At 41.3% G+C, this 288,358-nt stretch overlaps 9 protein-coding genes and 1 non-coding gene across 35 annotated transcripts; 5 read left to right on the plus strand and 5 right to left on the minus strand.

Annotated features, from left to right (window-relative positions):
* Positions 1 to 13,315: 13,315 nt before the first annotated feature.
* Positions 13,316 to 28,329, minus strand: LOC137106675 (shaker-related potassium channel tsha2-like). 2 transcript variants are annotated; one of them, XM_067490326.1, is made up of 3 exons: positions 27,999 to 28,329; positions 23,927 to 27,645; positions 13,316 to 19,291 (listed from the first exon to the last, which is right to left on the minus strand). In XM_067490326.1, the coding sequence occupies exon 2, from the start codon at positions 27,330 to 27,332 to the stop codon at positions 25,890 to 25,892; it is 1,443 nt and encodes a 480-aa protein (XP_067346427.1). In that variant the 5' UTR covers positions 27,333 to 27,645; positions 27,999 to 28,329; the 3' UTR covers positions 13,316 to 19,291; positions 23,927 to 25,889. The 2 variants fall into 2 exon arrangements, with proteins under 2 accessions (XP_067346427.1, XP_067346428.1); XM_067490327.1 differs by lacking the exon at positions 27,999 to 28,329 and having other exon boundaries at positions 23,927 to 27,916.
* Positions 28,330 to 70,430: 42,101 nt separating this feature from the next.
* Positions 70,431 to 92,206, plus strand: LOC137106544 (rho GTPase-activating protein 8-like). 14 transcript variants are annotated; one of them, XM_067489997.1, is made up of 17 exons: positions 70,505 to 71,199; positions 75,012 to 75,143; positions 76,219 to 76,306; positions 76,380 to 76,511; positions 77,080 to 77,166; positions 77,257 to 77,355; positions 78,516 to 78,626; positions 78,705 to 78,778; positions 78,976 to 79,053; positions 79,135 to 79,263; positions 79,526 to 79,629; positions 79,757 to 82,110; positions 82,215 to 82,260; positions 83,503 to 83,564; positions 83,944 to 83,972; positions 86,554 to 86,643; positions 89,907 to 92,206. In XM_067489997.1, the coding sequence occupies exons 1-12, from the start codon at positions 71,160 to 71,162 to the stop codon at positions 79,952 to 79,954; spliced, it is 1,272 nt and encodes a 423-aa protein (XP_067346098.1). In that variant the 5' UTR covers positions 70,505 to 71,159; the 3' UTR covers positions 79,955 to 82,110; positions 82,215 to 82,260; positions 83,503 to 83,564; positions 83,944 to 83,972; positions 86,554 to 86,643; positions 89,907 to 92,206. The 14 variants fall into 14 exon arrangements, with proteins under 14 accessions (XP_067346089.1, XP_067346098.1, XP_067346099.1 ...); XM_067489998.1 differs by having other exon boundaries at positions 79,757 to 82,085; XM_067489988.1 differs by lacking the exon at positions 83,503 to 83,564 and adding an exon at positions 70,431 to 70,497 and having other exon boundaries at positions 71,145 to 71,199; positions 79,757 to 82,260.
* phf21b (PHD finger protein 21B) lies at positions 85,781 to 168,531 on the minus strand. Of its 6 annotated transcripts, none has more exons than XM_067489986.1 (15): positions 168,411 to 168,531; positions 165,968 to 166,033; positions 126,259 to 126,303; positions 104,236 to 104,496; positions 92,903 to 92,995; positions 91,546 to 91,854; positions 91,246 to 91,374; positions 90,809 to 90,860; positions 90,640 to 90,716; positions 90,463 to 90,517; positions 89,928 to 89,950; positions 89,376 to 89,534; positions 86,699 to 86,765; positions 86,515 to 86,618; positions 85,781 to 86,039 (listed from the first exon to the last, which is right to left on the minus strand). In XM_067489986.1, exons 4-15 carry the CDS (start codon positions 104,383 to 104,385, stop codon positions 85,791 to 85,793), a joined length of 1,467 nt encoding a protein of 488 aa, XP_067346087.1. In that variant the 5' UTR covers positions 104,386 to 104,496; positions 126,259 to 126,303; positions 165,968 to 166,033; positions 168,411 to 168,531; the 3' UTR covers positions 85,781 to 85,790. The 6 variants fall into 6 exon arrangements, with proteins under 6 accessions (XP_067346087.1, XP_067346083.1, XP_067346084.1 ...); XM_067489982.1 differs by lacking the exon at positions 168,411 to 168,531 and adding an exon at positions 166,663 to 167,012; XM_067489983.1 differs by lacking the exon at positions 168,411 to 168,531 and adding an exon at positions 166,269 to 166,582.
* Positions 168,532 to 177,731: 9,200 nt separating this feature from the next.
* Positions 177,732 to 186,582, plus strand: nup50 (nucleoporin 50). 2 transcript variants are annotated; one of them, XM_067489579.1, is made up of 9 exons: positions 177,732 to 177,914; positions 179,068 to 179,146; positions 179,416 to 179,445; positions 179,587 to 179,670; positions 179,810 to 180,005; positions 181,616 to 182,296; positions 184,430 to 184,514; positions 184,780 to 184,898; positions 185,678 to 186,582. In XM_067489579.1, exons 2-9 carry the CDS (start codon positions 179,078 to 179,080, stop codon positions 185,875 to 185,877), a joined length of 1,464 nt encoding a protein of 487 aa, XP_067345680.1. In that variant the 5' UTR covers positions 177,732 to 177,914; positions 179,068 to 179,077; the 3' UTR covers positions 185,878 to 186,582. The 2 variants fall into 2 exon arrangements, with proteins under 2 accessions (XP_067345680.1, XP_067345682.1); XM_067489581.1 differs by lacking the exon at positions 179,416 to 179,445 and having other exon boundaries at positions 177,733 to 177,914; positions 179,068 to 179,150; positions 179,591 to 179,670.
* A 2,910-nt stretch (positions 186,583 to 189,492) lies between these two features.
* kiaa0930 lies at positions 189,493 to 203,953 on the minus strand. 3 transcript variants are annotated; one of them, XM_067489583.1, is made up of 11 exons: positions 203,455 to 203,591; positions 199,835 to 199,868; positions 195,771 to 195,919; positions 194,878 to 194,982; positions 194,165 to 194,242; positions 193,955 to 194,056; positions 193,733 to 193,873; positions 192,884 to 193,072; positions 192,082 to 192,241; positions 191,210 to 191,365; positions 189,493 to 190,925 (listed from the first exon to the last, which is right to left on the minus strand). In XM_067489583.1, exons 3-11 carry the CDS (start codon positions 195,879 to 195,881, stop codon positions 190,885 to 190,887), a joined length of 1,083 nt encoding a protein of 360 aa, XP_067345684.1. In that variant the 5' UTR covers positions 195,882 to 195,919; positions 199,835 to 199,868; positions 203,455 to 203,591; the 3' UTR covers positions 189,493 to 190,884. The 3 variants fall into 3 exon arrangements, with proteins under 3 accessions (XP_067345684.1, XP_067345683.1, XP_067345685.1); XM_067489582.1 differs by lacking the exon at positions 199,835 to 199,868 and having other exon boundaries at positions 203,455 to 203,949; XM_067489584.1 differs by lacking the exons at positions 192,884 to 193,072; positions 199,835 to 199,868 and having other exon boundaries at positions 203,455 to 203,953.
* Positions 203,954 to 205,637: 1,684 nt separating this feature from the next.
* fbxo7 (F-box protein 7) lies at positions 205,638 to 210,530 on the minus strand. 3 transcript variants are annotated; one of them, XM_067489576.1, is made up of 10 exons: positions 210,419 to 210,530; positions 209,415 to 209,537; positions 208,824 to 209,058; positions 208,373 to 208,615; positions 208,120 to 208,264; positions 207,626 to 207,709; positions 207,440 to 207,535; positions 207,167 to 207,343; positions 207,037 to 207,077; positions 205,638 to 206,596 (listed from the first exon to the last, which is right to left on the minus strand). In XM_067489576.1, the coding sequence occupies exons 2-10, from the start codon at positions 209,534 to 209,536 to the stop codon at positions 206,288 to 206,290; spliced, it is 1,452 nt and encodes a 483-aa protein (XP_067345677.1). In that variant the 5' UTR covers position 209,537; positions 210,419 to 210,530; the 3' UTR covers positions 205,638 to 206,287. The 3 variants fall into 3 exon arrangements, with proteins under 3 accessions (XP_067345677.1, XP_067345678.1, XP_067345679.1); XM_067489577.1 differs by having other exon boundaries at positions 210,308 to 210,473; XM_067489578.1 differs by having other exon boundaries at positions 208,824 to 209,053; positions 209,415 to 210,474.
* A 2,829-nt stretch (positions 210,531 to 213,359) lies between these two features.
* rtcb (RNA 2',3'-cyclic phosphate and 5'-OH ligase) lies at positions 213,360 to 219,502 on the plus strand. Its single transcript, XM_067489843.1, has 12 exons — positions 213,360 to 213,570; positions 214,990 to 215,068; positions 215,157 to 215,224; positions 215,355 to 215,454; positions 215,780 to 215,936; positions 216,028 to 216,184; positions 216,512 to 216,671; positions 216,989 to 217,164; positions 218,201 to 218,389; positions 218,478 to 218,588; positions 218,729 to 218,848; positions 219,173 to 219,502. The coding sequence occupies exons 1-12, from the start codon at positions 213,478 to 213,480 to the stop codon at positions 219,278 to 219,280; spliced, it is 1,518 nt and encodes a 505-aa protein (XP_067345944.1). The 5' UTR covers positions 213,360 to 213,477; the 3' UTR covers positions 219,281 to 219,502.
* Positions 219,503 to 220,291: 789 nt separating this feature from the next.
* xpot (exportin, tRNA (nuclear export receptor for tRNAs)) lies at positions 220,292 to 233,672 on the minus strand. Of its 2 annotated transcripts, none has more exons than XM_067489841.1 (25): positions 233,514 to 233,672; positions 231,543 to 231,696; positions 230,150 to 230,232; positions 229,865 to 229,921; positions 229,712 to 229,781; positions 229,394 to 229,612; positions 228,769 to 228,953; positions 227,984 to 228,152; positions 227,523 to 227,759; positions 227,322 to 227,360; positions 227,175 to 227,237; positions 226,968 to 227,092; positions 226,693 to 226,837; positions 226,497 to 226,616; positions 226,292 to 226,386; positions 225,827 to 225,896; positions 225,517 to 225,755; positions 224,810 to 225,095; positions 224,466 to 224,655; positions 224,267 to 224,383; positions 224,051 to 224,166; positions 223,915 to 223,962; positions 223,770 to 223,841; positions 223,605 to 223,661; positions 220,292 to 222,559 (listed from the first exon to the last, which is right to left on the minus strand). In XM_067489841.1, the coding sequence occupies exons 2-25, from the start codon at positions 231,627 to 231,629 to the stop codon at positions 222,533 to 222,535; spliced, it is 2,916 nt and encodes a 971-aa protein (XP_067345942.1). In that variant the 5' UTR covers positions 231,630 to 231,696; positions 233,514 to 233,672; the 3' UTR covers positions 220,292 to 222,532. The 2 variants fall into 2 exon arrangements, with proteins under 2 accessions (XP_067345942.1, XP_067345943.1); XM_067489842.1 differs by lacking the exon at positions 233,514 to 233,672 and adding an exon at positions 233,292 to 233,449.
* An 834-nt stretch (positions 233,673 to 234,506) lies between these two features.
* Positions 234,507 to 238,172, plus strand: rpl18a (ribosomal protein L18a). Its single transcript, XM_067489844.1, has 5 exons — positions 234,507 to 234,657; positions 235,592 to 235,771; positions 236,182 to 236,311; positions 237,698 to 237,807; positions 238,029 to 238,172. Exons 1-5 carry the CDS (start codon positions 234,640 to 234,642, stop codon positions 238,119 to 238,121), a joined length of 531 nt encoding a protein of 176 aa, XP_067345945.1. The 5' UTR covers positions 234,507 to 234,639; the 3' UTR covers positions 238,122 to 238,172.
* On the plus strand, positions 235,384 to 235,515 carry LOC137107044 (small nucleolar RNA SNORA68). The gene has a single exon (XR_010912067.1). It is a non-coding gene; the product is annotated as a small nucleolar RNA SNORA68 (small nucleolar RNA).
* Positions 238,173 to 288,358: the final 50,186 nt, after the last annotated feature.

Consider the following 288,358-nt stretch of genomic DNA (forward strand, 5'->3'; position numbering starts at 1 on the left):
CAGCTACATGTGACGGCAAATTCTGAAAACTAAATATAGTATAAAAACATGCCAGTGGTATAAAATCTGCAGATAATGAAACTATGAATTCATAAGCTCATTCATAAGCTCCTGCTGTGTGTTTCTGGGCTTTTAAACATATGGGCTCATAGTACTTAACAGAACTGTATAGAATCTACTGTACCACACAGTCACGCTGAGGTCTAAACTAAATATATACTGTACAAAAATGAAAACATGGTGTTTAGTCATGTATGTGCAGCCAATCTGCACACACAACAAAAATGTATGTTAATGCAACCTTTCCTCTCAGGAAAGTAATGCTGCTGAACGTCACTGTTAAAACACACACAGATCTGGTTTAGGATCAGTGCACCGTGAAATTCTCGGTGTATTACAAATGTATACATTTGTCCCAGATGTTTTCCACCGATTAAACCTACTATTAGCATTTTGACATTAACAAAGTATTAGGACAGTTTAAATGAGTAGTTCACAATGATAAACACACAAAGAATTGTCAACAATTCCTGCAGCTTTGGTTTGTGCTTTCAGTATCTGCAGATTTGCTGTTTTACTTAAATGTTGTGTGAGCAAGTTTTCCAGAAAACATTCTCTTGCTATTGAGGTTTAATTTGTCGCTTTTCTCCCTTTTTTTCACTTCACATATCCATTAAATTTTAATTAATTAAAAAAACTCTAAACTTTTTAGTCAAACAAAAGATGATGGGGTGAATGATCTGTATGTTTTTTTTTACTGTATTCTTAAAAGCCATTTGAAATAAATGCAATGTGACACAATGACACTACAACTCCCATGAGCACCACCTGCTCACGGTGCTCAGTGGTCCATCATGAAGCCTATTGTCTTGTGCTTCTACACAAGTGACCGATGACACATTAAACAAGACGTCACTGTGAAGAACATGGTGGAGATGTGACCTGGAGGAGTCTGTATTTGGTGGCCAATAGACAGTCTAACAAGCTCGGGAGAAAAGCCAGTCACAATGATGACACCATCTTATCGACTTATTTTATGATACATGCACATGACTTTAACACCAACCTTGATTTTTTGCACCTTCAGCCAAATGCTGTGTGACAGATGCTAATCAGCAAGCTAATCAAACAGCATTAAATATTTCAGAAAATCATCCTGCACCCATTGTGGGACATACAGCAGTGAACAGGTTAAGAAAAGCCTCTTTTGTGGTTGAGATTTTCTATCCCCATAATCTTTATCCAGTTTTAAAGCATCCCAAAATTGTGGCCAGTGAAATGAAGCCCTGCAGGTGACCAATTGTAACTGTGGTAAAAAGACCAAATAAACTAAATCCCCTAATCCAACATATTAACTTCACATTCTCTATATCAAGTGTTTATCTATAATTGTAATTATTTTGAAGCCTGAAGTTTGGAGTGAATATTTGTACAAAATGAGGGCCATTATGGTTGAAATCTGACAAACTGTAATTCATAAAAACATCCTGTATTAGTGACCAGGTTGGCCATTCACATGTCGTTACCTGCTTTAGTCCTTTAAATCACTCACAGTAAAGTGTAAGTGTGTAAAACAATCTGAAGCAGAGACCGAAAACCATCCTCTGAAACAAACCCAAAGAAAAAAGAGTTATATTAAAGGGTAAACATTGGTTGTAAGCGTGAACCAAAGGTCAATTTCACTGGGTGAGCTAATGCACAAACTTGACCTCAGACTGCTGAGTAATAACTGCCGCTAGACGACACGTGCTCACACAGTTTGCTGGAGATGTCGTCTTTCCACACAGAACATAGGCATCAAAAAGCTGATCCACCACCGTCCCTGTGACGTGTTCTGAAACATCGTCCTGGTTGGACTGTGTTTCATCTCCTGTTAGATGATATGTGCAGGCTGTTGCAGCACAAAGGAGGCAACGCCGCTGCTGTTATAACCGGCCGAGTGTCAGGTTACATCTGCGGATTCACCGACTCTGAAACTGAAGGTGGAAGACAGAGCCGCGCCCTAAATCCTTTCTCCCTCACAAGGGGAAAATTCAATGTGCACTTGAACTTTTAAAGGAGAGCTCTTACCCTTTCCCTCCATCTGCTGCTCAGCAAATCAGCAGCTGAACTTAGCAGTTGCTAAGCTCCTGAGGGCCCCAGTTTCCTCTACTGGGAAGCTGAGACTGGTGAGGATGGACAAGGATTAGTTTCTTAATCTACTCTACAAATGCTGCTGTGTTACTTCAAAAGCAGCCTTGTTAGGTTGGATTCACACAGGCGCTTGTCGTACGTTACAACATCACGGTGTGTTGTGAGAATGAAATACCATTCAGAAAGTCCAGTTGGAAGAATGGATTTGTGTATTTAAAGTTTATTAGATCCCAAAACAATGAGAGCTGTTAATGTGAGCAGCAGAAAACCAGCGTTACAGAAATATATGCTTGTACACGATTGGCCAATGCGGCTTCTTCTACCAGATGTCGCAAAATTTTGATCATTTTAATGGGAACCTCTAGCACCCGTCACCGCTACTGAAACGCACTTTGCCATTCACATGAAGGCCGGCATGATTTCAGTCTGCCAGGTTTTGTGAGACATCACTTCTGTACTGCAGCACATGCTGTTTGAAATACAATAATGTGTGAAATGTGTCCGAGTTCAAGCCATCACTGTGTTAGCTTTCATTAATCTCTGCTGCACAGATACGTTTGCTTTTTCAGGCCCATTAAAAGTGAGTTATCATCATTTCACCATATAATCTGTCCCCATGACGATTTAAAAAAAAATCATCTGTCTGTGACTGATGTATCTCATTTAATAATCGTCAAAGTCAACAGTGATTATACTGTGATCAGAGGTTCGATATTTCCACCATCCAACTTTAAAATATTTGATATGACGGCCCTTAAGTTCAGCGTCCCAACGTCCCTCATTCCTCCTCATCATTTTAACGTAGCGGCCCCCACAGAAAGCTTTGTTCAAACTGTGCAAAATAAATAAAATTCCCATTGTGGCTTCAGTGGTGAAATTTAAACTTGCTTTTATAGCCATTGGTCGTCCTCCTGTACTTCATTCATGTTGAGAATCTCTGTGGAAATTGCACACATGTACAGTACATGCACTTTCTTGCTGTCCGACATGTTTTGTTTGCATTTGACATTCTGAAGTCAGGATGTTCATCTCCAGTAGTATTTTTTCTAGTTTCTAGTATTTTTTCTGTATTTTTTAAAAAACCTCAGACACATCATACCTCATTTCAGAATTTGGATATTTTACCAACAACTACATACGGTGGCCCTGAGAGCTCAAAGCACTGCTTTTTGAGAAAACACATGCAAATGGAGAAAAACACCTTCACCAATTTGAAAACATAGGCACAGAATTAAAAGAATTTTTAGTTAAATTAGACTAAAATCAGTTACCGGAGAGTTTTCCGTTGTTGCTTTTTGCAGCGCTAGAAACTAAAGGTTTACTGGGATTTAGAGCAAACCCATCTCTACTGTGCACAGAGAATGGAGCTGCAAAGAGAAAACATCCAGTGAGAAGCAGTTCTCTGGGTGAAAATGCCATGTTGACACCAGAGGTTAGAGGACAATGGAGAGTGTGGGCCACTGCTGTCACCTAGGAACAGGCTACAATTTGCAAGGCCTCACCAAGATGGGACAATGGAATTGGAAAAATATTGCCTGGTCAAAGTGTCGTGTTCTGCTGTGACTTCCAGGCAGTAGAGCCATAATTAAGAGTTAATGGCATGAAAGCATGGATCCATCCAGCTCATCAGAGGTTCAGGCTGGTGGTGGTGGTTTATTGGTGGTGGGAAGTATTTTCTTGGCACATTTTAGGACCTTTAACTGAGCAGGGTCAAAGTGTCACAGCCCACCTAGATTTTGTTTGGCAGAACAGGGGCAAATCTGAAGCAACTGCATAACGTCAATATAACCCAAAATCTCTAAGGAACTTTTACAGCCCCTTGTTGCAGCTATGCCATGGAGAATTAGGCCACTTCTGAAGGTACCAAATAAAGTGAGCAGTCAGTGTAGAGTAGTTCCATCAGAGAGTTTGTGCATATGCAGTTGATTTATTTCAGACTGCTGTTCAAGGTTAATCAGAACTTCTAGGGAAACGTGTTAACAGCACAGACAAACAAGCTGATCCAGGCTGCAGACTGATGGACAGTAAAATAGTTTGGAGGTTTTAGTTTCAGTGTGGAGATTGTTGATGTTGAAAAAGATCCCCTTCAACCTTCACACAAATGTAAACATGACGTTTGGGATTTTTATGCATAATGTAAATCAAACTTTGAGTCTCACTCTGGGTTTCAGATTAAATCAGTATTTGCCATAGTTGGTTGGAAACAAGTCTCAGATGTTTCACTAAAAGAAGTAGTCACATTAAAGTGATTCCCGAGTGACTGAAATATTTCTACTGTATCAGATACTTTCGTCCGATTTTTGTTTTTAAACTTAGCGTCAGACAAACTCAGTTAGCATTAGCTTGTTTGGCCATTTCAGTTTTGTGCACATTTCCAAACCCATCAATCTTTTACTAGTCTTTAGGTCTTGAGTGTCCTCTGTAATGTTGTGTACTCTGGTCTTCATGTGATGAGCAGCAAAGAGGAGGAAGAAGAGGAAAAGAAAAGGGGGGTGGGGGGCATGCTTGTGCTTCATGCGGACCGATGTTGCATCCCCCATGGCAACACAGCCCTGTCATCTCCTGCCTCGTGTGGGAATCAGGGGCAATACACTCATTAAGCCTTCATCTTTTCCACAGGGCTCTTCATCACTCTCTTCATCCTCCCCCTCTCCTTCACTCTGTCCACAGACATCATCTCATCCTTCATCCCTCTTATCTCCTTACTCTCAGCTCAGTAATGTAACCACATGAAATATTAATCTAATAACTGTGTTGGTTAAGAACAAAGCTGCAGCTCAGGAGACTTGGTGAATGTCAGTCTCTGACCCTCTGAACTTTGATGTGTACATTTCAAAAGCGAGTTAGAGTTAGTTTTTATCAGTTTTTGTAGGCTGTGAGTCCACAGCGTTGTTTTCTGTGAATTCAGATGGAAGGAGGCTCTGAAGGAGGCAGTGCTATCACGTTAACATGTTACTATGAAGGAGACATCACACCTAGTTACATTTTTGTCTTTGGGCCTCAAGTTGTGAAGATGTCCCTCCCTTTCTGTTGGTTAATTGAAAGATGAACGAGACCTTAGAGCGCTACATACAAAGGTCAGAAGGAATCCAGTAACTTTAATGTGATGCATGTTGCATGTGTGCAGAATACGCTGAAAAAGAAAAATGTCCACGTTACTCTCTGAACCGTACTTTCTAACCACTACATATTATTTTTAACAAAATGTAAAGTTGTGTAAAGTTGTTAACACTTGGTCAGATAATAACGCTTGCTAAAGCATCACATTGTAGTGCTGTTTTATGTCCCTCACATCTGATATTGACAGCACAGGTACCCTTTGGCGTCCCTATAGGACGTGCCACCCTATCTGACACCACGGGACAACTTTATATAAAGACCAAAACTGTTCAGTAGCCAAGCACAAAAACGTCAGGGGGAGGTTAAGTTCAAAGATAAAAACATCACACTCGTACTTCCTTACTATAGTAACCACATTTGTTGTCTTATGATCATCATTAAAAAGCACAATGTCCCACAATAGAATCAAACCCCAGTCTCCTGTGGAAAAGTCCTGTGACCACCACTTTATATACTACGTCATTGGTTTAGGCATCAAAAAGTGAAGCGTTGAGCAAATGGTCTGTGACACAACCCTGTGCTTGTGTTTAGCTTTACACAGTTTTATTTCCTGTTCTCAGCTTTTATTTTGTTGCGCCTCCTGTGTCACTTCCCGTTTCTCTGTTTGGTGTCTGCACCTACGTTTGTCCTGATTTGTTTCACCTGTTCCCTCTTGTCCTTTTAAACCAATCTTTCTCCTCAGTTGGTTGCCAGTTTGTCTCCTCTTTTCTCTCATCTCGTCTCGTGTGTTTCTGTATCCAGCTTTAGTGATTTTCAGTTGTGTTTCACCTTCACTCTTTTATGTTTAATGAATACACCTGTGCTTTGAACCTCCGCTTGCCGTCCCCTCAATTGGGTCCTAAAACCTAACGCTTTTAACACCAGCACACTGAAAGCTCGGAGCATCGATCAACAACACAAACGTGTACCCTGAGCTTCGGCATGTAACGCAAAGAGACTGGACAAAGCAACGCTTTTGACACCTCAGGAGAGAACAGGCTGGAATAAATTCATCCTTAAAACTTCCCAATGATTCCAAGTTAAATCACCCAATAGCTCTTACAGTAAAATCACATATTTTGATGACCCAAAATGTGTTTTCTGGTAATATTGCATTGATTGTTTAGGATCAGCGTAATTGCAACTTCTCTCAAAATGCTCATAGAAAACATGATTTGCTTGTGATTATATTCCTCAGAAAAATGTATTGCAGTTAAGTTTGGTGCATATTTGTTAAGAGACAGGACCTGTACTGGCCTGCAACAGCACTGACCTGCAGACACTTTCACCGCAGAAATTCAGGGCTTTGCTGCCTCAGAATGTCAGATACTGTGTAATGTTTAAAAGGGTGATTATATGAAAGAAACTGAATATTTGCATCTCTCTTATTCATAGAAAATTCATGTTCGCCCTGGGTGAGTGAGTGTTTAAAACGGCAGCTGCAGCCAGAGTTGTGAATGTACCAACCCCTCCCCATTCATAAACGCACCGGATGCTTATATAATGCCTATGCAGATCCCCCCACCCTTTTTTTTTCCAGTGCTATTTATAAGCCCCATAGCATGCAGCGAAAAGAGCACAGCCAATTCATGCAGTGCCCTTCAAGACCAACACACGGCCCTTGAGGGCTGCCGGGGCCCGACTTCAGGGAGCTATTATTAGAGTCACATCATGGGAGAGCCAGCGAGGGATGCGGGGGGGGGGATAAGAGACTATTGCAAAGTTGCTGATGATGTAAAGGCTACAAAAATAGTGACATCATGAGGGTCAGAAATAAAAAAGCTTTCAGTGGAAAATTTTAGTAAACATCTAACTGTGGGAGTCCAGAGAGAAAGAGCTGCCTACTGTAACGCTACATGCTCAGCAGCTTCACTCCCTATAATCAAAGTGAATCATTTCCTCTCATAGCACTTTGCTTTCAATGTCTTCTTGCTGATTGAGCCTTTTCACTTGGTGTGCACCTCACTTCCAAGTCACTTTGGACAAAACCATCTGCAAAGTCTCATTTCGTGTACACACTGACTTTAGTCCTTCATATGTTACTGCCATGAAATTTTTGAATAATGAATTTAATTCAGCTTAGAAATAATGACTATTGCAATGAAGTGGTCGCTGAGACTGAGACTTGTGAGCGCGTGGGATTGTGGGAGTTCTGCTCTGTAGCCGGTGGGGGGAGTTTATGTTGACACCTTGAGTGCTGCTGCAATTGATGGCGTCCAGTTGCTGGTCATGTGGGGTTGTTTGTATTGTAGCAAAATATATCTGTCTTCTTCGGGTCGTGTGTAGTATGTGGCACGAGAAGTTCAGAAGAAACCTCTGTCTCATGTGACTTTATGTAGCACAACGTCTCACATGTTATATTTTCTTCAGGCTCCAATTATGTCAAAGTGTTCACTATGACCAATGTCACTAAACATAATAAAACTTAGTTTCATTCTGCTAAAACAAAGGTAATGAATACTAATGTAAAAAGTTGGGATGATGTGTGAAAAACTAAATAAAAACAGAATTCAATGATTTGCAAATGTCATCAACCCATATTTTATTCACAATTGCACATAAACAATCAATATTAGATGATGAAACTGAGACATCTTATTATTTCATGGAAAAAAAATATCTAATTTCGAATTTGATGGCAGCAACACAACTTAAAAAAGTTGGAACGGGGCAACAAAAGGCTGGAAAAGTAATTACTGCAAATGTCTCAGTTTTAACATCTGATATGTTTGTGTTCTATTGTGAATAAAATGTGGTTTGATAAGATTTGCAAACCATTGCATTGTGTTTTTATTTATGTTTTACACATGGTTCCCACTTTTGTGGAATTGGCGTTGTACAGAAAATGGCAACTTGCAGAGTCATTGATTCCGAACATAACAATAAAATGTTCAAAGATAATGATTTTGATTTCCACCTGGAGCTGATCTGGTCCCAGTTCTTTCCTGTCAGTCAGCTGCCTCACACACATACAGGGTAACAAATGGCACGTCAGCATGGACACACACACACACACACACACACACACACACACACACACACACACACACACACACACACACACACACACACACACACACACACACACACACACACACACACACACACACACACACACACACACACACACACACCTGTCACAGTTCTTTTTCTCTATTTTCCCTCCAGGTCCACTGGCTCCGCCCACAGCAGTTAATTTCACCCACACCTGGTTTGCTGCAGCTCATCAAGGAAACTATATAGGGTCTTAGCCGGCACACTGTCAACAGGTTAACAAGGAGTCACAGTGGTAGGAAGAGGAACAATACTAACGGAAGGATGGAACAATACTAACGGAAGGATGGAACAATACTAACGGAAGGATGGAGGTGAGTTAAATGTTGGGATACTGGGTATAAGCTCTGATCCACACTGGTTATCAACCAACGCTAAAAAACAAGAAGAAAAAGAGAAGACACAGACAGTTCATCAAGCATTGTCTTAGGACTTCTTCAGTGGCCCATCTGTCCTTCCAGCCTGGACACTCACCGTGTTGACTTCGGGTTTACATCCAACAAGTAAGTCTGCTCAAATACTTTGCTTGTTTTCTGGATTTAGCATCTGGCCTGGTTGGTTTACCCCCTCCCTGCTTTGTGATTGACCCCTTGCTTTGCTTACTGACTGGGAGTTTGCCTGCCTGTTTGTGGATCTTTGCTTTACAGTTTAGAGACTTTTATGAACAATAACTGAATTTTACCTGTCCTGTGCTTGGCTTTCTTGAATAAGCCTCAAGCCTGTATTTTACTGTTTGCCTCACTCCACTGCAGTTAACTAGGCCTGAAGCCACTTGTCTAGTACTCGTGGGGTTTGGTAACCTTGACTCACTAGTTTTTGTTTTCAGCTTATTTTACATTGAGCTTGACATTACCACCCACCAAATGTGGCTGGATTTCAGCAGTGGGGGTTAAAGTCCCTTCCTCTGGCGCCTTTGGGAGGTTTAAATTATTTTATATAAATACTTGGTCTCAAAAGGAAATAATTGTAATCTACTTCTGACACTACAGCTCCCATGAGCATGTAGCGTTTCCTCATTGGTCAGACTGTTGCCTTGTGCTTCCTCACTAGTTACCAATGACACTGTAAACAAGACGTCACTTATAGAGAACATAAGTGTGGTTAACAAAACCCAGAGAAATACCTGTGACAATAATTACCATGTCGATATTAGGACGTGGCTTTGATGAGTTGAGTTTTGTTGACCTTGTTTTTGTGGAGCACTTTAAGCCCAATGCTGTGGGACAGATGCTAATCAAACAGGCTTTGAAACTAAAATCCCAAACTCTACAGCTGTTATTGTAGAACACCATGGTTTCATTGAGCCTTTAATACTTTTCCTATTTATATTGTATATTAAGTTCTTGTTGCGTTTGATTATTTATTCTCAAGAAATGTTCCAGCTATTTGAGAAGGACAAATTAGAAAAGAAGAAATTGTGTTTCTCTGATTTCAAAGTGCAGCCTCAGCTGCAACTTTAATTTTTCTTCTAAACTGAAGCCAAAGCTGATTAACATGTCACTTTGTTTGCTATTTAAACACATGGATCCTGTGTGAGTAGTTTGAATCCTTTTTTTAAATTATCCTGCACTTGTTCATATTTCACCTGACAATGATGTGCAGGGCTTCCCTGCATGCGGCCACCATAGGTTTTCTGTGTGCGTGTGTGTGAGAGCTATTTTAAGAGAGCTCCTTTATCTTTCAGGGGATTCTCCAGTTTATTTCTGCTGAGGGTCGTGCCAGTCTACACTATTTAACATCTAGATGGGGGGTTAGTGGTGCACAGTAATGAGAAAACGCTGCAGTTTACTCATCAGTGCATGACAGCTTCTGCAATTAAGCCAAGGCAGGATATTAGCCAACACTGCTCTGTAAATGTGTGCATGAGCCTGAAGAGGCAGAAATGTATTGAGCTGCTTTCTTGACTCCCACAATATTATGAAAATTAAAACATGCATACACTTTCTATTCAGAGGAGCTGACCTTGGTTCTCATCAGCCTGCAGAAAGATGTTCACGATCTCTCTCAAACAGTAGAACTTCATTTGAAGTGCAGAATGCAGCTGAGGTGCAACAATTATAAAAGTAATATTAAGGCGCTTCAATGCTTTTTTTTTTCTCTAAATCTGGGATTTAAAATAAAAACAGCCATGAAGAAAATTAGGTCAACACTTCACAAAAAAGGGTGTCATTTAACAACATTTTCATTGAATCTGAAACAAAAAGAAGCCAAAGTGATTTGAAATAATCCTACTACTTGCATGTGAAATGAGTAGTAATTTTAAAGAATCTCCTATAACACAGAGGGAATGCTGTGTTTGAGTATTAGTAATTCATGGGCAACTGTCCTCTGCTTCTGCGAAGAACTTCTGTCCCCACAGTCGACCAACAAAATGCTTCATCTGAGGTAAAAGACAGCAAACGCGAGCCCTGGTGGAAAAGGGCGATGACGGGCTAATGTGACTGATGATTCCCAGATTAATGACGAGTGGTCACGAGCTATCTTCAAATGGATGGGAATGTCCTTGGATTACTGGCTAATCCCAGCTGAGATTTGATAGATGAGAGAACTTTCTGGACATGGTAAAGCACCATAATGGCTGTTTGTGGAGATTAGTCGTCTAACGAGCACACTTACACGGACCGACCACACACGGCCTGTGGTGAACTCTCCTCTGATCCTGATCAGGGGTTGTGTGCACTCTGTGTCAAAGAAACATCCTAAAAATGGCAAAGTTGGCCCAGGGGTTTATCTGGAGCACGATATGTTAACAACCATCGTGTTTACGGATGTCCAGTGTCCAGAGGGTGAAATGCATCCACTTCATCCTCAGTAACCAACGCAACCTACAGTACTACCAGCAAATTCCATTCATAATTGAATATTTCTGCATTATTTGGTTTTATGCCCCTCCACACTGGACCCGCACCCTCAAAGAGGTCATTTGTATGGTTGTTTTGAGTCTCTGTGGTGGTTTTCAATCCCTTTGCAGTGGCTGCCACTTTTATTACTGTTATGGACAGTCCGTCCATAACAGTAATAAATTGCCGTCACCTTCTGAGCTGGCAGGTGGGGAGCACCCTTGGCCGTCCTTCTGGCCCCACCCCTTCCCTAATGGAAAGTCAACAACGCAGAAAATTCAATCTTTCTGCTAACAGCATCAACATATCCTCCTAGAGGGACGACAGTAGACACTTCCATCTTTCTAACCCCACAGCAGCGTCACACGGTTCACTGAGCTGCCCTCTGCACTGATTCCAGTCGCATGAACAGACCTATTTCCACACTCAGACCGTTTTCTGCATCCTGTCCTTCCTGTTGGTGCTCGCCACACAGGAGAGGAAAAGTGAAACCGCTTCGTACGGATAAATTATTCATGAAAAGTGGAGCTGAGTTTCAGAAGCATAAAAGTAAAGTGGGCTCGTTTGTCAGCCGGCCCTGCTGTCTCTCAGACGGATCCTGATCAAATGATACCGCAGTCAAAAATGAGCAACACGCACAGTAAACCCTACTTTTTGGGATTTTTTTTAAAAAGAAAAGTGAATAAATTTCAAGAGCTTCAATAGGAACTTGGCTTCAACTGTGAATGAACCCACTGTAAAATGCAGAGCAAAGGATCGATCTACCTGGCAAAGGCAGAATGGAGCTGTAGCAGCTTGTTAGCTTAGCTTTTATTGAGGGACATGAGTAAAGCTCAGTTATATTTTAAGTCCACTAAGCCTTTGACGTGCTCGTGGACACATTTTTTCATTGCAAATAAGTGTGTTTTCCCAACTGTTGTTGAACCTGAACTTATGGAGGAGTTATTGGATTCTAACTAACTGGTAACCGGCAACTGCAATGTTGGATTTTCCAGCAGTTGCTGAGGTAACAGCATGTTAAAGTGCACAGGGTGCTGATTACAGTAAGCAAAGGCCAAAGAATCCACTGTTTGTTCCACACATGGTCATCAGTGTTGACGGGAGCAGTGACTTTGTTTGGTTCCAGATTTTTTATTTTTTTTAACACATTTGCAGTTTGCTGAGATGTGCTTGTGCTGTGTGGGCAGACTTTTCTGTTAACTTTATTAATAAATATCAATAGAGTGAATTACATTTGTATCTGATTTTCAATAAGTGACAAATTTTTAGACGATAGCTGATCAGTCATTTTTCAATCATATCTCATTCTTCTGCGCTTATTAATTAATTTGTATTTGTAGAATCCTCATTCTCCTGCAACACGCTCACCTTATTCTTCCCTTGGATGTAAATACCGACCTGCTTCCTGTGCTTTTCCATCTGGGTGTTCATAGTGCTACTCAGTCGTAGCTTTTCAGCATCTGTACCTGTGCTTGCTAACCTGATGGCGGCTTACAGATTTTGCCTTAAAACCAAGTTCCATCTCAACACCGCCCAGCTATTTTGCCCAGGCCTTTGTTTGCTAGACCTGCAATACAAGGTGAACTGTGTTTACGTTGTTCTCCATCTGAGTCCTTTTCTTTTCTGAAATCAGGCAAAAACAGATTGATTTTAAAAAATTGGGACAATGAGCTGCAAGTGAAACACTGTGGTATTGAAGTTGGTGGACGTTGGGAATGATGATGGCCTCTGGAGGACATCCTAGGGTAACACCAAGGTGAGATGACCCATTTTAGCTTCAACATGATTCATTACCAGAAAGAGAATTAACAAGTGGCTCTAGGAAATTTGCCAGCAAACTGCTGATTCAGCAGTTGGAGTACTAATGGTCCAAGCTCCGCTGCGGTTGATCCATTTGTAGTCTCAGCTTGGTTTCTCCTGTAATGGATCAGTTTCCCTGCTGCTCAGTCATTATTTTTGAATGAGGCCTGTGACGGCTGGAGTAGCAGGAGCACCGACTATCTGCTGCATCTACGTGTCTCTGCAAACCGGAGTCAAGAAGTCATGAATATTATAACACGTCCTCGTCCCACTGGGGAAACTATTCTTCAACCCCAGTTTCTGGAAAAAAAACTCATCCACTAAAACTTGTCCTTGGTGAAAAACTGAGAACCTGCACATACTGTGTGTGAAAGAAGCACGATGTACAGCACTGTTCATTCATTTATTAAACACAAGTGTTAGAAACATAAAGCCTTGTTAACTTTAATACACAGTATGTCATATCATACAAATCCTTTACACTGTTGCATTACATTAATGAAAAAGAAAAGGCCACAGTAAACAGCTAGTTTTCAGAGTGATTCCATCCAAAGTCAAACGTCTATTACAATATTTAGGTTTTCTCTTACTTAACATTATACCTGCCACACAGTGACACACATAGATACTAGAAGTTAACAAAAATAAAATCTATTATTTCAATTTTGCAACACTGACGACACAAGTTGAGGTTTTGCAGACAGGCTTGTTTTTTTTCATCATTGTTGGATCAGCGGTTTGCAGAAGCAGGAAAACACCATGAGGCAAACACAGTTCAGTGACTGAACAAGGGACTGAGCTCAAACACACAAAGACAAATTGCATTTAATCAACTCATGCTATTTTTTTTTTTACCCTTTTTTTTTTGTGGTCATTCTCTCTCTCTTCTTACTCACTTACAGAATTGTTTAAAAGAAGAAAATGATTTGTTTCTGTTTCAAACTGAAGTCCAAAAGTTGGGGGGGGAAATGTCACAAACCAAACTACTGTAGTTAGATTTGAAGGTTACTCGTTTATCATCCGACTCCAAAATGTCAGTTAAACCCAGATATGTGTAACGTTTTGCGTTTACAATAAGATGCACATTACAATTTTATTGTACCTTGATGGTGGTTTTTTTTTTTTTTTTTTTTTTTTTTTTTTTTTTTTAAATGACCACGGCTATTTCCACTTTTTAAATTGTGTGATTTAGTTATGAGAAATTGTAGTTTACATACAAATTACTTTGGAAAAACATTTCAAATAAATAATTTCTTATTTTCACTACATATGTCATGAAAAGTCTGTCATTTAAATTTTCTATTACTAATCCTTATTTCTCCAGAGCTGTAATCTCAAGGTGAACCTCTTTGACCAGAGGCCACTCAGGTGCCACAATTTCTTATTCACGATCATCAGTTTCATTCTTTATTAAATTTGCATTATCTGCTTAGAATGAAATTAAAAATTTTTACTTGCACTTGATTTGATGTCAGTTTTAAGGTTTGTGCTATTCAAAATGTGCTTATTGTTAAAACATCAGTCACATTCAAACACCCACTGAAATAAAACGGATGTGTCTAAACACTGGTGGAGAAAATACACTGTAAATATTAAGGATTATGTAATAAGGCAGAAGTATGGGGGATGCAGAAAACTGAAGACTGGCCCAAAGTCATGGTTTAATGAACAGTTTTCCTGTCGTGGGCTGAGGGTAAAACTGCGCTGTTCAGTATTCTACAAAATGAACAATAAAAGACTAACTACAGAAGTTCAGAGCCAACATGGTCGCCAGCAGTCTTAGGTTTGTCATCCCAGTCTCACAATTTATTTACAACTTGCAGTATTTTCTGAGGGGAAATTTTCAAGTTATCCAAAAAACTTTCACAAGTTGGTACTATTGTTATTTATTTGACTTTTTAATGCTTTAACTGTAGATACCTGACATATTTATTATCTAAGTAGCTGCTCTGAACTTCTGTAGAAACCTTCAGGGATTTCTCTTTGCCTTTTTATATTTTTCTCAAACACCAAGCAGACAATTTACTGTACATTCATTGACAACTTTTTTTCTTTGTGGAACCAGTTGATTTCATCCCTGTGCTCATATAAATACACATTTTCATCATCAGATGCATTTATCAGGAACTATAACTAAACCAGAACATGATTAAGGCACTACATCAACAAATACTGCACAGATGAGAACAGACAGGTCACATTTGCTCATGATACTTTTCGGTATTTTTCGTGCATTATTGCTTATTGATAAATAAGATGACTAATGTTTCTAAGTGATGTCTGCTGGTTTTCTGTTTGCAGGTTATTTGTCGTTTAACCTCTGGATTATTTCACAACACTGCTACTCTAAAAGACACAAAAAACCTTGTGATTTGCATGTTAACACTTATTTTACTAAGAAATACAAGGCTGTACATTTGGTTTCAGTAGTCGGGGATCAACATATTCCTTCCACGTGCTTTCTAGTGAGGTGAAGGATGCTGTGGTTGAGGCTGAATCATTTTAGGTATTTTGTTTTCTCATGTTCCCACAGTGATTATTTTGGCATCTCATCATACACATACAGTCACACTGTCATCACTTGACATTAGTATTGTCGTCTTTTTGTAACCAAATACCCTGTTCTGGGCATGAAACAATTCAACCTTTCTTGTTGCCATGAGGGTGTTGTTATATTTTACCTGCTTCTTAAACTAACTGGGTTTGAAAATTCTTTAGTTCTCCTGCAGTGCTTGTGCGGTTGCTGTATGTTTTCTGTATAATAAGCTGATCCATAGAAAATGTAGAAGTTATCTGAATCGACTGTGAATGCTCAAACCAAAATCCCTTGACGTCTGTGCCAACTTGCACATATGAATTTATATCTAGGTATTATGACAAGATTTTTGGTTTATGTTAAACCCTCTTAAAAATCATGTCCATTTGTTGTAGGATCTAGTAGATTGAAAAGGTTAGTTTAAAAAAGCTGTTATTAATAACCGTTGTGCATAGATTGTTAAACTGAGGAGAAAATTTAAAATATGACTTTCAGAATGTGCATCTGACATTCAACATAAAGGTGGTGAATCTGTGTGCTGTTTAATAGGATAATTACCAATTCATCCACCAATTAATTACAAAAATCAATGTAAATTGATTTTTAAATTTAGATGTTATTGGCTTTGTTACTACAATACACACCAGAAACATACTTTCAGACACTTCGTATCTATGTAGTTATTTTGTGGAGATGTTTATGGCACAAACACACAAAACAGAAAACGATACATCTGCATGTGCAACCGTCTGAAACGCAAAGATTTATTTTATCAAAAATAATTCACAATTAACGATAGACATGGCATAAACGATAACTGCAAATAAGAAACAGAAAGATGCACAGAAAACATTTAGCTGTCACACTGAGGTTCCCAGGGCCCAGGAATCTCACTCACTATTGCTTTTTCTTATGTTTGCATGAAAATGACACGTGAACTGAACTGTGATGATAAAGCATGACAGTGTCCTTAAACATGTGATGATGGATGATATATCTGAATATCAAGTGATAAATGTGTGGAATATGTTGAAATCTGAAAGTCTTGCAGTTAAAATGATTATTATTCCACATGCAGCTCATCAGTGCCGTTCTCAGACGTCTCCCTTGGCTCTTTTTACATCTTAGCAAAGCAGACATTTAATGATGCAAACTGACAGACTTCCATCTTCCTCAGGTCATTTTTATGTTGTCTGTAGCTTTTGTTATTATTTTATGTCTGTAATTGTCATCGTTATATTGTCTTTGTTTACTCTGTGTGGACACGTCCTCAAGAGCTTTCGAGCACTAGAAGTTAATGCCTTATGTGTGTCGGCACATTTGTCCAATAAAGCTGATTCTGAGCCACTCGCGCGTATAATAAGACATAAGTCCAGAATGTGTTTGGCTTTATGTAAAACTAGGCAAAACAAGAGGAAATAATTATTGCTGATCACTGCAGAAGCCTCCTGATACATGTAATGTGTGCGTATGAAGGCAGAAGGCACAAGATCCTCAAATACAATAATCATATCTGCTGTTTTATTTACATTTTTTTTTTTATGCCAGAAATGGTTTTTATCATACAAGGTATTGCATTCAAATTTAAAAGTGGGTATTTTCTACCATGATATTTGATTTCTTTTGTATCATTTCTATAATACAGGCTTCTACTTAAAGCTTTTTACAGTAAATCAGGGTCAAAGAACAACACTGTGCAGAATGAGATCTGCTCCTAGAAGTTTCATACAGGAGACTCCCGTTGGATAAAATGGGTGCATCTGAATTTGATTACTACGTTTGAGGACATCGTCTGTTTTCAAACTTTATAGATCTACCTGAGCAGGTGGTGCAGCGGAGCAGATTGTAGCAGAGCAATTTCTAGCCTCATGCTAACACTAGCTTAAGTTGCATATTATAGCTTTGATGTAAATTTAATGTAATACGTTTCCAAATACAGTCGTGCAAATGTTGTTACCCCTTATTCAAAAATTGCAAAAAGATTAAAACATTTTGTATTTTTCATCAACCTACAGCAAAATTTGGTAAATGTTTTTTCGTAAGAAATTAATTTAAGATATTTAAAAAATTTTCTAGGGGGAAACATTTGCAAACTTTTGACCATTTTTGTTCTCGTGATGTACCAGCTACAGCTAAATGTGCTTTGTCATTTTAATGAATTAGGGTTAAGGTTGCATCCCCCTTTCTCAAGTAAAAATAATTCTTAATCATTTCTGCTCCATGAAGAAACGATTGAAACCTTTTTTAGTGGCTTCTTGTGCATTAAACATTGTGTCCATTTTCTTTTGTTTTCCTTTGGCCATTTTAAAGAAGCAGGAACATGACTGCATGTATATGCACAGACATGAAGCTGAGATGTCAGAATACTTGTACATGATATTTATAGGGACTACAGTACATGACACTTCAAAAGTAGCCAATTATATAATGGTGAGACTCAAACTAACAGTAGGTCTCACCTTAAAGCTTAAACAGTCTGGTGTGAATGGAGGGTTTGTGGTTATGCATGGTCAGCAGTTTTCATAGTTGTCATAGACTGTACCATCTGTACTGTAAATCCAGCTTTGTAATCACCCATTAAGGCATATTTTCTTATTTACTGCTGCTACCTGTGTGTACTGGACAACCAAAGTGTCTCGGTTTTACATTTCTCTTTTCAATCCACTGTTGCTGGGAGGTGAATTGGTTCCTTTTTGTTCCCTTCCACCCTGGATGTAGTGGTGGAACCCACATGTATCATCTCCTTTAAACTTTGGTAAAGACGTTAGCTGTGACAAAGACAGTTTTAAAGAAATAAACCAGACTGACCACCCCAGGAAACGCTCTGCATCACGTCACTGCCCTTTAAGTCAGGAAATCACACTTCCTCTCACACACTTTGGAAAATTGCACGTAGGAGCTGTTTCACTTATTTTTAATTAAAAGGCCAATAATGCAGGTGTCCTCTGTGTGATACGTGATGACAGTGTTCTGAGGGGGTTAAAGCTTCTGTCATGGACACTGAGGTAGATGTTACTGAAATAACAGATATTACAGCATTCTGATCAAAAATCCAAAAACAAAGAAAACCAGATGTTAAATCCTTGCGTTACTTGCACAAACTTTCTGCCTTTTTTTTTTTTTTTTTTTAATTTTTGTTTGTTTTTTCCGAGCACACAGACGTCACAGCTGCCTGCTTGAGCTGCTTAGTTTATACCAAGGCAAAAATGAAATGCAAGTCGAACACATAGCAAAAATGTCACAAATCTACACATAATTCATTAGGTTAACCAATTCCTCTGCATATAAAACATATCCACTATGATTAAAAATAGAGATTTAGCAACTAATTCCACCAGAATCATTTACACAAGCTTTGATATCGATGAGTTGTGGTGGTTGTTCCCTTCTTTCACATCAACAGTGCCAGTCGTGTCGTCCCTCTGCGCAGGTCAAACTTCTGGTTGCATGCTCTACTTTCCAAGCATGCAGAATTATGTTTGAATATGATTATGCAACATACAGACAGGTCTTACAAGTGTCTCTAGAGCAAGAGGAGGCGTCTCCCAAATCAAACGCAGTCATGAATCTGAAGTAACTCCCCGTAACCAGCAGACATCTTGTAAATATGTAGCACGATGATTCAAGTAACAATTTGCTGTGTGCAAACTTCAATCAGGATGTCCTCTTGTCCTGGAAAGGTGTCTCATTGCTCCATGTCTCTTATGAGTGTCAGGGCTTTGATCTGCAGTTTAGTGTGTCAGCCTTCTCACAGGAGGGAAGACGACAACGAGGAGGAAGAGGAGGGTAGCGGTAGCATGGTGGTTGGTTGGTTGTCATAATTTTTCACCTGGAAGAGAAGAAGAAAATGTATCCAATTAAGACCCAGTTTGGGTTTTAAAATGTGTCTTTGCAGACAGTTTTTGGAAATGTCCAAACAGGGACAGTTTTTCAGAAATCCAAAAAAGCTAGGAATCATTTGCAGCCACGGACGGTAAAGTACACGTTCTCTAGACAGGACGTGATGAGGTGAAACGGGACAAGCAATCAGCCGGTGAGCTGGACCATAAACAGGAGCAGCCCGACCAGCTGTGAACCGCATGTCATTTGCAAAATAACCCAGTGCAACAGCTTTCTGCATTCTGTTGAGCTTCATTTCACCCCAGCACACTCTACGAGGTATTATCAGCTGGCACCTCTGAGCATGGCTGCACATCTGCCATGCAGCAACCACTAAAGCAGACTGTTCTCCAGGACCAAAACAATTCCAATCAATATCAAAGGCCTCGGCAGAAAACGGCTGTTTAAATTTACTGATCTAAAAGCTTTTCTGGATTATTGTATAATTTAGTCAAACCTGTGTTCTGCTGCTCCTGAAAGCTGTAATAAAACAGTCCAACTTTTTATTTTTACACTTTTTGTCTAAATCTATTCAGAAAAAACAAGGGCAGCTTGGGTTTCAGTCTTTTCCATGGACACTGACATGTTGTCGGAATAAATGGGGAATCAAATCACCGGCCCTCTGGTTCATTGACAACTGCTCTACCCACTGATCCTCACCCTCCTACTCAGTTCAGTTTCCGCACTAAAAACAAAACGACAGTCTTTGTCAAACTATTGGATTTGTCATCTATGAGTTATGATTTGATCACACTGATCAAATCATATGTGATTGAGGATGAAGCTTCTGTTGTTAATGTTCAGGTCTCAGATGATAAATGTCGATCAACTGTAGCAGCTGAAACCAACAACCTCCAGACAATAATTAGGACAATAAATCGGACTGAGGTGTCGACTTTATGTTGTGAAGGTCAAGGTCGTGTGGCTATAATTCATGAATTTTAGGTGACAGAAGTGGCTTTAAATACAGATGACCTTTGACCTGATTGAAGCTGATGGATGAATGTTACTTACTGTTCACGGCTCGTCCATTTCAGTTCTTACAGATTTTCACTTAATCAGCAGCTGAAGATCATTTCATTACTGATCAGCTGTAGATTATTTTCCCTGTTAATCGTCATTAGTCATTGTTTGATTCTGGACTTTTAAAGACTAACTGAGCCATAAAGAAAATGACTGCAGACTCGTTTTATTTTCAGTTATTAGTTGAAGCCGTAAAATTAACCTGATGATTAATTTTATCTTTTGTTTTGTTCTCCCTCAGTGATGGCTCGGGCTTCACTTCCTGAATTACAGAACCACAAGTCTTCCTCCATGTTTGGATGGTCCCAGCAGCACCTAAACATCTGGGGAAGATGACTTTATGTGGTGCACAGACGGTTGAATAAAGACAAATAAATATTAAGTAATAAAGTGGTGTAGATACTGAAGTTTTTAAATGTTTCTTTTTTTTTTCTTTTTCCCTATTTTTTTCACAATTGGATAAGAAAATGATCCCAAGCTCTCACTGCCCTGTTTTAGAACTGTACACATTTTCACATGGTCCTCAGGCTCAGTTGTCAGGGAGACCGATGTGTTGATGTGAGCTGTTATCATATCATCAGCAGCAATTTTAGGACTTTTCTCCCCTTTATGTTGCTTTAAAGCTTCAAGTTGAAGTTGTTTTACGAAACTTCTTTAAAAGTAAAGGATGAATTTCGGGGCCTCGTGTTTAGTTTGAATTCTAAACAGTGGATGTGATGACGCTCACTCTTTTACCACTATGCTGCTGTTTTCATCTGTGCCTGTTTGTCTTTCATGTAGTGGTGCGTGGGGTAGGTTGGGTGGAGGTAGGTGGTGTGTCTGGGGACAGATGCCCTCAGCAGTGACAAAGATACTAACAATAGAGCGTAAATCTTCCCTTAACAGCAACAGTCATCAAAGAGGAACCTGTTTACCACCGGCTGCATATGTTCAGAGGGGGAGTGCAGGGTTTGAGGAGGGACAGGAAGAGGGTTTTATTTAAAAATTTTTTGGTAAGAATTCCACTTGGGCAGGGGGACACAGTCAGTGTACTGCTTGTTGTGTGAGACGCTTTCTTATGTAATTGTAACATGGTAAACGTGGTTCATACAACACAACACCCTCTAAACGTGATTTATGTTCCTACACGTCCCCTTCAAACACGCTACTGAGAACAAAGCAGCTGACTGGATGAATCCTGAGCTACAAATATGATTAGTAGGAAACTGATGTACAGATGCACTGCCTGTCCACAAAAAGACTCCTTCCTGGATAATTACCACAAGTCATTCAGTGCTAACTGATGCAACTTTTCTCATCGCTTTTTGCTAAAAATGCGAAAGTCAGGTCTGTTTAAACTTTTTTCATTTATATTGGATCTTGGAGCACAGTCGGTCTGCAGTGAAGGTCGGTTACTGAGTCGGCTGACTGTTAATCTGAGGTTTAACTTGAAATAAACTTCCTCCAGGATGTTCAGTAAATTACAGACGAGGTTAAACAAACATGTGTAAAGACAAAGTCACATGGTTTCAAATAACTTAAGTTGTAAACTTTGTCTGCTGGAAACTGGCTTTGAATTTCCCTAAATCTTTAATTGGATAAAGTTAATTAAGACTGAGCTAAACAGGTAAATCTATAGTCAAACAGTTGTGAGCCACAGTCACAGGTTTGACACTGATATCGGATGAGGTATGTTGGATCTGGATATTCAGCATTTTTATATATTCTTTTATAACGTAGACCTAATGATGATGGGTGTCAATATTAAAGATCTCCAGAGATTCAATGTGAGCTGAACTACACAAAAACTAACTTGACTTTTCAGTAACACTCAGACTTTTTCTAGAACTTACCGAAAACCTTTTGTTTTGGGTTCACATGGCCACAACGCACACAGTCACATCCACCACAGCCGATCGCTCTGCTCAGTGCCCCGGCAGACTTTATCAAGCTGGCCAATCAGTACAGAGTGGACCCCAAAGAGACAGGAGCTAAAAACTCAGAACTGAGAGAGTCCTTCATAGAGACCCATTTAAGTAAAATGGGTGGGTTTTTTTTTAGATTGGACTTCATCCAAAACTAGTTCAGTAGAACCTCAGCATAAAGACAAACCCCAAATTATTCACAACATGAAATAAGAACTAATTAATAAACACACGTTGACTCTGCTCAGTTGGAACCAAACCTCAGCACCTTCACTTTACATGAATCTCCTGTGCACACGTGCAAACTGTCTCATTCAACATTGTCCTCAGCTGGAGATTGAATAACTTGAATACAACTCCTGTAGCTTACAGTCACACCACAACCAACCACAGAGATTCCTCATCAACCTAAACACACAATGAAACTACAAACACAAATCTATCTCGTGAATCTCTGGAAAACACTGGGCTCAAATCTTCACCAAGAGTGACGGATCCAAACACATGAGCTCTTATAACCAGGCAGAAGTGTCCACTTACCTTTGGACATATTCTTTAGAAGTGGGACTGTGAAAGTGACTGTAAATATGTTTAATGACAAAAAAAACGTATGTTGCCTCACTGCTGTTTTGTTTTTGTTTTTTTTTAATAATTATTGAGAACTTTTAAAGCTTTGATTGGGTCAAAGCTGTAAGATTATTTTACAGACATTTAAAAATAACTTTTAAAAGCAAAGCTTTGTATCATCTCTCTGCATTCAGTCCTTTTTAAGCCAGCTGCAGCTGAAAAGTATCTGAGCCAACAGAATCCAGCTTTGTCCTAACATCTGCAGAGAGCAGCTGCTGCCACCTGCAGGCCAACGGCAGAACAGCTCAGTCTGCACACAGGCGCATTATCATCTGACTTCTGATGTGTCAGGAGTAAACGTGTCAGCGCAATTATTGTCCCCCTAAAGCGTCCGTATGAGCAGCTCCTCTGACAGAGAGAAAACTCGTTCGTTACTGGAGTTTGTGCTCATGTGAAGTGAGCAACACAGTTTTCCATCTCTGCTCATCAAACTTGATGTGAACAAAACTGTGAAACAAGGATTTATTGGTCTTAACTCAAAATATTTAAAACATGAAACATTTCTGTTTTCTCAGATGTGCAAAACCTGCACCACACATTGTAGCGTTTAAACTACTTCTTTGTGCTATTTTCTCTCCAGTTCATCTTGAATGTAAAGTCAGGTGCAACAGCTTGTAAGTACAGTAGACGAGGGATTTTCCATTAAATTCGCTAAGATACTCAAATGTCCTCACATCACATCTGACGTGATGATGAAACTACCTCAGTTTCAGCTTCTTAAGTAGTTGCAGGTTCTTTACTGTTGTCCACAAGTAATTAGCTCATAACTCATTTACCAAACCATTATTAATGAGCAGATTAACTGACAGTCCCAACACTAATCATTTCTAGCTGTGATTGACTTTATTCTTCCAACTTCTCGTTCAACGTCCACTGCAAAGCTGAACACACTAACTGACTGAGGGGAATCTGATATGAAGCGTCACAAACTTACAGCTTTTCTGTTTCATGCAGGGTTTTCTCTCCATGCTCCCCTCTGTCCCCTCGATGTTCTGAGAATCTGGGTGGAATTGAGTTCGTGTGTGACTCACCTCAGTTAGGACTGTCCCTGCTGTGCTGTGGTCCAACGATCGTCTGTTTGTTGACGAGTCGGTAGTTAAACTCCATCCGGCAGATAATAATCCAACCCCACAGGACAGGGACCATGTGACCTTCACAATGAAAACGTCTGCTGGACTCTGTTTTTAAATCCATCAGTTTGTTAAAAAAAAATAAATCACTTTTTTTTTTTTTTTTTTTCCATCAGCTTTGGCTGAATGCTCTGTCCCTGCAGTCCAGGTGAGTCCAGATGAGGAAGGTGCTGTTAGTTAATTATGGAAACACGTTGTTAGACTCTAGTCTCTGCTCTGGTTTGTCTTCTGTGTTTGCAACATTAGAGCTTAGGTGCCAAAGTGTTGTGCTGACATATTTTGTTTTCTCTGAGTTATGAAAAAAAAATATTAGAGGCTGACAGCTGTTGCTTTAACCCACAATGGAAGCAAACGAGAGCCAATTGTTTCATAATCCACTAAACCTCCAATGTTGAACTTTAATTTGTGGAATTTAAATATTTAGAACTTTAACACAAACATCTTTTTTTTTTTCTTAAATGTTTGCAATAGTTTAAAAGTTGAAATGTAACTTTTTACATTTACTGGTTGAATTAAATGTTTTATCTTCTGATGAGATATGAAACTGACTTGTAAAGCAGTGAAAAATTATCATTAATTCTAAATCATTTTAAACCACTTCTTATAAATCACTCCAGTACGACGGCACCGCCCACTATGACCTCAGTAATTAACAGAGTAGAATTTGGTTGGATTAAGTTGTACAGGTGTAAACTCACCGGCCACTTTATTAGATCAGTGTCAAATCTGTTTTATTAATCAACTCTTAAATATGGCTTTAGAAAATGTTTAATTTAACAGCATCACATGAGAGCTGTGAATCTGTGATGGACATTTAGTTTTACTTTGGTGTAGTTACCAAATCTGCTACAATATCATCAGTGAAATGAATTGCAGCCAGCGTGGGACCATTCACATGGATCATGATGTCTGCGTCTGAAGCGGGACACTGACTTTACAGTGGGTCTAAGTCCTCTCTAAAGATGTGCTGCGTTAGTTTCAGCCGCTGAAGTCAAACAACATGGAGGCTTCCACAACATGGTGGTTTTCTGGCCTCACAGAGCCTCGTCTCTTCAGTTTCAGCCTGCCTGCCTCCTTTCACTCCTTTGGCAGACAATACAGAAACGTCTGGAAGGTTGCTATAGAAACTGCATCCAGTGAAAAGCGGCAGAGTCTCTGTTCGCCCACACGGGGGCGCTCTTGTATTGGAAAAGCTTTACCTGATTTTGAAGCTGCAACCAACTCGCTCCAGAGGAGGATTGGACCCGCTGCTCTCTGTGTTCGATGCCCTGACATTTGTCTGACAGGCTCCCTGCGCAGACGCCTTTTTGCAGACTAGAGAATAAACTACAATCTGGAGTCGAAGTTGTTGCATTTTAGACTAATTCATTCTTCCAGCCTTCGCTCATCATTTGATCCAGTCTGAATGGAAAATGCATGAGGGTGAAAGAACAGGTGCGCGCGTGTGTATGCGACCATAACAACAGCCACCACGTGCCTCCTGCATCAGTCAGTAAATTTAGATGAAGTTGGTCCTTTGTTGAGTCTCTGCTTCAGACAGACAGAAAAGCCACTGTAAACACTGGGGCAACACATTACGTCATTACCCAGAGAACCCCTCATAGGAATAAAAATAAAGTGCTATAAATTGCAATAGGCTGATCATTGGTGAGCTTTCCAGACCCATGACGCGCGAAATGGAAGACGATTTCATTGAATACATGTGATCTCTCTTATTATCCTGGTATCCGTCCACTGTGTACGGTTCCCTTTGATGGCACAAATGAGGAGCTCCCCGCCTAATCTGAAAGCAGAGCGCAGGATGTTGGGAATGACACCGTGCGTTCCCTCCGCGCGTCACCGACGCGTCGTTTGGGTGGAAAAGTCACACTTCAGTGAGTTTCCCGGTGTAGGCTTTGTGCGGGCTGCAGTTGGTGTATTTGATGGAGTCCGCGTCGTCGCTGTCCAGGTAGTCAGACTTGGACAGGGACGGTTTGCTGTCGCTCTTCTTAAACTCTCCAAACGGCTGTTGTTGCTGTCCGCAAGTCACGTGCGTGTACTGAAACTGCTCCTCGTGCTCTGTCTCCCGGTGGTAGAAGTAGTTGAAGTTGGAGACGATGACCGGCACCGGGAGTGCGATGGTTAACACTCCGGCGATGGCGCACAGGGAGCCCACGATCTTCCCTCCGATGGTGACGGGACACATGTCCCCGTAGCCCACGGTGGTCATGGACACCACTGCCCACCAGAACGCGTCCGGGATGCTGCTGAAGCCCGAATGGGGGTCGTCGGTCTCTGCGAAATACACCGCGCTGGAGAAGAGGATGACCCCGATGAAGAGGAAGAAAATAAGCAGTCCCAACTCCCTCATGCTGGCCTGCAGGGTCTTCCCGAGGATCTGCAGCCCCTTGGAGTGTCTGGAGAGCTTAAAGATCCTGAAGACCCGGACCAGGCGGATGACTCTGAGGATGGCCAGCGACATGGCCTGCTGTCCGTTCCCCTGGTGCTCCGCTAACTCCAGCCCCAGCGTGATGAAGTAGGGCATGATGGCCACGATGTCGATGGTGTTCATGATGTTCTTGAAGAAAGCGGGCTTGCTCGGGCAGGCCAGGAATCTGACCAGCAGCTCGAAGGAGAACCAGATGATGCACAGCGTCTCCACGATGAAGAACGGGTCCGTGAAGGGGTTCGGCTCCTTTGCGCGCTCGGTGCCATTCGCCAGCTGCAGCTCGTCAAGCGCTCTGGGTTCCTCCCTGAACTCAGGTAAAGTCTCCAAGCAGAAAATCACAATGGAGATGAGAATAACTAGCACGGAAACTATGGCGATCCCCCTGGCGGGTCCGGAGCTTTCCGGGTACTCGAAAAGGAGCCAAACCTGCCGCTGGAACTCTTTCTCGGGCAACGGCCGCTCTTCCTCCTTAATAAACCCCTCGTCCTCCTTAAAATTCTCAATGACCTCCTCCCCCAGTTCGTAAAATTTAATCTCCTCCATGAAAATGTCCACCGGCACGTTAACTGGTCTCCGGAGCCGCCCACCGGACTGGTAGTAGTAGAGGATGGCATCGAAGCTGGGTCTGTTCCTGTCGAAGAAGTACTCGTTCCTCAGCGGGTCGAAGAAGCGCATCCTCTTGCGCGGGTCCCCCAGCAGAGTGGAGGGGAACTGCGCGAGCGTCTTCAGCTGCGTCTCGAAGCGCAGCCCGGAGATGTTGATGACCACCCTCTCGCAGCACTCCTGGTTCTCGCCACGCTGAGGGTCGTACACATCCTGTGCTGACAGCGCGGCCAGTGCCACAGTCTCATCCAGGTTGTCTGCGGGCACCACTGTCATCTTTCCCCCGCCCCCAGACAAGGGCGACGCGTCCCGCACCTCGGTCCTCTCTGAGCTCTTTCAACACCTCCGCGCCCACTTGGAAACCAGCTGAGCGTCTTTGCGTGTCCTTTTCCTTTTTGGCGGCGTCACGTCTGCGGGTGAGCTGGATCCGCTGGCATTTTTGTGCCCCCCCCCCCTCTCTCCTCCTCCTCACGCTCACCTTCCCCGACCAGGCGCTGCTATAGTCTGGACTGTCGGCTCTGCTGTCACATTCACTGCATTTGAAGCAGGCTTTGCCCTCCCCGAGCTGACGTGTGTGCGCGCGCTCTCACTGAGGGGGAAATAAAAACATACATGCACGCACAGACGCTCAGAACCAATGTGATCCAGACATTTAGCCACAAACATGCAGCATATTTCAGTTTCATGAGGAAAGATTCGGGACTGAACACGAGCACAAAGTGTCGTGCGTAACGAGCCTGTTGTCTCCAGTGTGGCGCGTGCTCAAGGTTATCACTCGGGTTGTTTATGCTGAACTGTGGCGTGAAATTTGCAAACGTGGACATGCACCAAGAAATGAATGACGTGAATGTCTGATTAAATACGTGAACTTCCATGCAAAACATGCGATTTTCATGCACAAATCATCTTTTTCTCAACCATGATCTGGTCCTAAATGAATACCTGTGGTTCAGGGGCTCGTCTTCCTCCACCTGCTCATCCTTTATCCATCCATGGCTCGCGCGTGAAGGTTGCATGAAAGCGACGGAATAAGACGCTGCAATGTCGCGCTGCAGCAACGAACCTCGCTGACGTTTCCACAACAGCCCGGATCGCTGCTCGGCTGCTCCACAAGTTGTGCACGACTTACAAGAGCCGTCATGCCTCTGCTCGGGCTGCTGCACTGTGCATGACAAGCAACAACAACAACTCCGAAATGCAGTTTAATTAGTCCTTCCGGCTTCCTCCTGCTAAACTGTGGAGTTTTAGAGCAGCAGGTCTGTGTGGAGGGTAAACACTGCTCCCGAGCAACAAGTAAAGAGGGGAAAAGAAAAGCTGGATGGTGGAAATAAGGGAGAGTTTCTGGGCCGTAGCTCAATGCTGTGACGTGTTTTCCTAAAATAGCTGGATTTCTCCCAGAGCTGCAGGAGAAGTAGCTTTTCCCATGGAATGACCCGAGGGAGCTGCAGAGGAAAAATGAACAAATGACATGAAAAGGAAAAATCCGATTAGCATCTTTCAGTCTGCACAGACGGTGTGTGAGAGTCATTCAGAAAAGTGAAACTCAAGGAGAACAAAAATGTAAAGTATTCTAAATGAGAGCATGAGTGAAAAATGTACTACACAAATATCAGTAAATGTTTTGGAGCTGTGTGTGTGTGTGTGTGTGTGTGTGTGTGTGTGGGGTACATCTGTTGACCACCACCTTCATTTATTACAGTATAAAGATGTGACGCGTTACATTCAGTTGTTCCAGACTTAAGTTCAGCACCAACTAAAAATCTGATCGTGAGTGACTCGTTGTGTAGAACTGATTTGAAGCTTCTGCTTAACAGATCGATGGAGAACCAGGAAATAACGGACAAATACACAGAACTTTGTCCCTTCATTCGCAGACACACATCTAACACGGCCCCAACCTGTGGGGTCAGACCAGAGTGTGCGCATCACAAATGCAATCATGTCAAATTTGTTTGGACGTGTGTAAATGTATTTTGATCTGTTGAGTCAGATTCTAACTCAGCACATTTTACTATTACTAGTAAAGTACTACAGCTATTTTATTAATATCTTTAAGTCTCTAGAGGAGCAGCGTGATGCATTTGTTGCTCCGACATCACAGATTCAGCCTGTTGCAGTTTTCCTCAGCTGGTACTAATGAACGATATTTGTTTGGTGTCGGTTTAAACTTTAAATAAGTTCACAGGGGTCATTACAGGGGCAGCGGCAGCAGCCAGGGGCCGCGTTATTTTATGATGCAACATTTCCGAAATGACTTGAAGCCATCCCAGCCTCCCTCACCGGAATTCAGTGGTCTGAGTCATACTGAAATCTGCGGTGAGCCACTACCTCATTTCCTGTGACACACACACACACACACACACACACACACACACACACACACACACACACACACACACACACACACACACACACACACACACACACACACACACACACACACACACACACACACACACACACACACACACACTTCTGTAAGTGTTCCCCTGGTTTTCTGGTGGATGCTGTTGTTTCCTGTTGGACGTCCACGAGGCCTCGTTCATAGAAACACTTCGGAGCTCACACAGTCACGTGCTGGACAAAACCTTTTCGGCTGCAACAGGACATGATTGGACTTTCAGTTTAGTTTCTGTCAAATGCCCCCCGGTCAGGAGGAAGACACATGTTCTGTATAGTACAATAATAGGCAGCTATTTATGGAAAATGTAATAACCAAATTATGCTTCAGTTTCATTGGAGTCAAGTGTGACACATGCTGCTGTGTTTTGGATCATCTGGAGAAGTGGATTGTGAAGCTGGTTGTGCCGTCGGCACAACATTCAGAAAGGATTTAATACTTTGTATTTGTGCGTAAAGTTCTGATCAACGTGCTGATCAAAGAAGATCATGTTTGGTCACATGATCAGGACCAAAACTGCACAAGCAACATGTCTGTGTCAAACTAATAAACTAGAGCTGACTTGGCTTCTTACTCATTTTTAAGGATGAAAAGCATTTGGTGAAGAACAAAGGCTGTAAATCTGTCAGGGCCAGTTGGTCTTTGTGTCATAACCAGCACAAAGACCGACTGGCACTGACATTTCAAGACCTCAGTGCTGTATTTGAAGTCTATTTTCTGACCATTGTTTTGATTATCAAATCTTTGCAAGGAAAATGTTTTTTTCTGTCAGTTTCGGTGGATGTCTCTATATAGATCTTCTACATTTTATTCCAGAATAAGAAAAAGAAAAAATGTCTTTGAACTGAAACATTTTCTGCATTTTCACAACATTTTGCTGTGGTTGTAAGCTGACAGCTATAGTAGAAATAATGACTTTAGAGAGGCAGGCAGTGGTGCAGAGCATAGTGCTGCTGCCTCACAGCTGGAAGGGAGTCTGTTCACATCCCTGGCTGCAGAGTTTGCATGTTCCCGTGTGGGTTTCCTCCCACAGTCCAAACACATGCATGTTGGGTTCATTGATGACTCTAAATTGTCTGTAGGTGTGAATGTGATTCTGAAGTGTTGTCTGTCTGCCGACCCGGAGACAGACTGGAGACCTGTCCAGAGTTGGCATGTTACACAGTCACAGATGACGGATGCACACTAAGGATACTGAGTTGTTGTCTGTAGCAGCGTTAAGTTTTGTGGACTTGACACAAAGATGGGTTAAATGAAGAATGAAGGTCATATTTGTTTCAGTTGTAGAGATGGAAACAAGCAGAAACTGGGTTAATGTTTCCAGGAACTGAAGTAAAACTTCAAAGACGAACCATTTCATTCTGATGACGGGTTTTGTGACGCGTCTGTATCTGTGTGAGGAATAATTGGCTCTGTGCATCAGCAGGATTTCACTCTTATCTCAGCAGGAGAGAAAACACCCGTCTCTGCCTGACATTAATCTTTAAACGAAGTCCTTGACATGTCCGGATCTGTACCACTGAACTTTAGACACATTGTCATAATTATTAACTGGAATAACAGTGGAGGGGGAAAAAACATCATGGCCTGTAGAAGCAAAGGTTGAAGGAAAAAAAGTTCAGCCATAAAATACGGGCACGAAGGTGCAGTGATGTTATCAGAAATCTAAAACCGCTTTTTAACTGAATTCTCCTTAAGATGACTCTAGAACTTCACTGGAGTCCCCCGGTGAAGCAACAGGTGGCATCATACAAGTCTGGACCCACCAGGGCTCCTCCTGGTGTCAGTCATTCAACCAAACTGATTCACCAAGCAATATAAACCAGGATTCACCAACCTCACATTGGTTTGTTCACAGGGGCTCTGCACCAGTCGGGTCAAGGTGCCTGCTGCTGCTGAGACGTCGCTATCTTCAGATGATCCTGACGTCAGGAATCGCTCGTCTCCTGCGGCTGCATTAGTTTACATGGACCACTACAGGTGTCCCAGCATGCAAAACAGTAAATTAATTTCCTGCTGTGTCTGTCCTGCCACCGCAGACAGGAGCAGTTAGCTCCTGTTATGGTGATGCACTTGTCATTTTGTCAAATTGTGCAGCCAAACCTGCAGCTGAGCAGAATATTATTTAAATGATCCGAAACGATTTTTCAAAATTAGTTTCACAATTCAGATTATTAGCTGATGGTTTCAGCATAAACAAGTAGTAAACAGTCGTGAGCTCTTTAGCTGCTAAATGCTTCACTACTGGAAGTTCACCAGCTGGGTGGTGTTTTCAGTTTGTCGGTTTCATTCTCTTGAAACACTTTTAATCTGGGTGCACTGCTGTACACAAGCCAGTTGTTGCTGACCCAGCTTTACATTCTTTACATTAAAGGGCGACAAATTTTCAACTTGCTCTTTATGGCTTTAGTTTACATTAAGTACATTAATGCTTTTAATCTTCCCTATATTCAAATATTTCTCTGCTTCTAGCTGAAAAACTCCTCCAGCATAGATTCAATGTGTAAACCAAAGCTGTCAGGTCAGTGTCTCACTGTGATGTAAAACAATACACACACTTATCCAGTGCATAGAGTGTAGAGACCATCATGCTTCAGATTGTTAACCTTGAGGTGTAGAATTGTCCTTATTGTAGAAATTAACATGTAAGTAGTGTTTTAGTGCTGCACCTGTGAAAAGGTATCGATCCATTTTAAAACGAGGAACTAAAGCCAATCAAACAGGAACATATGACTCCTAAAAATACATGATTTTTTAAATCTTGAGCTTGTGAGCTGAGGTGACCTGCAGCAACCTTTCAGTTCCTGAAATTCACATTCTCACTTTACTGCAGCTGTAAATCACAGATGACCTAAACCACTGTCCAGCTTTTTAAAACCGTCTGACCCTTCATACTCTGGGTTCTCTATATAAACAACCGTTAGATGACAGCTGGAAAAAATAACTCTGGTTGTTTCTGTTATTTGAGCTGCTGATGTGAGCTCCTTCTGACAACATGGACGTCTGCAGTCAGAGGGTAAATCCCATAAACCAATGTGATGGATTCGGCATCGACTGTGAGATCATGCTGTTCTGCCTGTGAGCTTTTAATGTGCTGCTTGTTGTTGCTTTGCGGCTGTTGGTGCCCGGTGGGGTGGGAGGGGGTCTGGCAGTTTCATCAACCATGCTAATAGTCTGGGGAGAAGTCACGGTGGCATGGAGAGATGAAAATAACTATTTGTGAAACTACTTTTTGCTTTGTGTAGCATCAGAACACAGACGTGGCCCCAGAGACCTGTAAATAGGCCTTTTCCCAACAAGACAAAGACATGCAGCAGGAAACGCACGAATAAACAAGATGTTTTGTCAAGTTAATCCATCTGTTAATTAGTCCAAAAAAATGTAAAAAATTATGACAATTCATAACAATGAACTGCACCATACTGTATCGTCGTTGCTGTATCTGAAACCACAACCCAAACTCTGGATTTGTGATACTGCACAAACTGTCCCTCTGTAGAGTCTCTTCACCTCAGGTTCTGCCTGCCTGTTATTTAACACAACATGCAGTGACTAGACTATTGGAAAAAGCACAGCTACTACTGTAATAGAAATATTTTAAGGGGGAAACATTGGTGTCTGAGACAACAGAAGACTGTATTTCTGAGTCTCATTGTCCAACACTCACCAGGAGCATTTAAAGTGGGGTTCAGTGTCTTGCTAAATGACACTTCGACATGTGACCAGAGGGGGCTGGGGATCGAACCACCAGAGCAGGGATGACCGCTCTGGCTCCTATCTCGACCACTTTTCAGATATTTATTTGTAAAAAAAAAATAAATAAATTTTGAAAACCATCTCTGATTTTCTTTTAACTTCACAACTATGTGCCACTTTGTGTTGGTCAATCACATAAAATCACAATAAAATACATTTAAGTTTGTGGCTGTAACGTAACAAAATGTGGAAGGGATGTGAATACTTTTGCAAGCCACTGCATGGGTGTGATAACAAGTGATGGCTAACAAAGACGTGATGACAATCGAATCAGCTGCTTGTACACACTGCAGACCCTCCATCCTCCTTTTTGTCTTTAGTGGAGCACAAAGGCTTTTCCCGCTACATAAGTCTTAAAGGTTGTATTTCTTAAAGCCAGTTACACTCCTCCATCCGCCTGGTGTCTCAGACTATAGTGCGGATTGAAAGCTGGTGTTTCGACGTTAGAGGTCGTAGGTCGTAGCAAGTCAACGGATCCGTGTGTTTGTAGTGTGTTCACGTTCACCTTAGGATCTGTTGCACTAATTAAATCATGGGCTGATCCGAGTTTTTCTCTGTGCAGCGTTTTACCCTCCACACTGCCCAAAACACAGCAGATCTGTTCCACATGTGAGAGGAAAATCCAGATCTGGGTCTCTTCCAGCCTTCAATGTGACCTCAGCCAGATTTATTTATTTTTTCCTGGAAATCTCCCTCCTCTCTTTCTGTTCCAAGTCTGTACATATCACACACACTGTTGTTTAATATTTGTAGAGCTGAACCCCCCCCAACTCCAACCCTCCCATCTCCAACCCCCTCACATCCATAACTTGCAACACACAACACTAATGTGACTAATTTGGGGGTTGGTTGGGTGGTCAGGGAGAGGGGGGTGGGGGGTGGGGGGGTTGAGTGATGGATCCAGATTCCTGCTCCAGTACTAAAGCAAACAATGAATGTCCTGAAAAGCCTGCTCATATTTTTAGGGCCTGACTGCGTTTTACATAACAGGTCACCGTAATAAGAATAGCTCCATCAATCACTGCAGCAGCACCGGCCAAACGCTCTGGGAACACTGGGATCAGAAAACAGCTCGTTGTGCCAGAGAAGCCAGACTGGTCCAGACCACGTTTCCACTTCCCTGCTCCAAACACTGCTTCAGTAAAGAAAACCAGAGGAGAGTTTATCCACTGTAGTGCAGTAATACATCCACAGCTCTGAGTACTTTTCCTCAGCGTTCATCTGTCAGCTGGGTGTTTTTTCTGATTCAAAGCTTCAACTCATCTCTGATAAAAATCAAATAAATCGTTTGATTTGAAGCTACTGTGGTGATTGTGAGCTCAAGAATATAACTTTCATTGTTCTCCAACTACGAGAAGAACAAGAACAAGAAAAGAAGGAAATGAACAAACAACAAAATGATATAATTGCTTATTGTGCTAATGTCGCACGTGTAATGTTTAAAAAGTTTAACTATTATTGTAAAACTCCATTTGCATCTTAAAACACTGCTGAACTTTGTTTCCTTATCTTACATTATCATTTTAATAAGTATATCAGTCCCCTGTGATTTGATCATTTACACATGATCTTTTTCTATATTCTGAACATTCAGAATGTCTCTCTGTCGTAGGAAACATTTATTCTGCAAAGACTGAAAGTGAAGAACCACATCAGCTGGTTTCAGTGTTTAAGTCACAGGATGGTAAATATCACATGGTTCTTGTGATGCTGCCTCTGTTTAAAGGTTCTTGGATAGTGAGGGACAGGTTCTGCACACACAGCCCAGCACCAGTCACAGTCAGGAGTCAGTCAGTGTATTTAATCTCATGTCCCACCAAAGTCACTTCAGAGGAGAAACCACGTCACTCCACCGCATTTGTGTTTGATGCGTTGTTGTTCCTTATTATATCACTGACAGTGACGTGTCCATGTGCAGTTAAGCAACATGAACCTGGGTGCAGGTTATTTTAATCTATGTGAATTATACTTGGAGAAGCACAAGTTCTTGAAAAGATGCTTTTTTTTTTTCATTATTTGTTTTAACTTCTGTGCCTAAAAATCCCCCCAATCATTCCAGAGGGACCAACTCTTTTCAAATAGAGCTATTCACATCATCTGCTGATGGTTTTCTTTTCTCACATCGCAATAAAAAAATCCATGTCAGTATTTTTCTAATCGTGCAGCTTTAATTGTCTAAGTTGTCTAATTGTGCAGTAGATTCACACAATAACTGCAGAACAAATGCAGTTTTCCATTAACATAAGAGTAAGTGTTCATTTACAGGTTTGACAAATCAAAGATTTATCAGTAAAATTCATATGTTTTTGGTTTTTTTTTACTTTCCTGTTGAGTAGAGATTGTGCTCCTTTTAATACAGACTTTAGTTTGTTTTTGTTTTTTTGTCAGAATGTGACGTCTCAGTCCTGAACTTTTAATATCCACCATGCACCATGAGGATTTTTGCACTACTTGGTAATTTGTAAAAGAGAACCTCATGTCTCCTTAAAGCCCATGTAGTTATTGGCTCCGCACGTTACTCTGTGAGGAGGTCAGCAGGTGAAACCCCCTTCAGAGGAGTCGAGGAACTATTGCACAATAAACTATGTCCAACACAGGACAAAGATGGAGAGGGAAACAAACCTAGTGCAATGGAGAACAGATGGAAAAAGAGAACAAACCTGCAGGCGCCTGTTAAAATTGCATCTTCTTTGCATATGACAATGACAATCATGGCTGCATTGGGTAGGTCTGTGCAAACAGTGATTTGGTTGCTTTGAAGCACAAGATGAACATTAATTATGAATTTATTCCTAAAAAGATTCCTCTTCATTTAGTTTCACAGGTTTCCCTGGTATCTCTGGCACCTCCAGCTCCACTGGCAGTATCACATGTGTCACAGTGACGGGTGGAAACCACCTCTGGTCTTGATGCAGCTCTCAGGTCTGAGGTCGAAGCTTTCCCTCTGCTCATAGCAACAGACAGTTGCAAACAAACAAACAGAGCAGAGAGCACGATGGATGTAGGAAAATGGGCCCCTGGGCATTGGCAGGTGAAGCCCCTTCCTCCGTTCCCTTCTACGTAAGAACCATGGACTGTGAGTCAAAGCCGCTACAAGTACGACCAGTAATTGTGTTTACTTTTGGTATTTTGTTTCTCTTGGTTCTCATTTTGTAGCCTCTACAATTAAGCTTTGTGACTTTCAGACAAGACAAGTTTGAATTTGGTTTTGGTTTTTTAAATGTATCTGGGTCGAGCAGAGAGGCAGGTTAACACATAGTGTTTATACACTCTTCAACTAAACTCGAACATAATGAAGCTATATTTTGCTTTGAAGCATCACCAAAACTTACTACAGAATACTACAGAAAATGTTTTAAATGAACAATTACACAAAGACGGAGCAAAAGTGTTTTTGAGCAGATATAAAACGGTTTGACACGTCATTGCTACGTTTGGAGTGAAGAAATTCTGTTATAACCCTGTGGTTTCACTATGCTGACGGATCATCGACCTCTCTTTTTCAATATGACCCCCCTCATGTCATCGTGAGACCGGCCTGCATGCGTCCATCAGTAGCACATCGATCACAGGTCACTGCTGACAGGCCCATTAGAGCTTCTATTACCCATCACAGCCTGGCTCCATCATGCTCATAACATACATCAGGAACACTGCGGTAACCTCATCCCCTGTGAGGAAATGAATGCACACGTTAGCAGGTTAGAGACTGTCAGAGGGTGAGAGGAGGTCAGTCAATAATGATTCTTCTTCTCCTGCTCAAAGTCAAATCAGCCAAAGCTCCACTGTGCTGAAATAACACAGGAAACCCTGAGTAACTGGACAATACGGACCTTGGTTGGAAACACAAGGGTCACTGTATCAGAACTTTAGAGGTTGGGAGAATTTCAGAGATGGGAGAATCCTGGTAGAAGGATAAACATCTCAGTAACACTCCATCAATCAGACCTTTTATGGCAGAGTGGTTCAACACAAGCCACTGAAACCTACTACAAAATGAGGAGACCTTAACCTGAGGAAGATTCAAGTGTGGACCCGGTTCAGGTGTTATCGCTCTGTCAGCAGCAGTATAGCTATGGGACAGCAGCTTTTTTTGCTGGTTGTCAAATTCAATGATGATTCGATGCATGTTTCTGCTGTTGTAAACTTACATCATAAAAGTGAGGTTTGTTTTCCATCATGCAAGTAAATTCCAGGTCAACCATTTTTTTTTTTTTCTATTTTAGCTGTCAAACCAAATTTGTTTGATATCTGTAATGGATTCATGCTTTGTTATAACTTCATTATTGTGGTCTTTTCTTTCCTCACCACTGCACTCGTGGTAATGACAGACATCTCCCCCTCGATCGATCCCCCTCCACTCTGTGAGCTCATTTATTCCACGAAATCCCACTGAAACAAACCCACCTGCACTGTTATCAAGATTTGCCCAGTTGCTTTTTTCCCCACTACACTTTTTTAACACCGTGTGTTAAACGGACCACATCTCTACCCTGGCGGCTGTAGCTCAGTTGGTAAGGCATGGACCAGTGGTTCAATCCCCGCTCCTGGCTACAAGTCGAAGTGTCCTTGGGCAAGACACTGAACCCCAAGTTGCTCCCGGTGGGTCAGGTGAGCACCTTGCATGGCAGCCACCGCCATCGGTGTGTGAGTGTGTGTGTGAATGGGTGAATGGGAAGCTACATTGTAAAGCGCTTTGGATAAAAGCGCTATATAAGCGACTATTTACCATTTGCCATTACCCTGGTTCTGCACAGTCCAGTTAAAGCCGAGCACTTTAACGTGCTGTGCATTGTCTGCTTCAGCCTCTTTGATGGAGTTTTCTCCTGCAGACCAACTACAACAGTTCTGTCTCGTTTTCTCAGCTCTGACAGCAGTGAGGCTCCATGATCGATGGTGACTGCAGAATTACCAATACCAGACATCATCTTCAGAGGGGACCTAAATAATAAAAATACGCTTTAGTGTTGTGATTAATTGTCAGTGCAAACCATCACTTTTACATCATTATCGCTTTTAGAGGCTTTAAACTCAAACCATAGGCTTCATTTTAATACCTACTGTATAACCCTGGTATTTGAGCTTAAACATTGAGTCCCACCCATAAGCAAACACTTACTATTTGACTATTATATTCAAAGTAATTTGAGTATATTAAACCTGCTTCTTTAAGGAAGGAAACAGCTGAATGCTCCACAAATATCCTCTGTATCCAGATTCCAGTGGATCGAGCGGCTCAGCGCTAACGTACTGAAGCGATCACTCTGCCCCACAGAGGTCACCCAGCAGAGACAACACATCTCCACCATTGCTCTCCGACTTCCTCAGTCTCAGGTGTGTCCTTCACCTTCCATCTCCTGCCCTCGGTTTTTTCTCCAGCTGCATTCGAGCTGAAACTCTAGCCCCCTGTCCTTTGTCAAACAGCCCTTTGGAAAACTTTCCAAAAGTCCAGAATGTTCTGAGTCTTTCAGATGAGAACTCCGGGCTACAGGAGAAGGCTTATAATACCCAGTACCCACAAGGCACCCAGACTACAGCTACGGTGTTGAAACATTTGCCATGTTCAGCAGATAAAATCAGCCAAGTAAAAAGTTAATCTATATCCATCCAGAAGAAAGTATCAACAATGAAAAACATCTTACAGTAGAAATCTGACTTTTTGCACTGTTAACAATGATCCTGTACTGTGCTCGACTGTAGGTGTTCACACGTACAGTCGCTCTGCTACAGTGGCCCTGAGGTGCAACATCTAAATTGTCATGATTTTCTTTGTACAGATAATTTTCATTTTTATTGATGCCTGGTTTTCTTTTCTCAGGTGAGCTTACCTTGATTTAAGGCGTAGTTTCGTAGCTACATGTCCATTTATACGTTCTTGTTCCACCCCGGGTACATTTGTGGAGAGAGCGCCCCCATAGCAGCAGGCGTTTGTTTGCCGATATATCACTATCTTTCATCCTAATTATCGCTGGATTACAACTTTGCAAATATCGATGTTTGGTTAATGTCATGCAGAGTATATGGCATGTAACAGAAAAATTGGTACAGACTAATTCCTGGGATGATAAGAAACGTGATCTTTCGTCGACTGTGACATCAGTGGATGTTTCCCCTCAGTCCTGTTGTTCCTAAAGGTGATGGAGCAGCATGACTGCTATTTTGTGGTGGGAGTACACACATATTTGTCTGTGCTATTTTCGGACGAGGGAAACCCAAACCTCACGCAGGGCTGAAACTGTTGAGTAAGTGGAGTCTGAGGATGGAGGGGGTCTCCAGGGTGGAGGGTTGGCTTCACCTCCGGCCAACACTCAGCACATTCACTGGCAGCTCCTCACATCCACCATGTTATATAAGCACTGAGTGACAGCTAACATCTTGCTTTTCTGTTTTGGCCTTTTTTCATGGCACTCTTCCATCTCTGTAATGATACAGGACACCTGCTCAGCTGCACACAGCCTCTGTGCCTCAGATAATTATCATCCTCTGGACAAGAAGATCCAGCCCAGGCTGTTTAATTGTTAGCTCCAGCTCACCCTTTGCTTCCCCCTCATCGCTGCTGAAGAAACGGAGAATTTCAGATTCACCGAGACGTAGTGTTAAAGGTGCTGAGCAGTACTGTAGATTTTAATTTGCTGTGTTTGTTTTAAAAAATAAATGAGCCAAATCACAGCATGCGGAAGAGTAAAACATTATTTGAACATCTGAGAAATTATTTGAGAAACCTCATTTATAGTTTTCTTTCTTTTGCTGCTGGACACCTTTAATTTTCCTGCCTTGCTCAATGACACTTGGACATTTGGAAAGAAGAATCCAGTCAAACAGCTGCCTCTGTGAGTGTATGCTGGATAGTGTTACTCCCCCAGCAGCTTCAGCTGTTATTGTAGACTTATAAAGAATATTAATAACAATAATAAGGAGAAGAAGAATAAGAATAGGTCAATTATTCAGAAACCGTATTACATCTGTTGATTAAATGACTAAACCATTCAAATCATACTTTACTATACAACATACTTTGGTGCAATAAAACCACTGAAATTCATCTGCAAAGTCTGGTTTACTTCAGTTTTGATTAAGAAAAAACACAAATTTCAGACATTCACTGCAAACCTGAACATATGGACGTGTCCTGGAGGAGCCATGTGTACCGAACATTAAATGGTAGAAAGCACTGATTTTCTGCAGTGTGCTTTTTTTGATGCTGCACCTCCTGGATGTTCCATACACCATCTGTCACGACGGTACCCGTTTCATACATCTTTCTACTTTGATGTACATGTGCAAACAATCATTTTATGCTTCCTTAGCTCCACTGTAAGTGCCTGTGGCCACATTAGCCAGTTAGCTTCCACAGTAAGAGTAACAACATGATCAGAATGGACTTCACTCTGTATCCTTTAAATGTTTCCATCATTTCAAATCTTAACAAACACTGATGGCCACAACATTAATACCACCTGGTAATGATGTATTTTTTCTTCAACATCTCTGTTCCATCGCTCAGTGTTACTGTAGACCACTATGGCAGCATGTCAACACCCATATCATAGCAGCCACGAGTATCATCGACGTAGCAAAGAAACTGGCGAGTGGTCTGCATTTAGCCCCTTTCTATGTTAACGGATAAAGTGTGTACACACACACACACACACACACACACACACACACACACACACACACACACACACACACACACACAGCTGCCATGCAAGGTGCTGGTCTGACCTACTGGGAGCAACTTGGGGCTCAGTGTTTTGCCTGATGGGGGTCATCAGGGGTCGCTATCGCAGAATGTGCTCCGCATGTTGATTTGTCATTGCTGATTTGGGAATCGAGCCCAAAGCCTTCTGCATCCCAGCCCAATGCTCTGACACTGAGCCATAAACCCCCCATTCTGCCCACCAAGTAAAATGTTGTGTGGGATCTAAATATGCTGTGCAGCAGCAGAGTACACAAAGTACATCATGCATAATTTTCTGTGAAATGAACTGCAGGTGATTGACAGCTGACCACGCCCCCATCTGTAGCTCAGGAGAAGAAGCTGACAGATGAGACAAATGTGATCTATGGTTGGTAATACACTCTCACACTCGAGTGTGTTTCCTAACAAACAGTGACGGAGGAGGAGGTGACTGCTGATGTGTGAAGGCTTTTATTGTCACCTATAAAGCCTGGTGCTATGCTTGAAAGAGGGGGTTGGGCTGTGTGTGTGCCTGTGTTAGTGTGTGTGGGGGGGACATGTCCTTGTTAGAGACCTAATTAGGAGCAGAGGACGAAGCAGGACAACACATTTCTTGTTTCTGAATCGATGCAGCATGACAGCTCGACGACTGGCTTTAAAATACCACTTCCTGTTTGAAATGCATGTTTGAAACGTGGCCTGGGGGAAGTTTAGATTCATACATTAACTGTGCGGTGACGATGATGAACTGTCACCGTTTGCCCTGAGACGTTCACAGACATGGAGCTGCTGCCGTAATTCTCAGAGACATCATCCATCTGGGAAACTACAGGTCCGTCACTACTACAGTAATCATTATTTCAGTGCATTGATTATGGACAATAATAACATAACTTCATTGATTGTACAGCTGTTGGAGTGGAAGAATCGCTGGGTAGCGATCGATATGATGTCTTTATGTTTCACACAGTAAGTTCACATGAAATTAACGCGTCTAACTTCATTCTCCCATTTTTTTTTTTCACCCTACACCATGTGATGTGGTGGTTAAATCTCATCCAGACATGGAAACTGAGCAAGACAAAGAAGAAGGAGAAAACCTCCTCACTGAGGTAAATTAGAGCTTTTAATCATTCAGTGTGATTTTTCACTTGCTACGGTTATTATTATCTCTGATGCCCATGCACGATGAATCTAAATAAATCCAGTCATAAATCATGAACTTCATTCAGATTCTTAGTGTTTTTATGTTTCCTATATATTTATAATCCTTTGTCTGCTCTTGCTCTTCTGAAGGATCCATTTTTGAGACTTTCCTTCCACAGAATACAACAGAGTAGGTCATTTGTATCAGCCGCCAAAAACGGCTAACAGATCTGCGTTACCGTAACATTCCACCTGAAAATTTTCTCAGGAGGTCGGTTGGGCCACAGAGGAGAGCAGAATTGGAGTCCAGGGGCACTGTCTCTTCTCCTTAATCCAAGATGTTATCATTGGATAGTTTGACATTTACCATTTATATATTTGGAAAGTAAATTAATAATAGAATGAGTAATAAATTGATGACAAGGAAATTAAGTTAGGGGTGATTACTTCATGGTGATTGGTTGATTAGGGACCAATCACTGACCTGATGTGGTTCAAATTAAGGAGACATTTTAGTTTACAGATTAACACATGTCCGTTATGTCTGAAGGGGTTATTTGCTGTGTGTGCACAGTTAAAATGTATGTTTAGAGAAAAAACATGAGCATTCGCCATTTTTGCTCCATTTTTGTTCCACTGTAAGAAACTTCATTCACCTTTTTGTTTTGTGATGTCCAAAGGCGGGTTTCATACATACATATACCCAGAAGCTATTGGGTTGTATGAACGGTAGAGACAAATGACCTCTGTGGGTGTTAAAGTTGGAGGACAAGCTGTAAGTTGTCTATGTAACTACAGTATATTGGCTTCCACTCAGTCCTGTAGCCGACTGTATGTTACCATGTTCAGGGAAAGCTGGGGGAGAATAATGATCCACATGTGCTCCAGATGTGAGTAAAAGCACAGACCGGAGCAGGTGATGTTAAGCCATCCCATAAATCTAGTGTGGAGCATTAAGCTCTGAGCAGTTTCAATGCGTTTTTGATAAATGGTGCTTTAGGGCTGAGTTAAGTGTAAATATGTTGCTGTGAAAATTCAATGCACAAAAACAAAGACAAAGTTTATTGCTATTTGTAAGTGACACTGAAAAGGTCCAGCGTCCACCGGCTGCAGTCGGCCTGTGCTGCAGTGATGGGCGGTGGACAGGTGCAGCATTCAGTCAGTCCTCCAAATATAGACTTCCCCCTCCACCACAGCACCACCCGAGCATTCCTGCTGTGCCTCTCACTGCAGGGATAACAATACAGCAGCTCAGATGACTGACGCTGAAAGGCATCCTGCTGTCAAGTCAAAAGAGGCTCCGCAACTCTCGCTGTGCACTGCTTCCTCCACCGTGCGACGACCCGCCAATAAAGATCCATCCTCCACACGGTCATCCTCATGTAAACGATGCCCACGAAGGCAACACGGCCCCTCAGTGCAGCTTTGAATGAAATCTTCCTGTTTTTCCACTTTGCATCATCGATTGTCTACATCTTTACTGTGTTGAGATGGGTCACAGATCCTTGTTGTCAAAGTTCAACTCCAACAGATCCAATCCCAGGTGTAACCAGCAGCAGCCCTGAATGCTGTCAACAAACCACACTGCTTTTTAGTTTACACTGACTGACTTCAGCCCACCCTGTGTCTAAGGTCACCGGCCGACTTCTACCTGCAACTCACACTTCTTTTAAATCGATGTGTGGCAGAGGGGGGGAGGAGGAGGAGGAGGAGGAGGAGGAGGAGGAGGGCTCCAAACCTCCATCGGTCACAAAGAGCTTTAGCTGGAGCTCATTGTGACTCTTATCTCTTCCCGCAGTCACAGCAGCTTTTTAAGGCTTTTCACAGTCTCTGCATGCACAGTTGGTCATTAATCACATGGCTTCAGCTCACACGATCAATCTTCTGACCAACTTAATGTGTGTGGGGGGGGGGGGTCAACTTAACACAAATCATATGTTTTGCTTTCAAATATCTGATTCCTTTGAATTTCAGGGAGTTTGGGGACAACAGGGTTCTTTATTACAAAAAAGCCTTTTCTTTTATTTATTAATTCCCTAGAGAAGCAAAAAGTAAGTTTTATTCACTGACAGCGAGAATGTCTCAGACAAGACCCCTTAATGATTCCTCCCCAACTGTCTTTGTTGCTCATCTTTAAACACTGACAGGAATTTATAAATCCACTGCATCATCTGGATTCATGAAAAACATGGTTTTTCAACCTGCACCTTAAGTGCCATTGTCCTGCTCGTTTTCCAATTCATGTTGTTTTCCCCGACTGCACACGTATCTCAGATGGTGTCTTTCAGCTTCTGATTGACTGAACATACCTGATCCAGCTAATCAGCATAGGGCAGTGCACCCATGCTCTGCTTTAAGAATGTGGGAAAACCTGCTCAGCAGCTGCTGCTGCTGTAAAGGTTCTATGATTCTGTGAATGTAATTTTCTATTGTGGTAAGTCAGACATGATTTCACCCTAGAATTAAAACATAAATAAATCAAAGTGTTATTTTACTGTATCCCGCAGGTAGAAAGTCATATTGGTTTGCTAAGCACTTTAATGACTGCATATTTCAAAACCACAGGGGCCTGAGGTAATTCGTATTTACCTGAGGAAAGTCAGGTGGCTATTTATTTAGAGCAGGTGTTTTACAGCGACGGTGGATAACAAAGGTAAATCCAGAACACTGCTTTATATGCAGGAAGCATTCTGCTCTGTCTGTTTAAGTCACACAGCTTCCTAAAAGGATGAGATAAGTAGCTGAGATAGAACAATGGGAGATGCTCAGCTCTGAAGATAAAATCAGGTCTGACAGCAGCAGCAGATGCTCAGGCTTGTCCAGGAAATAACCTGCAGGGACAGACCTTCATAGTCACACGTCATACGCACAAACACAAGCACTTTACTTTACTTCAAGGTTTCTTTACAAATTAACTAAGGATTAACTGCGCTGGTATCGATCCCACTGCAATTATACACATCTGAATAATGATCCAAGATTAACTTGTTCTCATCAGTCGCAATAACTCCACCCTGAGGAACTGGTTCCTTTTTCTACACAAGCAAACGGTTGGAACCAGTGTTTCTGGCCCAGACCCAGTTCTTTCACTATCAAAATTCAAAAAGCTGCTTCTTAAGTAGGTGCTGCTTTAAAACCAGCCCTGGAAAAGGAAGTGCTTCCGATAACCAGCACTCGGTTTATCTCTCAGCGTTTGGTATCGAGGAAATACAGTGACCAGCTGGTAAAGACTGTAGAGTGAAGGTGTTTGTGACACGATTTGTGGTGGTTTAGCCTTAAAGTGGCAACCTGAGCCATCTCCCCTCCTGCCTGCACAGGCCACATAGTAACATGTACAAAAGCACACACATGAGCCAGAACACACATTCTGCCTGAAACTGATCTCTTGAGAGTTTAAATAGCAAAAGCTTTTGTGGAGGTTATCAACATTGAGGACATTTAATTTAGAGATGACAGAGCGTAGTAGAGGAGGGGATGTGGCAACATATTTCTCTTCAAATTCAATGTCTAATCTGCTTATTCTTAAAATTGGTTTTGAATTTCTTTCAATGTAAAGATTAGTTTTCATTGAAATAAACATTTGAGTATAGGAAGGTAATCAACCCGATAGGTTATTAAATGAGGGCTTTTTCTTCAACAGTCCTCACTTTGTTCAAGATGTTTTTTCTAGAAACTGGTCTTTGTGTGGACAAAGTTGGATCAGCAATTATGAGTTGAAAAGTTAAGGAGTTCAGTTTCACCTCCTTAAGGGTTATTGGCAGATAAAAGTCTGAATCAGCAAGGGAGGACTGTTCTTTCATTACACCTTCTGGTTTGTACAGTTGTGCCCTTTGGGTTGGGCAGAACATTCCAGCAGTTAATGAATAAGGCTGTTTCTGGTTTCCAGGGCTGTGCTGTTTGATTGGATGATGCACTGCTCTACAGTGAAACTTGGGAAGAGAACCTTGTTGGGTTTGGAGCATTATTTGGGAGAGATTAACCATTAAGTTCGCTGGCCGCTGACTTGGCTGTATCTTGGAAAGGTGTTGGGACAAAGAAAAGTGTGGCCAAAGCATGCGAAGACATATCCAAGTCCCTCCACTAAAAAAGAGCTTGATGCATAACGTTTCCCCCAGTTTTCCATCTGTTGTGGTTGAACTTACTAAGCCTCAAAAAGTACTTTGGCCCGTGGATGTTAAAATGGCTTTGTCATGGTGAAAAGTGTGATGTATTATTTCAACTTCAGGTGGATCCAAGTAATGTAATAATATAATGTTGCTGGAGCTGTAAATTGTGCTGCTCGGCCACTCAATGTTATCTTTGGAGGATTAGGGTAAGGGGCCAGGTGTGCATTATGTAGACGAGGGTCCTGACTTTGATGGCTGCAAAAATGCGTGTGTTTGTATTGACTCATTATGTATTTTATGTTGGTCGTCCGTGCTCTCAACCTTTTGAACCTCCTGTTCAGGCTCGTGATGATGTTGAAGTTAACAGCAGAAATGTACATTGCTCACATTACAAGCTACTTCACCATGAATGTGTGTTTCCAGCTTGTCTTATGATGTCACACACAGAAAAGACTGAGCCAACCATTTTGTGTATGTTTTAAAGGGCAACTTGTTTTCAGTGGTTCTGGTTTGGGGAGTACATGTACATCAACCTCCCTTCGCCTTTCCCATATTAAAGTATCTCTGATTGTAGCTGGAAAAACTGCTCCAGATGACACCCTGAAGCACAGAGGCTTTTTAATATAGTGAAGGTGGATGGAGGCCAGTAATCCAGTAAAGAGACTGAAAACTAGTTTCATGTGAAGTATGTTGTTGGTGTTTGCTTCATGTGGCTGCACACAGTTATCTCTGTGCTCTGTTGAGCTGACAAACCACCTCCTTAAGACAATATTGAAGCGTGTTCACATCCACACACTCCAACACACACACTTTTTAGGTAAAAGCTGCCCAGGCGTGTTTATTCTTTGTCTTTTTTTAGGGTGGCTATCTAGATGCCTTTACATAAACGTGGCTTTTATGGCTGCCAGTATAAAAGCTGGTCTTTGTTTAAGCCCAGGCGAGATGATGAGTAATGCTCTAAATTTATTGGACAGTTGTAAAGAAATTTGCAGATCAAACACAAAGCAGGATATGGATATAAACACACACCTCTGTGGACACTGAAACATCTGTGCATGCACAGTTAGTCAGATAATTTAGTCAATCGTTAACAGAAACAAGGCGACTGCAGTAGTGAAACAACAACTATAATTGACTAATTCTGACACAGTAGGTCTTTGGGCACAGACAACTCAGAATTAACTCAGAATTAATATTTCAATCAAAATAATTTCAAGTCAGTGTACTATATTCCAAACAACACACTTATTTAAGTTGGACCAACAATCCTCCTTCCATCCTTAGCAAGTGCCAGCGGAAGAAGCTCCATAGGCAGAAAAAGCTCAATGGTCAACTGCACTGGGTTTAGAAATTACATCAGGATGCTTTGACCCCATCAGTACTTTCCAACAAGTTTTCTGGCATTCTATGCACCTTTTTATGAATTAATGCCTCCAGCTGTTGTACTAGTGTCATTGCCTCATTTGTTGGTACTGTACTTGATTGTTTTAAGTTACCTTCACTTAAAAAAATAAGTAAATGAGTTTGTTCACCCTGCAATGTCCCAACCACCAAGTAAAACCCACACACACACAACAAGAAGAAAAAGCAGATTTCCACAATGTTGTCCATAATCTGCAGGAATCAGTGAGCTGCTGTTTATTTTCCTGAGACCCCTGAACTTCCAGGAGCACCGGGGTGTCTGCAACAGTCTCTGCTATTAACTGAGCTGGACCTGGTTTTGCACCACGTACAAAAGAAAGTCACAAATCCCTGCGACAGAGTCTCTTGCATCCACATGTACTACAAGTGCAGAGAGAATTGCGGCGAGTTAAATATGCAGGTAACATGTTTCCCTGTGATGGAAGGTGAATGAAATACTTTTTTCACAGTGTTGAATGTGGGCAGAGGCGATCGCACTGATGAAGACAGGGTGAGCGCTGACATTTAGGACCGTCCACAGCGTGGTGGCCCAGAAACACAGACGGGCGACGTGAGAGGATGGAGAAAGACAAGCAGGAAGACGAGCGTTGAACTTTTGCCCTGCAGGAGACAGGATGGGTTTGAGTCAGCAGACACTGACCTGCTCCTTTCTCTGCGCATGAAACAACTGTCAACTTTTTACAGTCTTTGCTGTTTCGCGGAAGTGAAGCTTCTTCAGGACACTCGTGTGTATTAAATCCATCCCCAGATTTTCCCCATTGAAGCTTTATTACAGAGAGATGTTTCACAGTGTATTTCTGCCTGGTGGACATCGTTCAGCGGACCATCAGATGCTAATCAACACTGCGTAAGGCCAAACACCAAAACAATCATCAGACTTCCTGATATTAGACTCATCGTTTTCAGCTTAGAATCACATCCAGATGAAATTCCAAACATTCGTCCGCAGGCTTTTATTTGCGAAACCACACCAAAAAAAAAAAAAAAAAAAAGCTGCAAGAGGAAACGTCCCCGTCCATACGAGCTCTCCTCTTCCATTCTGATGAGAATTGTCAGATTCTGCTCCAGTTTCACAGGCAGCAGAGACACAATCAGCCTGGAAGGGACACGCGTGTGCTCTTTCAACCTTTATTCATCCCACCTTGTTGCTGCGGGGACTCAGCAGTGGACGGAATTGTGTCCCAAAGGGGCTGAAGAAGGACAAACAGGGCAACTTAAGATGACACGTTAAAGCAGAACGTTGGAATGGAAACTCTGGTGGTGATGTTTCTGAGCTCGACGACCTCTATGAACCTTCAGATTGTCTTTTCACCAGCTGTGTAATGTTGCTGTCCAGCTCTCCCTCGCTGAGATCTGCGTCATGATCTGGCTTTTACAGTCACTTCCTGCCATGGACTTTTATTTTGTCCCTCTTTTTCTCCACTTCCTGTCCCCAGTTAATTTCTCCAGTTTACCAGTCATCAACACTCAATTGCTTTCACCTGTTCACCTGCCTTTTAAAAACCCCGCTCTCCCCTTGATTCTCTGCTCAGCTCCTTGTTTCCAAGTCCATCCGGCCCCTGTCCCCCAGCCCCTGTCCCCCAGCCCCTGTCCCCCAGCCCCTGGTGGTTTCCGTAATCTGTGTCTTGGTCTGAGGTTTGGTTGGATTTTTATTCACTGTCTTAGCCATTTTTTTGTGAGTGTGTTTTCTGGTTTATTTTCACCTTGTTACCAATGTTACGTTGATGTTTAGTCTGTTGCTTTTCTTGTAGTGTCTGGGTGTTTTTGTTCAAACCCTCCTAAATTCATTCTCTGCTTAGTTTGTTAGCCTTAATCTCACTAGTTCTATGTTCACTCTCCTTATGTAGACTCTTAGTTCCCGTAGCCCTTGTTTAAGATTAGTTTCTTGATCATGGTTATTGTCGGCCTGACTTTACCTGCCACTCTGGTTCAGTGAGAAACGGCTCCCTGCAGACCCTCTCTGTTGCAGACCCTCTCTGTTGCAGACCCTCTCTGTTGCAGACTATATAAATTACGCTAAGGATTATGAGGAAGGCATCAAGGTTTATCATGGACCCTTGTAACCATGCCATCGTAAAGAGAATGTTTCCATGCTTTGATTCACGCCATGCAAGTATTTACCAGTCGATGTGATTATCTGCCTGTCAGAGCCCAGACAAATGTTAGCTACGCGCTCATGAGTTACACTGCTTATTGAATGTAGCGGCACAGACTTCTTTATTCTACCCAAGTATGTATTTCCACTGAGAGGGGTTGTCATGTAGGGAAATAATGGAACCCAGCACATATGTGTCTTGGATATTGTGTCAAAGGGATTTTGTGTGTTTATGAAATTGTTTCAGATCCTTGTCGTCGATTGGGAGCAAATTTATGTTCGGTGTTCGTTCTTGTTTTTTGCTATAGTGGTACATAAAGCCGTTCTCTCCTTGTGGCACTGGGATCCACCCTAAGAACCATCCGTGACAATCTTTCTGGTTAAATGAAAACACACGTATGTGTACAAAGTACTGTCCCTCATGTGTTTCTACAAACTGTGGCTTTAGTTCACACATCCTTCAGTCACACAAACACACGGTTAAGCTTCTTTTAAATACAGGTGTGTTTATGTGATCATTCTCCAGTTTGTTCTGCTCTAAAGTCAATTCAAACATTACAAACTGAGTGTGAATAAGCAATGCAACGTGCAGTTTTTATTATTCATTAAAATCTAATGATACTAAACTAAAAAGAAGTTCTGCAAAGATGAATATATTTTTGTAGTGAATGTAATAAGTTAATTGTTATGTTCTGATGCAACATTTTGTCAATGACACAAACAGGACTTTTATAAAGAGACTGTAACTTTTATAAGAGTGTTCAACAGGGTGACAAGTGTACAAAGCACTGGACTGTTGATCCCAAGATCAATGGAAAAAAAAAAAAAACAGAGGTCAGGGTTTGAGGAAGATTGTGGATGCGTTTAAATGCAATAAAACACGTTCTATATTAATGGTTAGTTTCCTGTGTCACACACCAGCCTCCATCTTCCTCTGACCCTAACCAGCCTCTGTAACCTCAACACAACTATAAAATGCTTTAATAAGCCTGTCACACAAACTGGACCTTGTACTGCTGGGTCGCATATTACAGCAGAAAACAAAACTGATATTTTTCATGTATAAGATACATTGTCTTGTAACATTTTATTGATGTGTTCAGTATATTTGCAAATCCTCATCGTACAGTTACCCACTGATCCTGAACAAAGTCTGACAGAAGTCATAGATGTGTCATTGCCCCTTTATGAGAAGGTAAACAGCACAGCCCTTCATTGTGACCCCCCCCCCGTCACATTAAAGGGCCCAGCCCCGCTGACAGGGGCAATGCTGGTTTCCAAGCAACGCACGCACAGTCAGAAACCACAGAGACGAGCAGGTGCCGAGGACTTCTGCTGGTGGTTGGCGAGCAAATGTTGGCACAAACATCACTTTTGTTGGTCGGTGATGCTATTTTTATCAGCCGGCCCAACCCACGCAGCAAAATATGTCCCAGGGAAAATGAAGTCCCAGACTCACTGGGACTGGGGGAGACGCTTTCAGTGAGCTGTTTCAGATGAAGCCCTCTGTACTTGCATGTGATAACGCGTGAAGATTCACACTCTGACAGCTGGACTATAAACTACAGCAAAAATAAAAAGGAGAGGAACCTCAGAATTGTGGACAGTCCCCGTCTCATTACATCAGTGATCCCTTCCACCCACTGCGCTCCGCCAACGAACGACTGTTGAGCTTTGGGTGCATCGGGTTTAGCTTTGTTTGTCTGAACAAAGCTAAACCCGATGCAGCATTAGCATATTAGCGACTTTCTGGTTCAGTGATCAGTGCATGTCACCTGCTCATCACTGAGTACACACAGAGCAGGATGTTCAATGGGCACAAACGCAGCATTTTGGGCCGAACAACACTTTAGTTGCAGAACCACCTGTGGCTGAGACAAAACTGCTTCACTGCCCGGCATTGATCCTGGAGTGTGATGCAGAAATTCTTTAAAAGTGACTGTAGATGAGTGTAAAGTGAATGTGGACAAATGTAGAATTTATGACAGACATCTGTCTCACTGAGCTCGTGTCCTTTTCCAGCTGCCAGACGGAGGTTTGGAGTAAATACAGTTCAGAAAATAGAAAACCCCTTTTCACACAGTTTCTCTGATGGAAACTGAGGCTATGATTGGGTTCTGGAAGCACAATAATCAAAACCAGATGCTGTTTTAAGGCACGTGGCCTGAGCTGAGACTGTGAATCAGGCTACTCCAGATCTCTGCTTAATGATATGTTTAACAGTTTTTTTTACACTCAAACTGTTGTGGCCATTTCTATCGAGGATCACATCATCGCTCACTGTAGCATCTTTGATACGGTGGTGACTTTTCTGGTTGTGTTTATTATTAGACGAGAAGGATTTCACACCACTCCCAAGGCTTTAGTTTGAACTTTCATTCGGCTTTTCATAAAGTTGCTGCATTAATGAGCCGTTTGATGCTTCAGCATTAAATAAAATAGCTTTTTCCTGAGCTGCAGACCAACGTTCAGTAATCGCTTACTGATTCCTAAAACAGCCTGTTTGACAAAGACAAAACTGTTCTCTGCTTTCAGAAACTACTACATCGTGTTGACATGTTTTTGTGGTGTGTGTGTGTGTGTGTGTGTGTGTGTATAGCAATTTTAAAAGCAAGTCCTTGTGATTTAAATGTGATTTGCATTGTGATTGTTGTCTCTTTGTATAGATGTTCAGCAGGACTTTTTAAAGTGTGTGTGAAAAACTGTGTGGTATTGGGTCAATCAGCAATATTCAGCCTCGGGTACTTTTGTTGGTTGTCAAACTCAACACAGAACTAAAGTTACACCCTGGTTTCTCTTTTGGAAATGCAGGTAGGGTTCCGGGTTCCGGGTCCCTGGGGAAAATTCCTGCAATGCCACAGTATCACTAGAAAGTTTGTGACACTGGTCAGTTAGGTGCTCGGGATTCAATTTTTAAATATTATTTGTGGGGCTTTATGTCTTTTATTTGAAAGGGAGATTGTCCATGGGCCAGGACGTTGGTGTTATGTCATACATGTCCTAACCGCTCATCTAGGGTGTAGCTATACAACAAGAACATGATTCACAAAGTACAATCTAAATTTAGCCCTGTTACATTTCCAACTTCCCACATGCTCAGTTAGAAAGTAAAAAACAATTATGCTGACGTCTACTTTTCTGTTCCGGCTCCACCTGTGGATCTCTAGTCAAATTTCCATCAAAATGTAACACAATTTGAATCTAGTTTGCATAAAGCCTAAAATTACAGGTGTGAATTCAAATGCATTTGCATCCGCTGTGTACAGTACTGTAGTATGAATATGAGGAGTACACAGTGTTACAAGATAAACACCTGGTGAAGCTGTTCCTCCAGTCGATGCAGAAGAGGACACAATGGGAAAAGCTCTGGTCAAAGGGACAGAGATGATACAAGTCCCCCCGAGAATTTGATTAGCTTTGAATTTCAGGATATCTGCAGGTCAACTCTTTGTCAGGAAGCTGGTCAACAGAAAAGCTTTAGAGCTGCAGCTGTGAGTCGTTGTTCCAGCAGGTGATTCAACTGGTGACACTGCTCATGAACAGAAGCAGCCGTCTTCTTTTGGGTATTTCAGTAAATGGTTTGTTCTTGGATTCTGTAGTTGGACAGATATGAGCCCCCACATTGGTCATGAAACAGTCAATGTGTTTTAAAAGAAAACCACTTTAACACATTCCTGCTGATTTTGTGTTTTGAGTCATTAACAAGCAGGAAACGATTCTGCTTTGGCAAGATGAGCAGCTCCTGATGGGAGGATATTTTTAATTATTCCTCCAGTGTATTTTGGGAGAAAGGTGCTGTTCAGTGGAAATGATCGAAGCGTTAAACTCTCATGTTGTCCCGTCTCATCCGGAAAGCTCATTTCACCTGGTGAAGCCAGGTTTATGCCCGACTGTAGCACAACTTTTAACTGTAATTCCAGCAAAAATGCAAAAGAAAAAGCCTTTTTCGCACGTGTGTTATGAGACGGTATGAAATAAAGTAGCCTCAACACACACGTAGGTATCTTGTCCTTATCCTCCGTTTGTTGAATAGGCAGGTGTCTGTTAAAATTGATACTCTTTTCGCACCAGGTACCAAAATGGCTGCTAGTTTCTCACAGTCCCCAAATATGGTGCAAATATGGTTTGGTAAGAGACAGAGACATCAGGCTTAGTTCTGGGTATGGACGAAACAAACTTGTCTTAACATGACTAATGACAGAAAAGCATAGAGGCATAGAAATGATTTGAGCATTTAAGAGTTTCAGCCTTTGTTTTGTGGGGGGGGTCTTACAGTCATCACCCGGTCGTACAATCACAATTTAGTCCTGTGAGCAAAGATCATGAAGCGGCTGATGCACAGTCGGAAGTCAAACGGCAGAAACCAGTTCAGCCTCGGTTTGTGTTTAAACTAAATTTCACTTTAACTTTTCACCACCGACGTGTTTGCTTTGCTTCGTGAGTCATAACAGAAGATTTACTGTAGGGCAGCACAGGTAAAAACAAGGCCGCACTGTTCTGTCAGAGCAGACAGGTGCACTGTGTGCACAGGACTACGCCCTGAGAAGGGCTGCCAACTGCAACTAGGGCACACGTTTGGCAGCAGGAGGAGGACGGCAGCAGCACTACAGCCACCCTCAGAGCGGGACGGAAAAGCATAATGAGCACACACACACTCACGCTCACACACTTGGCTGTGGCGTTATTTCCTTCACGAGCAGACAAGTGGCTTCTTTTCCACCCTGTCCCTTTCCTTAGTAAACAACACGAAGCCAGACACACCCCAAAGTTTATTTCCCGTCAGCAATTAGGGGAGCTGAAAATAAAATAGTTACGTGTGCTGGGCCCGTCTTAAAAGTACTGCTTTGTTTCCAGGACTGTAAGGTACCACAGAGGTCATTTCCCTAACAAGTCTGACATCCTGTTGTACAGTAACGTACTGTACACGCTGCGCTGCACTGCACAAAAGCTTTTTAGCTCACTCCACTTTGTATGATTCAGATAATTCAATGAATCAAATATTAAATACACAAAATGCGCATAGCTTGATTCATAGTTTGGTGACTAATCAATTGTGTCTTGGAAATTCAGGCTTCAAGCGTAAGATAAGATTTGTTTTTTTTTTTTTATTGTTCCAAAGTATTTTGTTTGGGAGCAATAAAAGTAGCCAAACATTCAATTAATCTGCAAGTGATAAGGTGTGTGTGTGCGTGCGTGCGTGTGTGTGTGTGTGTGTGGGGGGGGGGGTGTTTAGGTTGTTTAGCAGTGTTTAGGTTCAGATAGTGTAAGGTCCATATGGCAGAAGACGTCTGTAGAAATGTCTCTACAGTCTGGTTCCTTCTGATGCTCTGTACGTGTGATTGGTGTCAGCAGTAATGTTTTCAGCAGCTTGAGCTGCAGTAGACCCTCTGTGGGGTCGGAGCAGCCCGTTCTCTTACCGAGGCGTCGAAAGCGTCACTTTGACGTCACACGCTGACACTGAAGGTTCACGTTTGCTTTCAGTGTAGTAGCATCAAAAGCCCGGAGCTTCAGTATTTCACACTAAAATCAGTGACGTAGAATAAGAAGAGAGAGGGTCTCATGGGAGGTGGAGGACAAAACGAGGCCTAACGCAAGATGTCGTTCACTTTGTTGACGTGGTTCCTATGTTAAGGAAGCGTGTGTCTCGTGTGTTTAAAGTCATTTTTCTTCTACCTTCACTTCACCCCGAAGTTTTTGTGCTAACACTAACCGTAGTTGTTTCCTAACGTAACATTAGAGTTTGTTTGTTTGTTGTTGTTTTTGTACGTTTAAAGTCTTTAGGAAACCAAGTGTTTAGACAGTGATGTTACATAGTAACATCTAAACAGGACACACAGGACAAAGTTCAGGTGATCACACCGTGAAAGCAAAGCTCAGCTGTGAGCCCACCGACGCACACAGCCGCTAACTGATGTCTACACAGTGCTGCAGTTAATCAGCGGACAATCCTCAGAAGCAGCAGGTTGGGTGGAGGGATTTCTGCTCGGTCATACGAGCTGTCCGTGTGGAGGAGGCTGCGGAGAGGAGATAAGCGGCGACGGCGCTGTCATATGCCCGAGACAACAGGCTGCGGACTTTATTTCTCAAGGACGGTCAGAGGAACAAGGAGAGCTGCCACACTGCACACAGACACACTACGGAATCCAGATCTGTCTAAAGGCAACTGCTACTGCACCGATTACTGCAGATAATGTAGTGAAGTTCTGCATTAATGTCGAGTCAAACGTTCCCAACATCTGTCTTCACTGTAAAAAAAAATTTTCCTGGTAAATTGGAAACGAACCAAAGAAGCACTAACTCTGAGCCCAAAAGAATTAATTTTAATGTGACTCAAAATACTTGAAATATTTAAGCGTAAACTCGGTGCATAACAGTCAATCCTGACACCACAGGCCGATCTCAGTCCATTCGGACAGAATTTAAAAAAAAAAAACACATTTTCATCGGAGCGTTTTTCCAAAAGAATGAGTTTGAGTGAATAATATGTGTTAATTTTTAGTGTTTTTATCCATTTTTCATTTTGACCTGTTCCCTGGAAAAACTACTTAAACTAACTAAAATCTGATGACATTTTTATCTTTTTTCACCAAAGAATAAAAACTAAACAATGTGAAACATTACTGACCTTCAGCATCTATAGCACCAAAAACCGTATCCATCATCAGTGAAACTGTTTCCTCCCCCGCTCAAAATATCTTTGATTCAAAAGTTGATTCAGCAGCTCGAACTGTTGCTCCGAGGTTAATAAGAAGCTTGTTAGATTTAGTAACTTTATCTGATGTTACAGGCTTAATAAATCAAATGATTCTGCTGAGAATTACACAACAACGGCTGAGACTATGAAAGTGCTCTTGCTAAAAAAATGAACCCAGTGAAAAATATTTTTGACAAAATATAAAGATTTCTAATTATTTTTCTCAAAGCTCTGCATTGTTAATGAACCGTAAATGCAGCAGGCCTCAAATTTTGAGTTGTGATCTGTTGGTGTTTTTAATGACAGGAACAACTGTAGCAAAGATTGAATCATGTCAACTGGACTTCTTTCTTTCTCTACATCGAAGAAGACCCCATCCGAGTGGTTTAGGGTCGTAACTGTTTCACCTTGATGAGTCCACCCTGTTCCACCTCTCACCTTAACGAGCCTATTTAGGCCAAGGTGGAACAAAGGCTACTCTGAAGAAAGAAGTTCTTAACTTCTCTACATTAACATATTTTTTTACTATTTCTCTAAAAGCTCACGTACATGTCTGTGGAAATGGAAAAGCCTCTAAAATGTGACATGACTCTTTTTAGAAAGTACAGTAAGAAATTTGCCCGGAAAACACAATTTCCCTATGGGATCAATAAAGGTGGTTGAATCTTGAAAAAACAAAATAATCAAGGTGAAATGAAACATGACGGCATCAATCGACACGTCTGACAGCTAAATGTCAGGACCCGCATTTAACCAAACCACCATCTGCATTCACATCCATAAAGGAAAAGATCAAAATGAATGAAACCACATGTCACCACACAAACGCACACAGACACACAGACTCTGATTCATCATGTCCGTCCCTGAGGCTGGAAAAAGACACTTCTAGTTATCGAGATAATAGCTCTCGCCCGTTTGAAGGTGTCGCTGTGATTTCTGAAAAAGAAAATAAAATCCTGTCCCAGCAGGCCACGCGTAACAAATAATACAGACTGTTTCTGCTGTGGATTTGAAGAAAACCTCAGACCGAACACCACAGACAGAAGACACCAGCCACTGCCTACATGGCTGCCAGACGCTGTTATACACTGACAAGTGGCTTCAGCTAAATGCTAATTACTCAGACGCAAACCAGATGCTGGAACTCACAACTTAAAATTATTTTAATGGAGCAATAACTCAGGCCGTGGGCTGTTCGTTTACATACCGAAACCATACCGTCTGTCCAAAACTGCTTCTTTCTGTGTCCTACAACAGTGTCACAGGGGGAACAAGGCAAAGGAAATCAAGTTGGACACATTGATCCTCCTTAGGAAACAGCCTGTGGTGTTTGTTCGTACTTCGACTTCCATTTATTTGCTGCACACCTTAAAATTAGCAGATGCTTTTATCCATAAAAAGTTCTGTGACTTATCCAAAGACACGTAGCCAGGAGGAATCGGGAGTCAAACCGCCGACCCTGCGATTCACGGACGACGGCTGAGCCACAACCTCCCCACTGCAGGCTGTTTTTAAGCAACAACTAGAAGGAAGTGTTGGGTCTATTTGTAGCAGCAGATGAATGTCTAGTGTTAGTGTCAAACACACGGGAAGAGAAGTTTATTTATTCTCTATTCTGCATATTTAACCACACATAAGAGCAGATCAATAATGACTTGATGGAGTGTTGTTTCCTATGAATCCTCTTCATTAGAACACACAATATTTACCTGATTAAACTTGTTGTGGCAGTGAAAGATCCCTGACTTGTTACCGCTCCCTCTGTGATCTGAGAGCCTGCTGGGCTGAACTAATCCTGCTGCTGCACATGGAACAAGCCTTCACCCGACGCCACCCTGTCGCATTAGACGGGCTTTTCCCATCGCTTACTAGTCAATGACAGCTGGATCTTTACGTTGTACAGGGGAGATGTTCGGTATCGGCGCTGATCTGGGCCCATTTCAAATGTGTATCACTGGATTCTGCCTGTGTGCTTTAGCAGGAAAATTGTGTTTTGTTTTTCCGGGAAAGTTAGATGAAACGTGCACCTTTGAGAAGTCTCAGCAGAGCAGTCGGCCTAATTACGAGCCAGTGAATGGCACCTAGTTTGATCTAGATGCTGCAATTACTGAGAACCTCAGGAACAGAGCATGCAGTTTGCAGCAACTTCTCCAGAAACACAAACCTGTTTCTTGTAAATAGGCTTCACCTTCCACTTGAGTGCAGGAGCATAGTTCCAGGTTTATGTCCCTCCCAGCTCTATCAGGGTGGAGTGTGAGCAAACATGTCACTGTGGTAAATAAACTGTGTACAACATTTATTCAGAGGGCAAACCAGCACTTTAGTTCTTATCTACAAGTTAAGAACTTTATCTTATCTTTAAGTTGGTAAATGGTCTGCACTCACGTTGACCATAATTACAACCTCCATAGTTTGAGCGACAGTGTAACATAATCTGAACTGAAGGCTCCTTCAAGTGATGTCATCTGGAGGCATTTTTCAGGTAGAAGTAGTGGTATTTTAATGAGGTTTAATGACATTTCTTTATATGGAACCCAACAAACTAGGTTAAATCTCAGTGTAAGTGCCCTTTAATTAGGAACCATTAGTGGGCAAAAATAGCCTTTAAAGTAAAGCAGCTCTGAGTAGTTCAATGTGAGTTGTCCTTTAAACGCTAATGGCATAAAATCAACTGTGATACACAAACTGTTCTATTTGAGTTTTGTATTCACTATTTTTAGGGTCATCAGTACCAACTTGTGCGAAGGTCATTGTGGGATCCAAACCCACACAGACTCCTCTGGTTTCGTTTGCATCCTTGCTGAGATGGAAAGTTGTGCACATTTCAGAGAAGCTCTTGACGAAAGGTGAAAGGGACAGACGGGTCCTCTGGGACAAAATCTGTTTCTGCAACAAACACTGACGGAGAGCTGACACTGCAGCCTCTCTGTCTGTCCTGGTCTTTTCTTCAGAGACGTCACTTAAACGCACTTTTCTCAACCTGCAAAGCATTAAAGTGACTGGAGCCCATTTTTGAGCCAGCGTTGGACTTTTGCATGTGCACATGCTGCTCGCAGACCTGTAAATCTCCCCACATCTCACACAAATGATGCACTGTGAGGATTTGAAGTTGTTTGGCTGTAACTGGAAGGTCAGAGGTTGTGCAGACATCAAATATAATTGTGTGTGGTTGTGTGTGTGTGTGTGGGCGTGTGTGAGTGCAGCTTGTGGGTCCTGCTTTTCTTGTGGGTTCTGTGCTTTGGCAGTTGCCCAGGTTTGTAAAACGGATCCAACCGTTCATCATCCAAACACATACACATCCTGTGCCAAAGAGCAGCCTGGGCGAGACTGAAAAATAACGCTTCGTTACCTCAAAGCTTTTCAAAGAGCTTCTCCTGCCAGTGAGAAAGCTGCAGATCTTGTTGTCTCTTTAATTTGCTGTTAAGACACAGAGACTAATCTGCCTCTCTAGCGCAGGAGTGTGCAAACATTTTTAAAGAGATTCCCTAATATGAAAATGCCCAAATGGCTGCAGTGAAGCTGATAATTATCATAAAGACATCGCAACAATGTCAACAACTAAAGGTGAATTTTGCGCAAAGCTTTAAGTCCCAGTGCACAGTTCTAACATGTTTTGTGTTTAATTAGTGACAAATGTTATTTGAAATATTGAATATGCAAAATGTATATTTTATATTCACAAAGTTGATGTATTTCACTAATTCCATTCAAGAAGTGAAACTTGTATAATGTTTACATTCATTCCACACGGACTGATATATTTCAAGTGTTTATTTCTTTTAATTTTGATGATTATAGCTGACAACTAATGAAAACCCCAAACTCAGTATCTCAGAAAATTGGAATATTACTGGAATATTACTTACTAATTATTTGTCCAGCACCTGTCTGTTGCAGGTCAGGTTTCAGAACAGAGTAAAATCAGCGAGTCTGTGTCTCAAGCGTTTATTTTGCACATTTGCAGATAAATCATACCACAGGCAGCAGACTGCTGTTTGTGTGACACATTTTGAAAACACACACACTGTATTTTAATTAATGTAATTTCAGTTAATGTAATTTAACAATGAACCATATCATTTTTGCATATCATCATATATCAAGTCCTAATGTATGTATGTATGTATAATAACTAAATACATTTTCTAGATTCTTTTTTTCTAAAAAAAGGCTTTTTGAATTTTGGAAATACGCATTTGTAAGTGGTGGTAGCAGGTTCCCTGAATTACCTTTTTATAGTATGTCTTCACTATTTTCTGTCTTTTATCTCTGGTGGTGGTCTCTACCAGCTCCCGACATAAATATAATACGTTTTTAAGATGCTATGAAGCTCCACAGAGCTGAGCTTGGTGTAAGCGATGCCATCTGATCCACAGTTACCTCAGCTGGAGTCAAACACTGGATCTTCCACCTTCCTTGTGTCTTTGCAGTTGACGAAGCCTGAATGTTCATCAGATCCCCTGTTGTCCTGCAGCCTCTCAGGCGCCATTCGGCCACACAAAAAAACTTTGTGGCATCCTAAGAACAACAAGTAGCTGATGAGGAACCCAGAACAGAAATGGATTATTACATTTGTTCACATTCTCATTCAGCTGATTTGAAAGGGCAGAGGTTTCATTCAAAGACACATTACACTGACCACAGAAGGTCATTGCGTCTGCTGAGTGCTGGATGTGAAGTTCATGGCATCATCTTATTGATCAGAATATTTAACATCCGTCCTGCTGCTGAGACTACACATGATAAGACAGATGGGTCGTATGTCTCAGTGCTGACAGGAAAAGGGCAAAGACAACAAAGGTCAAACCACAGACAACTTATCATGGAGGGACTTTGTCCTCTCACTTCACCTGATGGATAAGTGAGACGCCACTTTCCAAAAGGACCATGCAACCGAATCCAGATGCCCTCTGATGATTTACAGCAGCTGGTTCATCCGTGCTGGGAGAGTAAAAGGATCTGGTTTGTTCTTACATCTTTATCTTTGTACCAATGTTTTTAGACTGAAAATGAAAAATGAAAGAGTCTGTCAGGTTCAGGTTCCTGTTGTTAGTTCAGGGGTTTACCTGAAAAGGTTATTTTGCTCGTACGGGCCATTTTGTCAGCATCTCTTCTCTGTCAGCCTGTCAGAAGACAGAAGCAAGGCAAAAAGATTTTAATACAACACAGGTTCAAACAAAGTCCAGAAAGATTAATCTTCTCAAACAAAATCTCAACATAAACTTAAACTGCAGCAAAATAAAGAATCAGCACGAACATGAAATGTTGACAACAGGCTCTGACGGGACAAGAAAACAAATGACAACTAAGCATCGGTGTAGGGGGGTAACTGGGGACAAATGAAGGACGGAGACAACCAGGAAGTAAAAAACGGGACGACCTGAGTGGAAATGGCCACCAGTGATTTACTGTTTTTTTTTTGGTTTTTTTTTTGTCTGTTCTCTTTCTCACTCCTCACTTTCCTTCCACCTTCCTGTACATTATTTTTTACACTTGGTACGTGGCATAGAACTGGCGTCCAGTCAATCACGGACCCAATGGGTTCTCTTGTTCACAGGCATGTTCCTCAGCAAAAAAAATCTCTGGGGTTGTTTTGTGTCTCTTTGTGTCGCTGTGTTTGATTCTGCGTGTTTGAGTTTTTTTTCTCTGTCTTTAGGTCCTTTTTGTTTGCAGGATCTCTCATATGCTCCATCCGTGCATGTGGACGTTTAATAAACCGAGCTTATTGTGTAGTTGGCGTCTTAAGTGAAAGACCCAACTCAGCCATTTTTAATTTGGATGTTTTAAATCCTCACACATAGTTTTAGGTTCCTGCACATAGAAGACAAATTAAAGCTGTTTGAAGGACGTTTTTACATTTGACTCAGAATCACTTCTTCAGACTGTAATCGTGTCACAAACGTGCAGGACGTCCCCAGTAACACTGTAGTCTCAACTACAGGGTGAAGAACTAACATCAGATCTGTGCAGGACACATCAAAGAGACATGGTGTTGGCACAGACACACACTGGAGCCTGATTACCAGCTCCCGCTGACGGCCTGCCATTTGATGCTGCTGATGAAGTGACGAGTCCCTGTGTCACAGGGGGCTGCGTTTGATCACACAGCTGGATGTGGGCTTAAAGGGCTCGTCCTGGACTTCATCTTCACGTCTCCTGCTGCTCACAGGTTGAATAGCAAACAGGCAGCAGATCATCGGAGGTTTTAGGTTTAAATATTTCCACTTTAAAGCTGCTTTGATTTTCAGAATGTGGGACGTGATAAACTGCTAAAATTACTGAGGCAACAAGGTCCCCGGAGTTTAGACATGAATCTGAGTGATAGACTAGAGACCAGACCAGGGTGTCAGCTGATGGACGAGTAGTCCGCAGTTATTACAATTCAAAAATAAAAGACAACAGACAATAGCAGCAAGAAGTCACATTTATTCTAATGCTCCACATCTAAGAGTTCAGTGTAAAACTCATTAATACTGAGCTGTTTCCAGCCACTGTCTGTCACATCCCAGTATCAGGACACACCACAGGTGCTATTTACTCCTCCTGTTGTACAGGGGGACATGTAACGCACACAGACCGGACAAAGCTGCATCAAGTCCACAAAGCGTCTTGTAGAAGTCGTCCTAATACACCGATTTCCAGTAACCAGGTTACCGAAGTGCATGTAAACACACTGATGAAGTTGCCTCTGAATACCAGCAGTTCACAGCAGTGGGGGGACAGTCTCGTGTAATTTTCCCGTCCCTTAAATCTCTAGTTGGTTTGGGGATTCGTGCACTTGAAGAAGCTTCTACTAAGACAAACTTGCACCAGGTGTTCAGCACGTTAACAGCTTACGTCTGTTGAGCTTTAAGCATTTAGTCAGTCATGCATAAGCCTCAGGTTTTCCTTCATTCTAGCACAGCTCATACTTCAAAGAGACGCTCATCACCACATCCAGTAAAACATAATCCCCACACACAAACAGCTGCCTGTCCAAGCCTGTAGTCCCCCCCCCAACTGAAGGATTCTCACATGTGCCTGAGTGCAGACTCTGGATCAGAAACCGTTCAGCAGCTTTGTCGGCCAATTCCTGCACGATGGGATCTGGGAAGCTGATATGTGGAGACTCCAGGTTCAGTGGCTGCAGTTTGTCTACAGTTTCACCTCTTGGATGTATTTTTGTCGCCCTACCTGTCACATCACTGACCCTAATGACCTTTTCTTTGGGTTTCGAAAGCATATCACAGTTGCCCTGTGACAAACATTGAACAGACTAAAATAACACTGTGTTGTCGGCTTCTTCACTGTCTCCTAACACCCACCAGGCTTCCTACAAGAATCCTGCGCCTTTAAAGTATTGTTCACTGTAATAATGGATGAACTGTGTCTTAGGCCTTCGTCTATTTCAGACTGTGCGCTCACAAACTTTTTCAGATTTGAGTTCAAGGGCTAATTTTTCTGAAAGCTTGACAATGTTTGCACGAAGAAAAAAGAAGAATTGGTTCCTTGTTTACATGCTGCTTTGGTCTGTCTGCTCCTCTTTTTTTAATCAGTAACTAACAACTAACTTATTCCCATAAAATGAAAAAGAAAACAGCTAATTTTGGATTTTTCAGCTCTTTCCACAGAAACTACCTGATGTTTGGCCACTTACCTAGATATAGTGCACATATTACACTGCTGTTACATACATACTAACCTATATTACCTCATTACTTCTGAACTATTACCCACTATTATGCTGTTGTTACTCGGCTGTAATATTCACCTACAAATATTAATAGTTGCCAAAGACATTATTGTTTACTGTACGAACATCTCTGGCTGATGCAGTTAGTGCTGCTGTGGGTTCGATGACCTTTCTGTGTGGAGTTTGCATTTTCTCCACACGCTTGTGTGGTTTTCCTACCAGTACTCCAATGTCCTCCCACAGTCCAAAGCATCTTGGTGGATTGGTGATTGTAAATTGCTCATAGGTGTGAATGGTTGTCTGTCTGTGTGTGTCTCTCTCCAACCCCCAACCTTCACGCTGGTTTGCCACAGAGATCCATGTTCTAATTGGCTCTTAGCCAGCGAATTCATCTACGTGAAGCGTCAGCGTTTGTGTATAGATGTGCTTGAAGACCTTGAGATTACAACAGAAAATCAATTAGAGCCTGTAAACGCAGAGCAGCAGACCCGGGAGACCTTGGCTCTTCAGCTGATTGTCCCCAGCAGAGGTCAGAGGAGGTCTCCAAACATTAATGCCACACAACAGGAAGCTGATTACAAGAGATGACTGCACTTTGAGCTGCAAGAATGTTGCCAAGTAACAAGCTGAGCTAGACATCAGACAGAGCTTCAGTTTGATTATGTTTTCATCTGTAGGTGGAAAAGTCGGTGATTCTTTGATTTTATTTGTCCACCAAGAAGTTCAAGAGGAAGAGTTTCCCACAGAAGCCAAATAATGTATAAACACAGTGTTAAATTAAATTCGATGTTTCTGTCTGCTTGGATTGTACATTGTTAAAAACTGCTGGCAGAGTGGCGGCTCACAGAATCCCTTTCAAATCTGGATCAGGTCCATTAAAAGCTGTGGGGCAAAGATAGTTGGAAAACACACAGGCCAGGGGTCTTTGAGGATCTCTCATACTGACTCCAATAGGTCGACTTAAGTTAAAGAAGAACTTTGGTCATTTTCTAAACTATTGTATTTCCAACAATCCACATACAGACACTAAAACTAAAACTTATTTTTAGTCTCTGTCAGTCTCTGTCAGTCTGGGACCTGGACTAGTTTATTCATCTGTGCCATGAACATGAAGTGAGCAATAGTTACCTAGAGCATTTTGAAGCATTGTGGGTATAATTTGTTAGACATTTCTCACCACAATAAGTGTTTTTTAAATGAAAAAACATGTCACCAAGTGATGCTGCTGAGCAGGTAAAGTGAGTAATAAAACCATCCAGGCTGCAGACTGACACACACCAAACGTGAGTTGTTGTTCTGAGAGCTCCAGCTGGACGGATGGAGTGTTAACACCAAACTACAGCACAATGGCTTGTGATGTTCTCAGACATCAGCAGGGATTAAACAATAACTAAACCTCAGACCAAGTTAAAATAGGAAAATAATCTGGACTAATGAGGTGTGTAAAGTGGCTGAAATGACTATAAGCAGGAAGTGGGACATTTTCTAAATCCAGTGTTAGTAAACTGTTGTGTCTGGGCTCTGGACTGTGGTCTTGTTCGATAAAGGAGAAGCACCGGTTCAGACACCAGGCATATGTTCACCTACTAACAAACCCCAATCAAAGGGGTCTTCTTTTTAATCCCAACGATTACCGGGACCTTATAGTACAACTCAGTCACCCACCTCCAAGCGACAGTTGCATTTTTATTCATTTATTCAAATGTGTTGCATCCAGAAACTTCATTGTTGTTTTTTCAGATTAGTTTCAAAGGTTTCTTTATTTTTATTTTATTTTAAATTTGTTATCTAAAAAATAAATATACTGTATTTGTTTCCGTTGTGCAAATATTTCCAGGACAAATCAACTCCTGAGATTTGTGTTTTAGCAACAGCTAAACATGTATAACCTGCATTATTGTCCTATAAAGATGCAGCACTGTGGACATTTAGAGAAGCACAGCTGTCCTCAGCGTGTTGGTCGCATGCTGCTGTGTGTGTTGTTGCAGCTTCTGTGGACGGAAACAGAATTAGCATCGTTCAGTTGTCCATAGGTGTGGATTCCTCAGCTCTCATACAGTGGGAGGGACGGTGTACTGCAACATTGACATCTGCTGGCTGCCGGGCTGCAACACAGGACAGCAGGACAGGAGAGATCAGTGCCATCATCAAGATTTAGTGCCATCTTACAGTGACCGAGCTTTGACTGCAGCCCTGTGTCTGTATGAAAAACTCTGTCAGCAGAGCTTCATGTCAACTTTACTGTGACCAGCAGGATCTTAAACATCATGGACCTGTGAGCTAAACCTGTGAGCTTCTCGCAAACTTTATCTCAGTGTGCATCACTGATAAATCGAAAACACAGACTTTTAAAATGCTGTAGACTCAAACTGCACATCTCTGAACAAACCATGAGACAGGAACAGGACATCCAGGTCGGCAATGTGGACAATAACCAGCCTAGGATTTATTAATATACGTAAATTTGTCCACAGCAGAAGGTGAGATAAGACACTAAAAATTCTGTCCACAAAAGCACAGGAGCCATTTGAAATTGCAAACAAATTCTTGAAGAGGAGTCGAACCAACAGGACACAATGAGCCTCTAACTATGAAACCATGTTGGTCAATCGAAGGCCTGAAAAACTGTATTTTGTCTGCATTGTGTCCGGTTTGTCCATTGTGGGCTACTGTAGAGACATGGCAGCACAACGCAGTGACCTCTGTGAGAAGAGGACTCACTGCCTGCGTAGATATAAAAGGCTCACACTCATTACAACATCATTTCACCTGACACACTGTACCATCTGCTCCCCATAAGTAGCAAATACACAGAGGAGCATGAAAAGAAATGTATGTGACATAGTTTCCATTAGGGAACAGAGATTCAGAGATTCAGAAGACACAACGATACTGATTTCTCATTATTTCATTTATAGTTTACATTTGTGTTTACTCTGTATTTATTGTAAATAGTAGTACTTCCCACCATCTCTATCCTGTAAAGGTCAGTTAGTATTTTCTCTGGGAAACAGGTTCTTTTGTCTGTTGTTTCATCTCTGCTTCACCCTCAGTTAGAGTTCTTCGCTTTTGTGTCATCTTCCCTTAGTTACAGTAATAAATTATAAACGTATTTGCAAATTTGGAATCCAGACTGGGGAGGGAACAACCTTGTATGTTGCACTTCCACCTTCTAGTCATTTAGGTGACTGTACTATGCACAATTGCAAAATCAGCGTCTCTCACACACAGTGTCCTGCTTTTGCTCTAATTCGACACATTTATGGAAATCGGAAACATGGAAACATTTTTCCACAAAATACTGCACACAACACTTTAACTCGGTCATTAATAGAAAACAAGGAAACACAAAGATGTGAATGTTTCACAAAGAAAATCTGGTTTTGTTAATGGTGAAGTCTTACGATTTTTCCTGTGCTGCAAAAAATTGTGTCAATGTTGTGACATTTATTTAATACAAATGTGAAATTGAATAAACAAAAATCCTGAATATTAACACTGGTGAATAATAAAAAACATAACCTACTATTTGCACATTTAGATGTTAAAGTTTAGCTCCTCTGACAGTCAGCGTCTGTAGGAAATGTCCTTTTTCTTCTGGCAGTCTTTAGTTCAGAGGGTATTTATAATCTGTTCCCCAGTTTTATTCCCAGTCACACAGCATGTGGAGGTCTCAAGTATCTTCTGCCTGTGATTAAGCTCATCATTATTCTCCTCCATATTTGGGTCACATAGTCCCCATGTACTCTCTTCATTTGCATAATCACAGCAAACCATATCCAAACCCTCAATATTTTTGTATTTAACTTACACCCACTGTGTGCATATGTACGTTGTGTTAGTGTGTATTTGCTGGTTTTGTGTTTGTGCATCGCAGATAAGTGCAGATCTGAAGCTGTGCATCATTTATGGACTGAAACCATTTCCCTCAGTGCTGTGGAGCGTTTATATGTGCACTGTTTACTGCAAAAAACCTGAATGAGCTGCAGTTTCAGCAGTTTTACAAAGCAAATCGACTATGAATACATGTAATGTGAAGTAAATAACATGAAATGAGGAAAAGGGGGAATTATAATGCCTGAATATGCACAGTACACTGACCATATATCTACACATACCATTTTCAATTACACTTTAAAGCAAATGTTCCCTTAGATTTTAGACTTTTAAGCCAACAGTTTCATTTTACTTTGAACATATTGTGTGTGTGTGTATATATATATATATATATATATATATATATATATATATATATATATATATATATATATATATATATATATATATATATATATATATATATAGTGCAGTTTGAACATGCACACTGCACAAAGAAAGGCCACATTTGGCCAAAGATGCAAACCCACAAACTTTAACTTTGAGGGAGTAACACTAACCACTCCACCACCGTGCAGCACTCAAATCAAATCATATGTGAAATTACTATGAGTAATATGACTCTTTATATAGTGATTGTTAAAATGATGCTCAAAGAGGAGCATGCAACAACCTAAACAGTGTGTACACATGTTTACACACAATTTCCATAAATGACATATTTATGTAAATTCCCTCCTAGTTCCTACTGGAACTAAGATGACTAAGTTTAGTGAGTCCAATTGATGAGGAGGCGGAAAAAAAAAAACAACCTTGGCTACGATCAACATAATTAACGAAAGTAAAAAGAAGTCATTCTGCATAAAGAGTACTATTACTTTTCTTTTAGTATATTTTACTTATATTTTGCGGTTTTGTGATATTTGTATTCACAGTATTGTATTGCTTAAGTTAAAATTTTGACATTATTGACATGATTCCCAGAAATATGGCTTTTTAAAAAGCAGCAGGCACAAACAGTGAGTGAAGGAAATGTGTGATGCTCCAGCTGCATCCAGCAGATGTCAGACTTTCCCAGCTCAAACCTGCTCAGTCTGACCAGAGCTGAGCTTTTCTCTGCTGAAGATTCTTGTGAAGGGAGATTTATTTTCCATTTTGATCAAAAGCAGATCTCAGGCACAATGTTGACAGTGAAGCTAAGATTCTGATTTATGTCTATAATCCTCTGCTGTTTTTGTCCATCTTGTTCGCAAAGAGAATGAAAGTCCTTCAGGGCTGATGGCAGGTCTTGGTCTCAGGTTGCTTTTCTGTTATTTTTGTGCAGCTCTGCACCTGTCAGTTATCAAATTTGTGTTATAAAGAAAAGAATGAAAGTGAAAGTTTTTGAGACATTCTTCCATATTTGCTTCATTTGTTACTGTACTAATTACGTTACCAAGAGAAACAGCAGTATCAGTAAACTTGAGTGAGACTTCATGTGTGCAGCATGAAACACTCTGCAGGCCTCACAGATTGTAGATTTCCTACACAGATAATCACAATAAAGTCACAGCTGTAAATTGGGATTTTATTGGTAATATTTTATTGTTACACTGTTGTGGAATTGAAATAGGACTTTATCGATTTCCAAAGGGGAAATTCTCTTGTTACAGTAACAACAAGGAATTCAACAACACTGCAGAGGAGGCAGATAAAAAGCTCTGTGAGACCAGCAGCTTGAAGGATTTGGTCCCAGCTCTGGGGGTGAAAGGCTGTTCACCATGTCAGATTTGAGCTTTCTGCTGGAATCAGTCTGAGGTTGCTGAGACAAGCTGTGCAGGCCTCCAAACTGTCCAGTTCCAGACCAACAACACACTCAGTCATTTGCAGTTTTACACTGCTGAGAACCAATAAAGTTATTAATACAGTGACATATTTCTGTTTGCACCACTGACTGATATGGGTTCTTTATGATCCGAGTAAATTATGTGTACTTTATCTAATTTTTATGTGATAGAAGAAGTACCCTGATTTATTATCAAAGTAAAAGTAATATTACTACAATGCAGAAGTACTATGATACTTAACATAGCAAAATGATTAGCACTTTGTTTCAAACATAATCAGATTATTAAACCATTCAATTCAATTCAATTCATCTTTATTTATATAGCACCAATAAACAACAAAGTCATTTCAAGGAACTTCACAGAATAAAGTGAAGATTATGCATAAATGTAGAGGAAACCCAACAAATCCCCCATGAAAAATCCCCAGGAAAAACTCCCTTTAACTGAAGGAACCTCCAGCGTATAAGGTTAAAAAACACATTAGGATCATAATTTAATAACTAGAATTAAATACAATCCCATTCACTGATGTTAATGAGACCTTTTTTTACTTTGGGCACTTTTACTGAAGTAATATTTTAAATTGTAGCACATGTTTCGACACTGTGCTAATGATACTTTAACTGTTGTAGCCTCGATGATCTGAGCTCTTGTTCCACAGCTGGTAAAACGGTGAATACATATTGCAAAGTGTAAGTATGATTAAAACACTTGGTTCCCACTGAGCATGCGCAGTGGCGCAGCGGGATGTTGAGGAAGTTTGGGTCAGTTTCTCACGTCAGCGTCTCTGCGGCTACAGGTGAGTGTTTGAGCCGCTTCACGCTGCTCCGGTGAACTTCTTATGAAGTGTCGGTGGACGAAGAGATAAACTGTAACCGTGTTTGTGACTCAGTTTGGCTGATAAAGCGGGTTTTATTGAAGCTGCTGCGGAGTTTTACCTGGACGCTAATAGCGCTTCACGTTAGCGGAGTTTTAGCTGCTGCGGTCGAACGTTATCGTTACTTTAACACAGGAACGTGCTGAATATATTTATTTGACTCCGTTGTTGTACCCTCGGTAGTATTCCTCGTGCTCTGTAGTACCACGATAGGGCTGAAAATACTCTGTTTTACTGTATTTAATGTGGTATATGTAAATACGTGTGTTGTACTCGTGTACGGTGGCTCTCAGTCCTGCTACACACCTCTGATTACCTGGATCAGGTGTGTATTTAGTCAATGAGACGATGGGGAAATTCCCCCTCGTATAAAATGGTATCTTCCTGTTTCTGATTGGCTGAACACACCTGAGCGAGGTAATCAGTGGTGTGTCGGTCAGGGACAGTTTGGGTCCTTAAAGACCAGGATTGAGAACTGCGCTTCAGTACATGTTCTGGGTAAAGTGCAGAAATACCACAGGACCTGCAGTACATGGTACTTTTTATGTTTCTCTGCTCTGTGTGGACAGAGACATCCCGCAGAAATGACGTCTATCTCCGACCTGGAGCAGCTGGCTGAAATCGGTGAGTTTAACCTGAACACTGACACGAGGCCTCTGGATACTTGTGTCCTTTGTTGTGGTTTGTGTCTCTGTTTTCTCTGTCTTTGCAGTTTTTGTAGTTCTGTCTCCTGATGGAAGTTTTGTGTCTTTTTTTAAATACACTACACTGCAAACATTAGTTCAAACTGTAATTTAGGTTCCAGTTCACTTTATTATAATAACTTGACTTGAGGTGAAAAATACAGCTGTCAAAAGTAAATCTTCACCATGTCCTGATCATTTCAAACCTTTCTATGTTTTTATATCACATTTAAATTGGATCTGTTTAGGTTTTGGACAGTTTGATAGAAAACAGAATTTTTCGGTTTTGGTAAATTACTAAACCTTTTTTCCATACCTGCCCGTGTGTGTATTTATTTATATATAAAAATGTCATAAATCATAAGAAGTTAAGTAGTTGTGCAGGAACTGAAGTGGATAAAATGCTGGTTTACTTTGATTTACTTTTGAGTTATTTACTAGTGAAGCTGATGTGGGACAGCTTTCAGTAAAATCAGAGTTACATTAAGTTGACTCCAATTCCATATTTCCAATTCCATATTTTATTCACAATAGAAATAAATAAACAACACATCAGGTGTTGAAACTGAGACATTTTACATGTCTCCAAAAAGTATGGTGATGTTCACCATTGTGTAGCATCTCCTCTTAGTTCCGGTCTGGGAAGTGAGGAGACCAGTTGCTGGAGTTTAGCAGAGGAATGTTGTCCCTGATGCAGGATTCTAGCTGCTCAACAGTCCTGGGAAATAAAGAGGAAAGTGAAGCGTGTTTGTTGCTGAGCCCATGCAGGGATGTCCAGCATATATACTGTAGATGGTGGGATCTTCAAAGTCTTTGCAGTTTTACATTGTGATACAATTTTTAGATTGTCACAGATTAGTGAACCTTCGCTCATCTTTACAATCGAGAGGCTCTGTGTGTCTGAAATGCTCCTTTTATACCCAGTCATGTTATTGATCTGTTTCCAATTAACCTAATTAATTGTCAAATTCTCCTCCATTAGTTTTTTTTATTTGCAGCAATTACTTTTCCAGCCTTTTGTTGCCCCTCTTCCAACTTTTTGGAGACGCGTTGCTGCCATCAAATTCAAAATGAACTAATATTTGGTAAAATATCTCAGTTTCAACATCTGATATGTTGTTTATGGTTGAGATTTGCAAATCATTCAGTTTTTATAGAGGTTTTTCACACTGCTGCAGCTTTTTTGGAATTCAGGTTGTATTTTGTGTAGTCACAGTTGTACTGTACTTCTGCAGAGGCCTGTGGAGCTTTCTGATAAGCAAAACATGAGTATAACTGAACTGTATAGAACAAAGACTTGAAACAGATTTGAACCTAAACTTGTTCAGCAGAGTCTCTGCTGTGTTTGCTCTCTGTGCCTTTGGTCCGCTCATGCTGAGCAGCATCATTTCCTCTGTGTTATCAGACGGACTGCAGAACAAACACACATTGACGGTAGTTTCCACCCAGTCCGCTGGCTCTGCTCCAGGGTTTGTATAATTAGTAAACAGATAAGGAAACAATTTAGAAAATGTAGGTGGTGCTGTGTGGGAATCTGTGATCGAGGCTCAGTGTGTTTGAAACTGACCAACATCAGATAAATTTGTTGGGGAGTAAATTACAAGAAGAAATGTTTGCTTTTCATCCCCGTGGGTTTTACTTATCGGACCCTGACACGGTTAATGTTAGGACTGTTTTTTCATTAAATGTGTTTGTTCCGTAGAGGACTGATATGAAAGTACCTCATGTTACATTCAAGGATAACTAACAAGTGAACATTAATGATGATCACAGCAGAAACCCGTCTGCCCACATCCCACCGAGGAGTTTTGACTTGCTGTGCAGCAATAAACAGGATTTTCTTCATCATGTCAGTGATTTTTCTGCTCCTCCACAAGCTCAGACTTGGTGTTTGAGTGTTTTTTTTTTTTTTTATTTCTCATTAAAAGTGCTGGATCTCAGAGGCTGAACAGGAGTTTGTGCAGACAGTGTGGAAGTCAACAAGTATAATAAATATCAAAGTGACGACGTTTACAATTGAGACTTTGTGAAGATGTCAGGACGTTGTACCGTATTACGTCATTTAATGGTTTCAATAGTCCAGTTACTCTGTGACTACTTGTCTCAGCGCCTCTGAAAAACGTAAGAGACCAAAACCTCTGCTTCTTCACCAAATACAGCAGTTGTGCAGGATGAACCAGGAACATGGTTTGTGTTCTGGAAGTCTGGATTTTAGCCTAAAGTGACACTTGTAATATTGTGCAGAGCAGAGCACAGGTTCAGTTCAAATCTTTGACAAGTTCTCCGAAGACACATTTTCTGAACATTTTATTGCAGTATTTCCAAAATAATGTTTACTGCATCTTACAGAGAAAACATTCTGTTGAATTAAAGGCTTCGAACTGTAAGAAAAGGCTCAGTTAGAAACTTTCTGTACTTGAAAATCTTGGACTCATCACCCACTAATCAGATTGTATTAATTGCATTTTATAATTTTCATGCTGTTCTAAGTCATTTGTTTAATTGAATTATTATTTATTACCAATATATTTTTCTTTTATACTATAAAATATCTAAAATAGTAAAGTATTCATCACATTAGTCAAAGGTGCCATCTTCAGAAACGTGTTTCATTTAACCAACCGAAAAGATTCACTTCGCCTTGATAAGAAACACATTAAAGCAAAAAAGTCAGACGCCAAATGTTACTTGACTTTTATTGGATTTGATTAACAAGCTGATGTGGTGGAAAACCAAAAGAGCTTTTGTGTGGCTGACATCACACGGGGGGTAACTGGGGTTCAGTGTGTTAAGCTGAGGACACAGCCGAAGACTAGCACATACTATCAAAGATTGGACAGTCCACACAAAAAGACTGTTTCCACCAACCAGCACAGATTTCTAGTCTGATGGTCTGAAAGCAGCACACACCTGAAGACGGAGTAAACACTTAACGACTGGACGTGCTGAAGATAGACTCACACCCCAAATCCCCCAAAAGTGGGAAAACACACACAGATTGTGGCACAGCAGGTAAAGCAGTTGTCCACCAGTCCCAGTCCACTAGTCCCAGGGTTGAACCTCAACGTATCTGCTCCTTGTGAGTGTGGACCTGCTGCATAGCAGCTTCCCCCCGTGTGTGTGACTGAGAGGCAGAGTAATGTGCTTTAATATGTGCTCTATGTAACCAGGCACTTTGACTCTTTAACAGTCTGTGCTAAAATGAACAAAAGATGGAAAATTGGCAGCAAAATCATGGATTTAAGAGCAAGGACAATGTGGACTATAGTCTACAGAGGGATGTGGAGATAAAATGTCTCTAAAACAGTAACTTAAAGTAAAGCTGTAGTTACTGTAGATCTGCCAGTTGTGATGTCATCAGTCGCTGATCCCCGTCGTAAATATGAAACATCTGGCCCCATCTTAAATCTGATGGGCGACAATTTACAGAGAGTTACACCTGTGCTTGAATAAAATGTCATAGATCTGTTTCAAATGCCGTGATATCAGCTGTCAGTGTGTCATCTACTACTGATTATTGTTAGACAGAAAATCATCTGCTGTTTGTGTGTCAAACTTTTACTTAAATAAAAATATTACTGAGTTATGTAAGTTTGATGTATCATCTTAATACTAATGTCGTAATAATTCAAACTACATTTTCCCCACAGATCAAAACATTTTTCACATTTTCCATTATAATAAAAAATGGCAGCACAAGAGGTCACAGTGTTTTGCAATGTGCACATTTCTTCATTCTCTTTTCTCTGCCAGAACTTCAACAGGAGGAGGAAGACGAGAGGTGTGTGACAGACGATCGATCGCTTCCTCCCAGCAGCAGTCTGGGTTCTGATGTCTCCCACCCGTATTACGATGTGGCTCGGCACGGCATCATCCAGGTGTCAGGTGAGCCGGGCTGAAAACTTCAGCTTTAACGTTATTCTGCCAGAACACACACTGAAGTGCTGCTATTTTCTGTTTGGATAATACTGACAGGAATATATTTAGGCTGTACAGTCATCTACATGAACAGTTTTCATGAATGGTCAAATATTATTTAGTCAAATAAATGGGTTATTCTGGACACACTGTATGTTTGTGTGAGAGAAACATTTCCACCTGATCACCAATCTGTGTTTTTCTGGATATCTAAGCAACAGATGATGCTGTATATTATATATTAGCGCTGTCATTAAAAATATCTAATTACATGTTCTCTGATTTACTGAGCAAAATAATCTTATTTTTTTGCTGTGAAAGTATTAAAAATATTTCAATTTATTGAATTTTGGCAGATAACTCTACTTTGAAGTTTAATATCTTTTTTTTAAATTATGTTTTTTTTTGGGGGGGGGGGGGGGGGCACCACAGCAGATCATTTAGTCAACCTCAGCTTCTGGGGGTGGGTAGTTTACTGAGAGTCTAATGAGATACAATGAAACCCCAGTTTTAGGTTGGTGTATCTGTTGTGTACTGAACTGTTTACTGCACTACATTAGTCTCAGAGCTTTAGTTAGTGCTGATATTTCAGGTTTGTGGCCCTTGACTGAAAACAGATGAGGTTTTTGCTTCTAGTCTCTCAAAAGGTTTTTGTAAAGACCCTCTGTAGGGGCCTGAGGTTGGGAAGTACCCCACTGTATATAGTTATTACAAATTCTGCTGCGTATATTTATGTAATTTTGCTTCACTAAATGTTGTTGCAGGGCTTTTTTACATTGTTTGTGATCCTTGTATTTAAGTAGATGATTTTAAATAAATGCAAAACATTTCATCAGCGTGATCCACTCAGTTGTTTGCACTGTGGAAGTGTCTCAGTTGAGGTTTGCAGTGCAGTTTTTGTACAAAGTGACGATCACATTTCAGCTGAAATCAGATAAAATGTTTGATAAAGTTGTACTGACCAAAAAAGATTATTGTGCTCATACAGCGTGACGATACTGATCCATTGCTTTAAAGTAAAACTCGACTGCTTCCTCTACAGGGGACGACAACTACGGCAGGAAGTTGATCATCTTCAGCAGCTGCTGTTTGCCTCCATCGCACGAGCTGAACCACCAACGCCTGCTCGAGTATGTCTTCGATAAAAGGGATGAAATGTCAGCAGACCTGCGTTCAGTAACACTTTGTGTTCTTCATCTGCAGGTACATGAAGTTCACCTTGGACCAGTATGTGGAGATGGACTACATCCTGGTTTACTTCCATCATGGTCTGAGGAGCAGCAACAAGCCGTCCCTGAAATGGCTACGAGAAGCCTACAATGAGTTTGACAGGAAGTATGTAGCAGTAGCTTCTGTGCAGAAGGTCACACTCACTTTACACAGGAAACAAATCCATCCAGCATCTGTTCACTCAGAAACTCAGCAGAAATCTGCCCATTCATATCAAAAATCAAAGGTTCAGTCTCACATTGTTCTTCTGTCAGAATTTCACTAAACCAATACAAGTCTGCACATTTCAACACACTTCTGCAATTATCACTTCTTTACAAAGACCCAAATATGTCAGGTTGCTGGTTTCTGTGGTCAGGTTAGAGGATCAGAGAACAACAGAGGTCTCTGCCCCACATGTGTCTGTAGCCAGATTTTAGAAGATGGAGAGATTGACACGAGTGAGATTTGTTGTCAGTTTATTCTGACAAGACGCAAAAAACGAATGGAATCTTCTATCGGTGCAGTTAAAATGTGTGACGATTCCAAAAAAGCTAAAGGAGAAATCAGATGTTGATCTGCTGCATGTGTATGTGGATTTCAAGTTTGCTGCAGTGCATTGAAACCGTACAAATGCCTGAAGTATTTGTTCGTAGTGCTGACGTGTGTTTGACTCTTTTCATGTTTCATACAGATACAAGAAGAACCTGAAGACTCTGTACGTCGTTCATCCTACAAACTTCATCCGAATCGTCTGGAACATTTTCAAACCTCTGATCAGGTTATAAACGTGCATCAGACTTGACAGCTGAAAATCCAGCTCTGCTCAGTCCCAGTGGTGATGGTTCATCCGTCTGTTTTATCTTTTCAGTCATAAGTTTGGGAAGAAGCTGACGTATGTCAACTACCTGGCTGAGCTCCAAGGTCACCTGAACTACGATCAGCTCATCATCCCTGCTGATGTTCTCAGGTACTGAGGCTAAAACCACTGCTGGGGTTTAGAATCAAATGGTTCATATCATCAGTTATAAGCTTGATTTGTCATTTAGGGACTCGGTCATAGAGAAGGGAACCCAGCGTTCACACTGAAGGTTTTTGTATTTGAACTCATAAGCTGTTGAAACACAGTGAGCACTTTATTAGGTACAGATACATACAAAGCAGTTCTACACAAATGTTTGAGTTTGTGGTCGTATTTAAGGCCATGGACATGATATTAGATATGTTTTCCCCCTGTTTGCTGCCTCATCCTGGTTTTTATTCGGAGAATCCTGCTCTTTACTCCCAACATACAGACTCTGGACAGTCGAGATGCGTTAATGCAGAAAGTGCTGAGATTGATTTAGTTTTACTGATCAGATACAGGATGTTTTCAGTGATTAGTCTCCTCCTCTGTGGACCCTCGTTGTCTCGCAAACTCAGTCATGTTAAACACAGAGTCACAGAGAAATGTCTGACCCCAAAGGAAAGAAACAGTTTTTCCTGTTTCAGGTGTTTCTTCTCAATATTCATTTCGATTGAGGAGCAAACATTCAGCTTTTCACTTGGTTGTAAATTGATCATAAAGAACTGATGCTTCCTCTGTACGTGATGGTTCAAAACCCTCAGGCCACCGAGTACGTTAGTGTGTCTGACAATCATTAAGGGCAAATCTTCCAAAGTTGCAGCTTTTTTTTCTTCAGTACAAATTTCTTGTTTTTGTTACTTTCCTTCACTGCACCTTGACAAGAAAATCAGATTAAGACTTTACATGTGGAGCAAACTTCTTAATTTTCTGTAATATTATTTTATTGTCTTACAAACTTTACAGGAACCATAACAAAATAAATTGGTGACACAGGTTTGTCCCATTTGTTGAGCGACATAAAACCCAGACAGGTTTCTTTCCTTGGATACCATGAAAGATTTTTAGACACAAACGACTTCCTCCACCTAAGCTCCCCCCTCTGTCCATAACGCAGATTTCAGGCATTGATTTGAAGAGAAACACGGCTTCACATTTATCACCTCTTAAACCTGGTGCATTAAATTGTCTTAAATTCAAAAGGTAGTTTAATTCTTCTAACGGTGTAACTGTGTGTGTGTGTGTGTGTGTGTGTGTGTGTGTGTGTGTGTGTGTGTGTGTGTCAGACATGATGAGAAGTTACGAGCGGCTCAGAAAGGTGGACCCCCTCCCCCGATGAAAACTCCCCCAGCTCGACCCCCGCTGCCCACGCAGCAGTTTGGCGTCAGTCTGCAGTAGTGAGTGTCTCATTCTGAATCCAGTCACATGATCAAACAATCGAGTCAATCGATGAGTGAGTCCTGTTTGTTTGACAGCATCAGAGAGAGGAAGAGGGAGTCTGTCATCCCACCTGTGCTTTTCCAGACCGTCTCCTACCTGAAGGATAAAGGTACAGTTCACTGCTCAGGACTCTGATTGGCCAATTACAACACGGTGAAGTGAACGAGACATTTTTACAGATTTGTGTCCTTTTGTAGACGATAAAAGGTGATGGATCACATCTGTCTCAGTATTTGTTCACACTTGTTTTAGTGCTTTTGTATTTGTGATCTGACCGGTGTAACAGGGACATCTTACCCCCCCCAGGTCTCAGGACTGAGGGGCTCTTCAGGCGTTCGGCCCGTGTGCAGGTCATCAAGGATGTTCAGAAACTCTATAACCAGGGTGAGTTCACAAACGTCACTGTGGCTCAAAGAAAATGTTTCAGTTTAATTTACACTTTATCATTGGACTTTGTCTCTTCAGGGAAGCCTGTTGACTTTGATCAGTACAATGACGTTCACGTCCCTGCTGTGATCCTGAAGACGTTTCTGCGAGAGCTGCCTGAACCTCTGCTCACATTCAGGATCTACAACCAGGTCCAGGACATCCTCAGTGAGTCCTGCTCATGTCAGGAAATGTAATAATTGTGCTGATTGAGGCTCTTTATTTGGAACGTCACCGCTATTAAAACCAGCATCATCAACATCACTGCAGAACATGAAAATTGATTGATCGATGTAAATAAGAGGTTTGAGGATCATAACGAAAAGTGTCATCTTATCATTTAGACAGAATTTTCTCCCTTATTTTCCTGCACGCGCTTCTCCTGTTTGGGAATATTATAATTATTTTTAATTTTCCTGTGTGTTTTCAGGTGTGGAGAGCATTCTCCGTGTGACGAGGTGTAAACAGATCATTGAAAGTCTTCCTGAGCATAACTTCATTGTGGCCAAGTACCTGCTGGGTTTCCTCCACATGGTAGGTTTGTTTTACTACGTTACATGAATAAAACCTGAAGATTGGAGCAAAGAAATGTTCTTGTTTATTATCCTGTTGTTGTATTATCTGTTTTTGGTGATGAGACCCTGTGATTGGTTGCACTCAGGTGTCTCAGCAGAGCATTGTCAACAAAATGAGTCCGTCCAACTTGGCCTGTGTGTTCGGGGTGAACCTGGTTTGGCCTCGTCACAGCTCCATCTCTCTCTCCGCTCTGACTCCCCTCAACATCTTCACCGAGATCCTCATCGAGCACTTTGACACCGTGTTCGGCTCTCGCTGCCCACCTGGACAGGTAACGCCCTGAACGTGCAGACACAGCAGCAACATCTGGACCAAGGTGCTCGCTTAGTTTCTGGGAATGTACTTTGGTCTGGAGTAAAACATCCTGACACCTGCTGACATTAGCTACGGACGATGCTCAGACGATTAATCCTTGTGACTTTAGTGACTCTGCTGTCACACAGTCAACAGAACAAAAATTCTACTTTTTATACATATATATTAAGAAAATCTCAAGCTTGTATATTTAGATAGATATAAATAATCAGTGTGTGTTTTGGTCCTTTCGGTTTATCCTGTGAGTTGAGAGTCCGCGTGGTGATTTGGCACAGGTTTTGTACCCGATGCCCTTCCTGACGCAACCCTCCCCAATTTGGCAGTGAGGGGCTGTTGGGGGTTCAGCGTCTTGCCCAGGGACACTTCAGCATGTGGTCGGGAAGAGCAGGGCTCGAACCTCCGACCCTGTCGGTAGGTGGCCGCTCTACCAACTGAGCCACTGCCGTGTATAGGACATTTATTTATTTGTACATCGATCTAGATAATTAGATAGATTTGTTAACATATAAGTGAGATTCTTTTTGACTGGTGGAGAGTTGTCTGATCCCTTCTCTACTTTTTATACTTGACATGTAACATTCACGTTTGTTTTTTTACAGTTGGCAAAAGTTGCATTTTTGTGAATCGGCTTTAGTTGGTTTTATTTTTCTGCATGTGTTGTGACGCTCGAGTTAACTATTGGAAGTAAAACAGACGTGAGGCATTAAAATGGGGGAAATAATCAGAGCTCTAACTCTTAATAAAATAGAACTTTTATAAAGATTTTGAAGTAACCTAATTAAAATGTCAAACTGTAGTAAATGTCCTTGGACTGAAGCATCTATTTGTATCGTTGACCACTGAGGATACGAATAGGAGAAAACAAAACACAGAACCTTCACTTTCACTGATGATCATTAGCTTCTTGTCATTTGTAAATCTAAGTTTAAATGGGGAAAACAGCATTTGTTTTACAAATCAATCTACATAGGAAAAAAGATTTTTACAAGTGCAAATTTCACACAGATTGATGTGGTTCCTAAGTTTGTTTTGCTGCATCCTGTTTGCAAAGATTTCCATAAATATTTTTAATTGTGTAGATTATTATTTTAAAACCGTAACACACAGACAAATAAATGCTTTGGATGTTTGGGACACAATTGTATATTCTTGTTCTGAATTTACATTTAGCAGACGCTTTTCTCCAAAGCGACCTACAAGTGATACATACGAGATGCTTGAGCTCAAATGTCTGAGCAAAAAGCTGCAGTAATCAAAGGAAATCGTAGTGAAATACGTGCAGCTGGAGCTCAAAGACCTTCTCTTCCCTTTATTTCATTTTACAGGCACAAGTGTTTTTGTGTGATGGGTTGGGAACATTTACCTGTGACAGACTCATTACCTGCCATGAACTACATGAAAACAGCCACTAGAATCTGATCTTTAGTTGTTCAATTTTGTTTATTAATGACTCCATTTTTCGTAAGAACTTGGTACAAAAAAGTGAGACTACTCTTTATCCATTTACCACCTTTCATCCATCAATCAGCTTTTTAATGCATCATAAAGAAGAAAAACTACATTGGCATATTTAAGACAAACACTTTCCTATACACACTATCCACTGGACAGTCCTCTTATTAATGACAAAGAAAAAACTTCTACTTCAACAGGCAACAGACATTTGAATTTTCCATCTAAAAACCCTCATAGTGTCGTCGTCGCCTCCTTATGGCAAAATAATACATCGAACTTTGCAAGCTAGAAGTCAGAATGCAGAACTGGCAAACAATAGAAAATCCAGATGTTCTGTTTTCTTTATTTTTTGCTCCTTGATAAAAGAATATAAAAATGTTCTAACTTTTTTTTCTTTGTTCAAATGTTGTGTTGTGTACTAAAATAGATCTGTTTAAGCACTGCACAGTTTCTCCCGGAGAAGATTTCTAGAAATGAATGAATGGTTTTGGGCACAGGGGTGTAGGTGGAGGGCCTTCTTTTTTTTTCCTTTTTATATTTAGCGGCAGTTGGGGTTTAAGTGGTGGAGTACCGACGTGATGACGGAGCACTGATATAGATTCCACCTGGGGGGGAAAGAAATTAACCTGGAGCTGCAGCACCAGGTGAGGACTCGATATGCATCACAAGGTACATTCTGATTTCAGCCAACAAACACTCACTGGTCATGTTTGCTCTCAGTGACAAAGGCAAGTTGGGAACAATGTTGATCCACATCTGCTGTTCATTTATAGATGCAGAGCCTGGAAGTGTCGAGGGAGATTTCCTCTGCGGAAAAAGGTAATTTACACTGTCAATTCCAGAAACTTCACATCGTTAAATTAACCAACTATGATAAATATGTACTGGCTGTGGTTTTCTGGATAATTGTAGTTGCAGCCCCTTTAGCCATTAGCTGTGTGTGTGTGTGTGTGTGGCTCGCCTGAACTAGAAAGTAACTGTTAACATCTGGAAAAAAATGTTTTAAAAGCAAAGAGCAGAGAGGGTTTAAATACCAGCTACAGTCAAACGAAGTTAACAGCCTCATTTGGGTGGTTCACTGCCTTAGAAACAGTTTGGTAAAGGTTTTATTAAACAGATTACTTCTAGTTTTCATTAACTCGCCAACATTTTGGAAAACTAAAGGGCATCATGTCACTTTAACTACACAAACAACTACAGTGAGGTTTGAAACTGAAATATATAAATACCTGACTGAGTGCGTAAGACTAATAAGTGGACAGAACTAAACGTCATATTTTTTGGGTCCTTTTTTAAAAGTGCAGTAACTGTTCAGATTAAGATTAATCAGTCTCTCAAATCTGTAAATGATGTAAACAGAAGCATCACTCATTCAGTTTATTGCCAATTCTAGATGTTTAATGCAGGAAAACCTGGACTTAAAGGAACAAATGTGTAGGCTGCAAAAAGCGAGTCTGGTTTACTTTTAGTGGATTGACAGATGCTTAGATTGTGGACATGCTGCCAGTGAGTGACTGTCTCCCCGACACTTGTCAGACTCAGTGTATCAACGTGAACTGACCCACAGTTCATATTGCAAGAAGCTTGTTCACGGGGTTTGTGTGATATTCAGTTTTCACTGCTCACGTTATGAAGCTGAGCTGTTCGCTATTGATGGTTTCAGAACAGACGCTGTGTGACGTCCCTGTACCTTTGTGTCCAAAACATTTTCATTTCACTGTGGGACACAAAGTGATCTGCTAGTACAGATTGAACCTCTGCTGGTGTAACAAGCTGAAATCTAGTTTTATGTTGCTGGTTGGGCAAACAAAGCAATTTTACAATGCACAAATGTCCAACAGGAAATGATCAGCAACTGAGTGAGCGTGTTCGTTGTAGCGCTGGTGTAGTTATTTGATCGTTTTCTCTGTGCTTAAACGTGTACGATTTTTATTTTTATTTTACTTCAAGCTAACGTGAAAATGTGTCTAGAAAAACTAATTTCTTCCATGTCTGGAAAAGCAATGAAAAGCCCTTTTTTCTCCCCCCCCCCCCCCCCCCCTTTTTTTTTTTTAAATGGAGGTTTGACAGAAGCAGGACATTGTGTTTGTCCGATGAGTGAAAATGAATCTCTGAACACAAAGGTACAGACTTTCTGACAACTGCATCCATTCTAGTCAGTTTTACTACAAGTGTTGTGTGAATAGTTCAACTTTAAAGCAGCAAAGCTCTGAACAGCGTCCAAATCACGGCCTGATGCCTTATTGCGTCATTTATTCTTTGCTTTTCATCAGATTTGTTCGCCGCTGCTGAAACCATGTATACGCTTGTATTTTTCTACTTTTTGTGCTGTGCAGATGAAACTTCTCCAACCTAAAGATATTTTCTGTATCACTGATAAGAAATGAAACACAGGTGACCTGGATATGATTTGAAATAAAACCAAAGCACCTCCTCTCAGTTACTGTTCTTTGATAAAGGCATTTTTCTCTGACTTGTTGTTCTTGTTTTGTGCATCGACAGGTGGCAGAGAGTGGCACCTCGAGTGTGTGGTGAGTACAGCATGATCATTTGAAATAAAACCAACTAAATCTACAGTATGTTAACACTTAAATGGAACCTCTCTGGACCAGCGGGAAGACTAGCGAGACAAATGAACCGAGCAGGAGATGTGAGCGGTTTCCTGGTTCGACTCTGGGTTTTTCAGTTGGGAACATCCAACCAGGAAGACGCCATGTTTAGCCTGCAGGTTCAGTGACAGTCAAAGTGTTGGTGCAGTTCAACAGAGTTGTCCCATTTCTGATTGACTGGTGTCTATAAAATGATGCAACAAAGACAGAAACCCTGGATTTCAAACCATTTGTACTTGAGGCAGTGTTCATCTGTCAGATTAAACTTTCATAAAACACGAGTAAAAAAAGCAAACGATATAAAATAGGCAGGAGAAAAAGCACTATAGACATTATTGATGAGTGATCCCAGTACAAAAACAAAGGAGAGTTTTTGGCATATTTTCCATACTGGTTAAAGGGGAAAAGGGACTGAATGGATGCATCACACGTCGAGCAAACGTCCGCAGACGTGTTCGAGTGCAGCTGTGAACAAACATTTAACGTCCCTTTTCTGTTTTAACTGTTTGTTTCCTGTGCGAGAAAACCAGCAGCAGAATCAAGAATATAGTTCAGAGCTTTAAGTTCTTTTCAAGATGCAGAAATGGTGAGAAAACAAACGTTCAATTCTGAACAGCTTTTCTACTGTATTATCCAAATTGCAGCTACATTACTGAAATCAGATATTTTTTGATAAACAGATTACTGTCGTTTTCCCATTAGGGGGATAAAAATGATGGCTAGTTGTATTTTGACTTTTTCACCCATTAGTTTTTGTCTGTACGGCTAAAAGCAGAAGCTTATCACACGTCTTTACGGTTCATGGAAACCAGGAATTAAAAGCTTCAACAATTTTATTCCTAAATTGTAAATGTAGCTGCAGCCACAATCACCCCAGTTGTAAATTTATTCCACTTAGTTTTTTACATAAATTCAATATTTGCAATATGAGCCAGTTTCTCGTTTGTGCTGCTGTGGAGTCAGAAAACAAACAGCTGAACAAATGGACCCACCTCAGTTTCAGATGTGACTCCACTAAAGTTTAAACAAAACACAAAAACTGCGATGTAGATATTATTAACAATACATCATATGTACAGTGATCCCCTTGAATACTCCAAACTTACAGTTTTCAACAGGCATCAGCATGAAAATACTAAAATCTCCACTAGAAATGCTAATTTTTTCTGTAGTTAATCTTAAATACTTTTTTCTTTGACTTTAACTCTATTAATACTGAAAAAAGGTTATTCTCTGCTTTTGTTTTGAAGGCTCGTTTACATACACGATGAAAACATTTTCCTGAATTATTATGGCAAAAACATTGTTCATAGGAGAATGAGAACAAACATCTAATCAGATATATCAATGTACATTCCTGTCTCCCATCGCTCCTGTGTTCTGTAACTATGACTAACTCTACTGCTCTCTCACTATATGCAGAACAATAATTATACCTGTGTTTAAAAAAGGGAAATATGTCTCAGGCTGAACAGGTAACCCTGAAACAGCACTGGAATCTAACTTTTGTAATAAATACATTAAGGCCAAGAACGTTAATAAATAGAAAATAAAAATGAAGAAATCTCGTAAGCACTGTAGGTGTTGGGTTTTAAAAAATACTCGAGTGGAGGGTAGTTTTTGTCGTTTTAGACAAAAGGTGGTTGATATTATTCAGACAAAAGAAATAATCACTGCCCTCTTAAAAAGCCGGAGCACCGCGGGGGTGGGTGTGTGTGTGTGTGTGTATGGGGGGGGGGGCTAGTTGTTGCTGTTGGCATCGCCGTGGCTCATCTGCAAAGGTGGGGCCAAGGGGCCCGGGGCCACGGTGCTGGTGGATTTGCTCCAGGACTGGTTGAGCAGGGAGGCGGCGATGGTGGTAGTGGTCGTCATGGTGACCTGGATGAGCTGGTCACGTTGGATCAACCTGATGAGAGCTTTGATGCGGTCCAGCGACGCCTGCGTGTCTCTCTGCTGTCCCAGCAGTCTGTCTCTCAGGTCCATGCATTGCTGCAGACACACAAAAGTTAACGCCGCAGGTTAGGACGACTTCAGTTCTGAGTCAGTGAAGCAAATGTGGTGTACGTAGCCTGTAGGATCAATACAGTGACTGTTGCCCTTTTCCCTGCCTGCTTAAACGCAGAGCAGCTGGGTTTTATCTTTAGTAAATATGGATGTAATGAGGATTGAACAGTTAAACAATAGTTGGCTAATTGTTAGTTGGCTGTTTGTTCTCTGGCTGTAGCATTTATGTATTTTTAAATCGTTTCACGTGTCCTGGACGTTAACGTTGATGAGGTAAAGGCCTGTTTTGTGATTTACTGCTCCACCTTTCAGTCTGGGTGCAGATGCTTCAGAACTTTCTAAGGTGAGTGTCCTGCTGAAACTGAACCTGTGCACGAGGCTGCAGTAAGACTTTTGTCTCCAGTGAGCAGTTCAGACTTTGAAACATGAGCAATAACTGATGTTGTGAGTTTGTTTTTACTTTGAGCGTCTTGTTGAGTTTCTTGTCTTGTTCTTCCAGGTGAGCGCACTCTTTCTTCAGCTCGTTGTTTCTTCTCAGCAGCCTTCGCTTCTCCTCCTGCCGCACTGTTCTCACACACAAACACATCTGGTAAGAGTACACACATAACACACTCGACCTCACAAAAGTTAAAAGCAGTTCTCACCTGTCTTGTGTGTAACGTAGGACTGAACAAAGTTCTGTGGCCATGACATGTTCTCCTTGTTTAGAACCTGAGGACCAGAACAACATTTGGTTAATTTAAGTGATTTATACAGATACAGTGACTAATGCAACCGCAAGGGGAGACAAGCCAGTGTCTTCTTGTGCCCGTCCCAAGTCTGGATAAATGCAGAGGGTTGTGTCAGGAAGGGCATCTGAGAGGACTGAGATGATGCACAGAAGGAAGGTGGACATACTGTGTGTCCAGGAGACCAGGTGGAAACAGGGTTCAAGTTGTTTTACCATGGGTCAGATAGGAAGAGAAATGGAGTAGGAGTTGGTGAGGAATATTCTAGAGGTAAAAAGAGTATCAGACAGGTTGAGTCTGAAGCTGGAAACTGAAGGTGTGATGTTCACTGTTGTGAGTGGTTCTGCCTCACAGGTAGGATGTGAGTTAGATGAAGTGATGCAGATCATCCCCAGAGGTGAGAGAGTGGTGACTGGTGCAGATTTCAATGGACATGTAGGTGAAGGGAACAGAGGTGATGAGACTGTGATGGGCAGGTTTGGTCTTCAGGACAGGAACACAGAAGGACAGATGGTGGTAGACTTTGCAAAGAGGATGGAAATGGCTGTAGTGAACACTTTCTTCCAGAAGAGGCAAGAACGTAGGGTGATGTGTAACAGTGGAGGTAGAAACACTCAGGTGGACGACATCTTGTGTAGACGTTATAATGTGAAAGAGATCAGTCACTGTAAAGTATTGGTAGGGGAGAGTGTAGCCAGACAACACAGGATGGTGGTGTGTAAAATGATGCCTGTGGTGAGGAAGATGAAGAGGACAAAGGCAGAGTAGAGGACGAAGTGGTGGAAGTTGAAAAAGGAAGAATGTTGTGTAGTTTTCAGGGAGGAGCTGAGACAGACTCTGGGTGGTTCGGATGTGCTTCCAGATGACTGGACCACTACAGCTAATTTGATCAGGGAGCCAGGTAGGAGGGTACTCGGTGTGTCATCTGGAACGAGGAAGTTCAGGAGCTAAGAAGAAGTGGGACACTGAGAGAACTGAAGAGAGTAGACAGGAGCACAGGGAGATACAGCGTAAGGTGAAGGTAGAGGTGGCAAAGGCCAAACAATGAGCATATGAGGACTTGTATGTTAGGTTGGACACTAAAGAGGGAGAGGTGGATTTGTACAGGTTGGTGAGGCAGAGAGATAGAGATGGGAAGGATGTGCAGCAGGTTAGTGTGATTAAAGATAAGGATGGAAATGAATTGACAGGTACCAGGAGTGTGATGGGAAAATGGAAGGAGAACTTTGAAGAGTTGATGAATGAGGAATATGACGGAGACTTAGCAAAGATTAGTAAGAGTAAAGTGAGGAGGACGTTGAAGAGGATGAAGAGTGGAAAGGCAGTTGGTCCTGATGACAAACCTGTGGAGGTATGGAAGTGTCTAGGAGAGGTGGCAGTAGAGTTTCTGACTAGTTTGTTTAACAAGATTTAGGAGAGTGAGAGGATGCTGAGGACTGGAGGAGAAGTGAACTGGTACCAATTTTTAAGAACAAGGGAGATGAGCAGAGCTGTGGCAACTACAGAGGAATAAAGCTGATGAGCCAAACAATGAAGTTGTGGGAAAGAGTGGTGGAAGCTCGGCTAAGGACAGAGGTGAACATTTGTGAGCAGCAATATGGTTTCATCCCTAGAAAGAGTCCAACAGATGCAGTATTTGCTTTGAGGATGCTGAGTTGCATTGTGTCTTTGTAGATTTAGAGAAAGCGTATGACAGGGTGCAGAGAGAGGAGCTGTGGTGTTGTATGAGGACGTATGTTAGAGTGGTGCAGGACATGTATGAGAGCTGTAAGACAGTGGTGAGGTGCTGTAGGTGTGACAGAGGAGTTCAAGGTGGAGGTGGGTCTGCATCAAGGAGAGACTGAATATATCAGTAGAAGGATGCTGAGGTTGGAGCTGCCAGGCAGGAGGTCTAGAGGAAAAATCAAAGAGGAGATTTATGGATGTAGTGAGAGGACATGAAGTTAGTTGGTGTGAGAGAAGAGGATGCAGAGGACAGAGTTAGATGGAGGCACATGATTCGCTGTGGAGACGCCTGAAAGGGAACAGCCCAAAGGAAAAGACTGATATAGTGACTCTTGGCTTCTGTTCGCTGACTTTAAGGTAAACTCAGCTAACCAGCTGTTATAGCTGCACCTGATTTTAGTTTGTTAGTCCTGGATTATTATTATTAAGAATAAACATGAAGTGTCAACATCAGTTTGTCTTTCACATTCAAAAGTCAACCTCTTTCAGCTCGTCCCCTTCAGGAGTCTCCACAGGGGAAAATTGATTTTTGGCATGAATTTTATACTGGATGCCTTCCTGCCGCAACCCTCCCATTTTATCGGGGCTCTGAACTGGCACCAAGGTGGTCCTGGATGGTTGGGCGGGGCCACAGCTAGTGTGGTGGGAATCGAACCCACAGCCTTACTCATTCCAACCCGATCCTGACTTTCACTTTCATTTATTCAGTGACTTAAAAAATGTAAAGCTTTCCTCCAAATCACAAATTTGAATGATTTGAAATTATACTGTCTTTAGTTTGCTTTAACAGTAACCAGACTAAAAAAACAAATCAGCCTCGCAGTTACAAATCTGTTACGTTACCGTCAAACCAAATCATCATTCATACCTTCTTCTGGCACTTGGGGCAGTACCAGGGGCCTCTGGGTGGGGTTTTGAGCGGTGGATGGAGACAGTTGGGGTGGAAGGCTCGGGGGCAGTTGTGGCAGGGCTGCAGCTCACCATCCTCCTTACAGACGGCACAGTGATCTTCATGCTCCAAATCATCCTGATGGGACACGACACAGAATGAATGTTCATCAACAGGAAGTTAATCAGTTTAAAAAGCTAGTTTTTCTCTTTTGTTTGTTTAAAGCAAAATGAACATGTTCAGTTTAGTGGACAAACATCAGGAAGATGAAAACAGTTTTTGAGCAGCAGTAAAATTAATCTCTGTAGTTGAAAGGAATTGTTACAGATGTTAAATTTGTTAATTTCAGAAAAGGTTTGAGTTTTTGTAGCAATTACTTCTAACTGTAATTTTATGCCACCAATTCTCTATATGCAAATGTAGTTATGCCGATGTCTTTAAATAGCATTAAACCATCTTTTGATAGTAAAATATTGTAAATTCTTTCGCTGCTTTTCTTTGCTTCCACAGGTGTGATGTCATGTGACCTACCTTCCAGCAGAAATCCTCAGTGTCTAGCATGAAAATGGAAGCAGAGCAAAGGTTAGTGGCTACGCACAGCAACTAGAGACGGGTTAGCGCTGAAGCCATGCAGACAGAGGACGACAGTGAGACAGGTGGGCGGCACAGTTCTAATGAGTCCACGCTGCAGAAACTTTTGTACCACGAATTATTGTTCAGTAAGTTTCTGCAGGAGTCTGGGATTTTTAATGTTGCCAAATTTGTAGTTCTCTTTTCTGTCATAGTAATTGACATGCGAACTAAAGTCACATTACAACTGTTACGTTTTTAAAAGGCTTTTTGTGCCACTGAAGTTTCTGTGTCTCTAATCCTCAGATAATTCAACAGACTGTAGCTTTTGCACCACCAAATTCAAGTGCCAGAAAATTCTGGCCACTGTTCCATCTTTTACTGCTCTCATTTTGTTTCCTCCTGAACCAAAGTAAAGTGTGAATTCACTAAGTGAGGAGTACTTCGTTTTTTCAACTTAAAGAAAACTTTCAGCATATTCAGTTTGGTGTTTTACCTCGAGCTGTCAGGAAGAGTGAGCTGTTCAGATAATGTGATGCCAAACGTTTACGCTGCAAAGACACAAAGGGGGAAAAAAAGTTGAATGTTTAATCTGATATGCAACTATGTCTTACTATTTAAAAGCCATCTCTTAGTGACATGGTTACATTGTAATTTAGAATAAAAATCTGACCTCTGGCTCAAACAGGCCGCTGTATGCCGGGTTAGCTGTGCTTCGTCTCTTCCTCTCCTGCCTCTTCGTCTGAATTTCTGCTCACAAGAACAACAGATTTACTGTGGCGTCTAATATTCTGCTATATTCAGATTAACAACGGCTTTATTGCAGGTGAAGGTGAACTCACCTTCCAGATGTTCTGTGGTGACGAGGCCGAGCGCGACCATGAAGGCGACTTTCTGTTAATGAAAGAGAGAAGGTCAAAGGTCAGAAGTTCTCTAGTGGAGAACCAAAATTCATCCAGATGCAAAGAAAACTTATAATTAAATCTAAATTTGATGAAAATGTAGCAGAACCAGGACTTATGTCCAGATACAGGTGCTGTCAGTAGTGAAGCAAAAGTCAAAGAACAAGTTGTTTACATGCTGCAGTACGAGTGACTGATAAAAACAAATTGTTCAGGAGTTTAACTTGTGTAGAGATTTCAGGAGTTGACCCTTTTTGTTAGTGGCCAAACAATATTTTAGCGCAGTAACAAAATTTGTACCACTTCTCAGAATAAATAGACGTTTCCCTGATCAGAGTACAAATAATGATATACATTAATTTAACAACATGTCTCACCTTAGGGTCTTCCTCTTTCTTCTGGGAGGGGGATTTTGGAGCGGGTGGGGCTTGCTGTGATGGCAGGTCAGCTTGGGCCCCTGGGGACCCCTCAGTACTACTGGGGGCCTGTGGCTGGATTATTATCACCTACAAATATACAGACATCCTGCTGTGAAACTGTAGCTGGAGAAGAACAGGAGCCGTGTCCGACTCTTCATCATTTCACTCGTCCATTAGAATAACTGATGACATTTAAGCCTTAAATGATGCAGAGTATCTTTCTGAATTTTGATCCCACAAAGCAGGAACAGGCTGTACCTTGACGGCCTCGCTGACGGCAGAAACCCCATTTCCAGTGGCGGGGGAGGCAGCGATGATGGCGTACGCTACACCAGGGCCTGCTGACGCGTGCTGGGTTGGGCTGCCGGAGTCTGGGGCCGGAGGCGGCGAGCCGTTGCTCTGGGCGTTGGGCTGGTGCTCGGGGCTGAAGGTGCTGTTGGAGGTGGGCAGGGTGGGGCCCTGGCTCTTGGGACTGACTACAGCGGTGGCCCTCGGCAGGCTGAGAGGCTGCAGCTCCTGACAGGGACTGTTTGGAAGGCTGTCTGGGATCTGGGTCTTTGGCCTGACCTGCAGGACAAGAGGAAGACGGGACCTTATTGAATTTAACTCCCTCCCGTCATGTATCTTTAATATTTACATTTATCCAATAGGAATATTTCTTTATCACGAGAAGTAACCAAATTGTTCAAGTAGTGTGTAAAAAATGTTACAGGAAAATAAAAATCTGTTTAAGTTTGCATTTATATTTATAACAATGAAGTGAGGTTTGTACTGGCTACATGTGCTTTAAATAACGTTGAATTTAAAGAAAGAATTTAGAGATGTTTACAGTTCATAATGGTATAATTATTCAAGTCCAGTACTAAAGTAATTGTGGAAAATATCTAAATCAAGAGAATAAATATAATGTAAACAGTGACTGTTGCTAAAGGAGTTTTTTTTTTTTTTCCCCCAAAATCTGATGAATCCACTCATTGTTTGGTTTATAAAATGTCAGATAATAAAAATTAATAATCTTAAGATTGTCCACATGATGCTGATGTCCTTAGCTACACACACAGTGATGCTTCCTGTCATGCAGAGAGGGACAAGCGAGGGACAGGGGAGGGACAGAATCATGTTTGTGCTGCCGCCTGCTGGGCGTCTGACAACACTGCAGCTAAAATGTGTAAATGAGCAGCCTGCTGTTTGGGTTTCAGTCGGCCTTTGGTGCTGTAGCTAAAGATGCTTCATTCTAATCTTTACACTGTTCTATTGTTACTATCAGATATTTTCCTCACACAATCCTACAGTTTGGAACAGTTTCACCATTTTCTGCAACATAAGAAAAACCTGGCATTTTTGTATATTATATCTAATTACCTACAATTAGTTTACAGTAACTTTTGCTTTTTTGTGATTCAACGTTTCATCTTCAGCAAACGTGTTCTTTGAATTTAGCTTTTTAAAAAACTGCCATCTTTTCTCACATTATTGTGCATTTGATCAGTAAGTTTACAGCCTTTAGATCAGTGTATAAATGTCATTCAGCAGCATAAAAACTGTTGCGTTGTTTACAGTCAGTCCTCATCAAGACACTGACCTATAACGAACTGGAAGGAGCAGTAAACGTTACCTGAGGTAGCACAGTGGCTGCTTGTCCTGCCAGCCGGTGCAGGGAGCTGACTTGAGGCACCTTGATGGGCACAGCAGTGAGAGTTCCCAGCATCTGAAATGCACACAAACAGTTACTGCGGGAAACCAATTTTCAAACGAGTCAGCAACATTTTTATTTTTGTTTAATATTTTACAATGTGCACTATTGTTGTGCACAGGTTTACTGCCAATAAAAGATAGGTTCTGCAAGAATTTGTATTTTTCCCCTTTTCTGAGCTGTTTACATGGAAAACAACCTTTGGTGGAGCTGCTAGTGAAAGAATCTGGAGCCTGTAACAAGCAGATTTTCAAATAATACATTTCAGGCTCAGCTGAAATGCTTTTTGAAAGTTTGGATGAACTGACAGCAGCAGAAGAACAAAGAAATTTGTCTTCCTGCAAATTCATACTGATGAAACCACACGTTAATTCACCTCAGTGGACAGAGTTTGACTTTAACCTCTTAAAGTCTGAGCTTCATTAATCCTTGAGAAGAATGAAGGAGAAGGTTTTCCTGAGCTTCCAAACACCGTTAGTCATCCCTCCATTTTTATGGTTATTTTAAAATCCAAAATTTCAAATGCAAATTCTGTTCTCACATTTATTTGTCTTTTGCTTTAAAGGTCACAGTTAACATTTTGATTCTTAATTTAAATGAAGTTAGCGTATTACTGAAATTAATAAATTATATTAATTAATAATTAATCTTAAAAAGGAAAATGAAATTTTCAGTATTTTGACCTTTATTCTGTATCTAGAACTTGGTTTTACATCCTTTTGGTTGTTTAGCTACTGAGTGTAGGGTTTTTCTTTACTTTTGTGCCATTTCGTGTCGGTTTCAACAATGAAAGTGAAGTATAACAACTTTAAAATGTGTGTTATGCAGTGTTATTGGAGTTTCTTGTTCTGTTTGATTCCTGTGCTGACTGGACATTTACTACAGAATGAATCATTGTTTTTGAATCACATAATGTTCTCAAATTCATGAAAATATATTACATTTAGAAAAGCCAAGGTGAACTTCAGGGGCTTTACACCAGGGGTTTCCTGCAACTCGGACATTTTAACAACCAAGCTAAGATTAAATGTTTCATATGTTGAGGTTTTAAAGTTGATTCACTTCATTATTTACACTGAATATTTTAATGTGGTCTGTTTTTTTTTTTCTTTTGACAAAACAAAGTAAAAAATAATTATCTCCAATTCCCTTTAACCTCCATGTTGGGAACTGCTAGTTTAATAACATAAGCAACATTTATAGTGATGTATTAATATTAACAATCTGACAGACATAACACACTGTTTTACGTCAGTCCCAGGAGCCACGTACTTAAATACATTTTCTTTATAATACTTGTTTTAAAAATATTCCGACTGCAAAGCTTTGACTTGTAATAGTATTTCCTTGTTTTGAATACTTCCCACACCAACACCAGACAGTTTTCATGGAAAGAACAAATCTAAAGCATTGTAAAAAAAAAATAAAATAAAAATGCTAACGTGAGTTAATTATTAATCATAAGCAATAAATTCAAATGTGCTCTGGCTTGAAAATCCGTTAACTTTAACCCTTCAGAGCAACAAAGGAACCATGTTAACGTTCAAGAAACTATAAATGTCTCCTCCATATTTCCTGTCAGCTGTTTGTCTCAGACAGAAATGAGAAAAAGAGAAAAGTCCCCCCCCACATCCCACAGCTCACAGCCCTCCCCTCCTTTCTTCTTCTGTGAAAATCCCTTAGTTTCATTGTATTGTGCTGCAGAGCGGCTCAGCGAGCAGGGGGGAGGAGGCAGCCGAGGCCTGTTCCCATGGAAACTGCAGAGATGAAAATTCTTGCAGTGCAAGGGCTTTCATTTTCGTAATTGCTGCCTCTTTTCTCCAAACCTAAGCGCCTTCTCTTTAGGGGGCCTTCTCCCCCCACCCTCTTCCTCTTCCTCTCCAATGTGAGCAGTGAACACAACCTTGGACCAGTGATTTCCTTTTTTTTTTTTTTTTTTTTTTTTTTAAATACATTTCCTTTTCTTTTTTTTCCTGAATACTGAAGTCAACACCATAGGTGAGACAGCAAACACTGACAAACCTCCATCCTCCTCCCCCACGTCTCACAGGCCTGCTGCGATACAGCAGAAGGGGGGCAGAGGGTGTCATTTTGTCACTTTGAGATGTGGATTTAAACAGTTCAGTGTGTATATGCTGCAGTGTGTCTGAGCACAGAGGATTTACTGAAAACAAACAAGGATGCTGCAGGTTTTAGAAAGTTCAATTTAAAACGCGCAGAATGCAATTTAAAACCTATTTCACACATATGATCAAAAAAGTATGAAGGATAAGATGCAACTAAGATGAGTAAGTAATTCTTGGGCATTGTGTAACCAGGGGGCCTGCAGCTATAAACCAGTTACATTTAAGTCTTTAACACCTGTGAGAGGACACACACACCAAAAGTGAAATAAACTATAAGGTAGAATGACAATAATTGGTTGAATGAGTAATTTCTCCCAGTTTAAAACGCCTTCGACATACAGCACGGTTTGTTAGCATTTCCACGAACTGGCTTTAACCACAATAGCAAATCAGTTTCCCATTTCTCTAACTAGTTTGCAGAAAGCTAACGAGGCTTAAGCTAAACAATGAAGCACATATAAAAAAAATACATTTCTACCTAAATCTGGAAGATCACAGAATTTCTGCAGCAACATGACTAAAAAACATGAAGTTCAGATTAGATCTGTCATATGTTTAAAGCCTTTAATTAGCAAAAGAGATTTTATCGGACTCTAAACTCCTCCTACGTTCATTGACACATTGAATTTGCAAATGTTTTGGCTCTAAGCTGGTTTCATTTCGTAGTTTTCTTACAGCATAAAAAACACAAACTGAGTGAACAACAGGCAGGAATGAAGTTGATGCAACATTAAAAAAGCTCTTCAAAATTAAAATATCTTACCTAAGCTTAATATGATTGTTTTTAAATAAATTAGGCCAATGTACATTGTTATATATAGGACTTTAAGACTTGTAGATTTGCAGAGGCTCTAAGAAAACTTTCTGCTACATTACTGTGATTCCAACGGGGCTTTAAAGGATCCAGATTCACACTTTCTTGCATTTATTTCCAGGTTACTGATAAATTTGCCTGGATATTAACACTTCAAAGTATCAACAACTTATAACGAATAACTGAATATAAAGTCCCAAACAAGTTTAAGAAAGTATAAATACCCAGTAATAATGCTAATTTTAGCAGCACTAAAGCCATGAAATCAAGTGTAAAAAAAATATGACAAATATTGGCCTATTGAATTTTGAACAAGAATCATGAAGTGACTGTGAAAGAAAACGACCATAACCTGGTTAAGCAGGTCACAGAGATGACGATGAGATGGAGGTGATGAAGGTGGGGCAGAGTTTCCTGCCATTGGAGCAGGAGGAGGAGGTGCTACAGAAACGACTGAGCAGATACGACATGTTTCATCTAAAAATCTTTTTTTCTGTCTCTGGAGACGAGAGCCTGTGCAGCATCATCTCCTGAAACATGAACTCAGCAGCAGAGGGAAGAGCTTCTGCATTGTAAAATATCAGCTGCACATAAGTTTCCAGCTCACATTAAGCTTAAAATAAAATATGTATTTTTGTGTTATCTGCCGTTTTACAAGGCACGCGGTGACTCAGGTCGTCCACTAGGAGACACGTCTGAAACATTTAAAGTTCGACGTTGATAGCGAATACATGATTCCTGTACGCTGACAAAATTACTTTTTGGAGAACCCAAAGTATTTTTGTAAATTGTCAAGCTCAGCAGTTTAAGGATAAATTAAAGGATACATTTTAATTATTAAACAATCTGCAGGGTACATTGATACACATTGATTCTGCCTGACTGCAAATAGTAAAGACTTTATAATAAAAGGGTTTTTTTTGTACATGCTCAGTTTGCTTTATTACACGTGAAGTAAATGTGTGTTTAAAGACACCAGATCTAATAGCTATGCAGACATCATCACACACCAAGATGGAACTTAAAAACCTGCCATTCATGCAGCCACCAGCAGAGGACGCTGCCTCAGGCTGACGGCTCTGTAAACTACCATCTTCCCCCAGAAGAAAGAAGCTTTTCATTGCCCTGATGCTCTCAGCTGTGTGAGATGATGAGGTGAAGCTGTAATCGGACTCATATATTCTCCACTGTTTGTGTGCTGGTTTGCACTTGTGAGATATAGCTAATACCACACACACACACACACACACACACACACACACACACACACACACACACACACACACACACACACACACACACACACACACACACACACACACACACACACAGTCTGGAAAGTAAGACGATTATTAGGAAAACCAGGACTTGAACATCCATGGAATTATGGACTAATTATTGTGAAGTAAAGAACAGCAAAGTCATTAAAACTATGGATTTCTATAAAATAACCTCTGGATTAACATGGATTAAGTTAGACACTCATCAAGCATCCAGAAGATACCTTAGAACTTTCTCAAAGACCTCTGGATATTTTGCCATGGACCCTCAAACTTCATGCAGGACCACAACAATTTCCTTCATGATGGCCACATCTTTTTCAAGGACTCCTGAGAGTTTAGAAAAGAGTATTTGAACTTTCTTGAGAATCCAAAGAACCAGTGTTATGATCAGTGGAATTTGGACTCGAACTCTTTGTACGATTCTTAGACGAATGACTAGAATGTTTTTTTGGACCAACAGTACATCCCCCCCTTGACCATTGCCATCTCTTTAATGAACACGCTACAGTGCCTAAACGATCCAGAATGACCCCTGGAACCTCATTATTTACCAGTAGAAGTTTCCCAAGAACTTCTAGTAGGTTCTTAGGGGCTCCTCAAGCTCTCAGAACATTTCTTACATTAGACTTGAGGACTACTATAGTTTTCTCCAGGACTCCAACTCCCGGACTGTCAAACATGATGCGGACCTACTAAAACATCATCCATGATTCATGGAACTTAAACGGTGCCTTGAACCTTCTCCAGAACCCCAGGCATCATGTACATGGTCCCTGAAAGAAGACTTCTAGACAGTTCTCATAACAAACTCACTTGCTCAAGGTCCTGAACTATCAATGCTTAGAATCTCTTCAGGAACTATTTTAATAGTCCCCAGGGTTTGCTAAAATCCTGTCCAGAATCCTAAAATACCTTCAGTGTTCATCTTCTCCATCACATATAATGGCTCTTAACTCCTGGAAATTGCTCAGAGGGACATGAGTGACCCATAGAACCCCATCCATGACTCTTAGAACCCCATAGAACCACGACAAGTAAATCTCCAGAATTTCCACTAATCCTCCAGGACAAATAAAACCCATCTCCTAACCATGTGAACCTTCTCCGTTAACACTGGATCTCGTTCATGAACTTATTAAACATTTAAATCCACACGAGGAAGAATCCACAATCTTCATTACAACTATCAATGCTTTCTCTGGTATGTCTAAAACCACTATAGAGGCCAGAAACGTATTAGCTCTTTGGAATGTGTTCTTGAAGCCCTGAAGCCTTCTTGAGGACTTACAACTGCAGAAAGATTATGCAAACCTCTTCAGGGGCAAACATACGTTTTTGTAGACCTGTGAAATTTCCTTACGCGGTCACGAAAAACGTTCGCACCAATGGAGCTAACTCAAATACATCATAAATCCAGTCACATTTATAACCTTATGAACTACTAGAACTTTCTACAAAAACACCTCTGGACATTCAACAGGATCTCATGAATCCTCCATAAACATAGTAATCTATTCAGTACCTCTGAAACCTTATTAGGAACCCACTTTTTAGGATGCCAGAAGGGCCCCTAAAGCTTCGTCAATTACCAAAATACCCTCCCCCTCAATACCCAAAACTCCTATATGTATTAGATTTTTCTCATGGACCACAAAAGCTTTCTCTAAACAACCAAAACCTACTTCATGACCTCTAGAACCTGTCCAGGGACTCCTGGATCATTCTTATATGAAAACTGACTAGAGAAATACTGTGGCGCCTCAAAACCTTTTATTTATGAGCACCGATTGAAGGTCAGTAATTTAGGGCATCGATCAAGGTTGAGTTAAAGAATCGTTTCATTTTGTTGCTTCCAAAGTATAGCTGGAAAAAGTAAAGAAAATACTGCAAGCTTAAAATACATAAACACCAGAGCCCCAACATCTTCACAGAACACCAAGGTGAAACATCAGCGAATGAATAACAAAGAACAAAATGAGAACATGTGAAACATGTTTACAGTTTGTAAACCCACTCACAATTAATCATGGTTGCTATTTCCATAGCACACTAATGTTTTGGACTGACTGTGTTCCTTCACAGCTCAAAGAGTGGCCATCTACTTTCCTCTGGCTCCTGAAAGACTTAGAGGTGGATGCCAGAGATGACCTTGGCTGCAGTTTCAAAGAGGATAAAGATGTCTTTGGTAAGTGGCAAGATGGAGGGGCCATAAAAGAGAGGCAGGATCAGCGTTAAAGCAACAGACTTTCAAACACACTCTGCCTCTTTGTAGCTTTTCTTTGTTCCTCTGCTTTAAGCTAACAGGCGCTAAACACAACTCAAATGGCGATGACTACAAACAGGTTTTTAAGATGCTCAGTCGATTATTAGGTCGGGCACGGAAGCTTTCCCATGGATTTCTTTGGCCAGTATTGTTTAGGATACAGTTTTTACTTATTATTTAAATTCAAAAACATACAGACTTTTGAGGTCCTCTCGAAACAATCCGCTGTCAAGCTTTGCTAACTGAGAAACTCATTCAAAGTACTGTTTTGGTGCAACAGTCCAGAAGATTGTTAAAGCTCGACAGTAAGGCAAGTATACAAGCATCTGGAAAATTCTGATGTGAGCAAGCAAAAAATCTAAACCAAGGAAAAAACATTAAAGCAAAGTGCTATGAGAAGAAGGCTTTTCCGTTTCATGACACGCAAGTGCAAGATAGAACAGATTTAGGTGCATTGTGGAACAGTTCTGTCTTCCAGAGTTTAATATTTCGTTCCACCATCATGGGACCACTGAGCTGAGGTGTTTTGCTTGGGATCTTTTGTGTGGTGATGGGACCACAAGACACAATTCATGAGTGGAGCCCAGCGGGTGGGAGGGATTGTAGAGGTATTGCAGTAATTGAGACGAGATGACCAGAGACCAGGGCCTGCACAATAGTTTGGGTTGCGTATTTCCAGAGTTTCATTCTCATTCAATAAAGCATATTGCAGGAAACTTTCAGTATCAGCACCAAAAAAAAACGTGATTTAGGGGGAAATTCTGCTACAAACAGGATTGAAACTCACCCCTTTGGCAGAGGTAAAACATAATAGGTATCAAAGTTTGAAAAAGGTCTGTTGGTCACCTAAACTCCTGAACTGCCCAAACCTCATAATAAAGAAAATCCATTGCTAAATCCACTTCACAATTCTGTGTACTACTAACAATCCTGATTGTAATAACAGTTATTTGGGGACGAGCTTTAGTGACGTTTAGCTGCATACTTGACATAGAAATACAGGCATCAACTAAGTCTGGAAGTTAAATATGCAAAACAAAATCTCCTCACACGGGCACTATGCTTGTGTGTGTGTGTGTGTGTGTGTGTGTGTGTGTGTGTGATTGTGTGTGTGTGAGAGAGAGAGAGTGAGTGAGTGAGCTCACAGCTCAGAGTTCAGTGAGGTGCTGAAACAATGCAGCTATAATGTGTGCACCCATGCAGAGCAGCAATCCCATTACACCTCATTATTGATCTCCATATTAGTGGCCAGGTGGTCTGAGGGACTGGTTCCCCCTTTTGCGCCTTCTCTGCTCAGTCCAGACAGCACTTAGGTCGGCCTGTGATTGGCTGAGCCTTTACGACTCTCGGTTGATTGAGGTAAGTAAGGCGCAGAGGCCTGTGAGGGGTTTTTCTTTTTATTGCTTCACAGGCAGGCAGCTGGGCGAAGAACGCTCACTCCGACGGAACAATACAGCCATAAAGAGCGCGGAGACAATCATGCTGCGTGACCTGCTCACCTCCTCCACCGACGGCCTGGGAGGGAGGGGGAAGGACGAGTGAGGAGACAGGGAGGAGGAAGGGAGTCTGGGCTTCTCCAAAGTGAGCACTTGATGAAATGCAGCAGCCTTATCGCAGTGAGCGACGGCGTTTGTGTCAGAGCCTCACACCTGCTCTGCATCCAAACCACTGTGACATCACTAGGAATCAGCCAATCAGAGACCTCACGGGGGTGGTGGGGGGGGGGGGGGGGGTACTGTATAGCAGACTGATTAGTGTTATTCTCTTTGTTTATATGTATTTAACCCTGACAGAAGTTTCTCCTGTGTGTATGTTACTATGTGTACAGTTGGGTGCAAAGGTTCGCATTGCATTAATTTAAAATATCAACAGGACTAAACTTTCTTCATCAACATCATTGTTAATGCACATTCAGCTAGTAGAATTGTTTTCTCATCAGAAATTTTAAAGGTGCAATATTAGGGTTCAGTTTGAAAGAATAGCTGCATTACTCTTTTTGCCATTTCAAAATAAGGGGATGCAGCAAACTGTATATTACCTTAGAAACCTCACATTGTTATTTACTGTATGTTGATCTAAGTATTCATATCAGTATCACTATAGCGCTGGTACATGACAAGCTGGACTTCTTATCCCGTGCAAGTATTTACTCAATGTGTTTGTTTAGTCTGTTTTGTAACTTATGCATCATTTTTTAAATATTACCTCTGTATTGATTTGATCAGTTATTTTTAGGGTAAATCACTTAGAGTATCAGATTTCTTACTTTGAGCTGGGATTGACTGAGTTCAATCAGTCCCAGCATGAATTAGGCTGAATTATTTAAAAGTCTGGATGTTTAATACACTATAAACAAGTGTCTCACGAACATGTTTGGGATGAAATTGTTATGTAATGTTTACTTCTACCACAGTTTAAACTCTCTAGATTTGTTGGTTAACGTTTTATTGTTAATGCTTCATTAATCTATCATCTAATAATCTAATTAATGTCATTTTGTATTTCCAATGCCGTTACTCAAGCTAGGGCAATATGACATTTTGAACTTCAATGCAATGACAGCAAAGTTATCTGTAAATTCACACAACAGGAGAATAGAAAATTTTAACTTGTGGAAACTAATTTAAAACCAATTCAAACTTTGTCGTAGTAGTCAAGTAGTCATCTTATCATAAAAATGGTGCAATAATACAGAAATATTTACTATCAGATTTTAAACGATACCAATCCTGGATCAGCTCTGGATATTTCTAGTACAATGATGGCAGCAACAAGCTATTGATAGTTTTCATGTGATGTGACACCTCATGGAAACACCCACCTAGAGGGCATAAGAAACAGTTCGCTGCCCACCACCTACTTACTAGGAACTTGCTTTTGTTCCAGATACAGGCCTCATCAGTACATGCAGTGCCACAACTCAGAGCTTAGTGTGAGGCTGTATTACAGTGTATGTAGGGGACCTGCAGAGTGAATACACTATTGTTTGTTCATATATCTTAGTTTTCTTTAGTTTCAAATGGGATCTGAATATTTGTTGCTGAGAAAACATAATATTCTGACAAGATGAGGGCTGCAGTTTTGGGGGGTTTCTTGTGTTTTTTGGCTTTCAGGGCTCCTTGCACATCTCAACTGAGAACTATCAACTGTGTTATTTACCCAAGTGTATTAATGGAGGATGGAAATTAAATTATGCTTTTTAAATAAAAGAGTTGCAACTTAAATCAAAACTTCAGCTATGTCTAAAATAGTATCTGACATAATTCCCTAAATGAATCAATAGCTGCTCACTGTGACTAATGATGTTTCCAGCTAAGGTCAGCCATCTTTGAATGAAGCCTCATCAGTCACTTAATGAAACTGAAATAAGAATTTGTGTATTTGTAGTTTTCTATCTTTATTTCTATGTAGAAGAGTGTGACTTCAGGGATATATGAAAACAGACATGTTCCATCTTCTTTAAGCCATGATGACAGACAAAGAGTCAGATGTATTGCATGGACAGAAGAATCATAAAGCCGCAGCCTGAGGGCCCCCGTGGATCGGCCCTCCTCTCTCTATGGGGCCATGCAATTACAGTAATAGTGTGGAGGCTGCCAGTGTTGAGCGTGAAGCTCTAAACCTGGCTGTGTGCTGATGGAGGTGATGGTGCTGAATACAGAGTGTGGAGGAGATGAGACACTGTGGCCTGAATCCTAACAGACACTCAGAGGAGGAGGAGGAGGAAAATGCAGCATCACTGATAGATTAAATCCACAAAAAATAGATTTTTATCCTTGTTTGCCAATTTCACAAACCATAGTACCTGTTCAACTTGTGATTATTTCTCCTTCCTAGAAAATAAGAGCTGTATTAATGATCTGCTGCTGCAGCAGGAGGTGGACAGAAAAACTAAACATAATCAAAGCTGCAGATTTTTATGCCTATCTCCCATCAACCACATGCTACAATACGCCATTTCCTCTGAACGGAACCTTAAAAACCTGCATGTTCAGCCAACACCAACGGTCAGGAGTCACTTCACACAAACAGAGCTGTTTTCTGCTCCATTCAACTACACAAACGAGCTTCAAACTAAAGGGAAGAGAAGCTGATCATTGTGATAAATGCAACAAGAAAAAAGGCTCCTGTAGCTGTGAATCACTTCTGTCCTCTCAGTGGTCAACAGGATGTTACAGGTATGTGCAGGAGAAGATGTCAACACAAAGCATCAGCACACACCTTTATTTTCCTGTGTCACAAGAACTGCAGTACTCACACCGAATATTTACTAGTAAAGTACTGCTGCTACTACCACAACTTTTGTTACTACAAATCTTACAACAGATACTACTACTACTACAAATAGGCTTCTGTTATTACAGTTCTGAGGTAGGGGTTTTACCACTGATACTACCAGAACTACTACAACTTCTAGAGTTCTTCTTGCTACAACCACAAACGGAATTAGTACTGTGCTCTAACAATCACAAACAAAACTATTATTACTACAAATGTTACATCTGTTGTGCTTCTACTGTCAGAAGTTCTGAAACTGCTGCCACTAATTCCAGTGTTAATACTGAATGGCCAGAAACAACAGATCCTACATTTCCCATGATGCAACTAGATTGTCTTTACTTGCCTGAAGAACACACTGAGCCACAGATGACATTAAACAGTTTTCACAGAGTGAGTGAGGACACTGAGGTTAATGTGTAACACTGGTAGGATGCCCCTTTAAAACAACACTGTCAGGTGTTCCACGTGGGTTTTGTCAGCAGGGTTACCTGAGAAGGAGGTAGCTCTCCAGCTCTCCTGCTGCTAAACGGGTGGACTCCGGCGGATGCCACCCTGCCGCCCGTCTGGAGGTTAATGGGGGACGTCTGCAGTGGCTCTGAACTCGCCGCCTTCTGTCCGTTAATGTGTGCAGTCACCATGGAAACGGGAGTCTTGGCAGGCACCACGGAGATGGCGATGCCTTGGGGGGGTGGCTTGATGAGAGACAGTGGCTTGGTCGTCCCTACAGGACAACTCCTGACTGTGAGCTTCTGCAGGGAGACAGATAAGGAGACAGGTGAGATATAGGTTAGATGGGTGTTGTGCTGTACTGTTGAACAGGTGTACTGTTCGAGAAACTGCAACTACTGCAGCTAGTGCTAGTACTGCTGTCACATTGTCGTGTGAATATTAAGTAACAGGTGCTGCTTTTTTACTACTGTTGTGCAACTACCACCACAAGATTAATTACTATTGTACTACTACAATTGCCAGCATTACCATTACTCCTTCTGCTGCCACTGCTCCTACAGTCGTAACTACAACCACTGCTACTACTACTTACTAGTACTTTGCTACAGAAACTACTTCTTCTACTGCTGTTGAAAGCATTAAACGTATTGCTAACTACAAGTATTTCTACAAATCTAAATACTTTCTCGGCTAAACTACTGCTGCTGTTGCTAGTGCCACCAGAAACCTGGTTACTACTGCTATTTCCATTTCACCTATTACTAGTATTTTACCACGACAACCATTACTAGACCTACCGTTACTGTAACTGTGCTACCATTGATACTACTGCTATTACCTCCATTGCCAGTACTACTACTTCTTTGTCACCAAATTCTGCTAGTTAAGTTCTAAGTTTATTGTGTTGAGCTAAATATTTAGAAAAAAATATAAAAAAAACACTTTTGGGCCAAACAACAACAATACCATTAAAAGTGAGTGTTACTACACGTTGACACCAAAACACATTATTAATTGTACATAAATATGTAATAAATCCAACACATTTACCTTCTGAATGCTCACTTTTTAAAGCTGTTCCTACTACTGCAACTACTACTGCAACTACTACTCCACATCGAGACAGAAATTAGGCAGCACTCAGTGTCAGGAGAGATTAGAGATGAGCTCTACTGTGTCTTCAGGTCTGTCCTCATCCACTCGCAGCCAGACACTCTGCCGCTGTCCTACAGCCCTCCAACCAGACAGGCCTCTTCTTCACACGCTGACACACTCTAACCCCTCCTCCACCCATGCACCCCCCTCCTCCACTTCTTCAGCCTTTTAAAAGAAAATCTTCCAAAGACGAGTTGAGTACATCTCGCTTTCCCCTCTGCTTCACTCTCACACTACTGAGAAAAGAAGGCTCTCTAAATATTTTATATTCCATCCCACTGGCCCTTCTCATCCTGCCGCTGCCTCTTTTTATGCTTTTCTATGAACTACAGCGGATCTGTTTGTGGAGGGGGGGCCGTCTCTGGCAGAAGCACACAGTTTGTGCTTCTGCTGGAAAAAACCACAACAACATAGCTTACAGTTTGAAATCATTTTCAGATCTGACTGCTCCTGCTCACCACAGTAATTACCCTGTAAATACATCAGCTCAGGGGCAGGCGCTGTGATAAAAGACATCAAATACTAACCAAAAAAGTAAGAATATATGTATGTTTGAAGAGAACACTGCCACTAGAAATTATTCCAATCTGTGGCTTCATTTGTAAGCACAATTTAACTAAGTAAGTTTCCAAACCATCACAAAGAGACTGAATGAGCTAAAAATACTGCTGTTAACACTAATTCAACTGCAACTACTGCCACTCGTGGTATATATTCACACACACACTCCACAGTTGTGACTTCACAAAAAAAAAAAAGTTTCCCAATCAACACCAGAAAGCCTCCAAATATTGAATTCAAATGAGCTGATTACAGCCTTGTTTCTTCCTGAGTGGAAAAGCCTCCACACCCAGCCCCTTTCTCCCCCCTAAAACCACTCACCATCAGAGCTCTCTATTATCCACCCAGGCTAGTGTGAAGGGGTGAGGGGAAACACAGGCTTTACAGATTATTTCAGGGCTTGGCTGCTACTTGTGATACACGATTACTAATGACCCAGTACTCTTTAAAGCACAGGCTGCACACTGCATCCTTAAGGAGCACTGGGAGGGAGTCGGGGGTGGAGGAGATGGAGTATCTAAAGTTTTTTTTACTTGTGTTTCCAGATATGCTCTAATAAGCTAATTGGCAAGTGATTCCTTCTGTCTCCATCTTTTATAAGTCTATTCTTCTTCTCTGCAGAGCTCAGGAAGAAACACTAAATTGGCTCTTCCAGTAATGGTACTGGAAGTGGTAAAACATCTAGTGGCCTGGTGGATCAATGGGTCGAACATCAGGCACGGATGCAGAATCCTCCCAGTTCAAATCCCATCCCATGAACCAGGTGTGTCCCTAAGATACTCGACTACTAGCCCAGGCGCTAGCTAGCTCCCCAGACCCCACCTGTGGCTGCCCATTGCTCCCACCGGGGGAATGGGTTAAATGCAGACACAGTTCATTGTAACATGTGTGTAACATGTATTTGTACTCAATCACAATTAAAAAAAAGTTTCTTCTTTTACTAATTTAAAAATGAATGAGTGTAATGTGGAGGATTTAATTTCAAGTATACACTGTAGGCAATATATCTAAATATTATTTTGCAAAGTTTAATATGTTGCTTTTAAAACTATTTAATATCCTGCCATGTTTAAGCTGTAGTGGGTTCTTAAAAGCGAAATTATACAAAATAGCCTGAAGATCATCGTTTAAACTTTAAACCAAACATTTTATTATTAAAATAAATTTAAATATAACACATAAAATGGAAAAATATGGGAGGAAATTATCACAGTTGTATGTATTTAAATAGTAGACTATAGCTACATGAGAGTGGAGATGCACAGAGAAGTATAATTCCGCCTTAAAACAATGTGAAAGCTCATCCTCAGATGTCTTGTTTTGTCTGAGCATCAGACAAAATAAAAATATACACACATTAAGATTGTAAAAGACTAAACATAAGAAATACTAAAACTCGAAATTGTGTCTGCTCACTATTTTTCTACTGAATAGTTATTTACAGTTGTCGGTTCACGTAGTTCATTGTGTGATTATAAATCAAATGATAAAAATGTATTTGACAGTCACTAATTACTACATTGTCTTTGTGCAAGACTGTCAAATACATTTTTGACAGCTGCAACAAAAATCCAGTATTCATTAAAAAGTACATAATTTCATCCTATGTTAATGGTAACAGGGATAATATCACACACACAACCAAGCTCGTATTTAATGTGAAAATTGCCATTTCTGGATCTAAGGAAGGATTTTTTTGTGTGGTATTTTTCAAATACTGGTTATAAAAAAGTTAAGCACATGGCTCAGATTCTTTCCATAAAGCTGCTGACTGTGTGAAAAGTAAATTAAAGCAGAATTCTAGTCAGGGTTTCAGTGACAAGAGAAAACTAATAAATAAATGTGTAATGATTTCACAGTCCAAAGCATAGAGTATTAAACCTCCACGCTACAGAAAGCCCCGTGCATTCATTCACATGTTGTTATTTATTAATTCAGCCTCAACAATGAGCGTGGTGGGGCCCCATTGTTTCAAGGGATCAATGTAATCCACAGGCAGCTCATGCAGGCACCTGCATCAGGACCCAGGGGCCACTGCTCGCGATTCAGCATTTGTTCGAGTCAGGGCGCCTGTGATTGTCTCAAAGGTCACTCATTTAAAGCCTCTCCAGGCTGGAGAGCAGAGACTTATCCCTCCTGGAGGGAGCAGAGGAGAAAGTAAATGAAGGGGAGAGAGCAGAAGGTGATAGACACTATCACAAAACCACATTTAAGAGGCTCGAAGACCTTTGTAAAGCCACCAGGAATTAGATTAAAGAAGAATTTCCTTACAAAGACACATGGTATGTTACTGGCCGATGCAACGCAACTGCAATCGTCATGAAAACATTCATGGTAAAAGTGTCTGGTGTGAAGCAGCTTTTTCCATCTGGCTAATCTGCTTCTAATAAATGATGCATCTTACAGTAGAAGTTATCATAAGCACCAGTCATAGTACTAAGAAATAGGCACAGCAACAATTAAAAGCTTCGTGTACACAAGGAAAACCTAAAGACAAAAACTTCTTAATCCACGTCTAATAAATTATCTACACAAGAACTTGCAGTGCAGAAATATGTACTGGGACCAAAGATGGAGAATAAAAAACAAGGCCTTAAAAATAATACCTGAATAAATGAGTAAACAAAACACAAGCGGATCATAGCCATCTCCATGTAAACAAAAGACCCACTTTCACACAGTTTTCTGTGGTTTACTTGGAAATTGTTGCAAACTGGACACATGCAAAAATAGAATAAATGTAAATAGACACTGACACTTTAGCATCAGGTAGCACTGAAGCCATTTCATTGGAGGTAAAGTCAATTGCTTCTTATATAAGAATAAAATAAGTAAACCACTGGTCTTAATTTAGTCTTCTTTGATAAATCTGATGGGTTTTTAGTTAACAACCTCTTTAGCAATGTAAAGACCCATTAAAACCTTAAGTGTGACACCCAACTTTTGCAAGGTCAAAACTGTGCTTTTCATGGGAAATGGAAAAATCCATATTTCTTCCCCTTTAAACAGATTGTCAAACCCTTAACACATGCACAAAACCCATTAAAAGCACTTCCTAGCATCATATTTAATAAAAGGTCGTAGTCAGTTTTGAAACTATTGGAAGGTGGATTATAAATGTGGAGCTTTGCTGTTTAACCCTGTTTCCACTCTTTGTGCTGAACTAGGCTAAATACATCCTGAACAGGACTCTTGCCTTTAATAAGTTATCAGGTCAGGGAGCTAAGTATTTTCTAAAATGGGAAAAATAAATGGAAATTGTTGATATAACTGCTTGATATCAGTGCCACCCAAAGAGTGCAGAGATATTTTAAGACACATCCTGCTCCAATAACCAAATTTAAGGAATCTTTGTCAAAAAAAGTTTCTTATTGGATATAAATAAATGTTAGGATCACATTTAAGGGTGGAGGTGGATTGTACATACGGTGCCATTACAGCCTCTCAGATATGGATTTTCAAACATGACAGGGCCCTAATGATGTATGTAGGGTGCAAAAGGAAACACAGACACAGAGAGAGTGTCTGTAAACACCTTGTCTAACATGGAGCGAAGTGACCGGTTCAAAAGGTGTCTGACAAATGGAAAGACTCCAAGCAGACAGTGTCCTCAATAGCAGATCACACTGGAAGAATTCGGATGACACGCTGACCTTAGAGAAAGCAGTATCACCTAATAGAGAACAATCTGAAAGGGGAAAATATTAGCTACGCTGTGAGGGTGTGTGTCTTAATGAGCCATTCTCTCCATATATCTGCCTGAGTTAAATTGGACGCAGACTGCAGAGGCTTTCATCAGCGTCCACTCACTGCTCACCTTTCATCCACACCGAGCTGCTCTAATGACAAGTGGACACCATGATGGGAGGAAAATAGGCTTTTTCTGATGCAGGCACAATTGTCTGCAGCTACACATGCTCACTTGCCTTTGGGAGCTAATAATTCACTTTGGTTTTGGTCACTTTTTTTGTCTAATTGTGGATGGTTTGCATCCATTTTGGTCATTTTGTGTCTGTGTTTGGTCACTTTTTTCTAGTTGTTGATGTTTTGTTTTGGGGGGGGGGGGGGGGGGCTTTGCCTAGGATGCCTCATCTGTAATCCATTCTAAACTAAAAAAATCTGCGTACTTAGAATTAAGATTTTTGCTGACCTGAGGAGACATTTTACAAGCTAGTGCCACATGCAGCATTTTAAAACAATTACTACACCATCATAATGACATTAATAAGGGCTATGGTCACTTTTAGATTATTGTTAAGGATCTTACTACATCGACTGATTATACAGTTTTTTTGTTTCAAGACTGCTCAGTTCAGAATTTCCTCATTAGCATTTTTGGCATTAAAACGGCTTCTATACTGCTCTGATGGAGCAGCAGGAGTAGATCTGTCACACAGCGTTTGTTTGTAGAATACATCAGATCCTCTCCACACAGTGCTCCTATTAAGCGGGAGTCACTTTCACAGCGATTAGTTTACACATGTTTAATATTGTACGACCGTCTCAGCGTCCGATGACATCACAACGGAGGCAGACCTGCGTACAGGCAGACCTTCGTACAAGAACACGCAGGAATTCCTGCTCACGCTGTATTTGAAGTGTAGAAGGTCCAGTCGTTCCTGAGCAGTGTGTCATCCCCAGTTCACTCAGTCGTTCAGTGTGTGCCACTACCAGACTGTCAGAGACTAGACATCTGTGATTGTTGGTGGAAACAGTGTTTATGTGTGAACGGTCCAGTCTTTGTCAGTCCTTAGGTGCATCCCCAGCTATTCTGAACGATACAGCAGTCATCTCCACTGAAGTACCAGGAACTGGCAGAGCTCAGCAGCAGCTGCACTGTGCTGAGTGTCAGCTGATAAGAAAAGGAAAGTGGGAAATGACCGTGTACTAGGAAATTTGAGTTAGTCTGTTTTGTGAAACTTCAGAGAAAAGATAACTGCATCCTTGGTGTAGTTCTTTGCCTTGTTTGTATTATTTTTTCTTTTTTCAATAACCAGCAAACCAAAGTAATTTTGCACTAGGACATATTGAAGTTAGTCACAAATTAGTCACAAACCATTCACTAAAGGACATTTGGCAATTTTCAGGGATGGAAGTAACATTTACTGTTGCTACAGGAACACTAACTTTTTGTGTCTGCAAAATCCACAATGGATTTTTTTTTTTTAACTAGAGTTTTACTTGTACTTGAATATGGTCATTTTCAAGTAGTTTACTGTGCTACACATTATATACATCTGGCTCCTGTGCAAAGACAGTGAGTCGTGCATTTGTCAGCCAATAATACCACATTAGTTAACTGGACTAAGCATTAATCTACACTAACAACCTGAACCGTACTTTTCACCCAGCTGAGACTGGCTGCAGAATCTCACTACACTGAAGCTGAAATTGAACATGAAAAAGGATAAATTCAACAAGTACCGGAGACAACCACCATTAACTCAAATACTAAATGGAGGCAAGCATTTACCATCCATCCATCATCTTTAATAACTTTAATAAATGTATTTGTAGCACTTTCAAGTGAGATAGTCCAGCTTTAAACATACTAAAATAGAAACTGAACTAAATTCTTTACATAAACAACACCGATCTGCTTTGTGTGTTACCTGTAAATTGTTGTTGTGATTTATAATCTCTCATTCAGCTTCAGTTTAGGAGATATCAGCATATCTGAACACGTTTTTCCCAACTCAACCGGCAGAATTTAATTGAGAAAGTCGCCATTGCTCGACATCCCCAGCTAAGGTCATCTGTCGGCCCGGCGCTGTTTACCGCAGATCCAGCGAGCGGACAGGATTATCCACACTCATTATGTACTCTGTTTTGATAGTGTGCCTTTGAGATAACAGGGCTACTGAAAAACGCATTAGTAGCTGTTCAGATTTCCATCAGAGCAGCTGCCAGACGTTTCTTTGTTTACACTCCATTTACCAACGAGGCCCTTCAGTCCTGAAAGGTGCTGAGGAGGAGGCCAGCAGTTTTTCACCATCACTGGTAGGAAAACGCTGCAAATGCTTCACTTCAGTAAGACAATGGAAAACTCAACGATTTACATCAGTATAAAAATGATTAGGTGGGAAGTGTAGTGAAGTATTAAAAGGTAACAGTAGAATGAACCAAAGCAGACGAAATCCTATCAAATGGTTCATTGAGTAGATGGTCTGGAACTTTTGATCACATGCCATAATCAAGTGGTTGTTGCTCTGTGCTCAGGAAAAATGCAAAAACCTTTTTTTTCCAGAGCACTTTATAGGACAATTTATAGATGTGATTTTGAAGAGCTTGAATTCTGTCACAACTAGGGAACAATCTTCCTCAATCTGCTAAGAAAGACCATGCGATATAGTCAAAAGCGCCATAAATGCGACTAAATGCTTTAAAGCATTTTTAAGCTTTCAGCTTCAAAGTTTTTAGTTAAAGAAGAGAAGGATGGACAAGATGGGAGAAAGAGAGAGTTTTTACAGGAGAAGAGACAGCTGCAGTGCAGTCGTCCTTCCTCCTTGTAAAAGAAGAAACGGCTGAACTCTATAAACCAGAAATAAATGTTTGTTAAATAAGAGTTTGAGTCGTAATTTTGCATCAACATACGTGAAAAACAAGCAGTACTAAAGTGAACTAAAGAGTCCAAAGTATGATGTAAGTAAAGTGAAATTCTAAAACGCTTTCCATCACACCACATCTACAATTTGCTTTGTTGTGATGGAACTGTAGATGCTCAAATTTCCATTTTTCTGAGCATCTTCTGACTTCTTGTTCAAAATGACAAAGTACCAGAACCACTAAACTGTTCTTGAGAAAATGGACTGTTTTTGCCCCTGAGTCAAATCAGCTTCTGCTGTTTTGACCAATTCTCTGCAGAGTCAACCCCCCCTCGTCTCTCCTGGCAGTAGGACAGCTTATCAACATGGGCATACAGGACAGAGTTTGGCTCCTCGCTCACAGTTTGGCAAAGGGGGGATCAGAGACCATGGTCCTCGCAGCCCCACATGTGGCAAACACACCATTTGATCGAAGAGCAGTGGGGACCAGTGGCTGTGACCCAGCAGGGAAATTGTCCAGAGGCAATTCTGGCATTCATGGGGAATTGTCCCTAGTGGCCGCAATACCTGCGCTTCCCATTCCTGGTTCATCCAGGAGTGAATCACCTAACTGTACATGAGCAGCTGGATGCTCAGATCGAATTCACTGCGAAGCTCCTGGGACAGAGCCGAGCACAGGTCTGATAAAGTCAGACTCATGTCCTGAACTCTGTGAGCTCAGATAAGGTTTAAACCAAAGATTATTTCACTCATACTACAAAAAGATACCAGCCTTTACTTAATGAGGAACACAATTCTTTACTAAAAGCTTCTGCTTACTAGAAAAACCTCAAATGTGGCCAAATGTAATTCACATTTGCATTACTACCCAAAATATTTAAGGCCTTAACCATTTGGTTACCATGGTGCTCCAACCATAACTACTACATGCTTAAAAAAGGAAGAAGACCTTTTTCTAATAATCATCATTAGTAAGAATAAATAAGTGGCCACTATTAGTTAACTATAGTGAAAATAATTATATGGGACTTGTCAGAAGCAGAGAAGTTTATTTTCACCTGCTGCAGTGCTTCATAGTTTTTAACCTATAAGGATTCATTTCCTTATTAGGTACAAACATCTTGTAGAAAGAACACTGAATAAAACTCCACCTTAAGTACCACTTTTAATTAAAGTATTAAATATATGCGATAAAATGTACTTTTAAGAACAGAAAGTATTTTCATTTTTCAGGTCGTGAAAACGATATCTCAGTAAAGACTTGTGGGAATTTCTTCAGATGTGGCCTGAACGTCTACTTGGATTTGAGCATGGAAAATTAGCTTTTAGTGTACAAATGTCACTGTGACCGTATGTCTGAATACTTACACTATTAACGGTCATATCTCACAGACACCTGGAGCGAAATATATTACATTTGGCAAAAACGTTCACTTGGATTCATGGATGAGCTCATTCGAAAAGGAGTCTCAATAGACAAGCATTGAAACTTGACTGGTTGGGGGGCAAACAACCGCAAGCTGGTTATTCTAGTAACAGTGTAGTATTGTTTTTTCCTATTGTTTAAATACACCATTATTAGAAACATGAGTTATCTGAAGACATCACTTTGGGCTTCTGTCATAGACAAGTATGGAACTAATGGTGACTCAATGATTCGACCACAGTCTAAGGTGTAATATCAGTAAAAGGAAAAAACTAAAACTTTATTTGGACCTCAAGCAAAATTATACTTAATATATACAAACGCTAGAGTCAACAGTAGCTTCATTGCACAAAAATGATTAAAAGAAAAGCTGTGTTGATTTGGTAAAGTGCTGCCAACAGCGAAAGTTTATTCACAAAAACAGGATTAGTGACTATGTCTCGTTAATCAATCAATAGCTCCAACACTAATCACTTTGCTTTTCTAGCAACCTGCTGTCATGAGGTTCTTTGATTTCTCTCTTTTCTGAAGAGACAATTACAAAGGAAATCACAGCTTCAAACTCTAGTTTGTTTATCATCAATTAACTTCTCAGCAAAGTGCCCAGAAGCTATTTCACCAACTGAATGCCAAAGCAGAGGCTGTTTCTAAGCTGAGCCTGCTGTGAGTTTCCAGCTACCATCATCACCGAGATTTCAATCGCCAATCTATGCTAATTGGGTTTTCAGAAGTGACAGAGCCACTGCGCTGTACAGATGAATGGAATTTGATAAAAGATCTGGGATGAGAAAGTTTTTTCTACACCTTCAACCTATTTCAGTTCATACTGCAGAGAGATGGGGATTTGTTGAGAAACTGAAAAGTAATGGATGCTGTTGTGAGACGCTAAAACTGCCTGCTGTTCACACCACAGCTCCTCACAAAAAATAAAATTAAATAAAAAAAAATAAGAGATCAAATCTCACCCTCCCTTTTAGCAGGGCTACCCCTCCCCTTCCCCATTTTATTACAAGTCAGCTCAGCTCACGTCTGATTTCAGACTCAAGCCCGAGAGGAATCTCTGCCTTTATTCTGTTTCTGCAGCATCACAGGCGCACAGAGAAATGTTGCTATAGAGACTTGTCACTCGATCACAGTCGCCGCTCACAGCCCACACAGCAGGAGAGCTGCTATGTAAAGGAAAACAACGAGAGGAAAATAATACAAGTGAAGAAGCAGCTTGGTTTTTCTTTAAGTCCTCTATTTCAATAGAGCTCAGTTTGTCTCGGGTCCTGTCGTGTCCCGTGAGCCTGAGAGAGACACAGGGTTTTTCCGTGCTATTGACAGTGAGGACGAGGACGAGCAGGCGAGGAGCAGCAGATGACACTCTGCTGGTGCTTTTATAGTGGAGGGTAATCTAGTCTTCCTGTTTGTCAGACAAACACTTAAATCAATAAGCACAATGTTTCTATGAAGTGGGTTTTAATCGTTGTTTGAATCTGGCTGGTAAATTAATGTGATCGAGATGCCTGAAAATATAAAAGTCTTACTTTAAGACCGCACACCGTTTTCAGATATTTCAAATATGAACTTCGTTACATCAAATTTCCAAAAACTAGATGTGCCTTTTTTGGAGGAATTTTTCTGGGGCTTAGCTTTTCAATTTTTTGTTTTCTCAGCTTTAACCAGTACGAATCCATCCAAAAAAATAAAAAATAAATGCAAATAAACACGTATTCCACAAACTTCACTATTCCACTAGGCAGCTGTTAATTTCAGTCATTACGATTTATTACAGTCTGTTAAAGTTAACTTTAGTTGGATTGACTCACCTGAGAGACTTGAGCATCTTTAATCTTACTCAATTTAGAAATATGGCTGCGCTCCCTCAGCATTTATCCGAGGCCAAACCAAATCACCAGCTAATGCAGAAATGATCTGAACATCATGGAGAGGAATGTGGCTCAGGCCCACTGCTGTAATGAAGACATTTATTTGCTGAGGGAACAAATTCGCACCTTGAGCAAAAGTGGAGAATACTGACCAGCAGCGGCAACAATCACAAAGCGCTCAAAAGGTCAAACTCTATATTAAGTGAAGAGAAATTATAGAGCGGCTGCTGCGTGCACTGATCATCTCAACTCTCCTCTCCTAATCACACATAATAGGAGAATGAAAAGTGGCATTCAGAGCAGCAGCAGATTTTATTGGTGCTGATTAAATGGCTGCTTAGCGTCTGCATGGGCAAGTGGGGTGGAAGCTGCTCTATTGGCCACATTCACACGGAAAAGTTAAAATGCTCCGTTTTTAGGTGTCAAACTGGATCAAGTCACAAATCAAGCGCTACTGTTGATCCCTCCTAAAAATGTCAATGTCTACAACACTTACATTCAGCAAACACCATCCTTAGAACCTTCCGTCCTCAACTGGAACCAGAAATACACAGGAGGTGCTGGAGAGGTTTGGTTGTGTCGACTAATTGGAACCAGAGCGGAAGAGGTCTGTTCCTGTCTGGGTCAGTCAGTCACTTCAAAGTCTTCAGATCCAGTTGGTGCCAGTATTTGTTAAAGATTTTTCTAAAACACATGTGATGCTGACGTGAGGGGCCGATGACATCACAACTGAGCAAGACGTGATTTACTGGTAAATAAACAGCTTCACCTGAAAGTGGCTTCACAATAAAAAGCTGATGTCACGTGTAATTGCCTTGCTAGGCTCTATAGTCTGTGTTGTCCATGCCCGTCTTTCCAAGTGTGATGTGTCATTACTTCCTTTACACCACACACACCCAAACAACATCACCATGAATCATTATTTGATTTGAATCTTTAGGCAGGACTGGAGGACAAACTGCTTTCTCAAATCTGTTTAACACAAAGTTGCATCTGTTAAGAATGTTCTCTGCATAACAGATCAGTTATGCAGTTTCTCTTATTATAGAATTTGATGCACTCAAAAAAGGAGGGAGGGGAAATGAAGTCATCCAAGTCATCTTAGACATCTCACAACTTACGTTTAGGTTATTACTTACTAAATTTGAGAAAATACAGTCATGGGCAAAAATAGGAGCTGCTGTAGATCAGTTGGTAAGGCAGTTGTCCAAAGGGTCAGTGGTTCAATCCCCAGTCCCGGCTATATGTCAAAGTGTCTCTGAGCAAGACAATGAAACCAGCCCATTCCCCTCCCCAGCTGTGCAGTGCTGGTCCGAGCCCGAAGAAGAGCATCCGGTGTAAAAACTGTGCCAAGTCAACATGCGTACAATGATCCGCTGTGGCGACACTGAACTCACGGGATACGGCCATAAATATTGGCCCCCTTGCAATTCCATCAGAAAATGCAACCGTTCTCTCAGAAAAAGGCTCCAATTGCAAATGTTTGGTATTTACGAGCTTATAGTTGTTGTTTGCACTGGAACAATACAAAACACAGAAGAAAAGTCAAACTTGATAAAAATTCACACAGAACTCAAAAATGAACTGGACAAAATTGTCCATTTCCTGAAAGGATGGCAAGGAGGCCGATATTTTTGGCCATGGCGACAGTTATTTAAGACAACGATTGGAAACGAGGAGACGAGACGAGACAGGGCTAACTTCAAAGACAACTGCAGGAAGTACAGTCTCCACACTTAAACACCAGACCATTCTTTGAAATTCATCCATTTGGCATTTTTCTGATGGATCATGGGGCAAAAATAATTCAGTCTACTTTTCTCTCTCCCCCCTCTTCAACCACTACCAGTTTCTATGTCCCCTTTCCAACATGAATAACCTCACATACGGCCGAGAAAATGAGCACTTTATTAATTCAGCCTTAGTTTGGCAGTGTGGCAGGGAGCTCAGAGCACTAAATCAAGACCTGAGGGGGTCTGAGGGGGTCCAACTTGCCTGTGGGAAACTTCAGTGCCAGGGTCTGCATCCCATGCTTGTTTCAGAGACAACAACCATTTAACATGTTGGATTAGCTGGGATTAAGGACATCTGTTGAGCAAAATGAGATTCTTCTGTTGGTTTTAGCTTTTCTGCTGAGATGGCAAGAAATCAACCGTCAAAGTTTTGCTCCAGGAAAATCTTACAGAAAAGACATTGGCTATTTAGAAGTACAACTGTGAGGCTTTCTGCTTTACAGTACAGTGTGTTGTATCTACTCTAAGTATTTTACTTACAGTAGACCTGTGCTGCACTACTGACTCTGTAGGTTAAGACGGTTTTGCAAAGCACTGACCACATTCTGCTTATACCAGGCTTCAACACACCATGTAAGACATACGATGTTTGAGTACCAAATTACTTTATTCCTGAATATTAAAGGTTTTGTTTACTTTACACGATGCTTAGTAGCTTCATTGGAGGCTTCCATAAGTTTTTTTTCTTAAGAGTTTAAAACTCTCCATTACAATCAAACTTATAATAAAACTTAATGATAAAAAGAATCATGATTTGTTTATCCTGCAAAAGGGGCACTTATAGCCATTGCTCCATCTTCATTTCACTTTAGTCAACTGAACCTTGAACTGAGGACTTAAAATCAAAAAGGTTTTGATAACAAAATTTTGATAACCACACACACACTGTGTTACACTTTAGTATAACTTCACAAGACAACACAAAAACACCAAAATGACAAGTAAACACAATAATAACACACACTGCCTCCCAAACAAATGTAGCTGCTCGGTAATCGCTAACTCACTGCTAAAAGATGTCCACAATTACAAACTGATTATAGAACTAGGCCAATGAATTGAATCTGTTTTTATTTGATTCCCACCCCACTCCCCCTGCCACCCTCCCTCCTCTCTCTTCACACACACACACACACACACACACCTCCAGCCCAGTGGACACCTCCACCATCCCCCAATCTCTTTCACCTTCCACTCCCTCCACCCCCCGTTTCCACCCACCTTAACAACTAACCCGTCACAGCCCCCCCTCACTCCCCCCTTTCCTTAACATCCATCCAGGTGAGGAGACATACAACACCAGCAGTTGCCATCTCCAGAAGTTCATTGATTACTTGGCCATTGTTGGCAGAGTGTCTGGTAAAAACTGGTGTGAGCACAACCACCTGTTCTTAAACACCAGTAAGACGAAGGAGATGGTGATAAAGCTTCTGCAGAAGAGACTCTACCGCAAACACCGGTGAACATCCAGGGCTTAGACATCGAGATAGTGGACAGTTCTAAGTACCTGGTGTACACCTCCACCATACAATGTACTGGTCTCATAACACTGACGCCCTGTACAAGAAGGGCCAGAAGTCGCCTCCTCCTTCTGAGGAGACTCATGCCCTTACACACAGTACACAGGCCTCTGCTAAGAGCATTTATGACTCCTTGTTAGCTTTAGCTATCACCTATTCTGTTGTCTGAAGGCAGCACTGACCAGGTCAGGAAGAGACTGAACAAGCTGGTAAGGAGGGAAGAGCTGTCCTGCTCACTGGACTCTGTGGAGGAGGTGGGTGAGAGGAGGATGTTTGCCAAGCTGACATCCATTATGGAAAATACCTCTCACCCACTGCATCAGACAGGAGGCTCTGTGCAGCTCATTCAGCGGCAGACTGACACATTCTCGGTTTAGGAAGGATCGTTACTGCAAATCTTTCGGGCCGTACAACTCAACAGTTCAGCTGAATATCTCTGGTTATAAATGCTTTTGCACACACACACTATAGAGTCGACTTTTCCAGGTATTTACAAAAATTGAAAACTGTTTTTTGCACTGCACCCCGTCCCTGTCAGCTGCTTTCCCACTGTGGGATCAATAAAGTTTGATCTTATATAGTTGTTAGGCATTTTTAACTGCTGAATTTTTACGTCATTTGATAGTTTTTGTAGCTCTGCAGTCAGTGATCAATAGGCAATGTTGTCTTTTGAACTATTGATCAGAAGAATAAATCTAACCCTGTCAATAACTTTCACGACATTTAAAGCCCAATACAGTCTGCATGTATTGCAACCTTTATCAAATGTCACGATCTCTGCAGCTCTGAACATAACAATGAAAACACTGACAGCATAACACTGCATTAAAGCTTCAACTTCTTATTTATTTATTTTCTCAATTAATGCATGAATTCTTTCAAATAGGAAGGTTAAAATATAAGAAAACAGTGAAATTAAAAGTGAAAATGCTCAAACCAAATGCATGTGACAAAAACTATTGTTTGGTTTTAGTTGGGAGTTAAAAAAATTATTAAGCTTAGAGGAAAACCTCAAAATGTTTAAGAATGTGTTCATGTGTGATAAAAGTTCAGTCTGATGTTAAATTTTCTCAACTGGACTAAACGTCATTGAGGTTTCAGAAACTAAACATCAGTGATGGAAGGACAGGGTGAAGGCAAAGGGGGGCAGCTGGCTTTACTGGAGAGGCAGAGAGACAGAGGATGGGAGGAGGTGTGAGATTGTGTGTGTGTGTGTGAGAGATTGTGTGTGTGTGTGTGTGTGTGTGTGAGAGATTGTGTGTGTGTGTGTGTGTGTGTGTGTGTGTGTGTGTGTGTGTGTGTGTGTGTGTGTGTGTGTGTGTGTGTGTGTGTGTGTGTGTTGCCTGAGCAAAATGTGTGTGGGGGTAGAGTCTGAGGTGGGAGGAGGGGCTGAGCTGGAGGCCAGCAGATGGACCTCTGCAAACAATAGAGGCAGACAGATGCAGCCACAAAGAACAGCTACCACACAGTGACAACAGACACACACACACACACACACACACACACACACACACACACACTTCAGTGCACAGAGACACAAATGTCCAAATTCTGAAGAGCTCAAATCTCCCAAAGCTGCAGTTTGTTTGAGGACCAACAGGGTCAAACTGAAACTCTGACTCTGCAGTGAAGTGAATCTGAAGACCCAAAAACTTCAAATCATGTTCTCGTAGCGAGATCAGAATTCAGAAAAGCTCTTTATGGCCAAGTATCCAGGACACAGAAAGGGATTTGCTTCTGGTTGTAGGTGGCTCTCAAGGACATACTCAAAAAAGTAAACGAACGCAGGCAAGATGTCACAACCTTTGGATTCTTGTTTACCTCACACATTTCCTTCTTCTGTGCTCAGTCTATATTTTATTTCACAATTGTCAATGTAAATACACTGTAGCTTTAATCTTTGTTTTTGTCAACTTTAGTATTTTATTATTATTTTTTTGCTTTGGCTAAATTTTATGCTGCATTTGTGGAGCAAATACTAAATAAGGGTAAGAAACAAGAAAGAAACAGGAAGATCAGGAAAAATTACAGATGAATGAATGTATGTTTGTCACACTTTCCTTTATTAAATATGCTCTAAGTGCAGTGTAACAACTGAACATCTGCTGTCGCAAGAACTAACCTGCATCGTTCTTCTGAGACATTTGAGAACGTCCTGCAGCGAACCCAAAGGGCTCTGGGGGGGCCAAAGGGAGTGTTTTTGACCCTCCCCAAAATCATCTGAAGGGTAACACAGCCTGAGGCAGACAGGAAATAGCCCAACAAACAACCAACTCCCAATACAATGTGGTTCACATGATGTAAGCTGGAGGGATGTGAAGCTGAGGCCCCTGAGGATGTTGCTCTAAATAAGAACAAACATAACCTATTGCTCTAACAGAATTTAAGTCCATGTGTCATACAGCATCTAATCAAGTCTTCACAATCAAATGGGTCAGGATGAATCTCTTTACCACACGTTCACTGTTTTATCTCAGTTTTAATCACCAATGGACTTTATAAATCTTGCTGCAGATGAAACTGGGACCTGTGCAGTTTTCTCCGTGAAGGTGATAATGTTCAAAGTGTTTTAGCGCGGTCGACGTACCCAACAACTGCCAACTCAACAGATTCACCATTAACTGTAAAGGTTTATTTAAACTACAATCCTTCAAACACAGTCACTGAGCTCAGGTGCTGTCCATTTAATTAACTGCTATTGATTTAGGTCGATTTCTTTAAAATGGGCAAATATTTAAATGTAATGTTTATAGTTTTATGTTTACAGATTGTTTTAAGGTGGATGAATACTTTATACAGGCAGAGCAACACCTGCACAAAATTCTATTATGGCCACCTTACAAAACTAAACTTTGGACCAGTGCTCCCAGTGAACCTTTGCATCAATGCAGCCTGCCATCCCCTGTGCTTCCCATTTACTCAAGCACATCTTACAGTAACCTTTACCCAGTGAAGCCTGGCTGAGTATGCTGAGTGCCAGTACATGCTGAGGACAGATAGTTGAAGTGAAGAGCGGTGCTTTAAGTTAACAGCAGATGGAACTGAAGCATTTTGTCCAAACAGAGATTGCAGATGGTAGAGCCAGAGTTGGCGTAAAGTGTGTAATTAAGAAAACCTCCACTGGTCAGCATGTATCAATAAACTCCAACAGAACAACATCCTGTGTGTAGATTTTGTAAACAGTACAATTTACACATTTTGATAGGAACCAGATGTTGTGCCCAAGTATCAGGTCTTAATTACAATAAAAACTAAGGTAATTGCTAATCTATTAATCTACTCAACAATGACCTGTTTAAATGTTATTTTAAAATTACCTTCTCCATATATAATAAATGTTTTGTTTTGCCTACAAGTTGTAATGGGGTAAAATAAAATGTTTTGTCCTCAGATGTATTCTTCTATCCAAACCCCACAAAATCTCAGCTTTAAATACAGAATACGTAAAGCAGTCCCCACATTTGAGAAATTTTCTGCAACGATGATTTAAAAAATTGCTAATGAACAATTGATTTATCAAAATGGTTATGATAAATCCACAAATCGGGTAATTGTGGCTGGATTGTGCTCCAAAAAGGTCTATTCCTTTAAATCCTGGCTTGACAGAGCTTTCTAAGACATTTACTGGAGGACGTTTGGCGCTTCAGCTCTTTCTGCAGCACATCCCCTCTCTCTTTATCTGACTGCTTCCTCCTTCTTTTTTGCCTCTGTGAGTGTGACGACTTTCAATATCAGTGTATTTGGTTTGAGACCAGCGGGCAAATATTGACATAGTGGATCTGAATGAAAGACGTTCCATTTCTGCAGTGGAGCGTCTGAGATGAGTTTTCCTCTCCGTTCAAAGTAGGTTGTGCATCTCAGCAGGGCTCACTGGAGGAGGATGGAGGATATTCACACAGCAGAGTGCAACGCCAGGAGGCTGCAGGGGCCTCCCCTCAACAAGAGACCTTTATTCTTTCATTTATTTCTTGTCTCCACATTTGTCCCACTGACTTTTGCCGCGATCAGCATGCTGGTTCTGAACCATCAATTCTACCACTGCAAATATTCACAATCAATTCTCTTCACAAGCCAGCTTCTCTTCAGCATTGGTCCTGTGGCAGAATCATGGAATATAGGTGTTTTTCCAAACTCTGAACACACAAAGTGACCCTGACTAGTTCCCTCTCTGGTTCAATGACTCACTCCATCCTGACAGTTATGTTCTTAAACAGAGGTCGACAGCTCACCATTAAAGCAGCCCCCAAAACTCTTCTTTTAAAGCACCTTTATTGCTCATCAGCAATCACTTAAAATTAGATCTGCAAGTCAATACAAGAAGTCAATATTTAATTTGCTCATAGCAGGTGGTGATTCACTGAGCGACCCGGTGGATCACCCGAACCATAAAGACGACCGTGTCCTTCATGTGAAGCACTGACAGTGCTGAAACACACAGGAAGGCACTTCACATAGCAGAGAGGTCCACCTGATAAAAGTTCACTAACTAAAGAGAGAAAATTTGGGTTTATTCAATGAACCGTAGGACCTGTGTCTGGGCTAATGCTAAGATGCTAATAAACTCAGTCAACATGTATGATAACATTAACTGCTATGTTCAAAGCTTTAATTAGAGCATAAAGTTTGTATTGAGGCGTACAAGTCTGAAAACGTTTAAAGATGGAAAACATGACAAAAGAACATTTTTAAAGATTAAAAGTAGGGTAAATGCAACTAAAAGGTAATAGCTGGATTTAATCACCTTATGTATTGACAGGTGATTAATCCTTAATAATTCTCTCTCTCTCTCTCTCTCTCTCTCTCTACTATGCTAGTATAAATTATTGACTGCGTACAATTTTGTTTGATAGTGAGGTCAAATGTGTGTAATAAAAATAATAATATGATGTTCCTTGATGTTTTTACCTTTCCCTAGTGTGATGTGCTGCCCAGAGCAGATAAAGTAATGGAAACAGCAAATAACTAAAATCACAAAAAGTCTAGATCCCAGGACTTTACAAGCAGCAGATTGAGGCATCTGTCAGTTTATACCTATATAAGTCAGGGCGTCTCTGTGTATGCTGGGCCTTGCACTGCCTCCCCAGCATCACAGGAAACAGGTGAGAGATGATGGAGGGTCAAATGAGCTTGTTCCATCCAGAAAAGCTGCTTTTAGAATGACGCCTGGCTGTTGAAAACTGCACACTCTGTAAACTCTCCAGAGAACGATTTAACAGCTTCACTCTGTTTCGTATTATGATGTTCACAATTGATCTCCCTTTACCGCTGTGACTAATTATACCTTAGGGAGGTAACAAAGGAAGGTGTTGCACATTCATTACTTGGCTGGAGAAAGACCTTGGCAACGACTCTGAGTCTTTAGCCACATAAAAACTGAGAAGGACTTGTGTTTATCTGCAGTTAATCTGAGTGAAGGCCGTTTAATTCCACACCGATGCCTACGGGGATTTTTGTGTTGTTTCTCAGAACTTTTGTGGGCATCACTGAAGTGACAGTCTCTCAAGAAGTGGTTTTAATTCCTTCGTCTGGTTAACAGCAACAGAAATAAAATGATGAAAACACCGTTTATAACATGGCTGTCACAGCGTGTAGAGACGCTGGACGCTGTTCAAACTGACAAGAGTCCTGGAGTAAGCAGCTGAGGGGAAAAATGCAAATGTACCCATTTACAAGGTAAACCTGTAAAACAAATTCAGCCTCAATTACACACGCCGATGCCTTGCAACAATTATCCACCCATCACAGAGCGCAAAGTTCATTTTAATTAGGTTTTTCCTCACAGCTCTTATGCATTGCATGCTCTGAAAATATATGCAAGAGCCTGCAGAAAGCAAAGCTGCCTCGATGGGAGGAGAAATCGACTACGTAATGAATCACAGCTCTAAAATTAAAACCACACAATGGGTCTCAAGCTGTTTTGTTCCTATCTTTCCTTAGTCTCAGCTCTTTGAAAGAAGCAAAAGAAGAAGACATGTTAGGTTCCTCAGCATTTTCTTGTCACAATTGTGCACTGTCACTTTGAAAAAGCACAGACATGAACTGTGGATCCATAATGACCAACACAAAGGAAAATATCCCCCGACATCTTTCTAAATCTGTCATGTAGGAGGAGAAGTCGAGTTTTGGTTAGAGGCCAGCTGGAGTTTCTTTCTGGGATTTGTTTTTGTGTGTATGGGATACATTTTATTATGGCTTTATCTCTTCAAACAAAAGGAGGAAGACGCATATTTCTTTGGTCTACTACAATGCAAAGACACTTAATCACGCCACTTATCCATTCATGGTCCTAAATAATGACCCCCATTCCCCATCCCAGAAAGGAGTCCAGGTAGGTTGTAACAAGTTCCCAGAATTCCAGATCTGAAGGTTTAGCACCATTTTTGCAGCAGAAGACACTAAATCCATTAACAAAAGCTGGCATTTGCACATGGATAATATTACTGGGTGGTTTCCATCTACACCAACTTACAGGGATTTTTGTGATAAAGTAAGTTCTAAATGCTGCTTGCAGCAGCAAGGAAATGAATGTAACCACAACAATAAAAATTACATTTATGAATTGTGCATTCGTTTTGGTAACATTTTAACCGGTTTGTGTTTAATACTGTCATTTAAAAGAAAGCGCCAAGGCCTGAAAAATGTCTTCAATATGTCACAAAAAAAGGGAAATTTTCTCCCTCTTCACACTCCTTTTAGTCATCCGACTACACTGGCAATGTAGAATTACCTGGTGACCTGAACACTATGCTGTGTAGCACTGGACTAAAGAAAATTGGTTAAAACTAGCTGCACCTTGAACTACTTAGTGGCACTGTGCTGATAGTTTATAAGTCAGTTTTGTGCAAGATTTCTTTCAATATAGAATTGGTACATTGGTGGGTGATCTGAATATGTTTTACTCAATAAGGACAATTAGGCAACACCCAAAGTTTGTATATAAACAACTAAGATTAGTTATAAAGTAAAATGTGTTGTAATTGTGTAAACACTATAACAAAATTTTCCTATGGGATCAATAAAGTTGTTGAATCTTGACTCTAAAAAAACCTTCTCACTCCGTTTCCCCAAATACCTACAGTGACACTATTCTTAAGACAAGTCAAGTTAGTAAGTGGATATTTCTATTTCTATGTCTTACTGTGACCATGTGCAGAAACCAATGTTGTGTCAACAGAACCACATCTGCCTACCTGTCCATTTTGAAGTTCATTGAGGCCTTTACACAGCGTCTGACTCTGCAAAAGACAAAAAGGAAAAGGCACAAAATGAATAAAAACAGCTGTTATCGTTCCTTTTAGTAATGTAAGTTAGATTTTGGGAAAGAAAATGCTCCTATATTAATTCTGCTAGGTAATGAGCATTCTAGCTGTCTTTTTCCCTTGTACACGTTTGTCACCATCAGGCTACAAACACCAACACTATATGGTTCTCATGTCTTGACTACTGCATTGCCCTACAGGGCAACCAGCTGCACAGTCAAACCTCCAAATAATTCATTAGAAATGCAATATGGAAATTACCGAGAATCTGCATATTTCTTAATAAAAGGCCCAAACAAATACAGCTACTATACAAATAGTATAAATAAAATGATTCACTGCTTGTTTTAGCAACATTTAAATGCAAACTTTCTCCCAATAATCCAATTGCTGCAGTGAATCGTCCTCCTCGCCCACCCTGCACTCTAACAAAACGGCAACAAACACCACCCCTCAGGAGGCAGAAACACTGTCGCTCTGTCACAGCTGGGCCGTTCCCAACTGGCACAGGACGATCTGCTTCTATTTGTCATCTGTAATCTAATGGATGCACGTAGAAACGTCAGGGGACCGAAGCGGAAAAACTAAAGCACAGTTGAGAAGCTGTTTTTTTTTGTTTCACCCTGCAGTAGGGCAGGTGATTAGGATAGAGTGAAACCAGTGTGTAAGATTGTGTGTGTGCGGATCATCAGATAGACAAATCATTGTATATGCATTGCTTTTCACACTGGGGAAATTTCTAAGCAGAGTGCTGATAGTTCCCAAATCAGTTGCACTCGGGGGTTGAGCGACATTGCGTCAGTGAGAGATTACAGCACTGCAAAGCCTGAACTGTTTTACAACATCTACACAGCGTCTGACAGTTTACGTCGACTCATTCACTGTTACTGCTCACTGTCTGTGCCCAGGTTTCTCTGCAGCTTCACCAGCACTGCAGAGGGTTTTCTAGTTTTAGTCTGAGGTTACTACAGTTGTCAGGAGTGGAGGAATAACTGAAGATGATGACGACTACTACTACTACTACTACTACTACTACTACTACTACTACTACTACTACTACTACTACTACTACTACTACTACTACTACTACTACTACTACTACTACTACTACTACTACTACTACTACTACTACTACTACTACTACTACTACTACTACTACTACTACTACTACTACTACTACTACTACTACTACTACTACTACTCTAACAGTGTAGAAGGGACGAGGAAGGAAATATTTCGTGCTTCAGGATACTAGGAGCATTATTATTTTAGCAAATGTCGAGCACCTGCACAAAAGTGCTGTCATTCTGAGGATCAGGTTTATGTCAGACGACTGCACCTGATTTACCACCAGTGCCAATAAATAAGTGTAGTAGTACAGTGCTAAATCCTCATTTCATAAGTGAAAGCAGAATTTGTTTCACATGCCGGTCTGGTATTTATATCCACTTTAAAGTGTTTCAGGTGGCAAAAATTAACCGTTAGTGTAGTTTCCCCCCCACTGTGACTGGTGGTGTAAGGATTGTTAACAGTTAAAAGATAAATTGCTAACCGAATATTACAACACCAAATAAAAGTAGAGGTTTGATGATGATTTATAAACACAGATGTGAACAGTTTTAATTTAAAAAAAGTTTAAAAGCACTGAGTATGTTTTAAAGGCCGCAGGGATGTGCACAAACAGATCTACAATAAACCAACTCAGTAGCAGAGTGGAGAAGTTCATTATGAGAAAATTGAACAACACACACAACACCACCACCATCATTAATACTACTCCTGGGAAGGTGCTGATTGGAAAAAGGAACAAAGGTGGTTGGTTTAACGCAGCAACTTCACAATCACCAAACCGCTTCAGAAGTCCGAGATCATAAAAACTGAAGAGCTGTTATGCAGTTTCTTCAATAAAAGGCCAAAACAAACCCAAAATAAAGACGAGGCAGCTACAAAGCGTACGTTTGTGTGTGTCCTTAATTCCTAAATACAAATATTTGGTTTGAAAGAAAAGATAAAGATGATGCCACACAGAAAAGGATGGAATTAATTCGCTCCTGAATGACCGTTTTCTGCCGCCACATAATCCTCCCCCTTCCCCTGAATGCAACAAAATGAAAACAAATGGCATTTCCCCCATATTTACAGCCAGAGCATCTGTTCAAAATGCACACACAAACAGCCTGCTTCTGCTTTCTTGTTACCATTTGGATGGGGAGGCTTTCTGGGGAGAGCATTAGCGCTGTTTGGCTAACTCTGACGGGCTTCATCTCTCAAAAGCTGCAACCATGGAGCCTCGTGGGAAACGAAGGCCAGCTGCCTCCATTGCCTTCCTCCCAATGCAGACACGGTCCCAAATTTACCTCCTGCTCAGTGTCTGGAAAAGTTGTCTTTGGTGCTTTAAATCAAAAAGAGTAAACTGGCAAGTGCCTGGTAACTTTTCAAGATAGCTATTTTGGAACAGGCCATCGAAAAATTAATTATGGTGACACACCTGAGAAGTTCACATTGAAAAATGTGACTAGGTAAAAATACACCTATCTAAAAAAAAAAAAAAAAAATGGATCATGAATATAAATAGCCAATCTAATGGCAAGGTGACTTTTAAATGTATATTTTTAGTTGTGGAAGCATAAATTTGCACTAAACTTCTATAGGAGTTAAAATAAAGTTAATCTAAATGTATCTGATACTGTTATTCACAATATTTATCCTCTGGACATGATGAACATCCCCTTGACATAATTTCTTATAAACCAAATGACATTGTATCGCATTGTGGGCGACTGTGGCGCAGGAAGGTAGAGCGGTTGTCCACCAATCTCACAGTTGTTGGTTCAATCCCCGGCTCCTCCAGTCACATGTCGAAGTGTCCTTGAGCAAGACACTGAACCCCAACTTAGTTGCTCCCGGTGAGTGTTGGCCAGCTGCATAGCAGCTCCCCCATCGGTGTATGAATGTGTGTGATTGTGAGTGTGAATGGGTGAATAAGAAGCAGTGTAAAGTGCTTTGAGTGCCAATAGGTAGAAAAAGCGCTATATAAGTGCAGAACATTTACCATTTACCATTGTATGTCCAAAATTGAAATGTTTTGTCCTCTAAGCTCCTTTATTAGGCTCAATCAAATAACTGCAGTCTGACCTTTAGATGTTGATTTCGAAGTGAATGGAAAATGTTGGTGGCCCTAGAGAAAAAGACAGGCATCCTCAAAATCCTAGTTATTCATCGTCTATGGAACATGAATATCCATACCTGAAGTCATGAAAATCTAGGCCATGGTTGTTGAGATATGATGTTAAAAACATTCCTTCTATACAAAGAACAACCCTTGTCTGGATAATTAACAGTTTCACGTTTACTAGCCCTTAAGGCAAGACGGCCTGAAGACGCATGTGGGGCACTGGTGTTTCGAGAGCGTAACCATGGGAGACTGGAGGAAACTTGCTGAGAAGTATAGGAGCAGGAGGAGGTGTGAGGAGGTGACAAGCCTAAGGTGGAGGCCCAGAGAGGATGAGGCAGAGGATGGAGGAGAAAGCCTGGTCCCAGCTGTTACAGCAGCTGATGGCAGCATGAGGCTGAACATGCTCCAACATGCCAGTGTTCAATTAGAGGTGTGGTTCTGACATATTCACAGCTCCAGCAGGAGAAACAGCCACTTAGTTACAGTGAAAATGACTGTTAGAGCATCATTTAGGATGCCTGTGGATACTGTTTATACAAGTTAATTAAAAGAGGCTCTTGGAAAAGCTATCTGCCAGATGTTCAGTCAATTTTTGGAGTAAAAACATTTTTCTGACACCAATGTTACTTTTGTCCAAACAGGATTCGCTAACAGCCATTTCAGTGCTTCTTCTGATACGGCCAGTGGCTTTATAAGCCTATGGCTCCATTAATAGGTAAAGACTTCGAATTTGAACTTTATTATATTACCACAACTTCCTAACAAACAGTCTTAAACCCAGCAATATCTAATTCTGTGTATGATATAAAATCAGCAAGTCCTCATGTTTAAAAAGCTTGATTCAAATTGATTATCCAAAACATTAGTGTTTTTTCCTATTATTTTCTCTGATTTGCTTTATTACGAGTAATATAATAAATGGTTACATAGGCTCCGAAGTTTTGAAAAATAATTTTTGCAAGTTAAACATTATGTCTGTGGTTCTCACCATTTCTATTTTGCTAATAAGTGGTAGAATGACTTCTTACAACGTTTTGGTTTTCATTACAGTCTCCTGATTGACCTGGCTTCCAGGTTTTGCCATCTTGCGCCAGCTGTCAAAGCTGGTCTCCAACAGGTCATTGGAGAGAAATTGATTGAGTCCGCGAAGCTGCAGACGCCTCCCGGCCTCTTAGTTTTGCCTCTGGGAGCTGCGGACGACACAGTGTCATTAATTTCTGCTCTGAACCTACAGACAGGATGGCCACTCCATCTCAATGCTATCACACAACAGATTGCCTTTTCATTAGATGCAGGTAAATGAAATTGTCTCGTCTCTGCTGCACATGTGAGAGTGAGGTCGTCCAGGATCCACTAGAGCCTTGGCAGTCTGAACTGAGGAGGGAACCCAAACTGACCGGGTTATTTATATCTGTGGATACTGTCACACTGTCTCAGCTCAGTAGCTTTGTGCTATGTTTATGCTGCTTCCCTCTCAACCTATAAATTACTCTTTCCCTTTAAAAGTCTGTCTAGCGTAGACAACTGCTGGGAACCTTAGGTCCCTTAGGATATATTTTGGTTGCTAGAGGCCCAAAAGCATGATTACTGCTTCCAAAAGGTTTCCCACTTTTTAATCAAACAAATTGAAAACTCACCAGTAGATCGACAGCAACTTAATGTTAGTGTTAAAGTCATAAAATATTGACAGTGGACATAATTATGATTCCCAAAGGATTTAACTTTGATTTCAAATCAAAGCTTATTTATATAGCACTTTCCGACAACCAACAGATTGACCAAAGAGCTTTACAGGAAAACAGTTATGAGGTTTAAAATGTATAATATGCAGAAATGTAATGTAAATGTAAAACCATCCTCTACAGAACCACAGATAAACGCTTGAAGTCATAAAAAGGAAAGGAAAAAATCTGACAACCAATTTAAAACCAATAATTGAGCTTCCTAGTCTAAATACAAAAAACGTACCATTAAATACTGTAAGATTGAAAAGAAGACACAAACCAAACACAAACACAAAGACATAAATAGATGAAGAAATGCATAAATATGGAGTCTTACTGCTCCACTCAATGAAATGCCTTCTTATAAAGGCGGGTTCTGAGTTCTGATTTAAAAAACATTAAATCTGCCAGTAGGCTCTGCTCCTGTGAGCGCAATGATCTACATCACCTATATGGCAGATGTGATTTTCCAGGCTTAGATTGTCCAGGATGACGCAAGATTCCTCACAGATTGTGTCAGATCAGTAGAAATTATTTTACCAAATAAAATATTTTCAGTTTCTGTTTCATTTAGAAAAAGGACATTTTGTGCCTCCATGATAGAACTTCATTCAAACAAAGAAAAACGGATTGTAATGAGCCTTTTTTTATTTTTTTTGCACTAAGTGGGAAATGGATTTGAATGTCATCCGCATAAGGAAAAGCTATGGAAGGAAAAGCTATGGAAGGAAAAGCTATGCTTTTCCAGAATAGAGCCTAAAAGGAGAAGGTATAGTCAGGACACCTTTCAACCTAAAATGGATTCCTGAAGCACAACATATTTCAAAGGGGAGTGAGATGATGAGCTCTCTCTTTTTGTGACTGAAATAGAACTAGCACTCAGGTAAGATTTAAACCATCTGAGCACATTGCCCTGGAAGCCCACCATATGAGCAAGGTGGGAGATCAAAATGTTATGACCATATCAAATGGTGCTGTGAGGACAAGCATTAAGTAGAAGAACTGAATTATTGTTGTCCAAGGAAAGCAGGATGTCATTAGCGACTTTCAAGAGGGCAGTTCTATGTCTTGATCTAAATCCTCAATGGAATTTGTCCAGAATATTATTAATTAAGACAGAAATGACACAGGTCTAAAATGTGACATTTCTGTAAGATCGAGATTGGGTTTCTTGAGAAGGGGACGAATAAAGGCATGTTTAAAAGTAACCGGACACACCCCCGAGCTGAGGCAAGAGTTAATAAATATGGTTGGCCAAACGCCGATAGCACTTAACACTTTCATGAAGAGTGTGGTAGGAAGCACATCCAGCGGGCACAAAGTCGGTTTCAGCCTGTGGATAACATCCTGTAGAGATGATAAAGACACCGGGATAAACTCATTAAGAGTTACGGAGCCCAGAGGCTCCACAGGCAGGTCAATGGAAGAACCAGGTAAGATGGTCTTAAGGACGCAACTTTGTCTTCAAATTGATGTAGAAATTGCTAGCAAGTTTCAGCGGTGGCCTCACCAAGACCCAAACTTTAATCCTTCTCTCTGTAAAACATACTGGTGGGGATCAGGATCTGCTTTACTGCCTTTGCACCAGGATGACTTGTAGTCACTGATTGAGCTATGAGTTCTAAAATTATACAAGAAAATGTCGAGAGGTCCATCTGTGAATTAAAGCTAAAAAACAAAAAGTGGATCGAACAGCAAAACAAAAACCCTAAACACACAAGTAGCTGTACCAAAGAATGTTTAACATGAAAGAAAGGTTTTGAAATGGCAAAGGTCTGATTGAATCCTTGCTTAATGCAGTGGAAGGCTCTGAAAAAGGCCGTTGGTGCAGGAAGCTATGGAACATCCCTGAGTTGAAGCTGTTCCCCAGACAAAGGGAATAAACAGGATTGATAAACAGCTAAACTCTATAAAGCAAACTGCATCAGAACCACATTTACTGGCCAAGTGCCCCAACACAGACAAGGAATCTCAAGGACATGTCCATGTACAGACAGTATGAAATGACAAATATCATACAAGGGGGGAAATGCATGATCTCTTTTTACCTTTTAAATAATAAAATCTATTGAACTTTGCAATGAAACTAAAGCTCATACACAGTATTTTCTTTCTCATCTCTCTCCTGTCTGCATCCAAAACTCTTATGGGGTCTCTTCTGCACTTTTCTGCCACTAACATGTTAGGAATCAGCTCTTTGATTTTGAGGTACAGAAGGCAAAATGTTTCTGTGGACTAACTAAACACTCTACCAGAAATAATTCAAATGGTTCCTGTCGTCCTGGAATCATCATCTGTTGCTGTTGTAAAATCTGTTCAAGTGTTTTAGGGCAGACATACATACAGAGAGAAGACAGACATACAGACATGGCCTTTAACCTGAAGATGTCTCTGTGGGAGACGGTTCCTGACTAAAACCCATGTCCATGTTCTGTTTTTGAACAACTTTAAGTCTTTTAGCCTTTGATCATTTTCGTGTTATGTTCCAGCACATAATGTTCCCACAGGCTTCCAAGTTTCACTGTGAACATCCGTTTCTACCAAAGATGCAATTTTCTGACTCAGTCTCTCAGTTTTTGATTTGTCTTTCACAGAATTTCTTGTTGGGAGCCTGAAAACCCTTCAACTCAGTTCAAAAATGTCTCTTAGTCACATGAACCAGCTTCTGCATCAGCCCATCAGCATCGGTTTCTAATTTTAGCTGCAACTTCAAACTCCTTGACATTAAACCGAAAAAGAAAAATCTGTCAAAAGGTCAAATATTCAATCATTTAATGACCAACGACTGCACTGCAATCAAACAAGCTGTGTTCAAAGAAAAATCATGGAAATGGCAAAATAATTAACTTTTTTACTAGCAACATTTCAGTTTGTAGTCTTAATAGTCTTTAGAATCTTAAGTCTTAATTCAAAATAATAAAAAAAAAAAGATTTCTTAAGCCCATAAATTCAGTATCAAACCAAACATTTCAATTCATTCATGTTTTTGTATTCAATGTAGTGAAATCTATAGATAAATTTGTCCAATATTATACTGATATTATAAAAAGGTGTCAGAACACCTGGACATATCTGGTCAAATTTACTACCAACCAATTTAATGCTAACCAACTGCTATAAACCAACCAAGTGAATCCACCAAAAGAAGAATATTATCTGACATAATACGTAGCATCAATTTTAAATTTTCCCCTGCTTTGTATAAAATGTTATTTCCACTAGCACTATGGCAACAATCATGGTCTAACTTGAAAAAGAAAAAAAAAATGAAACCATTAACTAATAACCGACTTAGGACTAAAATCAGGATGTCGCTGTCTGTGGGAAAAGATTTTTCTACTTTTCCTTTATTGATCTCTCATAAGCTCCCAAATGTTATGTAACCACAACAGTAGTAAGGAATCTGGCTAACAGAATATGAACCCTTTAAAATCCCTTATCGCCTCTGTTTAAGTCCCAGGAATCTGGTTCATGGCATCTGAACTTCTTTCTTAACACAACCAGTAGGAACAGGATTAATTCTTACTACATAGAGAACGTGTTTCACTGTGTACTGTTTAAGACCGACTGGGAAAACCTGTACATTAAAGAAAGAGGTTATAAGATGTAAACGACTTCAGTTCTCCTGATGTGGAATCGGATATTAGCCACTGCAAGATAGAACTTTAGTTCCCTCCTGGACTATTCCACACCTTGCTCCTGGTATGATCGTTATAGGTCAGCCACTCCTGGGCAACAGTGGTGTTGAATTTTCTCTATTTGTACGAGATCTGCTGACAGTCAACTAGTGGTCCATGGTTTTTAAACGTCTCCTTAGTTTAAGCCGTGACACATTTTTGCAACCCTGTGTTGTCAAGACCAGAGTTAGGTAGTGAAGACTTTTTTTAAATAAAGCAGGGCCTCCCAGATTTACACCTGATTGTGATCCCATTGACTAAAACACCTGAATCAAATAACCATATAACTCTAAAAAGTTGTTTTTATCCACATACAAATATGTACAATAGGATCATTTTCCACAATAGGTTATTGAAATATGTTTAATATGGTCATTTCATTTGTGTAATCAGGCTCCATTTATGTATTAAAATCTAATCATGTTTTATGTAATATTTATGTAAAAATAGGAAACTGTCAGTGTAGAAGTCTGTACAAGCTTAATGTGTCCAGACATTAACATTTAGTGAAATTACATGCGTAAAACAGACTGAACAGAATCAGAGTTTAAGATCAGGCCTGCAGTCCAGCTCCTGTCAGCACTGTACGTCTGCATCCCTTTATTTTTATGCCTTGTTATATTTGGCATGTTGCTACGGAAACTAGCGTTCATTTAAGAACTATTGTTGCCTCTCTCATGAAGGGCAGAACAAACTGTGCTGAAGCTTTTCATTTCTGAAGAATCCTTTGACATGGAGCTCAGGTAAAGTGAAGGCTAAAAAGAACAAAAAAAATAAAAGAAACACTCCGTGGTGGGCAAGTCATTATTTCTCATTAAGCAAAGCTGCACAGTAATCACTCTTTGCTTTTCCAGGCGCAGATTCAGCTGACCGTTGAGTAATGTGCAGTGAACTACCACACACACACACACACACACACACACACACACACACACACGGCAGCTGTGGAGAGACACTATGGATATACAGTCCTCAGAAATAACAGCACTTGTAGGCGACAGTGCCACTTCACTCCCTCCAAATAACTGGGTTAATTTAGCCGTTTAGTGTGATGACGCCCCAGGAGTGTCCAAAAAGTCCACACAGCTACAACAGTTGAGACAAAAATAAAATATAAAACTGAAACAGCTGCAGCCTCCATACTGTTTCTGCCTTTATCTCCTTCTCTGGGGCACTTCTGTCCAAACCCCATTTATTTTTAATTGCTTTTCAGCATTTGTCCACATCTTTGTTTATGTCTGTGGCCTCCGATAAGAAAGGCAATAATAAGAAATTAATTTGAATACATTTACAGAGGTAGCTAAAATGTCAGCCTTTAAAATAAAACTCCCGGCCACAGAGAGGAGCCTCATTCTGCTGCTTTCATTAGTTTTCTGTGCAGCATTTACGTTTCCATACGCACGCTAACACAGCAGCTGGTCTCCCTGACGGACCACATGTAAACTCAATGTATGTCAGAGGGCAAAGAAGACTTTTCATAGTGTGGATGGACGATTAAATCAGACCCACAGAGGCTGAAAGTCTGATAGCAAGAGTCAGACAATTCAGGGCCAAACATTAAGGAGAAAAATCCTTGTGAGCTTTAAGAAAGTGCCAGTCATGAAGTTCAAATGGCCTCTGACAAGGGCTGGTTTTACCAAAGGACCTTTAGAGTGATGAAAATGTGGCAGATTGCTTCCTTTCTTCACGCAATCTTAGAAATAATTTTCTTTCTAAATCTTTTCATTTGCTAAAAAATACGAACAAAGTAGCGTTATGAGTCACAATGTTCGGCTAATTTCCTGGAAACATTCCTCAGAATTACTGTAAAACTCCAATAGTTTTTAGCAGGTATTTATTAGAAAAAAACAGCAATAAGGGGAATGGAGAAAGAAACAGTGAAGTTTTTGCTTATAAAAAGACAATTATGTTGTAGGCATGTCAAACATAATTCAATAACCACTATCAGTGTCTCTGAAACAGTGATGTAGCAGACCTGCTCAGAAATCTGTAAATATTCATTGAATTTTTCCACCATTTCCACAGAGAGTATGTGTGTAACATTTTCTAATCCCATAATCCATTTGTCTTGTGGGCTATCAAGAGGTCCCGACTTTTCTGTTGGGGACTGCTGGTCTATATATTCTGCAGAATGAACATTATCCAGGCGAAAGCAGAAAAAGAAGAATGTTTACATACCCCAGGTTTTGTAATATTGTGATTGTTCCCCGAAAATCAGTTTTATTAAATCGTTTGACCCAAACTAGCCTCCAACCGCAATGAAATTCTTACCAACTATGCTACTAATTAATGGGGCCTTTTTCCACATGAAGTTTGTTGTGTTAGCTTGCTATGAATACTACAACACCCACAAAGCTTTTCATCCTGTTGCCATGGAGACAACAAAGCATCTCACAAGTGCGCCCTTTTTGCCTTCCTCTCTTTCTGTACACATCTATTCAAGTCCATTCACAGAAAATGAAATGTCTACTTCTCCGAGCAGACTTACCTTGTAGATTTTGTAGAGTTTTTTTGTCACTACAAAAACACTGAAGTAATTTAAGGCTTTTATAGCACCCCCTCCTCACATTTTCCCCCTGTTCAGACCAACACTACAACCCATCACTGCCTTTCACCCATCACTCACAGTGACCTTGTCAAGGAAAAACAATATAAATTCCCATTTATTATGTGGTGCTCTTTTTCAGCGCATGACTGGCAGCACAAGGACAGCACCACTTCATAGCTAAATGTAACCCCCGAACCCCAATCTCCCCCAAAACTACCAGGTTTTACTTTTAAGGATAACATTTACAGCTCATTTCTCTTCTCTAATTCCTGGTCTCCACTCACACACATACACACACACACAGAGAGAGAAACAAATCAAGAATGTCATTTTTCCTGAGTTTGGTCTTGATGAAGATGTGCTTCAAAAGTACTTTTCCACCAAGCCGCCCTTCATCTCAGTGTTATCTTCAAAGAAAAACAACTTCAGGAAACGTCTCAATTATTCCACTCAAAGTCTGACTTGAACATGTTAAACTACTTGGAAATTTAAGTGTCCTAAAGGGAACATAAGCTTGTTTTAAAGCCCTGAATTCAAGTCTACATGTAGCTTCATTCAGAACCATTTTTAAGGCCTTGAATATGGATATTCAAAGACATCCTCCTGCTGCTTTTGTTAAATTATGACTCTTAAGTCAACTATTTCCACTCCACTTTAGTTACCAGGCAACTTGTCTGCACATTTTAAGTGAGACGTGATTAAGCCAACATATTATTCTCCCCTCCGGAGGCCTGATGAAACACATTTCATTCTGGGCCTGTTACTGCTGCTTGTAATTCCTCACATGCAGTTCTTTATCAAGTCGGAGGAAGTCATTGCTGTTACATTATTGTAACTACTGCTGCTGCTCTGAAGAGCGACCGGGTAGAGATAAAGAGCCGGGTGAAAACAAATTGCTGTCGAAAGTGCCCTGCAGCTATGAAAAACTGTCAGAAAATCCTCCAGGCAGAGGAGAGGTGACACATTTGCAGCCAAAATCTCAACTCAAACAAGGAAATCCCTTTTCAGGTTTAATCACAATCATCAGCCACTTAGACAGGGATGAATTGTCACGTTGCTTCATGTGCATGTTGCATTTGTGTGCTCGTTTTTCAGACTGAGGCTCAGCTCCTACAGCTGTGCTCTCTCCTGGTGAGCGGCGGTTTATTTACAGACTCACACATTTAAAAGTATTGCAGGGCTATTAATAGCAGAGCGGCCCTGATCTTTAGTTTTGAGAGGAGACTGCATACAAACCATGCCATCTTCTGGCTGCAGCAGAGAGAAAAGAGGCTGAACATGGGGAGGGAGAGAAAAACAACAAATGACTGTTGACATCAAACCAGCATGGAAGTGAAAACAGAGACAGTGCTGCGTACTGACGATAAGAAACCAGAGACACACTGTAGAAATGTGTCATTGCATTCCAGGTGCTGAGCTCGCCTTCTACATCATGTTCAGCTCCATGTCCTCTGACAGAACCTATAGAAACTAAAGCACAATGACCCCTCCCCCCCAAACTGCAGTCCACTACAACACAAGACAGTAAAATGGTAAGAAAAAACACGTCACACCTAATAAACAACATTCACACCTTCACAAATACCAGTCATTTCCATTTCTGCCTAAGCTCACGTGTTGTTTTCACTAAACTAAAGCCAAGTATTGTTCTGTATCCTTCACTGTCAAATGCCAAATGTTTTTCAATTTATGAATGAAAACAAGCGACTTGTCCACATATCTGTTCTCTATAATTTACCTGGCATAAGTCTAAATCCAATAACATATTTCAAGAAATCAGGGCCTGTTAGTAGTAATGATGAAAGAAAACTGAAAGCTGGGGTTGAACATATGGATGGATCAGTAATCTTGTCATTTTTTCCCCCCTTTTTCCCCCCAATTCGGGGGGAAAAAGTTGTTCTATGGCTACATTTATTCAGATCAGTTCAGGTCAGTGAAACAAGTTAAGCGTCACAGTCATGACAAACAACTTCACTTTTACAAATACACATCTATATTGCCAATACACACACTATGCGTTGCCTACCACACCAACAGGTGTTACTTTCAAATAGAAAAATCACTTCCAATAATTCGGGGGAAACTTTTTTCATTAGTTCTTGTAGTAAATCTTTAAATCCCATTGAGGCTTTTCAAAACATTAAGACTCTATTTAAAACTTTGTAACAATGTGAGTGAATGAGAGACACCTTCAAACATTCAGTCTCTCCATACACATTCCAACATTCATACAGAAACTCGATCCAACATCAATCTGCTCACTTTGGACTTTTATACTTTAAATGAAAGGTAACAACTTACATCAATCACCCACAACTTTAATACCACCCGGTGGTTTTAATTAAAAAAAAAAAAAACACATTTTATAAAAATCTTCTTTTCCTTTCGGCTGTTCCCTTTCAGGGTTCACCACAGCAAATCATCTGCCTCCATCTAACCCCATTCTCTGCATCCTCTATAATTTTTATAAAATTATGATGAAGCATTAAATCATGATGTATCATTAAGCAACTCTCAGCACGTAATGGTTAAAATCAGCTCCACTTTCACCAACAGTGATCTTTGACCCCTTTTTTTTTATTAATTACTTTTCTATGTGAACTTGCTGCTGTTGTAATTAAAGTCTCTCTCTCTCTCTTTGCCATAATTTCTAAAATACATTGTTTTCTTTGTACCTTTAAGTTACATAGATAAAGGTTTATCTTATCTAAAACAAATTATTTATCCCACCATGGGGAAGTTTTAAAAAGATTTAAACAGATATTTATAGTTGAGATTTTTCTTTTTGTATAAACTACATGCAGCTTCAAGAGCGTGTGTTCAAGATTTCAGGTGCATGTTAATGCAAATTACTGTGTGGAATGGACAAGTATCAGAGAAACTAAAACATAGTGTGTTATATTTATTTGTAGTCTGAAAAAAATCTACTGCAAGTGCAGCACGAAGTCATTTAAAAATAGCCTGATTACTGTTGAAAACAATGGAGCTCCAATTGGTTTACAATGGAATTTTTTAAATAAGGGCTAATCTTGGGCCATCAATTTTAAAATAAATGTCTAATACGAATGTCTTTCCGGGAAACTTTAATTTGAGCAGATAGTCGACATTTTGTGTTGGGGCTGCACAGGTAGCTCCAACTATACCAATGCAGCACTTTCCTACTTTTCGACTCTAAAAAGGCCTGAAACGTATGTCTCACCATTAACCTGCCCTCAGTCTGCTCTGATCGCTCCACTGACAAAAATCATCCTCTTCCAGTCAGATCTCCAGGTTCTCCCTGAATGCCGGCTGCTTCCAAACCTTTCCAGCTGGAGCTGTGACTCACAGGTCAGTGGAACCAGGCAAAGAGAACTGGAGGAATATGGGTGATATTTTTAGGTGAGTGACTCACACAGACACATCTCTCTCTTTGCTTTATGCTTTCACTTCTTGACTTAAGGTCTTAACAGAGCCTGAGCAGTAATGAGCTAATGCGGGGAGCATTTGTGACAGGGGAAACAGGGCATGGTCACCACTGGAAGGGGTGTTTTCAATATCTGAAATGCAACAAGGCCTTCTGCTATCCAGAAAATAGGATTTTTATTTTATTTTTTTTAACATCAAAAAACCAAGACACACACTGAACTTTGACATCTAATGGTGGCAGATTTTTTCTTTGAAATGCCAAGAGCTAGAATTAGATGTTAATTTATAACTGTAGGAGGCCCAGGTGTTCAAGACCGAGCACGGTGTGAAGCAGAAATCTTCTTAGGATCTGAAAGTGTCAGATTATGTTTTAGCTACAAGCCTGAGCCTTAATAAGGGAATCGAAAGCTGCACACAGTCTTCACACCAGATTATTTTGTTTGTTCAGCTTCAGCATCAAAAATAAGCTGCTTCAAAAGCACAGTTACTTCAGTCGGACAAAATGAACATCTGCTACAAAACAAGAAAATGCATAAAACACCAAATGGGTGGTTCAGAAAAGCCAGTTGAAGACCTTTCACTCATTTTCACACCTGTACGTGTGGATGTGGACCAAATAATCTTTCATGTTCTGGGTCTACCATTCAAATCCGCTTTCTTTTAAACTCTTGCTAAAGTCACACTTTCACAGACGTTCTAAAATCTTGCTGTAGCTTCATTAGTTATGAGCACTTAAAAGCTACAAAAGGAAAAATTAAAAAGGTATGATGCAATAATGCAAATATTATTTTATGCTAATCTTACTTTAAATTAGTCATTTTACACAAGCAAAGCAGCACATGAAAACTCCTTGCATGAAGGAATACCAGCATTTTTAGAACAATAAGCTATTTTTGCTGACTTTAACTGCCTGCAGACACTCAACAGATTCATTTTACCTTCAAAGATGTTTTCACAGTCGGGGGACATTGTCACCGTTAGGTAAACGTCTGCCTTATTACTCTGACAAAACTTTGGGCACTGTGCTGCAAGAAGGAATCTGGATATCAATGCAGAAATAGTGAGCGGTGTCTGTTTTACATATCCATGAATGTACCTTTGTGACTATGCCCTGTCCTCACTTCAAAGCTGGGAGACTTTTGAGGCAGCAATGTCCCCCTAACTTTGAAGCTGATCTGGGAGGCTGCTGAGCAGGGGCTGACAGTGGGAGGGGTCGGAATGAAGACTGAGTGCCTCCCTGGAGGCTTCTCCACTACTGCAAGAAAGAAACGCACTTCAAAGCAAAGCTGCTGCTCCATGGTGGCACCTCACTATCTTCACTGTTTCTCTGCCTCGACGATGCAACCAGTGCCTTTAGTGCCTTTCGCAGACTTCATGATAGTTTTCTGTGATGCATTGCTCACCGTGTCAAATTACACGAGTCCAGAATGTTTCTTTATACAAGCAATACTGTCTGAGATGAGTATCATGCTAAAATTAATCCTGACTCCACTACTCACTGCATGCTTATGTTTTATTTACTCTCTGCCATCACATGACACAAGAACACATGAAAAAGGCAGCAGGGTTGTTGCCACAGCTTTAAACCTTCCCTCTATTTCTCAGTTCCACCTCGAACAGTTCTGATGATACATATACATACAGTTGTGGATATTTTGGGTTTTATGAAATCAACACAGGGTCAAAACTATATATACAAATCTACTAAGGTTAATTAATTGGTGCTGAAAGTCTTTCAACCTGCCAAGCAAAAGTGTCCTTTTTTTCCATTGTCGTGATTGACAATTAGCCTGATATTGTCTTGACTGATGCATAGGACAATGGGAAAGTTCTGTGCAGGTCTGAGAAAGAGGACGGTAGATTAACACAAGTCAGAAATGTCTCTTGGAGTCCTCTCCAAACAAATGCAGATTCCAAGATCATCAGTTCAAACGTGTAAATAATTAGAAGTATGGAATAAAATCCAAACAGTCTCACTCAGCGTAGAGGACACTGGTTCAAACAGTCAGGAACAACGTAGGACACATCATGGCACAGGCCTGTCATGAGTGGTTACTGCTGGAACACCAGTGTCACAAGTGAGTCTTACCTTGCCAGACACTGACAGGGACTGCAATCCAAGAAAGATGCTATTATTCCAAATAAACACCTTAAAGCTCAACCTAAGTTTTAACCTGGAAATTTTGTCATCAGATACAAAAAATGGTTGGAGAATTCTTCAGCACGACCTCAAACTATTAGCCAGTTGGTAGCTTGGATAAAAGTAGCTGCTCCAACAGGAAAGTGAACCCAAACAAATATCAAAGCTGGTTGTGGAATGGATCAATCAGGCTAATATTAATCTTTGGGAAGGCCTTTCCCAAGGCCCATAAACATGTGTGGATAGACTTCACATTTTGACGGACATCAAGGCAACTTTTCCGCAATACTATTTACAATATACAAACTGAGAGAATCTTAATCATAATACCTCTGAAATTACAAATACCTGGATCTACGTCAGTGTGTGCGTGTGTGTAAAGAGTCATCATGGTTTTATTTTAATAGGAATAAACTGTATTGTCCTTTGCAGCTTAGGCAGAGGTAAGTTTAGCCTGAAACATCACATTTGAATAACAGGAAAAAGGGAGGAAGAAAAATCTCTGCAGGCTTTTGTCATATTAAGTCTTTACTCGGCCGTTTTCCAAGGCAATGTTTGTGTCACTGCTGCTTTGATTAAAGGGATTTTCAAAGATTATACTCCCTACAAACTAGAAAAGGCATTATCAGTATTAAAGCAGCGACGCCCTGAGCTATGCTGGAGATCTGTGGATGAGATCAGATTTGAGAGAGAAGACGGGATTAAACACACAGAGGCATAGACAGAGGCTTGATCCCCAAGATATCCCTGCATCTCCTAAAAAATTGGGACCCAAATCCAGATTCAAACTGCCAGCAATAACTGTCGATGGGTGAGGCTGCACTTTTTTAAGAAAATTTCTTAAGCTGCTGTTTTGTTGGATGTCTGTGAATACAGCCATTAAACACAATGGCATTAAAAAACCTACATCTATGATATATTTTTAATGAAAGTGATTACTAGTGTTGCAATGTGGCATAAATAAAAAGGACTCCTCCAACTGTTTGGGGTGTGCGAACCCTGTTTTTCTCCCCTTTTTGTCCTAAATATCAAAACGTCCTGGACCAAAAAAAAAGCATTGCTAAAAACAAACACACACACACACACAAAAAAAAAACATTTAGAATAACACTCTAAATTAAGATGGAAAACATACTAAATATCAAAACGTCCTGGACCAAAAAAAAAAAGCATTTAGCTCAAAGCACTGCAACACACAAAGCAAGTTGCTATCGAACTGTAGCTGTAAACTATTGTAGGTTTGAGGTTTATTGACAACACTCCAAAAGCATCGGCAGTAACTGAATTCTATCAGTTGTTAACTTTGGTGTTTACACAGTCCAAACATTTCATCAAGATAGAAATATCCGTCCACCGGTAATCAATTAGAAAGCACCGCTTTGAACGGACGACTAAAATCACACAAACAACAAACAAACACTGGCTGCTCCACCAAAACTGAGGCTCACGTTCTTAAAGTAAAGCTGCTGAATAATAACTGCTACCACACAGACTAATTACCTGCAGTGAAACTACTGTATAACCCAAACATCCTAAGAGGTTTCCTTAGAAAATAAAGTGGTTGAAGTGAGGATTTTCACTATAGAAGTATTTTGTATTAAGGCCATAAAGCCAGTCTGATGCTGCCTGGTTCCACATAATGTATGAGTGTTAGGGCCCCGCATCATGTGACATTCATCTTCCTCCCCTGTATCAGACCCCGCCTTCTCCTCCTTACATGTATCGTGGGACAACAGGGAACCTTTTAGTAAATCAGGACAACTCCTCCTGGGCCATGATGCAAACAAGGACATCGCTCTCCTACATCTCCCATATGATCCCAGAGGTCTGATACTACAAGGCAACATCATCCACAGCAGCCAAGGTTCACTGTGTAGAGATTCTGAGAGAGACAAAGTTTGCAAGTTCAAGGATGGCAAATAAAAAGGCAAAAACTAAATTTAACTTCAAGAATGAGCCTTGCTATTTGTTTTCTGCGGTCGCTTTTTAAACCACTGTTCCCGAGTGACTCAAATGTTTTGTTGCATCAAAAGACCCTACAAACAACTGTCTGATCACTTGTCAAACAACAATTACATTTTTTTCCCCACCAAATAAATTATTCTTTAAGAATATAACAAATATTTGCACATAGCCATTTCATGATCATTTCATTTGATAAACAACTGCTTGATCATTAAAACTTAATTTCATACAAGTCATAAGATTCTAATGAGGTCTTTTTCCAGGTTCTAATGTCTGTTAATTTACAAATTTCATGAAGAAAATGTACGTTTAGTCAGTGTAGATACGTTGTCACTTAAACAGACTAATATTTTCCAAATGTTGAGTTTTAGAGGTTAAAATGTATATTATTGAATAATTGTTGAACCTGAACATGTATTTTAGGTTGAAAAATCTAATTATGAATTAATTATTAAAACAACTGAGCTAGAAGTTGAAGTGGGATTGAAAACAGAAGAGCTGAAAGCTGTTGAGTGTGATGACATTTCTTTGCATTTTGCTGTTTAAATTATTCAAATCCAAACACAACAAACAACAAATTTCAGACGGTATATGATGTATGACCTTTGTCCGCCAAGTACACATTCTTAGTAAGATGAGGGAGCAGCTATGTCATTCACTGAACAACAGGTTCAGTGGTTTGAACCACATCTTGTTCACTTCACATGCCAAAGTGTCCTTGGGCAGAACATCGGAGCTCTGATAAATACTGTATCCATAATGTAATGCAATGGAGGAGGTTTTAGTTACGGTTGATGTGGTCGCCTAATTCCTGATTCTGTCATTTCAAAACAAAAATCTACTGTAAAGTACATCAACCTTTTTGGTCGTTTTAACCTTTCTTTGACCTTTAAGACACTAAAAAGCACCACTGCCACAGATTATTGTCCACGCTTTAAAGATAGATTTAGCAAAGTAAATAAACTCTCCATTCCTTTGAGGATGGACAACAGCTTCCTCAGAACAGACTTCAGGCTGAAGTAATTTATTGGCGACTCTCACAATGCAACATGCGATGTTTAGTGCAGCCTTTATTATTTTCCATTCAGGTGATGTAATGTGGATTACGACCTCATGACCTTCCGCACTGAAAAGGAGGCAACAGCCGAATGCACTGAAGCCTCCAGCGTGGGCCGTCACTCAGACACATGGCTTCTGTGGGCGACAACAATGGGACTGATGACACAGCTGGGACCCCACTGAGGCTGAGGACACTCTCAGATCAGTCGTTACAGGAGTTGAACACTGCAGCTTGATGAGGCGCTCGTCCATAAAGTAGAGGCCACAGATACCTCTGGTCGAGTCCTTTACAGTAAACTCAACCAACTGTGTTTTAAACAGGGTTTTTACTGGGTTACAATGAGATGGAGCTGGTACCATCCTAATCATGTACACACACACACACACACACTCAACTGCACCTTACATGTTGTAAATACATGCTTAATCAATAGGATTTACAAACAACATATTTTAGTAGAGAAGAAAAGACACTTGGACACCATCACTTCTAACGCTGTAACTTTTAGTGGGAGCCAAATGATAATACAAAAAGTTAAACCAAGGCAGAAAATATCAAATGTTGTTTTCAAGAAAATATCAAGTTATTTTTTTGCTCTAAATACTGAAGATACTGATTCAGAATCAATGATTGATTTAATGCATTAATTGAAACTATAAAAATAAAACTAACTTGGAGGTTTGAAAACTCATGTCACATCAAGGTGAACCTACAGCAACACTATCAGCACCACAGAGTGATGTCATCGTTAGTTTGCATCAGTTCAAATTAACATCAGCGACAGCTGATCAGACCTTTGGACATAACTTGCAACAGCAAGGAAACTAGAAGCCCTTAGCGAAAAGTTTACACCGAACTTTGTTACCAGGAGAAACACAAGTGCTATGATATGAGCACCAGCAGAGCTGTGACAGAACAACTGTGATAACGTTTGCTCATGTATTAAGAGAACTGGTGAGAACCCAGGTGAAGCTGATGATGAGCTGTAATTCCCTGTGCACACAGAAGCCCTGTTAAAGACTGACAACTAACAAATAAAAAGGACATTTTATTGCTTGCTGGGGGCTGTGAATAGCACTGACTGAATAAATTGTGTTTACCATCTGTGGACAGTTTACCAGAAAAAAAAAAATAATCAACTCAAAACCATAGCTGGTAAATCAAGTTATGTCATCTGTTAAACTTATATGGTATTGCAACATATTGTTCATTACTCATCTTCATTTACTTCAACCAGCTTAAATGTTGCTAACTTCCTAGTTACAGTGTTCACTGTGTGTTGACAATTTCATTACCTTTCTGCAAAAACATGCTTCCATGTCATTTGTTACCTTCATCCTCCAAACATGGGTTTTCTGGGCCTGTTTAGTAGAAAATGAAATTACGAAGCCGTAACAGCTAAATATTCCTTGATGCTAACTCATTAGCACATTGTCTTCTCAATGTAACAAGCCAATAAACTTCTTTGTCGTGTTAAAATAAAATGACAAGGTTTGTACAAGGTTTTTGAATATGTTAGTTAGACTATTCTCAAACCAAACACATTCAGTTTGTGATTACATTAGACAAAATAAAGCAACTAATGTTCACATTTGAGAAACTATAGCCGGAGGAAAGTCTGCGTGCTTGATTAAAAATAATTCTATTGTTGCTGTAAAAAGCACAAAAACAAACCTGTAGAAAGGAGAAATCAGCCAAAAAGCATGAAAGCAGTGACCTTTTAAAAGTGGCCAAGCTGCCCAACGCCCACCAGAAGAATTCTCGGCAGATTCTATTTTTCCCCCCATTTAGGTTTGTTCAATAGTTTACAATTTCTCTTTTGCTGTTTGTGTTTTGTATTTTTACCAGATGAAAAGGCCTCAGAACACCCTGACATCTACTTTAGCTACAACCCCACATGATCAATTTTTCAAAGGGTCTTTGAAGTCACCCTTGTTGCATACACAGTCCTATTTCCTTTTATGGTGAGGACTCGTCTCCTTTTAAAAAGGATGCAACTAGGAGCCTCAATAATGCATAAAAAGCAGGGCATTGTGGGATACTGGCCTAGAAGGAGTATGTAAATGAACCCTGGGTACGAAGGCCAAGCAGAGGCCACTCCCACACGTTGTTCTGGTTTAAGATATAGGAAAAAGTACATTTCTGCTGTTTTAAGGTTTTGTGTTCTGACCCAGCAGGAGAAGAGCAGCAGCTTCAGTGACAATCGCCCTCTTTTCACCATCATGTGATGTCAAGAAAAAAAAAAGAGCTATTAACAAAGCTGCAGCATTTCAAATTTTCACACATGTCTGGCCTAGAATCAGGACCTGTCGACAGAAGAACACTTTCTCCAAGTATAAGTACAAAATGGTTTCCATAACAAGCACTAATTTCTTTTTGCTCTTTGTTAGTCCTTTTCAATAATTGACCTCTTTCTGGTGCTGTCTGTTTAGCTGCCTCAGTGAGTCTATTGTTTGTTCCCAAAAAAAGCCTCGATGAACAAACCACTTCCTCACCCACACACACACATACAGAGGCAGGAGACGGAGGGAGAGGGAACAGAAAGCTAATCAGAGAGCCGAGAATAAGGCCTGGACAGCAGGGGCTGAGAAGGAACCAGCTGCTATGGGAGAGACAATAACATTCATCTCCTTCCTCTGCTCACCTTCTCACAAAGACCTGTGATGACAAATACTGCTGATCTCCATGCTTACAGGCAACCATATGTTCCATACATGCCTATAGTTGAAGTCTAACAACCCACTACTATTTAAGTAACATTAGCACTATGCTGTCATGTTTTCTAGGGATTCCAACAAAACCAATCAGTTTCATTACAAATGACACACTAGCATGCTATCTGAGATCAGGTTTATATCTTTACTTGTTAATTAACATATCTTGCTTTGCCTAAGCCACAAGCAATGGACAAAATCATACTTTACTTTCGCTATTCTTCTGAGCGCTGTCAGGTTCCTTTAGACAACTTACTGTCCTCCACATCCTTTCATCTTGTATCTAACAGAACCTGTCATAAAGGAGACATGTATCACCCATCCAGCTGTTAGCTTAGCTTGGCTGCCGCCCCCTTCAGGTGACTTTTGTATTAAAATGTGCCTGTGGCTACTGCTGGTAATCCAGCTCAGAACACACAACATTTAAATAAAACATCTCAGTCACGTGTCTCGTCTTCCACACCAGCCCCAGGCCAAAGTGCACCAGACTAGCCTGTGGACTAAACAGAAAGAATCACACTAATACAATAAGCAAGCTTACAAAATCTCAGAGTTACTGGGAATAATAACTAATACAATGACTAAAGTTCAAAGTGTAATCCCTTGTGTTACTTAGTACTTAACACTAGCAATCAGTGCAGGATGACAGTGATGCAAGTTTCATTAACCCTGATTGAAATCCAATAATATTTTTAACTTTAGACTTTACATGTATTCAGGCAAACACTTTTTTATGCTGATAAAAAAAATATCAGTTTGGGATCTGATGTCATTAGCACACTGTCCTATTTAAAATTTACTTGGTGACCTGTGTATCTCACCCATCATTAGGACTGTGAAGAATACAAACTGTCATGTTTGTTCTTGTTTGCTGTGTGACTGATGCTAAAACTTCTCTTTTACCAATCATCACCATTCAGGACCATTATCAGTACAATTCTTCAGCTCTGGAGATGACGGAGGCCATGTTGGGTAAAAACAGTCTTATTCTTCTAGTTGTTTTCCCTGCATACCTACACTGAATCCTAACCTTTTTAAGAGCCGTGTTTAAACAGGAGAGGATAGAGATTGCAGGACAAATCTGCAGAGTTGTCTGATCCCCAAGTGACTAATCCCAGTGGCATGAGAAAGCGATGTGATTTAGTGATGACAGGAGCCGACGCCTGGCAGCCAAAACAGCAACAACAACAACAAAATGACTTTCTACTCCTGTCAGGCTGCCACCACTGCTCCCCCTCTTTTTTCTTCCTATTTTTGAAGCTGTAAACTCCCCTCACTCCAGCGCTCCCACTCTATGTTTAATCAGGATGACCTCTTTAGTTCGAAGGATAAATAAAAGATTAAAGAGAAGCCCAGTTAATACAAAAGCAGGAGGACTGGGAGCTCAGAAACTCCCTTTCAACTCCTGACTTCTTTAGGTCTCTGCGAGTTTGAGCTGTTGACTCACCTTATGAAACACCGATCGTAACAAAAAGCTATAATTTGAATTGGGAATCCAAACTTAGTTCCAGTTTGAACAGAATAAAAAATGCCAAGTCCTGAGTATCTAAAGTGAACTTCATTTTAGTTCCAAACAAGGGCAACATACAGTATCTGCAAGGACATAGACTACGGACCAAAAGTTAGGGCTACTCGACTTTTGGGATAAATTTAGGGCAAATGTCAAACGTTCATACTACAGTGATATAATATCATGAAAGCAGGGCATTTAAGTAGAAGCATGTAATGGTAATTTCTTCAAAACAATTGATTGAAACAAAAGCTAACAACAGCAGGTATACGTGTCGTCTTAGTCTCATGATGTCAAAATATGAGCAACATAATGAGAGGGGACTGTTTAAATGCAAAATGTCATTGAACCAGAGCAATTAGTGGCTGATTCATGGATCAGACATGATCCATATTTTATGTTGTGATCTTTACCGATAATCACCTTGTTACAGAGCAGCATGTCATACAACAAAGACTGAAACATTGAACAGTTGGACATGTGCATTCAAAAGTTTAGAGACAGTCAGCAGTTTAGAGAAGTCCAGCTCTAAAAAGGTTACCGCAGTTAACAGTCCCAAGTTATTATTATTATTTAGTCCAGGGTGTGTTGCAAACAGCATTGTATCACTTCAGTGTAAGTAAATTGGTCAAGTTTGGCAAAGTCTACAGTTAAAAGTGGCAAGACCCCAGGCCAGTAGAATTAAAGGTGGTAATGAAAGAGCATGTTATGCATTTATTGGGACTCTTGGGATTACAGTCCTTTTACATTCAAATCAGTGATCACTGATTATAGCTACTTTAAAATGCAGTTTAGTTCTTCATGTAGCAGGAAAGTTAAAAAAACAAACGCTGATTAAAACCTGTGGGCGATAGTTTGGGTAAATCTCCCAACACATAAAGGTAAAAACATCTTCTTGCCATTTGGAAAAGCAGCTGCAGGAATCCCAACGTGATGAAAATCCAATGTAACACTGTCAGGTTCAGATAGTGAAGCTGCTGTGTCCTGGCAGAGCTGCGTAAACTCACTCTCTCTCTGACAGATGGAGGTGAAGTGGGTTATGGGAGCAGCAGGCTGCTACAGCCCATCATACTGTCAGTCTGTGGGTTAATTGAATCAGATGTGAGCAGGGTGTCCCCAATGTCCATACATGCTTCTTTTTAACTGATCAAAGTGCTGCACAACAGCAGAGCTACTCGCCATGAAAACCTGACAACCTCACAGCAATGCTCGGTGGAAAACATGGAGGAGGTAAAATCTTTTTGGAGTCAAGTCTGGTTCAGATTAGCAAAAATTCTACAGAGATCCACATTTTTATCATGTGGAGAAATAGCAGTCTGCCAAAAGAATGAAAAGAAAATTCAGCTAACTCCTAACAGAGGCCATGTGAAGTACCTGTCACATGGTAAATCCACATAATCCAAGACATTCTTGGGCCCCAACTGATAATTCCTATTGATTTTAATAATCATTTAATGCCTTTATGCCGAACCAGCAGGTCAAACATGTTGACGACTTACGCAGGGTTTACAATCACCTAATACTAAAGAAACTATGCTCCTTTTGAAAAGGCGAGACGAAGACATTTGCTAATGAAATGCAATTTTTTTTTAAGCTCTCAAAATCATGTATTTTCTAGTTGAACGTTTGGGTGGATTATTTCATAAAAATTGTCAGTAAGGTAAAAAAAACATGCTTAATGATCTGGAGTTTTAAAATCTCACATGAAGACATTACAGATGCTGCTGTCTCTGTAACTGTCAAACAAATCTGCCGTGAAGTTGGGCTGAGAAGTTGCGGTTCAACGTTTGATGATAAAGTGGCTCCTTTGGCCAGGTCCAGCTGCTGACAGTGCACAGCAGTGTTGTCGGCTGGTAAGCTGCTGACCGAAGCCTCACACGGTTATCAGCACTAAGACAAGCTGGAAAACCCTATCAAGGAAAAAGTCAATACGTCTGCCGTTTCTACTACTGCGCCCTTTACAGAAAAGAAAAATGATTCAACAAGGTTCTGATTCTAATCTCAGCGGAAACGGTCCTTTAAACTGCAGCATTAAAGGTGACTTTATCCAAACAGCTGGATTTGCAGCTACATAGCAGGACGGAGGGTTCAGTTCTTTCATGTCATTCTTTAATTTTTTTCCTAACAATTACGATACATTTTGTCCCTGTAGAGAAATGTGTTCTGGTTCCATGTTGCAAATCCAGGAAAATCCATCAGCCTATACAGACACATGCAGATGTATTAAAAACTGCTTTTGGTTGTCATCTATGCAAGTAATGCATGTAATACATTGAGTAATTGGTAAATCTTCTCAACCAAACTGGAGCAAAAAGGTTTGACATCCAGTATTAAATGTAATGTTCAGCAATTAGTCTGTTTATCTTTTGACAGAAAAACTATTTTCTGGTTCCAGCCACCAACATGTAAATTAAACCTCGACAATGTTAGTGTCAAATTCAAACCTACCTCATTATTTATGGATCACGTTTCTTCTACGTTTTCCCAGTTAAGTCTTTAAAGGACAGTTTTTAATATATCATGGCATCTTATGTATTCTGACCTCTGAATCACATACTGAAAACATGGTACACCCCATAATGTCTGATACTGGCTTATGTTTATAACATCTGGTTTTGATTTGATACTTGACACTACTTGATACTTGTGGCCTGACATGATGGTTATTTGCTTTTTGAGGCCAACAATAATATTCACATTTGAGTTCTTTCTGACAACAATTAAACAACAGAATTTAATACAGTAACATGTTTCTAGCCCATAACTGATGCATTGCAGACTTATTAAAATTGTTGACATACATGTTTTTTTAATCGCTGTACTAGATTGGGAAGCCTATAAATAGAGATGAAGGAGAACCAAAGTGTGTATGTGAGCACATATTGTGTATTTTTAAGCATGTTTAAGTGTAAGTGAGGAGTCTGTGGGTGTAGGTGGTACATGTGTACATACTTTGTGTTATATGCTTACTGTGATTTTAAGAGACTCTTGGGAGATTAACCATTTGGTAAAGCTGAACTATTTCTACAAATCTACACACACACACACACACACACACACACACACGTTATAAGTCAAAGGTTGTTGAAGACCTTCAGTCAAAGGATGGAATGAGCACATTCAGCTTTTTAACCCCTCCACAACCACAACAAATCTCATTATCTGTCCAAACAAACTCACAAATCTTTATTTGAGAAGTATTTGCAAACTAAATGTGCCGTCAATCCACTGATTTCTGACTTGCATTTTTGGGCTGCCATGTTCCCTCTTGTAAGGTTATGAATGCCAATTAAAGCCTACTTGAAACTAAATGGCAGGGATCAGCTTAAAATGGATCCAAGCAGACACATTTTTCACAATGTTTTACAGGCCTCATTATGATTTGAAAATGATTGCGAGATTAAAAAGAAAGTAAAAAGAATAATAAGACTTTGTTGCCACAAAGAGATAAATTTCTCTATGTAGTAGTTGCCATGTTCTTGTGTAGTGTCGGCATTTTTCTAATGCAGCTTAAATTTACTGACTGATATACAGCAGCAGCGTTCAATACGATACATCTGTGGTGACTTACTGTTGTCCAAAAACATCAGTCAGGCTCTGCCCACAGCTTAGAAAAACTCTTTACACATAATTTTATTAAAAACTGACCTTATTCTATCAGTTTAATTTACCTATAGCTGCTGCACATAAACCCAGCAGGGTTTTCATATCAACAACCGTCAAAATGAGGCGTAGTGAACAGTTGCAGCCTTCAAATTACAGTGGTTTGAACATTTTCAATGGTGCACTCATCAAGAACATTTAATAATGTGTGGAATATACACAGTATATTTTTCAGGACGTTAGAATTACTTAAGAGAATGAAGTCCATCCAACATCCAGTTATATCATACGCTTTAGATTGCTGGAGAAAAAGAAAGCACACTCCACCACTGTGTGCTGATTGACAGATAAGTGGTGACTCCAACCTGAGCTGAACTGTAATCTCTTATGCATGAAAGCACACATGTACACAAGTCGCTTTCATGTCAAGAAATTTGCTTATGTCTCATAGTTGTGTTCAGATAGACATTATTCATCGTGTCAGTCAGTTGGACAGCTAAGATGTGGACGATACGAGTGGGAGGAAGAAGAGAAAAAAGAAACTGACTTAATATGTGCCATATGAATGCTGTCAGCCAGGTCGTAGTCAAACGGAAACAAGCACACACACACACACACACACAGACTTTTAAATTTTGTAGAACCATAAAAAAAAATAATAATTCATAGCCAAAAGTCTTCAGGCCTAAATGTTATTACTGAAATATCTGAGTAGAAGACTAATTTACATAAGAATGGAAGTATGGACACACACAAAGCCGTAGTCCAGGCAACCTGAGGGTGACGTGATGCTACGATAATAAGAGGTGAGAACATGTGAGGAAGTTTATTAAATGGTTAGGACTGAATGAGCAAGACTGAAGCACTTTAAAAGGGAGAGAATTAGTTACTTCAGCATTTGTATCTTCAGGTCATCGCTACTGTGCAGAAAGACTGAAGCCAAAGCAGTTTCTAATGCTCTGGGACTCAACAGATCCACAGAGAGACAGAGAGAGAGAGACACCATCCACAAGTGGAGATGATTTGGATCACTACAATACACTACGGTCAAGCATGGTGTGATGTGTGGGGACAGCCTGCGGAATCGGTTTCAGGATGACTTGGTATGACTAAGGATAACATGAATTCTGCCGTTTGCTAGAGAATGGTAGAGAACGGAGAAGTAAAAGTTTCGCTCATCAGTTTGTGACTATGATTACAAGCAGCTCCTGAAACTCTTGTCGTGGGGAGAAATTTTCACATCATATTACAGAAGATACAATACAGTACAACCCCATCTCAAGCCTAATCCAACTTTTTAGACCACACAGACAGTCTATGCCAAACAGACAATAAATGTATCAATTCTGCCATCAGAGCGGTCAAATATCCAGCCAGAAGTCTGCCACAAGCCTGTGCATGGCCATCAAAAGCATGTGCAAATGAACACTCAACCAAATAGTAAATATCCAAGTAAATATACAAGAATAGCATTGATAGTTTTAGCCTGAAACTTTTTCCTTGTATAGTGTACAATCATTCTGCCCCAAACAGAAAGGAAAGGAAAGGATGGATGTGCTGAGTTGTTGGATTTCAAGTATCAAGTAAGAGACAAGAAGAACAAGAACAAATAAAGGCCTGAAGGTAAAACTCCAACATTTATCGATTACAGCATTAATGTGCTACTAGTAGACTTAATGTAAGTGCTCAATTTCCTTGAACATCAGCATTGTTCCCATGAAATAACACACTACAGACCGAGTGATTTGATCCATTTCACACACCCTTTATATCTGTGATACACTACTCTAAACTACCATCAGGTTGAACTTTGCAAATACCAAATTTGCCAATATAATTGACTGTAACTTCCTACCAGCTAAAGCAGACAGTGTGGATGGTATTTGAGTGCAGAAGGAAACAGCACTGTGTCCATTGACACATTGATGTCCATGAAACTGCAACAATTAACTTCAGGTCTGCGTGAAATTGAGCAATGATACGGACTTGTGCTGAAAATACCATCACCACAAAGGGCAGAAGATAACTCTCATAAACAAAACATGCACATTACTCAAGCACAGCAGCACTTTGTCTCCACTGCACAAACAAGTCTTCAAAAAGAAGAACAGGCTCTGTGCATGATGCACAGAGGCAATTTCTGAATTATTACAGCAATTTTCACAGCTTTATGAGTAGGATAATCCGAGCTCTGCAGCTCTCTACTACATGACTCTCTCATTCCCTGAAGGGAGAACAAGACAGTCTGAGCTGAAAGATGTTTCCACCTGCCAACTTCGAAACTCCCTGCAACTGCAAGAAAGCTGTTTGCAGGCATCTTTACTAATGAAGTTGTCTCTTAAATAAAACACAAATGTCTTCTATACCTGATCTTGGGCTTCTTCTGGGGGCTTTACTATTGAGATTATTACTATTATTAATTTTCTGATAAGCAATCACTTCAGTGAGGAAATAAATTCCATTGCTACAACTCTTACAGAATTGGAGAAACTCAAGGATGAAGTTAAACTATTTTGATTTAAAAACAAAATTGGTAAAGTTATGTGAAAGTCATATTAGGAGAAAAATGGTGCATTTGTGGAAAATTTCTAGTTTTACTGAATAATTTTAAATTCGATTTTGCATCAAAAAAGGTTGAAATATCCTGAAAATAAAGCAGTAATATTATGAGGCTTAAGTTATAATTTTCAATGAGGTTGTAATTATTAGTAGTAATTTTTACACCAAAATGATATTGTGAGATTTAAAAATAATTACACAAGAAAATCCTGTAATATTGATTAAATAATGAATGCACAGTTAAAATATCCTAATTGTTGTACTTCATTAGAAGAAGACCTGGAGATAATAGTGCAAATATTGCAGATGCTGTAATTTTACACAAAGCAAAAAGCTATATTAATATAGATTTATTAATATAAGAACTTAACAAGCTTGTGTCAGAGTATGGAATTTTAGTAACAATGCAACAGAAGAAGAAAGTTTAGATTTTAGAAAAAGCTATTAAGAAAACTACAAGGTGTTTTCTTGGACATAGTACAGCTATTTGGTGTAGTTGGAGCTAAATATTGACAAAAGTATGAGAAAAAACAAATCTGGAACATCTGATCAAAGGATAATTAACCTAACATCTGACAAAGAGAATATCGTGTTCAAATTTTCTCTGAGGAACACATGAGGTCTTGTGCTGCGTTTTCGGCACAGTCTGAAGTGTGTGAGCATGCAGCAGTTACAGAACAGAACAAATAGCTTGCTTCATACTCAGTGTTTCAATCGATTTCACCAACTTGTGTCTTTCATTCTTTATTCCACAAAACCAGTTCTTTCAAACCAAACTCACACTCATTATTATTTCCCTGGGGATCAGCTCATGTGCTGTTGTGGAACTGGGGAAGCGATGAAATTTAATGACGTTTTTCTTTTTTTTTCATGTCGGTCTTTCAAGTGATTGTAACTCTGAACCAAGAGGGAAAACTCTCGCCCTGCCTCTTCACTTTTAGCACGGAGCGAAAAAAATAATAATAATAAAAATGATCACCCAGCAACATTGATCTCATCGGTTACTACAGACCAAGTATGACAAGATCCCAAATGTACCTTTTTTTGTTGTTTAGTTGTTTAATTTGGCATAGAGATACAACATTTGTACTATAATGCCTTCAGGGGCTCAAGCCCAAATTATAATAATTATTATAATTGTTTGGTAGGGAGGTTTTAATTTATGTAAATTTTGCTCATCTGTGAACAGTCAGAAAAAAATAAAAAAAGTCATTTTAAGTTGTAAATGTGAGACAGAAAGTCAATGTAAATGTAATTGTATTTAATTTTAAACTTGAATTCTATGCATAAATTCAAATATGACATGCTGTTGCCCTTTTAAGCAATAATTTTGGTGGGGTCCATATATAAACATGTAATCAAAGGTTTTCACAACAGTAATTTTGCAAGAATTGTACAAGTAATTTTATTTTACAAAAGCAACCTCAATAGGAAAGCAATGTTTAATAATGAGTCATAATTTTTCAAGAAAAAAGTAATTTCAACGTGTCAATTACAGCACGTCTAGAAGTCCAATGCAGAAGTGTGAGGTACACAGAATGGTAAGAAAAAAAACTATATGAAAATGTAATATAAAAATGCCATATTCTGGTTTAGTAGGGCACTGACATAAGTGTGAATCGTGTACCTATTTCAGCATTTCCTGTTGAAAATGAAATATGATCCTCCTTGGAGTAAAGAAACATATTCAGTGCTGCTCCCTCTTTACATTACACACTGTTGCTGTGTGCAGAAAGATGACAGTGTTTCAGAGGGAGAAACAGCAGCATGGCAGTCAACATGGGTTCATTCATCTCAGCCTTTCTGCTCCCTCTGCCTGCCAGCACAGCTACATCAGCACTTTTCTGTGAGTCTCTGGAAATGACTGTTTGCTGTTCAGTAATAAGGAGCCATCATGTGGATCCACGGCTGCAGGATGATACAAAACCAGGTCTCAAAAGCAGGAGGAACACTGGATTTGAGTCAACAGCAGGTGATGTGACACCTGTTTACTAGCCTGACACAACTACGAATGGTGCTTGTTACAGAAAACACCGGGTTTGCTCTATTAGGGAGCCAATTCTACGTATCGGGGTAATATGGGTGGGATTTTATGGTTCCGTTGAAAATAAAGCTCATCAGCAAACCTTTTTTGTGTGTGTCCACCTCAGCCTAACTTTGCTGCAGGGCTTACATTTACAGTTCTGAACCAGGACCTTCAATATTAGATAAAATGACTGGAGTACAGTGCCTAGTTTTATTACAATATGAGGGGGGCTTTGGGGGGGGGATGCGTTGACTAGTTTGACAGTGATCGAAATAACAGGGACGTATAACCTGTCAGGACAGCAGAAACCTGATCTTCATCTTCTCTGGCAACTCTAACATCTTAGAGGGTTCTTTTTAAAACTATTTCAGTTTTTAATGCCCATCCATCCTTCCACACTGTCACACTAACCTCAAAAACCAATGAACCACTAACACAGATGCACATAACCTCATAGCTGCTAGAATGTTTTTTCCCCCCATCTCTATCACTATTTTTACAGGCTAAGCATCTATAAGATCTAAACAGGGTCCAACAACACTGAATTTAAGACTATTTAAGTCCTTCTCAATATCAGCAACAAAGGTTTAACATACAATTACTGTTACAGTCTCTGGCCTTTTCCCCTCTCCTCTATTCATATTGTGTTTCCTTGGTTTGTGTGCCTACCTGGTTGACACGCCTACCCCGTTCCTGATTGTCTACCTAATCCACCCCCCCTCCCCTCCTCTCCTCTGCCCATCCTCCTTACTCGTCATTGGTCTGGCTTCCAGAGCCTCTGTACCTCCTCTGTTCCCTGATTGGACAGACTTGGGATCCACCTACCAATGAGAGCCTGCAAATGATACACCTGCTCACAAACACTTAATAGCAGCTGTGATTTATTGTGAGCAGCTTGTCACTGCTGTGCACTGTGCTGTGTTTGCTACCTTAGTAAACTGTACTTAGAATTGCTGTCAAGCCTGTGTGTTAGGTCTATTGGGTGCTTGATAACTTTGTTTAGTTTAACTTTGAGACATAAGTAAATGCAAAAGCAAAACATCAAAGGCAAAATGTTTCAGTGTTTCTTTTGTTTGGTTGCAGATTACTTTTCCCTGCTGACTCCATTTTGATTAGTCATTCTTTTGTATAGACTTATTACTTATTTTGTTTTATATAATGGATGATGGATGCCTCAAGTCTGTTTACAGACACCTTTTGGTTTTTGTACCTTTTTTTTTAATACACTGGACTCAAACCTACTTATTTATATTAAACAGGTTAATCATTAAAACACTTGGGATTTTCTTTTGTAGGGTCGTAACAATTACTCAAGTACATGAATTCATTGACATTTATAAATCACATTTTTGTTACCATTTCCATAGATGTATATAAGAAATAAATCCTAGTAACAAAGTCAATATATGCTGGACCTATGCATTGATTATTGAACACGACTACGGATCAGAGACCCAAAAACAATGAGACAAAAAGGAACAAAGACACAAAAGCAACTGCAAATTAAAAATAAATAAATAAACAAACAAACAACAAAAAGAGGCAAAAAACTAACCACAGATTTAAAAGATCCACAAAAAGATGCAAAACTGCAGAGATTAAAAAAAAGTGCTAAAAGATTAAGAACAACCACAAACGCTTAGAAAACAACTAAAATAGCAGTTGTGCTATTTGTAGCCCTTATGAGTCTCTTTCAGTTTGGTCCTATGTAAGACGGGGGGGGGGTCCTACTTGTCCATGCCCCAGGATATATTGTCTCATAAGCTGCTCATGTCTCATGATAAAGAGCCAAAAGTCACAATTGCCATTTGTGTCTACAGCAGCCAATACAACATTTGTAAATGAAATAATTTTAATAAAATACCTGCTAAGGAGTTTTTTTAAAGAAAATACTCAGTGCTATTTAAGACCTGCAGATACCCTTCAAAGGTTCTCAGTAACAGATTAAAAGGTAAAGCTGGGAGACAGACAGTCACTAAGCAGTACTGTCCTGCCTCAAGAAGACTCATTGCAGGGTTTCTTTCCATGTTGCTCTTAATTAAAGCTGAACGTGCCTTCCAGTAATGATTAAAAAGAGTCCGCAAACAAAAAAGGGGGACGATTTGCTGCAGCCTCAAGAGCACTGGGACAAAAGAGAGCAGATTTATAGTCCTCTGAGACTGAATGGGGATCTGCTGCTTCCTGCTAGTGATATGAGGACGCCCTTTAGTTGGCATGCACACGCGCACACAAAGCTCTGTTTGTCTTAATATCAGAATCTAAATCTGCCAACTCAAAGTTTTCTCTACAGGATTAATGCCTGGAAAACATTCATGGATGTGTCAAACAAATCCAAAGTGTGTCATATAGTGTTTATGTAATCAAAGCTGCCTCTAGAAACTTAATGCAGCATTACTCTTAGAAAATAAAATTTCCAGACATGCAGCTTAAAAATAAATAAATAAATAAATAAATACATACAGTTTAGCTATTGTCAGAAGAATAAGACATTTGATTCACTTTGATTCTGGGAACATCTTGATAGAATGAGAATAGTAACTGCAGCGGTAGCATGTTAACAGTTTACAGCAGCTGACAACAATCTCCAATTCTGACCCACTTATGTTTTGGTTCTGGAGCTTTAAAGTGCATCACAGGCATCAGCAGATAAAGTTTACCAAGTTGTCTTAGAACTGTTAAACATTCAAACTTCCAATTGTTTTTATCCATGCTGCCTTTAAATTTCAGCTTGACCATCTTCTTCTGAATGTATGAAACAGTCAGAAATCTCCAGAATGAACACACAAGTAAGAGTAAAGGTTGTTGGGAATTGTTTTGTTGTTATTATAATTATTATTTAAGTCCTCAAAATCCTCTTTTCCTTTGGGCTGTTCCCTTTCAGGGGTCACCACAGAGAATCCAACCTCAGCATCCTTAGTAGATGGAATAAATGGATGAATACTTTTACAGTTCCACAAGCAAAAAAGCTCTAGAACAAAAAAATAAGTCAACCTTCTATGATAATTCCCTCTTTGGATTTTTGACTGCGTGATATGATCAAAACCACCAGTAAGCATGAAAGAAGGCAGTAAGTAGACTAGTTGGTCTGAAACACACTGCCACCTTAACCAATTTCTCTTGGATTATTGGTCAAACACAAAGATATTTTTATTTTAACATACATCATAGCTTCCTTTAGCTCAAATGTGATCAAAGAGAAATTAAAGGCAGTAAAGAAATAATAATGAATTATATTTATCTACTCTTATTTGCAGATATGAATAATATCTACTTGTAGATATTAATAATAGGTTATCTAAGGAGGAGACATTTTATGATGTGGCATTGCTTTTTGTTACTACTAGTGGCAATGTCTTAACTCCTGCCTTTAGGATTCCTCAACAATTTGTCATTTTCCACTGTGAAACGTGTGCATGCTAAATAAAAGCACTGTGAGGCCAAGTAGGTTCCAGTTAAAGCCCACTTCACATTTAAAGCAAGGAAGGAAAGAAAACAGGATAAATTGGCGAAGAAAGTTCCCTAAACATATCGATCAGGCTCTTAGAGAAAATCTGCGTGCGAGTCTGTAGGGAAAGCTAGTCCTTTACACCAGTCTGCACTGTAAAACCATGAGTTAGTCCATCAGAAATCCCTAAACCTTCCCTGGGTTTAATCAGCACTGCAGGAGTCTGTAATGAGCCATCGTGGGATTAGCCCAAGTTTGGCTTCATTTGCTGGGAAAAGTTCACCTGCTCACCGGCCTCCGTACAAAGCCCGTTCTCTGTCTAGACATGGCCAAATGTGAGTACCACTCCCTGAAACCTTTACCCTGGCTCAGCAGGCGCAGGCTGAGGATTGAAGGATGGAGAGAATAGATGGAGGGAGCAGTCAACAGCTTCACCCGCATCTCAAATGTCCAATTACTGAGCAGAGCTGATGTATGACACAGTACAGTTTTAGCAGCTGACCACTGACCTGCACTGACTAGTGCATGTGCAAAAAGAAAATGAGTGCAGTAAAAGAGACAGTGTTGACTTTAAATAGCTTTTAACCAGACAGGATCCTGTTATAGCAGCTTTAATGTCACCTGAAGGGCTGTAAAGGAATAAATAGACACACTTTGTTACTGTTTCTTTCTCTTAAACCTGCAGCATTTACCTTTCTGACTACTTTCACTTCGACTTGTGACATTATGAAAGTGAATTTTCCACTTTCAGAGCTTCTACTAGACCATTTGTTTCTCGCTTCAAAATACAAAAAAATAATAATTACTGAATGATTATTACTTTCCTTGAAATAAAGTAGCGTGAACACGACATAAAAGCACGTGTCCTGTTTAAACTCAGGGTTCCTGGAGGCACAAGGATTATTTATATTAAATAAATTAATATTTTGAACCCATTTCAGCACATCATCACAAATAAGTTAACAGTATAGAACTGGGACACACTTGTGACCTTTAAACACAGCAAAATCCTGAAAATCCAATCATCCAGAAAAGTCCCATTTCTCATTATCCATATATCTTCAGTAGACGTGATAATTTGAATCAATCAGGCACCTTTACTACACAAAGTAAAAGCAGCTTTGTTCTGTGCACTACTGTCGTGTCCTCCTCTTCACCATGCTCATTTTAAGGGTGCTTAGATGTGCACATGCATAGATTACCAAACAGGATTAGGGGGAAGAGGTCTATGGGCCTGATAGGTCAGGGGGCCCATGGGTTCAAGTTTCTGTATAAAGGAAGTGTTAATATTTCTTATCTAAATGTCACAGAGCCTGGTTAAGACACAAAAAGACCAAAAGTAGATGCGAAACAATCCAAAAGAGACCATGAAAATGGAAAGCAAACAAACAGTCAAATTGTTTAAAAAACAATTATCAAAAAGAGACATCTAAAATAAATACCAAGGACCCAAAAAGATAAGAAACAGGAGATAACTGCCAAAAGATGGAAAACGATTTTTTTTAAATGCAAAAAAAAAAAAAACTATTGACAACAAAATTACCTGAAATAATTGCAAAACTATTAAAATTAGACTACGCAAGAGAGAAAATGACCAAAGTCAGTCAACAGTTGACTCAGTCAAAAGACCCAAAAAGAGACTGTTGAAAATGACCAAGTATAGACACAAAATAGCTATAAACTGCATGACTGCCTCATTTGTAGCTGTGTTGTGTCTGTCAGTTGGGGGGTCTGGGTTGGGGGTTTAGCTCTCTGTACTCAGTTTAATTGTAATCAGACCATAAATGTACAAAAAAATTAATTAAGGGAAGCAGGAGTATCTATCGTCACAGATGCTACCTTTCTAAAGGCCTTTACTCTAATTCAAGTCCAGTAGCTGTGGTATTTATTACAAGTTCTCCCTGTTACAAGACTTCTTGACAAAAAGGTACAATTTTGAATAAATACAAGAACCGAATGCTTTTCTACAGTTGCTGCAGACACCTTGGTTGCCCCATGCTAAACAATAACCCGAGCAGAACCGTCTAAACAACAAAAACATCTCGTCCCTACCTGACGAGTCAGTAAAAACTGGTGCTATGATGCAACAGAGAGCAAGTGGAGCAGAAGGAAAAAGAATCAATGAATCTATTCTTCTTCAAGGGCCAAAAATATGGCCATCAAGCATAAGAGGTGGTCGATTTAGATTTCATAGTGGCAGGAGACCTTGAAACACATACGAAGCAGAAAGAAAATCTAACCCGATTCTTACATGCACTTTCTCCATTTAATTTTATTGTCTAAACATTCTTCATTTGCATTCACATCCGTCAACTCCACAGAGCAGCCAGTTTCCCTCCACCCCTCCGCTGATAAACACTAGAGCAAAACAGGCTGTTATTAAAACGTGTTCTTATTCACAACATGGACGCTGAAGACAGACTGTTCTCCGTATTTAAAGCTCAGCTCCACACTGAAACCTTTTACTCACACTTTCTCCCTCTCTGTGAGGAAATAAAACTTGCACCCACAGGCCTCAAACTGTGACCATGGAATGACCTCCAGGCTTCATCCCAGCTAGGAGGCAGTTTCACAACCACACCAATAAACATTTGTGCAGTTATCTAATTAATCTGCTTCCGACTGATAAATACTCGCTCTGTTAGCAGCTTAAAGTTCAAGGAGAGTATATTTGGTGGAAAAGCAAATGTTGACAGAGCCTCAAAGTGGACTTAGTTTTAACCACAATCATTAAATCTGTGCGTGTGGATGTAAAATTTAAGATCAATTTGGTTTAAGAGGAATAGAGCGGTGGTTCATACGTGCAGAGGAAAAGTAAAGGTCACATTTTGCTGCTAAAAATGAAGCAGTGATTAAAAACATTGCCGTGCAGTGCTGACTGGGCTTTCTCTCTTTTTCCCTGCCACCCTCCCCCCTTCAAACCAAAAACAGCATCAAAGCAATCAAAATGGTAATGTTAGGCATGAATGGGGCCCATCCCCCCTCCTCCTCCACCTCCTGCACGAAACTCTGCAGACTTTTTTTCCTCTCCATGTTAGGGGGGAGAAACCACCCCCTCTTCTGTCTCAAAATGGAAGCTTCCACTACCAAACTGAAAGAAGAAAAAGAAAAATACAACACAAACAGCCAGGAGTCAGAGCATTCGGCAACCTGACTTGAAACTGGATTATGGAAACAGCCTCTCCTGGTTGTGCCCTGTTCCATTGTTGTCTTGCTATGTGCCTTTTTGCATGCAGCAAGTTAAAGGGGTTTAACTGCAAGTGCTTAGAAACTGAATTCCGGTGGAAACAGAATCGATTTAAGTCAGGCAGAGAGAAAACAGGCCTCTAGCAATTAAAATAAGACAACACAACGAGTGGCTAAATAAATATCGACCTATTTTCCTCGCATTCTTCTTCTTGCTAATGTAGGGCAGTTGTGTGCGGCTGCTGTCGGGCTGGGACCGACCGGCGGGGCGGTGCACCAGCAGCAGCGGCAGCCGGGGGAGCTGTTTGGAGCTAGCCACGGTGCTGAACACTGCTGCAGCCTCCATCATCCAGCATCCGTCTCCGTACTGCACCTGCCTCAAAGTTAATATAGGACACGGTATGCGAGCAATAAAGAGAGTGGAAAAGTGAAAGTGAGCGAATCAAATGCACCGCTGCGGTCATGTGACCGAGAAGAAATAACACCACCAGACTAAGTATAAAGTAACAAAACCCGCATGTTTAACCGCCTAAGACACACTCAAAACCAACTCCATGTCAACATTACTGCCCAGCGGAACCTTTAAACTTCAACTATGGGGTTTTTAAAAAGTCTGAGCCGAAGAGTTAGCTAAGCTGCTCCGTTATTAGCCTCCAACGTTACTCTCCAGAAACATGTCGACCTACTCAAAATGGACGCTAAAAATTTTCAACATTACACAACTTTGAGAGCTCAGGCAAGACCCGGGATGGAGCCCGGTGGTTAGGCTGAGCTATGCAACTAGGTAGCACACAATAAAAAAAAAAGGGGGCTTGTAGCAAATATTCACCACGTTGAAAAGCTTCCATAGCAATGTCAAAAACAAGGCAGAAAGCCTCACAGATGAAACCCATCGGAGCTTACTTGTTTATCGCTTAGGGCTGTTATTCTTGTTTGCCTGTCGTGCAGCTGTCTCCTAAGCTCCCCATCCTACAATAAAACAAAACATTTATCAGCAATAATGACCTTTTTCCTTTATTTTGGGGTAGGCACAGCATTCAAACTTCACAGCGGATATTTTCAGCAAAAACGGACAGGCTTGCTAACTAACAAGTAGCCGAGCAGAGGAGGAGATTTATGCTGATAAAGTTTCTCGCACACTCCCCAATTCCCTCGGATCGTATCGCTGGGGACTCTTTCAGCAAAAGCCAGCTAACATATTTACCTGTGGGTGCTGCTTCATCTGAGCAACTAGTTTGTGCACGACGGAGCAGCGAAATTAGAAAAGTGTCTCAAGTTAAAGGGAGGAACAAAGCGATGTTAGCTACATACAGCGACTCTGGCACCTCATAAATATTCAGGTCGCGTCCTGATCGCCACACAGCACCACCGCATTCTCACTCCGATTTCCTCGCAGAAAACCCCAGCGACAATTAGCCAAAGTACAGTGAAAAGTGCACTTAATCAGACTTGGAAGTGGACGCGGTGTCGCCGGCAGACATTACAATGTCGCAGAGTTAATACCCTTCGGAAGCTCCCATCCCTCCACATTTTCACCCGGCTGCTCTCACTTGCTTCCCAACACCAATAACGACAGAATAACACGATGTTTCATTTACCTGATGACATTGGATTTCTACTTTCAGCGCCTCTTGCAGGCCTTGTAGTTCCATGTTCCGACTAGAAAAGCACTTTTCTCCCACTTTCGACGCGGCCGAGACGAAGTTTAAGTGAATTAAAGATTTTTTTAAAGCGACAATAACAATTGAAAGAACAACTACTCAGGCTGCAAAGCAAGTTCTCGCTTCTTTTTACACGCCGGGACTCATCACACACTTTCCGCCCGTCTTCAAAAGTGCTCCAAACCCGATGAAAAGAGCTCAGGCCACGGACGAGTTCTCTCCCGATTACGGCCGAACGTGGACGGGTCCGTCGGGGGTCAGGTTAGCTTTTCTTTAGCTAAATTTAAGTTAAAAATGCGGGACTATATTTTGTCCGAGTCCGCGGCTCGATTTCACTTTGCCTGGGGAAAAGTTGCGCTTCGGCTGTCAATGGTAATTCCGAAGTTCCCGGATGGAGCAGACCCCCCCTCCTCCTCCAATCTTGAATCGAGCATGCGCAGTGTGCCTGGGACCCCACAGTGAAGAATATATATATATATATATATATATATATATATATATATATATATATATATATATATATATATATATATATATACACACACACACACACACACAAAGTTGCATATAAATACATTAAATATTTATGTATTACATTTTAATCGAGAAGGTTAGTACATATAAACGTATGTGTATGTGTGCGTGCTGTTGACAGACGGTAAGTTACTGGGGTATTTTCAATTTTAAAGTGTACTCTCCATTTATCAGTCAACACTTACTTTTTCTCCACTGAGGGGGATATTATACTGTTTTACTCCACTGCATTTATTGGGAATCTTTAATTATCAGTTAAGTTTTGCAGATGTAGATTCTTTTTAAAATGCTACATCTTTATACCTGCAGCTGTCAGTGCGCCTATTGTAACACAGGTCTTTGTCCTTAGTTTTTATCCATTACTGAAAATGTTTGTTTTCTTAGTTGAGTACAAGTTTTGTACATTTTAGAGCATGTTATCAACTTCAGTGAAATTTTTTAACTTGTAGTGGAGTATTTAGGTACTTTTACTTGAGCTTGTGTACTACAGCCTCTACCCACAGATAAATCAATATCACCCTATTTACAAAAAGTATTTTAAAAAATTTAATTATATTAGAACATCTGATCATCCCTAACCTTTAGTAATCCATATGATGCAAGACAGACAGATAGATAGATCTATCTAGATCTTTTAATATTGTGCATTCATGCATACCAAACATTAGTAAGAGAGCTTTTTTTCTACTATTGTAAGTACTATTAAAACCTTGTCTTTGAAATGTGTCAAGCAAGTGCATCAATATACAACCGATACCACAGCCTTATGAGTGTGTTCCTGGCATTTCTTCAGCGTATCCTGTAAATCATGTTAACTACTTTGTATTATTTAAGGGTTTGAACAGCTGCAGGAGTTTGTACTGTTTGGCCCATTTGTTGTTTGCTCGGTGAAAAACCGCTGCAACATGCACAAATAACATTTTCTGTTATGGTGACGATGAAAACCCAGTGTTTATTCATTAGTTTTCACTAGGATGACTAACTGAAGTCTAGGTTTGTCCAAGTTGATCGCTGAACTAGATATAAAAGTGTTCTAAATAAACCCACCATGAGTCATCTGTGTGGATTCCAGCATTGACATGTAAAATGGCAGCACAGAAATGTGGAAGGTTAGAACACATGAAACAACGAAAGCTTTCAACCAAACCTACCAAGTCTCAGGTATTTACCTCTTCGAACACAAAGAGGCCAAATGTGGCATTTTGTTGTCAGAAATCCGGTCTCTTTTCCCTCATTTGTGTCAGTCTGACCTCCGCCACCCCCTGCTCCTTCTCCCCCTTCTTCTCCCTCCTCCCGCCCTTTGAATCTAAGCCGAGCAGCGATTGGTCAAAGCTACTGGCTCTAGGCGGCAGAGGCGGGAAGGATGTGCCAATTAGGAGTTGCAAACTTATAACGAAAGGTTGACTAACCAATCGACATTACAGGAGCATTATAAGGGGGCGGGGCTGCACTCGAGAGTATGTGATCGGAGAGTTGAAGAACAGAAATGGCAGTTAACTATTGGACTTAAGCGGTAACTCCACGCGAGCAACTTCCACACAGTTTCAAACACATATTCTCACCGTTGACTATAAAAATGCTGCTTATATGTGCGTTTGGTGAGTTATCGGTTAGAATCCATACGGCATCGTAATGGGTTGAACAGAAAGTAGCACCATGGACAGAGGCAGCGTCTGCAGAGTCTCAGACGGACATCAGGGCGCTGCCGTGGAGCCAAGACTCAAACTCGACGTCAAAAAGCTGCACTGCCTGCAAACTATAAAGCGATAGTTTCCCGTGCTCGCTCCCTCCCTCCGTCCCTCCGAGGCTCGGCTCACCGCCTGAGACCCTCCCCCACCCGGCAGCTCTGCTGCTACATCAGCTGCTACTTTCCATTTCACGGCTCAGCGGTGAAACTCTTTAAGTTTCCTCCGCCTCTGAATCCAAGCTGCTCCGGTTTGTAAAGCTCCGCTCGGCCTCACTGTAACATCCGGTGCTGGAGTTCGCGGTGTTGAAAATTTCCTTCGTTTATTTCCGAATTTAACAGCCCGGTTAGTTTTCCTGTAAACCTCCTAGACTAAATAATATATTAATAAAGGAAGTAGTAGTAGTAGTAGTAGTAGTAGTAGCAGTAGTAATCAGCGGTGTGTGTAGAGCTGTTTTGATGGGGGCCAGGGCACATCTGGAAAACAAGTTGATGTGATCTATTCAAATTTTAATCACTTTTTTTACTGTGTAGCATTTGTGTGAGCCGACCAGGGTTTTCTCTGTTTGGTCTGTTTTGGTTAGGTGCCTGGAAAGTTTAGGTAGATTAATCTCACCACAAACAGCCCACATAAGGACTCAATCAGTATTCGGAGCTGTTGGCTCTTGCTCCAGTGTTACCTGAATGTGTCATAGAGCAGGTATCATGGAAACCTTCTTTGCCTATAATCGTCTGCTAATTTTACCAAGAACTGACATCTCCAACTCACCTGTGCTCCAGTTTTTATGTCACATTCACAGGACACATTCACTGTGTGACAATAGTCAAAGTGAGGTCAAACTAGATGGTGATTAACTGTAAGGGACACACTCTCTCTTCTGTGGTGTTGCATTCAGGGGTGCCTGAGATTTCTCTGTAGTTCGGTTGACTTTGGGGCAGAACAACCCCCCCTTCATCCACCAATCATTAAAAGAAAGCTTCAGTGTTTCTGTTACCATGGACGGTGGAGCAGCCGGCTGCATGGTATTTGTTTTCCAAATATTCCTCATTAAACATTTCCAGTGAGTGATGACCCAGGACTGGCCAGGCTTCAGTGGTTTCTGCCAGTACTGACAGATGGCCGGTCCAGGCCTGGCCTGGGGTAGACTATAAGATAAAAATGAACATCCAGCTGATATCAAATCTGTCTGAGTTCCTGCGTGTGTTCTACTTCAACTGTATTTGAAAAGGTTAATTGAAATATCTACGTTATTGTTAGGTAAACAGTTTTGGGCTGTAGTTAGATTTTTCTTTTATATTGAGGGTTTTAATGAGGTTTTGTTAAAAGTTGTGAATTCAGTTCTCTAAAACACCAAATCAACGTGCGGAACACGTTCCACTGTGGCTACAAGCTGAAAGCCGTAGATCTATTGAATCACGTAAGTGCCAGTGTCATCGATTGGCTCTGTATGAACATTTTGCAACTTGTTGAGGAACTTTTCCTGATTGTGTTGAATTTAATTCCGCTTTCATTGTGTAAATCATATGAACCTTAGCTACATGTTTTAAACACATCCAGAGCAACACGATGCTTCATGTGGAGCCCAGTACTCCCTCTCTTTTAACGCTGCTACAAAGCTAAGTCCACAAAGTAAAAAGAAAAAAAAAACAGGATCAAAAGACTCAAAGCTAAAACAAGTTATTTCCATAGCTCCTCTTGATTGTGTAAAATAATGATGTCTGTTTGAGAGGTTGGAATAAGAATCCACAGCTCTGTGAGGGAGAAGATTGTGTATTGACAAGCAGTTCTTAGTGAGGATGATAAGCCACAGGGTTAGAGATTAGAAGCCTTTTCATTATTTGTCCTAAATATCTTCTGTTTTATGCTGCAGTGTAATTAAGAGTGGGTAGCAAAGCACATAGCCTAAAAGATAAATTAATACGAGGGGAAAAGTCAGTATGGTAATTTCCTAATTCAGCCATTAACCTTCTCATTACCTCACTGCAGCAATTCATACCTGCTGATACAAACACCAGCTCCACACGGTTTATTTCTGTGCTTTATAGCATTAACTCAATTGTGTGTGTGTGGTACAAACAGCGGCAGCAGTTTGACTGTTAAGTGAGGCCTAATACCAACAGGGACACTCAATCACTGCAGTGGTGCTCTGACATTTTTACTCAGCCTTCCAAATGGATGGATGGTAAACTGCGTCGTCACACCGTGCAGGCGCAGCAGAAGCTAAGAACATATCCCTCACTGCTGATGAAAAGATACACTGACATTTGTAGGATTGTGTCTCTGGGCTTATGAGAGGTTGGCATAAATGTCAGCCAAGTGCAGCCAGGGAGCTGGCAGCAGACAGAACCCTGCATTCCCCTACCTACAAAAACACGGGCCTGTCCATACACTGCAGCCCCTCCCTCAGACTGAAAGACACACAGAACAGCTCTGTTTGTGGTTGGGTCTTTTTGTGGTCAATTTACGTCACTTCGCATCTGCAGCGATCATTTTACATCTTTTGTGGCATTAATTTGATTGTGTGTAGAACAAATAGCAGCAGCAGGTTGACAGTTATGTGGCGGTTAGTACAGGACCCTGTGTCTTTGTGGTCATTTTAATCATGTAAATGGCCCCATTCATCATATTGTAATGTGTGTATACACTTATTGGGCACTTTATTAGGTACACCTGTACACTCTCATACAATACATCACAACAGCTCAGGCACAACATCTGTCATTATGATGCTCATGATGGTTGCTTTTTCATGACACTGAAGCAGCACTGAAGTCGTTCTTAATGACGGTGTCTTACTGTTCTTATTGTTCCTGAAATTCTGACATATTGTGCATGTAAACAAGAGGAAAACAAACTAATCGAAACACCGTCACCGTAGGGATTAATTACGTGGTAGATTGTTTGGGTGACAGCGTTTGTCTGCGTCTCACACATAGACTTTGTCAGTGTCACTCTGTTTGTTTACAGCTGCATTAAAAACTTTAAGTAAGTACAAGTTCACCGAATCACTCCACTCCATCTTCTTCACATTAACCCAGGCTGTAAACATGGACTCTAAGTCTGTAGGACCTGACGTTATTAAAAAAAGTTTTGATTGTGTTTGTTCATTGAGATGTTGTGTTGTTATACAGCCACAGTACGTTGGTGAGCTCCCAGAAGTGGATCTGTAACAGCAACTTTGCTGTTTTCATACTGCGGTGGCTACTGTATGTGCAGAAAAGTGGAGTTAGTTCTCGAGTCTGTTTTTGATATGTGATCTGAACGTTCAGCGATTGGAAGAGATTGAAAAATAACAGTCAGTGCTGCCATTCTCAGAGTTTTCTAGTGTTTTTTGCACAAGTCACATGACTGGAAACTATGAGGACACAGTAAATTAACAGGATACAGTGTGGACACAGGATACATATACAACAGTAGAACACCATGAGCTGCATGAGGAGCTGTTGTATTGGACTGCACCAAAGTGTAAAGGTGTACCTAATAAAGTGGTCAGTGAGTGAAAATATGATGTAAATGTAGGACTGTAACTTGTTGTGATGGAGCCAGTCTAAAGGATCGTTCAGTGTCTAATGGTTTTGACCCAAACTCAGTAATTCTGTGGAGATGCAGTTTGATGACATTAAGAGAAAAGATGTTTTTCATTCAGTGGATTTTACTCTTGATGTTTATGATGTCTTGAAGATGAATGGAAAACCACAGGGTGCCTGGGAGGAAGATCAGACATTAGAACACATCCAAACCCACTACGGCGTCTCTCAGACATAAACCACTGCTGCTGCTGTGGGATTACACTGAGTATTTAAGTGGCACCTGCTGGTAAACAACATCTCAGTCATTGCTGCTCTTTCTCTGAATTAATTGTTGCTCTGCTCAGGCTGTGACCTGCTTCTTTCTCTTCACCAAGAATAAACACACACAAGCTGCCATGCGAGTTTTCTCCGCTCGGCTTTGGCCACAAGCCGAGAACATCACTGAGCAATTCTTCGGCGTGAGGCACAAAGAAACATCCCTGCTACTGAATGAGTCGTATTTGAACAAAAAGGTGGTCACGGTGCCTTTTATGCTCTGGGGAATGGGGGGAAAAAAATGCATTGTTCAGCTGGAAGTTGTCATGCAGAGATAATATGCTGACATAATAATGATTCACTGTGTGTTTGTGTGTCAGAAACGTGCAGTGTAGCAGGGAGGGGGCAGCTAGCACTGAAGGATATGTCATGTTATTGCATGCACTGCTTTTAAGAAGCTGGAAAGAATCATAAAAAATGCTCCACTCAACCAAATTGCTTAGCAGATTTCCACAATCTGCAAAGCGATAACTACAGACAATAAACAGATCATTCTCCAGACACATAAATGAATAACAGGGCAGCAGCTGGGGGGCTCAGGGCTCAGGAAACACAGAAGGTTTGATGTTCGACTGCTTCAAACGCATGGTCCCCATCACTGGACAAGGACAACATGTAACTTTTGGCAATCAGACAAAAGAAGAGTTTTTTTTCATATCCTACATCATTAAGATCAGTTTGGCCTCTAAAGCCAAACAGTTCAATGAGCTGGGTACAATAAACTGACTGCTAAAGAGGTTTTGTCCTCTGTGCCGTTAGCTCTAATAAAATGACACACTCAGCTTTGAAAGTAAAAACTCTTTTCTAATCCTCAGTGGTAGCTCTCTGGCAACAGCCACTCACTTGTTCTAAGTTCGAGGATTTAATAGGAATGAATTATTAATCAGTATAATTCAATCATCTCAGTCCGATTGTTCTAAACTCCCTTCAGTGTTTGCCAAGCCACTTCATATTAAACCAAACAGGCAGTTTGTAATCAGGCGGCTTTAAAGAGTCTGACGGGCAAATTCATTTATCAGATGGATATTTCCCCAGGTGGAGGATCAGCTTCACAGGCTGTTATGATTCAGAGCAGCGGGGAGGACGAACTCCCAAAAACATCAGACAGACACTGTTAATGCAGCATCCAGCAGTGAAACATCACAGGCACAGTTCACATATATCACACAGCAGCGAGGATTAAACGCAGGCTGCTGTTCGTATCATGCATTGTTTAACCTGCTGCTTTCTCTCCAGGGTCAGTGGGTCAGGTGGGTTGGGGGTTGGGGGTGGGGGGGCAGTATACACTGAAATTTACAACAATGCAGCACAAGGTACTTCAGCCTGCGAAACAACCACTTATTGCATTGTGTTTTCGTCAGAACTGTTTCTGCCTCAGAATTCCAACTGAAGCTGTTGACCACTGACATATTAAAACCTTTATATGAAGGTATGAAAAGAAGCTTCATCTCAGATACGGAATTTACTGAAAAAGAAGCAAAAACTGATCGGCAAACGTTCTGTCAGAGGAAAGTCTCCTTCCTTTCTTACGAGAACAGTTTGACCTCTGACACTTCCCCTTCGTCGTGAGCCAATGATTTCTGTGCCATGGACCAGTTTTTGACTTTGACTTGGAGCCATGATGAACTGATTACAGTTTAGTACACCAAGGTCAAAGGTCAAGGACAATGTGAGCTTGCATTTTTTCCATTTTTGTCAAACACCTGGAGAAACACTTGGAGACAATTTCATTACATCTGTCCCAATGGACAAACTCATTAGAACATCAGCCTGGACAGACAAACATGAGGTGGTATTGAACACAGGAAGAAACACGTTACTTTACAGAGTAAATGTAACTTTTCCGGTCATAGAAATTTTTGGGCTGGAAAATTTTACTCAAGTACTGAAAACTGACATTGATGTACTTGTACTTGGCTTGAGGGTTTCTATTTTATTCCATGTTGTTACATTTAAGAGTCAACTGTTGTACTCTTTACTTCAACATGTTGGCGTGACAGCTGTAGTTCCTATTAAATTTTAAACTAAGATACAATATTTAAAGGAAATAGTAAAAGCCCTTAAAATGTAAAATAAAAGCTTGTGCAGAAAAGCGGCGTCAGTCACCAGTAACAGCTGGTGTCTGTGGATCACAGACTTTAGCTGCAGAGAATATACAACAAAACATGCTTTGTCCCAGACATTGTGCTGGCCTGAAATATGGAGGATGCAAACACTGCTGTGATTTCTACACAGCAGAACACACACACACGTGTAAATATACCCTTAAGTTAAACCTCACAATGACATTTGTCATGTACAGTCAGTGAAGATCTTTAAAGTTCAGGCTTTAAATGTTATTTTCCATTTCAGATGAAATGAAAGAGGTGCAGTGACTCTTATACAAAGCAAATTCAGCGATTTAGCTTTGACCATATTGTGACTCTAATTGCTGAGTCATTAGAATGAATCCGAATAGAAAGGTAAAGCTGGGACATTTGTCTTTTTGTTCAGTTTAGTACCATTCGCAGCCACTAGAAGGCATTAGGTTGTTTCTGATTCTACACAGAAATCCAGTTTAAAAACCAACACTTTTACTCTGATGTTAATAGAAAACAAAAGCTAAATTGTGTGATTAAACCGGATAATTTAAAAGATTTAAAAGCTGCTCTCTCACATTAGAAAAACATCAGTTCTGCTTTCTTCTAATTTGTCACTGTTCTAATTGCTGTCCACATAACCCATCAATTAATTCAACCTAATTACGGCTCCATTTGCTAAAGCCTAATTGACACGTAGGTCTGTCTGCTGTACGGGCAATTAGAAAGGAGATGCATATGATACTGCGTGCATGAAATGATGGCAGGATCTTAATGATTTAATCACACATAATAATTAATTACAGGCAGGTTTGGGATGAGATTATTAAGAGAAGAGGTGTTTTTCAGGTCATCATGCTCATTTTAATTTAAACAGAAACAAACAGAAAAATATGAAATGCCATTTCAGCTTTAAACCCCAAACCCTTCAATCACACCAAACTCCAAAGAGAAAGCTACAGATTATTTTTTTCTGTTTTAACTTTTATTTTACCCACTAACCATATTCAGTTTTTATAATGAAAGGGTACTTAGCCAATACCTGTGGGAGGAGATGAGAAAAAATGAATACATGAACAATGGAGGTAATTTCTTTTTGTTTTGTTTTTTTTGTCCTTTCGGCTTATCCTGTGAGTTCAGGGTCGCCAGGTAAAAAAAAGGATTTATTTCTTTGTTTTGTTTCACTTAAATAATGCAGTGACAAATAAATTAATACGTCAATAAATCAATAAAACAAAGTGCTTGATAAACAACAACCGGCTGAATAAAGAAAAAAGGAGTTTTTCTTCATTAGGAGTTCAGATCACATCATCTGGAGGAGCTCTGGAAAAATCAGGTTGACCATGATTACAAACTCCATAGATTATGTCATCTTGTTGCTCACAACCTATGAAACCTATACCTTTTGTTACAAATGAGTTTGAGGATGTACACAACTGATGCCCCCTAATCAACACAAGTTACTTGAAGGTGGCACCATATTAAAGTGGTCGGATGATATAATGTTTTTATATAGAGCACGTTACAATGCTGCCTCTCATTCCCCCATTCACACTTACACACTGATGGCGGCAACTTGGGGTTCAGTCTTTGACACTTTGACATGTGGCCGAGCTCCGGGTTGAACGCTGGAGTTCTGCGCTGCATATCTGCTGCAGAACAAGAAAAGAGTTGTTGAATGGCTACATGTTCATCATCTTTGATACTAAAAGGCTAAACGTGAGGTTTATGGGAATGATTTTGTTCATAAGCTGCTGCTCCTGAGAAACTCACACCCACACATAAAATGGCTGAATATTGTAAACTAAAATGTTGAAACTGAAAAAATCTCCCATCCTTTAGTTTTACATGTTGCCTGCCCTCTTCCTTCTACATTATACAGGTTTTCCCTTTTTTCTGCTGCCAAATCTTTCCATTTCTCTGCGCCAGCTGGTCAAGGGTCTCCTGCTGCCACTAGGGCCCACAGCTCACTTCCTCACTTTCTCCAGCACCTGTTCCTATTTGGCAAGGCCGACCGGGATCCTGGAAGCTTGGAGGCGAGCCATCTGCTGCCCAACTCTGCACCATTTTACCCCCGAATCCCTCAACTCTCTGCATGCATCCTGATCTTTTTCCCAGCTCTGAAACACCTGACGAAGCTGAAAGACGGAAGAAATTCTGAAATGGATTGAGCAGGAAATCCCAGAATCACCACTTAGCCAAAGGAAAAAGCTGTGCAGGATCGTGAAAGTTACTCGAGTCCCAGTCATAAGAGCAATGGATTGTTTGTGCCAAAACACATTGTTTACCTTTAAAATTGTGTTCATAAAATTAAGCGTAAACTCAAGCTTTATAACTCACTTTAAAGCACCAAAATGTGTTAACCCTACAAAAGTCTTATTTTTATTATTTAAAGAAAGTTTAGCATGAAAAAGTTAAAGTAAAAAGTAAAGAAGAAAAGTTTGTCATGATAAGTAATATGCTGAGATAAAATGTTAAAATTGAGCTTTTGTATAAAACATTTTTTAAACATTCCTATAATATAATATAAAAAGTAAAACATAAGAAAATCACAAAAGAGAAAATGTTAAAGGTCATAGGTAAAAAGTAAAGACTGAGATGAAAAGGATAAACATGAAACAAAAAGTCATACGTTACAAGACAAAAATTCAGCATGAAAAATATGCACAATCTAAATGATTAAAACAGTCTCATTTTGGGAGCTAAACAGCCTAAATTATGAAGCTGTTAAGATGAACACTCAACATTGTGATTTCCTAAGACTTGGAAAATAAAAGACTTTCGACTTTTTTGAACTACAACCACCATGATGCAGTCTGATGCAGTCATCAACAGCTCAGTCTAAAGCGCACGCGCGAATAAGGTGGGACGCGCGAATCCACGCGGATATACCGCTATGTAAAATGGCGGCGTGAGGGAGGCTCGTTCAAAATACAGCGGTTTTATCTGTAAAGGAGGTCACTTCACAATTCTGAAACGGTCTGCGTTTCCTGGATCTGTCAGACAATTATTAAACGGTAGAGGTTGGAATTCACCTTCCAGACAAGGTACAACGATGCTTACTTTAATAACTGTTGTATTACCGCCGGTCGTTGTACGAAGCGGCGTTTACCAGAGCGCTCGGTGTTAGCTGTTAGCTGCTAGCTGCTAACCTTTGGGCCTGCTTAGCCCGCTGCTTCTGCTTTCAGGATGTGTTAGTTTTTAACCTGTGAACATGAGCTAAGTTAAGCTAAGTAGCTGTTGCCTCACTAGGTTTTACGGTTAGACTTCGGAGAAGACTAGAACGTTAATGTAATCTGAACTTTTAGTTTTTCATCAGCAGGTTAACGTAACGAGGGCGCTGATTGAAACAGCTGCATTATTGCTGCTCGCCGGTCTCCGTCGTTATCTCTCACAAGCTAACAGGATGTTCAGCTATGTATTTTTCCTTCTATGAGTTAAAGCTTAACAACTAGTTTTTAATGTATTTGCTACCAGGCGATATTATTGTAACAGATGTATGTCAGCACATTTTAGCAAACATTTTATGCAGAAGAGCTCATTTCACATTGCTGACAAAATGAAGGTAGATTGTAATTCATAGAAAATAGAATCAACAATGTGCTGCGACCAGCGATCGAATGGAAGCAGCTGTGTCAAACTCCTTTCATGTTGACGTGAGGAGCTGATAAAACTTTATGGTCATTTTGGACACTGCGCTTTGTGCTGCTGTTGAAACTAAATAGAATTCTGCTGATCATTTCTAATATCTTGTGTCAGTGATGGCATTTTAATGTTATCCATTATTACAACAGCCCATATTGGACGAAATTACAAAAGAAGAGGAAGAGAAAATGTAAATAATATGTAATAGGCGGTGCCAGCTTGTTGGGTGTTTTTTTTTTTTTTTTTGAAAGTCTTGAATGTAAAATTCCCACTTTAAAACTCCTTTGAAGAGTAGAGCTGTTAAAAATTACAAATTGTATGAATATTTAGGACAGTAACAAATGTCATTTTTTTAGCATTGTGTTTTTGTAAAATGGGTTAATACTTCACGTACTTTTGTCTTGTTTTATGCTCTTTGTATTGCCAAATGTCAGTGTGATGAAGCTCAGGTTTGTGCAATAAATATGGAAAAGCTACAGCCTCCTGGGTCACATTTCTTAGTCCTGATCTTGCTGCAAATGAATTATTTAGATAACTTTTTTTTCTCTGTTACAGAGCCAGTGGAATGGCGAAGAGGATCGCAGATAAAGAACTAACTGATAGGAACTGGGATCAGGAGGATGAGGGCGAAGAGGCAAGTCCACCAAATGCAAAAATTACATTAAAATGAATTGTGCTAATGCCAAGATTTTAAACTAGTTTATCCTAACAATCCGAAAATCCTGCTGTAATATCCTTGTGAATTTGAATGTAATAATCTGTTTATTACTGATAATAATAATCTGTTACGGTATTTACTGTGGTATTTTATTAGGTGACATTCACGTTGGTGTAACAGTTTTATATTGTTACTTTAGCATGTTGCTTTAGTAAGTTTTTCTTCTTTTTTTTTTTTTTTTAAAGATGTGTTCTCCAAACTCCCAAAGTTTCTTAGTGAGTGATTAAAAACATCAAGAACACATGTTGACACTGAGTGAAAAGCACCACTTAACCACCTTTAGAACATAAATCAAGTTGAAAGAGTTATGGTCAGAGCTCAGATTAACCTGTAAAAAATGGTTTATCCTTCATCAGGCAGGGACATTTTCAGTTGCAAGCGAAGATGTATTGAAGAACCGAGCCATTAAGAAGGCGAAACGCCGAAACATTGGATCAGAGGTAAAGTATTTCCCACAGACATTTGTGTTTGTTTGTTTTTTTTCTTTTTGGTTTTTATGTGTTTTTTTGATGTTGACTCTAAGATAAATCTTTAATCAAAAATTCTCTGTTTATTTCTGAACATTTTCATTTGTTTCAGGGTGAAAGTCCAGGGGCCTTCAAAGGCTTTAAAGGTTTTGCTTTGACCACGTCAGCAGCAAGTGGGGCTTCAGCGTCATTTTCTGGTTTTGGGAACGGTGGAGGCTTTAAAGGTCTCGGAGGTCTGACCAATGGAAACAGCATCACTACTTCCTTTGGGGGTTTCTCATCTCCTGCAACGTCCTCTGCTTCACCAGGTGAGGAGAACACAGGCATTTGTGGGTTAGATATTTGTGCGGAAACATGCTGATGGCGTCCTTCTTTCCATGAGTGTCTCTTGTTTGGTGTCACAGCAAGATGCTATTTGGCAGCAGATAATCATAGAGCTGATGTCTGATCTTTATCTGAAAAGTCATAGTAACTGCACTTGTTGAGTAAATGTAGTAGAGAACAAATAATCGTTTTCAGCGTAGTGGGGAGTAATAAAAAAACAAAACTTATTAGTCCTCAGAGTTGCACAGTAACATGAATAATGACCATCCACCATGGATATGGACTGCTGACCCTCCTGTGTGAAAAGGAGTACTCATTGGTTGGTCATGTGACGTGACCTCTCAAGCATACGGAACTAACATCTACCCTATGACTGGTCAGATTTGAAGCCATCTCGTTGATGTGGATGGAGCCATGCGTGCCTCCCTTCTCACTTCTGAAGTCCACGATGAGCTCCTTAGTCTTGGTGGAGTTAAGGAGCACGTTATTGTCCACACACCACACAGCCAGGTGTTGTACCTCCTCCCTGTAGGCTTGCTCATTGTCTCTGAGGCTGATCACCGTCTTCTGCTAAACTGATGATGGAGTTGAAGCCAAGCACAGTCATGGGTGAAGAGGGAGTAGAGGAACGGGCTGATCACATAGCCCTGTGGTACACTGGTATTGAGGGTGATGGTGGTGGACCAGGTGTAGAAATTTAAATAAAAAGATTTGGAGTATCATTGAATAAGTGTCTGGTGTTTTGTCTGATGGACAAACTACTCTGAGTATACGATGCACATAAAGTTACAGTAATATCAGACAGTTTCTGCTGCCAGAGTCGCTCTGACTGCTCTGTAGTAGATTTCTTTTCCCGCTGTTAAACCCCAGTTGAGGTTCCCTCCATAGACACATTCTGTGTGTGCTGACTACAACACCTGATGGCCTCTGGACAGTGGCAACAGCAAGAAGAAGAGCAAGGAGCTCAATTGTTTGATGTATTTAACTGAATAGCATTAAAAAGTAACCAATTTAAAACGGTTTTATAGTGTTTTAAATGAACTTCACCTTTGAGGCTCGAAACAAGCCGCTACTTTACTCAGTCTGTTCAAACACAAGGAGGTGGCTACTATGAATTGACCATAGTGGTAAAAGTTTTAATGTTTGGTTGGTAGATGTTATAAAGATGTGATAAATCAGTATTATTTATTATAACGTTGTTTCCATGCACCAGACTGGAAATTGTATGTTTTTATGTGAATTGTTGCAGGAGTCTGAGGATTGTGGAAATACATTCAGAATGACTCTGTGGATTTTGGAAAGGTTGTCATCTATTTATTAATTTGAAAAGAATTGAGTTGCAGAAGCTTCTTCCAGTTGACTGTGGACATGCATGAGTTGAAAATGTGCTTGCTTTGCTGTGGAGTGTAACGGAGCAGAATCCGTGGCGCTGTGTGTTGGTGTCTGCCTGTGTGCGTTTTTATTTATTTATTTCTCCATTTCATGTCCTTATGTTGCTGTAGGGCAGAATAAGGGGGTGGGGCTTCCGAGGGGGGAGGGGGCTGTCAGATGTTACTTTCTTCAGTCACTAACATTTCTACCTCCATCATCTTAGGTCTCACATTCAACGGCCCCACCTCCACCAAACCCACCCCTGACATCACCAACAAGCAGACCAATGGCTCCACTGTGAGCCAGACTCCAAGCTCCAGCTCCTGCAGCAGCGTCAGCAACAAGGAGTACAGCCGGCAGCTAACCGCACTCAACTGCTCTGTGCGCGACTGGATCACCAAGCACGTGAACGACAACCCTCTATGTGATCTGAACCCCATCTTCAGGGATTATGAGCGACACCTGGCCAGCATCGAGCGACAGTATGGGGCCGGATCTACTGCTCTGGCTGACGGAGGCTCAGAGGAGAAGAAGCAGGGAGGGATGCTGCCAACCAAAGCTACCCCTCCTCCTCCTCCTCCTCCATCATCATCTTCCTCACCCAGCAGCAGCAGCAGCTCAGTGGCTCCAGCTCCAGCTGCTAGTCTGTTCTCATTTGGAAGAAAAACGACAGAAGAGTCTGCCAGGGACAAGAGCTCCACTGCTGCTCCGATCCCTGCTGGTGTTACATTTAACTTCGGTCAGAAAGTGGACAGCTCGCTTCTTGGCTCCTTGGGTTCCAAAACGACTCCCAGCTTCTCCTTTTCCAGCACCTCCTCTAGCCAGACCTCCCTGTTTGGAGCTCCTGGTTCTGCTGCACCTCTGTCTTTCAGTGGGACAAAAGCCGAAGACCCTAAACCTGCAGGTAGACATCAGCAAAATTAATTCATGCTGAGTTTATACTAGTTTACATTTTATAAATGAACTACATATAGTTATTCCTTAGCCAGTTAAAAACTACACTGACTAGTGGATAGAAAAAAAAATCAGTAATAAGTTCCAAATACTTCAGGTTCCAACTTGAGAATGGAAATTCCAATATTTTTATTTAATAATGCATGTCTGAAGAAACCGGATGACTGAGAATCTTCATCGACACATTAAGAGTGTATGCTCATTATTTTCTGAATCATTATTATGTATAAATGTAAATGAAATCAAAAGATTTAATCACAAAGAAAAACAGAAACCTCTCACATTAAGCTTTTTCAACCTCTTGTTCTTCAGGCAAGTAGCCTAACAACCCGGCATAGTTGTCCAAAAGAGAAAATGTAGGCTTATTAAAAGATGAATAAACAGGGATTTGGGCATTTATTAGATTCTTATTAACATACTAAACTAACTTGTAGAGATTATTAATACCTCCTTTTAAAAAAAGTATTTCAAAATAGTCTTCAAGCGAACAGAGTTTTAAAGACTTTGTGTTTGTTGACTCACTGTTATGTTTTAACCAGAAATGGTATCGACCAGCAAAATGTGAAGGACTCCATTAATATTTTCTACACTTTGTTCGCAAGACCGATAATTTGCAATTTGAATCAATTTAAATGGTTACAAAATTAGAAAATCAATATGTGGCAGTCAGTGCTGATATTGTAGCAGAGTGACACAAATCGAATTTGGGAAAAGCTACAGAAATTGCATTTAATTTTTATTTGTCTGATCAGGCAACGTATGACGCATTCCACTTGATGAACATAAATATTAAATGCCTTGGGCAAGTGTTGGTATCCAGCCCCGAATTAAGTGATGAAATTACAATTCTACTTCTAATCACTGTGGGAAATAAGGTTGGTTAGGTTCAGTAGGTTGAGTTTCAATTTGGAGCTGTCACATAGAAGCAGTGGAAGACCTTTCTGTGTTATTGAAACCGAAATCAAGTCACAGTTAAGCTAATAGGGCTGCAGACAAATTAGGGCGACTGTGGCACAGGAGGTGCAGCGGTCGTCCACCAATCCCACAGTTGTTGGTTCGGTCTCCGGCTCCTCCGTTCACATGTTGTCCTTGAGCAAGACTCTAAACCCCAACTTAGTTGCTGCTGGTGGGTGTTGGCCAAATGCTCCCCCGTGTGTGTGTGTGTGTGTGTGTGTGTGTGTACAGGTGAATGAGAAGCAGTGCGAAGTGCTTTGATTGCCAATAGGTAGAAAAGTGTTATATGACTGCAGAGCATGTCTGTAACATGTCATGGTCAAATGCTAAAATGACTAATTAATTATCTGACGTTTATACTCAAATCCCTCTTTATTTGTGTGTTTGTCTTGTTATGTAACTCGAGCTAAAATCTCAGTTTGGAATGTGCTTTGGTTAAACTAACAATACAGAACAACAACTGTAAGGCAGATAAGCTAGAAAGACTTGTATGAGGTTTTATGTTTCCGTGATGCTAAGATATGTGTGGAACAGAATGTGAAAGTTGATGTAGTAAATTAAAGGAAAAATTAGGCAGCAACTATTTTGATCAATTCTTACAAGTTTAATTCTTTGTAGTCCATTGTTTTTATGTCTGTAAACTAAAAACTTTAAAACTATAATTTATCAAGAAAAGGATGAATAGATGCATATTAAGATACATAAAACTGCCAAATCAACATGTGGACAATGATCTGCTGTGGTGACCCTGAACTCACGGGTTAAGCTGAAAGGACCAAAAAATGAAAGATACATATCTTATTGTTAAATGAAATCTGAAAGCATCATCAATATAGAGTTGTAACCAATAACAGAGTTCATTATCAGTCCTGTTGAATTGATTGCTTGGTTTATCGTCAGCAAATACCAAACCCGCATTTCCAGGACCTTGGGTCAAATGTCTTGTTTTACTGGAGCAGTAGAAATCCAAGGATTTTTTTGTCAATTACGGTAAAAGTAAAAAAAAACAACAACATTAAGTCTTCCCACTGAAAAAGCTTTGACAGCAGTGAACTTTTGTTTCAGATCCATTGTCCATCAGTTAACTTGAATTCATTATTTGATTTATTTGTTGTTTTTTGTGTTGTAGATGAGAACGGAGATGAGGATTCAGAGGAGCCTCCTAAACCTGAGGTGAAAGAGGTGAAGGAAGAAGATGCTTTCTACTCAAAGAAGTACGTCTGTTTATTAACCAGAGTCAGTCATTAAATGTTTAAAGGCCTTTTGTGCTTAGAAAAATTCCCTCTAAATAACTTTAACAGACACAGTTGAATCATTTGTGTTTAGTAAACTTTTATTTTTCTCCTTTAATGCAGTAGGTGTCAACGTTGGCCAGATTCCATTTTTAAAAAACATATTTTAGCACGTACACTGTATTGTGGTCCTAATATAAAAGCAGTGGGTTTTATCTGGTGGTAACATGATTTCTGTTGCCTTCAGGTGTAAAATGTTCTACAAGAAGGACTCGGAGTTCAAAGAGAAAGGAGTGGGAACGCTGCACCTGAAACAAACAGCAGAGGGAAAAGTTCAGATGATCATTCGTGCCGACACCAACCTGGGTAAAATCTTAAACTACAAAATCAGAAGCAATCGGTTTGAGGAGGAAACTAGTAGTGAAATATTGTCTCTGGAAATTTCTAGCAAGTGCAGACAAGTTTAGATCTTTGAAGAAGTAGATGGTGGGTTTTGTAGGTAGTGACATACAAATGCAGAAAACTAATTTAAAATGTTAGTGTTGAACATTATAATTTCACACAATAAAAGCAGCAAATATTTATCATTTAAAAGCTGGAACTTCACAGCATTTAAAGGAAACTTTCTGTAACGTAGAAGGTGTTTTTAATACTAAGGCTCAAATTGAAAGATGATATAAATTCATATTAATGCATTTGTCAATTTAATGCATTAACCACTTACACAGAGGCCAGAAAGACGCCAGCAGGAGCTGCTGAGCTGTGAATGAACATCGCCACCTGCTGCTCAAACAGAGGAACTTTTTCTTCTTCATGCTTCAGGCTGATCAGAGTCAAACTTTATTTATACTTGAACGTGCTGAAAATGTACTTGAAGCCCAAAAGTAGCAGTAACACAGCAAGTGATTTTCTGTGGCCATAAACCCGACTAGTTCACGGGGGAAAAGTATTTTAGACACTATTGAATTTAATGCTGTTGTTAACATAAATGTGAGTTTAGTGCAAAATCCCCATCATTCACTTAATTTAATCTTCTGTTCACTAATTAACCAACTCAGACACCAGAGGTGAACGGGACAAATATTTCCCATTTTTGAAAGCTGTTAGTTTTCCTATCAACTGTTTTCTTTCCTCCTCCTCTGTAGGAAACATCCTGCTGAACATCATGGTGCAGTCGTCCATGCCGTGCACTCGGGTCGGGAAGAACAACGTGATGGTGGTTTGTGTCCCCAACCCACCGGTTGATGACAAAAACTCCACCAGCCCAGTCCCCCTCCTCATCCGGGTCAAAACTGCAGAGGATGCGGACGAGCTCCATAAGATCCTGGAGGAGAAGAAAGGCTGAACCTGGAGCTTTTAGCAGATGTCACCTGGTCATCCTCCACCGGTTTTATCCACACGCACTCACACATTTGTACTTATCTCGTCCTGGTAAATCAGCCATTTCATCGCGATAAATTGGTCGTCATACTGTGAAATACTTAAAATCAGAAGCAGGTCGTGGCTCTTCGACTTGGCTACATTCCCTCTGGTTCGATGCTGCTGATTTAGAGAAACGGAACCTCTCCGCTTGGTCTCAGTGTTTGAGTTTTACTGTTTTAATTTGGTGGTCAAGTAACTGAATGTGTGAATCCAGGTGATTTATTGTTGTGCGACTTCTACGATTATTACCACTGATTACGTTTGGGGAAAGCTCCAAATAAAGGTCCAGTCAATTTGGTTTTACAAATTAAATACTCACAGTAACAGTTAATTTTTGATAAGCGTGTTGAGGGATGAGTGTTTCTTTCTGCTCTGGAAACTATTTATTGTGTCGGCAGGATTTGTATTCACTGATTGAACCTCGTGTGATTGTTTCCCTGAAGAGCTTCTGAAAAACGGTGTGTGAAACAGACCAGTTCATGTAGTTTTTCTGTTAACATGGACTCTGTTGTTTTCCAAGTGTCCTTTGTCTGGCCTTCGGTTCAGCCTTCGAGGTGAAGAACGCTGTCATCGTCTGAAAACATTTGTAGGACATTTTATTGGGGAATAAAAGGAAACAAACTACCAAGGCTGCTGCTCTTAGTGTTATTTTCCCTTTGCTTTCAGCTCCACCCCCTGGTTTGGTATTAATGTCCATGGAATCCAGACGTCTCTCGGGTCTTTGTATTTAGGAACTGGTAGATATGAGTCATCAGCCGTGAGCTTAGGAGAAGCTTTAACAAAATCTAGGGAAACTCTTTAACATCTTAAGTTACAAACCCCATTTCCAGAGTTGGGACTTCTTCTAAAAAAAAATAATCAAAAACTAACTCGTGATTAGTCAGTTCTTTACACTTTAAACTTAAAGCTTTAACCTTTTTTTTTTATCTGCCAAAAACCTCCAAAGAAACATTTTGTCAAAGTTTGGGGTTAGATACAACACACGAATATTTTTTTAAATACTCAGGTAATACTGGAATAATTCCAATTAGCAAGTTAATTGTTAACAGGTGAGAATGATTGGGAGCATCATCTACCAAAGGCTGATCATGGTCCATCACTTTATGCCAAACTTTGTAAGATATCAGTCACGTCCGAAGGAATATTTTTATCATTTGCCATCTACAGGACACTATAATGTGAACATATTGAGGGACTTAAGGGGAAATTCAATGCTTAAGGCCCAAAGTGGAAACCACTGTCTAGTGTCGTGCTGTAGTAATGAATACAGCCACGTGGTCTCAAAGGACTTCAGAAAAGTTTACAGGCTGCTGCTGCTGCTTCCAGACTAAAAGTCTGTGACCATAGAGGAAGCTGTACATCAGATCATTCTACGGTTTGAGTAACATAGACTGAAAGACAGTGGAAACGTTTAGATGAGTCAGAGTTTCAGCTCAACAGGAAAAAACCCAGTATCATGATCAGTATCTGAATGGGAAATTTTGTAGGCAGTGTGTGATTAACTGGTCCAGACTCATCTCCTTTTGAAAACACATGGAGATGAAGAGACTCAACTTGTTAGCAGCCTAGATTTGTACCAAGCATGATTCTATTCTAGGTGTAAAACTAACATTTCAGACCCTTTTGGTTTTAAAATTATGGTCATTTGAAATGTGATACTGATTTGAAAATGAACTGTTCAGCCTCAGTGATCGTTGGTGAAAAGCACAGAATATTTTATGGGACAGAAGCCAGTTATTGTCCTTTTCTAGGCCAAACTGTAAGTGTTGCATTTGATGATGAGGATCAGTAGAAACAAACTTTTTCTGAAGTGTGTTTTAATAAATAAATACAGGAAAATGTCCATAGAGTTTGGAACCTAAGTAACAGAATATGTGGTAACATGCACATGAACTGTGTACGAAAGCGTTAAAACTGTAATGTAGGAACATCGACAAAAGTATTTGAACAAACAGGTTTCAGAAAGGTTCTAAAAGCGTTTTACAGTGCAAACTGTCACGTCACACTTCTCTCAAATGCTGTCAGTAAAGCCGTCCTTGCTATTGATCAGCGTGGATACATTCAGCTGGTTAAACTACAAATTACATCATCAGTAACACTGAAGAGATGAGCAGTGCTCAGCTTGTCCGAGTGAAACAGTGCCCTGTGGAAGAGTTCACGTTTAAATACAACATGGAGAAAAACACGACTGAAGTTGATCGGCGGCTTCATCTGAGCGCAAATCTGATCAATAACCGTCTGAAGATCCCAGAACAAGCAAGTGTAGTTGCCACTCAAGATGTCTTTCCTCTCATCTGAAAGGCGTCTTCACTTCTGATTGAACTGGCTCACTGAGGAAGGCCTGTCCACCTCGGGGTTGTTGTCCTGCCTCATTACCATGTGTTGTTTTAGTCATATGCTTTGGAGTCTGAAGGACTCTGGAACCAGATCTAGACAGAGAGAAGAACTGGCTGCATGTATGTGGATTCTCCTACACACAACACATCCACATCGAACCACTACTTGAAAAACACGGGCCGCTAATCTGAAGACGGCAACGTCCACGTGCTGGACAGGGAAGACCTTTATTTTAAAAGTGGTGTTGACTGGAAGGACCCTCTCTCAACAGTGGAGGTAGACTACGATACAACCTCTGAGCCAGCGGGTCAGAACTGAATAACCCGTTCGGATGCGAGGTGAAACATTTTCAGGAAATACAAGCAGAAGTTGTTGCATGTTGGGAGCCACAAAATATTGAGTTTACACACTAAAGATATTGTAATTTTGCTTCCAGTGATCTTCATTTGTGGAACGTGAATAAATTCAAGAGAAATTCTAATTCATTTTCCTCTTAATACAATACAGGCATTTAAGTGATGTAACTCCACACTCACTGAGTTAGGAAGAAAAAAATTATCCAGTGACAACAGTAATATTACATAAGACATTGTACAATCTGATCTGTATTTAAAAACAAACAGTGTAAAATCACAGAAATATCCAGGTAAAGATCAATTTTCTATATAGCGAAATTTGGTAATCAGATTTATATTTTTGTTTACATTTTTAAAAAGTCATGTTAAGGGAATTTTAATTAAGAATTTAAATGATTAAAATTACACTTTTCATACTAAGCTACCTAAAAAGAAAAAAGGTACATTTATATTAAAAATGTCTTTTTGAGCAATGCATAAAACGTTTTATAATCATCTTAGGCCACTAATTATTTTCAGTATTTCTCTAACAAAACACAAAAAGAAATTTTTAAATATGAATCTGTTATAAAACAAGGTCATAATTTTGACTACATAAAATAGGTAAAGTTGTTTACCTATAATCACAAGTTTGTATTTTTTTTTGTCCTTTTTAGGTCAAACAACTTCATTCTACTCATTTCTTTCATGTTATTCTTTATTTGTTTTTTTTTTTAGAAAACAAAATTGCTAATTAATTGCAGCTTTGTAATATGAATCATCTGGATACATATTCTGGGGTTTGGACTTTTGTTATTTTCACATTATCAGTCAATTCAGTATAAAGTTTTTGTGTTTTCCTTAAAAAAAAAAAAAAAAAAAAACGTGACCTCTGGAAGTCTCGGCTGGTTAAATCCAAGTTTTTCAGGTTTAGTTAAATGAAGTGAAGAGAGAAGAAATGTTAGTTCCAGTCAGACTTAAGGCTTCAGGAGCACTGCTAACATCAACAAACCGAAAAACCATCGTCTGTCTCAGTCACATCAGTCCAAGTACTTTAGTCATTTCCTTTTTTGGTAGAATTTCAAAAACACTTTTGGCTTTTCTTTTTTTTTTTAATTCCATTTCCCTTTAAAATCATCTTCACTGTTGTAACATCAGCAGTTTTTCAAGTCACTTCCAGTTTGTGAGTTGCAGTTTTTAAACTAAAGCCAAACCAGTAAAAAGTCAAAGCTGGGTTTTTGTGGTTTCTCATCTGTCACTTGGTGGTGAAAAGCCACAGAATCTTGTCTACAGTATCATCATCATCATCACAGCAGGATTTGTGTCCTGAAAATGTGTCAGGTTGGGGGTCACATCCATGGTGGTTGGTGGTGTTAGTGTGAAAGAAAAACATGCTTGTTGGGGGGTCGACACATGACGTGACTGTGACATATTGTGGTGCCCAGTGACGTGCAGACGCGGCTGCATGTTGGGATACGTTGACATAACATTCATTCATTTACGTCACGTTAAAACGATTTGTCCAGTTGCCACAGGACCAAAAAAAAAAAAAAGAGTTTAATAATTGCTGCCATGATTAAGGTTGAAAGCAGCTGGTTAGATAGTTTATAGATTCTTGGAGTTCGGGAGACAAAGTTTTGGTTCAGAAATGTGTCTTTAGGTTCCAGATTAAATGTATTTGTTACTTTGGCAGCTCAGAGTTTTTGTGACAAATAAATCAATATGATAATATCTGTAATAAACAGCACAAATGTAGTTGAGTCGTAATCCCTTTCCTGTCAAACGCATCTTAAATGCAAACAGATGGATCTGACAAGTCTTCTCGTCGCTGTAGATATATAAAAAAAGAGGATCCACTACGGGTTGAACAGAAACACAAGGTGTCGTTAAAAGCAGAACCTTCAGTCAAGGCGTCAGTGAGTAAAGCAGCAGGATATTTACAAGAAAACATTCACTTCCTTCCTGGTCAGAGTTCAGCCAATGCCTTTTCACACTCACGTCATGTGACCCTGACACCGGGCCCGTTTTTTGTGGAGATGACCTTTGACACAGCAGGAACTGAAAAGAAGAGGCACTTCTTGAATGGCTGGTTTGTTTGTCGTCGTCCCTATGACAGTACGTCTCCAGCTCCACCAGGTGTTTGGTTGTCGGTCTCAGTCTGGACACCGGGCTGTGCTGCTGTGTCGTAACGGCCTGATGCAGGAGGCACTTGGTAGTGATGCTCTGAGGTGGTGTTGGTGGGGGGGGGTCTAGCTCTGCTATGTCATCAGGATGGGCTTCTGCCGCACCTCCAGGATGTCTGAAACACCAAAACAACTGGAATTACAAAGATTTCAAATGTATCAACGTTTAGTTAAGGTGTCAGGAAAACAGTGGGACAGTTGAACGTCTGGGGAACATTCAGCTGTTAATAACAGCAGAGTCACAGTTACAAACAGTTAAACTAACCAGACGACGTAAAAACCATTTCAGTACTTTACTGTATCTCTGTTTGATCCTTTACACTTTAGATCTAATGAATAATCCTTTACTTCTATCAAAAATTATATTTACTACACAAAAACCACTAAAACAAGCTCTGACCTGCGGTGATGCGATGTAGTGGCAGCGTGACGTAAGTCAGGTGTGAGTAGAGCAGGAAGTAATCTTCAGTCCGGTTCAGCTTGAGCCAGGATCCGACCAGAGAGCGACCGGTTCCCGACAGAGAGCGGGAGCGAAGGTTGGTGGTGGTGTGAAGATCTGACACACACACACACACACACAGTTAATCAATGTTTGTTCAGCAACACACCGAACTGTCAGAATAAAATCAGCCTTGAACCGTCTGAAAGAAGTTTGCTGTGGTCTCACCAATTTCAATTATTCTATCATTAGAAAACTGTGTTTACTGTGTTTCCTTGATTCTGTGGCTGTAAAACATATTAAATTACGCTCTTGTAGTATTATTCCCTGAACCCAACAACAGTTAAAGGCTATTTATATGGACAGTTGTTAATGGAAAAGCAAACAGATCCACAAATATTTAAGCTGCTTCATCTGGTTGCAGTTTGTGTAGAACATGTAAATAATGTCATTAAACTTCCCTACATGAAAATCTTTCTACTTCTAGTTACAAAACGTTGGCAAAGTTACCAAAAGAAATGTTGCAGTTTCTACAACGATAACAAAGGTCCTGTGTATGTTAAGGGTTAAATAGTGTCTTTTTATTTTGATGCTGTCACACTGAAAGTTGCCTTTCTTCCATGTTTGGAGCTTCAGTCCTGTGTGTTGATTTGTTCTCCATTTAACATGTCATTTTTCTATGTGGTAACATTTTAAATGATAAACTATTGTGATATTATCCAAAGTGTCCAGCTCAACCACAACAGGAAACACTGCTGAGGATTTATCGCCTACAAGCTAAAACTAAAACCTAATAATGCTGAACAACCCGTCTGACCAGTCGGCATCTTTACCTTCATCGTCCTCCTCCCTGAAGAATTCCTCACTGTCGTTGGCAGAGTGCGACTTCTTCATCTCAGCGATTCGGTTTCGCGGAACCTTACGTCTGAGAGACGGAGAGAAGAATGAAGGACGGTTCCTCTCCGGGGTCGGTGGGGTGCTGAACGACGTCACCTGCAGGGAAACAAATTGGACGCAGGAAGTGAAAAACCTACATCCAGCGCAGAAATGGCTGCAAGCTGCAGGTCTTGGCTCACTGCAGCGTGTTACAGGAGCCACAAATAAAAGAAGACAAACCTGTGATTAAGCACAGTACCAGCAGCTGGATTCACTTTAGCATACATTTAAAAGTGAAGACTGATTCTCTGATCACTTTATTACTGTGATACTGAAACTCTCTCTCCCGATCGCTACACTGGCTTATGGAGGTTTATGTGAGGTGACGACATCTTCACCAAGTTTCAGTCCTTCTGAATCTAAGAGTGTGCTCAGGTTTGTCTGTGAGGAAGATGCACTAAGTGAAGACTGCAGTCAAAGTCTCCGTCAGACGTCTGGAGGACCTGCACGATGCAGTCGTGCAGCATTTATTATTGACCGTGACCTGATTTCATGCGTTTGTCTGAAGCGTCGTGCTGTTTACAGTCAGCTGAGGTTTTCAGTTCTGTTTCTCACAGCTCCCTGTGTCTGAGGAACTGAAACCAGACTCCTCATCAGTTCCCTTCCTGCCTGCGATGACTTTTAAACTGAAAAATGGGAAGTTTGGAGTTTGTTGTTCATTAATGGATCTACACTGCACTGATGTGTGTGTATTCTCACCCGCTCGTGCATCGGGGACAGGTGGTCCTCCTCGGTGCCACAGGGGGACGTGTCGCCCGTAGGGACCCTGCTGACGGCCATCTCAGCGTGACCTTTGCCCTGCGGACCCTTCATCCTCACAAACTCCATGTTGTTGTACTTGTAGAAGCCGAACGACATCCGCTGGGCCATTTTAGCAGCAACACTCACCTGCAGCACAGAACAATAAGACCTGATTTCTCCTCCACCTCTGACTGAGCTTTTAATGGCATAGTGACAGAAAGGGCGGAATCTGACTTTTCTTGTGCGGTTGTGTGTCAGCAGACTGACAGCGCAGGGGACACACACACACACACACACACCCCCCCCAACAGAAAGAGTCTGAATTGTAACAATCTGTGGGGAAAGTGACTTGTTAAAGCGTCTACGAGACACTTTGTGTTCATTTCCTCTGCTGCAGCCTTTTGGAGAAAGCCGATGGGAAGCCTGGTCACGTGTAAACATGGCAGAGAAATCAGTGCTCTGACAGAAATCCCTGAACCGGCTTTCCTGTTGACGTGACACTTAAGGAATCAGCCGACTGGAACCTAGTTAAGTCCACGCAAACACACTCACTGCTGAAACACTTCAGAATCTGTGTGTTCACAGCAGGAAACAACTCACAAACATCGATCACATTTAATGTGATGTTTCAGATTGTCTGTAAAAAGTCAGAAAGTAGTGAAATAATAGGCAGAATTTCCCTGAGACCCATGATGTTCTCACACAGATTTCTGTATTTGGCCAAAACATCTTTGTGAATCTGAGGACAGTGCATCAAGTTGGACTGTGGACGTAAACCGCTTCTGGTGTTTTGTTGCAGTTTCTCACCCGGTTATCGTAGACCTTCTTCAGGGCCTCGTAGCGGATCGAACCCTGGAAGATGACGCCCTGGAAGGTGTTGCTCTTGTCGCTTGCCACCAGCTCCACACAAACCATCTCACCTTCACCCACCGTCATGTCACTGAAGACCTGCACAAGCACAATCACACAGTGTGACTGTCTGCAGGAAGTCAAACGCAAGCTGCAGTTCAGGGAATTAGTCCTGTTTACCTCTTCGAAGTTGTCGATCATGAAGAAAATGTTGGGGTAGCTCATCTTGGACTCCTCTCCCTTGCTGTCCATGGCGTGTTTACTAGGAGACGCAAACACTTCCTGCAAGAGGAAGAAAAAAAACAACGAATGTGACAGAATAAAACTCGACTGCAACAAGCTCTGGGGAGCGTTTCAGCGATGTGTGTGTGTGTGTGCGCGCTTTCCCACCTGGCATTTCTTCTTGTGGATGTGGATGTCTCCTGCATCGGAGCGCGTGCAGACTGCGCACGTCACAACGTAGTCCAGCTGGAAGGTAACGGAGGTTTCAGATTATTCAGGTCGTCAGTCAACACAACAAACGGACTGTGGTCCCTGAGTCACAACAGGGATGAGGAACTGACACTTCGTGGTTTCAGACTCTCACTTTGAATTTGAGTAGTTTGAGTTTCTTTCTCTAACCAGAGGAAACTCTTTTAGAAGAGACACAGTCGCTTTAGGTCCATGAAAAGAAATGTTTCCTTCTTTTTCAATCCACCTGGAGCGAGTTTCTCCTTCAGGTTGTAACATTCCAGGAAGCACATTCAAGTTCTGAGCTCAGGTGCCTCCTGTGTGCTGGAATTATTCCTGACTTGTTTCGAATCGTTTAAAAATGCTGACAGCATTTCTGTCCAATCAGGAACAGATTGTTGAGTTTTATTCACAAGATTTAAAATCTGTGTTTTTCTGAGCACCAGCAGCAAAGTCACAGATCCAAAGTCACTACAGGTAGAAAGTAGCATCTATTTAGCTTTGTTTTCTGTGAAATCACTTTCTCCTGGTGTAACTGCAGCTGAATATCAGTGCTCAGAAGAGGTTTGATCAGAAGAGGCTGATCCTGAGTCAGTGTGCGACAAGTGAAGGGGTCTGAACCCACTCAGCTTTGTGGGACTGTGCATCATTACCTTCTGCAGGATGAGGTTCAGGTAGACACTCTCCTCCCAGTCGATGTCGGGGTCCCCGAGGCCGGGCAGCTTCTTAGAGTCCCTCCTGTAGACCTCCACCTCCACCTGAAACACAGACACTGCATCAGGACCTGATGCACAAAACAGTCCAGTTGGACATTGTGTTGATGTAAGCAGGTGTAGAGAAACCAGGACTCAGAGGAGAACGTCTGCAGGAGCCTCAGACAGAAGCTCTGTCAATAATCTGTCTGCATTTATTCCTATATTTCTGACATAATGATGAAGACTGTGGGAGCTGTTAACCCAGGCTGGACCCGAAACACTAATGTGTAACCATGGCAACCAGGGACAGACAGGGATGCAGGACAAACAACAAAAGGCAGACTGAGTCTGTCCAAATGAGTGATGTTCCGAAAATAAAGGGAGCGGCAGCCAACGCTGCTAAAAAATAAACTGAACTGTATTTGAAATGTATTGTTTCATAATCATTTGTTAGATGAGAAAGTAACATTTTCATTCGCCATATCTGTCACGTTTTTCTAATGTGCTCATTTGTGTCTCTTCCTCCACCTAGTTGATGTATTTACTTCTTTCCCCACTTGATTTAAGCGTCAGACTGTGTTGAAATGAGTCTGTGCTGAATTATTCTATTTTGGTCTGACTTTAGTAAAAGATGAGCAGCTGGACTGTTACACTGCTTATCACACACTTACTTCATTGTATTTTCAGTCAGCATCTGTGCAGCACTGACATGCAAGTTTTCCCCTCGTGGATCAATAAACCCTGATCATATCTGTCTGGGTCCTGCAGGTCTGACGCCGTCCGCATCAGTCAGTCAATCATCAATAGTTTTAGTAAGAACTCTGCTGTGAGACACAATAAAAGACTGCAACCTTTTTGCCCTCGGTGTTGTCTGCGCTGACGTAGGAGAGTTTCCTGCGGACGTAGAACAGCATGTCGTCCTGTCGAGGAGCCCACTTCTCCATGAAATATGTAGAGAACATCCAGGTCCAGAACACGATGCGGTCGTCCTTAAAACAACCTGCACAAGAAAACAGCCACAAAAAGGTAAACGTGGAGGTTCACACATCATGTAGTGATCATTCCACAAACACACAACTGCTTTCTACTGCTGCCTGTTAAAAGATAAGAGGCTGCCTGAGTGCTCTGCTAATGAGTTTCTATGAGTATTAATTAAATGTGAACTTCGAATTGTTGTTTCCATCAGACGCCGTGGTCCTCAGAGCTCACTGCTCGTCGCAGGTACTTTAACTTAATGCCATGTCATCTTCTGCCTGGTTGCCCAGCAACAGTTTCCCTGCGACGAGCAGGTGTCTCAGCCTGTCAAAAGGCAGCAGAGCAGCCCGAGGTGATGCAGGAGGGCGGCTGGTCGACAATGTCGGCAGCATCTGAGACATGCGACGACTGCAGCTGAGGGCGAGATTTCAAAATAAAAGCATCTAAAAACAACAGCAGGCTGTGAATAATTTATGAGCCGTTTTGTCGGCCGCGAAGACAATTTACTACGGATTTGATCAAAAGCAACAACGATGAATCGAGTAATAACAGCAGGTTTTAAAGTGCTGTGTAAATGTGGGTCTGTTTGTAGTTTAAGGGTTGTGTGAAAAACAGCGGTGGTGACAGTTTTACAGCATCTGCATGAAAATCTTCTGTGGCAGCAGCAATGAAACAGGAGTCTGCTTCGTTTCTGCACTGAGGACAAAACCAAGTATCGGCGTTTGGTTAAGGTCACAGACGTAAACCGCATTAGGCTCATTTGATGTAGAAATGTGGGAATTAACTTCGTTTGCTTCGATCTGAAGACGCTTTCATTTAATTGTGGAAAAACGCGAGCTTCAACATAAGGTCATCTCAGTGAGACACAGTCCAGAATACAGAAGGACGTCCCATTGGGTTCGACTCCCCAGGTGCTAGTACTTAAATATTTATGACTAATGCTGTTTCCCTTTTATTCAGGGCCGAGTACCAGGTATCAGGTTCGTCTGCCCAGTACTTTGGTCTGAACATTTATGGTCCTGAGAGAACAACAACCACAATCTGCAGCTCCTCTGTTTAAATCGGAAGAACATACTGATCTGAGAAGTACTTAGAATAACACCTACAACCTCATTATGGGCCACAAGAACCACTCTAAAACCTTCCACAAGACAACCAGACCCTAGTGAGAACATCCAAATCCACCTCAGTGCCCACTTTGATCACATAAATGACCAGAACCACAGACAACCACCTGTGATTCTGCTTCAGTGACCACTACAGCATTAAAAAGACCTTTTCAACACTGTTAGACTGAGGACTATAAAAGACAAGAACATCCTCAGAGACCACTAGTCCACCTACAGGACTCCTACCCCCTCTTATACCCTCATGAAGACCACTTGACAGAGGTCATTTTATCTGATTCTAGTACACGTTCAGACCTTAAAAAACACTCATTAAAGAGGCTCCAAGTCTCACAGAACCTCTTCACCTCCTTAATAAACGTCTGTACCATGTTAAACTGCATAGAGGACTCATGGAACCTCCTCACTGACCACTGGAATCCCCTAAAGAACTAGAAGGACCAGAAATGACGTTCCTCATCCTTGGAACCACTTAAGAGTCCTGCTGTGTACTTTTAGATTCTCATGCTATCGTCAACACCTCTTTGGACGAAAGTTCCTAAAACTGAGTTCACAGATGCTCACAGACGTCTTAGTAGCAGCCAGGAGTTATTATTAGCCTTGTTAAACTTTTATGACCATTGCTCTCATTTTCTTTGGTTCTTGCTGTTGAAAAGCTCACGTGAAAATGTCTTCAAAGTGTCATATTTGGCTGCTGTGCTGATGAAGTTCCAGAACGAAGTTCTGCAGCAGCCTCACAAACACTGATAAAAGCTCTGCTCTATTTATAGCTGCGTATCCCGTTTTAAAAATACATCGACTGTGGTATAAAGGCCGGCGCGTCGCTCGTTATACGGTGAAAGTGAGCTGAATCTCTGTCTGCAGGCTCAGGGGACAAACATCATGAGCTGTGTTCAGGTTTTTCTATTTTTTATGACACTTGTATAACCCTCAGTGATGCTCAGTCAAAACTGCGGTGACCTGGATAAAAGCCACGACCCTGTGGATGGATGAGCCCTGATTTTCAGAGGCTGCCCATACTGTGAAAAGACGACTTCAAACAATCGAGTTTATTCAGAAATACTCCAAAACCCCTCGTAGGTGTTGAAACACCTCAAGAACATCACATATTAAAAGGCCCACAACAGAACCTCTCAAAGCTCTTTGAGCCACATGCAGGACTTGTAAAACTACAGTAGAGGTTGAAACCTCACAAACAAAGCACATTTGGACACCAGAACTTCAAAAGGAACGTCGACGATCACTACAACGACTTACAGAGAGACCAGAACCTCCTAACAGACCTATAGAACCATTTTAGTGAAGGCTAGAACCTCTTATCAACCTAATGGATCCTTAGACAATTGTCAGTAACCACTAGAACATCCTACACTAAAAACACCTAGAAACCCGTTTGTGTGTTTTCCAGCTGCTATTCCTAAGAATTCATTTTTTGCCGTTTTAAAAATATTTGTGTATATATGTCTGTTTGGAGCTGTTTATGTTTTATGGTTGTGTTGTCACATCAGAGCTGATGATGATGATGATGATGACATTGTGGTGTACAGTACAATTATCTGTATCTACATGTTGATTCTTGTTTTTCCTTTGCCGTTTTATGCAGAATCCATTTCTTATCTCATTGGTTTTCATGTAAAAGTCTTAGCAGGAACAGTGGCTGCACATCAGCTTCTTGCTCTTTGCCCTTTAGACACAGCATCAGCTGACTGGTTGGAACAAGGTTGTGTTAAGTCTGAAATAAACAAAACAACCAAAAACTCTGACTGTTCTGGACGGCACAGATTTCTCACCATGTTTTAATATTATCCATCGCACACGATCAAATCCCGAGTTGTTTGCAGTTTTACATTGAAAAGCTTTATTCTCCAGGTGCTGAACACACTTCCCCCCATAGAGTAATCACACACAGACACAATATATAATACTCATTATGCAGCTTCCCAAATCAATGTACATTATATTCTCTTCATCTGTGCAGACACACATGAGCCTGTACCATCAGAAAGTGCAGTGTCACTGCGCTACACATTCAGCAGGATGTGTGATAATGTGCGAGTCTTTACTGCTCAGCAACACGGCTCAGCACCAGTCACGTCCTGTACTCACGTAAAAGTACTAATACTACAGTGAATGTTGGTGTACTATTATAATTTGTCTTTCAGTGGCTCCTGTGTTTGTTCTGGTGGCTCAGTTTGTCTCACTTCATTTGGTTTTGTTTTCCTCTTTTATGGACCCAGTTTATTATTACGTACTGTGTAAATTTAATGTTCTTTTTAATAAAAAAAAACTATTAGAAATTCAGCAAATACGATGATAAACTTAAAATAATATTTATGTTTGTTTTATTTTATATTAAAATATAATCAGAATGTTCTTTGCTGTGTTGGTCAAACCTTCATTCATCACTGCCACACAGCTGCTTTGTTCTTGAAACAGTGTGTTAAAGTTTAGGAACCCCTGCTCTTGGAGACTTCAAGTGAAGATTTTATTCCATGATTAATTTGCTGATTATTTTCTACTTTTATTGTGGTTGTTAAAACAAAGATTAGCTCATGAATATTCTGTGGGTATAGTCATGTACCTAAGATTATACATTACGTTCGCCAAGTTGTGGTTTTGTGCTGTTTCCATTCAATTAATTGTTTTTGTCTTTTTTTTTAATCTTAAAATGTAACATTTGTGTAAAATTCATAAAGGAACTCGTCATTGTTTAGTTTATTGTAAAAACTGAAACCTGTAGTAGTGGAAGCTGCAGTATTTTCCCCTGAAGTGTAGTGAGTATTAAGAAGCATGAAAAGGAAACGAAAACTCACAGTTCAGTACTCGAAGGAGCCGTTTCTCTTCCCTCTGTAGATCAACAACAAAGTGCAGGAAACTGAAGTCAGTGTATTAACAGCAGGCAGATCTGCAGCCTGGAGGTGATTTTACTGTAATGACTGATGTTCATTTCTAAAAGATGCAAATGGAGCTGATGTGTTTCACACAGTGAAGCAGGTTTTGGCATTAAAGGAGTCAACGAGAACTCGGAGGTTATCTGCTAATAAAATCCCAGTGGAAACAGTCACAGTCACGTTTCTCAAGAATATTTTAAAAGCGTTTATGACATCAGCAACAACAAAGGTTATATACAGTAACTACAACATTACCTGCAGTTCCCTCAAGTTATTCTACCTTCATTTTCCTGTGATTCTACAGTCCATGTTGTCCCTGTTCTCCATCCAGGGTCTCACCCTAAATCTGTGCTTTGTTCGTCTTTTTTGCTCCGTTTATTAAAACTCCAGTCGGCGCAGTGTTAGTTTTGGCAGAAGAACAGGCGACAATTCAGTACTTGTAATAAAACAAAAGCTTAAAAAAAAAAGGGTGAAAAATTGCAACTGGGACCCTGATTCACTGAGACTGAAACGAGTTTGGCAGGAAGCACAAGCGTCTTTAGCCGTAGAGTGACGATGGCGGTCAGACCTGTCTCGCACTCAGAGGCCTGTAGACGAAAACCACCAGCTGCTGCCAGACACAACCAAACAAACCTGGATGAGAGCAGGTCGGGTGCATGTGGAACTACAGTAAAGGACGATTTCATAGTTTTTGTTGTGGTGTTTTATGAAGGTTTTACCCTGTGACCATAATACGGTTACACCATTAATGTCAAATCTGGGTAAATCCACTTTTCCCCAAGAGAAAATTAGCCACTTTACGTTGAAGTGCACGTTTCACTCACTGGAAATACCAGACGTCAGCCCCTCACCCCACAGAGGACTCGTTGGGTGTGTCCTCACAAATGGCATCAGTGTGGTTCAGCAACACCACACAAGCTGAGAGAGAGAAGCTGCAGCGAGGCAGTGAAACAGCAGAGAAAACTGTATCGACCTGCTCAGTCTCTTTATGAATGAACACCTGAGACGCAGACATTTCACTGGGCAGGTGACAATCTTTGCTTTTCTTCAACTCAAAAACGTCCAATAATCCCCCTTTTTCCTCTTGGTTTCTACCTGTATATTATTTATACTTTTTTTATATATATTTGCTGTTTATTTTTCACTTTTACAACAGGCTTTTTTCTGTGTTCTGGCTCTTTTTTTCAGCAGACTCAGGAATAATAAAAAAAAAAAAAAAAGTCAGGTCCGATGCAACTGTACTTGTGCTGTGCAAACAGAAAATAAAACTCATCAATCTTAAACATTAATACTGAAATAATGTGATACTAAGTGAATCTCCTCTCTGCAGAATTTAGCAGACAATCCCGGTGAATATTAACAAGCCAGAGGTTTGTAGTTAGATGTAGGATTATAGCTTAAAGGGACAGTTTTGCGAGAGAAGGGACCTGCCTACGGTTACGTTCTTGTCCTGGTTGTTAACCCTTTCTGTGAGCTCGGTTTGTAAGAGGAGCACATTCAGTATTCACAGTGTAGAGACTGCAAAACAAATCGGTTTTTAAAAGGCTACGAGAGAAGGAGCCAAAACTGGAACCGGCTGTTATCAGCTCTGGAAAAGTTTGCTTCCAACAGCAACCATGAACAAAACATCCTTTAAATACACAGCAACTTCCGTGACATCTGGGAAAGTGCCAAGTGCTGCTAAAGGGACTTAATGGTTGATTCTTGAACCAGCAAACGTGTCAATGTTACAGTTTCTTTATTGATGAACTGACTAAAGTAAAAAAAAAATTCACCTAAACTAGAACTTAAAACTTCTTTGAGGTCTTTCCCCCGTTTTCACCGAGGCTGGCGACGACGAAGCAGTAGACAGAGGCTCCATGTGCTGTGCTGAAGTCATGGGTGGTGAACAGAGCTCCATTGATTGCTCCATCAGAACAGACGAGCCACAACAATAGTGGATTTTTGATTTTCATGAGCTCTGATTGTGAAAATTAAAGCAAAGAAAAAAGACTTAATATTTCATTCTTTGTGTACTGAATGGAGATTATGAGTTTCACTTTTTGAAGCTTTTTCACAATATTCCAATTGACAAAAGGAATATTCCAATTATTTATAATAATATTCTACTTTTCGGAGATGCATGTGTGTGTGGTTATTTCTTTGCCTGGCAGAGACCAACTGGGTGTACTGGTTTTTAGAATCGTTCCCAAGCACTGAACATTTAAGAACCATGTGTGTTTTCAATCAATACAGATCTTGTCTCTTCCATAGAGACATTTCTCTGAATGCACAATCCACAAATTGTTTGTCTGAAGGTGTTGAACACATTTTTCTTGCACAGACCGATGAGCCTGACCCGTTCTCACGTCTGACACCTTCACGATTCTGACCTGTTGCTAATTCACCTCATTAGTTGCGACATGTTACACCAGGTGTTTGTTTTTTTAAATGACACAACCTCTGATGTCAAAGCCTCTGTGAGCCCTTAAATATGACGGACAGAGCAGGTGGTTAATTTAGTATTTTCTTGATTTCCTTCATTCAGGCTCGGTCTGTAACAAACTGGGTTTTCATTGTTAGGACGACTACTCACACCAGCCACATCGCCACTATTTACACGGTACAGTAGCTCCTACCTGTGCTTCTGTTCAACACGTCTATTTAGCTATAAATGAGAGTCTTGCAGCCACCTCTTTAAATAATAAGATTTATGGTAAAACTCATGTGCTGCTATTTATTTAGTCAAATCAGCACTTTAGCTGTAAATACTTCTGTAACCTTTTTTTTTTTTTTTTTGTTAACGTCATTCATTAGACGTGTAAAACTTGCACTAGTGAAAATATTCTTCACTGCATTTCTGCAAACAACTCCCTGTTAATGCAATGGCAGAAAAAAAGAAAAGATGTGAATGAGATTTGAATGGACTGACCCATCCCGAGCAGAATTAGTCTGCAGAAGCTTCAAACGTGTAGATCAGCTGCCAGTTTTCAGACAAGTAGTTACAGGAGATTTAAGTTTACAAAGTTAGAGCTGCTGTGCTACACGTTTATATGCTGCTGCATTTATTTATTAAAGTAAACTTTGGTTTATCTGGTCAAATCAAATGTGCAGGAGCAGGCTCCTAAATCAACCCCCAAATTAAATGTTACTCGCATCATCAACCCACCTGACAGGTATTTAATAAGTGATTGTTAGTAAATGGAAACAGTGAACAATCCCTATCGTTATTCTCTGATTTAGCTTTAAATATTAACTTTGATTTACTGATTTTCCTTCATATGTGTTCTTCAATCCGAACCTTTGTTCTGATATTGATAGGAAAGACACGGAAATTAGATCATCTTTCATTTCTGAAACTGTTTTACAGTTGTTGAACATAAACTGGGTCTAATTCTGGGTCACAAACGTGCAGCTTTCACACTGAGAACATAAAGAACAGTTGAATCGGATTCCACAGAAACACTGTTCTCACCTTAAATTCGCATGAATTATTTAAGGAACTCAGGCCTACAGAACGCTAAACAAACACATGTCAGGCCCGCGGAGCCGGCTTCGCTCACCCAGTCCGCTGATCTCCTGTCGGGTGTTGAGTCGGTTCCTCTCGTCGGCGATGGCCTTCAGCATTTGCTGCAGAGAACCGTCCAGCTCTCCGTTCTCCTCCTCCGCGGGCCCGACAGCCTTACACAAACCGGGGAAGGGCGCCGCCATCTCCGCTCCGGGATCATGACAGTCCGGCCTGACAGCTACCGACGGCTCCGGCTCACGGCAAAGCGGCAAAGGAGCGGGTCGGAGGTTCCGTGTAAGTGAGTCTCCCTGCTGCGGTCCACGCTACCGGGGGCTGGTGCCGGGCTGCTGCGCCGTGGTTCCGGAGGAATGATCGGACAGCTCGGTCTGGTGACAGGACAGAGGAAAAACCACCACTGTTCTTGTTCTTGTTCTTCTTCTTTTGCTGCTGCTGCTACTGTTGCTGGTGCTGCTTCTTCGGCTTCTTTTTCTTCTTCTTCGGTTGTCAGATCAGCTGGAAACACCCCTCACACTTCCGGTAACAACACGAAGCTTTTAAAGCGACACAGCGCGTCAGCGGGAAGATACACCGGTGTTACAGGAAGTTCTGTCTGCCGCCACGATTGGTGCCCCTGGCCGGACGTTTACTCAGTTTCTCGATTAATTAAAGAGTTGATTTAAATGAGTTGATCAAACTGTTGTAAAGTTTAACACCGAATATTGAACCAAGTCACGTGTGACGTTATATCACTCAACAAAGCGACGGTTTTTACAGTTTTGTCTGAAAATGAAAATAAATAATTACCACAAACGTTACGATCAACTAATCAGTTGTGTAATCGTCGCAAATGTAATAGATATATTTAAAAAAATGCTCAAGTCATTTTTTTCTTAAACTTTAAAACCTTACGTCGTGTTGACTGGAGAAACACCACAGGATGTGATGGAAACATAAATCATCATTACACCGCAGCTGGCTCCGCCTGTCTTGACGGCACGTCGTTGGCAAGAAAATGAGCGCACCCTTTGTTAAAGACAAAAGATGACGTCACGTGTCAGATAAAGCGTCTTACGTTGGGTTCGTTGGAGATGACAGAGTTCTGAGCAGATTAGATTTGTCATCAAACGGCGGCACCGGGTTTTCAATGCGGATAGTAGTGATTCAGGAATCCACAGTGACACGTTCCTGTGACAAATGACGTCACATTTGCCATTCACGTCTATCGTTTTTTTTATTTTTATTTTAAACAACCAGAATGAATATTGCGCATATCTACGATTTAATGTTTGCCATTAAACACCGTCATTTCATATATCTTCATGCAACTGGTGCGGTTGCGGTTGTTTCTAGGCATAATCCGGATTGGAGATGAAACTGCTTTTTGACTAAACATAATGTGGACATCTAGTATCAATCCATTTTTGGATATTCCAAATTAAATTATAGACGGAATTGGAAGTGAAATGTTTCGTTTTCCCTAGTAGGACTTTGATTGTGGATATCTGAAACTGAGAGCTCAACACATGTGAATGCGCAATGATCCCACGATGGAGGAACGAGCTACCAAACGCTGCACGCTCCGCTGACTCGCTCCCAATATTCAAAGAACTGCTGAAAACACAACTCTTCCGCTTCTTCCTATGCACTTAAATCTCTTTAAAAAAATCCTTTCTGCTCTTTCTCGCACTTGCATCTCGTGAACACTTTTCTGATGGGACTTTGCTTGATGTTTTCTCCTTGACTTAGATTTTTGCTGCCTTGTACATCACTTGTAAGTCGCTTTGGATAAAAGCGTCTGATAAATGACTAAATGGAAATGTAAATATGAATATGAATGGGGAAACGACGTCATTTGATCAAACAGCTGATTGGTTCTGGTGTTGGATCAACAACATGAGGCTCATGTTCTTTAACATGAAACATCTGTTCATTTTAAACAGCAGCAAACTGATACAATGACTGTTCCATGTTTAATATGAGTCACGTGGAGGTTAAACCATGAACAGAATTCACCTGTTTAGCCTTTTTTGTGTCTCTGTTAGGTAGAAGAACTAAGGGTAAAAAACTGCATTTCTTCACTGTTTTTTTTTTTGTCAGCGCCTCCTGCTCTCATCTGCTGTCCAGCTGAGGAGCAGTTCACCTCCAATGAACCAAATGATCCTGTTATGTCATAAAGAATAGAAGTGGCTGCAGCAGGAAATAAACAATGAGGAAATGAGTGGATTTACCCTTAATAGATTCAGTTTGGACAAAAGCATTTAATGCATCAGTTAATCCAGTTTATAATCATACTGTGCTGACATGTAGCACACAGCACTTTATTACTTCAAAGTTATGTTACAAATATATTACTACTGTGCATCAGTGTATGGTAAATGTGTTACATTTTGCTGTAGACCTGCAAATATTCAGAAAGTTTGAGAATTTAGGAACAAGCAGTTGTGGTAAAATGCACCACGCAAGTTCTGATCCCCTACGTTTGTCATACTTGCCCTTTCAGCTTGACTGTGAATTGCAGTATTTACGCTTTTCTCCCAACGTTTATGGGATCAAAAAAGTTCTCCAAGTGTTGAAATATCATTTTCATATCTCATATTACAAAATATAAGGATTATTATCTGTGACATATCTCGTAACGTTTTTTTGTTTTTCATGAACATCTGGAGTTTATTCCACATCTTAAACCAGAACTTGAAGCCCACTCAGCCTGATCAGCTGATGAGAAACAGATCCAGTTCGATTGAGCATTTTCATTTATTTTTAGGTTTTGTCTTTACTTTTTGTTCTTTTTTCTCCTCCTGTCGCTCCTGTGTGAAACGACAAACATTGGCATCAGACCTGTGGCTTTTATTGCAGAAGCAGCTGTGATTAGTCCTGATAACAGTTAATCAGATGAATCCTCGCCGTACGTCTGCAGGTCGTCCCCCAGACGGCCGCGGTCTGAGGACGCTGTTCAGAGGTCGTGGGTTGGGCTCTCGAGGAGGCCCAATGGGGTCGTAGCGCGGGCGAGGCAGCAGGCCGTGGGGGAAGTTCGGTCTCTGGTCGTATTCCCCTCCGATAATACCAGGCACCGGCGGGAAGAGGGGGGGAGTCACGAAGCCGAAGATGTCTCGAGGGTTTCGGTGAAAGGGGGGGAGGGAGTGGTGCCGAGCGATGTGGCGATGCTCACTGCGGATCTTATAAGATCTTTTATAAAGCTGTGGAAAAACAGAAAAACTCACTTTGAACGTGTCAGATGGAAACAGACACAACATTTAAGTGTCTGGACTGAAAATGTCACAAATACAGATTCCTCAGTGTTTTAACTGAAGCAATTCATCAATTATCAGAAATTTATGCCAGTGTGATAATAATTCATTCAACTCTTTTAAAGAAAAAAAACAAATCAATAAACAACAATTTTTCAGTGAGGAATAAACGGAAAAAGTAGGAAAAAATATCTATTAAACAAATTAAGAATTTTTTGAAAAGATAAAAAAACTTCAGCAGATAAAAGGAAAGTGTGACACAGGATGAATAATTGGTTAAATAACATTTGTTGTTAAGGTTTAAATTACCTATAAAATAATTATAAACAATAGTAATACAGTTTTTGAGCATGGAATCTAGGTTTAAATGTGGACGTTGCGTCTCTCACCTCTTTCCAGTCAGTGTCTCTGGACTTGCTGGGATCTGCATCTGAACACAGAGGTTTACAGTTTAGTTTATTTCTGCGATGACTGAAACAGAACAAACGGCATCAGAGCACTGGTGACCACCTGTCTCACCTGTGAAGTCTCTGCGGTACAGGTGTCTCCACAGTGTAGAATCTGCTGTAGCCATGTTGAAGTGTCTGCAGACTGAGGACAGTCTCACCACAGAGCGAACATCCAGCAGTCTGAGCACACGGAGGAGAAGCTCTGGAGGAAGAGCAGCCAGACCGAATGCCACTGGCAGAGCCATGGCTGGGAATCACAGAGACATTAGCATAGCATCTGAATTAGTTTGCTGATGAGAAATGAGTCAGACTGTGGTTTTAAATCGATCAGAGGAGTCGGTACCTTCTCTGGCTGTAGCGATCAGTGGGTACACCAGTTGGTCTTTGAAGACTCGGGACAGCTTTCTCAGATCTTTGAAGGCTGCAGCTGCACTTCCTCCTGAACAACACAGACACAAGCTGCATTTTAGAGTAATTTACACAAATGTAGCAGCTGGCGTGGAGTTGAACCGACCAATCAGAGCAGTACCTGGCCACTCATCTGTCATGTAGCTGGATGGATTCAGACACAGTTTACGAACTGTGTCGACGGTGTCATTCACCTTCAGAGTCGCTGCAGAGACAAGAGAGTAAATGTCCATAAATCCACATGAAAATCTCAGAAAGGCTCTTCTTATAGTTAGAGAACCTGCAGATTTCTTCAGTATCACATGAATCCAGTGACAGCTGTCTGAAAGATTCACGGACACCGAGCGCCGATCACAGAGAGTTCAGCTACTTTTTGTAGCACAATTTGACCAAGTAGCGTAGCCCACAGTGTACCTGACTGTTCCAGTGACCCCCCTTCATTTCAGTAGTGCTGAAATGAAGAGCAGCCATTTTAGCAAGTAAATGACGCCTTCAGGTGAAAATAGAGCTGATGCTCAGCAGACGACGCAGAGGGAAAAGTGTTTTCCTGTTTTTCTCTCCTGGACCTTCACTGAAACAACTCAGAAACCAGAGTGTTTCTGTGTTTGAACTCACCATTAATAACGAGCACAGGGCCCATACACACAGCTACCACCATGGCCAAGCTGTTTTCACACAGAGGATGAGTGTACTGAAGCTTGTAGACTCCACCTGCAGACCTCCACCCAGCAGGCATCTCACCAGGCTTTAGCTCACAGCCCTGAACACACAGAGTGCAGCTTTACACACTTACTTCACTACCAGGGATCCTTTTAATGTACAAAGCCGAGTTCTTTAGTGAGACACGTCCTGCTGTCTTCAGCCTCACCTGAGGAACAAATCCAGTTTCTAGCATCAGGAGGTTTCCGGCCACAATGATGGCATCACTGGGACTGGTAATCTGAGCTGCGTGGTAGAGGAGCTCCAGAGACAGAGGAGCCTGACCCTCCTCTGTCTCACTGCACAGCATCGGTTCCCATCTGGGGACCGAAGGCTCAGGGTCCAACATGTCGGTGGTCTCCTCAGGCTGATTTAGACCTGCAGGACTGCTGCTGCTGCTGCTGCTGCTGGGCTGTTTGACAGAGAAACAGCAAAACTGTCTGGATCAAACAGATTGGACATCCATAACAAGTGTGCAGAGAGAATTACCGTCCTTTTTAAAGCAGTGATAAAAAAAACAAAAAACAATACACACACACACACAGAGTCAGCTGAGCTGAAAATCACACGGGCAGGAGAAGGTTCTGGAAATGTGTTTCTCCCACAGTTGAATTACTGACCTCACTGGGGGTCACAGCAGCCATCAGTTGCCTCTGCTGCTGTTGCCTTTGGTCAGTCGTGCTGTTCTGATTTGCCGAGGTGTTGAGGGAGGAATTTGAGGAGACGATGGCTGCAGATTCAGGCAGCATGACACAGATCAGATCTCCGGAGACGATGCCGCATGAAGACAGAGTCTCACTGATGTCTGACAGAAGCTCTGAGCCGTTGAGAGACAAACTAAATTCTGTGTCTGCACTGAGATACAAACACAAAACATCAATTTCACAGCAAGGAAATATTTCTTCTGTAATTCAAATATAATGCAAATTTACAATTCATGCAACTCATAGCTGCAGCCTGAACATATGGACACGAGAAATGAAAAGGGAGAAAGACACAAAACAACCAAAAATACACATTTATATTAAAACAAAACTGCTCTTATATGCAAAACAAGCAAAAACATTAACAACAGCATTGCAAACCTTTTTTATTAACCTTGTTTTTTAAAGACATTTCCCACATTACTGTTACACTGGTGCCCCTCCCATAGCTTTTAGCATTTCATTGGGGTTGAGAATCTGGGTCCAGGCTCTGGGCTGGTTTCTGACCTGAGTCCATGAGAAGACAGGAGCGTCTCCTTGATGTGATCTTTCAGGTCTTTCAGACTGGGCTCTTCTCCCGGTAACTCCACCCTGCTGGTCTGCTTGTTGATCCGAACCCGCAGCTTCATGCTGAGAACGACACATGACCACACAAGCCAAGCTGTTCAGCCCAAACAGCAAACATCAGATCAAATGGCTGTGGCTTCACGCACAGCATTGACTAGATAGAATATCACTGTGTGCTGCAGGAGATAAAAGCTCCCTTCCTTGGAATCGAAGGGCCTGGACCCAATCATGCAAACCTAACTCCAATTTCCCTAAAAGTAGATGACGCGTTAATCTATTACGTAAGATTTTCTGACGACCACTTTCATCCGTTACTGCTCAGGCTGGACTGAGGTGTCCACATCCATTTGGCTACAGTGAAATACCCTTATGTATGTTTGCAGAAAAACATAAAAAACGTTTCAAATGTAGATGATTTGGTGAACACATGTCCATTTACGATGGGACCTGCTAAGGCTGCATTAAAACTATGTTCACAAAGTTATTAATACATTGCTAGGAACTTTTTAATGGAGTTTGGTTTGGCGTCTGCTTCGTAAAGCAGAGCATCTGTCACTGACTGAATATTTTCTGAACAACTGCTGATTATCTATAAAGTTAATCTCCTGTTAGGATCATACACACTTAATTATTGACTATCCGGATTCTACGATTATTAATTTTTTGATGAGTCACTAACTTCGTATTTCCCGTTGACCAACGTCAGCAACTTTATCTGAACATTTACACCGAGACGTGATACCTGCACCAACACAGGATCCCAGTTTTACAAGAAAGTCGCGTTAACTACGTTTCGTTTTCGCTTCTAGAAAAACGCTCAAACGTTAGCTCACGTTCAGTTAACCGAGCGTCTCTAGGTTCGCTGGTTGTTCTCAGCTGCTTGATCCGAAGAGGAAACGGTCCGAGCTTTAGATCGAGCAGAAGGCAACAAGAAAACTGCTTACATGCTGTGGTGTGATGGGATGTGATGTGACTTGCAGCGGCTTCGCAGTGTGTGTTGGGTAACCCAGGAAATATTGGGCGACGCGCGTATCGAAGCGTGCCTTGATGACGTCAGCAGCGTCATCGGCGGGGCGTTACCACGTGACCCGGCGCGCCATTCGAATCAGGGGAAATCGCCTTGTTTTCTGACCAAGCTACAAAAGCGCTTTCGCTGCTCAACACCTACTTTATTATCTTCACTTTCCCCTGCGGCCATCGCATTTTTAAAAAGTTCGAATACACACTAATATTAACATAGGTGCGTATTCACTGACATCGTGGAAAGGAGATTTATTTCAAAAACAATATTCAGAGCACACGTGACTGTGATTGTAACAGTCGGACCTGCTTAGTTGAGCAAATGAAGCTTTGCCCTTGAGAGTGAAAGAAGGTTTACTCACTCTCGTCCCAAAAGTTGGTGAAGACAAGAATTCTCGATCATTTATGACCAATAAAACTGCTTAATACTGGTTATTAAGTATTACCTGGGCCGAGTGCTGATAGACTGAAGAACGGTATCTTCTGTTAGTGAGTCGTAATCAGGATTCCTGAGGGGAAGATCAGTCCGGAATAATATGAGGCTTGTATTAGATTTAACTGGGTATCACCATATATTAAAACTAAGTGGCTTTATTTTATTCTTAGATTTTTACAAAGAATTTGACTCTTTACATCCCTTTATATTGAAAATGTAAGAATATTTTGGTTTTGGTGAAAAGTTATTAGTGTAATTGGAATATTATAGAAGGGGATCAATTCCTCTGTAGCTTTAGGACACGCCACATGCTCAAGATACCTTAATGTTTGTAATGGCTGCGGGGATGTTCTCTATTTTGATAAAGAATAGTTGTACTGAACTTCTGGAATAGCATTAATAAATGTAAAGCGAATAAAAACGTAGACCTTGTTATGAATAACTCACTGTTACTGGGTAAATTGTTCATCAATAAATGCAGATACTTTGAATTAAAGCCTTCTCTGAACCACTGGAACAATGACTTTAAACTGTGGCATAAGTGTGAAAATATATGTTAAAACTAAAAAAGCACTGAGTTTGACGTCCTTGCTAAATGACTTTAGTCTCTGTTACTTTTCCTAGTATTTCTTTTTGTAATCTTCTTTACTGCTCAGCTTCATTATGTATTATGTACTTTGTCTATTTTTTGGAGTTATCCTCTGCACTTTTCAATAAAGCTTAATAAAAAAAAGCTTTGCCTTTACGGGAACCAATATGTTGAAAAGCTTCAATGCTTCATGAAGCTTCATCTCACCATCACTACACACACGGTGAATCGGAAGTGATTCAGGTCGATTCACGACTTTTCTCTGATACCTCACACTGTAAACACAGCGCCACGGTCCGTTTCCGGCTAGGAATTTCAAAATAATTCCGCACTTGCTATTTGGAAGTTATTTTCAGAATTTATCATAGAACTTTCTGCCTTTTCTTTAAAGATATCTAAAATCACGTTTTGTAAGTTTTCTTTTCTATAAAAGTATTTATATTTAGACAAAGCACATTTCACAGCACCATTTTATTGAATTTTCCATTTTTATCAAATGTTCAAGATTTTAATTGAATGCTTTTCTTTAGAAACCTTTTAAAATGAAATTCATAATTTTTCATAAAGCATTTGTTTTTATTTAAGTAAACTACTTAACAATTTAATAATTTATTTCCAATTAAGCATTGTGTCCATTTTTCCAGAGATCAAGAGAACCAGCGTTTGGCGCGTCCTTCACAGTGGAAGGTGTTCCATTGATTTGGCATGAGATTTTTGCCAGATGACCTTCCTGCTGATACCCTCCCATTTTATGTGGGCTCACGACAAGCACCAGTGGGTGGCCCTTGGTGGCTGGGTGGGAAATGATTAGAGAGATGGGAGGGCAGACATATCCTGTACTAACAAACGGAGTGAAACTAGCAGTAACAAATGGGGGAAAAGGTGAATTGTCATATCTCTTCATAGGTCTGATAAGAGAGAAAAAATAAAATCTGAAAACCCAGAGGCCTTAAACTGAAAGGAAAACGCTGATGATGAAATAAACCCTCCTTTTACCATGACATATGAATTGAAAAGATCCAGTAACAGCTGTAACTGGTGCTACAGTTACATCCCAAAGAGCAGATATTGGCAGGACATCATACTCTCTGAGTGTGTACACAGTTGAGCTTTATCCCACTGTGGCTACTGGGTGCAACAAACAAGACCCAGCCTGGTTATGATATGCAGTGACTCTGCTCTGTCCAGCATTAGATCACGTACATCAAGGTGTCAGCAAGACTTACTGATGGAAGCACTGATGATTCACTCTGCAGTAGTAAGACGGGGAACAGATGTAAAATTCCTCTGGGTTCCCACTCACACAGGCATTGTATGGAAAGAGAGAGTGGATAGTTTGGCCAAGCAATCTGTTAAGCAATTAAATATAGAGGTTAATATCAAACTTTTAAAGGTGGAAGGACAGAACATTATTTGGAGAGAAGGGTAGACGTTTGTACTCCATCCAAAACAGTGTTAGATCAACATGAGCAGAGGAGGAAATAGAAAGGAGGAGGTGGTAATGATCAGGCTACAAATGAGGCACAGTAATTTAAATACTGCTCTTCACTTCAGACTGGGGCCTTTGTGAAGAATGTCAGGAGTTAGAAACGGTGGTGGTGCAGGTTATATTAAACTGTAGGAAGAACAAAGCTGAGAGACATGATGGGTGAGTGGAGAAAACCAGGAGTGTTGAATGTGGGGTTACAGAACATACTGGAGCCAAATAATCCATGTAGAGGTGCAGGATTTAATGAAAAAAAAAGAAGATATGTAGGGAGAGATTTAAACCTCAAGATGGCAGCAACGCAACACACGGGAGGCCGGATGCCATCACCGAAAAAGAAGAAGAAGAAGAAGAAGAAAGAGGAGAAGAAGAGCACGACGATGACGTGCTCGACCTGGTTGCTGACAAGTGGCGTCAGACAGCCGGTGAACTGAACTGAACTTCCAAACCCAAACAGTTCTGTGGGAGAAAAATGAGCCGCTCTTATAACGATGAGCTGCAGTACATGGAGAAAATCACCAGTAACTGCTGGAGGATTAAAAAAGGCTTCGTTCCAAACATGCAGGTGAGAAACAGAACAACATGTCAACGCTGTAGCTGGTAACGTGGCTAATCAGTTAGCACATGTTATTTAGGCTTTATGCGACATGGAATATGTACAGAGAACAGGACAACAAGGACATTAATGGTGTCATATCTACCAGGAAAAGTGGGCGTGAAATTAAGTCCAACAAGCTGATTTAATGCTTGCTCAGTGTTAAGTAAAGTATAAGGCAAATCTATAGAGTTAAATGTACAGTTTCTTCAATTATTATGAAGTTAGGGCCATAATTTAGAGAAGCAAACTCTCCAGTTTAATCAAACGAAGTACCAGACTCATGACGGAACTATTGATTATGTAAAACTAAATGTAAAGACAACAGTGCTGATGTAGATAAGTGATTCAGCTGTTAGCTGCAAAATGAAAGGGTGGATCCCATCAATGAATCTAAACCCTAAAGTATCACTCAGTACGTGGTTGAGCTCTTCTAAAGTCTCCATTCATATATGCAGAAATAAATCCTATTTGTTTAACATGAACCATTTTGATAAAGGATCCCATATATTTGATTAGTAAATAACTGTAACCTAGAAATGAACAGAACCTTTCCGAGATATCGAGAGTTGCAGTGTGAGTCACAGATTTTGTGATATGATGTGATTTATTGCAATACTGTCATAATAAATAATAAGATTTGCTAAGGGAGGTTACAGCAAGGAAACAAAATGTAAACTTTGCACTGTTTTCTGACGATTTATAGAGAAACTAACGGACTCTAAAGACAAACTGATGTTGATAAGCTAAAGGCCTAATCTTAAATATAGAAGGACTAGTTGGAGTTTTCTTAAGGAGGCATCTTAAATCTCAAGAATTAAGTTTATTTTATGTCGCACTATTCTAGTGAAACCACTGTAAACAAGTTTTTCTAATAGACTGGACAATTGATACAGGTGACTGCAACACTACATGAACAGGAATAATTATGAAAGGAATTTACATGTTTAATATGTTATGTAAAGACTTGTTTAACCAGCAAAGCCAACCTCAACATCCATCCATTATTTTTAACAGCTTATCCCGTGTAGGGTCATAGGTTATTGGGCAAGAGGTGGGATCCACCCCGGACAAGTCTTCGGTCCATCTCAGGGCCAACACGGAGAGACAGACACAGACAGACAACCATTCACACTCAGTTTACAGTCACCAATTAACATGCATGTCTTTGGACTGTGGGAGGAAACCCATGCAAGCATGGGGACAACATGCAGGGTCCACACTTAAAGGCCGGCTGTGAGGTGGCAGCACTAACGACTCCACCATCATGTTGCCCCAACAAAAACACCGGTTAAACAGAAGATATGTAGTAAAGTCAGAATAAAATAGAAATAATTAATATGATATGATTTTTAAAATTAATTAATAAGGTAAGAATTTTGCCTTCAGGTTGAAGGAGTTTTCTACGTGAACGATTCTCTGGAAAAGCTGATGTTTGAGGAGCTTCGTAATGCCTGTCGAGGAGGAGGTCAGTACACACAGCTTAACCCACCACATTCATCTCCCGCAGACGTTTCCTTTGACTTAAATATTTGTACGCCGTCGTTTGTCCTCAGGTTTCGGCGGTTTCCTTCCAGCCATGAAACAAATTGGAAATGTAGCAGCACTGCCTGGAATTGTACATGTGAGTGACCAGATGCTCTTTATAAACCTCATGGTTATAAGACTGTTTCTGTGTTGTTGTTGTTTGAGTGACAGGAAACATTGATAACATAATTAGATAATTGTGCCGACACTGTCTGATTGTTCCACAGAGGTCCATTGGTCTCCCAGACGTCCACTCCGGATACGGATTTGCCATCGGGAACATGGCGGCCTTTGACATGAGTAACCCTGACGCTGTTGTGTCTCCAGGTTTGTGAATCCTCTGAGAATTCCTCCAACTCAGCAGCTCCAATGCTGGTTAATGGTTAATGAGGGACGGCTGATTTATGACCTTTTAATTTTTTAATAGTAAGTTATATTGCGTGCTGATAATACTAAAATAATATTGTGTCGACACATATATGCAGACGGATACTAATGAGAAGGCATAATGAAAGGACACCTACACTGATTTTGAACTGGCCTCGTTTGGTTCTAGCTTGTGCAGTACATGTACATAAATAGCATTGAACTTCACATTGACTGTAGCTGAAAGGTGCCTGCAGGTGACAGTCCCCTCTTTCCCCCCCTGTAGGTGGTGTTGGTTTTGACATCAACTGCGGTGTCCGTCTGCTGAGGACGAACCTGGACGAGCGCGATGTTCAGCCAGTGAAGGAGCAGTTAGCTCAGTCTCTGTTCGACCACATCCCAGTGGGAGTTGGATCCAAGGGAGTTATACCTATGGGAGCCAAGTAGGGGAGGATCCACCTGGACTCTAACTAGGTCACAGCACGAACCCTCTCCATTTGTCTCACCTGTTTTCCTGTCCACCTGTCTCCTCAGGGACCTGGAAGAGGCTCTGGAGATGGGGGTGGACTGGTCTCTCAGGGAGGGCTATGCCTGGGCCGAGGATAAGGAGCACTGTGAGGAGTACGGCAGGATGCTGCAGGCTGACCCCAACAAAGTCTCCTCCAAGGCCAAGAAGAGAGGCCTGCCTCAGGTGAGTGATTCACTATATTGTTGCAGAAGGAAACGATTCCCAGAAGGGTTTCAAGCACAATAACAGAAAACTAGATACTATTACATCATATAAAATAAAGTGCAATATTCAGTATGGTGATGAAGTATTTTTGTGCATCATAAATACACACTGAGTTGTGATGTTGGTAATTGTGGATAAGTACAGTATTTGAGTGAATTCCACCACTGCTTGTACTTAGAGGATGGATTTAATGGAAGAGGGAGGAGAACCAGGACTTTTTTTTTTCTCCATCAGAGATGTATCATTAAACATCATTTGAGGAGACATTGTTTTTGTGTGTTGAAGCTGGGGACCTTGGGAGCAGGAAACCACTATGCTGAAATCCAGGTGGTGGATGAGATCTACAATGACTACGCCGCTAAGAAGATGGGCATTGACCACAAAGGTCAGGTGTGTGTGATGATCCATAGCGGCAGCAGAGGCCTCGGACACCAGGTTGCCACAGGTAGAAAAAGTTGAACACACCTGGACTACACACATGAAACCGAGCAGGTTGTTCTGACACCATTGGGCGACAAACAAAGTCTGGAGTCCAGTTCATTTATACAAACTTTGTCTGAATTCACACGGTATAAACTCTGCTTAGTCCACATGCATGATGTCTTTTTTTCAGAACAAACTGACGTGTGTATTTGAATTTTGATTTTGTAAACTGTTTTAAACGTTTCCACATTTTTTTTTTTATGTTGCACAGACACAAATTAGATCCACTTACTGTCTCCAGTTATTCAGTCTGTAAACGTGTACTATTATTACTGACAGATGCTCTGGTTGCCATGGAGAAAGCAATGAAACGGGATAAAATCACAGTGAATGATCGTCAGTTGGCCTGTGCTCGCATCACATCACAGGAAGGTCAGGACTACCTGAAGGGCATGGCTGCTGCGGGAAACTACGCCTGGGTCAACCGCTCGTCCATGACCTTCCTCACTAGACAGGTGCACTCACTCATTTTGAATTTGATGGCAGCAAAACATCCTAAAAAGTTGGAACAGGGTGATGTGTAGCATCCTCTCTTCCTTTAATGACTGTCTGTGAAGTGAGGAGACCAGGAGAGGAATGTTGTCCCATTGTTGTCTCAAGCAGGATTCTAGTCTGGCTGAAACGTGACCTTCCCTGAAAGAGACGTTGTCTGGATGGGAGCATATGTTGCTCTATAACGTCTCTGTCCTATTTTCAGCATTGATGGTGTCTTTCCAGATGTGTCAGCTGCCCACACCATAGGCACTAATGCCCCCCCACACCATCAGAGATGCTTCTGAACTGTCCGCTGATAACAAGCTGGATGGTCCCTCTGCTCTTTAGTCTGCAGGAATTAAAGAGGAATGTGAACTGTGTTCACAGACAGTAATTTCTGGAAGTGTTCCTGAGTCCATGCAGTGATGTCCAGTAGAGAATCAGGCCTGTTTTTAATGCAGTGCTGCCCGAGGGACCGAGGATCACATGCATCCAGTTTGGACCTTTGGCCTTGTCCCTTGTGCCCAGAGATTCCTCCTGATTCCCTGAATCTTGTGATGATATTATATAATGTGGCTTGTGGGCTCTTCAAAGTTTGCAGTTTTTTACCTTGAACATTTTTCTGAAACAGTTTTGTCACAGATTAGCGAACCTCTGCCCAACCATCTTTACAAATGCTCCTTTTATACCCAGTCCAATGAGGTGTCGAATGCTCCATTTGTTTTTGACTTGCAGCAATTGCTTTTGTTGCTCCTCTTCCAACTCTATTGAGATGTGTTGCTGCCATCAAATTTAAAATGAGCTAATATTTTCCATGAAATGTTAAAATATCTGTTTCAACATCTGATATGTTGTTTAGATTCTATAGTGAATAAAATATGGGTTGATGACATCAGATTTTTCACCATCATTTTCCCAAATAAATAAATTACACTACACTTGACTGCACTTTAGGTTTGATTTAAATGACAAGTAATATTTGCACAGTATCCTATAATGCCAATGCTTTGAACTCAGGCCTTCTCCAAAGTATTCGGCACCACACCAGACGACCTGGACATGCACGTCATCTATGACGTTTCTCACAACATCGCTAAAGTTGAGGAGCACGTGATAGATGGGAAACAGAGGACTCTGCTGGTTCACCGCAAAGGGTCCACTCGAGCTTTTCCCCCACACCATCCCCTCATTCCTGTAGATTACCAGGTACTCGGTCTTCACGTTTAACAGAAAGTACACTTGATTTAAAGTGCTGCTAGAAATGCGAAGCTTTCATCTGTTGTCATTTGATCAGCTCACAGGTCAGCCGGTGTTGATCGGAGGGACGATGGGAACCTGCAGTTATGTCCTCACAGGGACAGATCAGGGAATGACGGAAACATTTGGCACCACCTGTCATGGAGCGGTAAGAGTCCAGTCACATCTTTATTTGATGCCAGAATTTCCACTAAGTGGGCTGTAGGTTTTATTTGGTTCCACTAAGTCTCAGAACATTTGTTTGGCCACATCAGATTTTCTGGTTTCTCTGTGCATCTGTTGTTTCAGGGTCGCGCTCTCTCTCGAGCAAAGTCCCGCAGAAATCTGGACTTCCAGGATGTCCTGGACAAACTGGCTGACATGGGCATCGCTATTCGAGTGGCTTCACCAAAACTGGTCATGGAGGAGGTGAGAAAATGGCCCCAAATCTCAGCCTTTCCTTTATTTTAGGCCTGAAATGTGACTAACCATATTATTTCTGCAGTCAAATTTTAACACTGTAGTTATTTTAATTATTATTAGTTATATCTGTTGGTGGTAATGGAACTTGAGTACATTTGTATTTGTATATATTATTATTGCACTAAAGTTTTTTCTTTTTGACAGTTTTTCTATTTTACTAATTTTTAAATAATCTTTTGAATAGTTTTTTTTGTGGTTCCCCATAATTAATTACATATGATTTGTTTGGTAATTTTTGTAGTTATTCATGTCTATATTTTGCTTTTTCAGGCTCCAGAATCATATAAAAACGTGACGGATGTTGTCAACACATGTCATGACGCTGGAATCAGTAAGAAGGCGATAAAACTGAGACCAATCGCTGTGATTAAAGGCTGAAGCTTCACGACTTTATATTCAAAGACAGTTTACCGCCAACAAGGAAAATCCACATATCACACTAGTGAACAGGAAGATATTTTTCTTTTCGGTGAAAGAAGTGAATTTATGTTGAATATGGCAGAGGAAAAAAAAAAATTGATTTAAAATTTAATGTCTGACCTGTTCACGGTCATGTCTGATCTAAATAAAGCTGAATCTAATATTCTCCTTTACAGTAAACACGCTTTCATCATTTTACTTTGCCCAGAAACACATTGTCTGCATTGCATAAAGAAATATTATTTTTCATATCCTGCTACTTAATTTCACATTTGCTCTAGTGGCAGACTGCTTTGTTGTTTACTGCAGTCAGTGAAACTCAACATTCACTGCAAATGTTTCTCAATTAAAGAGATGATTAGTAGACTTTGATTGTTTTGCAAAAAAATTAACATTTAACTGAAGAAAGCAGAAAAACAAGGAAGATGTTTTGCATTAATAAATTATATCAAATGTAGTCCGTCTTCTAGACGGGGGACAAATAGCGAGACAATTAAATCATTTACAAGTAATCAGAAAAATATGAACAAGTGGAGAGGAAGGAAAAAAGGCTGCTGGGCGAACATTAGCACGAGAAGCAACAGTTAATATTTGCGAATACTTTAAGGCTCTTACAACATTAATATGGTTTCCAGGTTGTAAAAATATGCTTTCCATCCACTTAGACAGTGAACACAACCATGAAAATGGTTAATAAGGAGCCATTGTCATTAACATTTGATTTGAGGTTATAATAAACAGCTAAATTAGGTGCATAAATGGACGGGTGTAAAAAATATGAAACGATAACTTATCAATCTACCACTTAAAGGTCCACCAGAAAAACTTTCCCAGTTTGAGTAGAGTTTTTGCATTTCAATCTATAGATAATGAATAATTGAGCCTTAAAAACACACACATGCCAAGGAGCAAAAACCCTTTATGACAACTGTCAAATCTTTTTAGGGATAAATGAATATGAACACTGAGGCTTGTTAGACTGGATTTATTTATAGTGTTGCCTGCATGACCACATTTCATTGAAATCCACACATTCAGGCACTTTCTCTGGGTGTTTTCCAAAGGCAAAACTCTTAAGGACAATAAGAAATTTCAAGGTGAAGTAAAACTGAAGGCAAATAAACCAAATTACAAACTGATTTTTACAGTGGAAACAGTGCGATGAGGTTTGCAGTGAAACAGCAGGTGTCACAACATCCAAAAAGTGGATTTGTATCTTTCACAGCAAATTCGTCTTACACTGAATAGTTCTTTGTAACTGACGATTCCTTCACAGTATTGCTTGCAGTAAAGCGTTGCATAATCAAATTTCTTTGTCATCCTGAATTGTCACAAAATGTTTCAATGTAAAACAATTGAGAAACTTCAGTAAACCGATAAATTCATGTTTTCTATAGGCTGAGTGATTCCTATGAGTTAGTCTATGCATTTTTAATGGAGGTTCAGTACGGCCAAATTTAATTCACAGTTTACAATGTACAAAATATAATTTAGGCATTTTTAGTTGGTGAAGTAAATGTAATAATTAATCAAAATGTTTGAAAGTAATTAGAATGAACAAAAATGTAAAACACAATTTTGACCCAGAAAGTTAACAGTTATGATAGTGTTGAGTATAAATTTACTCATATATTTTATTTTTAATTTACAATGAGACTGTTACTTTCATACTAAATCAAAATACGTTTTTCATGTCAAGTTCCACATTTAAGTCACTGAAAATTGTGATAATATCAAAACTGGGATATTTAATTAGGTCAACTTAATATCTAGTCAACAATTTAAAGCCATTGTATCAGGCCAAAAGCAGGACAAAGTAAAAACACGACTTTAAGACTTTGTGGATTTAAGTCGAAATCATAAAATATGAATTCTATTCCTTCCAAGTTAAAGAAAAACTCCTGTAAATCAAAATTATAAAACAGTTACCTGTGTAACAATGACACTTAATAGGAAGGGTCAGTGATGAATAACTAAAAATACTGATGGTAAAGTCATTAGGTCAACTTAAAATTGTAACTATTTAGTCAAAGTTATAAAAAACTAAAAAGTATGATGATTTTTAACCAAATTTGACTTAACATTTAAATTATGAGATTTACAAACACCTGTTACATCATATGACATAAGACAAAATATACATGTCAAACTGGAAAACTTTAAGGGTCATGATTTGCCAAAAAGGTTCGAAAGTCAAACATATAAACCTTTGAGAAACATGCACGGCAAGTTACAATCATGTAATAGCAACTGAAAAACATAACTTTTTGGTAAAAATAACATGTCAGAATTAGTCAATTATGAAATCAAAATATGACTAAACAGTCCTCATTCCAAACCAACCGGGACAAAAAGGTGAATCTCAGTTTTATTAAGTGTTATTTAGTTTCTTTCAACTTTTTAACTCCTAATTGTTTTTCCTGGCAGAAATTGGCCATATTAAGTTTCCAGATGAAAATGAATATAAAACTAAACCTAGAAACTTTATTTACATTTTTTTAACATCTTATTCTCTTATTTACACTTTGTTCCTCTGCATCTTCATTTCCATCTGACGTCTCAGCAAGTAAATACAACAAGTGGTTGATATAATACAGAGATTTGAGTTTTAGCGCTTAACATTTCAACTTAAAACCAATCGTCCACTCCTCCAATATTAAAACAAAGGAAAACTGATGCCACATTTTAAATAATAATAAGAAAAAACCAAACGTACATTTCAGCCCTTATTTCTGTCCATTCTGTGGCAGCAAACGACGCCCAAAAAAACTCAAATCTAGCAGGTTTGAAAATGTGGTTCTAATGTAAACTGGAGTAAAGCTACTATTTCACAAATCCTAACTGACGGGGAATCAGGGTATTTGCCACGTTTCCAGATAAGTAGTGTCCTCTCCCTCAGATCTGTAATTTTATCTAAAAGCCCTTTTCACACTGCTCCGTCGTTTCTGCATTTCTTATCAGAAAAATCCAGCTCCTTCATGTCTCAAGTCCACGTGGACAGCTCCTCTCATTGCACTGCCAGCTGCAGGGATTTATCCCTCCACCGAACTCCTGTCCATTTTCCTAGACTTAGACTGGACTTTGTTATGCATTTACTTTTTAAGTGCAAAAGCAGCTTCCTAAGTTAAGTTCCACTTGTGTTTTTGTGGTGAGAACGACCACTTTCTGCCAAGAGTCCTTTCAGTCCAAGTTAATTTCCAGTTTTATTTCCTACAGCTTTGCTCGCTGAAAGAATGCCTGCAAAGAAAAAGTACAGACAATTGTGATGTTGCAGGAACACAAATTCCTTTTAAACACTGCTCATGCAGGTTCTTAGCGTTAGGGTGCCCACCCAGCAGTGCCAGAGGGTCAATGAGTGATGGGGACTGATTTAAACTTCACCCACTGACTTATGTCAGGACTCATCTTTAATATCTGTGTATTTTACTTTAATCTCAGCATCTTTCTAGTGATATGCCAGGCAGGAGGTCTAGAGGAGAGTTATGGATGTAGAGAGAGGACATGAAGTTAGTTGGTGTGAGAGAAGAGGATGCAGAGGACGGAGTTAGATGGAGGCACATGATTCGCTGTGGAGACTCCTGAAAGGAAACAGCTGACAGGAGAAGAAGTTGATTTTAAATTGAAGAAGATGTGGAGTGAATGGGACTTTGCACGTGTAGAAATACAGGTGCTGTCATTACAGTATCCACCTCTATGTTGATACACATTTCAAAACTTGAAAAATGTCCCTTTATACAGTAGATTCTGATCCCAGACGTGATTCAAAACCCTAGTTTAAATCCACATCAGTGACCTGATCATGGTTCTTTCTCCAGCACCTGAATTCAACAGGAATCTGTTTACTATAATCAGGGCAGAGGATCAGAAAAACCTTGTTTCCTCAGGTAAAGTTCCCCCAACAAAAATGCCACTGTCTCCACATGGAACCAGGTTTCTACTCAGCTTTTTACAACATGTGCAGGACAAGTCTGCACACAGGGAAAATAGTGGAGTGGAAAGTGATGTCTCCTCGAATTTAAAATGTAATTTAGCTTTAGAAGAATAAATCAATTTCTGACGTTTATTTTTTTAATTCAGAGTTTGCTCTGCTGTGAAAAGATCTTTGTTTTATCAATCTGCACCAACACAGCACAAAAACATCTGAACCTAAAGCCATGGGTCCAAAGAAAGTAGGAGTAATCTGATTACTAACGTGCATGTATATACACATATGAACAGTAACCAGCTTACAGTGCAGGGAGAGACTGGCAGCTACTAACATGCATTACAATTCTATGCAAACCTTAATGTAGTTTTTCAGGACTTTGACATCTGGCTGCTGAAGAACTTGACACAGCTCCTGTTGATTTAAGAAGCAACGTGAAAAATGGTTCACCTTGTTAACATTCCACAGCAACTTCAAACTAAAGTAAATATAGATATATATCGATATCTCTATCGAGTTTACCTGTGAGATTTCTGGTGCCACCTGAAGTGAGGGCAGATACTCCTGCTGTAAGAACTGGATAAACTCCGGCCCCTAAAACAAAACACAGATTATTTTCCTCTGTGAATCGGAGTATTAGTTGCAGTAGTACAGTACAGCTGCTTACCCGTTTGAGATGAATCGTTTTTAGTGTGACTGCACACTCGGACAGAGTCTGGAAAACACAGAACACCAGAACTGAAGGTTGTGGAAAGACTTTCAAATTAGGTGGCTTTTGGCCAGACGCTGGTGCAGAAACTCACCAGCACTGTCTGAGCATCGGAGAGGTCAAAGGTCGGTTTGAGAGGAGCCAGGAAACACGCAGGGACAATGTGTTTGTAGATGAAGTCGGGGAAGCCCACCATGCCATCTTTACCTCCTGCAAAGAGGATCAGAATGGAATCACGGGGTGACAAAACAAGAAGTTAAAGTTCTGAAAAGACCGTCCAAGTTTTTTATTCTTTGCTGGGTTCTCTCACCCCACAGTTCCACCAGTTTGGAGAGAATGATAAAGCAGGTTTTCTGGGCGATTGGGTCTGGGAAATCCACGGCCCCCTGGATGATTGTGAACACGATTCGCTCAATGTTTTCTACTCCTGGAAACAAAAATCACATTTGTTTAACAATCTTTAATATCACATTTTCAGCTGCTAATTGTACATTAAAAGCCAGACTCACCCTGATTGGCCATCACCTCGTTCATCCCACTTCCTGTGATGATCTGGATGAAGCTGAAGTAGCTCCTCCGCAACATCTGTTTCTCCAGAGCAGCCGTCTGGTCGTTGTCCTCCGCCGGCCGCGCCAACACCTCAAAGATGGCGAGCACTAGCGGCATGAAGACCTGCTGCAAGAAGGGAGACACCTGCCGCTGCCATGGCAACAGGAAAACACAATGTTACTCAGCCTGTATGGTCTTTTCTACAATCTTACGGATCATTTCCATTTGTTTTTCAGACTTCTTTTCGACTTTTGCCATAGGCCTCCAGAGTAACCCCCACTGATCCTGTTTTTTTCCTGCATACCTTGAACTTGGCAGTGATCTGGCTGATCAGTGGGATAAACTCCTGCAGGTCTTTGGCCTCGCAGTCCTTCAGCATGTGTTCGGATGCTGCAGGGATGAAGGGCAAAACCTCCTCCTCTAGGCAGATGATCATGCGGTGCAGGAAGGAGCGCACTGAGCTGCGCAGCACCCCCCGCTGGACGGGGCAGCTCAGTGCAGGCAGGAAGGTCTGCAAACAGTCTCTGTAAACCTCAGTGCAGCCGCACTGCTTTACTGTCTGCTTGTTGCTGAAGGCCTTGCTGGTCCGACTACAAGTGGAAAAAACAAGTCATCACTCTATTTATAGACAGATGCTGGCTGTAAATGATGCTTCATTTTATTTTTATGAATTATGAGATAAACTAAATCATTCAAGCTTCTCAATTAGCTTGTTTTCACACACAAATTACACAAAGCATTTTGCAATTTCTCCCACTGGCTTCTGTTGTGTCAGCAAAATATAGTGTTCAGGTTACAAAAGAATCCAACATGACTGCAGGTTTGCATGTATGAATTTGACCAACAGTCATGTTGTGTTGCAAAGGTTGAACTGGCTCAAACCTCCTGTGTGGGGGCACTGTAACATGTTCTGGTTAGATGTAAGTGTAATCGAGTCATTTGGCTCTCTACCATGTCACTCAGTATCTGAGAGCCCTGAGAACCACTCTGACCCTGAATCATCCTCCTAACCTGGCAAAGCCGACAGCGTGACTCAGGCAGTCGGCGAGGGCAGCCTGCCTCTCTTCCTCCGTCTCCTGTGGCAGTTTAGCGAGCAGTAGACGGAAGGCGTCCATCAGTGGCGTCAGCAGACTCCTCATCAAGGCCTGTTTCCTCTCGAGGGGAGTCTCTCCGTTCACAATCAGGACGCCTGCCGTCTCAAACATGAACAACTGGTCGTCGCTGGTGAGCAGTGCAGGGAAGCCATTTTCCTAGACAGAACACAAAGGCATCAGTGATAACAACTGATGGTTGTTTTCTTTCTTTGGATGTTGAGACTTACAGGAGGAGCGAGTTCCAGCAGGTCCTGGATCCTGGTCAGGATGTCCTCAATGAAGGCGTTCATGTGTTTACTGTGGACAGACAGCAGAACTGTCATAAGATGCAGGTAACAAGTCTGCACAGATCCTACACATGTCAGGAAAATATGTGCACGTTTTAAATAAAATCATGTGACACATCAGTCTGCTACACTACATATCTGCCTATGACCATATCAACTCAAGATCTTGAACATTTATGATCTTAAAATGTTGTTCTCACATAAATCCTGTTTGTATGGACACATCTTACGGTGTCTGGTTATCAAAATATACCCTTGTTTGCACATGATCAAAGGTGCATTTTCATTAAGATAACGTTAGTAGTCACAGAAGATTTTCTCCACCCGCAATCTGTTATCATGGTGTTACATTAAGATGTGAGGTTTTTTTATTATGTCACAGAGAATGTGTGAGGCTGGACTCACTGCAGAGTTTTGATGTATCTCGAGAAGAGGTAGGCGACTCTGCTGCGAACCTTCGGGCTGTTGTGTCTCAGTCCTCTTTGGTCCAGAAACGCCATCTGACAGTGATCACAACACCAGTTTGCAGTAATACAGGACATCTCTCTTTGTGGTTTTACAAAGTGTTATAATCTGTAAGTTATTTTCTACCTTCTAATGTGTCACTCACCAGAACATTTGGAATGTGCTGCGGCTCCACGATGAAGAATTTATCGTAGCGAACAACAGTTTCGAAGAATTCCAAAGACACAGAGCTGTGCTGGTAGCTGCTGACGCCACAGGAAACCAGCTGGGGATTCAAGTTAAAGAGACATCAGCAAAAGCAAACACTAAGAACCATTCAACAGTCGGCTGCTATAACTGACCGTCCTCATCATGTCCTGCAGAGCGCTCGTCTTTGCCGTTTCTCCGGAGAAATGAGCGCCATGAGACGCCGGCAGGGCTTCACCCAGCATGTACAGCAGCCTGATGGCCACCTCCACCTCCATGAACAGAGCTGAATGCCAGTTCCTGAGGGAGAGAAAACAAAAAAACACTCTGGATAAACTTCCCTGAACTCTGGCATTAAAACAAACCTCCAGTTGAGTGGTTTTCCTTTAGGAACATGCTCATATTAGATTGTTTTTTTAAGTTGTCTCACTGCATTGTGTTGGTGAAGACTCTGCACACAGCTTCAAGCAGCAGCTCAGGAGAAACCTGAGCCAGACGATCCAACAGCATCTTCAGCTGCTTCCTGTACTCCACAAACATGGCCTCGTCCTCACCCTGAAAAACACAAACCAGAGGCTGTGTCACGGTCTAATGGTCGGCCTGTGTTAACGGTCGAGATGTTGGAAGCAACACTCACCTCGTTTTCAAAGTTGTACTCATCGTCATACGTTAGTTTCTTCATGACAGCCAGCATGATTGCCTGTGGTAAAAAAATGTAAGTTTTATTATTTTTTGTTGCGTCAAGCGAAACAAATCTGAGGCTTCTTCCCAGTCTGAGACCCACCTCTATGTTTGTTTTGTGCTGCTCTGTCAGTTGAGGAAGCTGCAAAAACAAAAGTCAAACAACAAATCAAAAACGTGGTCTAATATTTCTGCAGTAACTGAGAAATAAAAATGTGATATATTTACATTACAGACCAAATCAAAGCCTGCTCATCAACACTAGGGTCTGCTGTTAACAGTATTAGGACTTGCCAGGACTCACCTGTTTGAGGACATGCAGGTATTCGTAGCAGAAGCTAACGACATTGGCCGAGATGTCGTCGTCCTCGTGCACCAAAAGTTGCAGCACCAGCGGCACTTTGGCCTCTATGGCCTGCAGCGTTTCAGTGGCATCCTTCACGTTCCCGGCTTTGACCAGCTTGTTCCAGCTCAGCACCAGGCTCTGACCCATCCCATTCACCAGCCGGGAAAACTTGGCCAGGAAGTCCACATCCTCCTCCTGACGGGACGAGAAGAAAAGATTTGGGGGGGTTTAAATTCACTTTACAAAAGTAAACTAGGGCCTCTGGTCTCTGAGCCACAAAGTGTCCCACTCTGAGTACAGCAGACAGGTTAGATATTTAAAACATTGTGCAGCCTGGACAGGTAACAGGTATCTGTCCCCACCTGGCTACAGCCAAGTGGACACAGTAGAAGACACTGGACTCCTGTGTGTGTAAATACCTGCTCCACATTAAAAAATCCAGCAGACTGCAGCACTTGGCAGAGAGACTCCACCAGTTTGGTTTTGTCCACAGGGTCCATTCCTTTGTTGACAATTTCGAACAGACAGTCGCAGGCTTCCTCTCTGAGCTCCTCCACAGACATCTGACTCAGCAGCAGATTCACAAACCTGAAAACACAAACCTTGTCAGACATGCATTGGAATTCTTATGCTATCTGAACTTTTTAGGAGGGTTGTGTGTGTAAACCAAAATGTTTGAGTGACAGGCTGCTGACGTTATCTGTACTACATCCTTTGAGCCCCTAGTGCAATGTCTGTATTATGTACGTGAGCTAATGTATGCTGCACGCTGCTCTGTGGCAAGTGGGTGTGTTTATGATGTTTCTATCACTCGACTGATTTCACCCTTTTTAGTGACAGGGACACTTCAACATGTGGTGGGGAAGAGCAGGGCACGAACCTCCGACCCTATGGTCAGTGGGCAGCACTGCTGCCCTATTACATGAAGTGACCTCTTTAGTACAAATGGATCATTTTTAACTTTTGTTAATGATCTCAATAATTATAAGTGCATGATTTTCAGCAACAATTTACTAAGTTATATTGGCCAGATCTGCAAGTTTGCTAAAAAGATAAAGCCAAATTAGTTCTGATGTTTGTCCTTAACTGACTTGCCAAACTCTGATGGTATGTTGTTAATGTTGCGTAAATCATCTGAACAAAACTAAAACTGCTTATTAAAACGGGTCCCCTCAGACCCTTTGTCTGATGTTTGATCACTGACCGGTCGTTGGCAATGAGGTTGAGGTCGATCCAGGACACATAAGCTCCCACCACCTCCAGACACTGACAAGTAAGCTCTGGGTGGGAGTGCTGGTACGTCTGCAGGATCTGAAACCAGGACTCCACCAAGCTGAGGATGCACTGCTCACGCATGGTGTCTTTGATCAAAGTGTTTCTACGAGTCTCCTGAAAGTAAAGACACAAAAGCCAAAGCCTGTGGTCAGTTTTACTGATTAAATGACATGACATGCTTTCCACGTGTAAGTCCCTACTTTGAAGAAATGTTAACTTTTCTAGGACTTTGTTTTAAATAATGATTTAATCAAAGTCATTAGTGTCAATTATTCTTTATTATTATGTTTTTGTTCTGCAGGTGCATCACTGTACAGCTGCACCCTTGTGAAGATTTAAGGATGCAATAATAACTCTGGAGTAGATTCATATTGATCAGTGCTTTTACAGTCACTTCTATTTTAGCAGCTTACTGAACTGATTTCCACCAGCTGGATCAAAACCCACACTCCAGAGACGGACTGAAAATTCCCCTAACATTCCAAATTATCACTGAAAATTTAAATTCAAGTCATTGCAGGAGCGGTGGGGATCCCGGGGAGCAAGCAGCTTACTTCAGGTGAGTGCAGGATGTCCCTGTCGACCACCTCAGCGTCGATAGCCATCAGCGTCCTCAGGTAGATGTCAACTCCATGAGGGTTCAGACCCACCAGAGACAGTATGTCAAAGAAGAATTTGGGCCACAGAGTCAAATACTCCATGACGAAGGTGAGGGCGAAGACCTGAGCTGCCTTGTTTCTGATGAAGGGTTTCTCAGGCTGAGTGTTCATTAGCTGCAATCAAGGAAAAAAAAAAGTTTCACCATCAATAGCCTGCAGGAGACTCAGTGCAGCCACCTATTAATTAACCTGCGTTAATAACATGTGCTTTACCTGACACTGGAGCCATTTCATCAGAGTCTCTCTGATGAGCTGCTGCTGAACACCACTCAGACCAGCATGTCTGCAACACAAAAAGTTGTCAGGTTACAAGAGATCCACAGCCGGACAAAAGAGAATCCAACACAAGCCGTGCCTCTCTGTTACCTGAACTTAATCTGATGTTCCAAAACTTGGAAGCAGAAGAACTTCACATGGTCATCACTGAAATAATGGACAGGGAATTAGGCTTTTAACACATCATAAGCAACCAAAGAGCAGAGAAGATTATTTAACATCACAGCAGGATGTGGGACACTACAAACCATTTCTGTCATCATTTATCCTAGTGTCCCCCAAACAAACAAACAGACAATTCAGAGTATTTGAAATATATTTTTTAATAATCTACTAATCCTCAGTTACTTCTGCAGACAGAAGTGGAAAACTCACTTGTAGATCCCTTTAGCGAGGGCCTCTGCACACACTTCCCAGGCATCCTGAGACTCCTTCAGCTGCTCAAAGTATGCCATGGCCTGAAAAGACCAACACAACAACACAGTTACACATTCTGGTTATTAGTGTACTTAGCAATCAGGCCTAGTATAACTTTCCAATGTTCCCGTAAAGCAGCCCTGTGCCTTGATTTGCAAATATAATATAATAAGGATATTAAAACCGGAAGACAATGTGATAAACCTCTCAAACAGACAACATTCATCACTGGATAGAAGACCAGCAGCCAGGGGACAGAGGGGAGTGTGGATACAGCTAATGAGTTTAACACCTTTCACAATAGATTGAAGTGCCTCATTATCCACCCCCCCAAGGAGCTTCTCCACAGGTGCCCACATGTCGCCCCTGCATGACTCTGACACCCCTCCCGTCTCTGCAGCAATGAGCAGGTGAGGAGGGAGCTATGCAGGCTTCACCCCACAAAGGCTTCGTAGACAGTTCCATCTCCTTCTCTCTTCACCCTGTACACCTCTGAGTCCTGCCACCTTCAGGAGTTTTCTGATGATTCTGCTTGTTGGATGTGTCCAGAGTGGAGATATCACAGAGTATCTATCAGTGGTGGACAGTTTGGTTAACTGGTGTGAGAACAATCATCTCCAGCTCAACATCGGCAAAACAAAGTAACTGGTAGTCGATGTCAATGCCCACTTTATACAGGGAGAGGTGGTGGAAATAGATTTGGAGTACAAATACCTGGGTGTCCACCTGGACAATAAACTGGCCAGGTCATGATAATGTTGTCCAAACTCTTCAATCCTGGACTTTCCCTCCCACCCTACTCCACTGTGTACTGGCTGCACAGAGGAGAACTTTCAGCCAGAGACTGATCACAGTCAAGTTCTCCACAGAACAACACAGGAGATCATTTCTCCCAGCGGACATTAAACTGTTCCACTCATCCCCCTTCTGTAAAAAGGAGGGGGACTGAATGGAAAAAATAGTATTGTTTTTATTTCATTCATTATTTTTATTTCACTTATGTTTGCTCCTCTAGTTGGGTTTTTTCCTTAATTATTGATCATAGTTAGTACTTGTTTATTAACTTGGTTTGGGGGAAGTTTTTTTCCTTTTTCTACTTTTCACGTGGAGACCAGCTGTAACAAGGCAACACAATTTCCCTACGGGATCAATAAAGTTGTTTGAATCTTGAATAATTACAGTTTATTATACAGTAACATATTTGCTTGAATGTATAGCACAAAAAATATTTTCTATTTTGTTTAAAACAGTTTCAACAAAAGACATGACGCTCATTAAAAAAAGATTTCAGTGTGCAACTCTGCTAAAACTAACCCCAAAGAACCTAAAACAACAACACTGATAATTGTACCCTCTGCCTGTAGCGGGCATCTGCGTTCGGGTTGAGCCCCAGCAGGGCCTGCTCGTCCATGACTGCAGCAACAGACTGGCAGGCCATTCGTGGGTTAGCTTTTCTCCAGGGCACGTTCACTCCTCTCTGCTGCTGTCAGGCAGAGCTCTCTCATCTGGAACAGAAAAACCAAAAGTGAAATATGCAGAGAGCTTCTACTTTCCTGCCATCCCGCAGCTGACCATCATTTAGAATCTCTTCATTTAGATTTAGAGATCCATTCCAGGACGACAGCTAACAAATCTCTTCATCTGTCAAAAATCTTTTAAATACCTAAACAAAAATTGTATTTTCAATTTTATTCTGTATTTTGAGCCAAACCTTTTTAAACACTCTACACTTCAAGCCCAATCACTTCAAATCAACTCTATACAAATTTATAAATGTGGACCTAATAAAAAGCAGTGTAACGTCAAACTGGAGAAGCTAGAACCACCAATAGATGGGAAGATATTGAGATGTTGAAAGTGCAAGTATGTGGGGAGCAGAGTGCATTGGTGTGAATGGACAATCTCAATAGCTGATGTGCATCCTTGTTGGAAACGGTTTTGATCTGGGGAAAAAAGCTGTGGAGGTGTCAGGTAGTCTTGGTTCTGGGGTTGCTCAGTCTATTTTTTTATTTTGGGGGGGTGCTGGGGTCAGACATGATCTTGCCTATTTCTACATTAAATGCTTATTTAAGTCTTCATGCATTGTTGTCTATTGTTATTAGTGACTGACTGTGTGTTTCATGTTTGTTTCATCAGTCACTGTAATCATGGCCTAGTCACTCATCTTTTATTACAAACATTTAAATAGCCCAAATTATTTTTAACGATTTGTTTTTCTTCATCTTATACAAAATACTACATCAACAACTCTCACGTGCAATGACAAACCACAGAGAATGAACACGTATAACGATAACTATACTACTAGAGCTATTTACACTGAATTCACAAACAAGTTCTAAATCTACACATACGATCAACTTCATGTACAGGAAGAACACGCAAAGCCACCAGATTGCTTGACATACCAAACAAATTAAACCCATAAAATACAAGTGTACATACAAATGTGCACAGTGCTTATCGACTTTCTTCCCATGTGGTTTCAAACTGCCCGTTTTTCGGCTGTATTTCATATAATCTCGTTTAATATCTACATTTACATTTAGCAGACGCTTTTATCCAAAGCAACTTCCAAGTGAGGAACAAGGCAGCAAACATCTAAGTCAAACTCTACATCTGCTGTACAGATGAATGTCCCTGGGTTCAGGTGAAGCACTTTAAGTTACACAAAGGCTGTTTAACAACTACTAGTAATATTAGCAGTTAACACTAACATAAAACGTAGGTGTCTGAGAGGTTGGCTGAATGAAAACCATCTGACAGCTCTGCCTACGTGATGCAACACCAAGTGTTGTTCATAATGTTAAACCCGCACACTGAAGAACTCTACTGGACATAGACGTGGTAAATGACGAAATACAGCTGATTGTTGTGGAATATAACAAATATGAAATTAACGTTAGCCGGGCCGCTCCTCAGAAAGTTGACACCACAGGCTACACGCAAACTCTCCAATCCAATACAAAATAACTTGCTGCAGCTAGCTAGAACTAGCTCCAGGTAGTCGAGCAGCTAGCTGCTTAGCTCGCCCGCTGGGCTGCTCCCGACACTGCGACGAAGCGCAAATCCGCTCTAAATAACCGGAGGATTTCAGTACCAGGTAAACTGACGGTGTGAGAGAAGTGACAGCAGCATTGTTGGGTTGTAATCGTGTCTCTTCGCCGCTCTGAAACGTTAGCAGCTGGAATTTCGCTCGCCTCCTCAATCACATCATCGCTGTGAAAACCTCACGATGACAGACACCAGCACCGAATCTTTCGCAGACGCAGCAAAATTTAAAAAAATAATAAAATCGAGCAAGCTTTTCTGGAAAAGTCACCTTAATGAAAACGTATTTCGTGCGATGTCTTCTCTCCCTCGCTCGCTCCTGTTAACTCATCACGGAGACACTGCGAAATCTCCAGAAATCCGCTGCACGTCGGTTAGAGCCACACGACAGTAGCGGCGGTGCGGCGTGTCCGCTCACTTAACATCCGGGTCACGACCACAGGAAGCGCTTCCGAGCGACATTTATTCACCATAAATGTGTAATAAATACATTTAATATGTTTTTGGTTATCAAATCCACGATTTTACGTGAGATCAATACGACGTAGTATTTGTGGTGGAGACTGTAAAGACAAATATTACATATTAATATATATTAATTTTGGCGGATGTTTGTCTCTGGAAAGTGAAGATGGTTTCTGATTCGTAGGAAAGTTAAAAGAAGCTTGAGGGATAATAAAAAAAACAATCTTTTTCCACTTATTCCCGTTTGTTACATATATTTTTACAGAGAGTAAAAGTTTGAACTCTAATTTGAAATAATCATTCTATTAGTGTCATTATTGGTCTTTTGAGTCTCACTGATGATGAAGAAAACAGTTTCACCTTACTTTAAAAAATTCCTAAAAACACAGAGATTCGAAGGACTATTATATTATATTATATTATATTTGTTAACATTCATGGACAATCCTGCACCTTACTGTACAGTTTTAGTTTAAATTATCCATCACACATTGCACAGTCTATACTAGTCTGCGCCTTTATATGAGCCACATAATGAATCATACATGTGTTACTGCACATATACATTTTGGTTTACGTGTTTTACAACTTTTGCACAAGTGTTGTTTCTGATATTACATGACTCACACGAAATTCATCCGGAGGAGTGTTCTTGTGACAGGAACCGCATTTCAACATTTACTTCTGTTTAAAGCATGTTAAGGGAGAGATAATTCAGAGGATAGAATGAACAGAATGACTAAGTATCACAAAAATCACACAAACCTGAGAAACAGTGTGAAACTCACCTTTAAACACTGTTTCCCCCCCGAGTGAGAGACGATCTTCAGGGCGGGCGGAGTCCTTCCTCCTCCGGGCGGGGTTTCCATATGACGTGCGGAGGCTCCGCCCTGCTGCTTCCTCTTTTACTGTGGCAGTGAGCGAGAGACACCATGAAGGCGTCCGGCACAGTACGTAAAACCTCTTATTTTTTAATTTTGGGTCCCAACACACGACCAGAATGATCAGATACCACACCATAACGCATTGTTTGTGACATTTGTGTGGTACATGTTTTATAAAGTCACATTTTAGGCGATAATTTAAGTGTTTTTCTTGCCGATGCTTGTGTGGCTACAACATGGCGTCCGCGGTACCATGTGGACGGCGGTGGCTTGTAATGGGACCATTTGTGTTACAGCTAATGTTCCTTCGTAAAAGTAGAACTCGCTGTATTTAAAAAAAAATCCACCGACATCCAAAGGGGAGCTGGTGTTAAACTGCCATTGAAATGCACCGCGTGGTTGTTAAATCTGGACGTGTAGCTAAAGTTAGCTGTCTGTAGCTTAAGCCGCTAAACTCTGTTTCACCGAGCAACTGACTGTTAAATTAGCTGGTGTTACCTGAAAATACATAGACAAGTGTGTGTGGCTGCAGTCGTGAAATGCAAATTTATTTCCAGTGTATGTTTGGTGCATCCGAAAAATATTCTAGGGGAAGTATTTTTTTCAAAACTGAAAAAAAGTAAACTCTTTTTACACAAGAACATTTTCTTAACACAAAATATAAAAGGCAAATTTTTCAAAAGCCAAAATAGTAGGAAAATAATACTAAAGAGTGTATTCTTTCAAAAAAAGTCTCCCCACCCAGGATGAAGCTAGATGTTAATAATCTTAATCAACATTTTCTCGGGTATGATTGCACCCTAACCCAAAGGTCATATCATTTCAATGGTATGATTTTGTCTGGTGTGCAAACAGAAAACTGATCCTTGTCGCCTTTCTCTGACGCTGCTGTGCCTTTGAAAGTGAATTCAAGAATCAACAAATAAAACTAAAGCCTGATTATGTACTGTTTGTTGTGATGCACATGTGCATTAATACATGCTGATTGTTCTGTGTGTAGCTTAGGGAGTACAAAGTCATTGGGCGTCTGCTGCCCTCTGTCAAGAACCCTGCCCCCCCTCTGTACCGGATGAGGATCTTCGCCCCCAACCATGTCGTGGCAAAGTCCCGTTTCTGGTACTTCGTCTCCCAGCTGAGGAAGATGAAGAAGGCCTCAGGAGAGACTGTCTACTGTGGCCTGGTACGTCTTTGATCGTCCTTAAAGTGCTGGTCCCACAGAGGTTCCTGTTATTTAAGAGATAATAGTAATTGTTCTTAATGACAGAAGGTTTCTAGTGGATTGTCTTGTTATAAAACAGGTGCTTTAGTAAAGATTTGCTTTTCAGGTACAAATGAATTTTAGCAGTTTGCTTGTCACAAAATATTAACTTGGTGTCCACTATGTTACTGTCAGTATCAATATTTGTAGTGAAAATGTGATAACAGAGCTCAAGGCCACATAATCAAATGTCATCTGTTTAGCAAAAACTCAAAAACCTGGCGATTCGGCTTAAAATTATGAATTTTTGAATTTCATAAAATGTTTTCTCACGTCAGTGAAAATGGTAAAGACAATGCTGTTTTTTTGTTTTGTTTTTTTACTTGGTTCAGGTTCATGAGGAGAGCCCTCTGAAGGTGAAGAACTTTGGTATCTGGCTGCGCTACGACTCTCGCAGCGGCACCCACAATATGTACAGAGAGTACAGAGACCTGACCACATCTGGAGCTGTCACTCAGTGCTGTGAGTATCCACACACCTCATCATACGTGTGGCTGCTGCTATGTGAACGGCTCATTTTACCAGGTGGACACATGTCTGCATTCATGTAACATTCTGTGCCAATTTATATGCTGCAACACGGACATGAAATGATGTTAAATGGAGTGAAGGGGTCAATGTGGCAGCTGACAGTGGGCCAGGACTTGAGAAAAGTAGTGGCACAGGATGAAGCAGACAATAGTCTGGAGATGACCACTCTGAGGTTTCGTTTTTTTTTTTGTCTTGACTCTCCAAAGATGTTTCATCATTTCACATGTAAAGTTCTCTTCTCATGTTTGGATTCAGGGTTGTATCAGCTAACAGTATGTTCACAGGTGATGTGTCCTGACGTGTAGGTGTTTGGTTTTTGACCTGCGGCAGTGACGCTGCACACAGTTCTGTCTGCAGCCTCAATTATAATTGTTTTCATTAACTTCTAATGCAGTAAAATAAGCTCAGGACTGATTTCAGTTTCTTTCCACTTAGTAATTAGGCGATAACTTTAATGCTTTAGGAACAAAAATAAAACAGACCAAATCTGTCTCATCCTGCCAGTGTGTGAGGAGCAGTTTTTCTGTTCGAGGAAAGTACGAGGTTTGAATTCATGCAGAGGCATCTGTTTTTTTGTTGGTTTCCTTCAGGTTTAAGCAGATCTCACAGCTCTGGTCTGCTCTGTTGTTACAACGATTTGTCAAATTATGTCCCCGGCTTTGTCCCCTTTCAGTCTCATGTATGAGACCATGAATCTGGTTGACCAAGGCAAACAAAGAACTGATTCTGGTTTAAAGGAGCATTCTGCACTGAGACAGAAGCTTCATGCTGTGACAGATCAGAGTTCTGTGTTTTCGTGTAAAATAGGTTAAATGTGATAGGAAACCAGAGTTGCTGAGTTTAGAGGCTCAAACTTGTAGGAAAGTCATTGACCTGAGGATTCTGTCTCTCTAAAATATGAGCACCTTCTTAAAAGGGGCCTTGAATGGAAGCAGCAGTGATCATTTCAGCTTGTGAATTTTGATTTAAACTGAATATTAAAAATATCCAACATCTCTTTGCCTCTTTTTTTCCTAGTCTAATCAATCTGCTGGTGAGTAATGAATGATGTGATACATAATCACACTGTTAAAGAACAGGCCACATAACCACAGCATCTCAGGCTCATGTCCAGCTATGCTGCATGTCACACCCCCTCTGTCTCCCCATGTTGGTAGTAAAAAGGCAGAGATGCCCTAAAACCAACTTCCAAATCGTTACTTTGAATCAACTGAGAATCGAGGAACAGGAAGCGAGCTGGCGAGTGACTGTAGATATTGATTGGCTGTTTGTGTTGGTTTTAAAGTTGAATGAAAATGTCTCTTGTTTACGTCACAGATCGTGATATGGGAGCTCGCCATCGCGCTCGCGCCCACTCCATCCAGATCATGAAGGTTCAGGTCATCGCTGCTAACAAGTGTCGCAGACCTGCCATCAAGCAGTTCCACGTAAGCAGCTCTCCCCTCTCACACACACACACGGGGTTCTTTCTCTAGGCAGCCTCCACGTTCGTCAGCTCCATTTTTTAAAATCCACAAAGAAAAAGAAAACGGAAGTTTCCCTTCCAGATTTCCAGCTTCCGCAGAAACTGGAAACAGATGAACGATAAGTGGTTGTTCAGTATCATGTGGACTGTCTGAATCTAAACTGTGTCCCATCTTTCCTGCAGGACTCCAAGATCAAGTTCCCTCTGCCTCACAGGGTCCTGCGTCGCCAGCACAAACCCCGCTTCACCACCAAGAGGCCAAACACCTTCTACTAAATCAGTTTTCATTTTGTGCACGATTTATTAAAGCATATAATGGAACCACAACTGTGTGTAGATGATATCACATTGATTTCATTCAAAATGGCTAAAAACAATCAGTGCTACCCTTAAATATGTTACTGCAGTCTCTCGGCTGAGTACTTAACCCAGAGTCGAAATCAGTCCTAGAAATCACTGTGATTCTGAACCACATCAAGACGTTTTTAGAGAGTTTAACAGCAATATGCTCTGTAACCTAAGCAGAGGGGAGTTTTCATGCTTCTATGATGCATTACATTGGCAGCAGAGATGATTCTAAAGCATTTAGTCTGAAACTAGCTACAGCTTAAGTTACACTGTAGCCTCAGGTGCATCACTTAGAAAAAACAGTACTTTGTTTCCTTAAACTTAAAGTAAAATGTTCAACAGGCTCATTTGGAGCTGAAGCTGCTGCACAGATGAGCTTTTATTATGTCATCAGTTAAATCCGTCTGAAGATCCTTAAACCGAACACAAATCTCTGAACCAGCTGAGCTTTATAAAGTTTTTTTTTTAACTCCTTTGTGGGCATCAGGAACAGTGTTTATGTTTAGCTGTGTATCCTGAAAACTTGTCGTTGGTTTATAAAGTTCTCAGCAGCAGAAGTACGTGTAACTTTGCTCAGTGAAGGTGAAACTGAGAAACAGCAGCCAGATGCTTTATCATTGGCTGTGACCTAATCCACAGTGTGGAAAGTCCTGAATTTATGCCACACTGTGCAAAAGTGTCCAGCAGTAAAAGTTCATCCTAAAAATGGAACATTTACAATTTAACCTGTTATGTGATTATCTTTTTAGTTTCTATTTGCAGTTCATCTGGATCTGCATGTGTTGCCTTATGTATTTTAAGTTGATGCAGAAATGTTGAAATATATACAGACAAAATGACCACGTGATAAATATGGGCACAAATGCACAGAGGTGTTAAGTATTAACCCAATTTAAAGACAATGTGCAGCTGCCCACTGGTATCAGATTAACTTCAGGCAGTGGTGCTGCGTCTGGTTCCGACCTTTGACCTATGGGGTCAGAGCATATTAGAAGGTGAAGTTGCTTTTGCACCATTTGTCCACATGATGGCAGCATTCTGTAAGACATGACGCTCCGCTGAACCTCTAAGTTCTGGTTTAGTCCTGAGCACTGACAGGTTGTCAGTTCTGTTAAACATGGATGGAGTGTGTCTCACTCATGGTTGTTTTGCATCATCTGTTGTCTGTCTTTTTGAAGACATTTTGCACCTGTCTTCCTGTTAGGACTCCATGCTGAATTGTCTCCAATGGTATTTTTGACTTTTGATAGTTTCCTTCCGCAGCACAGCTGACCTAGTACATGAGGCTATGGACAGATTAGAATCTGGACACAGATGTAAACACTCCTGAGAATATTGATGGTTTCAGATTTGTTTCATTTGCCTCTTTTCCCTCATGTTGACATGTTGGTCAGAAAAAACAAGACATCTGAAAACATTGCGTCAGTTATGGGAAGTTTGTTTTGTTGCATATAGGCAAAATGAACCAGTGACAAACTTTATAGGTGCAGTTTGTAGTTGGAAGGTGTAAAGTCATTATATTGTGGTGTTTGGATCGTTGTGCGACTGCATGCTGGGACATTGCTGGTCTCCCACTATAAGAGGTGGAGGTGCTGTAGAGTTTGATGGCAGTGAGCCGGGGGTGTGTGTGGAGGAGACGGGAGCAGTGGGTGGCTGCAGAAAAGACCTCACTCAGTGATGGAAAAACATTTTTTAATGAGTCAAAGCCATAAACATAAAATTATTACAGATCCATGACTGTGAGCTTCCTTCACCTGAAGGTGTGTGACACCAACTCCAAAGCAAAGAACAGAAACATGGGAGTCAAACTGATGATGCTCGTGGTTAATTAAAGTCTGAAGTTGCAGCCGTTAGTGTTCACTTAACAGCAACATTTTCCATTATTTGTGACAGGAAACGTGTTATAGCTTCAGAAAGCAGCTCAGTAATACACTGCAGCCTTTTATAGTGGGAATTAAAAGACTGTTCAGAAAGACATTTAAAGGTTCTCAGGGTTTCGAGCTGACTCCGCTTAGAGACTTAGTGCTTCCCAGTGGAGCTCATTGTGAACGCGGCATCGCCAAGAGCTCAGAGGCCGTTAAATATAACCGGCTGTGCTGCTCGACACAAAGGTTGAAATACTGGAGACGTTCCTCTGCAGATGAAGTACAGGCCGGTAAATGGCTCTCAGTCACACAGAGCTGCACAGAAAATAAGACTGGTGTGTGTCAAAGTCAAGTTTGAGGACATTTGACATTTGTTAATTCTTCTTCATTTCTTGTTTAACCGGGTCCATTTTCATCGTTCTTCTGTTAATTATAGCTTTCGATTAGTTACCTCTATCGAGCTAAACGTCTAATGGACACCTTAGAGTTTGTTATTGTCTCTGTGGACATCAGAGAGTCTTTATTTCTCTATGTAGTCGTCTGGGAATTACTTTCATCTCTATATAGAAAATGTGAAGCTGATGTCACGCCATGCTAACTGTTGAGGGACATGGGCGCCATCTTGTGAGGATCCCCCTGTCTTCCTATTAGTGAGAGTCTGTGTCCCCACAGAAGATCAGTGGTCTGACTGTACTTAAATGATCAGATCATCCAAAAGCCACTGGAAAACTTTAAGTATTTATTTGTTTTTCCAAAATTTGTTGGTTGCTGTTTTTTTTCTCTGTGTCCCTTTTCTCCTTTTTGGCAAACAAACGATCCACACGAGTTAATCTGACTGCTGCAGCAGACTGCAGAGGTCAAACAATGGCGACTGTGTCCCCCATCAGTTAACGCAATGTGATGTCACTTCAGTCTATAGACAGGAGTTGGTGTTATTTCTGGGAATATTTGTCTCCATGCGGACACATCTGAGTCATTGTCATCACTATGTGGATTCCTGGGTTAATTTTCATTAGTGTGACTTTAGAAACTCAGTGTGGACACCTGAAAGTCACCTATGTTATCATGGTTGTATAAGTGGAAGGACGTTGTCCTTTTGTCTCTGTGCACAAAGAGGCTTACTTGAAAGTCAGTAGCATCTTTCCATGGACAGTGTGAGTGTAACAAAAACCCAAGTCCTCTTTAAGACTTTATTTCAATATGAAAACACTACAGTTTGTTCACTGACATTGTTCTGACAAACTGACAATTCATCCACATGCATTATATAGAACATTTAGTGATTTGGATCAATGTGAGACCTGTAAGCCGTCTGTAGCTCTGTGTGCACCTCCTTCACACAGAGGGGAGTCCTGAATCCAGCTCTGAGGGTTGGACCTGACCACAGTCTGGTCTCAGCCTCTGCCAGGTTTACTATTCTGTGGCCTGGGCCGAAGGCTTGAGGCAGGCCGGGAGGCTTTGTGGATCCCTGGCCTTCCAAGAACTCTCAGCGGATCACCGAGTGGCAATGCCTCAAGCCACAAAATCCACAGGGCATAAAGGCTGTTAGTGTCAGAGCTTCAGGAAGCAGCTGGCAGGTAGAGATGAGGACAGAGCAGCAGAGGAGGTGGAAGGTGGAGAGGATAATAGTCTCCAGGAAGGGAAAGGTTTTTATACCATCTTTCTCCGAGGCCACATCATTCTCTCTGTGAGTTATTCAGTGTCCCGCTTGGAACAAACTCAGTATGATCAGTCTGACAACTGTCCACACACACAAAGTCCCGAAGACACAGTGATGTGTGACAGATATGTTCACCTGAAGACACCTGTCCAGTGATAGATCCTGGGTCAACTGCTGTCTCCCACCTCAATGTCATCTGTTCGGAGGCCCACCCACCTGCAATCTACCTCCTACCTGCAGACGTGAGTTCATGAGTTCTATCATCGATAAAGATCAGTGAGTCTGTTCCTGAAGCAGCGATGCAGCACAAACCATGACACCAGCTCCACTGTGCTCCACAGATGAACCTGGATGCTTTGGATCATGAACAGACAGGCGGCTGCTGCTTTGGTCTTCAGTTACTTTTCCTTTATCAGCACACTTTAGAAAGAGGCAGAGAAGAGAAAGGTTGGGTCAGGATTCCCTACAAACAGTGAGCCAATCATCTAGAAGGAGGTCTGGGTCCACGTGGGGCACTCACTCAGAGTAGCACGACATCATTGTGGAGCTCGTCGGCTTTTGTGACGCCATCTGCATCAAGCATGAATCTTAGCATAAGTCACCAATGGTCAATTTCTGTCATAAGCCTGTTTCACACATCCAGTGGAATCCTGAAATTCTCTGGACGGATGTGAGAACGTGTCAGACACTCTCATGATCATCCAGACTTTATCCTGCGAGCCCCCTAATACAAAGTCTGTGTTATGTGCGTGAGCCTGTGTGTGGAGTTTAACTTGATTAAATGGGTCATGTTTAACAAAACTTGAAATCAAGCTGAGTTCCTTTGCGAGGACACATCGGCCTCAGACCATCTCCTGCTGTGTGTTACATTTGTGAAACACAACTTGGGACAATTTCTCTGGACATTGTGCAGAGTTCAAATGTGAAGGTGGCTTTATTTACTGCAGCTGCTAGAAGTTGCCTCATTCCGCTGGCAGGTCGTAAGTCGCCTACTGAACCATAACGATGGACCGACTGGTAACAGTTCATTGGAAAGCATGGTAATGAGCAAGTTGGCTGGTTTTAAACCTGTTGAATTATACACCAGTTTAACGTCTTTGGTGCAGTTTGTTCATAATTGGGTTGAACCTGTCACAGAAAACCATCGATAAGCTCATCATTTTGAGTTTAAAACAACTCATCACCTATGTGATGGCAAACTGGCTTTTAGATCATCTTTGTAACACTCCAAGTGAAAGTCAACGTTTTCCCAAATGGTTTCCGCGAAGAGAAAAAAATCCAAGCATGGTTTAAACACAGAAGTACCTTTCTTTAGTGTGAAGAGAGAGAGAGGGGAGTAACAGCCAGCTCAGCTATCGGCAGCATGGCACAATCCACAACCTGCTGACTCAGACTTGGCCCTTTTGATTGCCTTGCTTTAAGTTTGCCCAGAATTCTGCAGGAGTTGAGCGAAGCAGGGACAAACCAGGACTGAACCCAGACCACGTCTAAGTTCTGCTGCAGAGGAATGTGCTAAAAGCTCCATCCACGGCAGCCAAACACTTTTCCTCGCATTAATGTTTCTCAAAACCTCCCACGAATCTTCGGACCTGCCGGAGCCAACACGACATGTAATCACAAAGATCAACAAAGACTTAACAGCTTTTACAGAGGATCACCATGACCAGCCACGGGCCAGTTCTCAAAGACATGGAAACACACACATACGGGCTGTTATGAAAGGTGAATCATTTTCTGATGCCCAGAACACACAGTGTTTGTGCAATGAATCGGTTTCTGAAGAACTGTGCCAGTAAAATGTCAGTGAAGATTCTCAGTTGTCCAGGTGAGATTAGCTGGAAGCTGAATTACAGCAAGTGAACAGTCTTGTCAGAAACAGGTCTGGATTTCTTCTGAAGGACCCACTTCTGTCCACCAGTCCACAAGAAGTCAAGAACAAAACTTCCAGATGTGCTAAGTCTAAGCAGTGGCATCCAGTGGCCAAACCGCGGTGCTGCAACCTTCATTAAAAAATAACCTTCATCATATTCTGTCTGCTTTACGCAGTCAGTTGCTTGCATTGCTGAAGAACTGGTCACTGACAGAAGTGCGTTTGAGGGCAGGAGAAATTCTCTTAATTAAGGCTTTAAACCATTTAATTATATTCAATATCTTTAAAATGAACTGAAGAAAAAAAAAAGTTTTTGAAAGCAAAGAAAAATGTTTGAATGAATCCTCCATTGGTCACATAGTAACTAGTAGCCAGTTGAGGATCCCTGGTTTATTGGATTAACAGAGTTGATCTGAAATCAGCTGGACACCCATGAGAGGACTGGGACACCTGCAAATGTATTGGAGGGAAATCAGTGGACCCCTCAGTGTGATGGGAAACGGACTTAAAGATTCTTGTGTCTCAGTTGTGGTTGTGTTTCCTAAATCAGTAGTTTGGACCCAGAGTGGGACAGATTGAGGGGTTACAGGGGCTCTAGAAGCTCATATTTCCCCCTGGGACTCTCTTCGGGTTAATCAGGCCACGAGTGTTTCTATGCATCAATGCTACACTTCAGTTCTGTACAGTCTGGGATTTTTCAGTGCCTGTGATGTCAGTGAGTGAAAAATGAGCTCATCTCCAGTCATGTTAACTTTCATTAAAAAGCTCTTAATTGCAGAGAACAGAGCCGAGTTACATAAAGTCCGGAGTCTGAACTGGTTCCAGATTTGCTGGATTTCAGGTCCCTGAACTGTCGCTTGTTTGTTGGACGATAACTGGACGTCCTGACCCGAGTCCAGACAGCTTTCGTCCAAAATCTCGTTCTGATGACACATACTGTCAGCTCGCGTCCACGCCACAATGAAGCTGCAAAGTGGACGCACAGAAGACGCTTTATTCACACAGAGGACGCTCACCCAAAACTGGAGGGAGGACGTGATACAGGCCGCTTCACAGGCTCGGAGCACTGAGGAGCTTTGACAGAAGGCGCCAGGATGCTTGGAGGCTGGGATGAAGGGGGGACGTCAGGCTGATGGAAGCAAAGGTTTAAGTGCATCAGCCTAAAGTGGTGGAGATGGGGGGTGGATGAACCAGCTCCACCCGTGATGTGTCCAGAGGTTATTGCAGCACAAGAATAGGTTTGTACAGGATAAGCAAAGGAGAATGTAGTGGTCTATACTCAGCATGTAGGAAAGGATGCGTAACAATAATATCCATCTCTCCATCTGTCAGATCTGCTGTTTTTAATCAGTTTCTTTCAGTCATAAAACTGTTGACAGTCTCAGACGTCTTACTGTAGAGAATCTGGGGGGAACACGCTGCTGGGCTCTGAGTGCTTCCAAAACATCGATGGCCTACATTGATTACTGTCCCTGAATGCCTCACGCACAAAGCACCAACTTTTTAGTTGTAGCCAGTGTCTCCACTTAGCGAAGTGATATCAGCTGAATCTGTTCCATCAGTTCGGGTTCGGTTTGCAGATTTCTGTCCCCACCGCCTCATTCTGCCTTTTGGGGGCGTCGATTGTGTTGAGTCTTAGCAACGGGTGGATTTCATCAGCCTCAAAGTGGCAGTCAGTCAGTTTAGAGAGTTTGGTGATTCCAGTTTGAAGCAAACCATCTAGGACAAGAACACAGAAATGTTCTTGCATGAAGCCCATTATTTCTATAAGTTGCATTACTGGTCCGATTTGTAATAATGTACAGTCAGTGAGCTGGCTGCATTCGCAGACGCTCCTCTATCCTTTTCAGGCTGAGACTTCTTCTTCTTTGGTGGCCTGGAAACCTCAGTGTTGGCGTTTAGGTCTGCCGGACGCTCGCCCACACTTCAAACACTGTCCGGTTGTTTTTGGAGGGACTTCAGCTGGACGTGTGTCAGCCGTTAGGGGTTGATCAACGCAGCCTCGTCACAGGACGGGATGTTGGTTTAAAGACGCAAACGTCAACAGACAGTTAAGTGCAGCTCGTTAATCCCATTAACGGGCATGAAAGTGTGTGTTTGTTCAGCTAATTGGGCCGAATTATTCAATTTGTGCGTTTTGGAAATGGTGTTTGGAGAGCGTAATTTATGGAGGAGATTTTCCATGAAGAGAAGAAAGACAGAGCTGCTGTCTGACGCCAGAGTTCAGAGAAAATAAACCAGATCATGGAGACAGAAGAGAAACTAAAGCTTATGAAGAGTCTGTGAGTGGCACACAGTCTTTGATTTAATCAGTGGGAGCGTCTGGAAGCGACCGCTCGTATAAGTGGACTTACCAAAGTCTATGTAAAGGGCAAAGAAACTATTACACTCAAAAAGCCAGAACAAACTTTTCTATATTTAACCAAAAAAAAAAAAAAAAAGCATCTGATCGTAACCAAGTCCCCTACACACGGGATCTTTTCAAAATCTGGACATTTATTGGTTCACCTCCACATGACATTATCTTTCATATATTTCATCTATAACATGGTTAATGTCATCATCACATAAAACATTCCCTCAGACAGATAATAAACTTCAAGCACTTCCCACTGGACCGACACAATGATGGTTGAGAATTCTAGAAGTCAGAAATGACAAGTGAGACTTCCTGGATTTTGAAAAGGTCGCTGTGAATTCACTCAAGCCGGAGCAACTGCTGTTCGGAGTTTAACAGAGCTGCCGAACTCAGCGGTGCGGAGCTGCAGTTTTTCAGTGTGTCTGGTTATAGATGCTCATCAGCTGAGCTCTATCTGCCCCAGTGTGGACAGGAGGAGCAAGTGAGGGTGGAGAACCTCCAACGTCTCATCCTTTTTGTGCAGAAGGACACAGGAGTCCCTTGGGAGGAGACAGGAACTAGAGACATCTGAAGATACTTAAGCTCAGCACAGAATCCATAGAAAGGTGTGAAGCTGTTCCTGATGTGAATGTCGACGACATATTTAATATTTAACTGCCCCACTTTGCCCCCACACAGTGATATGTCACTAACTAAGTTTTTACATTTTCCATAAATTTCCATAAACCTTTTGTGAGTAGTGTAATTGGATTTTTGGCTTACTGGGACTCTGGCCCATCTGTGTGATGGACACTGACAGGTTTTTTACTTACCTGCTACATGGTTTCTCCTAAACTCGGTTCCAAACTGTGTCACTGAAAAAGCAGTTAATGTGTAGGAAACTGTGCAGAGAGGTAACTCGTGGAAAAGTTCAAAGATGCATTTTAAGGCCACAGCAGGCAAATGGACTCTGGTGTCCAGCAGGACAGGAAGTACTGGGACATCTGTCCTGGGAGCTGCCAGATGACCAGTGACAGCTTTAAACAGGTTTGCGCTCAGACTTCTCTGACGAGTCTTAACTGACCAGTGGCTGCAGTCTGACCGACAGAGGATATTTATAGTCTGTGGTTTTGTGAGCTAAGATACCGTGTGTGTGTGTGTGTGTGTGTGTGTGTGTGTGTGTGTGTGTGTGTGGATGAAGACAAGGCGAGCTGACTGAAGCTCTGGATGACTGCAGATGACACAGAATTTGGCCATGTGGTTGTTTTTGGGAATGATTTTTACTTTCAGCCTCAGGGAGAAAATACAGAGAACAAACAGCCACACGAAACAGCATCTTCCATTCACGGCCTTTCTGTTTGGATCTGTCCCGTGATGCTGCTTATCACACCACGGTGACCAGGAGCTAAACCCAGAAACTCAAGCCTGTTTATAGACAGAGCCCACAACTTCTCCACCGTGACCTACTGTACAACACACACACACACACACACACACACACACACCAAAAGAATAATGTGAGACAAACTGAGCAGTGATGTGCTTCTGCTTGTTTTGTACATTTCAACATTGGTCAATTGAAGAATCACTCTGTGTGTGTGTGTGTGTGTGTGTGTGTGTTGGTTACAGTTTTCCTCAGTGAACATCTGAACATCTAGACTGATTTAGACACAGAAAAGCTGAACACTGTACACAGTGAATGAAACCTATGGGTGGAACTCTCCAAAAATCTAAATGAAGACTTGAAATAAAGCCTGTTTTACATGTAGTCCATAGTCTCCTGTCCATTAGTCCACAGGTTCCCATCACACTGACTGTTTTCCCTCATCTGTGACTCAGACTAACAGCAGCACAAAGGAGCATCTGTTATAGCAGGGATCACTGCACACATTTACATCAGGGATTCATCATTAAGTAACTTGTCTGAGCCGGGACCATGTGTTTTCTTTAGTTTACACACTTAGTGCAGAGCTTTGAGTCACTGAAGGACCTGTTTTAAAAAGGATGGAAATACATTAACGCATTTGCAAGAGAAGATTTCTGCAGTGTGAACAAGGTGATAGTGAAGATCACGTGGATCTTTACCACAGTTCATCAGCTACAGTCAGGAGGTTTATATTTAAAGGGCAATTTCACCAATTTTCAACTTGCTTTCTATGGCTTTAGTTTAGGCTGTAAATGTACATTCATGCTTTTAAACTTCCTTCTATTAAAACATTTCTCTGCTTCTTGCTGAAAAACTCCATCACCCGGAGTAGTTTTTCATTATTAGGAGTTAAGGTCATATCATCTGGGGAAGATCTGGAAACGTGGCCCCAGCTGTCAGTTTCTCGGACTTCACTTGAACATCACTACAGATGTTTCAGAGCCTTTTCAAACTCTTACAATTCATTTTTGGATTTGTGATGCGTGTTCACCTGCATTATATAAGAGCTTTCTTGTTAACCCATCAGTGCAAAAGTAAAGACTTGTACAGGTTCTCAGTGCAGCACAAAGTGCAAAGACAACGCACAGACTGTGCACAGAAGATGCAACACAGCCAAACAAAAGGAGAGAACATGTGTAAATGCTAAGCCTGCTAGCGCCTCCTTCAGGCAAAACAAAGTGCTGTCTCTTAAAGTGGGGGACGAACCCTGTCTACGTTTGACCTCTCCACAAAGCTGCTCCACATGATTTCTCCTTATGCATTTGACAAGTAGCCAAGAAATTTCTTGAAACTCCAGGCTGTTCTGAGGAACGAAATGACTGTTATCTCCCCTCAGCAGCTTTTCTTTCACAGCCCGTCAGGATTATGGACTCCTCAGTCCCGCTTTTCAGGCTTCACTCAGCTCGTTGGTCCTACGTGTCCCACAGTGACATGTAGAAGAAATCAGCATCCTGCGTCGGAGCCCCTCCCTGCTCACAATCAAAACAAGGAAGAGAAGCTTTCAGCGCTCAGATCCACACCCAGAAAGAGAAACCCAAGCTGGGGGTGGGGGGGATCTCACACACACACAAATACAGACCCTGCATATGGAAATATGAGAACCTCCGCGGAGCCAGTTTACTGCACAGCTACAAGAAAAGTTGGATGGAACAAAAACAGCAAGTCTAATTTGTAAAATTTTGTGATTAACCATTTCATATTCTTATCTAACATCCTCAGCCATCAGATGTTCAGCTCCAGCAAATCGACAAAGCGATGAATGCGTCCAAGTTTCAAACAGACACAAGGACTCATGCAAAGGCTCCGCAAATATGCTGTTTATTCAGGACTTCATTCATTCTCAGCTGTTGAAAGACTGGTGGAACTGATTAGATTTAATCTAAACTCATATTGAAGTTGAGACTCAAATTCTTATCAGTGGATTTCCTTTCCTGTTGTTATGGTTAATGATGTTAATTAGCGAAACAATGTGAAAAGCTTCAGCAGGAGAAAGACACAGACAGGACTTCACTGTTGAAAACCACTGTTCTGTAGATGGAGTCAGGAACTCCAATCATCAATAATTTACATTAACAATACATTAAATGTGACAAACCTTCACAGTTGAAGCGCGTCTTCAGTTCAGCACAGAGACTTAGAGACCAGCTGTGAACAACACAAACTAGCTGCCAGTTCTGGTGCCGGTTCACAGCTGGTTCAACACATTCAACCAGTTTGCTTTTCCGCATAAGGGCTGAAGCCATCGTAGACCAATCAACAGGCACCAAACCGTCCAGACCGACTAGTCCGACACTCTCACGGTCCTGCTCATACTGATTAGAAATGTAATTAACTAATTAAAGTACAGACGTCTTAACCCATAAACATGAATTGGAGCCTTTAGCTTTTTAGCCTTTAGCCACCTAACATTAGTTACAATGATTTGTTTATTTACAACAAAGGTTAGTCTAGGTTATGGTAATCCCACCCCCTGACCCCCAGCCCCCTGACACACACCATCACTTCTTGAAACCAGTCTTCCTGAACCAGAGGTTCCGTGGCTGCCGAAACACAAAGAATCATTTAGAAATCAGGCTCTGGCACCGAACTGGGTGGTGGAGACCATCAATGGAGCTAAAAGAAGAAGTGATCTTAGACTCATCAGGTGCTAACAGGTTAGTCTGCTGTGCACAAAAGAACAGAACAGTCAATTCAGTCTCAGCTCACTGGAAGAAATTTTCCAGTCTGTTTAAAATCTGCACTTTTGTCTCATTTGCGGTGAATCATCTGCACAGTTCGATCGTGTTGTGGACTCAGCAATGGTTCATCTCTCAAGTCTGGTTTTGTTAGTACAAGCTCTCCATTCAAAGACAGTCTTCATGCTGTCTCGGGTTGAGCAGGCATTTCAAAATAAAATACAGATGAATAATTCACACATCTGAGTCGATGCAGAAGGGGGCAGGGTGGGGGGTGGAGGAGAAGCCGACAGATTCATTAAATGTCAGGAAGAAGCCAAAGAACATACTGAACTGTTTTTCTTTGCTTTGGACAATTAGTGCTCTGTCCTCACTCTTTCTCTGTCCTGTTATTAAACTGATGGATTTCACGTCTCTTTAATTCTTGGTCAAAAATAGAAAGGTGGACTTTACGAGAATCCACAGTATCACAAATACAATCACGCAGACACAGACGAGCTCATTAGGACGAGAAGGCGGAGGGTCAAAAAATCTGACACATATTTGGGTGAAGAGTCATTAGCTGACCCCTCCCTCAGTTTCTATATTTGAGTTTCTAGTAAAATGACTTAGTGAGAGCGGGAACAGAGACTCATGTCAGTTTTGTTTGTTTTAAAGCCCTCACACCAACTTCCTGCTGATTTTAAAGATGCTCATGGTCTGTTTCCAGTGCTTGAACCAGAACCGTGTCCCTGATTCTTTGCGCCAGTGTCTTTAATGCAAACTTAAAGCTTGCTGGCATTTTGATAGAACAACAGGGGGACAGGACAGTTTGTTTCTTGGTATCTGCAAAGTGTTGACCCAAAACAGTTTCACACAAGCCCTCAACTAAGTGAGGAGAGTGGGAGGTCCTGTCTTACTGAAAGAAGAGGGGTGTGGGTCTTCACTATCAAAGGGTTACAGAGAAATTTGTAAAAAGTTCCGACTCCCATTGACTGTCGGGCACGTCGTGTACAAGTGAGAACATTCAACACCACACAAATGACCTTTGACCTCTGCTCAGTTTACTGTGCGTGCCTGACCTCCACGTTTCCAGCTGGGTGTGTGAACCCAGCTGTCAGTGAATGCCTCACAATGATAAGCAGCAGCGCTGAGGACATTTATAAATAGACTCCTTATCACATCATCAACCAATCAAAGCAGACTGTTTGCCATGATGTCACCCTCAGAAGGGCGATTAATAAAGTTATTTAAACCACAGCCGGAAATTTCTAACAGGCCAAAAAGTTGGAGTGATGCAATTTAGTTTTCTACTTTTGGGACTAAAGATCAGAGCAGTTCATCAACATTCTAAGTGAGGAAATGTCTCCTGTCTCCACCAACACATAGCAGAGCTGCAGCAGAGTCCTCCTCTGTTAGGACAGGACAGAAGACAGCTTATTAACAGACGCTGTTTGGACAGAGATCTGACAGATGTTGTGCAGGATGCAGCGACTCCACAAACAACAGGACGACACACTGAGCACAGAGCCTGGGTTCATTAAAACTTTACTTACAGGGAAGATGCAGCACAGAAAATCAAACCCTGATGTCACAGCAATATTCATGTCTGACGTCCCTTCTCTGTGTCAGAAGACAGACACCAGGAGTCCTGCTGTCCACCCTCCATGGCTCAGAACAGGTTCAGCGCTTGGATCTGGAAGATGAAGTGAGAATCAGGGAAACATGCAGCTGTTTAAAGATTCATCTTGGTGTTTCACTCTTGTGTTTTTTAACGTGACAGAGAGGAAAAGAGGAAGTGCTTCAGATGAGCTGTAATGAATTATAAAGCACGGTGGGTGTTTACTGCAGAAGAACTTCAGAAAATATTTGGACATCTTGACTTTGTACTGTAGATTTAATGTTTCATCTACACTCACACACATGTGCAGCTCCAGGTCCACACCTGGGACGACTGCAGACAACCCCACCCTCCGCAGATCCTCTGGACCTTACAAATGAACAAATGTGGACATTGTTATTGTAGCTACATACATAAGTGTTTCTGGGTTGTTATGAAACTCAAGATTGGTGCAATTACAGAGGAGGGGGACACGTGTCAGAGGGTCGGGGGTTTCCTCTGCAGAGGAAACACGACCAACAACTGCAACCAAACAAAATATAACAGCGTGTCCCACACTGTTTGGACCCCAAAGCTCAAATAAGATTTTCCTGTAAAAGATGTAGAGAAACATTTAAGGGGGGAGATCTGCAGGGTGTTGAACCTGAGTGGTATGAGGAAAGTGAGGATTGAGGCTGAGGGAGACTGAAGACTGGAGCACAGCAGTAGGAGCAGTCGGGAGCCAGTCAATCCACATCATGAATATGGCAGACAGGCTAGAAAAGAATAACAGATACTGAATCCTAATCGGACAGAAATTGAGTCAAACATGGCTCATTTCCCAACATGGGGCAGGCAGAAATCAGGGCAAACACAGGAGGGTTCAGGCACAAACAGATGGATAAAGAGGCTAATTGACAACAGGTGAAACTGATAACGAGGACAGACGAGGGTTTGGGACCTGGACATTTGAGGCCCAGGACAAAGCCTCACATGCAACAATGCTTGTCTAGTTTTCACTAATATAAAAACTGGCAGCATGTGTGTCTGTGGTTGCAGGTCTGTCCTCACCTCTGACTGGTTTTCCAGCCTCCTCGCTCTGACAAATGTGGTAGGGAGAAGCCTTGTGTGCTGACCTTTGACCTGCCTGCCGTCTAAAAATAAAACCGACAGGCTAAATAAACGTCTGTGCTGCAGGTCTGGATCCCGTGAGCGTGTGGCTCATGGGAATCTGAGCAATTTCAGACGAAGCTAAAACAAAAAAATGAAACCACTGATCAGTCGCTTAATGGATCAGAGTGGAACCAAAATGGATTTAGGATCAATACTGCACGTGCTGTGAATACTTTGTTTGGCGTCTCTAGTCCTTTTTCTAATGACATAGTCATCAGTTCACCTGAATATCTGTTCACCTCATATTCTAATCATAAATTGCACCAGAAGGTGAGTTTGCGGTTGACACCAAGAACGTATTTGATCGAAGGGTTAATATAGTGAAGTGAAGTGAGGATCTGCCTGTTGGAGGTCTTTAGCTACCTGGGAAAGCTGAGCCAAACTCAAGTGTAAATTCATTTAAAACAATGACTTATTCTGCTGCGGAGTCTCCATGGATTAGTTTTCACCTGGACCACTACATGTGGCTCCTCTCTCTGGATCCACATATTGGCTCTGATTACTGTAATTGGCTCTGAGGCCCAGCAGAAACCAGCAGGAGCAGTAAAAGTACCCTCTTACTAAAGCCATTAAGCCGGTCATAACGAGGAGCAGGGAGTGGGGGGCGAAGTGGCTTCCAATTAGGTGGATCAAGAAAAGCCGAGCAGCCTGTTAAGTCCATGTTAGAGGAAATAAAAGTGGAGAGGACGAGGCACAAAAGAGCGTCTGTAACAGGAAACTGAGCAGCCAATGAAAACACTTCGTTGCCTCAGGTCCAAATCAGAACCACATGCAGGTAGAAACACAAAGAGCGTAATGATCAGGAGGTTCTACTTCCTGTCTGCTGATTTTGGGATAGGGGGGAGGGGGCAGCATGCAGGTAGAGTTGCACTAATGAACCAATCAAATTCAAGTTTTATGTGGGTGAAAATGAGGCTTTTTGGTTTAATGGTCAAAGTGAACACGAGATTCCCAAAGTGTGTCCTTTATTTTGAAAAGACAAAACAACCCCCCCCTTAAAAAAAAACTTTTTAAAATTTGACGGCGTACTGAACTGTACATACATAATAATGGTAAAAATTAAGTGTGAGGCTAAAGTAGAATTAAGGGATTTTGCTTCACGTTAAATTTAATTAGCTGCATGTTAATATTTTAACTCTTTTATTCTTATATTTAGGTCTTTAACAAGTTTTAAACAAAATAATTAATGTTTAAATTAATGATGTAAAACTCCTCCCGGCGATGTCATTTGGAGGCCTCTTTTTTTTTACCCGGAAGAAGAGAAGTATTTTAAAATAGGAAAGTCCGAGAGAAGCCTCGGGGAAAAAATTGACAAAGTTGCCATTTAATAAAGCGGCAAATTCAGGTTTGGTTTTATTTTGGTAACTAAGTTAAGGGTTTTTAATGTGTGGTCAGCATTTAAGGGGTTTTTCAAATGACTAAAAGCTTTTTACCTGAGGGTGAAACTTGACAAATGAATCAGACAAATGTAATGTTTAAACAACACAGAAGTTTTTAAGCAAAAAGTAATTCGGCATCTATAGCCAAACCATTACGTTACAGACAGTATGTGAACTCTGAGGTCCTGATACTTTGACAGTGTGTGTGGGGAGGTTTGAAAACACAGGCCCTCAGTGCTTCTGCCACAGCTGGTCCTGGGTCAGTGAGGAGGGGGAACCAAATTTAGCTGCTCGCTGATTAATGAGCTCCTTTCGGGGATTTCCTCTCTAAAAATACTCGTCCAGGTGGAGCTGGCGATGAGCCGGGACCCAGAGGAGGACAGACGTGTTTGTGTGGACTGGTCAGGGTCTCCCTGCTGAGGTCATCTGTCCATCTCTTCTCGTGTGTTGAAACGCAGATGCTCCATTAAGACAAATAACCTGCTGAGGAGGCCACACAGGCAGCATCTGGTCCCCCAGATCCTTGGACGCAGAGCTGAGGACGAGAGGTTAGAAATGCAGGGAAAAACAATCAGCTCCTCAGCAAAGACAACGATGTAAAATGGACACGCTGCCTGTTTAAGCAGAGGCTCAGAGTAGATGTGATCTGTCCCTGGCCTGAGAGATTAATGATTTCATGTGTCTTGCTGTCAGAAAACAGGTTGTTATTGATGTTGGACACACAGACACGGAGTCTCTTTTGGTTTTTTTGCGTCTTTTAACTGTAACTTTCAAACAAAATAAAACATGGGGTGAGGGACGGTCTGTGTCCGAGGCCCAGAGGAGGAAGACGATGAGCAGACTGATGTGAAAACCAGCGACGTGGGCGGATTTCGATCCTGGATCAGAGCTGAAGAGGTGCCACAGACTGGAAAGTGTCACCTCACACTCACTTACTGGCTGCAGCGACAGCAGAGACGCTCAAATATCGTGATGCCGCTACCTGTCAAAGTCCTCCACATATCCACGATATTAACTCGGGGGTGGGAGGCAGGAGGCGAGACGAGGATGGCTCCCAGCTGTCTGCAGGGGCTCAGACGAACGTCGAGGAAATGAGGTATTTAGAAATGCTCCTCACACGAGCTGCAGCAGATGAAGAGCAGAACAATGACACACAACTAAAAGAAAATCTGTGTTTAGCACAGAGGAAGGTCCATCCAGCTTGTGGCTTCAATGCAGGGCCCGTCCGTCCTTTTAATATAATCATATTAAAAGTTGTAATATGATTATAGTTTGAAGCTAAAATATGCTCGTTAGCAGAAATGAATGGTCTGTTTCAACTGTCACTGCACCACTAATGCACGAGCACATAACGGAGACTTTAAAGGGTTTTCGATGTCGACATCTCTCTAGCTCGAAGTTAAGAGTTTCAGAACCATCTGAGGACAGTGATGTCCAAGTACAGGTTCTTTGAGTACTTTGCTTCTAGAATGAGTGGCTGGACAGTAAAACAAGAACAAAAGTTGCCACATCTTCTGCCAAAACAAATATGGCAGAGACTGATGTTTGATAAATGCTGAAAAAGACCAAAAGGAAAAGGAAAAAAAAAAAAAGGAATAAAGCACAGACTTAGGGTGAGATCATGGACGAGATTCATGTACCTGATGATGACAGGTGACATGAATCCTGATCTGAGCCACAGATCGGATATGAAGCAGCTCCAGGACGAGATCTGAAAACCTGGTTGGGTTTGTTCACCCTGTAGAGAAACTGATCAGGTCTGAGCCAGTTCAGCTGTGATGTGAATGAAAGCTGAACTCTGACCCATAAGATGCTGCAGGACTTTGTGAATTGGTTGTTTAACACCTGTCACTCCCGCTCATCAGGATGACTGACAGGTGCTGGGGTGAAAAGTTGACCAGGAGACAGTGAAAAGGGAAAACACACTTAAGCCGCCGGCACATTGAACTTTTTAAGGGTCGACCTGATGTTCACGTGCAGCACAACCACTGTCTGACTTGTGGCCACTGTGTGGAGCAGCTCAGGCGAAGGAAGACGGGCCTGGTGCTACTCGTTGACTCGAACCCGCCAACCTGTTCCAACCTAAACACACAGAGACATGTCGCTCATCTGAAGTTACGTGATGTTTGTCACCTCATCGTCGTGGTTACAGCAACAGCAAAACAAAATACAATCAATGTCAGGAAGAAGAATTCAAGCACTGAGCCTTAAGAACATATGTTTCTGCTACTTGAGCTGCAAGTGCAACATAGGAGACAGAGGAAACGCTTTTATTTTTTTATTTAGTTCAAGACCTCGTGGGAGAGTTGTGTCTCTGACACAATGTTGCAGGTAGACACTGGGACTCGGGCAGAGGGGGGGAGGGGCAATAGAGGAGCAGCAGCCAATGAGAAACAGCAAACTGATTAAGAGAGAAATGGGAAGCAGGTGTGTGGAGCTGGCTGCTGCTCATTCTGCTGCTGCTCGTGGCTTTAAGTAAGTTCCATTTTATATTTTTGTGTTTGGTATTTGAATGTATGTAGAAGAAGCAGGTGCTTAAATGCTCGGAGCTACTGTTTTCTAATATTTTAACTGGGTCTGCCACAACTTTTCTAGGTTAACGAGTTGAGCAGTGTTATGACCTGGTGTAAGTTTAACTGTGTGATTTTCTCCTTACACATATAGTAACGCTGCTTTGCTTGTTTGCAGTCGTAGCACCGACTGTCGTTTACTTCAGTATTGTTGTACATGCTGGCTTTAATTAGTTAGCTTGTTTTTGGATTTGGTTGTTGCCTTTTTATTTAAAGTGATTTTGGTTTGTTGTGTGGTTACTTCACATTTAGGATGCTCCCAGCCGCCTGCCTGTGGGTGCTTGGTCTCTCGGCCTTTTCCTTTTTAATTTTAGGATTTTATTATTGTTTTGCTTTTATTAAATAGCTGTTATGGCAGTTTGAATACACTGACTCTTGTGGTCAAAGGTGCCTATGAAGGTAAAACTAAAACCAGCAACAGACCAACTTTCAGAGGATGAACACTATGAAACAACAGCTTCCTCTGAAACCACCAACTGTGCAAAAACATCATCACGAACAAAACTTTCATCCAGTCAAACAGGAACTTCTGCTTTGGTTCCTGCGTGAACCTTGGTGGGAAGAATCATTCGCACCGAGTGCAGGGACTGTGGTCTTCTTCTCCTGGTCCTCCTCTCAGCAGCAGCCAGGCCGACTCTGAGAAACAGTAACTGAGACCAGGGCTGGAAGAAGCAGCCCAGCGTGTTCGGGTGAAGTGCTGTCATGAAATCGGAGCTCTTAATTTTAACAGTACGGAGTAATAAAGTCGACCATTAATAACCCCCCCCCACCACCCACTTCACCACCTCCACCCCGCTCGTCTCCGTCTGTTCTTCTTCCCTGGCCCGTGCAGCCTGCGATGGTTTTTCCAGTGTGAAACGGTGGCCAGCAGCGCTTTTATGCTGCTCATCTGCGCGTGGCCCAGTCTGCCCACACTTTTCCCCTGCAGCCTTCCAACCTCGAACGGCCCCGTGGAGAACGCTCGGCGACTGAGTCCAGATGAGGTGAGGGACTCCTCCGAGCAGCCGTCCAGCATTCATCCCAAATGCTTTTATCAGCTGCTAAAAGTGAATTCTGCGCTCAGCCAAATGACCTAATATATAGCGTGCAGCAATAATACGCGAGCTGATGGAGAGGCTCTGTTTACAGCCATGAAAAACGCAGTGTGAGACTTTATTGGTCCTGCTGGAGAAAGACTTGTTTCCACTGGCTGCTGCTGTCAGAGATCAGAGCTCACAGGCTGATCCGTGGACCTAAACCAGGTAACGGCGACCATCCACACTCAACAGTGCCGGAAGTTAACATGGAAGAAAGCAGCCAGTCATTCTTCGCTTGCTCAGGGGTCAGACTGGTTTTGGAAGCGCACATCAGAAAGCAGAGCAGGTTAATCGCGGGGTCCCCCCAGGTCCCCCCAGTCCTTCTGTTCACGTGTCAAAGTGTCTTTGAGCAACAGTGTGTATGAGGTTGTTAAAATCAGCTCCATTAAAGTGATGCAGGAATGATCAATAAATATAATCCAAAAAGATGTAAAAATACATCTTGCATAAAGAGTATTTTTACTGTGGTACTTCAATCTACTGTAAATACAGGCCTAAAGCTTGTACATCGCTGTAAATTGTTGCATCCTAAAAGAGACTTATGATTGAGGCAGTAAATCTGTGTAATTTCACTTCCTGAATAGGAAGAAGCTTCTGGCCCGAGGCTGGTTTTAATGGTCGACCACCCAGGCAGAAACGTTTTACAAGCAGAGGATAAAACAATCTTTAATGTCTGAATGATCAAGTTTGTCTCATTTCATTAATGATGTTAGACGTCTGTTTCCTGGAGACGCGTATCAGAGAAATAGGTCACGATTAATTTGGGGTAATTAACTGGACTTTATATAAGACAATAACCCACTAAAGATCAAACTAAAGACGTATCAAAACCCTTTTATAAGGCAAAAACCATCTAGGAAACTAGTGAGCTGCCCTGGATGGATCGGATCCTGCCAGGACACAAAAACTTCAGTCTCATAACTGGCTTTGTTCCTTTGCATAATTATCTCGACTTCATGCTGTCATTTAGTTTTTTAATACTAAGACATCAAGCATAACCTTAAGCTTCAATCACCAGGGACCAGACCTGCTCTCAGTACCTGCTGATGAAAGCCATGTGGTTTGACTGAGAGCTCCAGAACAATAATTCTGCTTTTTGTAGACCGTTAACGTTTAAACCGACTTTTATTTTGCTGCAACAGAACAATGTGCTTCTCTATAATTGCTAACTGAAAGGAGTAAAGGAGCATTTGTCTCCTTTGTGTGGGACAGAGGACTCAAACGAGACCTGCCGCAGCTGTCACAGACTGGATTTGTAGTACTCTGACTTCTGGGGATTGTGGTTTTGTAGCTTTTTCTTTCGATTGTTCAGTGAAAATCTTCAACCTCTCATTTCCTGAGCCTGCATGTGTTCATTTCACGTTCCACCAATCGGACGCGACAGCCCACTCAGTCCTTAGCCACAGACTTCCACCACACAGAAAAGAGCAGTGTTTGGTAACTGTGGCCGTACGTCCTCCTGTCAGCCAGCTGATGTGGACAGACGGAGTGAGGGTCTGCACATCAACAAACCATTTGGGCTTGATTTAGGTTTCCCTGCTCTGAAGGAAATCAGAGTAAAGCTTTGGGGGGAGGAAGGAAACATGCTGGGACCAACGGGATGGAGGTGAAAGGAGGTTGTGTACGAGTCTCTGAAGGCGTGAATAGTTATATTTTACTGAACCTGCTTTAATTCAAAACACACATTGTCGTGCGAGTAACGAGTCTTTACAGGTACAGACTGAGAGGATTGTTAGTTTCACCATGAGATCGTTTTACAAAACGAGGCCTGAGAGACAGTGATACATATTCCACTGTACTTCAGATGCCATGCGACATGACATAAAAGCAGATGTACTCATGGTTCTGCAAAGTAGATTTGACCAAATTCCTTCCTTTCAAAAGTATTGACACACGGTGGCACAATCTCATTTTCTGATGAATATTGTTTAGAGAAAAATTACTACAAGTGTTTGGAGACGTTCTAGACAGATCCAGTGGGCACCAAGTAAAAATTACTTCTCAAAGTTGATTCAGCTGCTCAAACCATTGCATGACATTAATAATACGAAGCTCCTAATGTTCAGTAATCATCTGCCTGCGTCAGCAGGTGCTGTGAACTTTACATCACTGCAGCTCTTTATAAAGATGCCTCCTCACATTAAAGCCAGTCAGAAGGTCGGGAACAACCAGCTTGTTAATTAACTTGCAGGAGACGGAGACGACATAAGTGAAAGTGGCATTAATGTCACTTCTCAACAGGCAGCTGTTGAGACTGATGACTGTTTCGTTTTCACCTTTGGACAGGAAGTGAAGCCCTGAGGATGAGGAGTCTCCCACTCTGTGACCAGACCTCATGCAAATATATTCAGAGCTTTTGATTCAATGTTTGGTGAGTGGTTAACAGCATGTGAACGTTTGCAGCAGTGACCTCCTGTGTCCATAAGTTCAAGTCAATCAGGGGACTGTTAGCTGTGACATATCAGCCTGTCGTGAGACATTTGTTTTATCAGTGAAATCTTGGTGCTAATTTCACCCTGGGGAGCTTCTTACATGGAATGTGGTGTGAAGAGACGTTTGCATGAGTCAACAACAGAGCATGATCATCTTGTTTTGTCCTTTGCTCTCCAGTGTCCTCTGGTCTGATTTACACTGATTTACATTCTCAGCCTTCAGTCTACACACACACACACACACACACACACACACACACACACACACACACACACACACACACACACACACACACACACACACACACACACACACACACACACACACACACACACACACACACACACACACACACACACACACACACACCTGGATCACATTGACCATTGATCACCACACTACTTAAGCATGTTGTCTACAGCCAGTCGTTGGACGTCTTCTCAGTTCTGCAATGTTTTCTCTATGTTTCTGTGGTTTGCACCCAGGTCCTAATCTGAAATCTTGTTACTTGTCAAAGAGAGGAAAGTGACAAATATCCCCATGTTTGTGGCTCATTTGAAGGTCTCCCAGTCCGTTTGGTTGCATCTTTCTTTAAATTGACAGACAGAATGTTTCTTCAGACTTCTGAGTTCATTTAGCTGCTGCCATCATGTGTTACATCATCAATGAAGCTTAATGAAGAAGCTGTGCAGCCCCAGCCATGACGTGACCTCCACTGTGTTTCACAGATGAGTACGTTTGGGATCATGTGCAGAACTTTTCCATCACTATGGTAAAAGTTCATGTTTGTCTCATCAGTCTATAAAACTTTGAACCAGAATGTTTGAAGCTCAACTCTGTACTTTTTGGCAGATTCCAGCCCCTCTGGTTTTCATGTTGGTTACACGTCTTACCTATTAATGCCAAATCTGAAACTGAGCGTAGACATTCAGGGCTATTTATTGTATGAATAATCAGTGTCATGGGACACACCTGGGCAACAAAACACACACTGTTCCAATACTTTTGGAGAGAGCTAAAGTCAGTACCACAAATTCATAATGTCCTGAAAAAAGAAACCACTGGTGAACTGAGCAACATCCACAGAAGTTAACCAGCAACAGCTGATGACAGAAACGTGAGACCTGTGAAGAAAAACTTGGAGGAAGAAAGAATCTGCTCATGATCCAAACACACAGGCTCATTAGTGAAGCACAGTGGAGGTAGTGTCATGGTTAATGCTGCACGGCTGCTTCTGGAACAGACTCTGATCTTAATTGATGATAGAAGTCATGATGGCAGCAGCAGAAAGAATTCATAGATGAACAGAAACATGACAACAAAACAAAATGACTTAAAACTAATGTGCAGAAGCTTCATCATGCAACAAAGAGGTTCATCAGAGGGAAACAATGGGAGTTTTTAGACTGAGTGAAGGGAGACCCCCCCCCCCCAAGAAATAAAAGCTGAAAGTCTCAGCTTTTATTTCTTCTTTGATCTTGAACCCAGACGTCCTCAGTAAACACGACTGTGTGAACATTTGTATCTTTGGCCAACTCAAGCTGACAGCTGTCAGTCTTCATCTTCTCCTGCTCATCTCTCCACACTGTTTCTGTGTTTATACTCAGGTTGTTTTCTTTAAGTGTTGTCATCCACGTCTTCAGGAATCTGTTTAACACTGCGGTGATGACTGTTATGGATAATGCTCAGAAATCCAAACCTCACTGGGCTCCAGGTGATCAGGTGGAATCCGATCTCCCTCTTTCTTCAATCCCATCTTATCGGGTTGTTTGTTGTTGGAGGCCCTGCTGCAGGCCTTTGTGCACCTGTGGCCGCTCAGCTCGCAGTCTGTTATTGGTCTTAAGACCCGTGGGAGGCTTGAGTCAGCCCCACCCAGCCTTTCCACTGGGGTGTGCTGATCCAGATGTCAGCGCATACCAGCACAGAGAGCAAGATTTACCTTTAATCCCCAACCTGTTGACAATAGCTGCCAGTGCTACTGTGGGAATGTGCTGTGTTATGGGGAGATCCTTTAAACCATGAAGCCCCTCGGCCCATGGTTCATCCAGGCCTCCAGCTGATGCACACTCACAAGTTTTACTTATCGGGTATTAAAAGGTGGGCTGAAGAGAAGAGCTATGAGGTTAGGAATTTATTTTAGAATTACATTTTGGAATAAAGCCCTCGGTCACTTCCGAGTTTCACATGTCACATTCTCTTTCTCTAAATTCAGCACTGATCATGCAGCTGAACACTGAAACACCTTTTGAATCCACATAGATGATTCAGTGGCGCTGAGGTGGCTTGTGTTGTGTAACATCTGGACAGATATCAAACCTGTGAGAGGCACAGAAAATCTCATGAAACACTGAAGGCTTCTCCAACACAACACATGACATAACCAGTTAAAATTCTCACCCCACAGCTCATCTGCAGGTTTTTTTTATTTTATTTTTGTAATTATAAGAGAATGGGCCCCTGGGCACAGACAGGACAGACCCCCACTTTATTACTGGTCCTCCTGAGCCTGTGTGTAATAATTTTACGCTTGTTTCAGAAATTCTGTGTCTATCTTGGTCATTTTAACAAATTTGTTTAGTGGTTGTTAGGGATCATTATATTCTATAATCCACCCATGACGGTAAAATGTGAGGAGTGCTGGCGTGAACATGTGACATGTAAAATCTTTAGATCATCCTCCAATTATGTGTGAAATGCAGGAGTAGTGAGTTTAGTGTGAGGACGTTTGTCCTTTACAGCTAGATTCTCCAAGATGCTGAGGGACAGTTAAGAACAACCTGCTTGACTAACAACTCCTGAAACCTGGTCCGTCAAAGCCTTTTTATGAACTGTTAATAATAAGCAGCACTGAGACCTTGAATCCACTACATCACCTCTCGTCTTTAATAGAGCATCTGTAGCGAAGCCACACTCCCTTCAGCCAAACCTGATGATGAGCAGCCCTGTGCCAGTCAGCTGGCTGCTCACTTGTGCAGATCTGAAAAGCTGACAGACATTCCTGAGCATCAAATGGCCTGAAAGCTGACTACCCGCTCAGAAAGTGATGGGGCCATTATACTCTCTGCAGATGGACTGTGGAGGCACACACACACACACACACACACACACACACACACACACACACACACACACACACACACACACACACACACACACACACACACACACACACACACACACACACACATCGTGGTTTTGGGTAGACAATGATTTTACACTGCTGGTTAACCACAGCATGAATAGTGCACATGTATAATTTACTCAGGGCAAACACAGCAGAGTTTGTTTCTGACGGGAACGTAACCGCCATGTGAATTAGTGCAGGCAGCGCGACTCAAAGTGACGGATGATGATGCTGCAGAGAACCGTGCACTCACACACTCACTCTGGAGCAGTGGTGGAGCCAGGTGGTGGCCGTGGTCGTCACGGACAAAAGTCCATATACACTGGCCGACAGGGTACATACGTGTAACCCAGAGGAAAACAACCAGGCCTCACAATTGTTTTAAAAGTTTGGTCAAACAGGTTTGAGGTTTTGAATTCTGGAGGCTTTTGCTTGTAATTGCATTGCATTTCATTGTTTTATTATTTATTTATTTTTTTTTGAAGAAAAACGCTTATTTTACAAGTAAAGCGGTAAAGATGAATATGTGCTGGTAAATCACTGGCAAACAGGACACGATGTTCAGAACAAACACTGATTTAACTGTGACTGTGGATCCACCGCAGCTGCAGAGATAAAATCACAACTAATCAATGAATCTTCTATAAATCCAGTGTTGAGTGATGGTAGAAGTGAAAAATAACAAATAACCTCATGGTTAAATGAGGATTTTCTTTCCTTTCTTGTTTTTAGTAAATTTACAGAAACTGATTCAGAATCTGTTTTTCATCCAGAATCTTATGAACTAATAAACACGGATGTGCAGGAAGGAGCTGCTGCATCAAATACTGTGACCAGATAATGTCACAATGCTGCACGAATACTTTAATGTATATTTTTGACGGTGATGTCGTTGCATTTGGTCAGATCAGGCCTGAATCCACAAAGCTTATAGATGAAAAGGAAAAAGTGAAAAATGTCAAATAGTGGTTTCTGTTACCATAAGTGATAAAAATGTTAGATTTTATTGTGTTTTGACCTCTGGAGTTGTGCTTGTTCCCTGCATCCTTTACAGGTGACTAAGGTCTTTTTTTTAAAGTTTCTGCATGTTTAGGCTGAGAACTTCAGGAGACTTGACAGATTTGTAATTTAAAGCAGATTGGACAGAGCTTTCGGGACAAACATCTGATCTAAATCGTTTCTACATCTGTCACTTTTCAACTGTCAGCAGCTGTTTTAGGACAAAATGCAGAATTACACCCTCGTTGTAGCTTTAAACGTGTTAAATGCTGTCAGGGTTGAAGCACTTTAATGTGTAACTGCAGAAGACACACTGATTTAATCTGAAGAAGAAATGTGAGCAATTCAACAAAACCATAAAGATGCATGTTTTACTGTAACCCCAAACCACACAGGCTCAATCCAGTCCAGGTTCAGTGGACCTCAACATCCATCCCCTTTACTAACTGCCATTGATGTACAGCAAGATCAGCACCACGTGTAACTGTACACATCCTGTTTCCACATGTCACCTGTGTGCATCCTGTTGTGACCAGTGATCTGTTAAAGCTTCACATGTTGCTCCCTCGTCACCTCACGACAGTCTCTGATTATTTGTCACGTCCCAGTTCCAGCATCTTCCGGAACAAGGAGGGAGGACAGTGCAGGTCCATCGTAGGAATGACCTACCTCAGAGTCCTGATTCAACATATTTACACAAAGTCAACACTGCACACTTTCATCTCTGTGGTCATGATGTCCAGACACACATGTGAACGCTTTGACCTAAACATCCACTAATGAGTCAAACTGTGTTTTTAACAACAGGTTTCAAACATTTACTAGAATTTAAGCACAACCTTTCACAGAGAAGAGCTCACAAAGTTCCTGCCATCAAAAACAATAAAAACTGAAAAATAGACTAAAATAGAACATGTGAAATACTGACAACGGACAAAGACAAATGTACAGCGTCAGTCAAAAGTAACTGTCTACAGTTCAGATATTCTCCTTCAATTTGTGTTCAGAGTTAGGAGAAGCCTGTGTTTACAGGTAAAAAATGTCCCCTGAAGCAGCAGTGCTTCACTCTCGGTCGCCCTTGGTTTAAAGTCTGTTGTGAGGCACAGCCGACAGACTGTGGCTGGCAGCCCTGGGTGCTCTGCAAGGACTATGGGCATGAAGCAAGTCTCACAGGTACCTGGGCGCCTGAGCGTGAAGGACTCTGTCTGTAATAACCAGAACCTTGAAATTCATTTTAAAACTAACAGGGAGCCAGTGTAAGGAAGCCAAAATGTGTTTGTGTGATTTAGTCAACAGCCTGGCGGCAGCGTTCTGCACCAGCTGGTGACGCTCTATTGATGTTTTGCTGAGACATGTGAAAAGAGAATTACAATTATCAAGCAAGAACATTTATTTCAGGTTCTGAGTGTGAAATAACAGACCTAAGTTTGGCAATATTTGTGGGTGGAAGTAACATGTACGGGTCAAGGCGTTTTAAAGATTCATATCTTTGACAAAAACAACACCAAGATTTCTCGGCGAGGAGCGTTTGAGTGCTCAGGCTTTTTGTCGTCAGGATCAAATGTGTCAGGTTTTGTGTAGCTTAGCCACTTTAGGCTAATTTAAGGAACTGAACTAACCTTTTTTTTTTTATTACAATAAAAAACAGAAACGCACAAAATGTCCCTCGGATCTGCTGAGGGTTTATAGTAATTAAGAATCCAGAAAGTAATCCACAATAATAAACATTCTGACAGTTTCAGCCTAAAAACTGAGAAATCATAACCATGTAAAAGTAGAATTTATGGCAGAGCTGCAGTATAGATTGTTACATATTTAAAACTTGATATATTTGTGTGTGTTTAATTTTTCGTGCACTTTAGTTTTAGCTTCATTAATAGTTATTGAGGAACCAGTGAAGTCAGAGTAGTAATGCTGAAACTGACACGTCCTGGGGAATCGAAGCATAGAACCTACTTTCTCCTACAACCTCTGCAAATGGATGCTCTGGTCAAATGTTGGTGTTTTGGAAAATTCACATTCCTCATGTGATGGTTTCCCCCCTCGTAACACATGCACTTGGAGTTGACCTTTAATCCTCTGAAAGTTTGGTTGGAGACGGACTAATTGCTTGGCTTGAGTGAAAATTGCACATGAATCCTCGGACAGAAACTCTGGCTAAACATCCTCCTGCAAACATGCATGGCCTTGAAAGGGGCATTTTCCTCCGACACTCTGAGGATTAGTTTATTAAAACTTTATCTACTTTCCAGCATGTTTGTGGAATAAAGGGTGATGTCAGCGTTGGTGCCTCGCTGCTGCTGCACCGAAGCCAACTTGCAGCTCCAGCACAAAGTGACGGGTTGGGTGTGGACCACGGGGTAACACGTCCTTAACCTTTCAGATTGATGAGCGCTTGGACGGCTCACCTAAGGACTGGCTTGTTCACTGGTTTTGGAGAACCACCCCGGAGTCCTTGAAGCGGTTCCAGGTGCTTCGATCGGGTCTGACGGCGAGGGAGAGCTGAGCCGAGAGAATGAGAGGGAGCTTTTGGGGAAAGTGATGACACAGCTCAGACTGGGAAGGCTTTTTAAAAAGAGGCAGATTTCCACTCCTCGCCCTCAGATTCACTAAAATAACAGCTTCAGAGCAAAGGTCGGCTGTGAGAAATGAGGACTTAGACGCCATACGTTCAGAAAACTGTCTGACACATCTTCACACACCACGGGTTTATTATTTTAGTTACTGATCAATCTGCTGATTATGAGTGTTTGTAAAACCTAATATGTGGGTTCGTCTCACCAACTTTTACATCACCTAAAGCTACTTTAAACCAGCATCTAAATGTACTGTAAGTTGTATGTCTGTCTCTTTTATTACTTCAGTATTTGTACTCACGGTAAACGGTGTGAGTACTCGCTCGCGGCTCGTTGTGAATAAAGACACAGTTTGAGTCAGAGAAATAAGAAGCTTTGAACACAATGCTCAGCATCAGGGGACCGTTTTCTTCTCATTTCTCAGCTAAATTCTGCTGACTATCCCACAGTTCATCCCGCAGCGCGTCTATTGCTTCCCTTGTGAAAAGACTGAAATGTTCTTCAGTTCAGTGTGTGGATGGTTTATTTCTTTTAGTGGTGAAAATCTTTTTCAATGATTAATTAGGAGCTACACAAAAGGCTGAAACTCCTCCAACTGGGTGGTTTGAGTTCCTGCATCAATACCTCTTTGATTCACACAGTGGCTCTTTATAGGAGAGCACCCAACAGAACTCACATCAGCAGATACTGTTCCTCAATAAAGGAAATGTTTGCCTTGGCCTTCGTGGAACAGTCTGACTCCCTCTTCCTCCTCTGACAACCTCCCAGGGAACGTCCAAGTTTACATGACACAAGTAGGGATCTCACTCCAATCCTGTGCTGAAAAGGAGGGAGCCTGCGAGAGGGGCTTCATAAACCGGATACAGAGAAATGTTCCTCTGTGCTTGGAAAAGGAGGCTTCAAAGAGCGACTTTACACAGGGAGGCTCGTAAACTGACCACACGCAGCAAAGCCCTGACCCCAGAACTGCTGAACAAGCCAACGAATTACTTAATTCTCCACTTAAAACATAAACTCTGAAATGGATTATTAGACACAAAGAAGAACCAAATTACACCGGCATCGGGTCACATTAGCTTCAAAGTTCCCATCTGAGAGCTGCAGCCAGCCGACAATTTACACTCAGCTCTATATATTTACTCTGTATATGTTTCTCTGTAATGGTTCCCATGCAGTTTGGAATCAAAGAGACACTTGTGCCTCAAATTCCCCAAAAGTGTTGTTCAACATCACTTTGTGGCCTTATCTGGGATCTGCTTGTTGAATTCTTCAGCGGCTGAGGGTAATTTACCAGAAAGGGAAAATACTGGCTGAGAGTATTCAGTTATAATCCAATTTCATGTTCAAGTGCACTGAGGCCAAGTCTGACTTTTCCCTCTGCAGAACCACTGCTCTGTGCATTTCTGCTGTTTTATTATTTAAATGGGATGATGGGAAAGTTCACTAACTCCAAACTGCCGCCCGGTGCAAGAAAACCATTAACTTGTGATGTCATTTTACCTGCAACAAGACTCAGTTAACCTGTGTGAAAACTCAGCTGTGACTATAGTTAGAGATGTCTTAATGCAGATACTGCATTAGGCCTTTGTGTACTTGTAGTACTTGGATAACGTGCCCACTACCATGTAAATCTCTGCAGGTAGGTGGAGGTGAACAAATGTCTGCGGTTTAGAGCCACTATTAGATAAATGATGAGGTCAAAGTGAAGCTGAACACACTAGCTACTACTTACTAGTAGTCATGCTCATGTTTCTCAAGGATATAAAAAAACCTTTCATATTTGCAACTGATATCAGCAACAATCAGGATATTTCTAGTAATGAGAACATGACCTGAAGTTCTTTCACCTTCGCATTTCTGTGGAGACTCTGATTGTAAGTGCACACAGCTCTGTCCGGGTCAGTGTTCCTGACAATGACAGCTGCACCATGAAGGATCCGGACGTACAGTTGGGTGCAGAAATTTGCATCCTTTTATTTTGAAATAACATGTTAAGGAGACTATAAAGGAGTTAGTAGTAAAATACTGAAAATGACTAATTATGCTTTAAATATTTTTTTGTCCTTTCAGTTTATCCCGTGAGTTCAGGGTCGACACAGTCGATCATTGTCCACGTTGATTTGGCAGTTTTAGTTTTTACACCAGATGCCCTTCCTGACAAAACCCTCCCCACTTTCTACCGAGCTCGGACCAGCACTGCACAGCTGGGGAGGGGAGGGGGCAGTGTCTTGACATATACCTGGGACCGGGAATCGATCCACTGACCCTGTGGTCCGTGGACCACTGCCGCCCAATTATGCTTTAAATATGATGCTAGTAAGAAAACAAAAAGCCTTTTACATAACTGCAAATTCATTAGAAACTGATCAATTGTGGTGTTAGAAACATGATTGTATTTATAAATCTGTGATGAGGTTTGGATATTTAGTGTAGTTATCACTGAACCGTGTGTGTGTGTGTGTGTGTGTCCTCCTGTGTTTTGTAGATGAGGGTGGATCGACATCTGGCCTATTTTTATCTGTGCTCCCTTTAACCTTTGCTTATTATCTTATGAATTACTTACTTTAGCTCCACAGGCCTCTAAAAGATTTTCAAGTGAAAGAAGGGAAAAGATTATTTTATGTCTGTGGGCTGTGACATGATTTCATTCCAGAAATGTTGTTTTAGATGGAAACCATCAGGTTTTGGTTCAGAGAGAAACTGTGGCTTTCTGTGGTGAAACTTTACCCACGAACACATGAAGATGCTGCGGTGGTGAGAGAGTAAAAAAGGATCTGCTCTGATGTTTTGGGATGTGATTCGGAGATTGTGAGTGCAGCTCTTGGCTCGTGGAGCTGCTCTGTGAGGCTGCATGCATCAATGTATTTACTGTTCTCCTATGTCAGTTTGGAACGGCGAGGCCACCAGCGACTCGCCAATTTACTGACATCACCAGCTAAATAATACCACTTATGAGAATACAAGCCCCGCCCTGAAGCTGGAGCCGGCTTCGCTGAGCTGAATTTAGCTCTGAATCACTGCAGCCATTATGAAAAACTCTCAAAAGTGTATTCATGGCTCGCTTACCTCCTTTTTCCACACGACTCTTCACTTCAGTTCACCCTGCTGGGCGCACACATCATTACCACAACAGAGGCAGCCTGCAGAGGGCCCTCGAATTAAGGGCTCGCCATTGTGTTTTCATTGGGTCAGAGGGGGCGAAGCAGGTCCTGGCTGCTGGACCTGCACCATCCACACACTGAACTGAAGAAAAAACCTCCACAGAGGATTAAAAACTCACCAGGGGAGAATAAGATGCTTTTAGACTTTCAATGCTGTGACATGATGAGCTTCATTAGGTCACAGCGACAGAAACATTAAAGCGGCATTTTAGCCTCTTTTCAAATCCCACTTTGACTTCATTGATGCTTTTCATCACATTCACCTGCCACCTGTGGGCTGCTGCTTTTTATCCTTTTAATTATCTTGCAAAAAGATGCACAAAGAGCCACAAACCAGCCACAGAGTGTCACGACACACAATCTCTGCTTCAAGCGTGAACACGTGTTTACTTTGTCTTTTAATTTAAATATCTGGGACTTACTAATCCAAACGGTCTGTGGTCCTTCAGCATTATCATGTAGTTCTTCTAACTTCACTAAAAGACCAGTCCGTCACATACACTGACCGTTTGACTTCCCCCTTGGAGCTGGACCACACAGGCTGAGCGACGCTTGAGGAGAGCAGAGAAGAAGGATGTCAGACGCAGTTAACGTGAGGTCGACTGCAGGAACCCGTCCCTTCAGGGGTCGACACAGTTCAACGTTCCACACGTTGGCATGTGTTTTTACGCCGGATGCCCCTCCAGCCACGACCCTCCCATTTTTATGCGGCTCAGGAGCAGCACTAAGGTTGCTTTTAGTGGTTGGGCAGGGCCACACCTGGTGGGTTGGGATTCGAATCTGCGGCCTTCTGCATCCCAACCTGATGCTCTACCACTGAGCCTTCAGTCTGCACGAAGCAACAGCAGCAGGTGGAGCAGCTGTCCTTCAACGTCTCATCTTTGAAGCAGATGTGTCCCTTCACAGACTGACAACATTCCTGTCCTTTACTGTGCGCCTGAATGATCCCCGGGAACATTCTTAAAAATCATAAACTGAAAAGGTGTGAGAGCAGCAGGCGCTGCAGTGGCATCGTGTGTGTTTAGACTGTGTTTGTGGGCCGTCACACACCAACATGACCTGCTGGAGCACAGCATCTCACCCAGCACCATGTGGAAAGCCCAGTTTGGAAAAGTTGGGACTTTAAACCACATGCGAGTCCAAACCACTTTCCCTGTGTGCTCTTCTGCTGGGTGGGACAAATGTGGAGGTTTGTCCCACAGATGGACAGGTTTGGAGAATGCTAGGTCTGGAATCATTTATTAAGACATAGGAGGACAGAGTCCGATGGAGTTTGACGCGGCATTAGTCATCAGATCTCATTATCTTGCTGAATGCAGGTCAAACTCTTACTGCTTATGTTCAGTGGTCCAGTACACAACAATAATCAGTAGGGCGTGTCCCGATACTGCAGTACCTTTGAGGTCTGGATTAAAAACAGCTTTCTGAGTTTCTATTTAAAACGTGGACTCTTCAGAGATTAAAGGCCGAGCAGATGAACCTGCTGTTCTGCAGTTTTACATGTAGTTCCTTGTTGTCTCAGAAGCTGAAGGACTTCTTAAAAACCATCTTCCTTCATGTAGCTCTGCTCAGTTTTTGTGTTTCTCTTTGAAATGGAACCAGTTCCCGTCCTGCTGTAAATACAGGACTTACACTGAGCAGCTGCAGAGTCTTTGAACTTTTGGAAATGATACTCAGCAGTGCATTTACATTTTCCACTGGCCGCCTGTTGTTTGCCTTTTCATCGCATTAATCCGGACTCTTTCTTCATCTCTGATCCTTACAACAACACGGCCTCTGAGAACTAATAAATGGAAGGGTTTGATTTCCACCGCCAGTGCCAAACAACACAGGCTCACCTTCGCAGTGCAGGGGTCAGGACGGAGCACCGGGGCCCCTGAAGGCCGAGGGGCCGAGGCCCAGTGTTTACCCACGGGGCGTCGCCGTATTGATCTTATATTAGCGCAGGGCGGGGAACCATCACAGATAAGCACAGATCAGACCAACGCTGCTCGCTCTCCTTTCTTTTAGATGGACACGGAGGGAAATTCATCTTTTCACCCTGCGAAACCCCAGATTTCAGCCATAACGCAGAACAAAACCAGCAGCGAGGAAAGAGAGCAACAGCTGCTGATGGGGGAAAGTGATCGGAGCTCACTGATCACCGACTGCCGAAATGAAAGCGCAGATTTTATTAAGAAACTAACTAAACAATCATCCTCTGAGTGCAGCTCAATCTCTTTGGGGGTTTATATGATAACTTTTCCATTTTCCTCCAATAATTCATGTAAACCTGTTTTTAAAGATGAATCATCAGTAAGTGCAGTTGTCTGTGCAGCAACACTGGAACTAACACGGTGACCATGACACTTTGTTACAGTTTGAAAAGTGAAGCTGAACAGAGCAAAACTGGAGTTAAAGTGCACGTGACACAAAAAATAGTGGTTTTATTTCTGATTTACTTTATAAACTGATGAATGAAGCTGCAGGTTTTAACCCTTTTGAACTAATCCAGTTCTCCTGCGACTCACACTGTGATATTTGTGTTTTAGACCTGTGGACTTTAGATTGCTCGTCATTTAAATTGGCTCTTATTGTATTTTACATTTAAATTAAAGTCCATTTAGGCAGTGGTTGATAGACGGGGACACACTGGTCCTTCCTGTGTATTACCCACCTGTGTCAGTGTGCAGCACAAATGTAACACTACTACTAATTAGAGAGTCAGTTATTAGAAAAACTATTTTACTTTTTACTCCATGTACTTTGTATTTCAAATGATGCCTTCGCTGCAGTTTAACCTGGGTCTAGTTGGAATAGTACATGTATATAAATGTCTTTTGACTTGACTATGTCAAATTATCTCTCTACTTCTGGCTGAAAAACGCCTCCAGATGACATCACTTGGAGGAATGGAATTTGTAATCATGGTCAACCTGCTTATCAGTGGTAGGTGATGACCTCCGGGTGATGTCACCTGGAGGAGTTTTTCAGCAGGAATTGGAGAAATACAAACCAAAGCCATAGAAAGCAAGTTGAAACTTAGTGAATTCACCCTTTAACGTAACTTTCTTTCTTTCACTCTGCAGTGTTTTCAGTTCAAAGGCTAACGGCAACATGTTTCGTGTTAAGATGCACATGCACTGATACGACACATCTAACTGTCCTCTGCTGTTTGCTTTCAGGACTCTTTAGACTCTGTCCCACTGCAGATAACGATCTGAGGAAACTCATGTTGGCTCTGCAGCTGTGGAGAAATTAAAAGCGCTGCACACTGGAGTTTGTTACATAAAGCAATCGATGGGCAGCGTCCGTCAAACATTACCTCACAACTGTGCCCGTGAAATCGACTTTGGGTCACAAGCCAAACGTGTGCTTTGTGTTAAAAGCCCAGCGTTCTGCTTCTTTTCAAACGTTCCCACGTCTTTGGCGAGATTTCATCAGGGAGCTCTGAGAAAACAAATCGACGTGTCCTCAGACAGGTGGGGCGCTCTCTAACTCCTTCCTGTCGGCCTGTTTGCCTTCGCCCCGAGCTGCTTTGTTTTATCCAGAGGAACGTCAACGCTGCCCCTCGCTCAGCGACGTCAGGACTGTTGCATAACGCTTCTGTGTGAAGAGACCCGTGAGAACTGACGCCCCGACACCAGCGAGGAACAACAGCCCACAAACCAGAGTCATTACTGGGCCTGTTTGTCTCCGTGGCAGCAGCTCTGTATTTGCTTCTCTGCTGCAGAGCTTTAATTTTTGGGCTATTTGATGTGTTTGATCCCGATGCTAATTGCCGCTGATCGTGCAGTGAAGAACGACGAAGAACAGCCTGCAGCTCTCCAACACCTCACATCTCTTAGGCTGCAGGATTGTCTGGCACAGAGACCCAGAGAATGGGAAGGTCTGACGCTCTGAAGCTGACAAGCGAGGCCACAGCTAATGTTTGCATTTTTACTCTTCTATGGTGTCTGCAGCTCAGCCACAGGGAAGTGAAGCAGGTCCATTTAGGATTCCTTTCCCTCCTCCCTCCCGCTGGCCTACTTTCTGTGCTATGCATCCTCCTGTGCTTATTTTCCTCCCCACAGTCTTTAGTTTTTCAAGTCTTTCTGTTATGTTCTTCTCAAGAAAATCAGACAGTCACACAGACATCGGCCTCAACCTGTATTTCTACATTTATCAGATTTACTGATAACTAGCGATGTGCCGGTTGTCAGCTTTTAAGAAACGGTGTCTGACCCAGTGAAATATCAGCTGTTCCCTTCTGATTCAGACTCTGTCTTTCTGCAGCCTCTTAATCCAGATCCTGGAGGTTCTGCTTCAAACAGCTGAAGTTTATCACCTTCAGCTGTTGATCTGATCTGAATGAAAGAAAAAAACTGGGACAATGTGGCTGAACCCGACACGATGGGATCCTCTAGAGTGAAGATGTATCACTCTTCTAGATTTTCTGGGACTACAGAAACTGAGTGAAGCATCTTCTCTCACAGACACTATTTGTCTGAGTGCAGACCGCAGCCACAGAAACAAGCTCCTCATAGAATTAATTGTCCTTAGTGAAGCTGAGACCATGTTTATCATGTGAAGCAGAAACTGCACGAGGAGCTGCTGCTGAACGTTTTCTCCATTTGATGGTTGAATCCATGTGTGGGACCATGTGTGGGACCAGCCTCTGCTGGGGCGGAGAGTGAACTTTGCTGATTACACTCTCCCAGGTCTGTAAGAATCCACCATGTTCGTGTAGAGAGACATGCGGACGGGGTCTCGTTGTTCATCACTGTTCATCACCACAAACAGACGAGCTGGGGATTTTCTGTGTCTGCGCTGCCTCCTGTGCACCACATGCTGAGCACAGAGGGATTAGGGGAGGATGAGGCCCTGGGCACAGATATGTTAACCCCCCCCCACTGCCTCCCACATAGACTCACCACTTTTTCCAGTAGCTTTGTTTTTTGTCTCTTTCTAGTCATTTTGACGGCCACCTCTCTCCCCTCAGGGCTGCAGACGTGGGAGAGTGTAATCAGCAGAATGCAATACACCTGGGCCAGGTGTGCCTCATTTACATAAACAGGAGCCGTCTCTTCTCTCAAGTCTTTTGTTGCTGATTTGTCTTTCCTTTGTTTTGTCAGGACAACACACACGCAGCACGTCCACACACACCTACACTGCTCATTTCCTATTTCTAAATGTTTTGGAGCAGCATCTCCCGTTCTTGCCACAGTCTAACCTGGTGTTCACATATGGATGCGCTGCTTTCACCTGCAGCTTGGCTCTGGGATTGTTTTCCATCTGCCGCTGCACCAGAAAATGTTTTTTTGTGTCCTAACAACTGATATCACGTTAAACACACATTATTATTAATGGGGGAACCACAGCCTGCAGCTTTTCCTCTTTTTAGCTTTAATTTAGTATCAAACCCACTTCCTGCTTTGGTTTTCGCTGGAGTCAAAAGTCACTGTCATGTTACAGTTGTGACTGAAGTTCAGTAACATTCAGGACGCGTCTGGTTGGGAGCTCACAGGATTAAATGCACCTCTTCCTCAGTCTTAACAGGGTTTAATGGATTATCTCAAACATTTCAGGGTCATCAGCAAAGGTTTAAAACCACTTAAAATTTACCATGACACATGCACGACCCGAGTCTGGAAGTCAACGCCCCATTTGTGTGTGAGTAGTTTTGTGTACCTCAGTTCGGTCTTATATGTGGAAAAAAGTATTTTCCACTGTGTTGTTCTCTCCATCTTCTTCCACATCTGCTAAAAACTGATAAATAAAGCTCCAAACGTGTGTTAGAGGAATTTTCCGGATGGTGCGAGTGTCCCGAGCTGCTTCCCAGAGAACTCATTTATTTGGAAAAGACACATCAGGAAGTGACCGTCCAAACAAAGGCCAGTGATTGTAAATCTGAATGTGGATCCATCCTGCAGGTCTGTGGGCAACCTGCCCCACCAGAGGAGTCCAGACGGAGGCGTGGACTGAGGTCTGTGTCAGACCCACAGGAAGGTGTGTCACTGTTTATTATGCCACCCAGGAGACTCTCTCACACACACACGTACACACACACACCCTCATCACAAACTCAAGAGGAAAGAATGTTCGTTTTGATGAGATGAGTTTGTGGAGGTCTCACTTCCTACTTCTCTGATGTTTCCTTGTGGAACAGTGGACTGACGGATGAATGGTCGTGCAGCGACTTTGCTTTGGCCACACCTACAGATGACTTAGTTAGTCTTTAAGTTTAAACTTTATTTGAAGCAAAAGGGGCAACAGGACAAACCGTGTGTGTTCACACCTGAAACTAAGCGAATAAACATCCACATCCAACATGAGGTGAAGATGGCAGCAGGTGACATGTGACTTCTGTGTTCAGGCTCTTGGCCCTTGGTTGGAGTCCAGAAAAGTCCAGATCTCATGTCTCTGCACTGTGTGCATCCCCATAAACAAGGACACAAACCATGGACGTCTGTATCGGACTGTCAGAAAGTTCAGGGTTGTCCTTTAAACAACACATTAAGGGCACATCCTAACTCCCTTAACTGCATCCACGTGTCCCTCACTTGCGTCCTTCCCAGTAAAGATGATTGGAGGGATTCAGTGAAAAGACACGAGGAGAGAGGAAACAAGGACATGTCTTTAGAGACACGAGACGACTGTTTCCTCTGAACCATCACCTGCATCTACGTCTCCAATGACTCAGCTGATCAGCTGTCAGTCAGACGTTGGACAAAGACACCAAATATTAATTGTTTGAGTATAAACATCTGCTCGTGATTATTCTGTATTTTACTGCTTAACAACAGCAACGTGTTATTTGATGTTCAGTGTGTAAATTATCAGAAATTTGCAGAAATGCATTGTTGTTAAAATACTCGTGACAAATATGAAATATGTTGCAGCCTGATTCTCAACACACACACACACACACACACACACACACACACACACACCCTCATGGAAATGATGAAGACAACAGACTGTCCTCGTCTCCATAATGTTATTGACAGTGGGAAAGACAGACACTGATTTACGACTTCTACCAGATGTTGAGGCTGAAATTAAGTAAATTAAGAACTTGTCTCCTATGTTGCTGTTTCCCGTTAAAGACTCGTGTGAACCACAAAACAAAACAGAACCACAGCAAGACCTTCAAAAGAACCTGTGTCCAAATTAGGTCTTATTTAGATGTTGAGACATTCAGCTGGTTTCAGACGTGTGTAAACATACAACAGGTCACATGTATGACTGCAAACGTCCTAAATCTGAAATGTAAACGTTCACACATGGAGATTTTGTAATGTTGAATAATTTAAAACATTTCTATCTGAAACATTCCACTGTCACCTTGTGTCCACATCCTAAAAAGACAAAGTAACATGAATGTGATGTCCATACATTGTCAGTTGTCCACGTCCCCTTTTCTATGGCTGTGAGAAACCTAAGACAGGTCTGAAGGTACTAATACAGACACACAAAACTGAATTGATTTAGTCTGTGTGGACATGTAATAACCTCTAAAATATGTTCCTGACAGACATCCCGATATTTCTCTAGATTAAAAAAAAAAAAAAGAGATGTCCTAATGTAAAGATATGACTTATTCTGGACATCTATAAAGGTCTTTCTAAGACTGTGGACAGATTCCCAGCATCTAAATCTACAATGCAAAAATAATGTTTTTTTTCCTGCAGCAAAAGAAAAGTCCTGTCTCTGCAGTGTTACTTTAATACTTCCTGACTGGGGCCAGCAGGCACCAGCTCAGAGGTCCAAGGGGTCAGGGGGCCCGTGGGGACACAAAGTCACCAATAAGAGACAGAAAAACAATAAGAAAACAAGTCGTAAAGTTACTGGAAAGAGACAAAATGACTTGATACAGATATGAAGAGATGCAAAGCTACGACAAGATGCACAACAACAAACACAGGGACATAAAGTGCGTCTGTCCGTCTATCTGTCTGCGGGAAAGTAACCAAAAAAGGTAAACTACTGAAGGAGGACAAACAGGCCCTGGACTTTGATGTGCGACATGTGGAGATTATTATTACTGGTGACTGTGGCGTGTCCCCTGAACGAGAAGCCATGTGTGGACGTCTGACTGCTTGTGAGTCTCGATGAAAAAAGAAGTCTCTGTCCCACGTCTGTCTGTCTCGGGGTTATGAAAATTCCTCACATAGTTTTCTTTGTCGTGAAACCTTTTTGTCTCCTGGCAGATGCTGTCCCTCTGCCCGTCCTCGCCTCGTTAAACACTTAAAATGTCTGACAGACAGACGAGCAGCAGGACACACGTTCCTCCAGGAAAACGGTCTATTTTTAGGCTTTTTAACCTCATGAGCCCCCCCCCACACACACCCCCACCCCCCGACCAGATGTGTTTCCTATCCACAGTCCAAACAGATGACTGGAGAGTGTCTTCACCTCACACACCTGTTGGCTGAATCACAGCCCCCCAGGACGGGAAGAGAACCTGCTGTGGATCGTCCACGTCTCAACACTTGTTGCAGATATAAATATTAACTCAACAGGAAAACAAACTAATTCACCCGGTCACAAAATATTGTCATCAGCTTTAAATGAAGTGAAAACAATCAAATGTCCAGTCCAGTGGGTTCATTTCCTGCTCACCTTTTTCTGCTTGTATAGTGTTATTTTATAATTTGATGATATTGTTTTTTCTTGGTCTTGTGCAGCGTAGTGATATACTTCTATATTTTTAGGGGTTTTTTTGTATAGTATTTATTTCGTGCTTATTTGTGGCACATGTACAGTATCTGGGAGCAGTTTACTAAGATATTTACAGCACATGTGCACTGTTATTTCTATTGTTTTAGTTTTTATTTCCTTTTTCTTTACTTTGCCAGTTAATGCATTGAAATCTCATTCATCTGCATAGTTGCGGTTGAATGAATGACAAAGTATTGAACCTTGAATCCGTGTAGCCTGGGGAAACGCGGAAAGACAAAAAGGTTAGTCACCTTTGACATCACTGCTCTGTGTTTTGTTTTGTGTTTCTCTTCTGTCAGAGGTCAGGTCAGAGGTCAGGTTTGAAGCACCCCAAGGTTCTGGTGCTGGTCCTCCGTTGCTTTCTCTTCACATCTCCATGTCTCCTGTTGATCTGCAGTTATTTTCACTGTTGTGCTGATGATCCTCAGTTTACTTCATGATGGTGTCATTCACTCCTTCACACACGAAGTATCTGTTTGTGATCAGTTAATCAACCACATTGTGTGGTTTCTGCGTGTGCACGGTGACACAGTGACACCTCATTTATTTTTACTTCTCGTCATTTATCTACAGAACTTCCTGCTTAGTGGTCTTATCAGTTAGATCTGTCGTCACCTCCCGTTTGGTCACTTTTGGAGCAGAAATCCACTGATTATCATCCGTCTGCAGAAATCATTGCTGTGAACGGAGGCTCCGACTGTTTCCTGAGTTTCTCCTCTGCCTCTGCTCATGTCTCCACACTCGGATCATTAGAGCCATCAGATTGTGTTGCACATTAACGTCCCAGCACTGATGATGATGATGATGATGATGTGGTTTCAGGTCTCCGGGGGTTCACGCGGCCTCAGATGTCTGCATGAAGTTGTGTTTGTGTGTTTGCTTAGAGACGGCTGCAGAAATGCAGAACCTCAAGAAGAAACCAATACGTCACCGTCACGTTAAAGTGAAACTCCACCCAAACTCTTCTTCTCTGCAGTAAAAACCATCTGCAGGCTTGAGGACTGTGGTCAGTGCACAAACCCACTAATTCCTTACTGTTACTTTCTACAAACACATTTATGAGGAAAAACTTTTACTCCGAGTTACTAGTTACTTTTCAAATATGGTTCAAAAACATGTTAAAATCCAAGAGAAGCCCTGAGTTTATGTGAGTACATTTCTATACAATTAAACTGCAGTAATATTTGTGCAGAAAGGTTTGTACTTTGTGCCAGTTTGATCTTTTCACTGCATATTCCCACATCCCCCATTTGTCCATGTGTATTAGGAAACACATTTGTTGATGCATCATGGAGAAAGTGAAGATGTGAGAGAAATGCACAGCTCCTGAAACACAAAAGTAAAATTATTTACTATTTATTTATTTATTTAAAAGTATCATTATCTGTCAGCCTGGGATCAGAGACGTGCCACAGTTTTTGGACAAACATTCATAAGTCAGATGTTCTTGACTTCATAACAGTGGAGCCTCAGATTAGAAACATGTGATAAGGATGGAAAAGTTAATTTCATGATTATTTAATGACTTAGAAAATGAACTTAAATTAATATGGTCTGTTTTTCTAACAACATCTTTTTAATAGATTTCCTGGAACAGATCAACAAAACCACCGTCCTTCTCTGACTTTAACCAACCTGAACCACCGATTGGACCCCCAGCGCTCCTACGGGACCCCCGGACTGAAAGAGACACACGAGGACAAATGAGGCTGTCACATCCTCTTTAGTGTCTTGTCTGGTTGTTGTTTGTCTCTTTGTGAACATTTGGTGTCACTCCGGAATTTTCTGTGCTTAAACCATTTTCATTCTTCTGCTTTGAAGAGGTTAAAAGCTGTAGATGTTCATTCTCACAGTTTCTGTCATCTCCCTACGTTTTTCTAAAGTCTCTCTGTAGATTCCTGCTATTTTATAAGTGGCCACCAAGTCAAACTGTTGTCTACTGTATGTGGACGCACGTTGACGTCCTCCATTCTGCTTGTGCCGCTGCTCATATTGTTCGCTGCATCTCATTGAAAACCACAAGTGTAAACACACTTTAGCCACAAAAGCCCAGTGTTCACCTCTTTCTGACCAACGTTCACCCGTCGCGTTTACAAAAAAGCCTGCGGTCCAAAGCACACAGCCGAGTCCACCGCTGAAATAAATCTCAATTTCCCTCAGCCACTCCGCTCGCTTAGCACTTATGTAACGGCTCACCAATCAGAGATGACGGGGATGTGAACGACCACGTGTCAGCAATGGCGCTAAAGTCACGGAGAGTCTCAGTGTGAGCACAGATCATTATTCTCCGCTCAGCACACCCACATCATATTTAATGGGGCTGTCAGAGGAGGCTGAGGTGTGGTCGCAGGCCATTTTCCAAATAATTACCCCTCACCACAGAGACGCTATTGTGTCCAACTGCGAGGCTCTGAAACTAGGTGAAGCGCACGGTGCCGGAGTGAACACGGCTGTGTTTGCTCCTTCTACTGTAAAATGCAGTAGAGGAGGAGAAGCCTGCACCTGAGCTCAAATGTAAAGCGTGTGTGTGTGTGTGTGTGTGTAGCCACAGGTGTTGTGCAGCTTGATTGTGAACAAAGTTGAGTACGAGGAACAAATTTAACCACAAACAATCGGAGAAACTACTTAAAAAAAAAAAAACGGCTTCACACATTGTAAAAAGGACCAGTTGTCTACTCACTGCTGTTTGAGCCACCGCGTGACCAAGACCACATCCAGGAAAAGGTCGTCCTCCTAAACTGTGAAAATCAAAGCCGCCTCATTAAAACAGTCAAAGCAGTGAGAGGGAAATCAGTGCACATTGATCAGAGAACCACTGCAGGTCCAACAGTGGGGTCACAAGACAGGATTTGTCCTTTTTTAAAACTTTTATCTGAAACATATTTGGTCATTTTGCATGAATTAGAAAACTTTAATCATCTTTAATAAAGGTTTTTGTTTCTTCCTCTTGCGCTGATGTTGCTTCTCTGTGGCACCAACACTTTCAGAGCAGACTTAAAAAGACTGAAAATAACATCCCTGATTGTGCAGCTGATGAAGAAAGGAACCAAATCACGGTTCCTTTCTTCCTACCTGGCTGCTGTGGTTGCTGATCTCATTGATGAGCTCACTGTCTCCACCTGTGTGACCTTCACTGACTCTTTACCTGCTGCTCAGATGTAGAACACCTGCACAGTTTTCTACGCAGACTTAGATCCACGTCTTCAGGTTATGGATGACTTGACATGAGTGTGGATTTGTTGGTTCTTTGAAGCCGCGGATGAACGTGTGTCTGTGTGTGTGGAGCTTTGAGCCCAGTAACAGCTGCATCAGGACCAAGGAGTTTTACACTTATACACACAGGAAATCTCAGCCGACATGATACAATTCTGATTTTAAAATGCAGGAAATGAGCTACTTTCAATTGAACTGAAACATACTGAGATAGGATGCAGAATTAGTTCACGCTTTTACGATTCGAGCCGGTGCACAGTGCTGATTACAGACAACTACCACGTGATCAACGCTCCAAGTCTGATCCTAGGTGCAACTCTCAGCTCTTCTTTGCCTAAGATAACTTTATCCTGGATTAACAGTTGCCAGGATCATTTCAGCCTGATACCAGCCTGTTAGTCTGGATTCACCGTGTTGAACGGATGGTCAGAGTCTGACCTCCAGACCAGTTCCAACAGGAAATGCCTCTACATGTTCCACCTTCCTCAAAGACAAAGAGCAGACGGCTTCAGACAGTCCTGGAGTGTGAGTCACTCTCAGAGCTCAGCTCCACTTTGTCTCAGTTTTTTCTGATGGAGACGTGAGAACGACCACAGATGGACGAAGTACCACAGTAAGAGTAGGATTACCAAAGTGTAGAAACACATTTAATCCTGCATTTAAACGTTTGTTTCTGCAGAATGTCCCATGAGTGAATCCGATACTATTGGATTATTGATGCATTCATGTGTTCATCACTTTATTGCTGCGGCTGTTAACGAGGGAGCTGCACATACTGCTGCTGAATTTCACGTAAGGGATCAATAAAGTCAAGTAAAGTAGAAAAACCGTTAAACTGAATGCTCATGGGCCTAATCATTCAGAAAATGTAGTCCTGACTTTATCTGTCAGTGTGCATTTATACGTGGAGGTTTATTCTCACTGAAAAGTGCAAAATCAACAAATACAACCTTTATTATTAAAACCACGTCAGGTGTGTAACGTGTAAAATGGATCAGCTCAGTCGTCAGCATCAACGAGTTCTTCCTCTGAATTTCTTCAGTAAAAGTCTGGAGCAGAAGCTGCTTGGGACCTTAGGACTGAGTGACCTCTACACCCTGAGACAGACACCGCGCACAGCTACACCCCCCAGGCCGAGACAGGCTGTCTTCCCATCTGATGGACGTCCATCCTGCTGCATCAGTGAGCTTCACTTTCCTGTTGTGACGGCACAGAAAGTCCTTTGTTTATGGACAAAATGAGGAAAGGTCAGCCTGTTGTGAGCCTCTGCCTCCATGAGGTGGTGCTGTGCAGAGGAGAGTCAGCTCTCTGGGTCTTCACATTAAATTACATAATTCCTGGAAAGTTTTGTTCAGTGGTGGTGGAAAAATTAATTGACGCTCCCTCAGCAAGCAGTTATTTTAAGACATGCTCAATCAGAGGCGAGGTATTTTCTGAGTGATACAAACACTCAGCAGCCTCCTTCATCATGAACTGACTGGATTTTTTTTTCCTCTGGAGTCTGAATAAACTCAACTGTTCAGGAAGAAATGTTTCAAAATCTTTTCAAGGACTCCAAAACATAAAATAGGCGAGGTCTCGTCTGCCAGACCATCAGATTTTACAGTCGACTGGAAGCTTTTCAGGATAAAATACACCCACTCTGTGCTGAGTTAATGCTCTGAGTAAATAAAAATCATGGACACACACTGTAGGTGGAGGAGGTGGACTTCACTTCAGAGCATTTCAAACATGTGTCACAGCCTGAGTTTAACTTCTGACGTCAGGGACATAAAAAGCTCCAAATCCTCCAAACCACATGCAGCACCTTCACCATCTGAGTGTCTTGTCCTAATTAAACGCTGAAATAATGCACCAATAAAGTGAAACACGCACTCTGATCCGCACAAAGCTCCTTCCTCATGAGAAGGTCAACAGCATTGGGAAACACAATTTACATGCAACAGTTATAACATTGCAAAGCCACACAGCACTGATGCAACACTGGAACACTGGAACAACCAGTGATGCAACAGGAAGATAACGTAACAATTTGGGAGAAGTGACACAACATAAGCCAAAAGCAGCAACACATCATTATCAATAACGACCCAACAACTTTACGTCTCAGCTCTCAGCACAACATTTCCACTTGTGCACACAAATCCCAGGATTTCCTGATTCCCATGCTCCTCAGAAGACGAACCCTTAGATGCTGAAGGTTTTCCTCAAGCCTTCACACTGTTTATGAGGTGCTGTGATTGCTGCTGTTCTTCTGGTTACTGTTGTAATGGTTGGTTGTTTTCCGCCGCTGGAGTTTTCATCCAATGCTGCCAAATTAGCTCCTTCGTCACTACGTTTAGCCAGTGTTCAGACCCCTCTAGCCACTATTTTTCAAGAAAGCAACTAGCGACAAATCTAGAAACTTTTTCTGCTGTTATTGGAGACTTTGGAGACTCTGACATGAAAGCACGTATCGTTCGCAGTCTTCTCAGCAAGCAGCGGGTGCAGCGGGTGCTGCTGTGGGCGCCTCCCACGTCCCAACGCCGTCCTAGGCCCAGTCCTCGCACAGCCACCCTCTCCCAGCTGCAGGAGATACTGCATCCAGACGCTGCTGGCTGATCCCGAAATACAATTATTTTTTTGTCTAATACAAATCAATGCACAAAATAAAAAAGGTTCTTTTATTTTTAGTTTTTTACTTTTAGTTTATTTGTTGTTCTTTTACTCATTTTTTGTTTCTCCCACAACTTTATTCCTCTCTCCTACAGTGTCCATTAAAATGACATGCGCAACACAATTATGCAAATTAGGTGATTAGGTCATTTATTCCCTTCTAGCGACAGCCAATAGTTACTTTCCTCACCGAGGAGTTGGCTACGCTGTTATAATCCATCAGGAAGCTGAGTGTCAGCTCACTGGTCCAACGTCAGGATTCAAAAACACATGCTGGTTCAATTTTAGTAACTTAGTACAAACCTCTGGGCAGAGCATCCATCACCTGACCGCCTCCTTCTTCTCCTCTTCCTCCTGTAGGAGGTCAGGGAGGAGGCACAGACTTATATCAGAGTTGTGGGCAGACAGCGGTGACAGACCATCAGGTCCAAAGCTCCCCTACCCCCACCCAGTGTGAAAGAGAAGCTGAACTGCTGCATCCCTCATCCTCCTCCCGTTCCTCTCTGAACTGGCAGAAGCCATTCATCATTTCGCCTGTACAGGATTTAATTGAACCTAAAAACGTTTGCAGTCGTATTTTGGTTTCCACCGATGGCTGCAAAGATCAGTTGGGCTGCAGCAGAGATTTGCCAAAAACTGAAACCCTAAAAGTAAAGTGAAAAACAAGCAATAGAACCTTAAAATGAAGCAGCGAGGATTCTTCTGTGGGGAAAATAAGGCTCGTAAACTACAAACATACAAACGTGTATCATCTTTGTACAAAGATACCAAGTAAATGATGAATAACAAGAGGATACAGGAAGGAGCCCTGAGGAACTCCAAGACTGGTCAAAGACCAAACCTGCACACGTGAAACATTTTTCTAACGAATCAAAAGCTACGTCAATTACCCGTCGAAGGAGACGGTTGGCGTGGACGGCGACACAGAGCACACGAAACAGCACGTTGGTTACGGTTAAACAGGAATTTTGGTTCCTGTAACTTTAAGCAAGAACTGAGCCTGCGCACAAAACAGTGCCAACTGTGTTTTGCTGCACAAACAATTACTTTATTATTGGAAAATAAAATGTGGAAACATTTGAGAGTTTTGGTGTGAATTACGGTAATTATCACCATAATCCATCATAATGGCAGAAAATGTAATGTACACATTTCCTGCAAAGTGTATTTGAATGACACAGGAACATGTTCACTGATGCCTTCATGAGGTGATCACTTGAATTACTGCATAAATTGCTGAGAATTTTCCTATGGGGATGGAAAAGTTTGACTTTGATGAGTAATAAAATGTTGTTATATTTGCTGGTTGTTTTTTATTATTCAAACTCTGTCTGTGTCATCAAATGGAAATATACCAGTTGATGAAGCACAAAAAAAAACTGAATCAAGATTTCCTGCGATCAGGACGTCTATCGAAGGACGCGTGCTGTCAGAAAAGTCCCCCCCCCCTTATGTCTCATGCCGTTACAGTGAAACCTGCTGCAGCACTAACATAGACAAACTGACTTCATGTAAGTGAACGTGGATCTTATGTTGTGAAACAAACTTTCCTGTGATCGTTTCGACCTGAGCCGCTCAAAATGCATTACAGCATGTGGGGGGAATTCTAGGCTGGGATTGGTTGGCGGGGGCCGAGAAGTATGAGCTGTGTGATGTGTGGAGACCACACAGAGCTGTCGCCCTCACTCGATTTCCTCTTGTAAATATTTGGAGCTGTGGGTGTCTGCCGGCTGCAGCCGGTGTGTGTGTGTGTGTGTGTGTGTGTGTGTGTGTGTGTGTGTGTGTGTGTGTGTGTGTGTGTGCGTGCGCGTGCACTGGCGGTGGAGGTGAAGCCTGGGGGGAAGCTTTAATGACACCGTTACCTGGGAAGCGGATCCCTTTCATGTGGTTCATATCTGTCTGCAGGTATTTCTGCAGCTTCACAGCAGCATGAACAAACCTGATCCTCACACTGTGGCTTTGGACTAACTCATGATGCAGAGCTGGTTCCTGTGGTTTGGGCTTCTTAGGAAACACACATGACGTCCATGATCAGTGGATTGGTCCACGGTGCAACATCTCCAGTGGAGTCATGGCAACTCACAGCATTTGGGAAAATGTAACCATCTGAACCAAGTGTATTAGAAATGGTAAACAGTCGGCTTATACAGAGCATTCACACACCGATGGGGGCTCACAAGACCCTCCGCGGAGCGACTTGGGGTTTAACGTGAAGCCCCGAGGCACCGGGAGTTGAGCCACTGACCCTGTGGATTGTGGACCACGTGTTGCCCAGTGGAGCGGTGTGTCTGCCTGATGTCCTATTTTGCAGACCGACACTAAACAGAAGTAGAAACAATTCAATGTTACTTTGTCTCCATTGATACAATACTGGCCCTAATGAGAAATGAGCTGAGTCCTGAGACCAGCGTGAAAAATCAGTGCAATGAATCAGTTTTCAGGGTCACAGCTCACCCTGACAGCTAAGAGCCCTCTGTGGATCTGCAGCTTCAGTTTTTCCTCATTTTCAGTAGCGATGCTGACAATCAGCATCCTGTGTGGACTTTCTCAGAGAAGCAGTTCTTCTCTCTGTGTCTGTCAGGCCTATAAGTGATGAATTATGGAGGAAGACAGTGACTGACCACAGGCGGAGCACCGCAAACCAAAATGACAGAGGTCATAAAAAGCCTCCGTGTCAGAGCTGCCTCCAACACACACGCCTGTGCACAGTGAACTACTCGGCTCTTTGTGCGTCACTTTCAGAGCAGAGCAACAACAGAGGCTGGAAATAGCTGCAGGACACTAAAGTCAAACCTACAGAAGAAGAAGCTGAAGGACGTGATGTCAGAGTTGGGAATGAGAATCAGAGTAAACCAATTAAAGGCGTCGGACACGTTAACTTGGCAAACACTCAGTGAAGATGAACACATTACTATACAACACGCTATGTTAGGTCCAGCTTCCTGTCTGATGGTGGAGACAGGTGGAGATACCTCGGCTTTTTACTTTGAGTAGGTCTGTAAGGATTTGTAGGATTACGAGTATCTTCATCCTGCAGAAAGGATCAGCACCTTACCAACGTTCAAAGGAATCTTCCTGTTGTTGAACATCTTGGTGTGAGCCAACCAGGGGCTATGAGTCAAACCTAATGTCCAAATGACCCTCTCATCACCACGGTGGTGTTTAGCTATGATCTCACGAGCCCCCTCCCCATTCAGCACCACAAACCTCCACTGTGTGCACAGTGTGTGATCCAGCAACCAGAAGCTGAAACAATGCTCCCACTCTCTGCAGCCTCACTGGGATGTTCAGCTGTAATTGGCCTAAATCTCCCAAACAGCGAGTGTTTGTCTGCAGGATGTGTCGGCCTCCCTGTTATTACCAGCGCTGAACCACGATCACATCAAAGACTTTCACCTGACAACTCGTGATTACCTGCAGAGAGTGTGGGAGGGGCTTTGACTCGAGGTGTGTCTGCTCTGAAGAACGGACGTACAGGTACGAGTTCACTGCTCAGGTGGAGCTGTCAGAAAGGTTACCACAAATCAATCTGCTCCCCTAAATTTGTTCGCCTCATAAACCACTTACAGTTGTTTCCGAACCAGAAGCAGAGACCACATTACACCTGTTCTGTTGAAGCACTTCATGGTGTCGCAGCAGTCGACCTGTCCCACATGTTTGCAGTGTGTGAACCATCTCTGAGTTGTTCCAAAGTGCAGGTTTTAGAGTTTA

Source organism: Channa argus, chromosome 21 (genome assembly GCF_033026475.1).
Source record: "Channa argus isolate prfri chromosome 21, Channa argus male v1.0, whole genome shotgun sequence".
Classification (NCBI taxonomy): Eukaryota; Metazoa; Chordata; class Actinopteri; order Anabantiformes; family Channidae; genus Channa; species Channa argus.

What these genes read in the sequence shown, in the direction of transcription:
- xpot (XM_067489841.1), bottom strand. Translation starts at nt 231,629, where the DNA reads ATGGCCTGCCAGTCTGTTGCTGCAGTCATGGACGAGCAGGCCCTGCTG. An exon ending in AGCACAAAACAAACATAGAG is followed by an intron (nt 227,238 to 227,321) that starts GTGGGTCTCAGA and finishes TTTTTACCACAG; the next exon opens with GCAATCATGCTGGCTGTCAT. An exon ending in AGCACATTCCAAATGTTCTG is followed by an intron (nt 226,387 to 226,496) that starts GTGAGTGACACA and finishes GATCACTGTCAG; the next exon opens with ATGGCGTTTCTGGACCAAAG.
- nup50 (XM_067489579.1), top strand. Translation starts at nt 179,078, where the DNA reads ATGGCGAAGAGGATCGCAGATAAAGAACTAACTGATAGGAACTGGGAT. An exon ending in CAAACTCCCAAAGTTTCTTA is followed by an intron (nt 179,446 to 179,586) that starts GTGAGTGATTAA and finishes ATCCTTCATCAG; the next exon opens with GCAGGGACATTTTCAGTTGC. An exon ending in GATGCTTTCTACTCAAAGAA is followed by an intron (nt 184,515 to 184,779) that starts GTACGTCTGTTT and finishes TGTTGCCTTCAG; the next exon opens with GTGTAAAATGTTCTACAAGA.
- kiaa0930 (XM_067489582.1), bottom strand. Translation starts at nt 203,602, where the DNA reads ATGGCGGCGCCCTTCCCCGGTTTGTGTAAGGCTGTCGGGCCCGCGGAG. An exon ending in TGAACCTCATCCTGCAGAAG is followed by an intron (nt 194,243 to 194,877) that starts GTAATGATGCAC and finishes GTTACCTTCCAG; the next exon opens with CTGGACTACGTTGTGACGTG. An exon ending in CAGGGAGGAGGACGATGAAG is followed by an intron (nt 191,366 to 192,081) that starts GTAAAGATGCCG and finishes TGTGTGTGTCAG; the next exon opens with ATCTTCACACCACCACCAAC.
- fbxo7 (XM_067489576.1), bottom strand. Translation starts at nt 209,536, where the DNA reads ATGAAGCTGCGGGTTCGGATCAACAAGCAGACCAGCAGGGTGGAGTTA. An exon ending in GATCGCTACAGCCAGAGAAG is followed by an intron (nt 207,344 to 207,439) that starts GTACCGACTCCT and finishes TGTGATTCCCAG; the next exon opens with CCATGGCTCTGCCAGTGGCA. An exon ending in GTACCGCAGAGACTTCACAG is followed by an intron (nt 207,078 to 207,166) that starts GTGAGACAGGTG and finishes CTCTGTGTTCAG; the next exon opens with ATGCAGATCCCAGCAAGTCC.
- phf21b (XM_067489982.1), bottom strand. Translation starts at nt 166,716, where the DNA reads ATGGAACTACAAGGCCTGCAAGAGGCGCTGAAAGTAGAAATCCAATGT. An exon ending in CAGCCCTAAGCGATAAACAA is followed by an intron (nt 126,304 to 165,967) that starts GTAAGCTCCGAT and finishes TGTCTTTTGCAG; the next exon opens with AGTCAGACGCTGTGTAAAGG. An exon ending in ATGAACTTCAAAATGGACAG is followed by an intron (nt 104,497 to 126,258) that starts GTAGGCAGATGT and finishes GTCTCCCTGCAG; the next exon opens with AAGCTCACAGTCAGGAGTTG.
- LOC137106544 (XM_067489988.1), top strand. Translation starts at nt 71,160, where the DNA reads ATGACGTCTATCTCCGACCTGGAGCAGCTGGCTGAAATCG. An exon ending in CGGCATCATCCAGGTGTCAG is followed by an intron (nt 75,144 to 76,218) that starts GTGAGCCGGGCT and finishes CTTCCTCTACAG; the next exon opens with GGGACGACAACTACGGCAGG. An exon ending in AACCACCAACGCCTGCTCGA is followed by an intron (nt 76,307 to 76,379) that starts GTATGTCTTCGA and finishes CTTCATCTGCAG; the next exon opens with GTACATGAAGTTCACCTTGG.
- rtcb (XM_067489843.1), top strand. Translation starts at nt 213,478, where the DNA reads ATGAGCCGCTCTTATAACGATGAGCTGCAGTACATGGAGAAAATCACC. An exon ending in CGGACACCAGGTTGCCACAG is followed by an intron (nt 216,672 to 216,988) that starts GTAGAAAAAGTT and finishes TATTACTGACAG; the next exon opens with ATGCTCTGGTTGCCATGGAG. An exon ending in CAAAACTGGTCATGGAGGAG is followed by an intron (nt 218,849 to 219,172) that starts GTGAGAAAATGG and finishes TTGCTTTTTCAG; the next exon opens with GCTCCAGAATCATATAAAAA.
- LOC137106675 (XM_067490326.1), bottom strand. Translation starts at nt 27,332, where the DNA reads ATGACAGTGGTGCCCGCAGACAACCTGGATGAGACTGTGGCACTGGCC.
- rpl18a (XM_067489844.1), top strand. An exon ending in TGGAGCTGTCACTCAGTGCT is followed by an intron (nt 236,312 to 237,697) that starts GTGAGTATCCAC and finishes TTTACGTCACAG; the next exon opens with ATCGTGATATGGGAGCTCGC. An exon ending in CTGCCATCAAGCAGTTCCAC is followed by an intron (nt 237,808 to 238,028) that starts GTAAGCAGCTCT and finishes TCTTTCCTGCAG; the next exon opens with GACTCCAAGATCAAGTTCCC.